General features: G+C 43.1%; 1 protein-coding gene across 1 annotated transcript; it reads left to right on the top strand.

Annotated features, from left to right (window-relative positions):
• Window positions 1-45,651: 45,651 nt before the first annotated feature.
• Window positions 45,652-184,141, top strand: KIF26A (kinesin family member 26A). The gene is made up of 16 exons (XM_065403730.1): window positions 45,652-45,786; window positions 49,520-49,786; window positions 90,906-91,406; window positions 117,040-117,206; window positions 150,594-150,777; window positions 168,420-168,629; window positions 170,566-170,659; window positions 171,136-171,398; window positions 171,638-171,821; window positions 172,138-172,297; window positions 174,565-174,727; window positions 175,340-178,727; window positions 182,113-182,303; window positions 182,778-182,798; window positions 183,162-183,312; window positions 183,963-184,141. Exons 1-16 carry the CDS (start codon window positions 45,652-45,654, stop codon window positions 184,139-184,141), a joined length of 6,258 nt encoding a protein of 2,085 aa, XP_065259802.1.
• The last annotated feature ends 42,722 nt before the right edge of the window (window positions 184,142-226,863 follow it).

The following is a 226,863-nucleotide window of genomic DNA, read 5'->3' as shown; positions in this document are numbered from 1 at the left end:
TATAAATATTTTATTTTTCTATAACTAGTATGCTGATTTTTTTATTTTCTATAATTGGGACACTGAGTTTTTATCTAGTAAATCTATGGGGGAAATGCTGCATGCAACCGGCAGCATTTCTGTTATGTGAATTTATATTTGTGGGGGGGAATTCAAAGTTGATTATATATTCATGGATTTACATTAATAAAATCTCTGGAAATAAACGTTTGTTTCACTTCACTGGTTTTTTGCAATAGTTTAGATCGTGTCAGTAATAATAATTACAACAACTGTGTGTGTGTCAGCGCAAATAATTGCATCAATCAAGAGCATCCGCCTGCAGTTCTGTGCTAATATTCACCAATGTGTCACTTTAAACTACACTTTTTAAATGTATTATAAGGCTGACACCTTAAACACAGGGCTTGTTTGCACTGCGCCACAGTGCAGACTACAGGCTTCAGAATTGTGCGCCAAAATGTTGCTCACTGCTCTGTGTGGGTGCTTCAGGTGTGTACTAAAAGATACCCAGTTGACATTAACATGAACTATGGTAAGAGACACTTCGGTGCACTCTGCAATTCGAATCCCCATAGTTCGCACTGTGGCACAGTGTAGACATAGCCACATTCATTGATGGGACTCTTTAACTGAACTGAGTTTCTGTAACAATGATTTTACCTACCTTCTGACCAGGACATAATCAGAATAGCTATGTTTGACATCAGATTGTATCTTGAGTGGCTAAAGAATTACTAGATTTCTGGTTAAAGCAATAATGCTTCAAGGTATGAAAGCCTAGAACTTGCAAATATAGAGAATACTTAAGGCAGATGCACAGACAGGGAATACAACTTTTGATTTACAACTATGATTTCTGATTTTATGGCTTCCTCAAACAAATGGCACCTTTGTTGAAGCACGGAGGAGTTCCTCCCCCTTTCCATAGCTACCCTTTCCATGCAGCCAATGCTCCATTGATCCTTTCTGAGCCCTTTAGTGTTGGAAGCCTTCCCAGGCCAAGTTACAGACCAAATTCCCCCAGGAATATGAAGTGAACACTATGCACTTGATTGGAGGAAACCCCGCTTTCTCTGCCAAACACAACTGTTCTCCTATGGAATATACTGTAGACATACGAGCCAATTTTCACACCTAGAAATACATGATCTTGTTTTATGCTAACATACATTTGGTGCATCCATTCACATTGGAGCATTCCTCTAGTCACAAAAAACATCTTAATGCATGTACAAAAATACTCTCTCTCATTACTACTATATCAGCCTAATCCAGTATGGGTATGATTGAACAGTATTGGTGTATTAGGAACTTCTCTTACTAAGCTAACATCTTGACCCATTGCATTAATAAAATTTATTAAATGGCTAGCATTACATAGCAAGTAAATTATAGCTCTCACATTAATATGGATCAAGCTAATAAAATCCAAAGATAATGATTAAATAAACTTCAAAAGGAACAATGTAAAGATGTTTTAGGCCACAATTTTAACATATCTTTGAACTGGTAAATTATAGGCGGATTTAACAATTTAAAAGCTATGTACATGTATTATCCTGATCATAGTGCACGAGAATAGCTTTATTTGTATAAGACCTAGACTGAGTGACATCTTAAGAATCAATCCAGCAATGGTAAACTTTCTAAAAATTGCTACACTGGAACAGGAAATCCTTCACTAACAGTAATATGTCACTTGAAGATAAATTTAATTTGGGACTGAAATGGTGGAGTTTGGGGGGCGGGGAGAGCTTTAAACTGATTCTGGGAGACAAAATCAATTCATCCATGGCATCCATTCTTAGTAACACAGCAGAATTATTATTGCAATACACAGTATATAAGAGCACTTATTGAGAAACCCTCAAAGGACCGACATATACTGTGGATACCATTCTATCTTTAGAAAAGAAAATCAAAAAAGCATATACGCTAAAGTAGAAAAACTGGTGATCACGTCTTTAAAGTGTACAATACAGCATATCTTTCTATACCACACTTCCTGTACAAGCATCTTAAAGTGACTTAAAAAAAAGTACTAGCCTTCGGCATTAAAACTGGGAAAAAGGTACGTTATTGACTTTTTCCTGCACATAAACCAGGTAGACAAATTCCGATTTTTAAAACACTTGGGGCCAAGTTTTCAGTCATAGTGTAAGCGAACTCTACTCCATTGAAATCAGTGGTATGTCCAGCATTTCTGGTTAAGTTTGGGCAAAAGTTTAGAAATGTGATATAGTAAGAAAAGGGTTTATATCCAAGAACTTAATAAAATCTTAGAACTAGAATGCAATACTCAAGTTACGTATGTGGAATGAACACTTGCCTGCTATGGCTAGGAAAATTATAATAATGCTTTATAACTGAAGAGAAATATGTCAAAACCAACTAAAATACAATGGTAAGCTTTTAACTCTGATGTAATATGCTGTTCACATTCTGCGTAAGGTAGCAAGCAATGTGAAAAGTTCCAGATAAATTGCACCTGGCAATGTAAACAGTCCGGAAGGTCCTCAGAGAATGAGTTTTTAAATTATGTAGCTGAGGTATATTAAAAGCATGAAAGAAAGGCTAAGCATTTACCTGAGACAGTAAATAGTAGTAACCTTTTTATATGCTAAATGACTGTAAAGGATTCATGATGTAATTAAAATGCCAAGCAAAAGCTATCACAGGAAGGGAACAAAGCAGGGTTCTGAACCTTTATAGCAGGCTATTGATACTCCCATTAAAGGGAACTGAAAAGGATGAAGCTATAGTGGAACCTCAGAGTTACAAACACCTCGAGAATGAATGTTGTTCGTAATTCTGAAATGTTCGTACCTCTGAACAAAACAGGGTTGTTCTTTCAAAAGTTTACAACTGACTTAATACAGCTTTGAAACTTCACTATGCAGAAGAAAAATGCTGGTTTTAACCACCTTAATTTAAATAAAACAAGCACAGAAAGTTTCCTTACCTTGTCAAATCTTTTTTTAATTTCCCTTTATTTTTTTAGTAATTTACATTTAACACCGTACTGTACTGTACTGTACAGTATTTGCTTTTGGGGGGGAGGGGTCTCTGCTGCCTGATTGCGTACTTCCAGTTCCAAACGAGGTGTGTAGTTGACCAGTCAGTTTGTAATTCTGGTGTTCGTAACTCTCAGGTTCTACTGTATTCAAAAAGTAGCAGGGACCACCTTAAATCAGCTGTGGTGTTTGCTCAGACTTTGGCTGAAAGTTACTTTAGAGTTAGAGCCTAACTAAACCAAGAGTTGTTCTCCTGTAGTCAACTGAATGGGGAGAGGAGTAACCATGTGTCTCATGAGTGTCACCATGATAATTATGCCTTTGAATCATAGCACCCATGTGAAATATATATATAGTACAAACAGTACAGCATAGGTCCAAGGACTCTGCCCGGTGAGACCTCAGAGTGCAGGCGAATCACTTTAAAACATATTGAGCTTCAATCACTGAAGCAGCAATCCATGGAATTGGAGTTTTCCCAAGACCTCCTTTTACTTGGTTCCCCAAGAGCTCTGTTTGACTCCAGGCTCACTCAAGTTCCTTTATTAGGCATAGAGCAAAGCTACGCTGAGTTGGTCAGACTCAAGCACGGGGGCTGGATATAGGGCGTATTACACATCCAAAATTACACAGCAAAACGTATATACATTTTTACTAATGCTAGTAATACATGCATTTTTAACTACACATTGCATTATATGCTTCATGATTGGCTTGGTTACTTTTTAGAAACCAATCCCTATACAGCATGATCTGTCCATGTGCTGTTCCTGTATAACTTGACTTTTACATGCCAGGTTTATTTTGTCCACTGTTCGTAGCACCAAGGTGTTCCTGCTTACCTTAGCTACCACAGACATCCTGACTCCAGCCTACTACTGCTTGTTAAGCCCCTATTTAACCTTCCATTCACCTTCCCAATCATGCACACTAAGAAATGAGGTCTGTCTTACATTGTTACTACCCAAGAAAACACATGGTCAATGAGTTAGGTGAAGCAGTATGATCCAATATTATATTTGCTCAAACCACTAGTAAATACTAAGAAGGTTGGTCTCTATAAAAAAGAAAGCCTGAACCTTGTCAGACTTCTCAGCAAGGTCATTAGTTTGGAAGAAATGATCTAATTAGGTTGCCACAACTTTTTCAGCCTCTCTTGTCCAGAAAGATCAGCTGTCAACATTGCTGAGGACACAATAATGTCTGTGAATGCTAAAATTACCCAGGATTAATTAACTAAATCTAGTGTCACTTCTAAAAGTTGGTGATAAAATTTTTAGCTAGATCAGGGGTGGGCAAACTATGGCCCAAGGGCCGGATCTGGCCCGTGAGCCATTTTAAGCTGGGAGTGGGGTCTGGGGCTTGCCCCGCTTCGGCGCTTGGTTGGGGGCCGCACCATGCAGCTCCCAGAAGCCTCCGGCACTCCAATGGGAGCTGGTGGGGTGATGCCTGTGGATGGGGCAGCGTGCAGAGCCACCTGGCTGCTCCTCCACATAGGAGCTGGAGAAGGGACATGCCACTGCTTCCAGGAGCCGCTTGAGGTAAGTGCCGCTTGGCGCCTGCCCTGAGCCCCAACCCCCTGCCCCAGCCCTGATCCCTCTCCTGCTCTCCAAACCCCTCGGTCTCAGCCCAGAGCACCCTTCTGCACCCCAAACCTCTCATCCCCAGCCCCACCCCAGAGCCCGCAGCCCCAGCCGGAACCTGCACCCCTTCCCACACCCCTGCCCAAGGCCTGATCCCCCTCCCACCCACTGAACCCCTTGATCCCAGCCCAGAGCACCTGCTTACACCCCAAACGCCTCATCCCTAGCCCCACCCCAGAGCCCACACTCCCAACCAGAGCCCTCACCCCCTCCTGCACCCCAAACCCAATTTTGTGAGCATTCATTGCCCCCATGCAATTTCCATTCCCAGATGTGGCCCTCAGGCCAAAAAGTTTACCCACCCCTGAGCTAGATGATACTCGTTGAAAGTTTTGGTGGCATTTTGCATCCATAGGCTACTCTGATGTTTTCTCAGAACTCCTACTGAAGTACATAACAGAGAGAATATTGCCCTTTGTAGACTCTGTTGCTATACACAGCTATGCAAGGGATAGAGGGGTTTTGCCTCATTCCTGTTCCAACACTTGATGACATCCCTTCAGGCAAAGGTATTTCCCCTGGTTTTACATGCTGTCAGCCTCAAACCATAGGACACATCTAGGTCTTCTTGACCAGAAGCTTGGTGATTGTGAGAGCTTCTTCATAGCAAGGGCATGCATGTTAGGCAGTGCAGGCAGAGTTTCTGGGTGTGCATTAGTCATATTGTCTGTCAGAACAGGTAATGATGTGTGGGTACACAATAAATACATTTTATTGCAGTAGTGCCTGTTGGACCAAATCCCAATTGGGGCCCTATTCTGCTACGCACTGTACAAACACACAGTTAGACGTGGTCTCTGCTCTGAAGCGTTTACAGTCTAAATTCAGACACGATGTATGTGAGTTCAATAAGCAATAGGGGAGGGCAGGGCAAGGAAAGCAATAAAACATGCATTTCCGTAGGCTGGCTATTTGCATAACTTGATTTCAAATAATTTAAATTATTTATATATAAACAAAATGATGATCCTGTGAGTTCAATAACCAAATGGCATATCACGTACCCTATCGAAGCACTCCAGGCTAAACTGAGAAGTAACTTAGCGACAGTCTTTTATCAAGAGGCAAGTAATTATCACAAGTGATTGTAATAAGGCCAGTCCAGGGAGAGCTTTAAATAGTAAGTCAGAGACCTTGACTTGAAGTCTGTATTCAGAGGCTGGATGCTGGGCTGATGTGTTACAGGGGCTCATGGAGCACAGGCTGCTGGGCTTTGTACCAGTTGGAATCAGGCCCTTTCAGAGGTCCAGAGGGGCCCGGGCCATACTAAAAATAAAAAATGACGACACGTGGTCTAATCTTGTGCCATCAGAACCGATATATTTTTATTAATATTTATGAACATTTTTAACTCTTTACTATGACAAAATCTATATCAGTTAACAAAAAAAGTCTTTTACCAAATCACATCTCTTATTTGCTTAAATTTTGCAGCTCTAAGCTGAGAAAGAGTGTCACAGTTTGGTCCGATAGGGATGCGCATAAAAATAAGTTGCAAAACTTATCAAATGCCAAAAAATTAACAAGTGTCTAAATTTGAGGCCCCCCTGTGAGTTGAGGCCCAGGCCAAATGGCCCTCCTGCTCCCCCCCCCCCCCCCCGATTGGCCCTGGTTGGAATATTTTTCAGGGTGTGTGCCTTCATTCCTAGACATGAGTTGCAATAATCAAGTCTAGAGGTCCCACATGGATCACTGTGGCCAGGTCTGTTTGATAAGATGTGATGCAATCTTCTGGCCAGATAGAAGTGGAGTCTGGACACGTGTCAGAGTGTTTGTGCAGCCCGTCTAAACTTTCAATTCCCATGTTGTAAGCCTGTAAGATTAGCTTCTAACGTAAAAGTTCCAGCCATTCATATAGTTGCTTTGCTTTGCATCTTTGCTGGCCACTGTGGGCATGGCTACATTGCAGTTAACAACCTGTGGCCGGCCTGTGCCAGCTGACACAGACTAAGGGGCTGTTTTTAATTGCAGTGTAGATGTTCAGGCAGCCCAGGTTCTAGGACCCTGCAAGATGGGAGGGTCCCAAAGCACAGACCAGCTGCAGGTGTCTAATTGCAGTGTAGACATACCCTGAGGGTGAGGTAAAATAGGTCAGTTTATTCATTAAGAGTATCCTGGACAAACTCGCCACCTGTAAACCAGTCCCCAATTACACTCATATGCTTTGACTTGAAAAATTCCACCACAAAAGCCATGAAACCTGAAGAATCTGATGTCACGACAGCAGAGATGTTGAAAAATGATTCGTCATGCAAATTTGTCCCCCTGCCATTGTATTCTCTATGGCTTGAGCTAACAGTCAGATACCAAATCTAAAGAGACGATCAAATTGCTAAAGAATAATGGCTTTTTGTCTAGAGACATTACCCAACAACAAATTATGCTGAATCTTCAGAACCAGCTGTGTGGGTGAACGTGAACAATAAGATTATAATAAGGTTTGTGTTAATTATTGCATTTCGGAGTGTAATTAAAAATGTACTTTGTGCCTGGCAACTAACTTTTAAATGTAAATTTCTTGGCTAAGATTTTCAGATGTGACTAGTGATTTTTGGGTGCCTCAGTTTCCAGGTCCCAACTTGAGACACCTTAAAGGGAGCTGATTTGCAGCGAGCAGGTGATCACTAACACTGGAAACATCTTGTCCCCTGGCTATTTCATTGGTATTTTTATTTCAAAATATCACAAGTTTACAAAATAGCTGAGGGGGAGGAGGGGACGAGGGAACATAAGAACATAAGAAAGGCCGTACTGGGTCAGACCAAAGGTCCATCTAGCCCAGTATCTGTCTACCGACAGTGGCCAATGCCAGGTGCCCCAGAGGGAGTGAACCTAACAGGCAATGATCAAGTGATCTCTCTCCTGCCATCCATCTCCATCCTCTGACGAACAGAGGCCAGGGACACCATTCTTACCCATCCTGGCTAATAGCCATTTATGGACTTAGCCACCATGAATTTATCCAGTCCTCTTTTAAACATTGTTATAGTCCTAGCCTTCACAACCTCCTCAGGTAAGGAGTTCCACAAGTTGACTGTGCGCTGCGTGAAGAAGAACTTCCTTTTATTTGTTTTAAACCTGCTGCCTATTAATTTCATTTGGTGACCCCTAGTTCTTGTATTATGGGAATGAGTAAATAACTTTTCCTTATCCACTTTCTCAACATCACTCATGATTTTATATACCTCTATCATGTCCCCCCTTAGTCTTCTCTTTTCCAAACTGAAGAGTCCTAGCCTCTTTAATCTTTCCTCATATGGGACCCTCTCTAAATCCTTAATCATTTTAGTTGCTCTTTTCTGAACCTTTTCTAGTGCTAGAATATCTTTTTTGAGGTGAGGAGACCACATCTGTACACAGTATTCGAGATGAGGGAGAGTCTTGGGCCCAATTTCTCTGACATAGGGTTGGGTGTCCAGGATGAACTTCAGAACTGACTCAACAGATTCAATTTCTTTTACAATTCTGCACCTCTCAAGCTGACATCCTAAATGTTTGCAGCTCGCTGAAGTTTGAAAGAACTACCCTGAATGCTGGGGTTACAGTGGAAAGGTCACAGATCACTAATGTACAATGGGACTACTGGAAGTGGAGAAATATCCACTGATGATTTGAAATGTGCTTTTTCTAACGTTAGTGTCTTTGCTGCTCTTGAGATGCATGTAAATCTTCATCAGTGTCAAGATCTCAGAGAAAAAGGATAACTACTCCCAGAGGATAGATCATGCAGATCAGTTTGACAGTTCTCAAGCTAGCCCTGAATCGCAAGGATTGTCTTTAGCCCTGTTTTATATTTACTGATGCAAGAGCATAAGTAATTGTTGCAACCACTGATGAAACCTGTGTGCATGCAAAGCCTAGGTGGCTCTTTCTTATTCTATACCAGATACCAAAAGAATTGACTTGTGTAACAATGAACCAGAAGGCATCACTGTTTGTTTACTGCTAGCAATCATGTTTCTGTATGTTTGATCCTGTGCTGGATATTTTGTATTAGGTAATTTATACTACTTGGACCACTGGAATGAACAAGGTGTTAAATCAGAAACGTACAGTATGTATCCTCTAGAGCCTATGTTCTACATTGTCAGGGGATGAGCTAGACAACCAAGTAGGTCTTTTTATTGCTATTGTCTATGTTTAATGTACTAGATACAGATCCGTCTTCTGTTACACTCATTTCTGAGCCTGAGAAATGTCATCCACACAGTGGTGATGTTTTCCAAACTAAACAGTGCATGTTTGACATCACATGAAGCTACTGGTTATTCATATTTTTATTTGTAGTTTGAGCTATCATTTATTTATTTAAAAGTAGCAGCTGGAAATTCCCTATAATCTTTACAAAAGTTCATAGTTCTACAAAGTACGTCCACCCCTTATTTCTCTGTAGTAATTATTTATATAGTAATTACAAATGTTTCCTATCTGAAGTTATCAGTAAGTTTTAAACTGTAAATCCAGGTGTTTATTACCAGGAAGATAGGTTACTACCAATGTATTGTTATACTGGCATGTGACACTCAACAGGTTGTTATACTGACAAATCAGATTACACTAACTAATGTAAACAAGAAGTTGTAGCATCAACATTTGTTATGATTATATGGATTGGTGAGTCCTAGGGGAAACAGCTAATCAGTATGCAGCAATCTGCATATTATTTTATTATTTTTACAGCACCTAAGAATGTGCTAGTTGCTTTCCAGACAAGTAAAACTCAAGATCCCAGCCCCAAGGAATTTACAATCTAATTTCAGGTGACCCACAGTGAATGAGGATGGGCAAGCAAACAGAAGTGGGGAAGTGATACGGAAAGTCAAAGGTTACAATAATAGGATCATGTGGTTACACACTTAAGGCATGAACGCATCTTAATGGTTCAGATAGAAAGATACACACAGAGAACATTGAATGAACTCACTCTTTGTATATGACTGAGCCTGCAAAAATGAGGCTTTTAGGAAGGATTTGAATGGGGGATAGAGGTGGCTTGGTGAGCTCTGGAAGGGCGTTCTGTCCATAGGAGTGGCACTGAAGGGACACAACTGGAAGTGGGAAAAGGAAACAAAGGGGATGTCAGTGCTGCCACATTTGGCAGTGAGATTGGAAAACATGAAAGAAAACCAAGCAAGAGATGTGGAATAAGGCTAAGGATCGGCTACACTTGAAAGTTAACAGGGATTAAGGTAGGATGTGAATTTAAAACATGATAGGTCAAGCTAAACAGGAACAAGGCACTTGTTTTCCAAAATAAGTGTGTTCATGCATGGAGTTTATCAGGAACTGCTGTATGTGTAGACAAGCCCTAAGTGTTGAAGGCCTTAAAAGAAAGGACAAGAGATTTGAATTTAATATGCAGTGCAATGGGAAGCTAATGGGAGCGTTCAAAGAGGTTTGACGTGGTCTGAATTATAAATACTGTATGGTTACTAAAAGCAATTGGGACCACCACACAAGTCAGGTATCCCCATCCTCTGGCTTGATGAGAGCATTTCATTTTGGCTTATAATTGATACTATGTGGTTTCATAATGTAAACCACTAAACTTTGATTACACAAGTACCCTCTATAACTCCATTTTACTGTAGGAATAGAGAGTGGGTTCAGTCTGTTTTGACAGCGGAGCTCCCACTTGTGGATAACACACAAGATAAATATGCAAATTTGGACAGTTGGGGATGCCCGTAACCTGAGTTGCTCCGGTTTGGAATAAAAACATCACAATGTAGTAAAACTGCTCAGACTGAAAAAAACAAAAAAAACAACAACCCACTTTCAGTTTATAAGAAAACAAACTGAGGATTAACTAAGGCTACGTCTTCACTACAGGGGGAGGGGGGGTCGATTTAAGATACGCAAATTCAGCTACGCGAATAGCGTAGCTGAATTCGACGTATCACAGCCGACTTACCCCGCTGTGTGGACGGTGGCAAAATCGACCTCTGCGGCTTCCTGTCGACGGCGCTTACTCCCACCTTCGCTGGTGGAGTAAGAGCGTCGATTCGGGGATCGATTGTCGCGTCCCGACGGGACGCGATAAATCGATCCCCGAGAGGTCGATTTCTACCCGCCGATTCAGGCGGGTAGTGTAGACCTAGCCTAAGACTCCTCATAAATCTAATCAGAATCTTATCACTACAGCAATACAGCAAATACTATGCAAACAAAAATAATAGTATCAAACATACAGATTTCTTCAGTACAAAAGGTCACAGGCCACGAATCCTATGCATTTAAAACATGCACTGCTGATTTGCCATTTATGCCACCACTTCATCCTGAACTGAACAAACAGCAAGTGCTCCAGCTCTTTGAATAGGCTGTTAGCCTTCTCTTTGTGGTTATCTTCTTGCTGCAATAAGTAAAAGTAAGCCTGTGAGCATCAGCCTTCAGGCCAGAGATCTTCACCTCCCAGCTGGTACTGCCATCTCCCTTGGAGAGTCCAACCTCCCCCCTTTTTTTTAACTTGGGAGTGGAATTGTCCCCCACCCTTGGAGAGGCATGAGCATGCTCAATGGGTTTGTGAACTCCCCCCGCTAGTCCCAGACTAGTTGGAGTCAGTGGACAGCTGCTCCACTCTTCTGGCAAAAAAAAAACGCCCCCAACTACTGCTGTTTAAAGGAAGCATGGGTTACAATAACACATTTGGAAAATGCTTGTCTGTGATCATTTATCAAACCCTTCTCCTAACTCTGATCGTATCTCCCACTCTTATTGAATATCTCTGTCTCTTTTAGTGGGCTTCTCCTTTTCCTTCTGCATTAAAGCGTGCTTATGGTAAGAAAAGTGGTTATGCAAAATGGCACTTTCTTACTCAACAGATCTGCTCCCTCTGTATTCCTGTTTCCTGAGTCCTACTTGCTTGCTTTGATGACAAAATAAGGCTTAACTGTGTTTGTTCCTGTTAGTACCCTAATACCTAATACCCTAAGCTGGATTTTACTCCTTTTGCGCATCATCGTCAGCAATATGTGAGGATAAGAGAACAAACCACATGTGACAGATGAGTCCTGTCTCTTAATGAACTACTAGCGTGCAGATGCTATAGTGAGGAGCAAGGCATACGACCCTACATAGAATAGAAATAGAAGGCGTATAGCTCCCTTACACTTTAGCTCCATTGAAAAACGGCCTCCGTATAAACGAGTTCTACAAACTCAGCCTGCGTCTGTTGATGTGCAGCTACACTTTTCTACCTTTAAAACCTTCAGCCTCTTCTGTGAGACTGTTTCTTCTAGCTAACAGAAATAAAAGGACATTAGGTAAGGTCACGGTTTTATAAACCTGAGATTTCAATAAGAACAAGTAACTGAAGTCGTACTGTTTTGTTCAATGTAGCTGCATACGTTATTTAGAAGGAGAACCGGGGTTTTCTGTAAATATAGAATTTGTATTATTTGGGCAAATAAGTATTTAAAAGAGCATATGTGAAAGTTTGAACTCAACTCTCCTGACTCTCAGTAACTGTACCTTAGCATATGTGAAAGTTTATGCACCTGCTGCGTGGATTGGGCCCTAGTTGTTTTCCTGAGAGTAATTTTAAATAAACTATCACCCCAGAGTTTAGCCAATAGATCTTAGCTATTATCCTCTTTCATTATCTTCTTTCCTGAAAATAATGACCTTAAAATTAAATCAGTAAAAGGCACCAGCATGCACTAAAAACTACACAATGCATGAGGTTTATATGCCTATCTGATATGATAGCAGTGGGGTCAGAGTTTATATACCTGACTAGTTATGGTAAGCATATGTGTGTTATATACCTGACTTGTATGGTAGTGTGGCTTATACCTGACTGAAGTGGTGGGTGGGTGTTATACCTGGCTAGTACAGTAGCAGGGGAGGGGTAATATATCTCACTGGTATCAGTGGGATATTTATGTTAATACTCCATAAAAACCTGTGATAGGGATTAAGGCCCAATCCTTCAAAGAGATCAGTGTGGGAACAGCCTGGCTCCCACAGTGTCCCATTGGGTAAAGGGAGTGTGTCCTTACTGACCTCTTTGATTGCAACATATCAATAATGCACCTCCCACTGTTAGTTGGGGACTGTAGGTAGGACTCACTCAGGGGTCAGGTTTGCCAGGAGACGTGGCATAGCTCTCAGAGCAGTGTCTCTGCTCAGGCACGTTCAGATGACTAATGCACAAGCATTGGATTTGGTCAAGCCTCTCCTAGTCACATGATACCTACTCTTACAGGCCATTTCTCCAGGTCTTGACCTGTATTGTCTATATATATTTTAACGTGACAGTCATCATAGTATTTAGGTGTCAAAATAACAATACTTATGTAGTGCTTTAAATGTTCAAAGCGCTCTACAAACATTAACAAAGCCTCATAACATGCTGGGAGATAGGAACGCATTTTCCCCATTTTATAGGAAGGAAAACTGTGGCAGAGAAGTGCAGTGAAGGGACATGGCCAAGCCATGCAGTGAGTCATTGGCAGAGCAGGGATTAGCATCCTGGCTCCCCACCTCCTGTTCATTTCTCCACATCACAATCGTACTGTGAGGTAGGAACAGCAGAGTCACCTCCCCTGCACTGGCTAGAGGGAACTACTGTTGAGCAACACCAGGACCTCCCTGCCTGCCGGGGCTCAGCACTAACAACTGGGAGTGACAAACTCTAATGAGATTGCTGGGCAGCCCATTTGACACAAGTGCACTGGCTACTGTGAATCCCATGCCAGGTGCTGGTGTGTGTAGGCCTCTAAAGCATCCCCTTGGCTGTAATGTGCGGACCCTTGGAACTTTCCCTGCCTTGCACAGACTGAAGCTCAGCAACAAGACATTAACATATTGTGTATATCTGATGAGTTGCTGAACCATTTAGAAACCCAAACTTTATCAGGAAACATCAATGCTTTTTTGCATGAAAGGACAGTAGAAGTCTTACAGGGATAAGACTTCCCTTTCTAATGGCACCTTCCATCCCAGCATAACAAATTGCTTTGCAAATATTAATAAATTAATAAATATCCACAACAATTCTGTGAGAAGTATCCCTATTATTGTTCTTTTGCAGATGAGAAAGCTGAGATTCAGAGAAGTTAAGGCCAACATTTTCAAACGTATGCGCTTAACGTTGGAATCCTAAATTCAAGGTTTGGGGCCTAATTAAAAAGGGCCCCATTTGCTGAGGTATAGAGTGTCCTCTACTACTACTGAAGGTAATGCAAGCTGTTGAGTGCTCAGGACCTCTGCAAATAAGGCCAGTTACAGAGGTTGCTTGAGCCTGATTTAGGTTCCTAGTTTTAGGGGCCCAAGTGGCCTGATTTGTAGGTGGTCGAGCACCCACAACTCTTATGAAAGTCAGTGGAATCCAGTGGTGCTCAGCCCCTCTGAAAATCAAGCCACCAAGTTCCTGAAGCCTAGCCTAAGTGACTTACTCAAGGTCTCACAGGAACTCTCCTGACTCTCAGTAACTGTACCTTAGTCATAGGACCATGCTTTCAATACAGTCCAGCACAATGGATAGACTCTTTCATAAGTTGTCCAAAACCACTTTGTGGAGATAAACTAGAGGGCCAACATTTTCAGACTTTGGTATCTTAACCCGAGCATCTAAATCCATGGTTAGGCACCCAAATAACCCACTTGATTTTCAAAAGTGCTGAGCAACCCTTAGCTCCCATTGACTTAAATATGGAGGTAGGAGCGTAAAAATAGAGCCTCAGGTTTAGGCATGTGAGTTTGGAAATGCTGGTCATGGTACAAACCCAGGTGACAAATGTTTGCAGAGGGGTAAAGAAATGATGAGACCAAGACTAAAATGTGCAAACCGGAATGTTTACAGTTGGGATGCTACATCTAAATGGCCTGACTTTCAAAGGTGCTGGGTACCTGCAGCTCCCATTCATTTCCGTGCTGTTTGTGGGTGTCCAGCAGTTCTGACAAGCAGGTCTTTTATACGGAGGGGCATTACTCTAGGTAGCCTACAGAGAGTCCTGTGGCACCTTTAAGACTAACAGATGTATTGGAGCATAAGCTTTCGTGGGTGAATACCCACTTCGTCAGATGCATGTGTCTGATGAAGTGGGTATTCACCCACGAAAGCTTATGCTCCAATACATCTGTTAGTCTTAAAGGTGCCACAGGACTCTGTTGCTTTTTACAGATCCAGACTAACAGGGCTACCCCTCTGATTGTAGGTAGCCTAGTTACTGTAGGTCCCTACAGTTAAAGAGGTGTTTTCAGCTGATGTGTAAATAGATGCAGAGACACAAGAAGGTGTTTATAGATGGCAGGAGTTTTACTGGGGCATTAGAAAATCCTCTGAGAACATTAAAGAAAAGCCTGTTGTCAGGCCAGGAAAGCAAAGGAAGCTGCCTGGGGAGGCTGCCAGCCAGTGGGAGTGTTTGTGTCAGGCGGCTGCTGGGTGGAGTTTCTTACTCACCTTTCTGAGCTACCTCCAGCTTCTGTGAAACCTGTTGAGCGGTTTCCCCCCGGTGCAGGGCGGGGGGAGGAAACGCGCCTCTTGGAACAGGTTTGTCTTTTACCTGCTGACGTTTTACTGCCCCTGATGAGCGTTTGAAACAAAACCACCCTGTCAGTGCAAAGTCAGCCTGGAAAAACTGGTCATGTCAGGGGCGAGGGCTGCATTCCTGCCTGCTGCTGCAGGGGACGGCAGGGAGTTGGGCAAGTATATAAGGGGCCAGCTCAGAGAGCCTGAGCAGAGAACGGAGCCTGGGGAGTGCAATGGGCGACGGAGGAAGAGCCAAGCCAGCCCGAGGAGCAGAGGCAACAGGCGCTGCGAGAACAGAGGGGCTGCCCGGCTACCTGCCTTCCTCAAGGCAGCCTGGCGCGTGGGGACAGCTGGGATCCCCGCGCTGCCTCCTGCACAAGCTCTAGGGGCTGCAAAAGGCTCAGTTGGTTGCAGCCAAGCTGGGAAACCCCAGTGCAAAGGGGGGTGGGAGGAGGGATCCTCCCAGGACCGTGGCACCAGTAAGTGGCCAGCTGCGTGGGGAGGCCAGGCCGGGGCGGCGGAGTGGGATCTGCCGGGGCGGCGCGGGGGTCTCTCTCTTGTTTGTTTTGTCTCGCAGGTAGGTCTCTGCGGCGGAGCCAGTGCAAGCCCCGGCGGGCGGCGCGCAGCCTCCTTGGTGCAGTGGTTCTTAACAGTTCAACAGTTCTCTAGCATAATTGTGAAATGTTTAGGACCACTTGACCAGGAAGGCCCGGGCATCCGGCGAGGAGGAGAGAGAGCAGCAGACGGCGGAGCCCTCGGCGGCCTAGGTGGGAGGGGAGCCGCGCCCTGCCAGGGGGCAGTCTGCGCCTGGGACGGGCCAGGCCGGGGTGGGGGGCCCTAGGGCGCAGGAAAAGAGATCGCGGCTCGAACTGGATCGGTGAGAAAGGGCTGCCCGTGCCCAGCTCTCAACTGAGCAGTGACCTGCTGGAGTCGGAGCCTGAGAAGCCGGGCTGGACACTGACACCCAACCGGAGCCGGGGCACTTCAGGGTGGGATTGTGCTGCACAGGGACCATGGTTCACTTGGCAGCTCTTTCACAGATTACCTGGACTGTTACCTAGCGGCGCTATGCGCGTTACTGACAGGTGCTGGGTGGCTGGGAGAGAGGATACCTGGCACATGCAGAGTGAAAGTATTGGCAAATGGACCAGCTTTAATTGCAGAAAGAAGAGCGCACACATCAAATAGGCTGCAAGACCAGCTTATTTGCCTCTATTTCCCCCTCTGTACATGCCAGATATTCATATATTCTAATATATAGTTATTGATAATGCCCAGTGAAAATGAGACTGACACAGAGTAATACCAATGGAAATATTTTTAAAATGTTATTGTACCGTGTGTTGTAAGAACCAAAATGTGGCTAAGTGTTTGATAAGGAACAATTGGGGTACATGCAGAAACGAAAGGGTTTCTGTTGTCTTTCTGTTCTCTCTTAACTCAGATCCATGTTCTGTCTCTCTCTGTCTCACAACCATTACCTGATTAAAAAAATTTAAATGAATGTACTGCCTATGGAGGTTCTATCTTTAGAAGTCTAATCTTTATATGCATGTTGGTGTTAGAGATCTGCCAGTCCGCCTGTTGGTTCTTTAGCAATCTTAACGTTGTTTTGGACTGTCGCGTCACCTTTATACTGCTGTACTTCATGTGATGTTATTTTCAATATATACTGTTGTTTTAGAAATTTAGGGCCCAATACAACTTTAGTCACAACTCAGGCAAATGACTTCAGTGGGAGTTTTGCTTGAGTTAAGACTGCAGGACTGGGGACCTGATACAAAGCCCATTGAAAACAAAATGTGTTTCATTGACCTTGTCAGGCTTTGGATCAGGCCCTGTAGCCTTAGAATTTAGCTGCAGAATTCTCTGAGTGAAAATCTGGCAAATTTCAGTTTCTAAGACATCATTTTAATTTCAAGACAATTCTTTCTGTCATATTTAAATTCTAAGGTTATTCCCGCATCTCTCCCACCACCCTCCTTTGTTCATATACAACTAAACAAAACAAAAAGAAGAGGCTTTTATTTAAAATGAAATGTTACCATTTCTAAATCTTTAATGGGAATGGAGCCTGTGGCTTTTAAAACCAAACCAAACACACACCTACCTCTGTGGCACTCTGCTTGCTTAAAAAGTTGCCACTGTTTTATAGCAAGCACACTAGGTGCACATGTGCAATTGCTGGGGGTGAAATCCTGGCCCCATTGAAGTCAATGAGAGTTTTGACATTGATTTCAATGGGGCCAGGATTTCACCCCTGTGTTGTTTTGGTGGAACAACATCCAGGGGAAATTGATGATATCTGAATGCGGATAGGCAAAAATAACACACATGTGCTGCTCCGGGACAGTTTAGAGCAATAGGTAAAAATCGTACCATCTCTTACTCAGAACAGGTTAGGCAAGGTTAATTATGACATAATGGGGTTTAATATAGCTGGCAGTCAGGGAACGGTGGCCCTCTAGCAGTGTTTCTCAAACTGTGGGGCTGGCCTCCTTAGGCAGGCTTAAACAAGCCCAGGTAAAATGGAAAAACAAATTTTGTACGGGACTTGGCAAAGATAGAGCCCCATATTCATTAATGAGGATTCACAGAGACAACAATTGAAATGATCTAGCAAGGAAAAGATTAGCAGCCTATCCCATTTAAAGGTCTGATGATTCAATGCTATTCTGTCTAGGTTCTAATATATGGCACCCATCATCACAGTCTCTGAGCACCTGCCAAATATTGAAAAAGAAATAATAGTACGATTCTGTGCACTCAGTTCTCTTTAACTTCAGTGGGTGTTGTGAATGTTTAAATAGTGCAGGGCCGAGCCTTGAAGTGGTGAAATTATACTTGCAAAACATCGTGGGCTAGGTTCCCCAGCTGGTGGAAATCAGTGTAACTCTGTTCACTTCAGTGGAACTACACTGATTTACACCAGCTGGGAAATCTGGCCCAATGTGTTTCCCCACCACCACAAACAATGGACCTGATTCTGTCATCCTTCCACATCCAACCTGCCCACTGATGTCAATAGGAGTATTGGGTGCACAAAAAAGTGGGATGGGACCTCTTGATATCAATGAAAATGCTTCCCTCTTGCTCCATTTAAAAAATATTACCATACAGGTCCAGAGGAGTATATTTTTCTGTGCCTGAGCGCAGAATGCTCTGAGACAGCTTGAAAAAAACAAACCCTGCTGCCTGATAGAAAAGAGGGTGTTTTGTTTTAAAAGAAAATCTTGGTAACAATGGCAGAGTGAACTTGTTGGAGTTTGTACACACAGAAAGAAAGAGAAAACTTAATGTCCTGTTTTGCTTTGTCAAACTTATGTCAAGTCAAAGCTCTCCTGATGACTCATGGGAACTGATGCTTTACTGTAACCCTTTGGGTGGAATCAGGGAGGGTCACTGCTTTACTGGAATGTCTCTTCCATGCATATTTTACCATGCATGACATTTTAAATGTTCTGAATTGGATTGATGCTAACCATTGTTTTTCTTTTGTCAGACTTGTTGTAGTTTTCATAAACTGGGCAACAAGCCACCTGGATAAACAAACAAACAAACAAAAATGCTATGCAATGAAATATGAAAATATGCTGGCAACTAGCTCTTCCTGGTGATACATTGTCTGAGCTCCGTTAAAAACTTGAGGGGCATCAGCAAGGGAAATCGGACAGCTATTGCTCTTTTCTGCCTAAACTAGTAAAATGTTGCTGCACAGCGTGTCTTCAGCTCTAGCCATTAACATCTAATGTTTGAGATTTTAGGGCAAAATGTAAGCTCACACTGCTCTGTAACCAACATTTTGACTTCGTATAATGACATCTGATATTAAGCACCCGGTTAAAATGAATAGTGAAGATATTAAAAGGCTGGTGATGGCCAGGATAGAAGCAGTGGCAGATTAAACCTTTGTGCGACCCTGGGCTCAGACTAAAGATGTATTTCTCCTAGCCTGCTGTGCCAAAGAGAAGTAAAAACCATTCCTCCTTTCCCCCTCCCTCTTTGTGTGGGCTGCCTTTGCTACTGGCGCCTAATATTTTCAGTGTGCACAAAAATGCATTGGACATGATAGCTAAGTGGTCAGAGATCCAGCTGGCAGCCCATAGCAAAGCTCACCAAGCCAAGCCAAATAAAAATAGAATGCCTGAATGAAGAAATCGATGTATTCTCTCTCTCTTTCAATTGCTGGATGCTACCCCATGTACGTGGATGACCTAGGCCTTGTCCCAGTCTGCTCATTGATAAACATTTTGCTGAATGCAAGGCATCCTTGATAGCATCACACTTAGGTTCTTAACTAAGACATAATCACACCTCTTCAAGCCCTTGAAGTAATTGCATAAAGCCATTTTGTTGTTGTTAAAGCTAATAAAAATATTTCTACTTCAAAGCATCTATGAGCAAAATTTTCAAAGGGGACTCAGCGTGGCTTCTAACTCACACCTGCGGTTTTGTGTATGCAGTCACTTGCAGAAATAGACAATAGAACTTTCATCGTTTAACTGCCTGTTAGTGGCAGGAATTGTTAGGCCCAATCCAGTTCCTGTTTTCTCACTGGCTGCAAGAAGAGCAGGATTTGACCCATAGCTTGGGTGCAAAGTCAGTAGGTAGTTATTGACAGCCAGATCCTCAGCTGGTGTAACTTGGCCTGGCTCCTTTGACTTCAGTGTAGCTACATTGATGTACAGCACCTGAGGATCTGGCCCTGAAATTCTCTTTCTCTACACAAATGATTACAAGCACAGAATTATAGGTGCAAATGTTCCAAGTGTATTCCATTTAAAATACGTGATAGTGGATGTTGACAAATGAGAGCAATGTGGGGGGCCAAGGCCTGTCAGCATGATGATAACGAGGGAATGCACAGTCAACCTATGGAACTCTTTGCCAGGGGATGTTGCGAAGGTCAAAACTATAACAAGGTTCAAAAAAGAACTAGATAAATTCATGGAGAATAGGTCCATCAGTGGCTATTAGCCAGGATGGGCAGGGATGCAACACCATGCTCTGAGTGTTCCTAGCATCTGTTTGCCAAATGCTGGGAGTGGACGACAGGGGATGGATCGCTTGATGATTATCTGTTCTGTTCATTCCCTCTGAAGCATCTGGCATTGGCCATTGTTGGAAGACAGGATACTGGTCTGTCACAGTATGGCCGTTCTTATGAATGATGTGCTGAGGGTTAATAATATGTTCAGTCAGGAATGTGGCAATTCCCTGTGTTGGCATCAAGCCATACAAAAATCCAGCCATTTTAGAATTCATATGAGTCTCATTTCAAATGTGCTTATGATTTTTAGACACTATTAATGGCAGCCAATGTGGCAGTGGCCACATTAAGCATGACCCCCCAATGCTATCTGGCCTGCCTCTCTCCATCCCTGCCTGGCAGTTAGACACCCCTTAGTCACTTCTCTCCTCCTGCCATTCTGGCTTCCCTTCATTTGTATAGTCCCATTGGCTGCAGCTTGCTCTTTGATGGTGGGTATCAGAATCTGTGTTGGACACTTGAGTGCACCAATAGCTGGTATGTATGCAGCTAAATCCCAAATCATTTGATTCTTCCTAACTCCAGTTTTCAATCTGATTTCTTTCCCCTGTTCTCTTATGTCAGACTAGTGACTCCATCTTTCTGCAAGGTACAGAAAGCTGGAATGGAAATGTTCTGCACACTGTATAGTATGATGTATTTTATTAGACAGTTGGTTAGAGTCCCCGTGTGATGACTCTTAACCTGAGATGAGCATATCTGGCCAGAGCTGTAACTCTTTAGTCTCCTTTATGGTAAACATCACTTGTTCCTCGAGTTCTGGAGTTACTTGAATTACCTTTGTCTTTCTTCCTGGAGTGCAGCAGGAAGCAATTTTAAGAACATGGGGCACTAAAATTAGAAATAATTCAATGACATTTTTATAGTAGCCACATGCAGGGAATTCTCTTTCCTACCTCGTTTAACCTTCACAATATCATAAAGTAGCTCTAAAGGCTTTTTGATGTCAAGATGAAATACATTTAAAATAATGTTTGTTACTGCACTTCGTTAATCATACAGCAAGCTACATTTCCAGTATTTTTATTTCTGAATTCATAAGGAAGCTGGGGGGAAGGAAAAAATGAACCAATACATAGCCCATATACTGTGAGACTGTCAACGCTGCAGGTAAATGATCTAAGATATCTACTGATACACAGCACTCTTCTGTCTCTTATTCCATTCTTTTCCTTTATGCTACTCTGGCAAATGTTTCAACTTTTCCCACTGTGATAGAACAATAGTTAGAATTACTTCATCAAACTGGTCAGTGTCCATGGTACATTGTGCTGCCAACTCTTGCAATTTTATGGTGAGTCTTGTGATAGCAGGTGTTTTTCTTAAAGCCCTGGTTCCTGAATTCATGTGAATAGAAGAGAATTTCCACTGTGTTTTTGTCTCAAGTGCACCCTAAAGTCTCAGTAACCAGAAGGTAAATAGGAAAAATTCAAATTGTGTTTTATTTTTTTAATCAAATGATTTTTAAGTCAATCTCATGATTTGGGGAGGGGGCTTGCCTCGTGATTTTTGAATGTTTGGATTTGGCAATACCAAATTATAATAAATCTGGTAAGATGTAGCTCATTAATGTTAGGAAATCAAGACATTAGGCCAATTTTTTTCTTGTTTACACAGCTGTAATTCCAGAATGACTCCAATGGCTTGTGTGCACTGGTGTGACAGAACAGAATAGAAAGACATTGACCTTGTTACAGTGACCCATGCCTTTGCCATCTTCAGACTAGAATATTGCAATGTGCTGTATGTGGGAACATAGCTTAACTCTTTTTAGAAATCTCAAGCTAGTGGAAAATCCTGCTGCCTGTTTATTAGGTGCTGTTTCATGCAGACAGCATGTCCTGCTGGTACTCTGGAGTGTGCACTGGATTCCAATTAGTTTCCAAACTGAGTTGATTCATAGATTTTAAGGTCAGATGGGACTGTTATGATACAGTAACTCCCCACTTAACATCCTCTCGCTTAACGTTGTTTCGATCTTACGTCCCTGCTCAATTACAGAACATGCTCCATTTAAAGTTGTGCAATGCTTCGCTATAATGTTATTTGGCTGCCTGCTTTGTCCACAGCTGGCAGCCCCCCTATCATCTCCCCTATGCCCCCCCACAGCGCCTCCCGCCCGCCGGCAGACCCCCGGATCAGCACCTTTCTCCTCCCCGCCCCGCCTCCTGCCCGCAGCAATCAGCTGGCTTGTGGCGTTCAGGAGGGAGGGGGGAGGAGCGAGGACTCGGTACTCAGGCTCCCCCTCCCTCCCCTGTCTCCCGAATGCCGCAAACCAGCTGATTGCCGTGGGCAGGAGGCAGGGGAGGGAGGGGGAGGAGCGAGGACACGGCGTGCGGAGTAAAGGAGTAGGAAGCGGGGGGAAGAAGAGGCGGGTTAAGGGTGGGGCTTGGGGGAAGAGTTGGCATGGGTGGGCCAACGGTTGAGCCCCCCGCCCTTGGTGCTTGCAGAGTAGGGGAAGCGGCCGCTGCTGCTGCGCAACCAGGGCCGGCTCTGGCTTTTTTGCCGCCCCAAGCAAAAAAGCCTCCCGCCGCCCCCCGGTGGGGAGCGCGGCAGGGGAGGGCGCCGAGCCCGGCCGGGGCCCCGCTCTCCCCGACCGGCCGGAGCGCCGGGAGGAGGGCGGAGACCCCAGCCGGGGCCCCGCTCTTCCCGACCGGCCAGAGCGCCGGGAGGAGGGCGGTGAGCCCACCGCGGCTCCGCTCTCCCCGGCGGCCAGAGCGCCGGGGGGAGGGCGGCGAGCCCGGTCGTGGCCCCGCTCTCCCCAACCGGCCGGAGCGCCGGGAGGAGGGCGGAGAGCCCGGCTGGGGCCCCGTTCTCCCCGACCGGCCGGAGCGCCGGGGGAGGGCGGCGAGCCCGGCCGCGGCCCCGCTCTCCCCGACGGCCGGAGCGCCGGGGGGAGGGCGGAGAGCCCGGCCATGGCCCCGCTCTCCCCGGCCGGCCAGAGTGCCGGGGGAGGGCGGCCCCGCTCTTCCTGGCCGGCCGGAGCGCCGGGGGGAGGGCAGCGAGCCCGGCCGTGGCCCCGCTCTCCCCGACCAGCCGGAGCGCCGGGGGGAGGGCGGCGAGCCCGGCCGGGGCCCCGCTCTCCCCGGCCGGCCGGAGCGCCGGGGGAGGGCGGCGAGCCCGGCGGCGGCCCCGTTCTCCCTGGGTGAGCGCCGCCCCCCTCCAGGTGCCGCCCCAAGCACATGCTTGGAGGGCTGGTGCCTGGAGCCGGCCCTGTGCACAATGTGCTTCTCCTAGCCTACAGCACCTTCAGCTTCCTTGCCTGCCTCATTGTCTCCAATGCCAGTGGGCTGTGCCTGTGTGGGGTAAGGCGGGGGCACCTCCCAACTATAGTACTGTACTGCACGGCAAAAAAAAATTTCCCTGGAACTTAACCCCCTCATTTACATTAATTCTTATGGGGAAATTGGATTTGCTTAACATTGTTTCACTTAAAGTCGCATTTTTCAGGAACATAACTACAAGGTTAAGTGAGGAGTTACTGTAATCTAGTCTGACCTCTTCCATGACATAGACAGGCTATAGAATTTCACCCAGTGGTTCCTGCACTGAGCCTAATAACTTGTGTTTGAGCTGGAGTATCTGTTTTAGAAAGACCAGCAGTCTTGATTGAAAGACTCCAAGAGAGGGCTTTACAAATATTAGGTTTACCATGGAAGTTCCAAATGGTTTGGGATCCAGTTGCCTTAGAGACTCTCTCACTACCAGCCACAAGTGAGATCAGCAGGAGTGGTGGAGCTAACAGACCCCAGGTTTAAAAGAAAGGGAGCTCTTGGTGGGGGTTTTATGTAAAGAATCTTTTGTCTGGAATTCATGCCCTACGTGGTCCACCAGTGTGAGACTTTGTTGATCTTCAGGTCTAGCTGCCAGGCTTATCCATTTGTCCAGGCTTTCTGAGTAGGCTTGGTAGGTAGGGGAGGCTACTCCTTTTGATTAGAGAGACAATTTTTATTCTGGAAGATGTAATTAGTTTTGACAGGGATGGCTAGGTCTAGTGTGTTGGATATTTAACCTTTTGGTTCTCTGTTTTGAATGTGAATGAGTAACTACAACTCTGGGTAAACTTACATTGCCTCATCTCTGTAGTAACAGAGCATCTCCCACATATTGATAAATTTATTCACACAACAACCCTGTGAGGAAGGAAATTATTGCCCCTCTTTCACAAATGGGGAATAAAGGTAGAGAGAAGATAATACCCAGCATCACACATGAAATCTGTGGCAGAGCTGGGAATTGAATCCAGGTGTCCTGAGATCCAGTCCAGTATATTAGCCATAAGAGCATTCTTCCTGACTTTTAAACATATATGAGAAATACTGAGAATAGTGGGTTTCTCTAAAATGCTTTAATGAGCTTAATCTTTCTATTTGCCAGAATAATATTAATTATTGATTAGGGATCTGATTCCATGGTCCTTACCAGGCAAAACTCCCGTTGATTTTAGTGTTGTAACAGGCTAGAATAGAAAAACTGACCATGCGCCAAATTTAAATGGTTAAATAATTATTGTAATTAAAACAATACAGGCTGTCTAATGAGATCTTTACTATCAATATGCTCTTTTCAGTATCAATGTGACCCATCTGCATACTCTGTGCTGACAATTCTAGGAGACAACTGGCTACATTCCCCTCTGTCACAGCTTTGCAACACATGTTGAGTTCAGTCAAGTTGTGCAGATGTGACTTAGAGCATAATTTGGTCTAGTTTCTCAGCATTGGCAAATACTTAAAATCAGAATTGTGGCATCCTAATCTCATCCCAATTGTGGCATTTAATTTCAGAAAGGGGAACTATGCAAAAATGAGGAGGTTAGTTAAACAGAAATTAAAAGGTACAGTGACTAGAGTGAAATCCCTGCAAGCTGCATGGACACTTTTCAAAGACACCATAATAGAGGCCCAACTTAAATGTATACCCCAAATTAAAAAACATAGTAAAAGAACTAAAAAAGATCTTAACAACTATGTAAAAGAAGCAGTGAGAGATAAAAAGGCATCTTTTAAAAAGTGGAAGTCAAATCCTAGTGAGGTAAATAGAAAGGAGCATAAACACTGCCAAATTAAGTGTAAAAATGTAATAAGAAATGCCAAAAAGGAGTTTGAAGAGCAGCTAGCCAAAAACTCCAAAGGTAATAACAAAATGTTTTTTAAGTACATCAGAAGCAGGAAGCCTGCTAAACAACCAGTGGGGCCCTTGGACGATCGAGATACAAAAGGAGCACTTAAAGACGATAAAGTCATTATGGAGAAACTAAATGAATTCTTTGCTTCAGTCTTCACGGCTGAGGATGTTAGGGAGATTCCCAAACCTGTGCCATCCTTTGTAGGTGACAAATCTGAGGAATTGTCACAGACTGAAGTGTCACTAGAGGAGGTTTTGGAATTAATTGATAAACTTAACAGTAACAAGTCACCGGGACCAGATGGCATTCACCCAAGAGTTCTGAAAGAACTCAAATGTGAAATTGCGGAACTATTAACTATGGTTTGTAACCTGTCTTTTAAATCACCTTCTGTACCCAATGACTGGAAGATAGCTAATGTAACGTCAATATTTAAAAAGGGCTCTAGAGGTGATCCCAGTAATTACAGACCGATAAGTCTAACGTCAGTACCGGGCAAATTAGTTGAAACAATAGTAAAGAATAAAATTGTCAGACACATAGAAGAACATAACTTCTTGGGCAAAAGTCAACATGGTTTCTGTAAAGGGAAATCATGTCTTACTAAACTATTAGAGTTCTTTGAAGGGGTCAACAAACATGTGGACAAGGGGGATCCAGTGGACATAGTGTACTTAGATTTCCAGAACGCCTTTGACAAGGTCCCTCACCAAAGGCTTTTATGTAAATTAAGTTGTCATGGGATAAGAGAGAAGATCCTTTCATGGATTGAGAACTGGTTAAAAGACAGGGAACAAAGGGTAGGAATAAATGGTAAATTTTCAGAATGGAGAGGGGTAACTAGTGGTGTTCCCCAAGGGTCAGTCCTAGGACCAATCCTATTCAACTTATTCATAAATGATCTGGAAAAAGGGGTAAACAGTGAGGTGGCAAAGTTTGCAGATACTAAATTGCTCAAGATCAAAGCAGGCTGTGAAGAACTTCATCAAAAAAGATCTCACAAAACTAAGTGATTGGGCAACAAAATGGCAAATGAAATTTAATGTGGATAAATGTAAAATAATGCACATTGGAAAAAATAACCCCAACTATACATACAATATGATGGGGGCTAATTTAGCTACAACTAATCAGGAAAGAGATCTTGGAGTCATTGTGGATAGTTCTCTGAAGACGTCCACGCAGTGTGCAGCGGCAGTCAAAACAAACAGGATGTTAGGAATCATTAAAAAAGGGAAAGAGAATAAGACGGAGAATATCTTATTGCCCTTATATAAATCCATGGTATGCCCACATCTTGAATACTGCGTACAGATGTGGTCTCCCCATCTCAAAAAAGATATACTGGCATTAGAAAAAGTTCAGAAAAGGGCAACTAAAATGATTAGGAGTTTGGAACAGGTCCCATATGAGGAGAGATTAAAGAGGCTAGGACTTTTCAGCTTGGAAAAGAGGAGACTAAGGGGGGATATGATAGAGGTACATAAAATCATGAGTGGTGTGGAGAAAGTGAATAAGGAAAAGTTATTTACTTGTTCCCATAATATAAGAACTAGGGGCCACCAAATGAAATTAATGGGCAGCAGGTTTAAAACCAATAAAAGGAAGTTCTTCTTCACACAACGCATAGTCAACCTGTGGAACTCCTTGCCTGAGGACGTTGTGAAGGCTAGGACTATAACAGGGTTTAAAAGAGAACTAGATAAATTCATGGAGGTTAAATCCATTAATGGCTATTACCCAGGATGGGTAAGGAATGGTGTCCCTAGCCTCTGTTTGTCAGAGGGTGGAGATGGATGGCAGGAGAGTGATCACTTGATCGTTACCTGTTAGGTTCACTCCCTCTGGGGCATCTGGCATTGGCCACTGTCGGTAGACAGGATACTGGGCTGGATGGACCTTTGGTCTGACTCAGTATGGCCGTTCTTATGTTCTCCTTAGCCATATTCAGCTGAAACATTTTAAAAGGTAATTCTTGGGCCTGATCATGCCAGTTGAAAGGTGAGATTCCATCAGTTAAAGACCTGTTGAGACTATAAGGCAACTTCCAAGCGCTTTACAAAAATAAATAAATATCAGAACCTAGGCAACAACACATCATTAATTATAAGCATTCCTCCTAGCCATCAAACAGGCAGATCTGATCATCTATAAAGTTCCAAAGTAAACTTTTGCAACAAGGGATTGGAATCTGTTCAGTATGTCTCTGTTAGTTGTTATATTTATTCCAGTGCTAGGTGACCAAGATGGCGTCAGAGGCCAGTGGTCACTTGAGTATCCTCAAGAGAAAGAAGTTTCCTTTACAATGACCTTACACCCAGAAAAAGAGATGAAAGTATCAGCTAATGATGTATGATGAGGCAAATTTGGTGATTTACAAATAATGGGATCTCAGCCACATAATAAAGTTGGTCATTTTTTCTCTCATTCTTTTATGCAAGTCAGTCCAAATTCCAAAAGTTCTCTTCAGAACACCCATCATTGTCAACTCTATAGCCAGGTTCTGAAGAAAAAGGTGGAGTGACCCAGTGATTATGCCATGGTATTTTAATAATGTGCATTGAATGTTTGTGTGTGCACAATGCATATTAAACAATCACCTGAAGTCCCAAGAGTTGCTGTGGCCACCATATAGAACTAGGGAGATTTGCCATTGAGTTCAGTGTGTGTAAGATCAGGCCCTAATCTTGCTTCATACTGTTCCTAAATAGAATTAGATCCTATGCATTGAAGATTTTCAAAGGCACTCAGGTGCTCAGCTCGCTCAACTCCCACTGAATGTCAATGGGATCTTAATTGTCTCAGGACTTGTTTGCACGGCGAGTTAATGTGCAGCAAGCCAGGGTGTGAATCTATGGTGCACCAGCTTGCCACACACTAATGTAGCCTGTGGACCTGCTACAGCCCAGTGAAGGTCCTAGAGTTTGTCCGGGTGTGCTACGCTTTCACGGCGCTATAGAAGTGATGACCACATGGGACATTGGTGTGCACCAAGCTGGTGCACTGCAGATTCACATCCCACTAACTCACCATGTAGACAAGCCATTAGGAATTCTCCAAAATTCCACCCATTGAAACCAAGCTTTTCAAATCTGAGTGCTTAAAATTAGGTTCCTAAACCCATATTTAGATGCCTAAATATAAGTGGCCTGATTTTTAGAATCACTGAGCACCAAAAATCCAACTGAAGTCAATGGGGTGATCTAAGAAATATCAGATCATATGAGTGCTGAAATATGGATTTAGGAGCCTCACATTAGGGACACAGGTTTGGGAAGTTTGGCCTGGTCCAGTAGAATCTTCAGGTAAAACTTCAAACTCTACTTTGCATCCTTCCAGGCTTACAGGCCAAAACTCTTTTATGCATTCTTTGGAGGAACATGTTCCTTATATGTTCTGTCTAATCTTGTACACACTCCTATGTCTCCAATGTGTGACTGAACCCATGAATTCTTAACAAATAAAGTCAACATATGAGACCATTAAACAAACAAAAGAATTATATAAATTCATGGAGGATAGGTCCAATCAATGACTATTAGCCAAGATGGTCATGGATACATGCTCTCAGTGTTTCTAAACCTCTGACTGCCAGAAGTTGGGAGTGGGTGATGGGATGGATCACTCAATATTTGCCCTGTTCTATTCATGCCCTCTGAAGCATCTGGCACCCACCACTTTTAGAAGACAGGATACTAGGCTAGATGGACCATTGGTCTGACCCAGTATGGCCATTCTTATGTTCTTACCATATTTTAAAGAGTGTCAGCATTCACTCATATGGGCACCTATTATTCACCCCTTGTTCAATAAACAGTCAGCACACATCTGGCCTGGTGTGAACTTGAGCACTGACACATGACTGTAATTGTAGATGCTAAATATTATAGTGCTCAATAAATTTTGTTTTCTATTATGCCAAGTTTATCCTATGAATGTGACTCCAAGGCACCATAAAGAATTATTCTTCTCTGCTTGTGGATCCATAGATGTACCACAGAAAGCGTTTGTATCACAGCACATATCTATGGCAAGGTATTTCACAGAGAAAATAAGTAATTTGATGCATTGCTTAACACTCTGCAATTGAGCAAATTGATAATCTATAGGAGTTCATTTACAGATTAATCCTAGAGATTATATATAGTAGTACGACAATTGCAGATTTTAAATAGTGTCTTCTGAGATGCACTTTAAAGCTAAATTAAAAACAAGTTATAATCTACAGTCCTGCATGAGGTGACTTTGCAGCACTTTTAGATGCTGGATAAAATATGTCCCCATCAGATTGGCTCTCACTGTGCTGTCTAACGTCCCAAAACAGAAAGGCCAACATTTTCAGGTATCTACATTTAGGCTTCTAAATCCACATTTAGGCTTTGTCTACCCTTGGGCCTTGTCTGGCCTTAAAAGATTTGCCACTTTATGCCAGCATAGTTATAGTGGTAAAGCCACCTTAATGTGGCTGTAGTTAAGCCAATATACAAGTGTTTATGTCAGCATCACTTATTCCAGTTTGGTGAAGCAAAATAAACTATACTGACATAAAGTGCCTTACTTGTATAACTACACCTCTATCCCGATATAATGCTGTCCTTGGGAGACAAAAAATCTTACCGTGTTATAGGTGAAACCGCGTTATATTGAACTTGCTTTGATCCGCCGGAATGCGCAGCCCCGCCCCCCGGAGCACTGCTTTACCGCGTTATATCCGAATGTGTGTTATATCGGGTCACGTTATATCGGGGTAGAGGTGTATGTCTACACTAGGACTTTCACTGGTATAACACTGTTGTTGAAATAATCTTACCCCAACCAACATAGTTATATTGGTAAAAATTAAGTATAGACTAAGCAATAGGTACCTGAATGAATGCCCCTATTTTCACTTATGGGTATTTGGGTGATAGGTAAAAACCAGGCCATTTATTTAGGGCCTATGGAACCCACCAGTAAAGTTCAGTAGGTAATTGTTACTCTCTGTGTCCAGGCCACAGAGGATGTGTGTCATTACGCCCCCAGGTATGGAGGGTGGCTCTTGAGCTCAGTTGTGCACACTCATGTTTTTGGTTCCCTGGTTCAATCCCTGGTGTTGGACAAGTCAGTGGCCATCACACCTATGTGTGGATATAAGTGCTTAACTTTAGAAACACAAATTTGAACAACTGGTCTTAGCCTTTTCTACAGTCACCACCCCTGCCTGGGTCTTAAAGCTAGAGCTCCATGGACCTTAACCAGGATGTAAATTTGACCTTTGCACCCGCTGTGTTGCCTGACAGCCCATGAACCCACATGGCTCGGCAGGAGCTGAAGTTGCCTCTCCCTTCCTCGGCTTGTGTAGTGGGACCAGGGGAAAGAAATATCAATGAGCACTGGTGGTGAAAGCACAAAACACAAGATTAGAGGGGGCAGGGAAAGCTTCCATACACCCACCTACAGATCAGATCAACTCCCACTGTGCCATGGATTAGGGAAAGTGGTAGGTGGTTCCTTTTGCTCCCCCCAGTAGCCAGAGCAATTTCTGAAGTAGCTTGCTGCAGGATCATCAGAGGATGGGGAGGTAGCTACCACCCTACCTAGGGAAGTAGTATATGGTGACAACAGATTGTTTGGCCCACCACCAGGGGTTAAGTGGGAAGGACCACTTGATATGAGTCTGAGGAGAGGGACTGAACCAAAATGAATGGGGAGTTTGGTTAAGAGGGACATGTTAGGGAATGGGAAGTGGCATAAAGCCCTTATGTGGTGACAGTGTTAAACTATTATTAATTAAGGGTGCGATTCATAAAGGTATTTAAGTGCCTAAGTCCCATTGTTAGGCGCCGGTGTGATCCACAAAACCCATGCTCAGCTGCCACCTAACCTTGTCGGTGCCTACGTTTTTGTGATAAAAGTTCCCTGGCTGCCTATGTTTCTGCCTCTAGGTGCCTAGCTCTGGCCTAAACCCCAGAGTGATTCACAAACTGGTGAAGACAAGCCTAAGTCATGTGTTGGGGCCCATCCCGTAGGTGGGCTCAGAGGGTGCCTACTGGCTCAGGCAGCTGGTGGGGTAGGGCAGGAATAGGGCATCCCTTATAAGCTTTAGCCTAATGGACAGGGTACTCAACCCAGAGGTGAGAGACCCCCATCCTCCTCCTGAGCGAAGAAGAGATTTGAAGCAGCATTGACCACCTCTCAGGTGAGTGCTCTAACCATTGGACTATGGGAGAGTCTGATGTAGGGTTCCCTCAATCCCTTCTGTTGACATTGTTCCACTTTAATGAAATGATTGTGTCATTGAACATTAATCAGGCCAGAGAGTGAACTCTATAGACCAATGCTACATCACTTACCTGAGAAGTACCCAAGTGCTGTTCAGATCACTTCTTTCTCTCAGGCAGAGTGAGTGTTGGGGGGTCAAATGGGCACTTGAGCCTGGAGGCTCCATGTTCTGGGTGAGTATCCTGTGCACTAGGCTGAAGGTTACAAGGGAGGGCCTTTTTCTCCCTCTACCCAGCTACGCTGTCTTAAAGCACCACAAGTGACTTAGGTGGCTGAACACCTATATTCCCTTTGTTGGTGGAGCTCAGGCAGAAATAGGTACCTCCCTGCAGCCCAGACTTAGGCATCTCTTATCAGTGGCTCCCATTGGCTAGCTAGTGTGCTGGTTTTTTAGGTAGCCATCATTGTATCAGTTCATACTCATTTCCTGCTAAGAAGGCTTTTCTTCACAACCACAGGGGCTGACTTTTATTTTGAATAAAAATTGAAATTCTGATGAATGTGTCACGTGGGCCACAAAAATACACCCCATGGGTTAGATCTGAAAAAGCAAGTGGTGTTTGACACATCTAGGCTAAAATGTTCGATCGTGCTGCATTAGATGCTAGATGCCCACCAGATTATGTGAATGTCCATAGGCAGAGGTGCAAGAAGATAGGAAGCCATGCTGTTTTCAAGTGCAAGTGTCTGTAAGCATTGACACAAATAAGCATTTGCAGCCTGAAAATATCTGGGCAAAAGTGGGTGCAGAGTGAGTGGATCTTCCTGTTTAATTGACCATTGGTATGTTTCAATGGCAATATTATGCAAGAAACTCTAATTATGCTTGTTCATGTCATAGATTCTCTTTATGTGTTTTACCATGCTCCAATGATACCATCTTTCCATGTTTCTCCTTTATGGATTTCATGTAATATTATATTCATTATACTTTCTTTCTTTCAGGCTGTCAAAGCATCGTTCACTGGTTCATCCTTTGTCTCATAGGAAAGAGTAGTAGGTAGGAGGAAATGGGGTGAATAATGTACACCCGAACTTCAGTTTAAAAAGTTAGTAATCCTGAAAAGAGAATTTATTGCTACTGATGCCATTAGAATGAATTCTGTCTATTCCAGTTAAAAAACATACTCTGTAAAGCCTCTTGGCAGACTGGAATAAAAAGCCACTACATACATACAAGCCATTATTAATGTTACCATTATTTCATTTGTTTATTTTATTTTGTATTTTATCAGGACTTTTTTTTCACATTCTGAAATTTCGGTAGCAAAATATATGATTAAGCAGTATTATATAGTCATACGAAGATCCTCTTGCCCATTAAATTATATGGCTTAGGGTGACCAGACAGCAAGTGTGAAAAATCAGGACAGGGGGTGTTCAATTATATAGGCACCTATACAAGACAAATTCCCAAATATCAGGACTGTCCCTATAAAATTTATGGATGATTTAGTTGGTGTTGGTCCTGCTTTGGGCATAGGGTAAGACTAGATGACCTCCTGAGGTCTCTTCCAACCCTAATCTTCTATGATTCTATGAAAATCGGGACATCTGCTCACCCTAAATTGGCTTAGAGGCAAATATCTTACTTTCCTTTTGGTGCCTAACTATTCTCAGATTTTTTTAAAGGCTTTTTGCAGCCCTACAGTCTAAATCGTTAATAGTTTCCATGACAGTTATTGACGATGCAGCGCCACCTGCTGACAAATGGGAAGTGTGTAAATAGTAACTCAATACAATAGAACCTCAGGTTAGGAACACAAGGGGAATTGAGGGTGTTCACAACTCTGAAATGTTCGTAACTCTGAACAAAACATTATGGGTGTTCTTTTAAAAGCTTACAACTGAACATTGACTTAATACAGCTTTGAAACTTTACATACAGAAGAAAAAATGCTGCTTTTAACCATCTTAATTTAAATGAAACAAACACAGAAACAGTTTCCTTACCTTGTCAAATAAGCCATTGAATCTATTTCCCCATATTAAGTATCCTCAGACTGTCTGTAATGGGCTATCTTGATTATCACTACAAAAGTTTTTTTCTCTTAATTAATTAGCCTCCTAGAGTTAGTAGGGCAACTCCCACCTTTTCATGTTCTCTGTATGTGTATATATATCTCCTTACTATATGTTCCATTCTATGCATCCGATGAAGTGGGCTGTAGCTCACGAAAGCTTATGCTCAATTAAATTTGTTAGTCTCTAAGGTGCCACAAGTACTCCTGTTCTTTTTGCGGATACAGACTAACACGGCTGCTACTCTGAAACCTGTCATTAAACAAATAGAAAGCTGTCATAAAACTATGGTGATTGGATGTTGATAAATAAACTTAGTTCTAAGTTGAGCAGCAATTTGAGATTCAAGTTTCTCTTTTGTAGTTTTCAAAATTAACAACATTGCTGTGATAAAAAGACCAGTCAAAAATCCCTGACCCTTGCTGGGAGTCAAAGCCACTTGTCTCATATAAGTGTTAGGTTCTTTTCAGGGGGATAATTTGCTATTCAAAAGTAAGAACCTGCTCTATTCTTTGTCTCTTTATGACAACGCAACATAATTTTCGTAGAATTATACACTTTTCTCATTCCAATCAAGTGTGTTTAAATATTGAATTAAGAAAATGGAATGGTTCTGTTTGTTCAAGGGATTAACAAGGTACACAGATATGGGCAGAACAGCAAATCATACACGTTCATGTTCAGATGCAGTAAAAAGAATTGGCCAGTCCCTCAACTGGGAAAATGCATCCGATGAACAAGACAGGCATTTCCTGAGAGGCCCGTCTGGGAGATCTTTCTGGGAGGAGTCTGATGATTTAGTCCCTTACAATACAATCTTGATTGTAAAGAGTGTGTGGACAAAGTAGTCTCTCTCTTAGCCGTCCCAGAATCTCGTATTAGGAATAGGAAATGTTTCCTTTATGTGTAGTTGGCAAATCTGCCTCCTTCTGTTGTAACTTTTTAGAGCATCTCATTTGATAAAGACTTTTTTGGTGAGATATCTGTAGTAATCCTTTAATAACAGATCCCAGGGAATGCCCTCCGGTCTGACCGATGTTATAGGGAAAAGGGGACTATTTGATTAAGCCCGAGTAAATAACACCATGTCTCACCCCTATCAATACAGTCTACGCTTACCCCATCTGCTGTATATGCCTATGCTTTCCTAGTCAGAGGGTCTCATTCAGCTCTGAGTTAAAAAACGGGATAATCCTAGGGCTGTGACTAGGAGGAGTTACTCCTGATTTACACCTTTGTAACTGAAAGCAGAATTTGGCCCTAGTGACATTTAACATCACAGCTCCACTTTTAGCTCTACCGCTTTAAACTGCGGGCTTCACAAGGCCATTGCGGCTATTCAGAAAGGAAGTCGATTACCAGTCAATTTGGATTTGCCACATCCAATTCCGAACCAAATTATCCTCTAGTTTAAACTTGGACTCATTGGCAGAGCAAGAATATCGATACATCAGCACCCAGAGGAGAGTTGTGGTTTGGTTCTAGCATTGTGCACATTCACCTATAAAGGGAGCTCCTGGCAAAATAGCTGTTTAAAAATACCACATTACCTAAAACCTCCTGCCAGGCTAGTTAGCACCATCTTAACATTCATTGTGTAATCTAGAAGTGATTTTGACTTCAACCATTTTTTTCGTGGATGCAGTTATTAAAAAATAAAGAGCAAAAGCTCAATAAGAAACTGGCTCTATTACCACGTCAAACGAGGAGGTGGTCTCCCTTTCGCTGCTGCTGACTGGATGCTTGGGGAAGCGGAAAGTCCCTCTTCCATAACTATTGTATTCTTGGGGCTACGTTATTGTTCACAGCGTTGTGCCCTCAGTTACAATCAGACCTGGGTACAGAGTAGGCATTGTTCACTTCTACCTGCTTGGTCATAACCACCCCTCAGAGAAAGTCACCTGGAGAATATTAGAACTGCCAACATCTCCTCAGCTCGTGAAAGAGGCGTTTTACTGAATAAATCCCACTGAAGTAGGAGGGTGCATTGCACTGAGCTAATGTTTTTCTACAGGGCATGAAAAAGGGCTGCGGAATATCCCAAGAGGGAGACGCCACTTTGCCTAGAATGTATTACATTATCCCTCTCCCTAAGAGGCAGATAAGTACCTGCGAGCACACTAATACCGCGATTTCCTTTTCTGCCCAGAGGTTAGCTGCCCGTCTATAGCAATACTGAGATAAAGGCAGATGTTTCCTGCGCCAGGGGACACCTGTTTCCATCCCAGCTACAAGAAAAGGCAACTTCCGGCGGGGCTGTAGGTGCTCTGATGAATTCTCGCCTGGCCGGTCATGTAAACGCCCATAAATGTGAGGTGGGGAGCAGTAATTGATTGTTTGTAATAATTCTGATCTGGTCGGATCGTTCCGGGTGACAGGGTCGAATGCTGTGTCATTAAATGCTCCAGCTGACTCTGGGCTGCGGGAATTCCCCCGGGTCCTGCAACCAACCGGGAAACGGCAGCTGCGGCAGCAGCACTGGGACCTGTGGCGCTGGCCCAGGTGCTGAAAGATCATCAGGGCTGCTCCCAGCACCAATTAGAGTAACTCTCTGACACCCCCCTCCCCTCACATGTACACTTTGACTCTCTCTTCCACACCACGCACACGCTCACACTTCTTTACTCTCCCTCCCGCCCTTAGAAAACGAGATCAGATTAACAGGAACCCTTCCTGGAAATAAATATGAGAATCCTAGTCCATGTTCCTTTTTACATGCTCCTGTAATGATCTCCTGAGCTGCGGATAATCTTTGCTATTGGAATTTCTTGAGACGTGTTGAACCGAACCTCAGTACAGACAGCAAGGCTAGGATGTATCCAGATGTTTAAGGCACCACAATAGTTCTGATTAGAGTAGAGCTTAGGTAAACCTATAGAGGTAACACAATTGAAATAAATGGACCTTCGGGCAACACTGGAGAAACCCGCAGGATATTTACCTCTTTTATTTCCCCCCTTTCCTATGGGCTGACGCTCAAAAGCAATTTGATCAGAGGTCATTTAACTGTTAATAAAACGCAGCCTCTTTAATGGTGGGCGCAGTGAGAGACAGACTAAAACCATTTTAGTAGGTAGCATTTAACAGTCCAAGCGTGAGAGGCATCCAGGCAAGCAAGTGAGGGTTAAACTGGCATGATTAGGGTGACAAGAAATTGAATGGAAGAGCGTGGATTACAAACTGCCTGTCTTTATGACTTGCAAATGAGAATGGAAATCAAAAAGCTTGAACACAGCGATCCCCACGCCTCCCAGACACGGACAACTGAGCAAAGATGGTCCGCAACTGTCTTACATTAGGAGGGCAGTCTTTCCTAACCCTGACCTTCAACGGTTGTTTACAGTGGGAGTTTCAATCGCTTTCCTAGTAGATCAGGGCTGGAGACGCCATGGACTGAAGCGAGGACTTGCTTGGGAATCTACTTTGGCAAAACAACGTGTGGTGAGACTGGTCCGGGATCAGTGCTGGATGCCAACTTCAAAAAGAGCCCATTGAAACTGATTATTGGATCAGACTCTCTCTGAAGCCATATGTACTGAAACCCTGAGAGGACGGATGGCTCAATGGTTAGGGCACAAAAATGGGATTTGGGCAACCGGGCCACACACTCCCTCTGCGCCCTTGGGAAAATCACCTAGTCTCTCCGTTCCCCATCTGCAAAATGGGGATAATAGCACTGCTCTACCTCAAAGGAAGTGTGTGAGGTGCTCAGAAGGGGTCATAAAGGTATCTAAGATATTCAGAGGGGCCAGCTTTCATGATGGGTGTAAACTCTAACACGAGGATTGAATCCCATTCACAGCCACATGAATGAGTGGCTTGCAAACAGTAAGCTAAGGAGAGGAGCGGGAAAGTGAGGTAATGGCCGTATTTCCAAGTGGAAAGGGGAAGAGGTGGGTTAACAGGCTAACCCCAGAATTAAATGAAAGGATAGAGCAGAATAAGCTTCTCTCCAGACTCGCTGACGGATAGTGGTGGTGGTGGATAGTTCACTGTTAATATAGTCCTTCACATTTATTTTGACATATTTTGACAGTGCTAGAGATCCTTGGGTGATACCAGAAGAGATTTTTTCCCTCCAGGGAGGCAGTTACAGAGGACTTCTTCAGGACACCCCCCCCCGAAAGGAGCTCCATCCCGCCCCTACTGGAGTCAGGGGGAGTTTTGCCTCTGATTTCAATTGGCGCAGAATCGAGAGCCATACGATTAATCACCTCTCAGCCATTTTTGCCCTCGCAGACTTTCCTCTTACATACGGTCCCAGTCATTATCCTTTAACGTCTTACTGTCAAAAAAGTCTGCAGCTTGCAACTTCAGAGCGTGCATTGTTGAAAATTAAAGGCTAGCTATTTCATCCACTTACCCGTCTGCCTGCTACTATATGGTCGGCTATTTTAGGTAGCTATGTGGAGTGGAGTTTTGGTGGGCTAGGTTCAAACATATCCGAAGCAGTTAGGTTTTTGAAGCACCCAGGAGGAGGAAGATGATATGGCAGGAAGGTTATAGTTGTGTACATACATCTGAATGCCTGATACTAACTACAGAGCAGACAGTTTACCTGCTGCTCACGAGTGATTTCAGGCATGATGGGTGGCACAAAAGCTTCAAATACCTTCAAACTCTTGTGATTTGCTCTGAGAGGAATCCAAGCAACGTGTGGTGTGGGAGTTTCTAGCTCTAGAAGTTGTGCATTGTCGTCTCAGATATGGTGAGCTTCCCCCACCCCCGTCCCCAACCAATTCAGTTTCCTGTCAGGAACTTTATTTCCCTCGGGGCCTAAAAATCGCGGAAGTCTTACTTTTTTTTGTCTAAGCAGTTGTAGCATTTCAGGTCAATGTTTTTTTTTTTTTTAATCAAGCAGACTAAAGGACAAGCTAAAAAAGCAGACAGATTGTGTGATTCAGAGTTACAGGCTCTATTCTTACACTCCAGAAAAGCTGCAGTCCTTCATTATTAAACAAAACATTTATAAACAGCGGAAACAAACAATGACAACTCGCCCTTTCTAGATTCCAGCCACTGAAAAAAAACAACAAACCAGCAGTTTACTGATGAGAAGACATCTGAGACATTACATCCTGGATCAATAGCTCTTGCTCCATTACACCGCGTCTGTGTATTATATAGATGTTTGTGGTGGTGCGTGCATGTTTGGGCTCTATTTGATTAGAGAGAGAGAGATTAAAATATTCATGCATCCGATGAAGTGGGTATTCACCCACAAAAGCTCATGCTCCAATAGTCTGTTAGTTTATAAGGTGCCACAGGACTCTGCTATTATTAAACTATTGGAGGATAATCTGCTCTAGGAATATATGTTACATTTTCTGGTTCTGTTTTAGTCGTTAGTAATATTGCCATATGTCACAGATAAATTGAAGCCTATGGTGGTTATAGAATTCTATTCAACCATTGAATTTTGAGCACATTTTCTATTATTCTTGGGAACATTTTGGTATGCTTAGAAAGAAGAGTTGCCTGCATCCTAAGGCAGTGCTTCCAACCTGCTCCACTTCCTGTAACTTCCACTTCAGTATCTATTTTTAAGGGAGTTATTGAGTTGTGTGTTTTCCTAATTGTGCTTTATTTAACTATGCATGAGCTATAAGTGTCTAGGACTAGTCTTGTTTTGCTTTCCTTTCTTTGCCTCCACCCCCACTTGCTCTGATGTCCTTTTGCATATCATGCGAACAAGATCAAAAGCTACTTTTAGCACCTCCATCCGCCTCATGCAGCATTTGCTACAGGAAAAAGGGTGATTCGTTTTAAAAACTCTGGCAGAGAGAGCATTCCCTCTGATTGAAAACTTAAAAAAAAACAAAAAACCAACAAACACCCTACGTGAACTTTAAAGTGAGCCCTATTATCACGTTATTTAAAGGTCTGATCGTGTCAGGTATCATACTGGAGAAAAATGTTATGTCTGACAAAATGCTTATATTTTCCTGTGGTATTAATGAGAAGCTTGCCCTGGGCTATTTCCCCATCTCAGAGGGCAGCAGATGCGGAAAGTCCCTAGGGATCAGATCTTTGAAATTTCATCAGCATTCATGGGTGACCTAGCCTTTTCAAGCACAATGATAGACATGATAAATCATCTTTACAACGAATTCTAATTATCCTTTATGTGGCCTGGGTGCCTCTTGAAAAGTGTTAGATTTCTGCTTTTACTTCATTGCTTCCAGATTTCGGTGTGGGTGTTAAAAGTGGTTTGTTCTCCTCCTTTCCCTCTGTGGATTGCATGAGCCCCAAACCCGTGAGTGTGCAGGAGTCAAACTACTCTATTAAGTTACACGATTGCCTGCATTGAACTAAATTTAATTCTCCCCCGGCTCCCAATGAAATTACGTGGCGCGGTGTAAAATAAGATTAGAAGTATACCATTATAGCAATTAATACGATAATGCCTCCATGATTAGTGTGCTACATTGAATTTCATGGATTTTTGCTCACTGTTGGCTAGATTTCCCTTGGGTCCTCTAGACCAAACCATTGTATTCTTAGTAAATTAAATGTGAAATCACAGCGATATACTTTAAAAATCCACTATAACCTGTATATCATATTAATAAATAAATCCAATATAATCTGTATTGCATAACATTATAGTCCTATATGATCTGAGAGAGAGAGAGAGAGAGAGAGGTGCCTTTTCTATAAGGACCACTCTTAGGATATGGGAGTCCTGGATGTTATGTGCCATAAATGGCTTGCTGGGGTTATAAGGAAAGTGTGTGCTCAGTGAATGGACCTTATAGCCATTTAGCGAGAGACTGCACTTTTCATGGCCAGCCTTTCAGAGTCCCCTGTGGTGCAGTGCTGGTGGGAGGTGGCAGGCGCTGCCGGCTGGGCTGGGGGCTGTCTGTGCCCCGAGATTCCAGCGCTGCCCACCCATATGTGCTGAGCAGAGGAGACCCCAAGGGGGCTGCCGCCCTGACAGGAGCGCGGCTGAAGAACAGGCTGTTGGGGACGCCCAGTGCGGAAAACAGTCAAAGCGCCCAGCGCAGCATTTTGTATCCGAGGGCTGATCCAGATTCTTTCTGCCGACCGGCTCTGGCTCCAGGGGGCATTGGATCGGGCCATTGCTGCCTTGTGTTTTGCCAGAGCTCTCAGGCTCCCGGGTTCCTGTAGCAGGGACAGGTTGCGTTGCTGGTGGGTCATTTGCACGCTCCCTTCCGGACTGCGCCTCACCCGGCACAGCAGCGCAGCCCCCGCCTCCCGGGGATGGAGCTGGATTGTAGCCAAGGTACATAGCTTGCGGGGAGGGCGGGGGAGCAGAACCCCCGCAGCCTTGCCCGCCGAAGCACACGGGGGCACACAGCGGAGGGAATGGCCAGGATGGGCTAGGTCTGTTCCTGCTACACACCAGAGTCACGGACTGGGGGGTGAGGAACCCGCACATAGGGCCCACGTTGCTCCCTCCTACTGATCCTAACCTCTTAGGTGTTACCTAAAGCGGGCACCCGCCTCTAGCGTTGTGCAGGGGCTCTGGGCATCCGTGCGAAGGTGCCAGGGAATGTCACGGCCCCCGACCCAACAGGGCGAGTGTTGGGCTTTCCTCGCCATCCAGACTCTCTTGCGCGTCCCCTCTCCGCGCGGCGCTGGGCGGCTCCCCAGGCGCTCAGCCCAGAGCTATTCACAATGCCGGGCCCGCGCACCTGTGCGAAAGGGGGCGGGGCTGGGCTTCTGGCCCTATAAACCACACAGGGCTAACTGGGGTCACGTGGGGGTGTTCCCACCTCTCCGTTCAACCCGGGGCTCCAGTATTCTTGCTGATGGAGCAGAGTTTACCCGAGGCTGCAAAACTGAAAGGCGCCAGCGCCGTGGCAAGGTGCTAATCGGTGGGAAGCAGCGTCTGCGGGGCTCTGCTTTGGCTACCGAGCTGGAGGGGAGAATTCCTCTGTTCTCTTCTAACACTTGCCAGCCCGCAGATTCCCCCCCCCCCCAGAGTGCCTTTAAAGAGGAGCCTGTTTGAGGTGGCCCGGCCCCTGATGGAAAGGGGGTTATTGCCGAGGTACGGTAATGGCTGTCTGGTTATCTGCAGCCAGGACTCTGTGGCGAGGAGATAAGATGGTTATTAAGAGACCCTTTTTAATGCTCGGGGATCGCTTTCAGAGCGCCCAAGAAAAATGGACTTTATCTAGTCTATTATTATATACAATCGCGCCGCTGATGTTTCACTTTAGTTTAGAGCCCATGAATAAAAGCTAATAACTTTCCCTTCTGCCTGTTTATCGGCTGGACACCTGGGGGGATTTTTCACTTTGTCAGAGCTTATTAAAGAGAGACTTTTAGGGGTTAGAGCTGAGGGATTGGGGCTCTCGCCTCCTCGGGGCTCACTTAATACCTGCCATTAATTACTGAGGTAGCACACAGGCCTTTCAGAGGGCGACTGGCTAAGCCAAGCCCGGGAGAAGGGCTCATGGTTACTGCGAACGGCCAGGTGGTAGCTTCGAGGCGGGCCATGGGTTAGTGTCTGAGCCTGGCTGCTCAGGAGCTGAGACCTGAAGGGGAGACGGGTGGAGGGATGGGGGTGGAATTAATTCCGGCTGGGGCTGAACCCCCGTAGGAGACGTGGGGGGCTGGGCAGTGGGGGGGAAGCGCATTGCAGGTGGGACTCAGGACATGGAGGGTGAGTCTACACTGCACTGTTAGCCCATGATTGGAACTCAGGTTCAACCCCCCCCCCCCTTCTGTCTATACCCAGGACCTCACAGGGTGGAGGGTCTGAGCCTGAGTCTAGCTGGGTCCCAGGGCTCAAACCCTATTGCTTTGCACTATCTATAGTTTGCAGCTCCACTGGATTCATGCTCTGGGAGTCCCCCCAAAGCATTCCACAATCCCACAGGATGACTTTCTTTGTCCTATGGACAGTCAAGTTTTCCCACTGCACCATGAACAAAGGGCTAGAAGGCCACATTTTGGGAGGGTGCTAGGAAGCCTGGGGTATGGGTGGTTGGACTTGGGCCTGCATAATGCAGTATAGATGCTGGAGCTACAGGTTGGGACCTAGGATTCAACAATTCCTAACTTGGGATTGCAAACGAGTGTAGCCCTAGGTTAACAAACCCAGGCTCTGCTAACTTTAGTTCTACTAACTCTGGGCTTACATTGCAGTGTAGACATACCTGGAGAAGCAGATGGAAGGTGAAAATCCTGGCTCTTTTGAAGTCAACAGCATAGCTCCCATTGACTTCAATAGGGCTAGGAATTCACCTCTGGTTCCCTGTGGCAGTGAGGACATGGGGACTGTGGTTATGGCAGTAGCCAAGGAACAGGAGACTGACTCTGGATGGGGCACTGGAGCAGTAGAACTTTGGGAAATTCATTACCCTGCCCCCCTAATAAATGTCCAGCAACATTTGTTACCATTTCATGTCAGGTGGTTTAAACTCCCTCCTTCTGCCCTCAATTTACTTAGATTGTAAGATATTTGGGAGCAGGGACTGTCTCTTTATTTGTGTGGGGAATGGGCCCATGTGTTCCTTCTGGACATTTCCCATCGTGTCTCTGAAAGCATTTGTAAGGAGAGGCAAGGAACCTTGATTGGTGAGAAGTTTGGAATTTCATGAGGAGTATTTCACAGGGAGAAGGGACCTGAGCCTGGTGGGACTGAGGACGTGGGGGGATAGGATGGGCTTGGCAGGGGGCTGATTCTGGGTGAGACTGTGGAGGTTGGGAGAGAGGCTAGACTTGGCCTAAGGGCGAGGAATTGATTCTGGGTGGGATGACTGAGGATGTGTTCTGGGATGGAGGGGGGCGGGGTTTGTAAGGCTCTGACTCCTGGAGGACTGGCTTGGAATTAATAGTTTCAGAGCCCATTCAACCACCTCAGTGCAACTCTGGACTCAAACGCCTCCCTGAGGAGGAGAGGTGATAGGAAACCCCCACATGGTGTTTTTTCCTTTCCCCAGACACGTTTGACTATTTTGTCCCCATTCAAACCTCCATCCAGCGCCTGCCTATGGATCCCAGATTCCATAGCCATTATACAAGCCGCTGCATTCATTGGCTGCTGCTGTCTAAAACGGCGGTTTACAAATTGTGGTCCGCAGACTACGTCTAAGATTTCCAAAGGAGTTCACATCCCCATCCGAAATATTTTAGGGTTCCAAAAATGTAAAAAAGTTTGAAAACCATTGGTCTAAAATATATGCTTTTGAATCAGCTGAAAGCCTGAAATGGGAGACCCCGTATATTTTGTGGGTAACCAGGAGCCAGGATGCTCTTTAGTGCTCTAAGATTGCCATTTCATTTGGCACAAGTTTTCTTTATACTAGCAATTGATTAATTAATTAGCTAGCCTCTCTCCCAACCTCCACAGTCTCACCCAGAATCATCCCCCCAGGTCCTCAGCGTAGACCCGGTGTCGTATGGCTTGTGATGTGTGAGCTCTTACACAAGGAATTACTCTAGGCAGGCACAACAGCTCAGTGTAAACTGGGCATCACTGAAATGGAGACTGGCTTTTAGCATTCATGGGAAGGTGTCAACAGTGTAATTTTTTTATTGGGGGGGGGGAGAAGGAGGAAGAGAAAAGCACATTGGTAATAGTGTGGATCGCTTAGTGAATCCCGCCTCTGCGAGGGCGTGAATCTCGTGACTGCGCTGCTGCTCCTTAAATACTAGAAATTAAAGGCGCATAGAAAAGGATTAGCTCGGCGAATGTGCTCCCCCTACAAAGCCGGGCTAAATAGCTTATTCTACTCACTTGCACTGCAGACACGCCGAAGCGGGGATAATGCTTTAGGAGTTGTTTGTTTAGGAGGAAAAGTACAGGGAAGGGGATTAATGCGCTGCCTAGCGCTCCGGCCCCTTGCCCGCTCCCTCTCCCCTCTGCGCGCTGGGGCGCTGCCTGTCCGCCTGTCACCGCAGGCTGATGTCACCGTGGCGGCGAGCCCCGGCGGGATTGGCTTGGGCAAGGCGTGGACGGGGCGCGTGGCTCCTGCAGCCCCAGCAGTCCGCGTAGCTCTGGCAGGCGGGAGAGCTAGGCTGGCTCTCGGTGAGATCCACCCCGCCCGCAATTAGCCTCACTTTTTATACGGCTCCCCTGTAGGCAGGGCACTCAGGCAGCCGTGCCAAGGCAACGCCAGACCTGCCTCCCTCCTTCCTTCCCTCCCTGCAGGCGACTATTCAGGAGGAAGCCACCACATGCAAAAGCTCTGCCTCCAACTTTCCTCGTTAGCAGCAAAGCCGGGGGGTGGCGGTGGGGGGAGCTGCGGGGAGCACCATGGGCTGGGGCTCGGCCGCCCGGCTCCAGTCTTCAGCCGGCTCGCTGCACCGTGGCTGCACCCCGGGAGTCTGATTTAGGAGGGAGGGGGAGCCTGCAGGGTTTCCACGTGTCCTCTGGGTCTGCTGGACAGCGCTTCTGAGAGCCAGAGAGGCCGAGGGGGGATGCATCTGCCACCGCTTGCCACTGAAGTCGCTCTGAAGGCAGCAGGCACGCGTCTGTGGCGGAGGAGAGGCGCTCGCCCCTTCAGCCCAGCCATTAGAGACCTGTTCCTCGCCCCCGATGAGGAGCGGAGCGAGCTGCTTGTGTGTCTCGGGCTCTCTGGTTACTAACAAGCTTTTAGGGGAGCGGTAGCCCCGGTTGGAAAGTATTTCCTCAGGCGTTTCCCTTCATCCTTCGCTAACTGTCATCACAGACTTCACTGGCAGCCCTGCCTCCCTGGCACTCCCCCGGAGAAATCACCAGTGCATGGGGGAGGCAGGAGAGAGGCACTCCGGGTTAACGGCAAGGGCATCCTCAGACGAGCCCGATGAGGGCTGGGTGCTGATGGCCGGCAGGAGCGGAGCAGGGGACAGAGGGGAAGAAGCTGCAGCTCTGATGGGACGCTGAGCGGAGCTGCTGCTGCTCGCCCGCGAGAGGAGCCCACCAGACCAGGTGCGCTACAGGGGGAAATAAAAAGGAGCGAGAGATATTGGTGGGTTTGCTGCCTGGCTTCTGGCTCCCTAACCCCCAGCCCGGCGCAGCCTGCCAGTATGAAGGAGTAACTCGCACCCAGCGGGGTTCTTTGCCATCGCACAGGGAGCCGGATATTTCGAACCAAACTATGGCTTTTCAAAAATCGCCCGATCCCTCCAGCGCCACCAGGAAAAACCCCAGCCTGCTGGAGATAGGCGCTCTCTGCTTGGACTCGGACATCATCTTCGGCTTCACCAGCCACCTGCTGCGGAGGAAAGGCAAGGTAAGAGAGAGAACCGCGGCTGGGGGTTGTTGGGACAAGAAAGCGCTCGGGGTCAGGGGCAGCAGAGGGCGAGCTGGGTTTGGCCGCTATCACCGATTTCCGCCCAGTTGTAGACCGGAGCAAAACCAAACAAACAAATAAACAAAAAAAACTTGCTAGGGGTTAAGTGTCTCCTAGGCCCTAGGTATAAAGTTAATTCCGAAACGTGCAGTGAGCCCACGTGCAGTTTCAGCACCACGAACAGTGCAGGCTGCACAATAAAAGACCAGCAATTAAATCCGGGAAAGACACCCTTCCCAGGGCTCCTCTATATCGGTCTCAATGGTAAACGCGCGGAATAAGCAAAGCCACTGATTTATCCCTTCTGAAAGGGATCCGGGCGGCTCCCTCGGATCACCTTGGGTAAAGTGTGGAACGGTTGGCTTCAATCTACAGGAAACCTTTGAAATGGGGATGTCTTAGAAATACTTGTGTCTATCCAAGGTGTTTTTTTTTTAAAAAAACACCTGATTAGTTCTAGCAGCATGACTCGGAGCACAGAACCGGAGCTGGAAGCAGGGCCCACCCCCCTTTCCCGCAGCCCAACACTGGGAGTCGAAGGAGGCTTTTGCAGCCATTACTCAGACGCATGAAATATTTAAGCAAGTTACTGAAGACCTGCAGAGCGCCTTGAGTAGACACGATAAGGAGACCGGGCACATCACTCATAATCATGCGTGTGTCTCTGTCTCCTCTGCCCCCCCCCAGGTTAATGCCAGGGACAAGGTACTAATGAAGCGTTCCCAACTGTGCAGTGTAGCGCTCCTGCAGCAGGGCAGCTAAAGGTTCGTAAGGGCGGGCTGCTTGGGGGCCAAAGGCATTGAAGTTTGCCGATGGGCATCCCTGAGGCGATGAGTGGCCAGGTGGGCTAGTTACAGTGGAGGGTCTCAGGGCACGATTTTTAACAGCTGCTGTAAATTAGGCCTGAAGTGTCACATTTTCCGATGTCACCAGCCTCCCCTGATTGCTGCATGGTTTGGCGTGTGCGCGCTTGTGATTTGCGCGCATAAGCTCCGCGGGGGTCCCCGCCTGCCGCACGAGGTGATGGGGGAATGGCGGTCATCAGAGGCACATGGAGGGATACTGGGCTCCCACCGGGAACAAGAGCTTTGCAGAGCTGCCTCGTGCATGTGTGAGGCAGCTGGGGCGCCGGAGCTCGCAGGGGAACTGTTGCCGCCCGAGAGAGTCTGGGGAGGTGGCGCATGGGATGAAGTGGAGCATAAGGGAGCTATCGCGCAGTTGACAGAGTTCAGAGCCATTAAGCGTGCATTTAATAGCTTTCATTACCTATTAAGTGTCTGGGATAAGTCTGCCTGGCAAAGGCAGTCTCCCTGATGAGGCGACACGCATTATAGCGGACCCTGATCATTGCTTGAGCGCCTAAAAATCCAGGTGCAAATCTTCGGGAGCTAGAGGGAGATTAAAGTTATGCGGCCAAAGGGACTTTCCATTTAAAGAGCTTTTATCTGCAGCCCGCATTTCGGGCTGTGGATCTTCACTCACGTGTGTCCAAAGGTGAGCTGCAAGAGGCGCAGCGCGTTATTATTATAACCCATACTGTGTCAAACACAAATCGCGTGAGTGTAATGCTGGTACATACCGTTGTCCTGTATTTAATGGGGATTATGTGTGCGCGGAGGGGAACCCAAAGTTTCCAACCTGCCTGCCCAAAGTAAAATGCATACATGCGAGGCAGTCTAGCGGCTCTGCAATGAGGCGTAATAAAGAAGCCACGTGTGGCTGTGTGTTTCCGGAGTGAACTCCCCACCGCCCCTTCTGAGTGGGTCTGGGATCGCAGAGTGAGAGCGTGTCGACTGAATTTGCGGGGGACCTGTGCAAGCACATGGCCAAGTCTCTGCCACCAAAGTGCGGAGTGGCACGGGACCAGCAGATGGCGCTCCAATCACAGGGACCGCTCTTAGCCTGCAACCAGAGGCAGGTCTCAGACACATAAATAGCAAAGACCCAAGCCACGTAACTACCCTGCCTGCGAGGGTGAACTGTGAAGCCACTGCCCGTCACACTCTTGCAGGTGTAAAACGCATCCAGATCCTCTCCGCGGGTCAGAACCGAACGGGCCGGACCTTTGTTGTCTAGCTGGGGGTGGGGGAGGGACGTAGCAATCAGGGGCAAGGAATGGTTTCACACATCTGTCTGCCTGCAACAGAAGTGCTAAGGACAGGAGGCGGAACGGCAGCCAGAGAGACAATTAGCGGAGGAACGGGGATTTCTCCACCTGTCGGGTCAATTGTCACATGCACATTCCCAAAGAGCTGATGGGAATGGGCGGAGCAGTACACAGACTCCAGCGTGTGTGTGTGTCAGGGGGCGAGAGCGCAGAGAGTCACCCGACCCGTGCAAGGTGTGTGAGGCTCTCAAACGCCACCCAAGCAAACGTGGCTGCAGCCGGGCACCGAGCTGCATCTGGAGAGATTCCTAGAGAGAGCGAGCGAGCTCTCCAGGCACATGTAATAAAACAAACGGTGAGAGTAACTCAAAGGACGAGCGGTGCCTCCTTTCTTGCTAATTTGAAGTGCAGAGTCCAGGGTTCAATCCCATTTCCTTCGCAGACACCCTTCCCTGCCCTCCCATGATGTAGTAGTTTAAAAGCCTGATCCTGAGACTTGTTTGGAAAGTTTGTCTCGGGCTGCCCCATGCAAACTACTAACAAGCAACCCCCTTGTCACTGTTCAGGAACCTCTGGGTTTTTATTTGAAGGGGTTCGCGTGGCAGGCACCCCACTAACGCTCCTGAGGGTTTGGAGCCGAACGGAGCTTTGCAGCGTCAATGTGGGAAAGAAACGCTCGAACTCTAGCGGCTCCCACCTCGTTCACCCCACCCCACGCGGAGCCCCTCCTCCCCTCGGAGCAGTTTTTCCTAACGCGCTCCTGTGCGCTCGGTCCCTTTCTGCACCGAGGTGGGGAGCTCACTCCTCCTCCGCCTTCTCCTCCCCTCTGCTCCGCCCGCTGCCTCAGTTCGGGGCTTCTCTCGCGAACTCGCAACCCAAAGTTTACTCCTTTGAGTTCCAACAACATGGGAGGAAATATTACGTAGCTCCAGGCTGCCGCCCGCCGCCGCCGCAGCAGCCGCCCTTGCAAGTGGAAACCAAGGAGCCGGACTTTGCAGCCCCCGGTCCCTGGACTTGGCAATGGGCAGGAAGGTCTTTCAGGACAGCTCGGGACTGCTTAGCCCAGTGTAGTTGCAAACAGCTGGGATCTGGGCGCGCGGGTGGGTCAGGGTCCAGGTGACAAAAACCTGCCTGGTCCGGAACCATGATCCGGGCTGCAGAGAACCCAGCTGGGAGAAGGTGTCTGGGCTTTGAACACCGGGCTGCGGGGGTAAGTTGGGGAGGAACTTTTCAGGGAAGGTCAATGGAGCCTGGTGCAGAGCGCGGGAGGTTTCACCCCTGCCCTCCGCGCGGGGATCCCCCGGGTGCTTGGAGTTTGTTGCTAGTTGGCCGCGCGCTTGGGAGGCACGAGGGAACTTTGCACTGGAGGCTGTGCGAGCAGCGTGCGCGGGAACCGGTCAGTGCACCGGGCCGAGGGTTGCAGAGCTGGCTTTTTGCACCGTTCCGGCCCGGGGGCTGCTCTTTGCAGGGTTCCCTTCCAGGCGCAGGGGCCCGTCTTTGCAGGCTGCCCCGGTTAACGCGAGCTGCTGGCTCCTTGCACTGTCCTGAGTCCTTCTCTCTTTGCAGGTCGCGGAGGGAAGCTCTGGGCGAGAGCCGGCCCCGCTCTCTCTGGAGCTCGCCCCTAGGAAGAGGCTGCCGCTTGCCGCCGATGAGGACCGTTGCGGCAGCCGCCCCCCTCCGGAGGGAGCTGGGGCCGTCTCGCTGGCCGAGCTGGGGCACTTCGAGAGAGCCGGGAAAGGAGGATGGTGCAAGAACTGCCAGGTCAAACTGGCCGAACTCAAGAAGCAAGCCGTGAAACTGGCCGCCAGCAGCAGCCCAGCTAACTCCCTGCCGGTAAGCCAGGCCCTTGCCCGGGCACAGACTCACGCGGAATGGGGTTGCGCAATCACATCTGGAGCACACACAGCTGGAGAGCTATGGAGCCCATAGCTAGAGTTCTACACTGTGCCCACCCAGTACCTGGCTACAGCTAGATGTTTGCACACTACACAAATCTGCGTGACGAGGGCTATTTAACCCATAGGGTGTGTAGAGCTAGAGCTCTGCATAGTAAATACCTGTGTCTATACATAGTGCAAGCCTAGATCTTTGCATAGTGTTGATCCAGAGCTGCAAGGGGAGCAGAGGGGGCAAAAAAACCCTAGCTAGTTTTAAGACTGAGCTTGATAAGTATATGGAAAGGATGGTATGGTGGGACTGCTTTACAGTGGCATGTGGCCCATCTGCGACTGCTAGTGGCAAATATTCTTAACAGCTGCAGATGAGACACTAGATGGGGAAGGCTCTGAGTTACTACAATGAATTCTTTCCCAGGTGTCAGGCTGGTGGGTCTAATATATTTAGGGTCAGGAAGGAATTTCCGCCCAGGTCAGATTGGCAGAGACCTTGCGGGTTTTCACCTTCCTCTGCAGCGTGGGGCACTGGTCACTTGCTGATTTATACTAGAGTAAATGGTGGATTCTCTGTAACTTGAAGTCTATAAATCATGATTTGAGGACTTCAGTAACTCAGCCGGAGGTAATGGGTCTATTACAGAAGTGTGTGTGCGGGGGAGGAGGTTCTGTGGTCTGCAATGTTCAGGAGGTCAGACTAGTTGATCACGATGTTCCCTTCTGGCCTCAAAGTGTCTATGAGTACAGCTCTAGGGCTCTGTATAGTATATATCTAGATCACTCTACGTCTGTGTTTCCAACTATTTTGCATTTGACTTGATTCTAAAATGGGTGATTTCAGTACTAAAAATGGTTAAAAACATTTCAAGGACTTCAGATTTCAAGCTCTTCTCAAGCAAAATGAAACTGCAGCCATTGCAAACTCACGCAGTACATACATATAACTGATTTGCCAACATTACTTTTTGCTGACAGTGTGAGCTGAAGAGTAGATTAAACATTGTGTGGAGTGCAGTCCGGAACACACACTGTGTCAGAGATCAAAGTCAATCCAGACTGTGCAGTCTTTCCTCACACAAAGAGCATGAAGTGCCAAAAGTGCCCTTTGTCAAACTTGGTAGAAGTTGGTGTAAGTGGCTTGTAACTCAGATCCCCAGTCACATAGTTCTGGAGATAGTCTGAGCTGAAATGGCAACTGTGCTTTACAGGACATTAATTTGTTCTATTGCAAGATCACTAACAATTGGCAGTAGCACTAAAGTGGCACTAACAATTGCACATTTCATACAGGCCATAAAATGCTACTGAACGTTAAACTGTGATGTCCCCGATGTGCCTACATATTTCATTCACATAATTTGGAAAGAAAGTTTATGAAGGATGGTTTTGCTGGGCCCTAAATGTCTGGATGCTTGAATACACATCTCTGCTTGGTGGGTTGACTCCTGTTCTTAATCTCACAAGGCCAAATCTTTGTCACATCATATTCTCATGCATTTATGCCTTCTACTAGACATTGATGAATATCTGATAATGAATGAGTATAATGCATGAGTGTTCTGGAGCTTTCATTTGCCATATGCATTGCTTTACCTATAGGTAGTGTGTTTATCTGCACAGTCTTCTTCTTTCTCTGTGTATATGATATGCATATGTTAGTTGCATTATATTATTGATATGTTCTTCTAGCACAAGTATTTGAAACATTACTTTTAAAAGCCATTATAGGTAAAAAGCACATACAATCGTGACTAGACACATTAACAGATCACAAAGATTAGGTAGTGGGACAACATAGAACAGAAGACCCTAGTAATTCATTTACAAGGCAGACAAAATGTGTATTACATTTTTAATAGCATTGGAATAACATTGTTTTCCAAACAATGCTTATCTGGATGTTTGCAAGAAGGGGGGGGGGGGAGGTCTGCAGAGGAAGCCAAACCCTCTTGACCTTCATTTTCATTCAAAGAGTTCCTGTATGATCTACAGAATTCCCATTGAATCTAAATATAGTTTTGTTTGGAGGTGCATTGTACTGTAGTGTCAGAATGCAAAGCTCAGATTATAGTATTTTAGGGCTTGATCCAAAACCCTGTGAAATCAATAGGAGTCTTTAGATTGACTTCAGTGGGCTTTGGATCAAGTCCTTATTTCTTTAGTGTAAAATGTCATGTACTTTTATCTCAACTGAAGGCAAAACTATTGGACCTCCTGTTGTCTGGATCCCCATGAATGGTGAATAGAAGTTTAATTTCCTATTGTTAAGTGTATGTGATATACTGGCTTTAAAAGAAGCATACAATGCCTGAATTCTTATTATTCTTATAGGAGTTTCTGCCTTTATTGGAAAGTAATAGGGTCCTATATTTAGATGGAAAAGTACATGGATCTTTGTCATGGGAAAAAATACATATGCTGGAAAGTCAATGGGTCTTGCCCAGGTGTTCAGGTGAAGAGACCTTCTCCAAAGGTCTGTTTGTGTGGTCTCATTTGTGTAAGTCTCCAGGGAACCTTCCTGATAAGCACTTGATGATGGGTAAATTAATCCCCCTTTTCTTCAGGGTTCAAAGCATGCACAGAAAAGTAATAACTTAATAGCTGTCACAGTGTTAAAACCTTGACAAACTTGTTCTTAGAATAGATACAAAGAGTGGTTAGTTTATTGAGTAGCGTATGATAATCTCAAAGAGCTGAAGCTGTAGTGTTTCAGGATATTTAATGATTGAAACTGTATTTTCAAATGCCCACAATACATTTAGTTCAGCAAATAAACTACTTAGTACAGAGGAAGACAACACAATCAACAGCTAGCATCCCTATTAACTTACTGCACACCAGTGCACTTTGAAGGCAACAGGAGATAATGGTCAATGGTCCCGATCCTCAGCTGGTGTAATCTGGCATTACTCTGCAGTCGGTGGAGCTATGTTGATTTACAGCAGTTGAGGATCTGAACCAGTGTGTTGGCAGGTTGAGCATTTTATAATGTTTGTGCTAGAAAGGCAGCTTTTATTTTGCTTTCTTGTTTAATTACATAACAAGACATTTGAAAAAGCAGCTTCTCTTCCGGGCAGTGGCAAGTCCATAAATTGAAAATAAAGATAGAACTAATGACAAGGAACTAACATACTATGGGATGAGTGAACACAAGAAGGCTACTTCTTTGAACTTGCTATGTGCTCAAAGGATTTGTGGCCTTTGCCACGATAATTAAGGAATCTTTCAGCACAGATTCAGAAAGGTCTCTACACCTGGTACACAGGCTCTTTGGGAAGGTGGGTGGGTGGTTTATAGATTAAAGAAGGACATAATTATTGATGAAAGAGGGAAGTTGCATTCTCATACATGGTGCAGCTGATAAGGGATTGAATTCAAATTAGAGTAAAAAGTCAAAATATTGTTTGCTGTCCAAAGGATGAGTTTCTGTAACCTGTTTTAAAGGATAATAATTGCTTGAGAATAGTATGATTAATTTAACTTTTGTGCTGCTGCCCTTTGAGTAAAAGGTAACTTAAAATGAGGTTTCAGTGCTAGAGTGATATGCAGTGACAACTGGTACACATTTGTTGTGTTATCTTTTTTAAGTCCACTGACCATATATGGATAACTAATAAGAAAGATATGAATCTTAGCCTAGGTTAAAACTCCAGAACCAAGTTCTTAAACAAGAAATTTACTACACTCTACACTATCAATTCCCTTCTTTTTCTATTGTCTTTTTTGTTTGTTGTCACAATGATACCTGAAAATGAATTAAGACGTAGTTTCAATCAAGCATGTGTAGAAGCAAGCAAAGTTTAATGTGGAAGTATCACAGATTAGCATTAAATATTGCAGTATCAGTGTCAGTTTAATGGGCCATGTACTGATTCTGTGTAAAAAAATAAAATAAAAAAGAAAGAGTCTTGGTTTATCTCTAATAAAAAGTTTTGTATTTGTCTGGCAGACTGGATGCCTCAGGGAATTGGTAATGGGATACAGAGTCTTTCACTAATGGGGTTCTGGTTTGAATTCAGACCAGGTTGGTAGAGACTGAAAGTTGTTATAATTTGACAGCTGTTTGGTGACCTATAGGAAAATACTTGGTGGTCACAGTCTCATTCCCATTTGGCAGCTATCCTCATCACAAAACCACAGCACAACAATTAGCACTAATTGGCATAGTTGTTGGCAGTCACACAAGAGAGGCCAAGGATTGAATGGGAATGTAGATTTAAATAATAATAATAATGCTTAGTGTTTAAGATCTTCACAGCACTTGACAAATGTTAATTAATTAAGCCATTCAATGCCCCTGTGAGGTAAGTAAGTCTCATTTCTAAAGAGATGTCAAAGCAGCATATGGACCTCAGAAAGGAGGGAAACAGGCAGAGAGGTTAGTGTTGGCCTACACACAAAAATTATACCTCTTTACTTATACGGGTATAGTTAAAGCAGTACAGTGCCCAAGTGTAGATGCAGCTGTATAGGTGTAAAGGTGTTTTATACTGGTATAGCCATTCCTATATGGGAAGGGGGATAAGCTATACTGGGTTAAGACACCATTATGCCAGTATAACTACGTCCACAATAGGGACATAGTTATACTGGTATAGTTAACTCTTTCAGTAAAAAATCACTTCCCTAGCCCAAATAGTTATATCGGTACGAACTATGTGTTTAGATGAAGCTTAAATGAGGCCAAGAGCACAGGAAGTGCCAGTTTCAGAGCTGGGATTGAAACTGAGGCATTCTTAGCTCTTTTAGTGGTAAGAGTGAGTCACTGGAGGGAGCTGAGTACCAGCTTCTTGTATTCAGCCTGCCCTTCTCAAGAGGTGGGCTAGCTATATGTTGCACAAGTTACAGTCTCTGAGTGGCCATGACTGTTCTCTCTAGAGGAGGGAAATATAGTAGTCTAGTATTGAGTTGATGAACATTTGTATCGTGGTTGGTAGGTCCTTGTCTGAAAAGAAAGGCTATAGTCTCCTTCCTGACAAGCAGAAGGTGAAGCACATTGTCCTGATTACTGTTGATATCTGGTTATCAAGGAATGGTGATGAAACTAAAAATACTCCAAGGCCTCACACCAATTCAGCAAACAGAAGGAGATCCCTTCCACAGAGAGTGTTGTCAGGGTCTTGGCTAGCTCCTCAAAGTTTGTTTTCCTCTTCCTACTAGTAACTCTTTGCTCTTGCCTGGACTGAGCTCCAGCCAGCTGTTTTTCATCCAAGTGATTATTTCGTGTAGGTATTGTGACACCTTTGTGATAGCATTAGTCACAGAGATGAAGAATAGAGTGTCATCAGCATATTGGTGACACTAGATCCTGGGGCATCACATGACCTTTCCCAGGGGTTTCAGATGTATGGTAAAAAAAATAGAGAGGGTACAGGTTTGAAACTTGGGGGCTCAGTATGTGAGGGTGTTTGATGACCAGTTGCCCATCATCACTTTGGGTGCTATCAGAGCATGGTCACAACCACTTATTCAGTCAGTTTGTCAGGGACAGGAAGCATGGAGATGGGGTAGTCATTTGTGAGATCGCTGGCTTCTAGTGTTAGTTTCTGAAATATTGGTTGGACTATCGCATGCTTCAGGGATGTAGGCTAATAGTCTTCTCTGAAGAAGATTTAAAGGAAGTCATCAGTAGTGGATCTAGTTGAGCTTCCTTGGATTTCACTCATACAGTTGTGCTTATCTGGATAAGCAAGGATCCAATTAACATGTGAATGTCCCTCACAACTTCTAGTACCTCTGAGTGTGTAAGAGATCTGAACTTACTAAGGAGGGTGAGGTAACCCTTGCCCTCTGTTGCGAGTTGGCTTTCTTTCCCTCCATATTCAGTTAATCTTTTGAGCTCTTTAGAATGTGGGTCAGTTGGGTCTGGAATTTGGTGAAGTCAGCTGATTATTTGGAATGACTTACTAGGCCTTGACTAACCTGTGATTCATCTTTATTTTGCTGTGAGACTATTTTAACCCCGCAAACTGGCCCCGCTTTAATGGGTTGACACACATTGGAGGAATGGTATGGGGGAAGCTTGTGCCAACACTCTGTACTTACCCGGTGGAGAATAGGGGACTCCAGTTTTGATGTTCCAGTTTTCAGTGCCTTTTGTGAGCACTACATTCCCTTTAAAATGTTTCATATTTAACATTTCAAAAGATGCCTCAGTGTAGAAGGTGCATCTTTGTTAGTAAATATGAGCTACAGGGCATTTTTTTGATGCATCTTTAATATTTAATTTCTGCAACACAGAATCTTGCATAGACATGGCTGTCGAGCGCTTCAGGCTATGAGATCAGATGTGGTTTTCAGGTACACGTGGAGCCTAATAAAGGGGATAGTGACAGTGTCAGATCAAATGTACTGAAATGAGCAACCAGGTAAGCTATTGTGTCCTCAGCCCTGCAATAGTCCCCATGCTGTATAAAAGGCTATGAAAGCTCATGGGACTGAAGCAGGGTTGTAATCAGCTTGCCTAAAACATTTTGGATTGTCAGGCATGCCCTTTTAAAACACAGGTGAGCAGGATTATCATGCAGCACTGATGCCTGAGGCAATTGGTCTTCTCACAGGGGGATCTGAAATGGGGGATGTGACGGGTTGGATCACAGAAACCCCCTTGGGAGCTGCCACCTGATGTGCAAAGACTACCCCTGCTTCTGTTTTCCCTGCCAGCTCAGGACTCCAGCACCCTGTCTTGCTGAACCAGACACTCCCGTCTAGCTCCAGACACAAACCCAGGGTCTGAATCACTTGTCCCAAAGCTGCAAGTTTACCTGAAAACAGCTCATAGAAATGTGCTTGTCTTTAGCACTCAGATGCCCAACTCCCAATGGGGTCTAAACCCAGATAAATCCGTTTTACCCTGCATAAAGCTTATGCAGAGTAAACTCATAAATTGTTCGCCCTCTATAACACTGATAGAGAGATATGCACAGTTGTTTGCTCCCCCAGGTATTAATACATACTCTGAGTAAATTACTAAATAAAAAGTGATTTTATTAAATACAGACAGTAGGATTTAAGTGGTTCCAAGTAGTAACAGACAGAGCAAAGTAAGTCACCAAGCAAAATAAAATAAAATGCGCAAATCTATGTCTAATCAAACTAAATACAGATAATCTCACCCTCAGAGATGCTTCAATAAGTTTTTTCTCAGACTGGACACCTTCCAGGCCTGGGCACAATTCTTTCCCCTGGTACAGCTCTTGTTCCAGCTCAGGTGATAGCTAGGGGATTCTTCATGATGGCTCCTCTCTCCTCTTTGTTCTCTTCCACCCCTTTATATATCTTTTGCATAAGGCGGGAACCCTTTGTCCCTCTGGGTTTCCACCCCCCCTCACTGGAAAAGCACCAGGTTAAAGATGGATTCCAGTTCAGGTGACATGATCACATGTCACTGCAAGACTTCATTACTCACTTGCCAGCACACACATATACAGGAAGACTCACAGGTAAATACAGCCATCTGCAGACAATGGGAGTCATCAAGATTCCAAACCATCCTTAATGGCCCACACTTTACATAATTACAATAGGCCCTCAGAGTTATATTTTATATTTCTAGTTTTAGATACAAGAGTGGTACGTTTATACAAATAGGATGATCACACTCAGTAGATTACAAAGCTCATAATGATACCTTACAAGAGACCTTTTGCACAAAGCATACCCCAGTTGCATTATATTCACTTATTGTCACATTTTTCTAAAACTATCCCAGTTACATTATATTCACTTATTATCAAGTTTTTATAAAACCATATAGACTGCACAACGTCGCAGGGGAAGTTATGATTCCACAATTAGCTCCTGAGACTGCAGCCTCCTGGGCTGGTTGAGGGTAATTAGTATTGCTCTTGCTCTTTCTCTATCTAATTTCTTCAACACCCTGGTCTATTAGACAGAAAGGGAGGAAACACATAAACCAGTTAAAAATTGAAGGGGGTGTGAAAGAGCATCTGCTCCTAACATCTGAGGTTACTTTGAACCTGTTGAAATATGTAGTATTGTTTTATTGTTTTTGCCAAGAGTTCCACCTACGTGATCCCAACCAACTTCTGACATGTTAATAGCAAGACTGTGGGAGGCAGTGCTCATCTCTGCTGCTGCTGCAGATTGTGACTGAGTCTCTTGACTTGACAGTTCAAGACTCTTGGAATGTGGGCTGATAAAATCACCAAGAGATTTTTCTCTATCCAGAGCAGGGCCCTCCCCACTTCTTTCTTCATACTCTGGATACATGGACATCCAACCCCATGGAAATGGCATTGTCTGAGTCCAATTCACTCTACCTACTGAGAACACACTGAAACCGGGGCGGGCAAGCTTAAACTGGCTGCTGTTGAACAGTTTTTTCCTATGTAGAGACCAGTACTTTACACCATCCTTTCTAGAAGGAAGAAACTTTCTACCTGGTTTTGTATACATTTCCTGCATGGAATAGTATTTTAGAAAGGCTCTATTGTCCTTCTTTGAACTAAATTACCTTCATGAGCTAGATCTGGTTGGATGTTACTCAGGTTAAGAGTGAGGGAGATCTGTGTAATTAAGGTTACTAGGCTCTCTTTTTTTAGTATAGGTGAAAATCTGTGGAACCCAACTTATCATAAATACTATCCCCATCCTCTGACCTGGAACCCCTAGTCCTAGAAGGAGTATTCCCTACTTACATTGCCAATGTAGTCAAGTAAAGAATGTACTGATCAGAAACTTGAGTTCTGTTCCTGCCTCTGCCACACTCTGTCATCTTTGGGAAGTCACTTAGGCCAGAGTTTTCGTATGTGTCTGCTAATTTTGTATGTCTGTTTTTGGGTGTCCAAGGTGAGAAAACTAGGACTTTATTTTCAGAGCTTCTAAGCATCCACAGCTCCCACTGAGTTCAAATGAAGGAAGAATGGTCTATGGTTAAGGCACTGGACTGTGACTCAAGAGATCTGGCTTTAATTCTCAGATCTACCACAGATTTCCTGTGTGAACTTGGGCAAGTCATTTAATCTCTCTGTGCTTCCATTTCCAATCTGTAAAATGGGGACAGTAGTCTCTTTTCCTTCCCTTTGTCTGTATGGTCTTTGGGGCAGAAATTGTCTCTTACTATTTTTTTCTTCAGTGCTTAGCACAAGGGGGTCTGATATTAGTTGGGGTATCTAGGTGTATTGTAATACAAATAGTAAATAGTAATTAATAATAAAAACTGGCACTGATGCTGACAGTCAGATGCTGCAATAGGGAATTTGTAACTTGCAACTGGGTTTCCAAGTCTTGTAGTTTTAAACTGGGGGTGAGGGTGGGGGCTGTCTAGTTGGGGTCACTGGTTGCAAGCAGGTCACTATCATTTGAAGAAAAAAAATGCTTTAGGAACCAGAAACAAAGCCAGGAACCTTAGGAAATAATCCATTAGAATTGTAAAGAAGAGTTTGTCCTAAAATAGCTCTGGAACTTGACAGCTAACTAGCAGGGACATGGCGAATCTGTGGAACAGGAAGTATGGGGTGGTGCAGAGTGTGTCAGGGCCAACTGGAGCGTGTTTAGGGAACAGATAAGAGCTCAGAAGAATGAGAATGGATTAGAGCTTTAATGATGACATGGTAGCACCTAGAAGATGCTTATCTGCATATTGCAGTGGGCTCTTACTGTTGTATCGTTAGACTACTGTATTGATGAACTACGGTGGTTCCTTGCCAGATACCAGAAACTATTGTACTGTTATCCAGTAGCAAAGTGATGCTGTTATGGAAATGTACTAAAAATGGGTTACCTTGTTTTTTCTTAATAAAAATGTATTATTAAAAACATGAAAAGAGGAAAATGTTTGTAGAGATGCACAAAATATTGTTTTCAAATGAATATTCCCAGCAAGGGGTATATGTAACTTTGCATAATAACTGATTTTTCTTCTGAGTAAATTAAAATGAATATAAACTTTTGGTGTAAATGTTATTTTAAAAGATGCTCGGGGTTATGCAGTAGCATAAGTGGCATATTCTGTATTGCAGGGGGTTGCGTTTGAAGGTATACTGCATGCTTTTATTGAATAGCACACACCTCAAACTTGTGTAACTTTATGGCTCATACTTAATTATTGTTGACCCAAGACTATAAAATTTTGGATACCATCCTTTCTTTCAAACACACCTCTTTCCCCCCCCCGCCCCCCACACACACTCTCTCTCTCTCTCTCTCTCTCTCTCCATTTTGACTGACTTTCCCCTAATGTTGAAGTTGCACAAGCTTTAAGACAGGGGCAGTCTATTTTTTGTCAAGATCCAAATTTCTTGGTCAAGGTATACTCAAGGTCCAGACTCCAGAGAAAATAATAATTAAAAAATTACAATAATGATAATAAGTAAATAAAAAGATTTCAGGGTCCGTTCAAAAGTGTCTGGCGGTCTGGATTTGGCCCGCAGTCCGCTTATTGACTACCCCTGCTTTAATGTATATAATTAAGAGATGTTCATTTGCATGTAGGAAAAATGTTTAAATGATATAAACAAAACCATTCATTTTAAACAGCAACATTTCATGTTTTTTTTTGCGTGTTTACTTTTAGCACTTAGGCTTTGTTGCTTACATACTGTGCTAATGCAAATTGCATTAATGCTTATGGCAGGATCTGAAGATGTGCCAACACTAAAGGGTTAAATATACAGAAATATTCCTCTTCCCATGAATCATGCCTTAAATTCAGGCTTTATTCAGTATTCTTGGAATTTAGTAAACTGATCAGAATTTCTCGCTGAGATGGAGGCCAGTATTACCGTATGTCAATACTTGTACAGAATTGATTAGAATACCAGACGGGAGTGGGAAAATGATCAATTTTCATTTAGCTCTTAGCAAATCTTCGGCTAACATTGTTGGGGGATTTTACACTACTCAGTGACTATGACGTGAAAGCATTCTGAACAAAACTGAAACTTGACACCTCTATTTAGGGTGAACATTGAAAGGCTCTCAGCATTAACTGTGGAAGCAAAGCATTAGTTCTAGTTTTCACAGCATTCAAAGGATTATGTTTAAAGTGTATCTTATTTTACCGCAACATACAAATGTTGAAATGTATTTTGTGCTACCATTAAGGCAGGTAGAAGACTTGTAGAGTTAATATATTGATCAATACTAATCTCGCTGAGAATGGGCTGATTTTGCTGGAGTGTTTTAATAGGCATATTCAGTTTGTTTTACCCTCTCGTTTTAAGCATAGAATCATAGAATTATAGCAATGGTAGAGATCTTGAGAAGTCTTCTCGTCCAGACCCTTGTGCTGAGGCAGGGCCATGTAAACCTAGACCATCCATTGCAGGTGTTTGTCCAACCTAATTCTTAAAAACCTCCAATGAGGGGGATTCCACAACCTCTCTTGGAAGTCCATTCCAGAGCTTAACTATCCTCATAATTAGAAAGTTTATACTAATATCTAACCTAAATCTCCATTGCTGCTGTTTAACACGATTACACCTTATGCTACTTTCAGTGGACCTGGAGAACAATTGGTCACCATCCTCTTTATAACAACCTTTACATATTTGAAGACTGTTATCAGGTTCCCCCCTCAGTCTTCTTTTCTCAAGCCTAAACATGCCCAGTTTTTTAAACCTTTCCTCATAGTTCAGATTTTCTATATCATTTTTATTGCTCTCCTCTGGACTCTCTTCAGTTTGTCCGCATCTTCCTTAAAGTTTGGTGCCTAGAACTGGACGCGGAATACCAGGTGAGGCCTCACTAGTGCAGAGTAGAGTGGGACAATTGCCTCTCATTTCTTACATACAATGCTCCTGTTAATACCCCCCAGAATGATATTAGCAATTTTCTGCAACTATATCACATTATTGATTCATACTCAGTTTGTGATCCACTATAACCCCCAGATCCTCTCCTGCAGTATTACAGCCTAACCAGTTATTCCCCATTTTGTAGCTGCACATTTGATTTTTTTCTTCCTATTTGTACTTTGTACTTCTCTTTATTGAATTTCATCTTGTTCATTTCAGACCAATTCTCCAATTTGTCAAGGATGTCAGTATACAGTTTGTCTGATGATGCCCTAGCTTGTGATATTTTATTTACTTGTTATTGATTTTGGGTCTGATGTTGTGAGGTGTGAAGCCTCCTACACTCCGAATGAGAATTTGAGGGCACTCAGCACTTCTCATTGTAGGAAACAAGGGTGATGTCATGGTAGGGGGTCTACTACAGACTATCCAGGAAGAAGAGGTGGAAGAGTCTTTTTTTTAAAAGAACTAACAAAATCATCCAAAGCATAGGACTTGGTGGCAGTGGGGGACCTCAACTACTCAGACATCTGTTGGGAAAATAACATAGCAGGACACAGATTATCCAACAAGTTCTTGGAATGCATTGGAGACAATTTTTTATTTCAGAAGGTGGAGAAAGCTAATAGGGGAGAGGCTGTTCTAGATTTGATTTTGACAAATAGGGAGGAACTGGTCGAGAATTTGAAAGTGGAAGGCAGCTTGGGTGAAAGTGATCATGAAATGGTAGGAGGGAAAACAGCACAATAAAGATAATGGATTTCAAGAAGTCAGACTAGCGTATTCAGGAAGTTGTCTGGTAAGATCCCATGGGAAGCAAGTCTAAAGGGAAAAGCAGTTCAAGAGCGTTGGCAGTTTTTTATTAACATTATTAAGGGCACAAGAGCAAACTATCCCACTGCATAGGAAAGATAGGAAGTATGGCAAGAGACTACTTTGGCTTAACCTGAAGATCTTCAATGATCTGAAACTCAAAAAAGAGTCCTACAAAAAGTGGAAACTAGATTAAATTTATAAAGGATGAATATAAACAAATAACACAAGTATTTAGGGACAAAATTAGAAAGGCCAAGGCACAAAATGAGATTAAATTAGCTAGAGACTTAGGGTTAGTGCGTCTGGTGAAGACACGCTATACCAACGAGAGAGCATCTCCTGCTGACATAGTGTTAGTGCGTCTGGTGAAGACACGCTATACCAACGAGAGAGCATCTCCTGCTGACATAGTGCAGTGTAGACACTGCTTTAAGTCGATGTAACTTATGCTGCTCAGGTGTGATGAATTTTACACACCCCTGAGCAACGTAAGTTACGTCAACGTAAGTGGTACTGTTGACAAGCCCATAAAGGGTAACAAGAAAATATTCTACAAATACATTAGAAGCAAGAGGAAGACCAAGGACAGGGCCAATTATTCAATGGGGGGAGGGGAACAATAATAAAAAATGTGGAAATGGCAGAAGTGCCAAATGACACTCCTGTTTCAGTTTTCACCAAAAAGATAAGTAGCGACTGGACGTCTAACATAGTGAATGCCATTGAAAATGAGGTAGGATCAGAGGCTAAAATAGGGAAAGAACAAGTTAAAAATTACTTAGAGAAGTTAGATGTCTTCAAGTCACCATGGTCTGATGAAATACCTCCTAGAATATTCAAGGAGCTGACTGAGGAGGTATCTGAGCCATTAGCGATTATCTCTGAAAAGTCATAGAAAACAGGAGAGATTCCAGAGGACCAGAAAAGGGTAAATACAGTGCCAATCTATAAAAAGGGAAATAAGGACAACCCAGGGAATTACAGACCAGTCATCTTAACTTCAGTACCCAGAAAGATAATGGAGCAAATACCGTATATACTCGTTCATTAGCCCTTTTGTTTATAAGCTGACCCCCCAAGATGGTTAGGTAAAAATAGCAAAAACTGTATGACCCTTTCATAAGCTGACCCTGTATTTCAGGGGTTGGCAAACTTTGGCTCCCGGCCATCAGGGTAAGTCGCTAGCGGGTCGGGATTTTTTGTTTACGTGGAGCGTCTGCAGGCATGGAGCCCCCTCAGCTCCCCGTGGCCGCGGTTCACCATTCCCAGCCAATGGGAGCTGCGGCCACGGGGAGCTGAGGGACTCCATGCCTGCAGATGCTCCAGGTAAACAAAACGACAGTGTATTAGATATTCAATTCAATGATTCCATAGAGTTTAAAATCATCAAATTTTGGTGTAGACCTGTTTATAAGTCTACCCCCGCTCTTTGATGTGTCCTTTTTTACCAAAAATATTCGGCTTATGAACGAGTATATACGGTAATTAAGCAATCAGTTTGCAAACATCCAGCAGATAATAAGGTGGTAAGTAACAGTCAGCATGGATTTGTCAAGACCAACCTAATAGCTTTTTTTGACAGGGTAACAAGCTTTGTGGACGGGGGGAAGCAGTAGATATGGTATATCTTGGCTTTAGTAAGTCTTTTGATACTGTCTTGCATGACCTTCTCATAAACAAACTGGAGAAATATAGCCTAGATGGAGCTAGTATAAGGTGAGTGCATAACTGTTTAGAAAACCATTCCCAGAGAGTAGGTGTCAGTGGTTCACAGTCAAGCTGGAAGAGCATATCAAGTGAGGTCCCACAGGGATCAGTTATGAGTCCGGTTTTGTTCAATATCTTCATCAATGATTTAGATAATGGCATAGAGAGTACACTTACAAAGTTTGCAGACGATACCAAGCTGAGAGGGGTTGCAAATGTTTTGGAGGATAGGATTCTAATTCCAAATGATCTGGACCACACTGGAGAAATGATCTGAAGTAATTAGTATGAAATTCAATAAGGACAAATGCAAAGTACTCCACTTAGGAAGGAACAATCAGTTGCATACATACAAAATGGGAAATGACTGCTTAGGAATCAGTGCTGGGGAAAGGGATCTGGGGGTCATAGTGGATCACAAGCTAAATAGGAGTCAACAGTGCAACACTGTTGCAAAAAAGCAAACATCATTCTGGGATGTACTAACAGGAGTGTTGTAAGCAAGACACGAGAAGTAATTCTTCCGCTCTACTCTGTGCTGATATGACCTCAACTGGAGTATTGTGTCCAGATTGGGGCGCCACATTTCAGAAAGATGTGGACAAGTTGGAGAAAGTCCAGAGGAGAGCAACAAAAATAATTAAAGGTCTAAAAAACATGACCTGTGAGGGAAGATTGAAAAAAATGTATTTATTTAGTCTGAAGAAGAGAAGACTGAGTTTTCAAGTACATAAAAGTTTGTTCCAAGGAGGAGGGAGAAAAATTGTTCTTCTTAACCTCTGAGGATAGGACAATAAGCAATGGGCCTAAATTTCAGCAAAAACTTCCTAACTGTTAGGGTAGTTAAGCACTGGGATAAATTGCCTAGAGAGGTTGTGGAATCTCCATCATTGGAGATTTTTAAGAGCAGGTTAGACAAACACCTGCCAGGGATGGTCTAGATAATACTAAATCCTGCCATGATTGCAGGGCACTTGACTAGATGACCTCTCAAGGTCCTTTCCAGTCCTATGATTGGTCCCTTTCTTAGCACCTGCTACCAGAGCTTTTAGGTACTATGACAGGACGTATCAATGAAACCAAACTGCCCATGGTGGGTAGCATAAAAACTACTACCCATGCTGCAGCTACTGCATAACAGAAGCCAAACTACTATGAACATCAAGCACAACAGCCAGAAAAAAAATAGCTAGGCTAAACCAAATACATGTGCCTGTCGTGATATTCACATGGGCTTTGGTAGACTTCCAGAGCTAGTTCCAAAGGTGAAGACCTTCTACTGTGAAAGTGCTATTGCTTTTCCTGGGGAATTCACTTACACAAATGGAAAGCTAGAGCATCCCAGATGACCTTAACTGTCATGATGAGGTATAGGGTGAGAAGCAGTCACTTGTAGCTGGATTCCCAAATTGGCCTATTAAATACCTTCCATCCTCTGTCTAAGAAACTCTCCTTTATAAGGCTTAAAGATGTGGGGGGTCTTTAGCTGGTCTCAACTGGTATAAATGGCCATTGAAGTCAACTGAACTTGTCCCATTTATTTGGGAATATGATGTTACTGCCCCTTATATCCTAACTATAAGAAATAGTTGTATGGAAACCATTAAGTGAGCTATTTCCATGTAACTCATGGTAATGGATATCTAGTGTGTCACACATACTACCGTCAAAATTATTATAAGAAACATACTGACTTCTTCCTGTATTATGCTGTCTTCTATTATTGTTTTTAGAGCATCAGAGCTGAGTTTAGTTTCTAGGCTGGAATTGAGAAGAAGAAATGCTGAGTAACAGAAATATAGGAAGCTCCTCAAGCTGACTTTATTTTAAAAGTACTAGCAACACCACCACATTTTGTGTTAAACGCATACACCTGTTGCAGCAGGATGTTGACAGCTTGGAGTATAAAAACTAAGATTCTGATAAAAGAGAAGGGGCTGAAGATAATTTAGCTTCTGATGAGAAATCAAGTGATCCACACTGAAGGCCAGATCCTGTGTGCACCAGTAAGAGGAGCAGAAGTCCTATACTGTCTTGTAAGCCTGTTCTGCACTGAGCCAACTGGTCCTGAGACTGGTAGGAACTAGTCAGTAGAGTGGAGAGAGGGATTTGCTCCTGATCCATGGTAGGGAGCCACAGTGTGGTTTGAAGGATTGGGGGAGAAGATGTCATACAAATGTGCTTCCTGCCTGACCCTACGTCTTCCTTGCTGGGGCCATAGAGGTTACTACTAGGCCTGTATTAACCCATGTGGATCTTGTGCTGGGGGAGAAGGTAAGGAAGTGTGTCTGGATTAGGATCCCGGCAGTCTCCTTGCTCGAGGGCTGGGGGTTCACTGGAGGACTCAGTGCTATCCTCCCATCCCAATCACCATGGACTGGGAATTTTCAGAGCGAAAGATCCATCTTCTGGCTGAAAATCCAGGGTTAGAATGATCACTTAGGAGTTTGCTGTTCAGGCCAATAAACGCATTCAATGTCCAAGATGTATTACTCACTCATGGAGCAATCCACCTTCACTGGGACATCAGGTAAGCACTGCTTCTCCTGACATGACCTCCAGTGCCCCATCTACCAGATATGATTGTTGGTGACAGGGAGTAGACTTCACTTCTTGAGAGGTGGAGGAGTTGTCTGGCCCACAGGTGCTATACACCCATCCACCTCCAAGGGGAGACCTCTCTCAGGATCCATATTAATCTCAGGTGCAGTGGCGCATCCATTGGCTGTGAAGATCTGGAAAACTCCATGCTGCAGATGGACCCTGGACTAGAATTTTGCCCATAACTTGCAGTTAAAAGTTGGCCCACAACCTCCAGTTTAAAATGTTGAGAGTGGTGGTGCAGTTTGCATAATTATGATCCGAGCAAGCAGTTTTTCGGTTTTGTTGCAAAGAAAGAAGAGTGTATTTCACATTCCTCAAACAAGCTTTCAAAAGGGGAATTTTGTGTGTATGACTGAGTAGCACTGAAATGCTGTAAGATATTGTCCTTTTGTGGGTTTTGTAAAGAGGAGACATAGTTGGAGTAATTGATAATATGCCCAAGGTCTCACAGTCTGTAGAGAGAGCTTCCTCCAGCAATTACCTCTAAAAATAAAATAAAACCCATTTATTATTGATAACCCATGTTCCACATAAAGAAATACTTCTTTTGATAATGTTAATTTTTTATTCGTAGGCTCAAAAAGAGTCTAGAGTAAGTCAAATGTGGAGGATGAAAAGAACATATATGAGTCAATGTATTAAGTTTACATATTTTTGGTTCGATGGATTTATGGCTTTTAATTACATTTTCATGCCTATTCACTTGAATTGAGATCCCTTGGGGCCCTTTCTGTAGAATTTCATGCTTATGTTCTTACATCTACAAGATTCTTTAACCTATAACCTTGTGTATTCTGACAGCCACTTGATTGACCTTTGCTGAAGTTGCCTTTTATTCATTAGTTTTAGGTTTCAAAACGTTAACCAAGAGTAAAATAGGTGGAAAATACTTTTGTGAGCTAAAGGTTGCTCAATATCCATGACACTGAAGCAGTTTGATGTACTATAGCTATGAAATATAGGCGGTGAGTCTCAGCTCTTCCATCGGGGGTAAGGGAGGGGTTTGTGTTTCCCATATTCTCAGGCTATTCAGGGGGTCTTTGTAAATCGGAGCAGCCCCAGGCTGCTCTTAGCTTATGCACTGGTTACAATAGCTCCCTATGGCCTTCTGCTTGCAGAGAATAGCCAGAACACGATGTACCCACCCCTTCTCTGACATGCCCCTACTGGGCTGCTAGTGGGACTGGGTAAGAGCCTCTAAGTTTCACAGGTCTATAGTTCTGAATCTTGCAGTGTGTATGCTCTTACTTCCAGCTGCTGTCAGATATAGGGCCTGGTCCTCATCTCGTGACAAAGTAAATCAGGAGTGATTCCACTGAAATTGGAGTATAAAACCAAAGTAAAATGAGGAGAAAATCAAGCCCATTGATTTCAGTAGAGTTACTATTGATTTACACCAGTGTAACTGTGACACGGAAGCCCATTGGTAGGTCACTATTCTGTGTCAGCAGTTCCTGTGAGGCTTGACATACTGGTTTCAAGATATGTATTTAAAAAGGGACATGTAATATATCATTTGATATCTGATAACACACTGGTCATTAAGGTCACTGTGAAATGTTTGTAACAGGACTGTAGGTGAAATTATGGATATTCTCTGATATTATGTTTTGGAGACTGAACAGACAAAGGAGGCGAAACAGGGTTTTTCCATATAAAGGGGAAAAAAATATGGTGGCAGATGCCCTGCCCAGGAAAGAGGGTTCTGACCTGCTGCCTCCAGGTCAGTCAGTGACTAACCCTCCCGCAGTTTTGTAAGGAGGGCGGTGTGAACTAAGAGCACCCCTATGCCATCTGGCAAGGAACTCCCTGGTATGTAGCAGTGAGTTTCCGCGGGCCTGGCCAGCCCAGTGTACCCCAACTCACTATTGTCTTAATCTGTATCTAAAATGGGTCATGTAAGGTATCATACGCGAACTGGTGACACACAGGTGATTAGTATCATTGTGAAATGTATGTATTAACACTATGTGAGGCCTTATAGATACTCACTAATATTATGCTTTAAAGTCTGTGACCAAATAAAGGGAGAGAAATAGGTTTTATCCCAGACAGGAGGGAAAGCAGCTGTCTACTTGTCTTCTCTGTAAATTAAGCAATGGGGAATCAAAACAATGGGAGCCGCATTGACATAGAAATCAGTAGGGGGATGGAAAGTCCACAGGAACAGAAGAACAGCAGAGGTCACCCTGCCTGTAGAAACAGGGTCAATGAACTTTGGGAGATATAAGCAGAGATAGAAAGCCATTTTGGCATCTTTCACCTAGGAAGAAAGGGAAACCAACACCTTGTACGTCTGTGGAAAGTCCTGACTGAGAGAAAGTCAGCCATGGCTATAAAGAAGAATGATTGATAAGAAATCCACCTTGAACAAAGTCTGTACGCTTGGTAAGTTAAGTCTTACCCATTAGAAAGCGCATTTGTACTTTTATTTGCTTGTAGCCATTTTTGTCTTTATCCCTTGTACTTGAGCTCACTTAAAACTTCTCTTTTAAATTCTGTTTGATTAAATAAACTTGTTTTATTTTTAACCCAAACCAACCCAGGGCTGTGTTTGAATTGAAGTGGTGGTTAACTCCAGTTAAAGTAGTAAGCTGTGCTTTTGTCTCTTTAAAGGAGCAATGAACCTTATGAACGACGTTCTCTAAGTGTTCCTGAAGAGGGCTGGACACTTCCGGGCAGACAGCTTTGGGGAAATTTGGGACTGGGATCATGTTGGGGTCACTCTTCAAGTAGTAACCAAGGCTGGGGAAGACCAGGGGCTGTTGTGTGGTAGGCAGGCTGCTGGGGTCAGAGTGCTGATCCTGGGTGGCATAGCACACAGACCTTCAGGGAACTGCAGACTTGTTTGCGGAGGCTGTGAGCCCCGGCAGCAGAGCATTTAAGGCACCTATAGGGCAGGTGGTGACACAACCTCTTACTGGGCTGGGTTGAGCTCCAAAATGTTACCGTAACTGATGGGGAAATCAGACCAATAGAACTGAATCTGTGTCTATATTCCATATTGGTCTCTCCTTATGTGTATTTGTGTCATCTATATGCCTCATTCTGGCTAATCCAGAATGATTTTCATATTAATTTTTTCACTGGATGAGGAGCGTGGTAAGTATGATTAGTTATATGCAAAGAATAAAAAATGGAGGGTCTATTAAATGTATAGCCGTGAAACAGCTGATCCAACAGGTGTACAACCAAGAAATGTAAAGTACAAACCTTCTGAAAAAAGTTAACCTTTGGACTGACACTAGGCATGTGAAGTTTCAGCCCCTATGGGACATTTTAAAAGAAGCTGGAGTGAATGAATATGGGTTCCTAATGAAAGTGGAATGTCTCTCTTAACCATAGCATCTGTAACCGTGAATGTTATAAAAATTCTCTTTGTCTGTCAACTAGACTGAGTGAATAAGTGATTTTTTTGGTTCAGTGGCTGAACGAAAATATCTGAAAAAAATTGTTTAGGGTGAAACCAAAACTGATTTTGGTTTGTTTTTTCTTGATGAAAGTTTATTTTTCACAAACAATTTTTCTTCTGTTTTTGTTTCATTTAATTATGGTTTGGGATTTTTTTTTACCCTGGCATATTTTTTTTTAAACAAATCTAGCTTAATTGTGGGAAAGAATGTTTTGAAACAAAGTCTAAATGTTTCATTTTGAAAAAGTTGAAGCAGTTCGACTTTTTTGAATTTTTTTCCATTTCTTTATTCATCAAAACTATTTGCCGAATTTGTCATGAATTTGCGAATAGTTCATTCGACTGAAAAATGTATTTTTTTGGTAAATAAACTATTCACTGAAAAAGATTCTACTGTCTACATTCTTATGCAGCAGCTATCATTTTGGTATCTGAATACCTCTCAGCATCTCCCTCTTTTCCTGTTTTAATCACTACTATCCCAAAACACACACAGTCCATCGGTATTATAGACTTGATTTGTACTGCAAGAGTTAGGTTGGCTTGCAGCATTTTGTAGCATGTGACATGTCTCTGTGGAAGACATGGCTTTTCTGACTTGAAAAGTCTTCAGTGAGCAACATGTTACTACAAAAAGGCTTGATAGTGGAGATTCTGCCTTGGCAATAAATGCAGAATATGTAGAAGAGATCCTTAACGTAGAACTGAGATAAGTATTTTGCTCTTAAAAATGAATACAAATCAAAATATCAAAGTGTTGTTTGCAGAGTTGGGGCTTTCAAATATCTATAATTTCCATTTTAATTCTTTTGTTGGTCCAAGTTTCGTCTGACTTACTTTCTTCTTCACTACTGCAGTGATACTCCTATTTGCCAGTGTGGGAAATTAGCCCAGTGCATCTCCTCTACTTATAAAGGCTGCACTCCTGCTTTCTTTGATTCTGAGTGGAGTGAGAGGTGTGGAATAGATGATTATCTCATTAAGTGTAATGGTACAGAAGCAGCTGATCCACATTCAAGTAAAGTGAGCTGAAAAATGACTATGACTGTGCAGAAAGAAAAAATGCAGACCTGCTAACTGGAAAGTCAGCTTCTTTCATCATGGTTAACAAGATCCTTTAAGCCTATGCTAGAACAAGAAAAAGAGGCCGAGTCTGATCTCGGACTGGTGTAAGCCAGGAGTGCAGTAGCTCATCTGAAGGCAATGGAATTACACAGGAGTGAAATCAGTGTGTAATCAGAATCAGCATCAACATATTCAAAGCATTATGCAAGTCTTTAGAAGGTCATGAGGGTTGCCTAATGGGTCAGGAGTTGCTGTATTTGCAGCCAGGGCTAGAGAATGACCTCAGGCAAGCAGAAGTTGTTAGCATTAAGGTGATCATCAGTGTTTCAGGTGGAGTATTGGATACATTTTCAATGTGATTCTCTGTCAGTTACACTCTTTGGGCCAGATCAAGCCCCTTGCTTTTATGCATATAGGGTACAGAAACAGCAGAAGAAATGCAGAAATTGCCTATGTGATTTTGGAGGGAAAGGACTGACCTTAAGCAGCATCATTCTCTTCTCTTGCCAACTTTGAAGAAGCCGTTGCATCTACTTTATGCTTCTGTTCAGCATTATCTTGTGTCCTGCCTGGCACTTTCAGCCCCTGAGGGTGAGAAGGAAGTACTTGCCAGGTGAACAGGCAGGCGACTAAAGGAAGCATGACTTCTGAGGGAGACATATTGCCATGGGGGATTGGCACCTCAGGAAGTAGCGTGAAGGCAAAGGCCCTTTGTGACTACCCTGTTGCTCTTGAGATGGGATATTCATTCCATGCATTAGCAATGCCACTCCCTGACAGAATGAAGTCTCAAGCCCATGAAGTTTTCTGTCTCCGTTTTGTGCTTCGATGTTTTTTGCCTCAGGAAGTCATAATTTAGCCCTAAATTCCTGTTAATTTTCAGGGGAGCTATTCATGAAGAGTAGCTCATGCTACTGAAACTATACCCCTAAAGCTTAATGTCCTCTAGTGGGTGATTCAACAGAATGGCATAGATATAAAGGGAGAATGAAACTGGGCATCCTACTTTTCTGGCTATCTGGTTAGTACTGCAGGGCTGGGCAGAGTATAAAGTATGGTCCTCAGATGTATGACAGGAAAAGAGAGACTTTGTCACGCGTACGCTCCATCTCCACTATGAGGCAGATTCTTGAGGGGGAAGAGTCAATGCCCATGTCCGAAATTTAATGGGCGATGGAGAACCGGAGGAATCCAGGTTCTTGAAATCCACTCTACTTACAGATCTTGGGACAGTATTATTTATATTTTTCCTACCTTTAAAAAACTTGGTTGGATAAACTTCAAATATGCTCAATCACAGACAAGTTAGGTGGGTTTAAAATCACAGGAATAAGTGAATACTATCCATACCAAAATGTTGCAGCTATCACCCTCTGTTGGCAGACCATATAACATTGGTTGGGTCTGTCAAGAGCTCCTCATATAGGGCTTGATTCTTCTGTCACTTTTTAAATCTATAAAATTCCATTTGACTGCAGTGGAGTTACTCCTGATTTACACCAGTGTAAATGAGAGGAGAATCAGTGCATAAAATGCTGTGTAAAAGACTCGGTTCATTTAAATGTGAATCTGTCACAGTCTAAAAACACATTCTACAAGAAAATGTATAGCTCTTCGGTTTTACTTGCTCCTGTAAAAATACTCTTGAAAGCAAATTTATGTCTCCTCAGCACTTTTGTTTAAAGACAGGGAATAGAGATATGGAGTTCCAGACAGACATATTTTTGTTATGGGTTGTTTTTGAGAACTCATTTGATGGTAAGTCTTTGTTCAGACCAGTGCTTTGTCATTAATGACTGTAGAGTAACTAGATATGCAGAGCTAGAGGAAATCCTGTCTTATATGTTCCTATTCTAAGGGAGCCTTAGAAAGGATAACAATAATGCCACTTAGGTTTACTTAGTGAGGTAATGTGTAAACACAGTTACAAATAAAAACTTGCATGATCTTTACAGAAACAGAAAAATAGCTTATGAAGCATAATGTTGCCTCTGCTACATGTAGATAATCAGGCCTTAGTGCATGTGGAATAAAATACAAGCTAAAGGAGCTGAAACAATTTATTGCAAGTTACCTGTCTCTGTGGGTGTAGGATTTAGGAAGTTGGCAGCAAATGTTAATGTCAACTGAAAAGGAGTAGGGGCCTGACCTAAAACCCATTGAAGTCAATGGAAAGACTCACAGTGACTTCAGTGGGCAGCTCATTGCTGTTTAAGATTGCTATTTGGATTGTCTAGCCTCCTGTAACGTTAGCAGGAGTCAGCCAGCTCCCCAGCTCCCGTGAAAGGGATAGCACATTAGAAAGTGTTGTGGGGCACTCTAGATTCGGGCCCATCCTCAGTCAGAATCTCATTTAGTCCCTCCCAAGATTCTCTGGGAAAGGGAAAATAGAATTGTCTCCTGCTCACTTTCACTTGCTGAAAGAATGGAATTTCGTAATAACTTTTAAAGAGAGGAAGAACCCAATGATTTTTAAAGGACAGAAAGGGTCACACCTGAAGTTCTTACTCAGCTCTTACTGGAGTCAGAGATTTTTGATTGAATAATGGCTTTAGGTCTTGGCCAATAGATGGGAAACTGGCAGGTGGAAAAATAGGATGAATTTTTCACAACAATTTTTGCAACAAATTTGTCCCTGTTTTTCGTCAAACATTTTTGAAATTTGAATTGTTTTGACCAGCTCAATCGGCAGCATTGTCAAGAGGAATGGGTGGGGCGTGAGAGTTACAACTCCAGTGTATTAGTACCTGCTCTGCCACAGATTTACTGGGGGACCTTGGGCAAGTAAAATAGGCTCACCTTTTTAAAAGCATCCATTTACTTTTGCATGTGCACACTGCTTAGTGCACACATGCAAGTCAGTGAATTGCATGTGCGCATACCTTAGCTCACATGTAGCCCCTACACACATGTGCTCATTGGCTTTTTATGTGCTCAACTTGGATGTGTGCTCTTAAACACTGGGGCATTTATCTCTCTGTGCCTCAGTATCCTTGATGGTAAAATGGGAATGATAAACTACTGTACAGAGATGTTGTGAGGATCATGTGTTAAAAGTATTCGAAGATATAACCCTCTATATAATGCTGATTATTTATCTTGTTTTATTTTATTTGCATCCCTACATGGCACTTCAAAATCTCCCTAAGGATTGTACCTTTTCTTTAGGAGGGAGAGGGAGACTGATGGAGTGAAGTCTCTGTGATTTTCTTTCCTTGGTGCAAGATTTGTAAAGAGACAATCCATCAAAATAGATCACTTAAATCAGTAAATTAAAAAAGAATATAAAAGAAATTATTAAATTGCTCTTGCTACATGCAAACTTTGGATCTGTTTGCCCAGTGCTGAAAACATCACTCACTTAAGAATTTGGTTTGTAGCAATTTTGGCTGGGAAGAGAGCGTGTGGCAAGAGTTGCCCTTGGTTTTCATTTTGCAATGTTAGGTTGCCATCAGGCTCTGTCAGTTAGAGGAGCAAAGAATGCTCTAATATGTTTTTCAGAGAGAAGTAGTAGCAGTTCTGAGGAGGGTGGAGAAGTGTCATTTGTGCAAGGTAGACAGCCCAGGAATGAGAGAGATTCCATGTGCATGATGGGCTAGTGATGCATCAGTAGAATAGTTGTTAGACCTGTGTACTATCTTGATCCAATGATATTTTTCCATCTGTGTGTGCCCAGTATTATCAATCAGTCACTGAAGAGAGGGCTGGCCTGGGAGAGGCTTCTGAGAGAAGATCTGGTGTAGAAGACTGCACTCCCTGTTGTCTCCCTTCTGTGTTTGTATGTGTATGTGTGAAAGATCAGGCTCTGATAAGCCTCACTTCTCATCTTCTCTTGCAAGGATGGGGTGACACCCATTTCTTTCCGTCATTGTGTTGTGGGAAGGGGGTCTGCCTGGGGAAGGTTGTCCCACAAGAGGCAGGAAGAGTGGTGGGTGTGAGGTTGTCCAGGATGGAGTGAACCTGGGGAATTGGGTGTAACATGGATGGGAGGCAGCCTGGGGAAAGAGGTTGTATGAAGTGTGGGGGAATGCTCATGCTGGGATATGTCTAGGGAGAGCAGGCGTATGAGGGATGAGCATGTGTCCGTATGCCAAGCACATGATTGCATGGGGATGAGTGCAAAGGGAAGATATCATTATGCATTAGTGTAGGGTATCAGCTTCTTCTCCTCCGACCTGTTAATAGTTATACTATTTCCAGTCATATGGAGGAGAGGGAAGCTGTCCATCAACAGCCACCCTTCAAAAACCCTTCAGATAGGCCCTATTTGTGTGTAGCACCTTTTGTATATCTTCTTCATATCATATTACATTATGATGGAAATCCGGATTAGTATCTTTAATATTTTCAAGAGCACAATGTCTGTAGGTGTGTGACGTTGTGCAGTCTATATGGTTTTATAAAAACTTGATAATAAGTCAATATAATGTAACTGGGATAGTTTTAGAGAAAATACGGTAATAAGTGAATATAACGTAACTGGGATATGCTTCATGCAAAAGGTCTCTTGTAAGGTATCATTACAAAGCTTATAATCTACTGAGTATGATCATCTGATTTGTATAAATGTACCACTCTTGTATCTAAAACTAGAAATATAAAATGTAACTCTGAGGGCCTATTGTAATTATGTAAAGTGTGGGCCATTAATGATGGTTTGGAATCTTGATGACTCCCATTAACCAGGACCATTGTCTGCAGATGGTTGTGTTTACCTGTTAGTCTTCCTGTATATGTGTGTGCTGGCAAGTGGGCAATGAAGTCTTGCAGTGACATGTGATCATGTCACCTGAACTGGAATCCATCTTTAACCTGGTGCTTTTCCAGTGAGGGGGGGTGGAAACCCAGAGGGACAATGGATTCCCGCCTTATGCAAAAGATATATAAAGGGGTGGAACAGAACAAAGGGGAGAGAGGAGCCATCATGAAGAATCCCCTAGCTATCACCTGAGCTGCAACAAGAGCTGTACCAGGGGAAAGAATTGTGCCCAGGCCTGGAAGGTGTCCAGTCTGAGAAAAAACTTACTGAAGCATCTCTGAGGGTGAGATTATCTGTATTTAGTTTGATTAGACATAGATTTGCGCGTTTTATTTTATTTTACTTGGTGACTTACTTTGTTCTGTCTGTTACTACTTGGAACCACTTAAATCCTACTGTCTGTATTTAATAAAATCACTTTTTATTTAGTAATTTACTCAGAGTATGTATTAATACCTGAGGGAGCAAACAACTGTGCATATCTCTCTATCAGTGTTATAGAGGGCGAACAATTTATGAGTTTGCCCTGCATAAGCTTTATGCAGGGTAAAACGGATTTATTTGGGTTTAGACCCCATTGGGAGTTGGGCATCTGAGTGCTAAAGACAAGCACACTCCTGTGAACTGTTTTCAGGTAAACTTGCAGCTTTGGGACAAGTGATTCAGACCCTGGGTCTGTGTTAGAGCAGACTGGAGTGTCTGGCTCAGCAAGACAGGGTGCTGGAATCCTGAGCTGGCAGGGAAAACAGGAACAGGGGTAGTCTTTGCACATCGGGTGGCAGCTCCCAAGGGGGTTTCTGTGATCCAACCCGTCACAAGGTGCACCTACTGCACGCTGAAGTTTGTCATCAAGATTAGAGATGTGTTTAGGAAATTTGTAATGAAAGAAAAATGCTTAATTAAAAATATCAGTTTGGAGGCTAATCCATCTTCAGCTAGTTTGCTGGAAATTGAAAGGAGTCTTACACAATGGCAAGTGGTGGGAAAATATACTTGGCTTTCTACATTTTAAACAGGAAGGAACTTTTTAAATGCTAGACTCACAATAGTAATCAGGGCAGTTATTTGGGAACATTATATTGCATATTGTTGCTGCAGAGTGTTGCGGGTGTATGCTTACTCTATATAAGATGGTATTCTGCTTTCTTTAACTAAAACAAAAGAAAAGAGGCTCAGTTGTGACTTTTTTGGATCTACTGCAAAATAATTGGTTTCTTTTACACTGAACAAGACTTCCGTATTAACGGCTAATATATTCTGAGGTCATGGCAGTCACACAGTTAACAAATTCTTCGTTTCCTGAGAGGTGCAGCTTTATGTGAAAAGTCTTAAATTCAGAGTCTGCAATAGAATTTTAGCTCTTCATCCCCAATGACCATTATAAAATTGCCATATGCCTAAAAATATGCTCAGCACAACTGTGATTGTTCAGACTCTGAATTCACTCTCATTTTATGACATGATCCTTAGTTTAAAATAAAATTATTCTTCTTCAATGGAGGATGAAAGCCATTTGGTTATATATGGTTCATTATAAAATGCGGTAACTTTAAGTATTTCGAACAGTACACATGCTTTATTTGAGTTTTTATACCACTTTTGGTGAACAGTAAACTGTAACATGTTGTCATTTTTGTCATGATCAGTCCATAAAATCAGTTATCTTTCTCTTTGGTCCAACTTATAAACACATATAAAACTGAAGCAGATGTCAGAGCAATAACCAGGTGTACATTGTAGTGCTTTGCAAAGTTTTAATTGCACCATGGATGTTACATGTTTAACGGTTTTGGTTAGTAAGTGTTTCTGTCAGTTGTGTCTTGTACTGGTTGTTTAATTATACTCAGTATTTTTCAGACTGAATCTTATTTCATTCAGTCTCTGAATAAGCTTTCTCTTTGTGAAGTATTTTTGAGTCATCATGCATACAGCACTGTGGACTTCAGAGTTGCCGTAGCTCTGTATGGTATATTGGGGTGAAATCAAAATGTTTTTGGATTGTAAATGCTCTGGGGTAGGGGTTGTCTCTCTTCTAGGTTTGTATAGTTCCCAGCACAATAAAGCTCCACTCCCAGTTGGGCCTATGGACAGTACCGTATTATAAATATTTACTACTACTGCCAGGTTAGTATAAGCCCCAGCATAGACAGGTCTGTGTGGTGGGGAGCAGAGCCAAAGTGTTGGTGGAGCCCTGGAGAACTGGAGGAAGCAGACGCTCATGCCCCTCCATTGGGCCTCTGGTGATCCTGGCTCTTGTCTCTCCCCTTGCAGGGATGTGGAGGCCACTTTTGCATGGGAGAAAGGAGAGACTGAGGGGAATGTGTGTCTGGAGAGAGGTCTGGGATTTGAGAGAGGCTCAGTCACAGAGCCCATAAACATTACTGGTGGGTGGGGTGGGGAGCTCTTTGGGATAATGAAGCCGCTGATAGTATGAGACCTCCATTTGGGAGCTGTCAGCCAGCTGCAGCTAAACTGCACTGGGTGAGGGTGCCCACAGCTTCCATGTTGTCTCTTAGGCTTTCACTTTTTGGCTGGAGACCCCGTCTCCAATGCTTAATTTGTAATGGAAGGGGTACCAGGGCTCAAGGAATTAGGTGCCAGGGCTCAAGCCATTTTTTTACATTCATAACTGATGCAGCAAGCCCAGAGGTGCCGGGGCTATGAACTGCCAAGCCCAGAGGTGCCGGGGCTACGAACTGCCAAGCCCAGAGGTGCCGGGGCTATGAACTGCCAACCCTAGAGGTGCTGGGGCTCAGCCCTGGCAAGCCCTGGCACAAAATAAGCTTCTGTGGCCACTCCCTGGAGACCCCACTGCCACACACGGCATTGGAGAGACAGATTAATGGACTCTGTCTCTAAAGGCAGGTGGCATGGCTGGGAGGTCTCCAAGTAGCTCTGTGGCCACTGCCCAGAATAGTGACATGGCAAGGAGGGGGGAGCCCCTACCTCAGGGTCTCATGACTGTGCCAAGGGCATGGTGCCTCGCTTTTCTACCAAATACACCATGTGTTGTAGAAGTGCCTGTTTGCCTCTGTTCCCTGCACTTACAGTATCTGCATTAATTTTTAAGGTTTTTGTAGGTCAGTGGAAAACCCCGTATCAATCTGTCTGTATGTGCTCAATTGTATTTAACTCTTTATAAGCCCAGTACCCAGTAATGGTGTTTTGGTGCTTTCAGCGAAGCCATTACAACAGCAGTTAGCATACAGCACAGACCTGGATTTTGTATAGTGGGGTCTCTGTTAGTTAAATAAAATAAAATAAATAGTGGCAGGGCCGGCTCCAGGATTTTGGCCGCCCCAAGCAGCCAAACAAACAAACAAACAAAAAAAGCCGCGATCGCAATCGCTATCGTAATCTGCGGCAGCAATTCGGCGGGAGGTCCTTCGCTCCGAGCAGGAGTGAGGGACCGTCCGCCGAATTGCCGCCGAACAGCTGGACATGCCGCCCCTCTCCGAAGTGGCCGCCCCAAGCACCTGCTTGGTAAGCTGGTGCCTGGAGCCGGCCCTGAATAATGGATAAACATCCAGCCTATCTTTTCTATCAGTAAATTTTCTCACCATACAGGTGCTCAAATGCACTGCTCAGCTGCTTTCTGCAGCTCTGAGATGTGAGTGCCTGCTACTGATTGGGTTGTGATTAAAAAGCAGTGACTTTTAATATGCGATGCTTAAGGGTGAAGAGGAGTCACTTTCATTAATGGTTTCTGGTGTGGGAGGGCAGAAGAGGAGTAAAGCAGGGTTTTCAAGGACAGTGAACTGGCTGAGGTGTTAGTGCATAAAAATGTTTTGATCCAGTTCCTGCTAGTTCCTGTTGTTTTTGTTTTGATCAAGAGCCCACTTTGTGTGTGGCAGGGATAGGAGGTGAAGACAAGGAAAGGAAGTAACTGTTCAAAGTGCATCTCCTGTGGGAAGACAAAAACATGAGCCACGTGGTGGAATCAAGGTTAAAAAATTACTTATTTTCCTTTGGTCTGCATAGTGCATCCATCATGTACAGTTTTCCACATGTTGGGTAATGGAAAGTTGAGCCCCAAAGGAAGTTCTCTTTGTAAGTCAATATGGGATCATAAAATCAATCATTGTTGGGTCACTAATTGGTGTGCAAGATAGGAATTTCCTAAACTGTATGATAAGTTCATTGGCTTTTTGGCAATGAACTCTTTAGCGAATGATATTCTTTCCTGGTTCTGTTGTTAACGCAGGAAAAGCATCAGGTCATTTATAGTTACACCCAGATCACCGCTTGTTTTTAAATAGAAGGGAGGAAAAAAAAAAAGTTGGCTGTCAAAGAGAATCAAAATATTTCTGACAAAGTTTGTTTTCATGTCTCCGTGGCATAGTAGTAAAGCTTGGCAGTCACATGATAATAGTGAAGATTGATTGCTCTCTCTCTGTTAAGCATCGCGCATCTCTGAATTTATGTTAACACAAGCATTATTCCAGCAGCAGCATCTGGCTCATTGGCAGGTTCCACAGACAGTTGTTCTGATGGCTCTGGAGATGCCTTTGGGCTGTCATGTAGTTAGGTGGCTGAATGGGCTGGCTGTGCGGCTTTGTCATTCCCTTTTTTTATTTATTTGACTTGCCTTTGTCTGTGATGAATGGCTCTTCAGAATATGGGCTTTCACCAATCTTTCCTAACCTTTACATGCAGGAGCTTTTATGAAATACCCAGGTTAATTTATACCTGTGCTTCTTTGCTGATCAGAGCTGGAGCTCCAACGTCTCAGTCCATAGCTTCCATGCAAGTTTTCCCCGTGAATCATGGCCTCAGCCTTGTGCAATAAAATGCACATTTTTGAGCATACTCCTGCATAATGAGTTTCTCTGAGAACAGAACGACAAGGATAAATCAAATATTGCTATTATACAGTCAGTGTCCTGGGGGGGCTATGTTGGGAGTTGGGAATTCAGGAAGTCATTCAGATTTCTCCAGACGACAATGTTTGTGTCTTAGGTAGTAAAGTTTTGGGGCCAGAGCCACAGCTCATGTAAATTGGCATGGGACCATGGACTCCAGTGGAGCTATGATAATTTGCACCAGCCGCGGATCTGCCCATACGTGTTTTTATTGTACAGTATTCACATTCGCTGTATGTAAAAATACGACTCCTTTAAATGCACTTTGTTTTTTGAGGGTATGCAGGTGTGACTTCTAGTGCAATTTTGAGAGATAGTGAAGTGTCCTTTTTATTAAGTAGGATCATTGGTTCTTCTGGATGAAGTTCTTTGGCTAGACTAGATGATCATAATGGTTCCTTATGGCCTTAAACTCTGTGAATTCGTGGAACAGCTACACCATAGGTGTTCCTGGAGCTGTCTTAGGGTATGTCTACATAGCAGCTGAATGGCGTAATTCCCATCTTGGGTAGACATACACTCACTAGCTCTGCTTGAGCAAGCATGCTAAAATTAGCAGTGTGAATGCAATGGCATGGGTGGTGGCTTGAGTTGGCTGCCTGAGTATATATACCCAGGAGTTGGGCAGGATTGTACTTGGGTGGGTAGTAGGGTTGCCACCTTTCTAATTACTGATAACCAGACCCCCAAGGTAATGCTCCTGCTCCGCCTTTTCCGCCCCAGGCCCCGCCCCCGTTATTCGCTCCTTTCTCCTTCTCCCCTCCCCTCCCGTCGCTTGCTGGATAGTCTCAAGGAGCCTGCCTGCAGGTAGGAGGTAACTGAGCAGGGGCTGTCGCAAGTTAATGACCTGGCGCCTCCCTCCACCCTGAGGGAAACGGACTTTTAGTTTGGGTGCCATTTAGAGTTGCTGGGTCCCCTTTTTGACTGGACTTTCCAGTTGAAAACTGGGAACCTAGCAACCCTAAATGGCACCTGGACACAGAAGCCAAAAACTGGACTTTCTGGGTAAAACCTGGATGGGTAGCAACCCTAGCTGGTAGCCTGAGCTGCTGCGTTTGCTGCTGTGGCCACACTGCCCTTTTTAGCACACTAGCTTGAGCAGAGCTAGCATGTGTAAGTCGACTAGCGCTGGGAAGCACACCTCCTAGCTGCTGTGTAGACGCACCCCTACTGGCTTTCAAGTTTTATTATAATCATATTAGCAAGACATATATACACAGATTTTCTTTTTTAAATGTATATTTCCTTTTTATAATAGCAATAAAACATAGGTGATTGAGTTTTTTAATGAAAAATTGAGACAATAAAATCTAGTGCCACATTATTTCAGTTTTAAAGTAGAAGGAATTTTCCATATTAATTCAACTCATCATCCAAAAACTCTGCATACATTTGTTGCATGAACCTCCCCCGAAATAAATAGACAGCTCAATGAAAGAAAAATGTTCATAGCTGATTTTGGGTTAGGCTGGGGATGCTTGTCTCCTTTGTAGTCAATAGGAGTTTTGCCATTGTCTTCAGTGGGACCAGGATTTCACTCTGAGGCTTGCCTGAAGGTTTGGGGAGTTAGGATTCCATCTCCTCCTCTTTTGCCCCCCTCCTGCTTAGTTTTCTGAACAAAGTCCAAGTGGGAGGGAGGGGGAAAAGTCTCACCCCACAGAGAGGATGTGATCCCCATTACTGTAAATTTAAAGTCAAGTCAAGCCAGCAAGTCAGTCTTTGCTTGAAGCACTGACACTTTAATTATCATGTGAGATACATTGTCTCTGGAGCTAGACCTCCTGCTGTGCTAACTACAGATCTGCATATGGCAATTTGTAGCTTCTAGGAGGAATACACAATAGGCAGCCCTCGTTCTTCTGAAAGCTAAGCCATTACCTTATATTCCTCAAGTGTTCATTCACTAAAAAAGTAATTGATAAAATGAGCAAGTGAAAGATACATTAAATGGGTATGATGTTACGCCATGTGCTGGCCTTTTAAGGTGAAATTAAATATATGAGGAGTTGTTTTATGAAAAATTTAGGAAAAATGTCAACTTCCTAACTTTTGCTGTTAAGCATCCTTTTAGTTGGATTGAGATGGCTTGACTGGAACAACACAAGAATTTGAATACAGCTGTCCTGTGTACTCCAAGCAGTTTTTCCAGAGAGTCATGTCCAGGTTTTCCAAGCTGACATTATTTTCACTGAGGTAGGAACCCAGAAGCTTTGAGCTGTACAAATAGAAAAGTCCAGATGTCCAGCTGATATAAATGAACATAGCTCTGTTGAAATATACAGAACTGCACCCGTTTATACCAGCCGAAAATCTGGCCCAAAGAGTTGTTCATCTCCTACCTCTCCAGTGCCTGTATGAAATGGGATGTTGGTCTCAATCCTGTTTCTTGTCAGAGATGATAGTCCACTTCTCAAAACTGACCATCACAATCATCGCTTTCAGCAGAGTCCAAGGACTGAATGGGTATTAGAGACTAAAATACCCTTTTCTCCCTGGCAAGGTGGTTCCTCTAAAATAGAGTACTGAAGCACATTTTGACAGAGCGGTGTGAATTGTGTACACTGTACAGATTCTTACTAGCATTCAGTAGTACCTTACTACTCAAACAGTCCCATTGAAATCATTGAGACTACTCATGGATTAAGGCACTACTTTGCCTCGTGTAAGGGCATCAGACTCTTGACTTCTGTGGTTCATAGAGGACAGTCTTTAGAGATGTCAATCTAGCACCTTTCACAAATACTAAATTTGCTTTAAGAAAAAAAGTTGTGCTCTTCCATACAATTCAATAGATGATCAAAGTTAAAGCACTAATACACCAGTGAGAATTCACTCCCCAGCCTCAAAGAGGAAAATAATTAAAAATAGAAAACTGATCAAGTTTTATTTAAAATATCCAATTTCTCTCAAAGGTTTTTGTCTAAACATTTTTTTAAAAATTAACATTCAAAGGAGAGCTTTTGAGACACAGTGGGTTAGCTAGAAGTGTAGTGATGGCTTTATAACTATTTTCCAAAAGTCTATGTTATAAAAGATGATACTATGATAGAGACAAAGTAGCAAATGGATGTTGTAAGAGCACATTTTCATCTGAACAAAATCAGTGCTGAGTTTGCATTGTGAAGTTACAGTAAGTCACAGAATAGAGAGAGAGAAAAAATTAAAGGATTACTTAAAACTAACAATAAATGTACAAATTAAAAGTAATCATTTTAAAATGAAGTTATACTCTATTAAAATAAGCATAAAATTGCATACTCGTTTGGATGTGTAGTTTATAGAATACACAGAATACTAAAATTGACTCAAATGCAAGTAAAATATCTGTTTAATTAGATCGTAAAGAAAGGAGATTAAAAGTAATATTTTGTAAGATAGTAATTAGTGTTTTTCCAAAGTAGTCTGGTTCCTGTGTATTAACTTAAATTTAATTGTGATAGTGGATCTCTTTGGGATTCTACATTTTGTTTGTGTCCTTTAATTACTTTAAATCACAACCATTACCTTTATTTTGTTTTCTTTCAACTAAATACACTGCAGGGCTTTTTGCTTCAATAGCCTGCCTAGTCACAAACACAGATCTCTGAGCAACCAGCCTCTACCCTTTCATTGTGAGAGGTTACAAGTCAAATCGTTGCAGGGGCCTATGCAACAAGATAACAGGAAAGGACCTTGTAACCAATGGGGAGTAGTTTGAGGTGCTGATGGGCGTCTGAGATGTAAATAAATCAGATTGCTCTCATTTCCTGTTTTCACTGTATTATGCATTCCAATAGCACAATTCATCTTTATGACACACACCTATGGCTTTAACTTTACTGTGGGCCACTAAAGTACATTAAAGTGGGCAGGAAATGGAATTTAAAAGAGCTCAGTTGAGGCTTTAGAATAACTAAACACATTGCAATAGTTTTTCGTGTAAGGTGACATCTCTTTTCAAGAAGATTTAACATAGCACTTCACTTTGGTTATACAAATGAATGTTATCGTAAAGTCATGCAACCTATTTATAAATCAGGTATTCAAATGTGCTCAAATCAATTTTCAAAATTCTCTGGATTAGCTACAGTTAAAACACAAGATCGAGGGCCAGATCTTCAGCTGGCTGAAGTCAGCGGAGCTATGCTGAGGTACACCAGATGAGGATTTGGCCCCCAAACTGAATATTAAATGAATGTTTAAATAAAATTTGCAGACTTATACCACTGACAGCTGCACAGGGAGGACCAAATTCTCCTGCCTTAAATGAATAGTCCCATTAAAGGTAGTGGGGTACTTATGTGGGGAGAGTGGGCAAGATTTGGCCTTAAAAAGGCATGTAATTGTTTTTAAATGTAGGCACGTTTTAGTAGCTCTGAAGATGTGGTGTGCAAGCTTCCCTATTCAGAGATATATTTTCAAGTACATTTACAATTTTCAGCTTACATTTAGCTTTTAAAATAAACGGTGACATCTAGTCAATACTTTTCTTGTGAGGATTTTGCAAGTTTTTTTCTTTACTGCATATATACTAGGAGGATATATGGCAGGAGGATTGTGAGTTTACAGCATGGGTTACTTGAAGAAACATAACTCATATTCTCCCTTCCATAGGATAATTAGTGCCTGCCCTATGATGTCACTTACATGATACATGTGGTTGAGGTTTTTGAAAATGAACCATTCATCCTGCTCTTTCTCTGATTACACTGAATGGCCTCTGGTTTTGCTGAGCACTGTGTTCTTTTTTTCTATCAGTGAATAGATAATTGAACGCAAGCATCAACCTTCAAAGTGTTTATCAATATAGAAGATATTAGTGGATATTGCACAATGTCATGTAAGGTAAAAACTAATTTGTAAGCAACACGGCAGAAAGCTGGAAAGGCAATTAAGTTAAAAAGCCATTAACATTGATCCTTTTGCACTGAGAAAGTACATTCCTTTCTCAGAAAACATCTTTGAAAAATGTGCAGCTAGGTCTATCTTTAAGATGACATTTAGTTTTCTTTGAATATTTTGCTTTTAAAACTAAGAATTTAGTTTAATGCAGCATATTGTTCAAGATTCACTTGAATTATATGAACAAGGAGAGACCTGTAGGTAATTAGTAAGGATGGTTGCTGGCAGTTTCTTTCATCGTTTGTTCACACTACAGGTATAAATTCTCACTGAAAGGATAAGGTTACAAGATGGGTGGGTATTACTTCAATGATTGCAGCTTCTTAAGTGAGAATCCAGATGCTTTTCTTCTTTCTCTCCTGTTGGTTAGCGTGGACATATGAAGTAAATAGCTGAAGGTAAGGTTTAAAGATTAAACTTTTTCTGTTTTGCAGTGGAAGAATAGCCAGTACTGCTTGTGGTTGCCTAGACAAAAGTACCCATCTGCAGACTTTAAGTAAGTGAATGCACATATGGGGCCAAAATTTCAAAAGAATTCAGATCCAGATTTTCAAGGGCTCAGCACCCACAAGTGGGGTCAGATTTTCAAAAGAGCTCCGCTCCTATCAAGGCATGTTGGGTACTGACCTTTTTTTACAATTGGCCACTTGTTTTGATGCCTAGATGGAAGTTTTGGTTCTTCTGAAAATTCTGGCCTTAGGGCCTGATCCAGTTACCATTACAGTGGATTGGAATATTCCTATCAGCTTCAATGGGAATTGATTCATCCCCTTGCATTTTACAGTTGTGAGGAATGCTTTGAAACCTTTATTTAAAAAATATTAACTAAAGAAAACCCATGCTTTCTTTTTTGTGGCAAATAGAATATATTGCAGCCTTATATTCTGCAAATTCATTGGTCCGTGTCAAATTTGATTAGGTAGAAATGCAATAGCTGAGACAGAAATCAGATAGAGAAGTGTGAATTAAAATTACTGATTTCTCCTTTCTCTCTTTCACTTTTTTTTTTAAACTACCTTTTCATTACTTGTGCTTGTTGTGAGATTATGTTTATTACTGTCATCAAAGATAAAACCTTAAGGCAAACTTTGGGTCCAGGCCTGCTCAAGTTGAAGTAGATGAGAGATTTACCCATAGATTTACTAGGAACAGAATCAGGGTCTTTAAAATCTACCTTCCTTACTTTTCAGTCCTGCAGCTGTTGCTTGTGTGAGTAATCCTCACTCAAGTGAGTAGACCCACTGAAGTGAGTAAGATTACTCATGTGAGCAAGGACAACTCACTTAAAGGTTGGCAGGACCAGGCCATGGATCTTATTAATGTGAATAGTGCTTACTTCCTGGGACTTCATGGAGCATTGGATTGGGCTCTCCCTCAGTGCAATTGGCTCTAATAGGACCATCTGTGTTACTCTCATGAGTAAAAGTTTGCTGGATTGTGCCTTTACTACAGGTTGATTATGCACTTCCAGAATTCACATACAGTAGCAAACAAGCTTAAAAGTAGGGTGACCAGATGTCCTGATTTTATAGGGACAGTCCCGATTTTTGGGTCTTTTTCTTATTTTTCTCCTATTACCCCCCACCCCGTCCCGATTTTTCACACCCTACTTAAAAGTGAAATTAGGTTTTCAGAAACAGGGGAAGCTATCAGTGTAAACTGCACCGTACCATTCAACTCATTCAAGCATTCTGCAGATAATTACTAATGATGTACACAAAGTAGATATAGAGAGGTAGCATGATAGGTGTGACAAGTACTGTATGATTTGTTAATGTGCTTTGAGTGAAAGATCAACATATCCGTCTACAGTGTAAAAGACAACTGCTCTATCCTTTGTAGTGTAACAGATTAAAATGTTGTTGGAGCACTGCTTAGTCTGAAATGTTGAGGTCCTTACCATACCACATAACCTTCCTTGTCTGGCTCTTTTCCTTCTGTCTGTGAGGCAGTAATTGTGGTTGGAATTCTCCCCCCTCTTGCTTGCAGTGCACAGAGCACATTTGGTCACTTTAATGTCTTCCCTCTGTAAAACATGTGAGTGTAACTTCCCCATAAGGTTTATTAGAGCTGAGGCTATTGAAGTGGAGATTCAGTAGGAGTCGGGATTGTCACAGGGTAGTGAAATCCCTTTCATTGGGCTGGTTTAACTTTTAAGTTACGTTTAATGTTTTTAACAGTAACTTGTGTTTCCTTTACCCTTCACACCCATCCGTTAGCCAGGTGTTTTTGTCACACCGAGTGGAAAAATAAAAGTAAACCATCTGCACAGCTGGTCCCTCAGTGAGAAGCTGGAGGAGGATGGGCTGAGCTGCAAGAAGTGATTAGAGAAACGGCTTGAGTAGTTTAAACGGCCTCCTGCAACTGCTCCATAAAATCCAACCACTGGAAAGGGGAGACCGTTTTTATAGTGAATTAAGATATTTAAATCTACAATACAATACACTTATATGAGTGGTGCAGTGTAATTTCCTAAAGAAGTTGTTTTTTTAAAACATTTATGTATCATCTTGATTTTGTAACTTTGCACGTTTGATTGAACTTGTATCAATCACTTCACATATCCATGCGTGATGGGCTTCATTCTGTTCTCTCTTACACTGGTTTAAATCCGGAGTAAGTCTATTGAGGTCAATAGTTACCCTGCTGGAAACTAGGTGTAAGGAGGAGCAGAATTAGGCTTACTGATTTCTTTACATCAGACGCACATTTTTTATCAGAAAACATTTTCATGTAGTAATTTGCTTATTTTAAATATTTGATAGCATTTTAGCATTACCCTATTAGTCACATAATCCCAGATCTTGGAAACACTTATGCTTGGGCTTAACTTTATTCACATGATTAGTCCCACTGATGTAGCATTGGCTCTTAAGAGAACTAAATAGCACTATACCTGGAAAGTATGTGTTTCTTGTGGGACTACTCACGTGAGTAAAGCTAATCAGGTGTGTCATTGTTTGTGGGGTTTGGCTAGGGTGACCAGATAGCAAGTGTGAAAAATCAGGATGGGGGGGGGGACAGGGACGCGGTAATAGGAACCTATGTAAGAAAAAGCCCCGACTATCAGGACTGTCCCTATAAAATCAGGACATCTGGTCACCCTAGGTTTGGCTCAGAGAGTTCTATCCTGGAAACACTTTACTACTGAGCTTAGTACCATTTAGTTTTCTTAGTAGACAGTGAGAGTATGTTCAGTATTACAGTATTTACAGCACTCAGTAGTGTGTGCAGGATTGCCCCTAGAGAAACTATATTTTTCATTTTCTATTTGTCAGGGTTCATTTCTGCTTAGGAGTGGATTAGAAGATCCTAAAATATTACTTGCTCCTTCCTGCCTGATCCGGGGTTCTTTATCTATGTGTTATAATCTCTCAGTAGATTGGGGAGGGGAAGGGCTTCCTCTGTCATGACTGTGAGCAACTCCTGTAACTTCAAAAGATAGTTTTACTAGGGTCAAGCTTCATAAAAGGAGCAGAGCCAAAGTAAAATCAGCACCTTTATTTGAATCCATAAGTCAGTTTACTAATACAATGTACTGGGGAAATAATTGTTCAAGCAGTAGCAACAGAACTTCTTTTTCATTCTAATGGTGTAGTGCTGTAGGCAGTAATACTTTATAATTTCCAAGGCTTGGAAGTATCAGTGTTTAGATATTCATTTAAGGGACAATAATTTAGGAGCATAATGAAAAGAAGTACAATAGTTAATATTAGCTAATGAACGGTGTGATGCTAAATACACTCTTAACAGCTTCTATCAACAGCAGTGTTGTATTTTGTGAGATATGTTTAAGAAAACATTGCAAGAGTACTCCAGCAGATGATAATGAAATCAAGTCCAAGATTCTGCCTGGGTTGTTAAATAGTGTTTTTAGACTTTTTAAATTCAAACTGCAGGGAAATAGCTCACTTGGAAGAGAATAATACGCAAAGCAAAAATATCAATGCCAGGATTTTTAAAAACAGTTTTTACTGATGTATATTATAATTAAAAATAGAATAAGTTGGACTTCTAGTAAGCTGTTCATTTCCTTGAGAGCACCCACAGCTTAGCATAAAGTAACACATTTTTTTTTAAAGTGTACTAAGCTGGGTATACTGTAAGCACACACGATATGGCTATGTTACTAGTTTTGTCTGCCCTCATCATTAACAAGCAAATTAAATATTTTTTCACTTTTTTTTAATTAAACAAATTAACCTTGGGCTGCTCTGTGATCTTTCATTAAAACCTTAATTGCCTGGAGAGCTCAACATGAGTGCTTGAAGTTGGTCAGTTTCATTGCACAGCATTAGGTATTGGTAGCAGATTAACAACAGAGCTGGATTTAATCTCTTCCCTAATCCTTAGAATAGTCTGTTGGGGAGGAGAGGCAGTTGCATGTTTTAGGAGATAGATTACTGTATCTCTGAACTGAAAGCACAGCGATGGGTTTTAAAGTGTCTGGACAGGCATGAAATGATTTTGAAAGAGAAAAGCTTATTTAGTGGAAATAAAATAGGTGTTGCTTTCAAATCAGCTTCTTGGCATGCCCACCTCTGAAGGTTGCGGTAGGCTCCAAATGTATTTTTTTCATCAAAGCAATTGTAGCGTAAGAAAATATTGCCATCGCCTAGATCACAATTTTCAGAAATGTAGTTCCCAACTAACAGAGGAGCCAACTGCGGTCAGTATCAGGTAAACTAATTATGATGCTACTTGATTATTCAACACTGAGGGCAAGGACCACAAAACATTTACGCTTTAATCTGTTTAGTGCTCTGAGGTCTAATTTTCATGGGTTTAAGATGATTGCATGCCTTTGAAATGCATTATGATATTAGTAGGGTCTGCACCAGAAACAATGTTGTTGCTGAGCATGAAAAACATGGGCACATTTCAAAAGAAGAGTTAATTAGGAGGGTAAGTAGATGAGTAGTTATCAAGTGCACCACAAGTTCCACTGTTAAACTCTGATAATAATTTTCATGCTGGGCATTATACAAATGAAGCTGCTTATGGCTGATTAATCAGTTACGGGCTGTGAGTCTGGCAGGGTACTCAGCTGAAGCCTAAGAGTTAGCAAGATACCTTGACTACAAGTACCACTAAGGATGAAGAGTGAGTTGTAGACTGTATTTCCTTTTTCTGTGTTTGTCTTGGACTGATTTTCTTTTTTCTACTTTTTTCTACTTTTTTTTTTTTGTCTTTAGGATCCAAGATTATCAGCTTTAATTTTTGATAAGCTTCAAGTGCCTGACTATTTACAGAAAAACAGGAATGAAGGAGAGAGCAGATGTGAAATTTGCGCCACCCACCTGAATCAGCTGAAGCAGGAAGCCATTCAAATGATCCACACCCTTAACCAAGCCAGCTATCAAGAAGTACCCGGCCTCCCTCAAAGCTCTGGAGGAGTGACCAGTGTCTTACCAAGGATGGTGACTGTGTCATCCCAAAGGGATTTGCCGCTTGTTGCTGGGCAGGTGGGCAGACAGCCCGGAAAATCAACAAACCTTTTCTCTGGGACAGAGAGAAAGAAGGGACTTGGATGGCCTCAAGGCACAAGCAGTTTTCCAAACTCCAGTGTTCAAGTAACTGTGGCTCCCAGCGGCCTCAGTGGTGCTTTGAGCTCCGTGACTATCCAGGCTCAGCAATACCTTGAGGGGATGTGGAGTATCTCCAGGGTGAACAACTTTCTTCCCCAAGCTTGTCTAGTAAGTACTGGCAACTCGGATAAAAAGATTATTAGTTTTTTAGGGAATCAGCTCAAATTGCTGTGATCCATGTCTCGAGAAATTAGAGTTGAAAGGAGCTTTAAAATGATGTTTTTTTCCAGTGTACATAACAGTTAATTTGCTTCTGATTTCAGGTGATAGAACAACCTTTTTGCAAATCTCTTTGCACACATTTCAGCTTTGCCTATAACAGATGGTGATCTTAACTTTCACACACCAGGTGTCTGGGTTTAAAAAACACCAATGGCCAAATTCATCCATGACATAACTCCATAAACTTCAGGGGAGTTATACCAAGGATGAATTTGACTCATGATTCTGAGTATAATGCTGAACTTCTGGAGCCCTGTTGAATGCAGTGGAAGTTATTCGTATATGGCAGTGGAGATATAGGAACTCTGAAGTTTAATTTATTGCAGGACAGTTACTACTATTGAAAAAGGCTGTTCAGAATGTTAGTATATTTCTCTGTGCCCATTAAGATCATTGTATTTTTGACTCTGAATTCCAGTGATGTCTGTTTTTAAACAACTCCTGTATTGTATGCATCTCTCTATAACATAGAACATCTGTCTTTGGAAAAAAGTCGTATAGAAAAGCTTCTTACCTTGAAAAGAGAGTCCATTACCAATTTTGTATGATCTGTATTGGTCATTAAAAGACCCTCAAGAAAACAGACCAAAAGTTGTTTGCTATGTAGGTGACACTCTTCTTCTTCTTCTTTTTTTTTTTTTTTAAGTAAAATTTCATACTGACCTAATATCCCATCATTGTGCTGTTGGAGGTGCCACCATTTAGATGAGATCTATACAAATTGAAGTCTACTGGTGGCCATTTAAATATCCTGCAGCAGATTTTGCAAGATTGGAGCTGTTGGCTCTGGACTGATTTCAGATTCAGTTTGGCATACTACTGTATATCAATTTACATCCTTGTACATAATCACTGCCTAAATTTGTTTGGTAGCTTCAGCTGATTGAGCTCCAAGTTCAGCAAGACACTTTGCCTTCTAAAAACACTGCTGTGTAATGTTGCAGTTACAGAAGGGCTACTGTGTTTGCATCCTAGAGGGGGCCGACTTTCAGTGGTGAGTGAAATGATTACACAGACACACAGACAGATCCTGATCTCAGTTACCATGATGTAAATCTGCAGTATCGCCATGGAAGTCAGATGGATTTACCATATAGTTACAGTGATAAAAAATAAAAGCAGAAACTAGCTCATTTGGGTCTTTAAAACACCTTGGGAACCTCTTCATGGAAAGGTGCTGTATGAATGAAAGGTATTGTATAGAATGTCAATCTAAATACCAGGTAGAAGTCTAGACAATATTGTGTATAATGGTGTGCTGTCTTTCAAATTCTGTATATGTCACAGGAGAGTGATGAAATGAGGAAACAGTTATTGGGGGGGAAGAGACTGCTGGGGAAATCTGCCTGGTTCCCTTCAAGCTTGCCTGATAGGCTGCTGGGTAGTCCTGGCCTGCAGACTGCCCAGCTGGGGACTCCAGGCTTCTCCGATTCATGACTCTTGGGCACCCCCACCATACCTGGCCTTGCAAGTTTTCAGCCTTCCTGCTGTGGGGGTGTCACAGCTTCCAGGTGCATTACTGCAGAGCAAGGAGCCCTGAGCTTCTGGGACAGGTTTCCAGGGTCTGCGGTTCCATGACAGTCCACATTCTCAAGCCAGATGGAGTGCAACAGCAGCAGTGAGACTGAGAAGAATGTGAAGTTCACTCAGCAGCTGCCTGTCCCGGGGAGAACACTTTGTTTGAAAGCACCATGTATTGGTGTTTTTGAAATGAAACTTCTGCAAGATTTATGGACTATGAGAAATTTTGAAAAATGTGGATTCATAGAGTTTAAGACCGGAAAGGATCATTAGATGTTTTGAAGTGAAACCAAATTTTGAAATGCACAATTCTGGACATTCTGACTTTTGGCCAGCTCTAGTTCATATACAGGATGCATAAGAGAGGATCCTTCTTGAAATAATGTGTTTACTATACTAAGTAGTAGCTTTCTATCCAAAGAGCTCAATGTGCTTTACATGTATTAATGAATTAACACTCAACTCAGTACAGCATGTGAATTAGGTCTTATCCCCATTTTAAAGACTGGGCAATGGAGAGGCCAAGTGACTAGCTCACGGTCACACAGCAAGTCTGTGGCAGAGGTGTAACCCCTCAAGGTTACAGATAAAAGAGCCCTAGAGTGTATGGTCATAGAGTATTATAACATCCATTATGTACAAACATGTTTTCCGTATGACCAATTTCAAGGACAATATAGTAAAAGAAAAATTATGAATATTTTACAATAATCTTCAAATCAAAGTGTTCCCTCCTAAATCCCCCTCTCAAACTCAAAGTACTGCACAATAATGCCCCATCCATGAGCTGCAGTGTTTGGTGTCATTGCAGCAGTTTTTATATGGGTTTGGATCTCAGATTGTAAACTTTTGGGACAGGGATGCATCTTTAAAGCATCTAGCAGACTTTGGGTACTGTATAAATTATAGTGTTATGTGCTGCAGGCTCAACTATTGGGGAAAAACAGTTTGGGAACCAGGACAGAATAAAATGTAGGGGAAAAACATAGGGAATAAGGTTCAAAAGATGCAGATACAATTCAGTTGAGATAAGGTCTTGTGATCAGTTGCTTCAACCAATTGCTCTCTGGTCAATAGTTTAAAAAAAACTACTGACCAGCTAGAGATGATTAGTAGTTTGGACAGCTAGTGAACAACTTTTGGAGCGATATAACTCGAAGACAATTGGTTGGTATCTGGCTGTTGAAGTGTGTGATTATTATTTTGAATAGCCCTTTTAATCTCAAAGCTAACACACTGAATACAATTTCACCTCTGGGTTGAAACATGACAAAGGTCCAGCAATGCATAGCATCACTACACAAAAATTTAGAATACGAATGAAGAACTGCATGGAGAAGTTTAGGTATACCAAATGTGATTGCCTCTGCTGGAATTTGGTCATTATGCTAATAAATCAATGTAAATCTATATAAACCTTTTAGAAACGTGCAAATATATTGACTCATGAAAAGTTGTTTTTCTGTACATTTTCAGGTAAGTGTATTTCTATACTACATTAAACTGGTTAATGTAGCTATCCCAAGTGCAGTAAAAACATTACAGCAAATTGTTTTTCCTTGCATTTTATGCCAAAACATAACCAATGTGACATGGGATTTGAATAGAAACAAACGGTACCAGTTATTGCAAAAAATATTGCAGCTCCTTAAATCTTTAGCATCTTCTAGTTCAGGGGTCTCAACCTTTTTCTCTCTGCGGCCCCCCTCGACATGCTATAAAACTCCAGGGCCTACCGGGGGGGGGGGGGGGGAGGGAGAGGGTGAGAGCTTGGGCATAGGCGTAGTTTGACTTCTATTTTGGGGGGGGGGGAGAGGGGCAGGGGCCAGCGGGACTCAAGCTACCTCCGCATGGCAGGGTCCAGGGAGAGAGTGCCACCTCCATCCCCTGACTCACCTCAGCAAGCCACCCAGCTTGTCTGGGTTGCGGGGGGGGGGGGGGGGCAGGAGGGGGCGGGACGGGACACACACAACCAAAAATTATAATTCAAAGGTGGGAGGCTTAGCTCAAAAAGTTTGAAAATAGCTTAGGGTGTAGGGACGGGGTAGCTAGGAGCTGTGTGCAGATGGGATAGGGAGGGGGTAGCTGGGGCTGTGTGCAGACGGGGTGGCTCGAGGTGCAGGAAGGGGGTAGCTGGGGCTGTGTGCAGACGGGGTGGCTCGAGGTGCAGGGAGGGGCTGTCTAGGGGCTATGTATGGGCAGAGGATAGTTCAGGGTGCAGGGAGGGCGTAGCTCAGGGTGTAGTGAGAGGGGTATTAGGGGCTGTGTGTTGGGAGGACTCCCCTGCAGTTCCTGTTCCCAGAGGGATCTGCCAGCCATGGAGCTGCCCCCCGGGGGGGGGCTCTTACCCGCTGCCTCTGCGTGAGCAAAGGGGGCTGGAAGCTGAGGAGCAGCTTCAACCTGGGGCACCAGCAGGAGACAAGGGAACGCTGCCTGCTCCATGGCATCAACCAGAGCAGCAGCTACCCCGCACTGCGTGGCTTCCCACCTCCAACCTGGCCAGGGGGCGGGGAGAGGAGATGAGGGAGGACTCGGGGGAGGTGTGGAGCTTCCCTTGGGACTTCCATGCTCTTGCGCTGCAGTTTGGAAGGGGTGGGATGCCCTCCATGTCCCCAACTCTGCCCATGGGCTCAGGGCTTCTGCCCCACAGGGAGCACCAGGGCTTGGGTCTCTGGGCTTCAGCCCTGCGCCTCCCGGCTTCAGCCTCGCTGGGGTAGGGGCGCACACTGGGGATCAGGGCTTGAGCCACAGGCTTCCGTGGCCCCTTTGAAAGGGCTCACGGATCCCCCCCTCCCGGTTGAGAACTGCTGTTCTCGTTTGCTTTAAAAAATTCAGTGGGAGAACTGGAAAATTGGAATATTAGAAAAATAGAAATAACATGCAAAATAAGATGACCAAATATAGGCCCCTGTTCAGCAAGGTGCTTAAGCACACACCTATTAGTAAAAACATGAATAGTCCAGTTGAAGTAAATGGAATTATTCAGATGTCTAAAGTTATGCATGTGTTTAAGTACCTTGCTAGATCAGGCCAGACATGGCCAGATCCTCAGCTGGTGTAAATCAGTATAGGTCCATTGAAGTCAAAGGACCTATGCTGATTTACCCCATCTGAGAATCTGGCCTGGTTATTTTAATCACTATTCAAAGTCTGTCCTTGAATTCTCAGGCAAGAGTCTCCTATTTAATTGAACAGGATTTAAGTGAATACATATGAAGGCAGAATTTAGCCCTTCATTAGCTTTCTTTTATTCTGTTTTTGTAATTATGGTGACTTATATTTTCCTTAGTGAAATTATTAAAAAATAATCAATTGTGAAAAATATTGGAATGACAAGATTTATTTTCCAGCAGTTACTGTTATACATTGATAAATGTCATATTGAAAGGATTTTTAAATGAATTTTCAAAATCTTTTTTGATGGCTCGCTAACTGACCTTTATTGGTCCAGATTGTTGAGTGTTCCGAGACAGAAACCTGATCTACAGGTAGGAAAAATCTCGCTTCTTGATGCTCTCATAGCAGAACATTGGGATTGTTGTCATGCCAGCAGTGTGCTACTTCAACAAATGCAGAAGGCAAAGGATGGCAGTGGGTTAACATTATTGCCAATACCACATGTTCAAAAATTGTGATCCAGACCCCTCCAAAATCATGAGATTAGCTTGAAAAGAATAAGATTTTAAAAAGTTATTTTTTCTGCTGTGATCTGATATTTTCACTTCTAGGGGAAAGCACACCATCAATTTGTGTGATCATCTCAGGGCCTCCCTGTTCACTACTCGAAGGGGACTCCACTTACTTTCTCCAAACACTATGGTGTGTAGGATGCTGCCATTATATCCCTCTCTACCCAGACAGGATATGCAAGTTCCCACGCCAAAAAGCACCCATTTGATCCTTTCACTCCTCTAGGCTAAGCAATTATTATTACAGCCTCTCACGGAGAAACAAGTCCCTACTGGCCTTTGTTGACAATCAAGACAACAAGCAGTAATAAAGAACTGTCAGCCTGTTCCCATTAAGGGCAGATTTAAGATAAGTGGACGCTAGAGATGATTTGCAAAGGATACTTCGTAAAATTCACCTCAGTCATGTCTCAGAAGGTCGTGTCTCCCTGTCACCCAATAAAGAAAGGTGCCTGCCTTCAAACTTTCCAAATGCATTTTCCCTTAGAGCAGTTTCTTCAGTTTCCATTTCTGTTTTCATGGGAACTAGTTAAGGGTTTGTTTTTTGTTTTTCCCCCCCATCTCCAAAAAGATGGAAATTCAGCTCCATCGATCCTTGTCCGACTCAAGAAGTGTATCATAAAATGTACATCAAGATGGAGAATCTTCCTCTTCTCACCCAAGAGGTTTTAACCATATACTTCCTTTGTTGAACTGATTTGACAGGGACCTTACCTGTTCCTATTCATCCAGCCAGTTTCCATTTCTTCTGCTTTGTCATAGGCCACTTGCACTACTTGTATGCTCCTTTATGATCCCCGGATCAACTAAGCATTTCATTTGATCAGAACATCCCACTCCCTTTTTTACAATCTTCCCCATGAGAAAAAAATCCAGCTTCAGAGTCTGGATCTCAGAAAGGTAATCAAATGTCACATTTTTTAGAACAGAATCTGTCTAAAACCCAAAACGTATTTCATCCCATAAGGTCTGAAGGTCACTGTTTCACATTGACTTAATTTGGATATGAAGGAGTTTTACATTGGCTCTAACGGAGTTAGGCCTCAAAGCATTTAAGCCCATTCCACTAAGACTGTAGTGGTATTTCCAGTAGAACTATAGTAACAGTATTGTCAGAAATAGAATTTCTTATTGAAATTTGCAAAGCTGTTACTTGGTCATTCACCAAGCATTACAACATTTCATTGTCTGAATATTTTACTTTTAGATACTCTGTACTGCAGGCTACCAGTATTCGCTTTTTGTTCTCAATTTTGGTTTACTTACCTATTTTTGTTCCTACCACTCATGTCCCAGTGGTAATAAGGCTTTTGATAGGTGGATATGTGGACCTTACAAATAGGACAGTTTTATCTTGGCTGTTTATTGGTTTTATGTCTTGCTCATCCACCAGTTTAGAGGCCCCTTCACCTCTCTTCTTCTTTGTCCTCTCCCTCTAATTGGTGCACTTGTAACTATTTATATACTTACTTTCTATTTATATGCTTATGGCTATTTGGAAGTTGTATCCTAGGGTCAGTCTCCAATAGACACCCTTCTTCAGAGGTGGGTGCAATATAATAATCTAGCTGGATTGACAGGGTAATCTGGAAATCATCGGCTTTTACCTGAGCGCTTGGAGCAAGTGTAACCCACACACCTGGGTGTGGTGTTCTGTCCCACCTAATGGCACTGAGACCATTTAGAGAGAGAGAGTGGTGAGTCTGCTTTACAGACTTAGCTAAGAGCCGTCTGGCTTTTAGATCATGCAGTAGAGGCTTATGCACTAAGCTCCAGAGATCCCAGGTTTGATCCCACCTGCCGATGACCGGGGTCTGTCAGTGTTACACCAGAAAAAAAATCTTTCAGATCTGGGAGGATTCAACCAAGTAGTCTTGAGCCTGGCCTGGTGGATGCACTTGATGGGAGAAAAATAATTTTATAGATGGGACAAAATTGTTTCATTTGTCTAATGTGGGGCTTGAATCCCCAACATACTCTTTGAAAGGCCTGTGAAATGCACCGTTGCCCCAGAACCTAAGCACTAGAATCATGGCATCCCTGAGTGGTGGAATGCTATGATACATATCAGGGCCATGTAACCTGGACAGAAACACCGTGGTAGTAGACACTTTCTTCTCTTTGTTTTGTTTTGTTTAGTTATTGAAACTCAGACATAAAAAGCCATTACAAAATGACTGTTCCAGCACTTGAATTTAAAAAAATAGACAATTTACAGTATGTAGCTAGAACGCCTAGACTTCTCATGAATTTCATATACGTATATTTAATGGGATTTATTGCCGCTCTACAGAACGTAGTGTCAAATCAACTATGTTAATTGAAAAAGATTTATCGTATTATTGTTAATGTTGTAGCATGATTCTAGATGATGTATAAAATAATGCTAGTTGAAATGGCATTAATGTATGCATTTAAGTTCCTTTTTCATTTATGTGCATTATTGATCTTATTTCATTGTTGGGGAGATAATGGATTTATAATTAGAATACACTCACAGTAATCAATGATGAGATTATTAGGCTTATAAATAGATTTTTAAGACTAAGATGAGGTAATTTCCCAGTGTAACTAAGAATCAATAATTAGAGGCTTGCCTTGAATCTTAAAGTAGTACTTGTAAGATTAAAAATAAAACACTTTTAGAGAAGTAAATCCATGTATATTTCTTAACTGTGTTGCACAAAGATATGGTTTATCTAGAGTTTCTATTTAGTTCTTCTCCAAAGTTAGCCTTTCTTTTAAGTTTGACTCTAAGTCTCTCCCGAGCTGTGCAGCCATGAAGACTGGCTGCCCAAATTTGACTTTGTCCTAGGTGATGGAGTCATTATGCCTTGCCCCGTTGCCATATGTTTGCAATCAGGCTTGAGGGAGTGACATCAAAGGATTCACTGAGCAAATCCCTTGTCCTAACACATGGCAGTAGGTTTTTCCTGTCTGACTTACATAAGAACGGCCATACTGGGTCAGACCAAAGGTCCATCGAGCCCAGTATCCTGTCCTCTGACAGTGGCCAATGGCAGGTGCCCCAAAGGGAATGAACAGACAGTTTATCATCAAGTGATCCATGCCCTGTCACCCAATCCCAGCTTTGGGCAAACAGAGGCTAGGGACACCATTCCTGCCCATCCTGGCTAATAGGTCCATCAATGGCTATCTTCCATGAATCTATCTAGCTCCCTTTTGAACCCCGTTACAGTATTGGCCTTCACAACACCCTCTGGCAAGGAGTTCCAGAGATTGACAGTGTGTTGCGTGAAAAAATACTTTCTTGTGTTTGTTTTAAACCTGCTACCTATTAATTTCATTTGGTGGCCTCTTGTTCTTGTATTATGAGAAGGAGTAAATAACACTTCCTTATTTACTTTCTCTATACCACTCATGATTTTATAGACCTCTATCATATCTCCCCTTAGTCGCCTCTTTTCCAAGCTGAAAATTCCCAGTCTTATTAATCTCTCCTTATATGGAAGCCGTTCTATACCCCTAATAATTTTTGTTGCCCTTTTCTGAACCTTTTCCAATTCCAATCAGGGCCGGTGCTACCATTAAGGCAAACTAGGCGGTTGCCTAGGGCGCCAAGATTTGGGGGCACCAAAAAGCGGTGCCCCCAATTTTTTTGTTTGTTTGTACAGCGTTCCTCCGCCCCCTCCCTGAGCGTGCGGTCGCCGCTCCACTTCTCCCACCTCCCAGGCTTGCAGTGCCAATCAGCTGTTTGGCGCCACAAGCCTGGGAGGGGAGGAGAATTGGAGCGGGGGCGGCGTGCTCGGGGAGGAGGCGGAGCAGAGGTGAGCTGGGGTGGGGAGCTGCCCGGGGGGGGGGAGCTGCTGCGGGGGGGGTGCCTCAGGGCGGGGGGGGAGCTGCCGTGGGGGGGTGCCTCAGGGCGGAGGGGGGGCGGGGAGCTGCCACAAGGCGGGGGGGGGGGGGGCGCAAGGTGGAAGTTTCGCCTAGGGTGCGAAACTTCCTTGCACCGGCCCTGATTCCGACCACATCTGCACACAGTATTCAAGGTGTGGGCATACCATGGATTTATATACAGGCAATATGATATTTTCTGTCTTATTATCTATCTCTTTTTTGATGATTCCCAACATTCTGTTTGCTTTTTTAACTGCCGCTGCATATTGAGTGGATGATTTCAGAGAACTATCCACAATGACGCCAAGATCTTTCTTGAGTGGTAACAGCTAATTTAGACCCCATCATTGTATATGTATAGTTAGGATTCTGTTTTCCAATGTGCATTACTTTGCATTCATCAACATTAAATTTCATCTGCCATTTTGTTGCCTAGTCACCCAGTTTTGTGAGATCCTTTTGTAGCTCTTTGCAGTCTGTCTGGGAGGGAGACCTCAGTGGTTTGAGCATTGGCTTGCTAAACCCGGGGTTGTGAGTTCAATCCTTGAGGGGGCCACTTAGGGATCTGGGGCAAAATCAGTACTTGGTCCTGCTAGTGAAGGCAGGGGGCTGGACTCAATGACCTTTCAGGGTCCCTTCCAGTTCTATAAAATAGGAATATCTCCATATATATTTAGTAGTTTTGTATCATCTGCAAATTTTGCCACCTCACTGTTTACCTCTTTTTCCAGATCGTTTATGAATATGTTAAATAGGACTGGGCCCAGTACAGATCCCTGGGGGACACCACTATTTACCTCTCTCCATTCTGAAAACTGACCATTTATTCCTACCCTTTGTTTCCTATCTTTTAACCAGTTACCAGTCCATGGGAGAACCTTCCCTCTTATCCCATGACTGCTTATTTTGCTTAAGAGCCTTTGGTGAGGGATCTTGTCGAAGGCTTTCTGAAAATCTAAATACACTATATCCACTGGATCTCCTTTGTCCGCATGCTTTTTGACCCCCCCCCCCCCAAAGAATTCTAGTAGATTGGTGAGGCATGATTTCCCTTTACAAAAACCATGTTGACTATTTCCCAACAAATTATGTTCATCTATGTGTCTGACAATTTTGTTCTTTACGATAGTTTCAACCAATTTGCCCGGTACTGAAGTGAGGCTTACTGGCCTGTAGTTGCCAGGGTCACCTCTGGAGCCGTTTTAAAAATTGGCGTCACATTAGCTATCCTCCAGTCATTTGGTACAGAAGCTGATTTAAATGATAGGTTATAGATGACAGTTAGTAGTCCTGCAATTTTACATTTGAGTTCCTTCAGAACTCTTGGGTGAATGCCATCAGGTCCTGGAGACTTATTACTGTTTAGTTTATCAATTTGTTCCAAAACCTCCTCTAATGACACCTCAATTTGGAACAGTTCCTAAGATCTGTCACCCAAAAAGAATGGCTCAGGTTTGGGAATCTCCCTCACATCCTCAACAGTGAAGACTGATGCAAAGAATTCATTTAGTTTTTCCGCAATTGCCTTATAGATTCATAGATTCTAGGACTGGAAGGGACCTCGAGAGGTCATAGAGTCCAGTCCCCTGCCCTCATGGCAGGACCAAATACTGTCTCTAGACCATCCCGGATAGACATTTATCTAACCTACTCTTAAATATCTCCAGAGATGGAGATTCCACAACCTCCCTTGGCAATTTATTCTAGTGTTTAACCACCCTGACAGTTAGGAACTTTTTCCTAATGTCCAACCTAAACCTCCCTCGCTGCAGTTTAAGCCCATTGCTTCTTGCTCTATCCTTAGAGGCTAAGGTGAACAAGTTTTCTCCCTCCTCCTTATGACACCCTTTTAGATACCTGAAAACTGCTATCATGTCCCCTCTCAGTCTTCTCTTTTCCAAACTAAACAAGCCCAATTCTTTCAGCCTTCCTTCATAGGTCATGTTCGCAAGACCTTTATCATTCTTGTTGCTCTTCTCTGGACCCTCTCCAATTTCTCCACATCTTTCTTGAAATGCGGTGCCCAGAGCTGGACACAATACTCCAGTTGAGGCCTAACCAGCGCAGAGTAGAGCGGAAGAATGACTTTATCATGTCTTGCTCACAACACACCTGTTAATGCATCCCAGAATCATGTTTGCTTTTTTTGCACCAGCACCACACTGTTGACTCATATTTAGCTTATGGTCCACTATAACCCCTAGATTCCTTCCTAAGTGGAGCACTTTGCATTTGTCTTTGTTAAACTTCATCCTGTTTACCTCAGACCATTTCTCCAATTTTTCCAAATCATTTTGAATTATGACCATTTCCTCCAAAGCAGTTGCAATCCCTCCCAGTTTGGTATCATCTGCAAACTTAATAAGCGTATTTTCTATACCAATATCTAAGTCGTCGATGAAGATATTGAACAGAGCCGGTCCCAAAACAGACTCCTGCGGAACCCCACTTGTTATACCTTTCCAGCGGAATTGGGAACCATTAATAACTACTCTCTGAGTACAGTTATCTAGCCAGTTATGCACCCACCTTATAGTAGCCCCATCTAAATTGTATTTGCCCAGTTTATCTATAAGAATATCATGCGAGACCGTATCAAATACCTTACTAAAGTCTAGGTATACCACATCCACCGCTTCTCCCTTATCCACAAGACTCGTTATCCTATCAAAGAAAGCTATCAGATTGGTTTGACATGATTTGTTCTTTACAAATCCATGCTGGCTATTCCCTATCACCTTACCACCTTCCAAGTGTTTGCAGATGATTTCCTTAATTACTTGCTCCATTATCTTCCCTGGCACAGAAGTTAAACTAATTGGTCTGTAGTTTCCTGGGTTGTTTTTATTTCCCTTTTTATAGATGGGCACTATATTTGCCCTTTTCCAGTCTTCTGGAATCTCTCCTGTCTCCCATGATTTTCCAAAGATAATAGCTAGAGGCTCAGATACCTCCTCTATTAGCTCCTTTAGTATTCTAGGGTGCATTTCATCAGGCCCTGGTGACTTGCAGGCATCTAACTTTTCTAAGTGATTTTTAACTTGTTCTTCTTTTATTTTATCTTCTAAACCTACCCCCTTCCCATTAGCATTCACTATGCTAGGCATTCCTTCAGACTTCTCGGTGAAGACCGAAACAAAGAAGTCATTAAGCATCTCTGCCATTTCCAAGTTTCCTGTTACTGTTTCTCCCTCCTCACTGAGCAGTGGTCCTACCCTGTCCTTGGTCTTCCTCTTGCTTCTAATGTATTGATAAAAAGTCTTATTGTTTCCCTTTATTCCCGTAGCTAGTTTGAGCTCATTTTGTGCCTTTGCCTTTCTAATCTTGCCCCTGCATGCCTTATCGTCTTTGAGTGCTCCTTTAGCATCTCGATTGTCCAGTGGCCCCACTGGTTGTTTAGCAGACTTTCTGCTTCGGATGTATTTATTTATTTATTTACTATTTCTTTTGGAGTCTTTGGCTAGCTGTTCTTCAAATTCTTTTTTGGTCTTTCTAATTATATTTTTACACTTCATTTGCCAGAGTTTATGCTCTTTTCTATTTTCCTCATTAGGATTTATCTTCCACTTTTTAAAGGATGCCTTTTTGCCTCTCACTGCTTCTTTTACTTTGTTGTTTAACCATGGGGCTCCTTTTTGGTTCTCTTACTATTTTTTTTTTAAATTGGGGTATACATTTAAGTTGAGCCTCTATTATGGTGTCTTTAAAAAGTTTCCACTCAGCTTGCAGGGATTTTACTTTTGGTACTGTACCTTTTAATTTCTGTTTCACTAACCTCCTCATTTTTGTGTAGTTCCCCTTTCTGAAATTAAATGCTACAGTGTTGGGCTGCTGTGGAGTTTTCCCCACCACAGGGATGTTAAATTTAATTATATTATGATCACTATTACCAAGCGGTCCAGCTATATTCATCTCTTGGACCTGATCCTGTGCTCCACTTAGGACTAAATCAAGAATTGCCTCTCCTCTTGTGGATTCCAGGACTAGCTGCTTCAAAAGCAGCCATTTAAGGTGTCAAGAAACTTTATCTCAGCATCCCTTCCTGAGGTGATATGTACCCAGTCAGTATGGGAATAGTTGAAATCCCCCATTATTATTATTATTATTATTATTGAGTTTTTTATTTTAATAGCCTCTCTAATCTCACTGAGCATTTCAGAGTCACTAACACCATCCTGGTTAGGTGGTCTGTAATATAGTCCTACTGCTATATTCTTATTTTTCAAGCATGGAATTACTATCCATAGAGATTCTATAATACAATTTAGTTCATTTAAGATTTTTTACTTAATTTGATTTAACTTCATGCTCTTATTTCAGGGCAGAATTTGAAAGGGGCCACATGCTGACTGGGAAGGCTACCGACTGACAGCTCAGTGCTGTTGGACAAAGAGAGGGCTCAACACCCATTCTGTCACTCAAACTAAAAGTGATTTATCATGGTAGGAACTCAGATAGGATGGTGGTGAGGGCTGTGTAAATAGCTGGATAGATAGATAGGGGAAGGGACTCTTCCTCTGATGACTGGGGGAAGGGGCAGTTTGTCCATCCATGCATTGGCGGTGATCCCTTGCATCACTTTTGATACCCTCCCCTTCTGACACTCTCCAGTGATCGGAGGTGGCATGTGCGAGTTCCCACACTGCCTGCTAACATACCAAGGTTAGAAAGACTCTGGTCTGGTTTAAAAAAACCCAGCAAAACCCTGATCCAGAACTGTTAAATTGCTGTGTATCTGTGTTAATTGAGCTTTCGGGCTGTAATAATGTCCACAAGCTGCTTGGCTCCAGTGGGGTAAATAAGGAAGGCACTGACAATAAAGGAGTTGCACTGCACGCATATGAACTGTCCATCCCTTGCCTTGGAACTCCAGTGTTCTTTCTCTTTTATGGCTTTGCCTACTGACCATACTCCCTTGGGTAGACTGACTTAGTGAGGAGTCAGCATGCAAGTAGCCCAGAGGGCAGCATAAATTTTAGGCCTGTCACAGAGCCTTGTTTAGTAGATTTGTGTGTGCTAAGGGCCCAATTCTCCCTTGAGATGGCCAGAGCTTGTACGTTTTTAAGCACGATACTAGCTGCACAGTGGCATGTACTCTGGTACCTGACAGGAAGGTTGGTCCCTAAAATTGTTTTCTTTAAAGTAGTTAAATTTAACACACAGGCCCAAGCATGATCAAAATAGAAATTAGGAACGAGTGTCTCCCATTTTTGCCTTTTATTTTCTTTATTGGTATTTCTGTGCCACTCATCATCAGAATATCTGAGCGCCTCACAATATTAATGAGGATGTTCTCAGGTAGGAAAGTATTGTGATCTCCATTTTACAGATGGAGTGAGGCACTGCGAGATTAAGTGATTTGCCCAAAATCACATGGGAAGTCTGTGGCAGAGCCAGAGGCAGGCCACCAAGGGCTCGTGATTCAAAGTTCTGTGCCTTGCATATGTGACCATCTTACTCCCTTCCCTTAAAGAAATATCAGGCTATTGGAAGTTTGCACTAATGGAAAGGCCTTTCCTCTGATTTATTTTATGTGGGGAAAAACAAATCCTAAATTGATATAAATATATATTATTACAGGCTTGAAAATGCCTCCCTTTGCTTTCAACTATCGACTTCTGTCAGTGTAGTCAGGGGAGTCAGTCAAGAAACCATGGGCTGTAGATTTTGGTAAACAGTCCATTTTTAATTGTGACCAAAGTGGTAGTTTAAAACATAGTGAGTGGTGGAGAAGCCACATTTTAGCTTTGGGAAGCTGCATTCATTTCTGATGTGTGTTGATAAAACATGTCAGGTGAGGTTTTTCTAGTGTTTTCTTGTGACAGACGGATCCCAGTTATTCGAGCATAGGCTTTGTTTACCCTACTGAGACTGTTTGGAATTCATCCCCCACAAAGTGGTGATTTTAAAAGGGAGAAGATCCAGCAGAGACTCCTTTCATTTGGGGCTGCCTTTTCCTCTGTGATCCTAAATCTCAGTGTGCGAGGTTTATACAGGGCATCTAGGAGGGCACACAGGTTTCTCAGAGTTTATTCGACAACATGTTAATCAGCTGGTAGAGGTAAGAAAGAGCTTCCGCTGGATACTGAGTGGCACAGAGCTGATTTTCCACTGGGTGGGACTGGGTGTGGCCAATTACACCTGTGTGAAGTGGGTGTAGAATGCTGCTAAATGAGAATGGTAGCGTTTTACACCCACTTTGCATGAGTGCAAATGACCACACAAGTGGCTAGATTCCTCAGTGCCTAATGGTCTGTGTAGTTTCGGTGCTGTAGGAGAGGCATAGCCATTCTTCCCCAGGGAATGCCCTGGAGGGGAACCCCTGCAGCAGCTCTGGCCTCAGCGGCATTCCAAAGCAGGGACGTGGGCTGGCTAGAGGAGAAGCGGGCATTTCAGGGGGTGGATGAGGAGTAGTGACTGTGGTGGCCCCACACCCTTGCCATAGGCATAATTTGACTTCTATATTGGTGGGGGGGGGGCGCGGAAGTGGGCATGCACATGTGTGCACACACATGTGCATGATGATACTCCTGGGGGAATTCTGCACCACTGCGCAATGCAGAATTTTGCAGAAATTAATGTTTTTGTGCATAATTTCCTTTCCCGCACAGAAATGGGCTGCAGTGCTGCTGGCTGCCACTACAGGCCGCTGGACCTGGCAGAGACTAGCTTGCACATAGAATATACTGGGGGAGGTAGGGAGAGGGAGAGAGTAGAGAGTTCCTAGCATCTGCAGCTCCCAGCATGCCCTGAGGGAAGGAGACGATGGTGTGAAGGAAACTCCACACAAGCCGGGGACCCAGCAACAGGCTGTTTCTCCCTCTGGATCCCTGGGTGGTAGGGGGAGGGTGTCTGGGCTGGCTGGGGCCACAGCTGGGCTCTGGGCTGTAGGGGGAGGGTGTCTGAGATGGGGGGGCATGGCTGGGCTTTGGGAGGGAGGGGGTGCAGGTATGTGGGCTGGGGGTCCCCCACGGCTGGGCTCAGGGGAAGGGAGTTTGGGTGTATTGGAGGGGGGTGTGCCGCGGCTGCATTCTGGGGGAGAGGTTGTGCGTCTCTTGCCCCCCGGCTGGGCTCTGGGTGGGGAGGGGGCAGAGAAACAGGAACTGGGTTGTCATAGGGGTTTCTTTAACGCTCTACTCCTGGGGGAATTGTGTGTGTTTGTATTGTTACAGACATACTTGCTGACAGGTATTTTGAAATAAATTACCAAAATAATTGAAACAGGCATGATTATGTAGTGTTACTTTGACAAATAAAATTTGCAGAATTTAAAAATATGGTGTGCAGAATTGTTTGGCCCAGAATTCCCCCAGGAGTAATACTGAAGCCAGTTTCCTTGGCTCACTGGCTCTCTCCCCTGCCTGGAGTGGTACCTGGGCTGCTGGTGCTGGGGGGGCGGGAATTTTATGGCTTAAGAGGGGAGCCCCAGCTGCTGCTGGCAGCCACCCCGGCACTGGCTGCTGCAGCCATGTTGCTGCTGAGGTGCAGCTGTGACCACCTCCCTGCTGGGGCGGCGGCGGCGGCTGCTACTAAGGGGACTCCACATGCCCAGCTCCTGCTTCCTCCCCCCCCCCATTTCTGTATCCTCTTCTCTTCCCCATCCTCTCCTCTATCCCACTCCCTTTCCCACTCTCTCTTCCCCCTGCAGGCATTGACTTTTGTACAGTAGAGCAGTGGGCACTAGGACCCAGGAGGTGGCATCCAGCTGCCCAGACGGGGACCCAGAGCACAGGAGAACAGGTGCTCCATCCCGCCCCCTCCGCTCCTGCGAGCCGAAACATGCTGGGGCAGGAGGAGGCACAGCATGGGAAGCACAGAGCCCCCCTCACTCACCTATCCCACTCAGGTAGAGCAGAGCAAGCCCTGCAGGACAGCTTGGCTAGGGTTGCAAGGTGCTGGTTTTCGAAGGCCAGGCCACTAAAAGTCTGGTTGGTGTGCAGCGGGGCTAAGGCAGGTTCTCTACCTGCCCTGGATCCACATGGCTTCCAGAAGCTGCCGGCATGTCCAGCTCCTAGACGTAGAGGCAGCCACAGGGGCTCCGTGCAGTGCCTCCACCCTGAGCGCCAGCTTCGCATCTCCCATTGGCTGGGAACTGCAGCCAATGGGAGCTGCGGGGGTGGCACCTGCAGGTGCGGGCAGCGTGCAGAGCCCCCTGGCCCCTCCGCCTCTGAGCCAGACATGCCGGCCGCTTCTGGGAGCTGCGCAGAACCAGGGTGGGCAGGGAGCCTGCCTTAGCCCTGCTGCGCCACCGACTGGGAGCTGCCTGAAGTAAGCACTGCCTGGCTGGAGCCCGTGCCGTGAACCCCCTCCCCACAGCCCAACCCTGCCCCAGGTCTTAACCCCCTCCTGCACCCTAACTCCCGCCCGGAGCCTGCAGCCTTCACCTCCTCCCGCACCCTAACCCTCTGCCCCAGCCCTGAGCCCCCTCCTGACCCGAAACCCCTCATTGTTGGCCCCACCCCAAAGCCCACACCCCCAGCTGGAGCCCGCACCCCCTCCTGCACCCCAACCCCCCCTGTCCCAGCCCTGAGCCTGTTTCTGCACTCCGAACCCCTCATTTTTGGCCTCAGCTGGAGCTCTCACCCCAACCTCCTGCCTCAGCCCGGTGAAAGTGAGTGAGGATGGGGGAGAGCGAGTGACGGCAGGAGGGGGGATGGAGTGAGTGGGGGGCGGGGCCTCGGGGAAGGGGCAGGGCAAGGGTGTTCGGTTTTGTGCGATTAGAAAGTTGGCAACCCTTAGCTCTGCACTCACAGAAATGGGGGAGGGGGGGGTGAATGGCACGTGACCTCCCCGCCACGCCTATCCTCTGGGGGAGCAATGCCCCCCTGCACCTCCCAAAACTACATCTATGACCCCTGCAGAGCCCCATAGGGATCACTGAAGCAGAGGCACAAGCCCTAAGAGCTGCTCTAGCCTGTGCCAGGGGCAGGAATAGCCCCCGTAGACCCTAAGCAAAGGCAGACACAAGCTGTCTCCTCTCCATCCCTGCACCGGCACAGGCATAAATCTGGCCCAAAGTGCATGATCGTGAAGAATCGGGCCCCACTTCTGTGCTCTCAGCATCTGATCCTGCACATATTGAATTCAGTTACAACATTCCCAGTGACTTCAGTGGGTGCAAGGACTGAGCCCTCAACCTCTAACGTTAATCCAAATTCTGAGGGCCCTGAGTTTGCTCATGAATTTGAGTTTCCTGCGAGGTAGCTTGATGCACTGCTGTGTGAGATGGTGGACAGACCCTCCTATTTCTACTAAATTCTACCTCTCTGCTTTTTTTCCTGGTGTAATTTTCAGGTTGAAACAATAGTGAGGTGTTATAAACTCCCATTTGTAGCTAGCAGTGGCGCCTTTTTGGGGATAATTCTGTATTTGATTCACAGAGAGCATGTGATGCACATAAAAGGCTGACACTGCAGGTTTAGGCACAAATTACGGGAGATGGCAGTCTTGTTACCACACCACAGCTGCAGGTTGTAAAACAGCTACAGTAGTGTATTTTAGTTAGAAACTGTCCTACTGGTTTATAACAAGTCCCCATGGAAACATACTAGTAAAAAGTTTATCCCAAACATGTTTCAGTTCAAATGGGCATTTACTTCCTGGTACCTTTATATCAGTCTGAAAGGGAGAAATTTCACTTCCAAGCTGTGTGCACCCTTTCATCCTTGCTTGGGGGAAAGGAGGGTTTACCGTCTGAGAATTACCCAGATAGTGATTTACGTCACATTTGTTCCAGTTAATGGTGGTAGGTCATAGAATTTTAGCGTGAATTGCTTTTGGGTAAAATTATTTATCATTATTTCATGTACAAACAGTAGCTTATATAAGATGCAAACTTGTTAGGCCAAGCAATTTTGACAATTTAATTAGCTGTCACCGCTGTAGTTTTAAAGTGGAACCTATTGGATTAAAGGGGAAAAAACCCAGGAAACTCCCATGCAAAACCACAGCCCCAATCCTGCAAGAGCTCCACGTACAAAATCCGCATTGTCTTGTGTTGGAATTCTGCATGCAGAATTCTTGCAAGATTGGCCCAGTGTTTGGAAAGGAAACTGTGTCCAATTCTGATCTCACTTATGCTGGTGTAAATCAGGAATAACTCCATTAATGTGAGTAGAGTTACATGTATGTAAAACTTCATTAAATGAGAGGACAATTGGACCCATCCACTTTAATTTGTGTCCTTTTTATACTTTTTTATATTCTCTCCTATATGAAGCTACCTTTGGTTTTTATGTTTAGAAATCCTATCTGTTTCCTTTCTCTTATACCTCCATCCATTTTTCTTGGGATTTTCCTTTCTGGTTTTCTTCTACCTTTATTTTATTGTCCACACATTTATTTGTCCTTCTCTCTTCATCTGTGTAAGCTTTTATATCTCAACTTTTGTTTCTTCTCTGTCCCCAGTGCCAGTTTATGCACATGATTTTACAATTACTATTCCACTGGAGCACAGCAACAGCGGGCTGGCTTTTTGGGTATTTCTGGGAAATTCTGTGGCCTGTGTTATCCTGGAGGTCAGAATGAATGATCTAAATGGTCCCTTCTGGCCTTGGCATCTGTGAAACAATGGACAAAGGTCAGTGTCCAGAGACTGGAAACATTCTGGCTGAATTTTTGGCTTTGGACCTCAAACTTTTATTAATAAGTTAAGATCTTGTTAGAGCTGTAATTGTTACTTAATTTGGTATAGGTAGACAAAATCTTATGTACCTGGATATCTGATATACTGTATTGTGAAGTTATCTACAATGTAATTTTGGAAAAGTCTGATGTATTTAAAACTATTCAGATGTTTCCTGAGCTCCTGCCATCTGGTCACAGTAGAGAGCACTGATCCATGTATTCGTATACAGAGAAAGGGCTCAGTTCCCTAGTGCTCCAGAACCCTAGTGAATGTACCTGCAGAGTGAGGGGTGGGAACATGTGACACCATCTTTGGCTTGTTCTGCCCCTTGAAGCAAATTGGAGCAGCCTCTCACCCCCTACCCCCTCGCTTGCCAGGGCCAGCTCCAGCATTTCTGCCGCCCCAAGCAAAAAAAAAAAAAAAAAAAAAAAAAAAGCCGCGATTGCGATTGGCGGTGGCAATTGGAAAAAAAAAAAAGCTGCGATCAGCGGCGGCAGTTCAGCGGCAGGTCCTTCGCTCCTAGAGGGAGTGAGGGACCTGCCGCCCCCGAATTGCCGCAGGTGCCGCCCCTCTCCCTTGGCCGCCCCAAGCACCTGCTTGTTAAGCTGGTGCCTGGAGCTGGCCCTGTCGCTTGCTAATCCCTCCCCACTTGATTCTGGTTGCCTCCTGGCCTGCCCATTTAGACATCTCTTTGCTAGTTCTTTCCCCATCTATGTTGGATGGACTCATGCTCCTGGGTGCCCCATCTTCCACCTGCTTCAACAGACCTGCTGCAAAACCTTTACCTCTGCCTCAGTGGAACTACCTGTTATGCCCTTAAACCAGCCTGCTCTCTGGTGTCATGTAAAGAATTACAAGGACTTTTTTCAAACACATTAAAGAAGACAAGTAGCTGGAGTATGAGCCATCAATTTTGAATTAGTCTTTTTAAAACTCCTTATTGTAGTGATTGATATCTGGCTATTACTATGATTGGTACCCTATGAATACCTCAGATCAATAGAAACCCTCACAGCAGCTCCATCCTAACTCTCCTCTGCTGCTAACTGGGGTGAGAGATGGGGTGGGATGTGTAAGAATGTACAAGCACAACACTGAGAGGCTATGCAAGAATTGCTAGGGTGCCTCAGTTTCTTCACCTCTCCAGGCTCCCAGGTTCCTGATGCTCACCCCATACTCTCCTTAAGGCTCCCATCGCTGTCGTATTTCAATCTTCTAATACAAAAAAACAAAATTTATTGCCACTATTCGCAGCTCAAAAAATTTGACTTCCAACAGGAGTACCATGGCCAAAGAGCACTGTTTGTGACTCTGCTGTTTGCATGTCCTCATGACTGGCCCTGGGATCTATCAGGTCTTGCACAGGCCAAGAGAGGTTCCCCACAGCGAGAGGGCAGGTTAGGTCAGGAGTCCCAACCTGGTTGCTCCAGCCACTGGTCAGCTTTCTCCCCTGCTACAGCACCTTCTAGAGATGCCTACAAAATCCCTGAATGGCAGCCAGTCCTGAAGTGTAAAACACATGGGGTAAGATTTTTCAAAAGTGTCGGCCTACTTCTGCTTTCATTGAAGTCAATGCGTGTGTGACTTATAGAGGGAGCGGAGTTAAATCCAGTGCTGAGCAGTTGTGGAAATCTCTCCCTTGAGGATTATTCAGTTTCCAAAGGGTTAAGGTTTTTATTTTTTTATAAAGAACCATTAATCTTGTGGAGCAGCAGCCTATGGCAGTTAAAATATTCAGTGCAGTCAGTAACACATTATAATGACAAGGTTGTGATTTCTGCACTTGATCATGAATGATTTATGAAAATTTAGTAAACAGCGAAGGCACAGTTCCCTTTCAGCAGCCTATTGAAGTCATCTCCTTGTGCAGACTTGTGTAGTTTAAAAAAAGGCCCCAACAATCAACAAACCTGCTCCCATTCCCCTGGAAAATGATATTTTCAAAATACATCCTTCAGAAGAGCACTGTGGATGAGGTAATGCTCACGATTTAAAAGCAGCCCCTCCTTTCATTATCTTGCTTTAATCCTTCAGGGCCCATAGTTGAAATTAGTCTGAAATTGTTATTTGTGACAAATTGCAGTGAATGGGAGGTTCCCCAAGTTTTTTGTTTTTAATTTTCCTACCTCAGGGCGAGTGACTCGGACCTGTTCGATTTCCTAATGCCTGAATTGGCAATCCTTGAATTAGCAGCACTTCTTTTCTCTGATGGCTGGCACTGGCAGAACTTACTTGTGCATCAGTCTACCTTTCCTCATGCTCGCTGTTTCTTTTCTGCTTTTCTCTCTTTCCTCTTTCATCTCTGGCTTCTCTCTCCTCCCACGCTCCATTTTTGCCTCTCTACTTGCTTATCAGAGAATGGCCTAGAGAATTTCTTTGCTAGAAGGACTGTAGACACCAAACACATTCCTGTTCCCTGCCTTCCCTAACCCTTCCTCCCCCCTTACCTCTCTCTGCCTCTTTCTCCCAATCATATTGCCACCATCCCTTTCTGTCCCTTCCCTCCCTCCCTCTTTGCTTCACACCTAGTTAGAAAACATTCTCTCTAAAAGGCTCCCTGGGCGGTTGTGAGTGTCCATCTTTGTTGGGAGCATTCCCTGCTGTGCGGATGCTGAGCCTGCCCCTGCATGAAGCACTCATTGCAATCAGTTCTGGTCTCCTGTGACCCATCAGCAGAGCCAAGGAATGGGAAGTCAATCCCTAATTAGAATCAGCCCTTCAGGAGCAGACCACTTCTAGTGCCAAACACTAGTAGTGCTTACTATTCTCTAACACTAATAAAGCACTTTTAGGACCTGATCCAATGCCTGTTAATTTAGGTGGGAGTCTTTTCACAGATATCAACGGGCAGTGAATCTGGCCCTTAAGGTAACATTTTAAAAAGAGCCTAAGGCCCAAATTTCTAAAGGTATTTAGGCATTGTTGTGCTCAGCGTCACCATGTCTATCTGATTTAAGAGCCTGTTTTATTTTCAAAAGGGGTTTAGGCACTTAGGCTGGGATTTATACTCAAACTGACTTAGGCTCCTAAGTCTAATTGAAAGTCAATGGAATTTAGGCTCCTAAGTCACTCAGGGTATGTCTATACTGCAGCTAAACACCTGCAGCTGGTCCATGTCAGCTGACTTGCGCTCGTGCTATGGTGCTGTAAAATTGCAGTGTAGACGTTCCGGCTTGGGCTGGAGCCTGAGCTCTGGGACTCTACAAGGGGGCATGCTCACTCAGGGTGGTGCAAACACTATTTGAAATGAATCCTAAGCTTTGAAGAACCGTTTTGTTTTTCTCTGTCAATATATGGCAAAACTGATGTTACCTCTGAGTTTAAGAATACTAATTGAGTAATTAAAGACTTAATGGAAAGGTATGGATTGTCTTTAAATACATTATTTCACTGATTAATTTATCGTGCATGCCTCGTTCTCATTTTTTTTTCCTTTCCGAGAATCAATGCACTCTCCTTTGAGTCCCACCTGTCGTTAATTGGTATAAATCTCTCTCTAAGAGCAAAGAGTAAAATCATTTCACTTACTAGGAAACTGCAGGCTAAATTTTTCAAAAGCGACCCTTTGGTCACTGCAACTTTTGTGTGCTGATCTGGAGATCCCTTGGGGGGACTGATGTTCAGAAAGTATTGAGCATCTACCCTCTGAAAATCAGGCCCCAGTAAGGCCTCTCAAGTTGGGGACTCAAAAAATTGAAGTGTCCAAAATCACTAGGCAGTTTTGGAAGTTTAGGCCTGTGGATTTTGAGCTGGTGGGTATATATCTGCATTGTTGCCCATTATCTGTATAGGGCCACATGCTATAATAGCTTCAAAGAAGGAATGAGAAATCCACTTTCATTATATGCATACTAGACATAAAAATATCTCATTCAGCAATAGAACTGTATTAAATGAATAGCTGTTAAGAGATGCGACCTACTGTAAGACTAGAAATGTGGTGCAAAAAAAGGTTATCCAGTCAACAGATTCCACTGAGTCATCATAAATCTCTGTTATCTGTTGTCTTGAAATTCCATGAAGTATCATGTTAGCGGTGCAGATTTCACTTTTAGCTTTAGATTAAGAAGTGGCTGCACAGAAAATCCAGTAGTTCATAAATCTTTGCTGCTTCTGTAATTTGTAACTTAAATGTACGATTCTCCTGCTAGCTACAAAACACTGTTGCGTAAACCCTAGTTCTATAGAACTCCATGAAGAAATTTCTGTGAAATTCAATGGGGACCAGGCTTTGGCCCTGTAATTATAATTTGTAGTAATAAAGGGTCTACATGGAGTTTATGGATTGCCTTCAGGCAGATTCTTTCTTGGACTCAAGTTTCCTAAATCAGTCTATAAAAATGTTTTCAGTGAATTGTTATGAGGAAAAGCATCAACTACTTAACAAACCCCTCCACCCAAACTCTGTAAGCGTTGGATCCTTAGACTTCAGTGGGAATAGCGGGTGCCCAGAACCTATCAAGATGGATTTAGCACTTTTGAAAATTGGGCCCTCAATGAAACTGCATGCAGCACTTCAGGTGTGAAGTGACTGACTGGAAAGGAGTTGCTTGACATCTGAAGAATTTTGCCCCTCCCACTCTGATGAGAGAAGCTCAGTTTGGATTTTTCAGAGTGTGATAAAGCTGTGGTGTTGAATGTAAGTGTGGACGCACTATCATGTCTGTGTAGCAGATAGTTCTAAAACTTGATGTGTGGTGGCCTAGAATTTAACATTTGGTGGCATCCCAGGGAGTATTTAATTGCATTTGTGCTGCATTACAAGGCTGTCTCCTTTTTTCTGAATTTATTTTAGCTAATTAGTTGTAAATGTCAGAGTAGTATTTCAAATGACAGAAACATCCTATATTATCATACAGGAAGCAATTAACTCTTCTGACAAATATTTATTTTGGTGTCTTCTTTAATTAAGCCTTTTGTACTCTTGGAAATACAGCGTGTTCTCCCCAAAAAGGACACTTTTCCAGCCCTGTGGTTGTGTATTTTTGCAGACTGCCATGGACATCACAACTAGCTTAATGAAACTTGGCAATGGAAGAGTTAATAGGCCTACATGTCAGGATACTTACATGACACTGTTTCAGAATACAGATTTCTATGATATTTTGGGCAAAAACAAAAAACAAAACCCCAAACAAACCAAAAACTCCCCCAAACACCACTGATTTGGGACATTACACTGAAAATGATTAATCCCCAGGCACTCTTGTTCTTTGCACAGATACCATTTGCAGGAGACAGAAATGTAACATACTTGTGCCGCTGATGCTGCTGATGATGGAAAAACAGCAGAGCAGTGGCTTATATAGGTTTTTTTATTTAAAAAAATCGATGTTTTTACTTGTTTCTCGTGGCTGCTCATGTGGAAACAAGTTACAAATATGATTGTTTGTTTGTTTAGCTCCTTTTAAACAGATAGGTCTCATAGTTGATGTGCCACTGAGAAATAATTCCTGACAGTTATAACTGAACCAGATAAACAGTTCTGCCAGCCGCAAAATAACACTGTAAAACAAAAGGGTTCTGCTTATCGTTTTTCATTTCTTCATGCTTGTCAAACTGTTTAACTGTGCATTACCCAGAACAAAGGGTCTCCATATTACTCTGCTTGTCTGCTGTGGTCTGGTTTTAACCTTCTCCACTGCAGGGCCCTCTATGCCATGCTTGTCCACCTTTATTACTTTTTCCTTGCTGTCGCTATGTTTTAAGCACAGGCTGCAAGGATGCGATTTAGAAGCACTACCTTAAAATTCAGGCTGTCATACATTTAATCTATGTTCACATGTATACATCCACATATGTATCTTTTAAAATTTTTCTTCAGGCAGAAACGGCAACAGAGGGTGGACGGGAAGGTCCTAACGTTCACGTCGCCTCAGGGCAGAACAACTGTGACCAAACTGGAACAGGCGGCTCACTGACCTCGCAGAGTTTGGTCGCTCCTGCTGGGGCCTCTGCTGGTACTTCAGCTGCGGCTTCATTCTTCATAAGGTAGTGTTGATCTTTACAATTTACATAATTGCTAATGGATGTTACATGGTTATAAACTGAAGTTTCCACTATGAATAACAGTTCATGTTAGCGTATGGTGGCAATTGCTGAGAAGGGAGGTAACCATCCTCTCCGGACACTGGCCTTGCACCATTGCTGAGGTCATGTTTTTATTTCTGGAGACCTAGCGGGTATAGTTACATATAACAAATCCACCACATGATAGGCTTCCTTTGAGCAGGGGTTTTGCTGCTCTGTACTGGCAGAACAGAGAAGAGAAGCTTGAACATCATCTACCTCTATTATAATTTGTTTAGTCATCAATGCTTTGTGCACACACAATTGACATACATTTTCAGAACCCCCTCAAAAGAAGTACTAAAACTTTGTGGATTATTAATGGGACTGAAGCCAAGGCTGTCTCTCTTTATGCCAATCCAACTTTTGTACGAGTGCCTGAAGAACTCAGTTGTGTTATCCAAAATGCTGACATGGACAATAGTAAAATCAGATGTTGTTCTTGTTCATGCACATCCAGTAGCTGATCTAAGAATTGTTTTGGGGTAGTTCTCTGGCCTGTGCTATACAGGGAGTCAAACTAGATGATCATATTGGTCCCTTCTGGCCTTAGAAACTATGTATCTACAAGATGGTATGTGTGTGTATAACCAAAGGAGCAAACCCTTCATTCCACATGCTCATATTGCTTATGAAAACATTGTTCATAGTGGTACTATATTAACATGCATCCATGTTTGAGCTATTTTTTTTCCCCATCTACCCCAAAGGGTAAGTCTGTATTTTGACATTTGAGATTATTTGGGAAAAATGAAAACCACTTTTTATTTAGGTTGTTATACAGTAACACAGGGTTCTCAAACTTCATTGCACCGCAACCCCCTTCTGACAACAAAAATTACTACATGACCCTGGGAAGGGGGATTGAAGCATGGCAGTGGGGCCAAAGCCGAAGCTTGAGGGCTTCAGCCCTGGGCGGGGGGCTGTAACCTGAGCCCTGCAGCCCATGGCTGAAGCCAAAGCCTGAGCTCTGCTACTTATGAAGCTTCAGCTTCATCCTTGGACGGCGGGGCTCGGACTTTGGCTTCAGCCCCAGGCCCCAGCATATCTAACGCCAGCCCTGGTGACCCCATTAAAACAGGGTTGCAACCCACTTTGGGGTCCTGACCCACAGTTTGAAAACTGCTGCAGTAATATAACATGCGCATGTGGATAGCATTTTTTCCCTTGTAAATGGTTACAAAAATAGGCTCTCAGGTGAAAAGCTTGAATTTCAAGGTATAGCCTCTAATAAATTGTTAGGACCAAGTGGCAGAGTTCTCAGAGTAGGGGTTCATTATGAAAATGGTTACTGAACTATATTGGTGAAAATGCTGGTGCTATAATTGCTAATGTTGGTTAAATGGAAAACTATTGAGCAGATGGTAAATTCTAAAAAAAAAACCCACACAAAAAAACCAGAAAACCCTTTTAGGGACTCATCTGTGCTTTTCAATTTCTTTTCTGTACGAAACTCAATTTGTAACATTCTGTTGGGAAAGTTCAGTGTGTTCAAATGTTCAAGTGTTCAAATAGTATTAAGAAATTTTCATGCTGGGAAAACTTGTTAATATAATGCATATAGAACATCCTTTCTTTTCTCCTTTCAGTATCTTTTGGCCAGATTTTCTGATGTATTTGAGTTTAAATGAAGCCTTTGCTTCTTTCCAGGCCAACTTCTTGTGACATTACGCCGCATATTCTTCTTAGAAATATTGCTATGATATGAAAATGGCATAACTAAGATGTTTTATGGAAGATGGGTCATGTGAGATATCATTGGAAAGGTTATGATTTACTGAATGTGATTATCCTATTTGTATGCGTGTATCATTTCTGTATCTGAAGTTAGAAATATTGACTATATAACAATTACAACTGTGTTTTCACCTGGGGAATGCCCACCAGACAGTATGCAATCAGCCGGGAATGGGCCATTAGGGAGAACAATAGGACTTTGAAGATACTAATCTCCCTCCTTCCTGGGATGCTGCAGGGTCATGTGATCATGTCACCTGGTATTGGACACCATCCTGGACTTCTAGTGTTTTTCCATTAAGAGGGGGCGGGGGTCAAACTGGGAAACAAAGGATTCCCGCCATATTCAAATCCTATTTAAGGCTGGGGAGTGAGTTAATCTAGGTTCTTCTCCCCTGCCTCCCCGCCCAAGAAGAAAGACTGCTGAAAACACCTGAAGAAACAAAGGAGCTAAACTGAGGGGAGCAGGGGTTGAGCCCAGGCGATCAAGGTCTAGCCTGTGAAAGGAATACCTGGAGATTTAAGCTGTAAACAGTGCAGTTTACCTTCAAGAAACTCTGCAACCTGCATAAAACAAAATTTAGGATGAGAATTTGCTACTATTAACCAATTAATTTAATTTATTAAGTTTAGGTTGTATGTTTTGTTTTATTTGCTCAGTAATCTGCTTTGTTCTGTTTGCTATCCCTTATGATCATTTAAAATCTACCTTTTGTAGTTAATAAACTTGGTTTTGGTTTATTCCAAAACCAGTTTGTGTAATTCATAACTGGGGTGGGGGACAGGGAGGGGAAAAGCTGTGAGGAAGGGAGCGGATTTCATGAGCCTACGCTGTATAGATCTCTATCCAGCGCAAGACAATATAATTTTGGGTTTCCACCCCAAAGGAAGTGTGCACTTGAGTGCTGGGCAATTCCCGATCTGAGTCTTCCCACACACAGCTGATTTCTGTAAGCCTTTGGAGCTGGGTGTGTCCCTACCTGCGTGTGTGCTAGAGGAGGCTTGAGAGCCTGGCACAACAGGACAGGGTGAGAGAGCCCAGGATGGTGGAATGGGCGGGCTCACTGGGACCCCAGTACATCAGGTGGTACCCTGGAGTGGGCGGGCAACTTGTCACACTTCTCTTCTTCCATGATCCTATTTAAAGACAAATACTAGTCTGAATTTATGTCCTGTTATGACTACAGATAATATGCTGCTCTACACACAAAATAACTGCATTAGGGTGTAATTCACACCTTTTGTTATGCAAATTCTGTGTGTGGGCACTCTTACTTTGATTTAGTTCAAGTTGCTTTGGATTTATTTCAGTGCAAGTTTGTATGTACACAGTCTTATGCAAGTACAATGTGATAACTTCACTGCAAACTCCAGAAGACAGGGAAGTAGGACTGTGAGGGAGAAAATTCTTATTCAGTCTCAGATATCTGAAATCATAGAGGGCGGGGGAAGTAACTGGCCAGATAAATTGCCTTTTCTTTAAGAGGGTTTTTTTTTTTTAACCCTGGTTTCTTCTGTAATGATTTTTATGGGCATGATGCAAAATATGTTGAAGTCAATGGAAAAACTCCTATTGACCTCATTGGGTTTTGGATCAAGCTCTAAATGCTTTCTATGAATCCATCTTTGTTTCCACTGAATCAAAATTTTACAGATTTAGCACTTAAATTCTGGCTAAAACATTTGAAAATCTATTAGTCATGGTGCGTGTTCCCTATCATTATTCCTTAGGAAAATGTCTTCTGTTCAATTGTTAACTAAATAACAGAGCTAGTTGAAATATTTTTGCAGAATTTTCTTTTGTAATGACTTTTATCAAAAATGAAACTTCTTGAAAAATTATCAGTTATCAAAATTTGCTGTGAGGTTTTATTGAAATTATTTTAGAACTTTTTCATATACAAAAACTTTCATTCTCTTACTGATAACCAGGTTTTCAGCAAACAAAAATGTTTAAAAACAACTTGAAATATGATTTTTATAAAAATGTAGGCTAAAATATTGCAGAAAATTTCCCCCCAAATGGAAAATGGTTTAATTTCAAACCTGTGAATCAGAAACAACTTCAGAAGCAGGTACTGCTTCCCAGGGCCGCCTCTTCCTTCTAGCACTCCTTGGTCCCAGAACTGGGTAGCCTTTTGGAGGTTAGGACTCATGCAGCACCAGCCTCAAATCCCCCAGCCATGTATTGTTTAGGAAAGAAAGCCAGGCAGAGATTGAAGCTGGCCTGAGCACCTTCAGAAGCAGCTTAATCAGCGACTACTGGCTATTGATGTTGTTGGAGTATTTTTTATACTTTTGGTCAGACACCTGGTGCTGATTGGCTGTTTGCTCTAACCTCCACCCACCTCCTCGCTCAGTCTTTTCGCCTCATTCTATACTTGCCTTTCATACCCTCCAGCTTCCTCCCCTATTCCCTTTACTCCCTTTTATGTCCCCTCTCCCTTCTGTTGTCTTTGTGTTTAGCTAATCCCCCTCTCAACTAAACACCATTGTCCCCTCAATAAAACAGAGAGGAATAATGGCACCAACATGTTGTTTGCTGCCATCGCATTGTTCACTCTGCTTGTATGTTCTGCTTTCCCCTACCTTCTCTGTCTTGCCTATTTAGATTGTAAGCATTTTAGGGCAGGGACTGTCTACTACCCTGTGTTTGTATGGTGCCTCATGCAACGGGGCCCTGTTCATGGTTGGTTCCTAGAAACAACTGTAATAAATATGATTATTAATAATAATTTGTGGGTTTGTGCAATATCGTTTTCCTTCTTTTTGACCAGCTCTCCTGACAGTTGGAATTTTTCAGTCGAGTCCTTTTTGTTTAGTTTTGGGAGAAGACCCTTTCTGTTAGTCATAGAAATAAAGTAGATCAATAAAAATATGCCTGGAAGCTAAATTTTAGCATATTGCAGATGTAGTTTAAAATACTTTGGAACACAATAAAGCCTCAAATAATGAGCCTACCTTTACTGAGGTGAGTAGTACCATTCACTTTAATGGGATTTCTCACACGAATAAATATTTCCAGGATCAGGCTCAGTATTATTGTTCTTAGGGAAACAACATTTACCTCAGGAAGGCCAACTAGAGGTATGCAGGCATGTTTGGGCAGTGTCTGGTTGGTTCATGGATTTACAGCCCGCTCCAACCTTCTGGCATCTCCGCTGACATTAACATCTGCATCTTTGCTGAGTGTTGCTCTCTCCCCTTTTCATTATTGTATGCTTTGCCATGCTGGGGGAGGGGGGGAGGGGAGGCATCTGTACTGTGTTTATTTGCTTATGCTTGTTCCTTACCCAAAATTGTAAGCCTATATTTGTAAGTTCACAATTAGTTGCTCTGAAGATAGTAAACAGGAGAACATGGCTTCAGGTGGGGAAAAATAATTAAGTTCTGTAGCAAAATATTTTTCTGGGTATACAATATATGCATGATTCCAAATGAAGATAATTTAAGTAGCCCTTGTACAGAATGCATTTATTTGGTTAATACATATGCAATCTGAATCTGCATATTGAGTAAAGAGCTCTTTTTCATTTTACCTGTTTGCTCAACTTCAAGCTTAATTATGTGTTTTGCTTTTTATTTATTTTGATATTTTATTCATCAGCTTGAAATGCAAAAGTCTCTGAAGTGGAAGTGCTCAGTATCCAAAATAAAAACCAAATATTAAAAATAGTGGATGCAAGTGTGTCAGCAGAATAAAGTCTGTTTTAATCTTCCCTCGTCCCTTGCTGCATTACCAGAAAAACGTTTTGACCAATATTGGACTCTGTCACATTCAGACCTGAAGAAGAGCTCTGTGTAAGCTCGAAAGCTTGTCTCTCACACCAATAGAAGCTGGTCCAAAAAAGATATTACCTCACCCACCTTGTCTTTCTAATATAAACAAACTGTCTGAACTTGCAGTCTGTAATCAATGGGAGTGTTACCCGAGTAAGGACCACAAGGTTTGGCAGAAATAACAGATTTCCAGCAGGGAACTGGCGGAGCAAGAAGGCTTTCCTTTAATAAAATAAAATAAAAAGTACAGATACAGAGCCAACTTCTTCTGTTCTCACTTCAGAGAAGAGGCTCCTGGTATAAGAGGAGTAGAATTTTGTCCCATATTGATCAGATTTAAGAAAAGTACAGTGGAGCAGATCTGAAGTCTAGTATTTGTAGAACTGTCATGGAATTGAACTCTGCCTAGCTTTAGCAGTTTGAATTTTATAACCATTGCCTGGCTTCTTCCCTTCCCCCCCCCCAAGAAAGTGATATGAAAAGCTTTGTTCTTACCAAATGAAACTCTTTATAGTTACAGTACCACTAAGTGGGCCCAGTTCTGCTGTCGCTGCGGTCAGGGCACTTGTTTCTTGTGGGGATACCATATAAGGCTGTTATAAGATGTAAAACTTTTGTTGACTGAACACCTCAGAGAGAGGGAGCACTGTAATTTCCAAGAGCACGAAGGAAAAAGGGGGAGGAGGAGGAGGAGGAGGAGGTTAGGAATGAGAGTGCACGGGGGGGGGGGGAGAGGTTAATTGCCTAGTTACCAAAAGGGAAAACACCACTCCCCTGAGAGAGAAAAATCAAGCCCCCTAAAAACTGAAGCAATCACCATTAATCTGTGACTTCGGCCTGTTTGTGACTTGTGACAGTTGTGGTGGTGATGCCTGTGTTCCTCGATAGGAATTCTACTCAACGAAGCCATCTGTGGCTGGCCTTGACACAGAAAGACAAGACTGAAGTAAGATTTGAGCACTGGCAGGATGTTTACTGAAGAATCAGAGGGATTTAAAATCTTAGTGTAAGAGGCTGGATCACATGATGGGAGGAGGAACAACAATATATTAAGTAACCCTTCCTAAATCTTTATCTTGGTAGATTTTGGAATAGCCCTTCTTCTTTTCTTCCTCCCAAATTAGCTTATGAGAGGTGTTCTTTCTTGCATAATATATGTCTCTTACACTGCTAAGAGCTTTTGCAAGATGTTTGTATATGTGCCAATTAATCATGTTTGCATTTGCAAAATGACTTCCATTGAAAGTAGGATAATTAACTATCGTTACAACATCTTAACACCCATACTACCATTTTTGTTTTATCAAATATGTTTTTAATTACTGTGTTTACTTGGGTTACTGAATCACTCCATAGTGAGATAGGGTAAAATTCTAGGCTCCCAAATAATTTAGGCACTTTTTGAAAGTTTTGCCAATAGGGCCCAATTCACCAATATATTCTAATTTTATTCTGGGGTAACTCCATTTAAGTTAATAAAAATGGAGTAAGACAGCATTGAATCAGACTCATTATTTTTCTGTTGCCTACCTACTCTTGAGTGTGCAAGAAATCTCTTTATTTATATGCATAGTGTTTTTTGCTATTTACTAGGAAAATTCTATTCATCAGCCCATTTGCTTATCAAGGTCATAAAATATCTAGACAGTGAATAGTATGCATTATATTTAGAAACTTAGTAGGCTTTTTGTAGATTCAGGATACTCAATCATATTTTAATTCATGTGAGTCGTGGATTAAAGAATCTAATTATTCACTAATGAGCAGTAATGGTACATATCAACTAAGGGTCACTATCCTATTACAGGCACCTGATGGTTCACTGATAACCATTTGGTCGTTAGATTGACCATAAAATACAGTCAATAATTGAGGTTACTCATAGAGCAGACACCTTATCAGCTTTAGGCATGGTGGGACAGCTTGTCAGTACTCAATATACTGATTGTGCTGTGACTGAGCATATGATTAGGGTATTGAAGCAGTGTGTATCTAATGAAACTTCAGGAAAGGCATAGCAATATTACCACAACCGCTAAATGACTAATGTGTTATTGTTCCAAGCCTCAGATGCTTCAATTAGTTCCAATAAACTGTATCTTGAATATTTATTTTAATGTGATCTAGTGTAGCGGTAGGCTCAGGACTTCAAAAATTGTGTGTACAGGCTGTCATTACACTAGTCTAAATTTGGAATCTTTTGGGGACAGATACAATGGATATGAAATCTGTATGGCTTTGAATGAAAATCTAATGGAAGGAATAAAGGCTATCATGCCAGTTCCACATTTTGCAGTTTATTTTTGCATTTTTCTATTTAAAATACTTTCCGAAAAAATCAGGCACCACCTATTGCATAAGATAAAGCTATCTGTGGCAAAATTTTATAGCCATGTATTCTGCTCTTAGATTCATCCATGCAGCTCCCATAGACTTGCACATGTGGATCTGAAGTCAGAATTTTTTTCTTAGTATATTGTGCCATATGAACAGTCAAAATGTTCTAATTCATGAAGCCTTCTAGGGAGACTTCATACTGTATCACAATGCTTTATACTGTCTATGAGAAATCAGACCTAAGACCCATTTTTTTTTACTATTATATTTTTTCCATGACAATGCCTTAACTTTCATAAATTATTTAATACAGCGAAGGATGCAAACTGCCTTCTGTCTTTCTGAACTGCTATTCAAGCTTCTATGATGTGACCTTGGAAAGTAACCATAGAAACGTGTTAAAAGCATCAACCTAAAATCTGTAGTTCACTATGACAGTAATGCAGATTCCATGAAAGAAGATTATGATGTATTAAGAATACTAGTGGCAAATATCACCTCTAACCTGTTAAACCTGATTATTCCAGGACTATCAGTACTTCCAGCTTTTTAAAGTTGCTATATTAAAAAACTGTAGCTAAATCATTCTAATTTGTCAATCTAACTTGCAGTCCTACTAGACACAGGCATTATTTTTCTCCTGAGTTCATAATATAGTTCACCAGTTCTCTATATTTAATAGCTGTAAACTTTTACTCTCTACCTGGCTGGGGTTGACTGGTATCATAGCTTTGTGCAGAGTTGGTATAATTTAAATCTTCTTGGCAGATAAAGTGGATAACTTGGTCAAGAGTTATGTAGCTCTCTAGTAGGTAAAGAGCAACAGAGGGTCCTGTGGCACCTTTAAGACTAACAGAAGTATTGGGAGCATAAGCTTTCGTGGGTAAGAACCTCACTTCTTCAGATGAAGAAGTGAGGTTCTTACCCACGAAAGCTTATGCTCCCAATACTTCTGTTAGTCTTAAAGGTGCCACAGGAGAAGTGAGGTTCTTACCCACGAAAGCTTATGCTCCCAATACTTCTATTAGTCTTAAAGGTGCCACAGGACCCTCTGTTGCTTTTTACAGATTCAGACTAACACGGCTACCCCTCTGATAGTAGGTAAAGGGAATTTTTGACTAATCAGATATTGAGTTAGACCTTTTAGTACTGGCTTGCTGTGGTGAAGGCTAGTTCGTAAGTCTGAAACAAAAGTCTAGGGTAGTCCTTGATATTGCTAAGAATAACAGCAATGAAAGTCCAGCTGAATGAGGGGGAGAATGAAGCTAAGTCACTTATTATTAACTTCCTTATTAAGCACAATCCACACCCAAAAAATGCTAAGCTTTCTCTTGGTATGATAGAAAAAAATAAAAATTGAATTAATTAGCTTGAAAAGCCCAGTACCAGCACATCCCAATTAAAGCTACCCTGCTGATAAATATATCCCTATCCCCATGTATATTTCATCTTCAGATTGCCATTTAATAGCAATAATGAGCTAGGTACAGGGCCATTCCTGGGGAGCAGTGACTGACTAGTATTAATGGTCCTTGATTACTACTTGGAACATTAACCCTTCCTCTTTAATCCCCCCGCAATGCCCGGTCTCTATTGTTGCTGTTTAATTTTTGTTTGGAAGGGCATCTTCTTCCTTAAGTTTAATAAACCACAACATTTACACCTGCCTGGAAACTGTAGCACATGCACCCATTTGGCTCTGTGTGTGTATTTTAAGCCACATCCCTGTGGTGCTTAGCAGTGTTATGCCATTGTGGAGAAGTGACAATAGGAAGAGCAGGGACTATAGAATTGTACAATATCTTATAACATTTTAGGGCAATTTATGAGTTCCTATTTGCTATGGCAGCATAATACTGACTGTAAATAAGAGCAACAATGGATGTGTTAGTTGCATCCTATTTCATGTTAACACACAAGGGGGATTCTGTGACAAATCTTAACTAGAAAGTCATGTTTGAATCAAGCAGGCTTGGCTCTTTAAGGCAGAAATGACTCAGAACACCAGACCAAAGAGGTAGGGAAGATCAGAACATCTAATAGCACTAATATAGCACCATACATTTACACAGTGCTGTATAAATAGAGTAAGCCAGGTTTCCTGCTGTGAAGAGCTTGCAGTCTGAGTTTAACAAGGCAAACAAAGACAATACACAGAACAATAGTTCAGGAAAGGGAGAGTGTAGAGGAATTGTAGCAGTCAGGAGGAGAGTTAAGGTAGATTCCAAGGCATCAACACACTGGAGCTGAGACAAGGAGAGCCGCAGAAAAGTCAGAGAGGTTAATGGACTGGAGATCAGAAAGGACAGAGTGATTAGACAGGGGAGGGGAGAATATGCAATGTTGGTAGAGAGCAAATGGTGATCAGAGAGGGGGACTTTAGAGAGACTAGAAAGAGAACAATCAAGAGAGTGACTGTCATGGAGAATGGGGGAATCAGTCCTCAGCTGCAAATCTGGGTTAACAAGAGGCATATAGAGCCAGAGGGATTAGAAGGGTCATCAGCATAGAAAATGAAGTCAGTGAGGATGAGGGAAGGGGATCATGGCAAGAGTCAGGGAGAGAGCATGCCAGGCATCCAAATCAGGGAAATAGGAAGGAAGAGAAGTTAGGATGGAGATGGGAAGAGGGGTAGCTAGGCAGAAGGCATGGACCACAAACGAGAAGAAGTGGGATGGGGAGGGACAGGCTGGAAATGGGAAAATAGAGAGAAAGAGGAGGCCAGTACAGCGAGAGAAGGACAGGGCAGTCAAAGAAATGGAAGCAGCAGACGCTACGTTGGAGGGAAAGAGCCAAGGTTTTGGTGAGGGCAAGTAGGAGGAGGTGACCAGATTCTCAAAACAAAAAAATGGGGCATCTTTCACACTGGGGCTGGGTGAGAGAAGAGGGGGCATATGGATAGGAACAGGCACCACTTCTGGTGGTGATGCAGGTGGCACCTATCTGTCCCTCATTTTTTGGTGACTGGGTGGGGGGGCCCTCGGTGTCTCTGGCCTGGATACATTATTATGTCTGTGCCCCCCGGGTGATATGACTGGGTGGGGGAATGGTTTCTCAGACTCTCCCACCGTGCCCCCAACTGGGAGGGAAGAGTCAGAGGGAGTTGCTGATTATAAAATGAGACACTTAGATGTCCTGTTGTAAGGCTCCAAATTTCTGGGATTGACTGTTGACCAGTCCTGTCCTGGGGTTGAGGGTGGGGGGAAGAAATGAGACATTGGGTCACTTCAATCATTCATAGGGATGGAGTAGGGACTCCAAAGGGAGCAGGAGGCAGAAAGGGAAAGGGCAGAAGAAGAACCAGGCTGGTAAATATTAGAGTCATTATACCTGGTAAAATACTTTAAAAATAATTTGCAAAGTGTACAGCTCACTCATCCAGGCTGGATGTGCTCGCTGCACACTTGCTAGTAGCTGCTAGTAACAACAAATGTCCTGTGGCTTTTTATTCAGTTTTGTGACACAATAAATACAGAATTAGTACTCAACAAAACACATCCAGCCTCTACAGCTATCCAGTTACCTTACAGATCCTTGTACCTTGAGGCTAATCCCTCAGGAGATGAGGGCTGACTTTCATCAGCCACTAAACACAGAGCAGCCTAGCTAAACAAAAATGAGATTCTGGAGCATAGGATGCAGCCTCCGGGGCTTGCTGAGCTGGTGCAGCCTAACGCCTATTATCTACAGGAGCTGTTGCTGGCATTGCTACTGGGTATACATTTTGAACCACTTGTGATGTGTGGGAGAGCTAGATAAAATCAGTTGAAACCAAATGTCTCATAAATATGTGGAAGGGGAAAATCCAGTATCAGAACTCCACAAATTTGAACTTCCAGGGAATGACAGAACGGGCCAGAACAGGGTGGGTGTAGTGGAGTCAGTGGAAGGGATTAGCAGTGTTGCAGAGAGGGTGGCGAGTATGGCTTTTTAACTGGGCCGAGCCTGATATATTCATGAGGAATCTTGAGTCCCATCCTGTGGATATTTGCCCTTATTCGCTTTCTGTTCCCTTAACACTAGATTTATTTATCTAACTAAGTATATTTTCCTTTCCCTCTGTTCCCATATTTCTCCCCTTCCTAACTTCTTTCTTTTTCCCTTTTTTTCTGCATTTTTGGTCTTTCCAATCTGCCTTTGCTTTTTTTATTGTGTTGGTTTTTTAACTCCCAAACTTCAGCCCTCATTTTGTTTCCTATATTTAGGTTTCCCCAGCCTTGGATCAGCAGCAGTGGCAGCTGCACTGATGATTTTGCTTCAGTATGGATGAAGCATTCCATAGGTAAAATGATAATCGTGACTTTCCAGCTGGGCTGTAATCTGACAGTTTGCACCTGTTTCTTTTAACTTTATTGGTGACTTTTACATTCTTATATGCAGTTATATATTTTAATGCTATTGTAATGCTTCATTATAACTGACAGACTCGACAGTCATCATGATAAAAGCTGCCTGATGCTTACTTGAATATTTGATTCTCATTGTTGAGCTGTAGAATGCATTACTGGATAGTTTATCATGTACACTGCAATCTTCAAGGCAGACTTTTGAGTAACGTGGATTGTATTCTAGACCGCTTTGCCCTTGTTAATGTTTTCAAAAAGAATGCAGTGTATTTTCTGAAATATCTTTATTTACAACATAGTTGATAGACATCACATATAAGTGGCAATGTAACCTTACCCAAAAGGAATACTCCAGCGGTATCATTTCAGTGCTGTTTACTTGATATGCGAACTGTTTGTCCTACAGAATTCTCTTAACTTCAGTGGGAATTCTGTACAGGGAACATCCCTGAATTTTTGGGCCCTACAATTCCCGCCTGTGTTTATCTAAAGCTGTGAGGAAGTCTAAGACAAACTCATTGGAGGGAAACAACAAAATGAAAGTTCTTGTGAAAGCAACTTGTGTAGCATGAGATGAACCCAGTTTCAATGCTATTAATGAATCTAGCTACAAGGAGAACATGCAGTGTCTTTTTAGAAGATTTTCCTTGTGAAAGGAATTGGTGAATTCTTTTACAGTTCAGTAGTGGCCCATACTGCAGAAGCAAATAAATTTCTTTAACCGGTCAAGTGCTTTTTCAGTGTGAATGTTATCTGTCTTTGCTGGAATTTGAACCTAGGATCCTTGGATCCAAAAAGCTTCAATGCTCTCAGCCATAATAATAAAGATACACATTTCACAGGCCTATATATAATCACAAGAGGGGAAGGCTATTGCATTTCTCTACTAAGTAATATTTTAAATTTGAGTGGTACAATTTCAGTCCATTATATGTCTGAGAAGATCCGTTTCAGAACTACACCTCTACCCCGATATAACGCTGTCCTTGGGAGCCAAAAAATCTTACTGCGTTATAGGTTGAAACCACGTTATATCGAACTTGCTTTGATCCACCGGAGTGTGCAACCCCGCCCCCCTGGAGTGCTGCTTTACCGCATTCTATCCGAATTCATATTATATAGGGTCGCGTTATATCGGGGTAGAGGTGTACTTTGAATTAAGTAAATCACAGCAACTTCATATCCTAAGAAGCATCCAAGACCCTCCTCCATTTAAAAATAGTTCATTGTGTGGGCCTGGAGCTCCTGCCTTTCTATGATTTCCACTGAATCATTTAGTGCTGTCAGTGCCTATTAAACCTGATCAAACTAGGGATAACAAATATCCCCCTAAGTAAGTTGTTTTGCTTGGCAGTATAGATAGTGTCAATGCCCTCACTAAAACTTCGCTGATGCTAGGAAGGCCCATCATTGTGTTCTCAGATGTGAAGGATCTGGTACAACTAATGGAGAAGAGAAATACAAAGGGTTTAAAGATAAAAATCACATGGTTTTGTATGCTAAAATAGGCTCTGCATTAATACATGTTGACTCGTATCCATACTATGGGTGGCTTAGGATCATGGAAACACTGGATCAGACTGGTCTATCAAGTCCATTTTCCTAACTGACAGTGGCCAGTAGCAGATGCTTCAGATGCACCCATCTTAGCAGTATCTTACTCTTCACCTCCTATCACTTCCCCCCAACAAATGCCCCTGCTCTTCCCCATGGTCAGGGTGAGTCAACATCAACCAATCAGAATGCCTTTGCCCTATACGCCTGATGTGTTTTTGATAAATATAGAACACAATACCTTTCTATAACAAGTAATTTATTGCCTGAAAAGTTATTTTAGCATTGGCTCTTTTTTGTTGTTTACTACGACTGGTATTGCAGGGCAAAATGCTAAGTGCTCTGTATATATAATTACTTTAATAATGAATGGTTAGTTAATACAGTTGTTTCTGTTTCATTACTTTAGAGCTTTAAAATGGCTTTATTGCTTTTCCTGATTGAATACAAATGAAGCTAAAGTTCTATTTTCTGAACCATACCATCTGTGCAGGAGGCTACATTTAAAGGCTGGGAAATAAAGTCCAACTTTTTGTCTAGGGAGTATGCTGGGATTGGATTGATATAGTTCTGCCTGCTTTAGCTTGATTTGTTTATGAAATAGGCAGCTGAATTTTCTGTATGTAGTTATGTGCTCTATACAAGCTAGGAATTGACATATATTTTTATATTCGATGTTGACAGTTTTGCTTACATAAAGATTAACCTACACAGGTTTCAACAGTTTGTCATATGGAGCAGCAGTAAACAGTGAGTATAGAAGTACCGCAATGTTTACATCTGTGCTTATTTCATTTTACAGCATTCGTGAGCAGAGCTAGACTAGGTAGAAGCAGGGCATAGTTACTGGCTGCTACCACGGAGTATAAATTAGACAGCCAGTTTCTCAGTCTTGGCTCTGTCTGCAGAGGCAATGGACAGCAGCCAGAAAGCTGCCCTGAGGATTCCCCATGAGGAGCCCTTGGGTAGCATAGAACCAGCGTCACAACAACCGAAGTTGGCTCTTTTGACTCTAGCTGACTGAGTTTTGGGGGAGCAGAAAAACTGCTTGAACCTTACACTCAGTGCAGTTGAGGATTTGGCCCATAATTTTTGACGTGGAAAAAGTATGGCTCCTAAGAATAATACTGTGATGATTCCTTAGGTCTGTGTACACAAATCTCATGTGTATTTCTTGAGTTCTTGAAAACAGTTCTGCTGGAACTCCTGTGTGGTTGGATGCCATCTACACTGCTGTTTAACAAATAAAGTACAGTTGCCCAGTTGAAGGAAGGGGTCAGGTCCTGAAATGGTGTAAATCAGCGTAGCTCCTTTGACGTCATGGGAAAAATCTCAATTCACACCAGCTCAGGATTTAGCCTAAGAACTGTCCATGCTTTAGAAATGGTCCTGGTGTGCTTGAATTCAGGTACCTCTTAGCCATTTGCCTCCTATGATTAAGGCCCCATCTGTGCATGGCTTTGAAACATGCCTAAGTGTGAGAGATCCTGATTCTGATACCACAGTAATCAATGAGAATTTTGTCATTCACTTCACTGTGAGCAGAATCGGGCCTCTACTGTGTGAACTTAGTTGATTTCTCTGCCATTCTGATTTTAGTAGATGATAGCCCCAGCTCCAAGTGAGAGAGCTAAATTTAAACCTGGAAGGCAGGGTTATCCTACCTCATGGAGCAATTGTAAGAGGCAGGGCAGGAACTTAACCTTGAACTTCTTCCCTATAGTATTGGCTGGGAAGGATGTGGTTTGACATCTTATAAATCTCTATCAAACTGCATTAAAGGCAGCCCTTCTAAAAAAGCCACCCTTTGATGCCTTACATTGTGATCCAAATGCAAAATTGTCCGCTGAGCAAGGTGACCCACGGAAATAGCTAGCACTAATTGCTTGTTCATTGCTTGACTGACTGGCTAAATAAACAAATGTTTGGTAGCCATGCCTGCCTGAAGATTCTAATATGAGAAAAGTCTTATTGTCAGTGATTGACTGTGTAAACAAGACAGTCATATTAAGCATGTTCTAGTGGGCAGAGCATAAAAGCGTAATGCAGGAACTCTGTATCCCTCTGTACCAGTGACTCATTGTTCATCTGTAGACCATCTATATGAACACTAGTTCATAGCAAGTTGGGGTGTAAATCTATCTCACAGTATCTTGCCACACGCTAAGGGTATGACTACACTGCAGCTAAAACCCCTCTGCTGGCCCATGCAAGCTGACTTGGGCTCGGGCTAAGGGGCTGTGTAACTGCAGTGTAGATATTCAGGCTTGGCTGGAGCCCAGGCTCTAGGACCCTGTGAGGTGGGAGGGTCCCAGAGCTCGGGCTGCAGCCTGGGCCCCAACGTCTACTCTGCAATTAAACAGCCACTTAGCTTGAGCGCGAGTCAGCTGGCATGGGCCAGTGGCGGGTTTTTAATTGCAGCGTAGACATACTATAAGTAGGGTTGCCAGGCGTCTAGTTTTCCACCAGAACGCCCAGTCGAAAAGGGACTCTGGTGGCTCCGGTCTGCACCGCTGACTGGGCTGTTAAAAGTCCGGTTGGCTGCCTGTATCAGGGCAGGCAGGGTGCCTGCCTGGCTCTGCGTGACTCCAGGGAAGCTGCCAGCATCTCCCTCTGGCTCTTAGGCATAGGGGCGGCCATGGGGGCTTCACGCGCTGCCCCTGCCCCAAGCGCCAGCTTCACAACCTCCCAGTGGCTGGGAACTGCGGTCAATGGGAGCTGTGGGGGTGGTGCCTGCAGGCTGGGGCAGTGCACGGAGCTGCTTGGCCGCCCCTCCACCTAGGAGCCAGAGAGACATGTCGCCACTTCCCGGGAGCTGCCTGAGGTAAGCGCTGCCCGAAGCCTGCACTCCCGACTCCTGCCCATGCCCCAACTGCTTGCCCCAGCCCTGAGCCCCCTCCCGCACCCAAACTCCATCCCACAGCCCGTACCCCCTCCCGCACCTCAACCCTCTGTCCTGCCCCAGAGCCCCCTCCCGCACCTTGAACCCCACATTTCTGGCCTCACTCCAGAGCCCGCACCCCCAGCCCAGAGCCCGTACTCCCTCCCACATCCCAGCCTCCTATCCCAGCCTGGAGCTCTGGAGCTCCCTCCCACACTCTGAACCTCTTGACCCCCAACCCCCAGCCCGGAACCTCCTCCTGAACCCCAACCCCCTCATCTCCGCCCCCCCCCCCGAGCCCGCACCTCCAGCCCGGTGAAAGTGAGCGAGGGTGGGGGAGAGCTAGCGACTTAGGGAGAAGGGATGGAGTGAGTGGGGACAGGGCCTTGGAGAAGGGGCGGGGCAGGGCCAGGGTGTTCGGTTTTCTGCAGATAGAAAGTTGGCAACCCTAACAGTAAGTGTCCATGTGACCCTGCTGACATACATTAAAAGTTCCATAGGCCTTGGCTACACTGGCAGTGTACAGCGCTGCAACTTGCTGCGCTCAGGGGTGTGAAAAAACACCCCCCTGAGCGCAGCGAGTACAGCGCTGTAAAGCGCCAGTGTAATCAGAGCCTGCAGCGCTGCACACTCACTTGCAGCGCTGCAAGCTATTCCCCTCGGAGAGGTGGAGTACGTACAGCGCTGCGACTACACTCGCGCTTCACAGCGCTGCCGCAGCAGTGCTGTGAAGTCCCGAGTGTAGCCAAGGCCATAGTGTGCTTTGATCTGCCTTGCTTTGAGCTAGGAGTAGATCGAAGTGCACTAAGGAACTCTTAGTAAATGGCAACAGGATTCACTTCGTGCACGGCAGCCTAGTGGAGGTAGAGTTACACCCCAGCTTGCTGCGAACTAAGGGTATGTCTACACTACGAGAGTAGTTCGATTTTAGTTAAATCGAATATGTGGAATCGATATTACAAAGTCGAACGTGTGTGTCCACACTAAGGACAGTAATTCGACTTTGTCAGTCCACACTAACGGGGCAAGCGTCGACATTGGAAGCGGTGCACTGTGGGCAGCTATCCCACAGTTCCCGCAGTCCCCGCTGCCCATTGGAATTCTGGGTCGAGCCGCCATTGCCTTCTAGGTAAAAAAATTTGTCGAGGGTGGTTTTGGGTAACTGTCGTCATCCAACCGTCACTCCCGCCCTCCCTCCCTGAAAGCGCCGGCGGGAAATCAGTTCGCGCACTTTTCTGGTCAGTGACAGCGCGGACGCCACAGCACTGCGAGCATGGATCCCGCTGCGACCATCGCTGCAGTTGTGGCCGTTGTCAACGCATCGCAGCTCATCATCGACCTTTCACTGAGGCAGATAGAGAGAAATCAGGCGAGGAGGCTACGGCACCGGGGTGAGGACCTGAACTCCGAGAGTAGCACACGCCTGTCTGAAACCACGACACCCAGTGCCGAGGACATCACGGTGGCAATGGGTCTTGTGGATACTGTGGAACGGCGATTCTGGGCCCGTGAAACAAGCACGGACTGGTGGGACCGCATAGTGCTTCAGGTCTGGGATGAATCCCAGTGGCTGCGAAACTTTCGCATGCGGAAGGGGACTTTCCTCGAACTTTGTGAGTTGCTGTCCCCTGCCCTGAAGCGCAAGGACACCCGGATGCGAGCAGCCCTGACTGTCCAGAAGCGAGTGGCCATAGCCCTCTGGAAGCTTGCAACACTGGACAGCTACCGGTCAGTCGCGAACCAGTTTGGTGTGGGCAAATCTACCGTTGGGGTTGTTGTCATGCAAGTAGCCAAGGCAATCGTGAAGGTACTGCTGTCAAAGGTAGTGACCCTGGGAAACGCGCAGGCCATCATAGATGGCTTCGCCGCGATGGGATTCCCAAACTGCGGTGGGGCTATAGATGGGACTCACATCCCTATCCTGGGACCGGACCACCAGGCCAGCCAGTACATCAACCGAAAGGGCTACTTTTCAATGGTGCTGCAAGCACTGGTGGACCATAAGGGACGTTTTACTAACATCAACGTTGGATGGCCGGGCAAGGTTCATGACGCTCGCGTGTTCAGGAACTCTGGTCTGTTTAGACGGCTGCAGGAAGGTATTTACTTCCCGGACCACAAAATAACTCTTGGGGATGTGGAGATGCCTACAGTGATCCTCGGGGATCCAGCATACCCGCTAATGCCCTGGCTCATGAAGCCCTATACTGGCGCCCTGGACACAGAAAAAGAACTGTTCAACTACCGGCTCAGCAAGTGCAGAATGGTGGTGGAGTGTGCTTTTGGCCGTCTCAAGGGGAGATGGAGAAGCTTACTGACTTGCTGTGATCTCAGCGAAACCAATATCCCCATTGTTATTGCAGCTTGCTGTGTGCTCCACAATCTCTGTGAGAGCAAGGGGGAGACCTTTATGGCGGGGTGGGAGGTTGAGGCAAATCGCCTGGCTGCTGATTACTCCCAGCCAGACAGCCGGGAGATTAGAAGAGCCCAGCGGGACGCACTGTGCATCCGGGAGGCTTTGAAAGACAGTTTCCAGACTGAGCAGGGTCACCAGTGAATTTTAAGTTTGTGGACTCAGAACCTGAACTTGCCACCGTTTCTTTACCCAGTTACCGTTGACTATCCTCTCCAGTTACATACCCCCTTCACCCCCTTCCCAAAAAATAAAATCTGTTCTGTTTTGTTAATGAACACCGTTGTCTTTATTACTGTTTTCGCGGGAATGTTTTAAACCTGGGACGCAGACTGTGGCGGGGTGCGGGTTTAGTGTTGTGATGCAAATGATGCTTCTAAACTCCAGGAATGACGGGTTCCGCAGTGGTGGACTGGTTGTTTCAACAGAGCCTGCCAGCCCTCCTGGGCGGGACAGCGTGTATGTGTCGACTATGTGACTGTCTGGCAGGGGGAGGAGGGTTACAGCTCCCCTGCTGCGGGGCTCTGTGATGCATTAGATCTGTAACTGCCCTCCCCTGCCACAAAGTCACAGAGCAACCCCCCCCCCCAGAACATGAAAACCACCTCCCAGATTGAACAGGGTCACTAGTCACTGCACTGGGTATGTGTCCTGATCCTGGACCTGACCCCGCCTCTGTACCCTGGTAAAGGTGACTGTCCTGTCCAATTACCATGCCCCTTCCCCTCGTTCAGACAGACTCTCCTCCAAAATAAAATCATGGAAACAGTAATTAACAGAAACGAATATTTTATTATGAACCAGACATGAAACGTGGGGGTTGAAACTTGCACGGGGGCTTCTGTGAGGTGTGTAGGAAAGGACTTTTAAAATTTTGGGGAATGAGAGCCTTCTAGTGCTAGAGCAGTCTGCAGGGGTTGACTGAAAGTTTTAACGGCCCTTGCCGCCCCTCCTTCTTTGTACTTTGGGTGAGGGGGGTGTGGGACTTGGTGGCGGGGGAGGGCGGTTAGAGATAGACTGCAGCGGGGCTCTGTCCTGCTGCCTCCGGTCTTGCAGAACATCCACAAGGCGCCGGAGCGTGTCCGTTTGCTCCCTCAGAAGTCCAAGCAGCTTTTCAGTAGCCTGCTGGTCCTCCTGACGCCACCTCTCCTCCCGTTCCATGACTGCTCGGTGCATTTGGGACAAGTTCTCCCTCCACTGTGTCTGCTGGGCTGCCTGGGCTCAGGAGCAGCTCATTAGTTCTGAGAACATGTCCTCCCGCGTCTTCTTCTTCCTCCTCCTAATCTGCGCTAGCCTCTGGGAGTGTGCTGACAGGCTGGGTTGGGAGACAGTCGCAGATGTGTCTGTGTGAATGGGAAAAATGGAGTGAATTCCTGAGACAGATAAATGAAGTTGTGTACAAAGAACCTAGTCTTTCTCTGTGAACAAGACCATGCACTGCACCTCTCACATGCGCACTCAGGACAAGGTCGAATTTTCGGCCCTCGCCTTCAGTGCCTGGGGTCCTGCAGTGGTCTATCTGAGAAGCGTGGCAGGACACCTGAACTTCTGTAGCGTGCAATCATGGTAAGCCGTAGACTTCTGGCTGCTTAAAACTGTACTAGTAGCACTGGCCTCCTTTCACACTGAAAGCAATGCCAGTCTCTGCTGCCAGCAATCAGGACAGCATGAACTATGCCCCTGTCCCACCCCCTCACGGCTGTTCCAGGGAAAGATCCCTGTATGCTGCCCCTCTCCCTCCACCGCGTGGCTGTAAAGCAGTCCCAATACTAACATTCCCCTCCCTAATTCAAAGCAGGGTGTAATGAGCGACATCACCCTGCTGAGGATCTGGGAGTCCCAGAGCGAAAGGATGTTTCGAGAAAGCCTTCAGAAACCAGGGCCGTTTGCCGCTATGCTCTGCAGGGCAATGATACCAGAGTATCTGATGGTGTCGTGGCGCGGTAACGTGTCCTACCACGGAGGGCCCAATAAGATCGCCCTACCCAGGAACCTGATGAACAGGCTGGAAATGTACCTTCATGAGACCTACGAGGAGTTCTCCTATGAGGATTTCGCCTCCATCCCCGGCCATATTGACCGGATTTTCACGTAGGTGCACTGGGACTAAAGAGTGGAGCGTCTTGGGCAGCATAATCATGACTTACCGGACATTGTAAAATTTTTTTTAAATACTTGGGATTAAATTGTGAAGAGCCTAAGGCAGACAAATCATGAAAAACCCTTTGTTACTATTGTAAATATTCCAGTTTTTTTGCAGATAATTGTTTACATATTTAAGCACTTTAAGAAACAGCCATTGTTAATATTATAAATATTTCAGTTCTTGTAAAAATAAATGTTTAGATATTTAAAGCACTTACTGCTTGATCCTTCCCCTGATTCTGTCTCCGGGGTAAGGGATGGGGACGGTTGGTAGGGGATCTCGGTAAGGGTGATGAAGAGATCCTGGCTGTCGGGGAAATCAGCGGTGCCAGCGCTGTCGACTGCCTCGTCCTCCTCATCTCCTTCTTCATCTTCCCCGTCCGCTAACATGTCCGACGAGGAACCTGCCGCGGACAATATCCCATCCTCAGAGTCCACGGTCAGTGGTGGGGTAGTGGTGGCGGCCGCACCTAGGATGGAATGCAGTGCCTCGTAGAAACGGGATGTGTGGGGATGGGATCCGGAGCGTCCGTTTGCCTCTTTGGTTTTTTGGTAGCCTTGTCTCAGCTCCTTGATTTTCACGCGGCACTGCGTTGCATCCCGGCTGTATCCTCTCTCTGCCATGGCTTTAGAGATCTTCTCGTAGATCTTTGCATTCCGTCTTTTGGAGCGCAGCTCTGAAAGCATGGACTCATCGCCCCACACAGCGATGAGATCCAAGACTTCCCGATCAGTCCATGCTGGGGCCCTCCTTCTATTAGATTGCACGGCCATCTCTGCTGGAGAGCTCTGCATCGTTGCCAGTGCTGCTGAGCTCTCCACGCTGTCCAAACAGGGAATGAGATTCAAACTGCCCAGACAGGAAAAGGAATTCAAATTTTCCCGGGGCTTTTCCTGTGTGGCTGATCAGAGCATCCGAGCTCGGACTGCTGTCCAGAGCGTCAACAGAGTGGTGCACTGTGGGATAGCTCCCGGAGCTATTACCGTCGATTTCCATCCACACCTAGCCTAATTCGATATGGCCATTTCGAATTTAGCGCTACTCCTCTCGTTTTGGAGGAGTACAGAAGTCGAATTTAAGAGACCTCTATGTCGAACTAAATAGCTTCGTGGTGTGGACGGGTGCAAGGTTAATTCGATGTAACGGCGCTAAATTCGACATAAAAGCCTAGTGTAGACCAGGCCTAAGTGTTCGTAGAGACAAACCCACTGAATACTTGTCAGGATTAACTCATGAATGTTCATACAGTACTTTGAATATGTAAAATGCTATCTAAGTGCTAAGTAGTGAGCATTATCATTATTATTAAGCAAGGATCATTTGGATTCAGGCCCCCCAGCCAGAGGGAATTGGGATGGAGTAGGAGTACAAGCCCTAATGTCTGTATGATTGCTAATGGCCAGCTGGCTGGAATGCGCCATCTCATTAGGGAGCAATATCCTAGGGGTAAAACTGGTAGAGGTCCATTGAAATAAATACAGCTCTGCTGATTTTTTTTCTTCATCTGAGAATTTGGCCCAGAGATTGTGGAAGAAATCAGTTGTTCATGGAAAGGATGAGAAAAGGGGTTGGGAGAACACGAAGAGCGAGATCCTGAAGTTTTTTTTGAAGGATACAAGTCCTATTGAGTTCTAACATGCAGTATCCCTTAATCTTAATATAACTCATTTATCCTTAATCTAGTCTTGTGTAGACAGAGCCTACTGTCAGCCAAGAAATGAACTGAATATAGAAATCTGTGCCACTCAAGGGGTCACTGTGGACAGTTCTCTGAAAACATCCACTCAATGTGCAGTGCCAGTCAAAAAAGCTAACAATGTTAGGAACCATAAGGAAAGGTATAGATAATATGACAATAAATATCATAAGGCCACTATATAAATCCATGGTGTAATGATCTTGGGGTTCATTAAATAACAAACCAGTGAATGAGAAAAGAATAAAACTTTAATAAAACAAATTGGAGAGTGTCTCTGGAGAACTGCTGCACAAAGCACGTGGAGTTTCGAACCCCTGCGTCCAGGGCACATCTCCAAATTCCCACACTCGCAACACAGTCCCTTATGAGGGAATGTCTCCATATCACTATCTTTCATAAACATATCTCTACATCTTAAAGAAAAAATAATTAACTCTTATATTCATATATAAAAGCAGTTAACTATCTAATAACACATACATTAAATTCTCAACCCATCTAGTACATTTCTATAAACCCAATGTGTCAACTACCTAGAGAGGAGAGGTTACCAGCATATCTTTTTGGAGTGAGTATTTACCACTCACTTTCCTCAAATACCCCTTCTCCAGGCAGGTTAGCAAATCTCTCTGAGTCTTTCAGGATGTTTAATTTCCCGCTCTGATCCTCTCGGTATCAGCCTTTCATTAGAGTCTGAGTTGTTCTCTTGTTCCTTGACAGTTTCTCCTTTGTGCATTGATGATCAAGGATCAGTCAGATGGGAAATGCCAGAATCCACATCAGCTGTCAATGTGTTGGATCTTTCTGGGATTACTCATAGATCCCTTCGATTACGTCGAAATGTGCCCCCCTGGTCTATCTGGACTACATAAGACCTTGGATGCAGCTGTTCTTTAATGGTACACCTCTACCCTGAAATAACGCGACCCAATATAACATGAATGCGGATATAACGCGGTCAAGCAGTGCTCCGGGGGGGGGGGGGGGGGAGCTGTGCACTCCGGCGGATCAAAGCAAGTTCAATATAACGCGGTTTCACCTATAATGCAGTAAGATTTTTTGACTCCCAAGGACAGCGTTATATCGGGGTAGAAGTGTACTCCTTTGGCCCCAAGTATTAGAGTGTGCCAGAGGAATCACACCTCTATCACCTGAGTTAAGAGACAGGCTATCACGGGCCCGTTTGTCAAAATAATATTTCTGCTTCCACTTCTGATTTTCTTTCATCTTCTGTATGGTTTCATTGTTATGAGATTTCAGCAAGTTCTCAGTAATTGGTAAATTAGATCTGATCCTTCTTCCGATTAACAGCTGAGGTGGAGAAAAGCCATTCTCCAGAGGTGTACTTCGGTAAATCAATACAGCTTTATACCAATCATCCCCACTGTCAAAAGTCTTTTGCATAAGGTTCTTTACTATCTGTAGACCTTTCCACAAGTCCATTTGATGGGGGGTAATTTGGCCTTGATGTTTTGTGATGAAAATCCCAATCTATGGCAAATTGCCTAAAATCTGCACTGGAAAATTGCGGCCCATTATCGCGAAAGACTTTATCTGGAATTCCCTGTCTGGAGAAGATTCCCTTCATGCCGGCTATCACTGACTTACTGTTAGTACTGTGCAGTGTGCAAATTTCTGGATACAGAGAATAATAATCTGTGACTGTTAAATAATTATTTGATCACCAGGTAAATAAGTCAGTGACGACCTTTCTCATAAGTCCTTTGTGGAACTGCATGAGGTCTCAGTGACTCTGCTTGTTGGCATGGCTTGTATTTGAAGCAGGAAAAGGAGTTTCCTACTAGATTAGTGATGTCATGATTGATCCGCGGCCAATACAGCGCACCTCTTGCTCATTGTTTGCACTTCTCAATTCCTAAATGACTCTCGTGGGTCTTCTGTAGCATTTCTTTTTGGAGACTCATTGGAAATACAACCTTACTGCCCTTGAAAATCACCCCATCTATCACAGTAAATTCATGTCAGCAATTCCAATAGTCTCTTATACATAGACAGTAACTGCTTATTTCTTCAAGCTACCCTTTAATTATCACTTCTTTAAGGATCCCCAATGATTCATCTTTCTCCATTTCCTCTTATTTGTTGTAGTTTCCTGTTAGCTATGGGAATTGACTTTATAATCCGATCTACATAGGCTTTCATCTCTGTCTCTAGTCTTCTCTGGTTTTGTGGAAGCCACTGCTCTGGAAAGTGCATCTGCAGTGAACATGAATTTACCGGGCATGTAGATCACAACCAACTCATACTTTTGCAGCTTTGTCATCATTCTTTGAATCCATAAGGTACAGTCATTTAGCGGTTTGCTAAATAACACTATCAGGGTCTTGTGGTCTGTTTCAACTTCCACTGTCTGTCCATAAATATACTGATTGAATCTCTCACAGGGCAACAATATTCCTAAAAGCTCCTTCTTGATATGTTCATATCAGGTTTCTGCCTGTCAGTCAGTCATTTGGATGCATATGCTACTGGTTGTCAACAATCCTCATGCTTCTGTAAAATCACTGCACCTAACCCAGACTGTGAAGAATCTGCTGAAATTTTAATAGACCTTCCAGGTGCATAGAACTTCAACACAGCTTCTTGTATCAGTTGTTGTTTTAAACCTTCCCATGATTCTTCCTCTTCTGCACCCCAGTACCATTCATTTTTATTCCCTAGGAGTTTTCTCAAAGCTGCTGCTTTGTGGATAGATTAGGTATGAATTTACTGAGGTAATAACCATTCCCCGGAACCCTTGGACAACTTTCTTTGACTGGGGATGTGGCATGATTTCAATGGCTGAAATCTTCATCTTATCAGGTTTTACATCTTTGTTGGAAATAATATCCACAACAAAAGTCAGTTCTGTAACCCCTAAAACACTTCTCCCTATTTAGATTGAGGTTTGCAGTTCTAGTTGCAACTAGGACTTCTCAAAGTCTACGATCATGCTCCTCTTTCGTTGAGCCCCAGACGATTATGTCATTAATATGTCCATAGATCATATGTATGGTTTTGTGGTACACTTCTGGTGCTGAAGCTATGCCGAAGGGTAAGTGTGAGAATCTGTATCTTACAAATGTGCATAGTTTGGAACTTTCTTCAGTTAATTGTAGCTGCCAAAAATGTGGGGATGCATCCAATTTATTAAAATATTGAGCCATAATCTCTTCTCTGCTTGGTAGTTTGAAATGTTCTCTTTTTATAGCCTTGTTGAAGTCTCAGGGATCTAAGCATATACATAGCTGGCCATTACTTTTCTCCACAATGATGAGGGAGCTCAACCATTCTGTTGGCTCATCCATGCTTGCAAGCTCAGCCTTGAGTTTATCATGGAGTGCAAATGGCACCTTTCTATATGGATGGATAACTGGAGGTACCTGCCGGATTGTATATTCACCTTGCAAGCAACCCAAACCTTGAAACACATAACGATATTCCTGAAAAGAGTGCCTCATAGCAAAGTTCAGTATGCTCTTGTAGTGAGAGCACACGTTTTACCAGATTGAATTTCTCACATGCGGCCAGGCCTAAAATTGGTGTCGCCTCCTTTGGCACTCAAAATACACACACAAACTTCTGTGCCTGGTGCTCCATGTGCTTTTCTGGTACCTCCCTTTGTCTCTGCTTTCAGTTGCAAATGCAGGACTTAACTTCAAAATGATTGCAGTTTCCTTCTCATTCAGCCCTTCTGATGCCGTGTGACGATCTTGGGGTTCATTAAATAACAAACCAGTGAATGAGAAAAGAATAAAATGTTAATAAAACAAACTGGAGAGCATCCCTGGTGAACTGCTGCACACAGCCAAGTGGTGTTCCCAACCCCTGCCTCTAGGGCACATCTCCAAATTCCCAAACTCAGAACACAGTCCCTTATGAGGGAGCATCTCCAAATCAGTCTTTCATAAACAATCTCTACACATGGTACGATCACACCTTAAATACTGCATGCAATTCTGGTCACCCCTTCTCAAAAAAGGTATATTAAAACTGGAAGGGCAACAAAAATGATTAGAGTATGGAATGGCTTCTATATGAGGAGAGATTAAAAAAGACTGAGACTGTTCATCTTAGAAAAGAGACAATAAAGGGGGATATGATAGAGGTCTATACAATCATAAATGATGAGGAGAAAGTGAATAAGGAAGTGTTTTTTACGCCTTCACGTAACACAAGAACCAGGAGTCACCCAATGAAATTGATAGGCAGTGGGTTTAAAACAAACAAAAGGAAGTACTTCTTCACATAACTCACAGTTAATCTTTGGAACTAGTTGCCAGAGAATGTTGTGAAGGACAAAAGTATAACTGGGTTCAAAAAAAGAATTTAGATAAATTCATGGAATTTGATAAATCCATCAATGGCTATTAGCCAAAATGGCTAGGGCTGCAACCCCATACTGTGTGTGTCCCTAACCCTCTGTTTGCCAGATGTTGGGACTGGATGACGGGATGGATCACTTGATTGCCTTGTTCTGTTGATTTCCTCTGAAGCGTCTGGCATTGGCCACTGTCAGAAGACAGGACACTGGGCTAGATAGACCATTGGTCTGACCCAGTATGGCCACTCATATGTTCTTATGGATGCCTGGGATTGGAAATCTTTCATTTAACTTGTAGACATTCTCAGAGTTTTGTTAAAAATTATTATATGAAGACCAGGCCAATGTTATGTGGGATTTTTTATTTTTTTTTATTTTTTGCAGCAAGTGTACTGTGCTACAGTTCCAATTTTAGAAGCACAAATCAAACAGTTCCAATTTTAGAAGCACAAATCAAATACAAATAGCTATAATATTACTAATAATGCCAACAAAGTTTATCTGTGTGCTGCGGAAGGCTCAGGGTAGACTGCTAGAGGGTGTATTGTAAGGACATCCGTCTATTTATTGTCAGTATTGACGAGTAATTAAGGAAACAATAACTGGAACTGCAGATACAAAGACGGGCTCTGTGACTTTTCCTGGTGCTTCCTTTCAAGTTGCTGTGCAGTGGGAAGCAGGTAAAAGAATAGCTGTTAAACAACACAGTAGTAATTGCTAAATTTGTTCTGGCATTGTTAGATGGGAATTGGGGAAGAACAAATGAGTATGGTTTTTGAATAGAGAGTAGAAATAATAAAGAGTAACCCAGATCCAAAACTCCAAAAACTTTTTTTTGGGGTGGGAGGGAGTTCAGAATCCAGATTAAAAATTTCTCTGTAAATATCTGTAATGGGCCAAACCGAAACACTGCCTGTGAACACTTCAAAATGAAGGCTGTTTAGTATATGGACTGAAATTTTACAGCTCTAGCTCATCCCTAGCCTTGATCCCCCATTGAAGCCTCCAGGAACCACTGCTATGCAAATAATAAACAAAAATGATCTCTGAGAGATATGGATAAATAATATAGATTTGAAAACAGAGTGCAAAAGCTCTGTTAAAAATCTAAGTAATTACTGGTAATGAAATGTATCTTCTTTAGTTTATTTTTGGCAGTGTGGCTTAAGAGCTAGAATCAGGACTCCTGGAGTCTATTCCTGACTGCTAGTGATTTGCTCTGTTACCATGGGCGCGTCACTTAAATTGTCTATACCTCAATTAACCCATCGACATAATGTATATAATGGTAAGCTTAAGAATACTGCTGTGAGGAAATGTTTGTAAAATGCTTTGGAATCTTCTGAGGAAAGGCATTACATATGCACATAGTTTCAATAAAGCCTCTATATTAGGTGTTTTTGATTGTTTGTTTTGTAATGATATCGATATGCATTACAAGGGAGTGCAATTATGGCACTTACTCTCACAGCTATAATGTCCATAGATTGTTTGGTTAATTTAAGCTTTAAGAATCAGTATTCTTAAAGCACGTTCCCTTGGCTCACACCGCTTCCCGCAGCCCCCATTGGCCTGGAACGGCGAACCGCGGTCAGTAGGAGCTGCGATTGGCCGAACCTGCAGACGCTGCAGGTAAACAAACCGTCCCAGCCTGCCAGCGGATTTCCCTGACGGGCCGCATACCAAAGGTTGCCGATCCCTGGTATAGAGCCTTTACTGTACAATTAAATGTCTGAAATGCCACATTAACTTTTAAAAATGTGTATTTCTTTTAGTGGGTAGGGTTTGTAGCTCCGTTTATTGTACATCCTTGCTCCCCAGGTGCTAAACATTAACTAATTGATCTTCTTATCCTTTGCCTTGTTGCCTCATCCATGCACAGCAGAAAACCTAATATTCTGTAAATTGTGTGGAGGAAAGAGTAGGTTAGAGACTGTCCCTTGTCACTTGATATTTGAGTGCTCCTTCATGTGCCATATATTAGTTTTATTTTCTGCCATGACACTTAGCTATGAGGAAAGAACTCTCCAGAGTGTCTTAAAAGACAACTTCTATTAAAGATGAAAAGAGTTAAGCAAAATGCAGCCAGTAGATCTCACAGCTAGAAGGAAAAATAATATACACCAGTGTCTCAGTAGCTTTAATTGGAAAGGGAGAGAGGCATGAGAGTGCGGAGTCCAAGACTTAGTTCCATTGCAAGGATTTTTGATAGAGGATTAGATAAACAACATAAGTTAGGTGGGGAAAAGGAAAAGGGGCTGGGATGGGGGAGGGGAGAGTGAGAGTATGTGTTTATAGTAAAGCTCCTCAATACAGTACCTGGAAAACCATCATAGAAAAATGATAATAATACTTAGCTTTTACATAATGATTTTCTCCATAGATCTCAAAGCGCTTTATAAAGAAGGGTAAACATTGTTAGCCCCATTCTCTAGGTTGGTAAATTGAGGCTCAGTGAGTCACCAAAGGTCACCCAACAATGTGGTGGTAGAATTGAGAACAGAATTCAGCTCTCCTAATGCCCGCCCCTGTGCTGCCTCCCAAGATACAAAAGGGCAGAATTTTCAAAAGCTAATTTTTCCCTTTTGCAGGAGCAGTTTTGTGGGCACAAATTAGACCTGCAAAAAGGAATGCTGGGCTAGGGTTTGGCTGAAACTTTAAGCCAGATGTTCAGTACTGGTCTGTTGGGTACAAGTTATGGAAAATCCAGCATTCTTAAGCATTTCAAAAGTAGTTTCTTATGAATATATACGCTGTTATGAATTTTCCTGAATAAGCAGTGTTGGTGAAGTCTGATGCGGTTTTGCTATTTATCCAGGCCTACAGCCATACCAGACTGGGTTGTGTTTTGGCCTACTTAGGATTTGGATGGGAGACCACCAAGCAGAATGCTGGTGCTGCAAGAAGTGATGTTGGGGACTCAGTACGTGGCACTGCTCCCTCAGGCTTGGTGTTGAAGTCCAAGTCTGGTATTAAGTGTACTGCACTGCTGGCTTTGGACTGCGATATACATTACTAAGATTCTGACCAATTGTGATCTTGAATGGACTGATGGCACTCATTGCAAGAACTGAGGCTCAGGAAAAGCTCACTCTTTTATCCAAATTCCAAATGCTGATCATTACTTTTCACTTATCTAAATCCCTCATGCCTTTTCAGCTGGATCCATTACTTTCATCTTCTGAAAACACTGATGTGGCTGCTGCAGAATGTCTGTGATGGTTCCATCCCATAAGTGGTTGCATTTCAGCCTTGGGCATGAACGCGTGTGCAGGTGTAACTCACTAAACTTTGATTATAGTACGCAAGCACTTTGGGGTGCTTGTTGGGTAGCAAAGATGCTCTATAAACACAGGCCTCATAAAAATATCTAGTACTGCAAGTGCCCTGGTCCTTGTTATAATGCTGATTATTCTCTAGGACAGCTATTCCACTTCCTCTCCTTTTCTTCTTTTCTGACTCCCTGGGTGGACATGCAGTCCCTGTGCCAAATTTCCAATAAGTATTCTGCTCCAAATTCTTAGAAAGAGAATATATCAGTACTAAAACACTTAATTGCTTGATCTAACGTATGGCACTGTGCCTGTTTAAATTACATGAATGGTGGAGATGCACAGTGTGTGTACTATACAAGGGAACGGTCTGAAATTTGTTCTTTCTCCATATGATAACTTAAAAGGTTAGGCCCGGTTGTGTTGTCTTTCACTTGCCTCTTTAAATGGGCAGCGTTCTGTAAGCTGGCTCTTTTGGGAGATATCAGACCTCAGTATGGCCTTTTTTGTGCACCTTAACTTATCTATTAGCACTTGATCTGGGTGCCTGAATAAACATGGGATGTGTAAGGCCATTCTTCATATCCCGTTCTCTTTCACATATGATTCCCAAGGGGATTCCTGCAGCAGACTTTATGGAAATAATAAGTATTTCATCAGGACTTCATGTATATCTTGATTGTAATTTGAAGACATTCTCTAGAGCTGTTTTTATAATTTCTGCAGTGGATCATAGTGTGAAAACAAAGAAATAAACATTATCTTTCATATTAATCAGCAATATGATTAAATAACTACAAGAGCTGCTTGCTGCTTGGCTACAGAAAGTAATGCCAAGTGTGGTACCACAATGGACATACCCAACAGATTGAGTCTGTTTGCTATACAGTCAAACCATATATTTAGGACACATTTACATTTTAAATTTACAGTTGCAACTATTGTGCTCCTGAGCAATTGGTTTGTCTCATCTCCTGCTTCAGAATTTAGAGATGCATTTTCAGAAATGAATGGGATTTTAGCAGCATAACTCCCATGATGGGATTTGTGCAGCTAACTCAGGCTGCACTGCTACTGAAAACTTAAGGGTTCATTATCACTGCTTAGAAAGTCCAGTGGGAATATAGATGTTCATTGGCATTTATGATTGCCTGGAGTTTGCTGCTTTTATGTTATGAAGAAATGCAACCGGTCATTGTGCTGATCTCTGTACAGAGAACACAATCTATTGTTTAGAGCTAAGAGATCTGCATTCTAATTCCTGGCTCTGCTACTGACTAGCTGTATAACTTTGTGCCATATTCTAGAGATAATCCTGGGACAGGGCAGTTATGTGCCACCCCTTGTGACACAGTCTGTCTCGTAACCGCTCTCTGCTTCAGTTTCTCCATTTGTACGAGTATAATAATTATTGATTGATAGGTGTGTTGCCAGACCAAATGTTTGTAAAGAACTTTGAGATACTTGGATGAAAGGTGTGATACAAGTGTAAATTATTAACAATAAAATGATTAATACTAGGCTCATACTCATAAAATAATGACTTTAGAGTGACAGGCTTTTGTATAATGGGCCCAATCCAGTGAATGGTCCATCTTCAGAACTCCCTTTGACTTTGGTGGAATGCTTGTAAGGTTGGGCCCAAAGGTGTCAGCACTGTAACTTATTGCATCTTTACTTATTTTAATCTTAATAGTGGTACAGACATTAAATTGAGCATCTCTTGGCACTGTTGCAGAATGTGTCTCTGTGTGCTCTCCACTGATGGTCTCTGGGTCAGATCCCACACTCCTTATTCAGGAAATCTGGCCAGTGAAGTTGGGAGATTTACTCGTATAAAAGTGTTCAGATCTGCAGCCCGTGGATACACTGGAAAACTGGTGAGCGGAATGGGTAAAATCCTAGTGCCACTGAAGTCAGTGGCAAAACTCCCAGTGACCTCAGTGGAACCAGGATTTCACTCCCTAGGCATGTGGAACATGCACATGAATGTATCTCTTGTTTTAAGTTCACAGGTTGATTTTTAGAACATATGGGTTTTGCTCTAGAGCCTAAGTTTTATTTTGGTTCATTGATATCCTGCTTGGTGCCATCATTAAGGATTAGCAGAAACCTTGATTCTAATCCCATTCTTATTCACAAAGAACAGAGTTACAATTTTAATTGTACATTTTAAATGTTTTCCTTCTTCATCTTTTGTGTTTTGAAATTCTGCATTTCAAAAGCAGGATCGTTGTTGTTTGGCACATTAAAGCATGTCTCTTTAACGGATTTTCCTTTTAATGAGGAAAAATGGAATTAAGGGGGAAAAACAAATCTGTCTTGAAGGGATTCTCTTTTATCTAACCGTTTTCAATGCAGCCAATGGTAGAGAGTCTTGCACTCATCTGATTTGCAGTCTATTGGAATGTCATTTTTCTGTATTGGGTAACTTGTTAGCGTACAAAACATCACTTTCATAAATGTTATCACCAGCAAAGCCCATCTGGTCCTGCTAGTGACAAGGGGATGATTTTAGGTTTTTATGATGTCAGTGAGATTTCAGCAGTCTTGGACTCATCTGCCAAGCTGTTGGAAAAAAAGTTAAAACTATAATTGGAACTCTGTTGGGGGAGAAATTAAATGAATATCTTGCCAACCATATTTCTGCCCATATTTCCTTCGATTAGTCTCCTGATGGTGTGTCCTTATGAAATCTGATTAGAATGAAATGACTTGATTTGTTAAACAGGCAGTGATGACAATGAACATCTGTTTTACTGCTCTAAATTGCATTGAGCTCATAGTAACATTGTCCTTTCTTGATATTACTTTATACAGAGCAGCACAGAAGCTTAACCTGTCCTCGAAGAGAAAGAAGTACCATCCGCCCCTGCCACGCTCTCACGACTTCTCTGTCTATGCCACCAACTTTAGTGGCATACTGCAGTTATGCTCTCCCCCAGCACCGCCATGCCTTTTGAGAGCGGTGTCAAAAATCAAGGACAACCCTGGCATTGGAAAGGTAATTGGAGATCTCAGTCTCTTTTCAATTTCCTAGCTAACTTTAAAGAGCCATACATTTTGAAGCATAGAGGCAGGGATTGGATGGCTCAGGGGAGTGGTGCTGGGATACGGAGTCTTGCACATCTGTTTAGATGTGACTGCGAGTTGACTCTTGGGTGGCCTATAAAAATGAGTCAATGGTCTCTGTCCAGATTCCAGTGGACAAGTGTCAACTTCATAAAGGTGAAAGGAGAGGAATAAGTGAGAGGAGAAAAAGGCCTTCCGCCTCCAGCCATGGACATCTGGCATCTTTTACAAGTGCTAAATTGTAAATTTTGCACTAATTTTTACTTAAACAAAATCAATTAAAATGTAAGACAATTATTTAGTTTTATGTACATTTCTGACATGTTAAAAGCACAAGCTACAGTGTCTGAATACTTATTTACATAGGTTACAAGAGATTAATATTTCAAGATGGACCTAACGTACCTAACGTGCAGAGGAGAGTTAAAAATGCACCTCAAGTAACCATACAAATCAACATTAACATAAATAAATTGTCTGCCTAAGTACTTTTAAATGATACTCAGTTGTATTGTATTCTGTTAAATCAATGAGTTGAAGGAGATAAAGGTTCTTGCCCTTGTATTTTTGCTAAATGGAAGGGAAATGACTGCAGCTTTACCCTTCTATGAGACAGGTTTTTTAAGAGGCTGGACATTTTACATATGTGAATATGATTTCTGCCCCTGATTTTTTTCCATATATTTGATAAGAAGCTGGCAGATGAATTTTTGAATGCAATAAATTAGCAAGTAGTTTAGTACCTCTTAGCTGGGAGTCAGTGCCGAGGGAAGGGAGAATTTAAGAGACTGTTTCTACATGCAACATTTGCAACATATGCCCTTTACCCTGTCTGCCTCTTCTCCTGCAGACTTAGGGCTAAGTTGTGGCATTAAGCCACATCCTTGTGTTAGGGATAGCGCAGAGTTATGTTGCCTTTGGGGGAGCTCAGCAAGATATTATGTTTTATAAAATACATGCATCCGAAGAAGTGGGTATTCACCCACGAAAGCTCATGCTCCTATACGTCTGTTAGTCTATAAGGTGCCACAGGACTCCTTGCTGCTTTTACAGATCCAGACTAACACAGCTTACCCCTCTGATACTTATAAAAGACAGTGTCCCTAGAGCTCGCAAATGCTCGCGGGGGCTGTTTCTGTGCACCTTAAAGGGCTTCAGACTGTGCACCCTCCCATAGCCGGCCAAATCTGACAATGGCCCTGCCTTCCTCCCATCCCTTTTGGTGGAGCTGGTAGTATTAACTACGACCACTCATTTTGCTGAGGGGAGTTCTGTTTTGTCCAGTATCCTCAAATAGATAATCCAAATATAACTCACGATCACATACAGGATTCCAGATCAGTAAAATGTCAGGGGAATCCTGCATTTAAGATACTCTTGTACAGATCACTTTTCTGTCCGTAAGCAGAATGGAGCAGAGCGGGGGGCAGTAGGGTGACCAGATAGCAAGTGTAAAAAATCGGGACGGGGGTGGGAGGTAATAGTTGGCTATATAAGAAAAAGCCCCCAAAATCGGGACTGTCCCTATAAAATCGGGACATCTGGTCACCCTAGGGGGCAGCTAATCAAAGAGCAAATCCCTGATCAGTGGCGGCTCCAGGCACCAGCACTCCAAGCGCGTGCCTGGGGCGGCAAGCTGTGGGGGGCACCCTGCCGGTCCCTGCGAGGGCGGCAGTCAGGCAGCCTTCGGCGGCATGCCTGCAGGAGGTCCGCCGGTCCCGCAGATTCGGTGGCAATTCGGCGGCGGATACGTCGAATCCACAGGACTGGGGACCTCCCGCAGGCATGCTGCCAAAGGCAGCCTGCCTGCCGTGCTTGGGGCGGCAAAAAAGCTAAAGCCGCCCCTGACCCTGATAGAAAACAGCAGACCCTGCTAGAAAGCTGGACCATTCTGCATAGAACTAGACTGAGCTCTAATATTTAGGATCTTGGGCTTCTTCTAACAAGGGAAGTATGTAACACACTGGCAAAGTGTGTCATATTCCCCTGTAGTAACTGGTACTGTAGATTCTAAAAGATAACATTCTGCTACAGCCACCTACTCATGGAGTTACACCTTTAGCTGAAAGGTAGGGTCCTGTGGTGCGGCGTTGAAGGCCTGGGTTTAGAAACCTTGGTCGTGCAGAAGGCAATTATACCAGTCTCTCTGGCCCTTGATTTTTAATCTGGCAGTATCCCTTTAAGCCAGGGTCTCCAACCTTTTTACGCACAAGATCACTTTTTGAATTTAAGTGCAACCCAGGATCTACCCTGCCCCACTCACACCATCCCCCCCTCCCTCCATCACTCACTCTCCCCCACCTTCACTCACTTTCACTGGGCTGGGGCAGGGGGTTAGGGTGTGGGAGGGGGTGTGGGCTTTGGGCTGGGGGTGGGTCGGGCCAAGGGGTTCGGAGTGTGGGAGGGGGCTCCGGGCTGAGCCTGGGGCCGGGGGTTGGGGTACAGGAGGGGATGAGTGGTGCAAACTCTTGGAGGCTCCTTGCGTGCCCCAGCCCCACGGTGTTCCCAGAAGTGGCCAGCACACCCCTGCGGCCCCTGGGGAGGGGAGAGGGGGGCATGTGTCTCTGCACGCTGCCCCTCTGCAGGCACCGCCCCCGCAGCTCCCATTGGCCGCACTTCCCCGTTCCTGGCCAATGGGAGCTGCGGGGGTGCTGCTTGCAGGCAGGAGCAGCACGCGAAGACCCTTGCCTCCCCTCCCTCCCAGGGGCCTCAGGGGCGTGCTGGCCGCTTCCGAGAGTGGAGTGGGGCCGAGGCAGGCAGGGAGCCTGCCTTAGCCCCGCTGCACCGCTGGACTTTTAGCGGCCGGTGACCACTGCTTTAAGCATTGCTGTAAAGCAGTCCTTCACTGTGAAAACTACTTTTTAAAAAAAATCTTTAAAACAAAAATACCTTAGCTGCTTGTAAAAATCATGATTCTGCATAAAGGATGCCTCATTTAACTTAATGATAATAGTCATTGGGCAGAGGAAAAGAATCAGCACATGTATGTGCTATAACACTTTACGTTTATATCTCCACCCTTCCATATCAAAATGATAATGAGCAAGTAGTCTTTGGTGGCATTTATCCCAATGCTCTTCCTTTATATTTTTCCCTTTCACCTGCTAGTTCTTTGTGGGTGGCAGATACAGCCTCAGGCTGATAGAGTTTTCTGGTGATGGTGACAGCACTGGGAATAAATAACCATTTGTTTCTCCCTCATTACTTTAAATATCAATGCAGTTAACAAACAACAAAAGTTGGCAGATGCCTGTAACTTCTCTGTTAACTGAAGAATCCTGTCTCCTCTTGCCATCATTGTACTTAATACTCTTCCCGCTCATCACTGACTTCTGCTTTTTCTTGCGGTCTGGAGAATAATACCAGATGGCTCACTCACACAGGGGATATGCTTTGCAGAAGCTGGACTCTGGCATATATTTTTCTTACTGGAACATCCAACATCTGTGTTTGTGGCTGACTCCCTACTTTCTTTGATGGTTCCAGAGTCAGCTGTGTGCCCGGCCTCATTGCTGGCTGTGGTTCTGTGTATGTGGCTACGTTGGGTTAGGCAGCTGCTGGAGCAGCGCTTTACTTCCCCACCCCCAATTTGGTGCTATTTTGTTTCGTACTGTTAGTCTTGACTGAGTTGCCTTTTGCTCTTTTAACTTCAGCGGTTGTTGAGGGTGCTGAGTGCCTTCCAGGAGGTGCTCCATACATTGCAAGATCCCACCCACAGTGGATAAGATGCATCTGTAAGTTGAAAACCAAATGTTTGCATTTCAGGTTGGATAATTTAAACACAAGCCAGACGTGTACAGAAAAGGCCAACTCCCTGCATGGGGAGTGTCCTATAACAGACCAATGTGAATTTTCACTGGGGAAAGTAATGTGCAAAACCTATGTTTCCCTTACAAACAAAAAAAGCACTATTAGAAGCCCTGTAATACTATGATCAGAATGTTAGCAACGTAATATTAAATTGTAATATCTGTATTGTGGTCTTTGATGGAAAGCTAATAGGAGTTCTGTGTGGAAGGGACAGGTTCAAGATTGGACCCTTTATTTACATGATTCAATGAAAACAGTGTGGCTAAAACTTTTGATTTTAGATTGATTCACAGAAATTAGAGATGGAAAACAGACCTACGAGCTCTAGTCCACGTTCCCTGACTTCCCCCAGGTTCCAGTGCAATATTCTGCCATACAGTACATTTTCGCTTTGATATTAAGTCATGTAATAGTATAGACAGATCATATTCAGCACTGACCTCAGTGGGAGTTCTGTGTTCAGAATGTGCAGTAGGAATCTGCATATGCGGGTCAAAGGGGACAGGCAAATGTTGCTTTGAATATAGAACGCTAGTTCAGCTAGCATAAAAATTGCAGCTACTTGTAGGGCGGAACATGGCTGTCATTTGGCACTGATAGTACCCAGTGATATTTAGGAGGCAAAGTGATTCTTTGCTTCTCCAGCTGAAACCACAGGAGGACATTTTAAGGTAGGGAAAATGGGGCAGATCATCCACGACGAAGTCATTGTGGCTAAACCAGGGATGAATTTGATGCATTGTAATTACCTAATTTGTCCAGGTGAAACCATCCCTGCCCTTCAGTGACCTCAAGTAGCCAGGGCTTTGGTTTTATGTCTCATCCAAAACACATCAACATAGGTTCCTCTAGCACCATTCTAGAGTATTTTTAATTCTGATTTTCCCACATCAGTTGTGCAGCACCTGTGTTTTTCTTTGTAGGCATGTCATCCCACTGTGGACCATGCCTGACCTTGCTATAGCTAATGAGTTCAGGCGAGACCACAGTTCAAGGTGTTACTACTGTGATGCCATCTTAGCATTCACCATGAGAGCTGCAGTGTAAGAAATGCTGTTGACTATAATTTACGAAGAAACACTTTAATAATTACAAAACATATCTGCTTCTTTGCTGCAGACACTCAGAAGAATCAGATGCTTTGGTCTTATGAACAGCATGGAATCTAAACATATGTTCTTCAGTGAATCAAGCACATAATAATTAAATGACGGTCATTCATTGTATTTTTTGCTTAGTATTCTTTTCCTTGTGAGATACTTCTGATAAAGGACAGAAAGAACTAAAGAAACATATTACAAGTTGCAAGAATTTCTGCCCCCCCAAGTGTATGTATCTCTAAATTATCTTGTCAGATGAAATTTAGCTCTGTGATTGAGCTAGGAGAAAGGTTAGCTTTTTAAACTTCAAAACTGTAGGGGGTTGCAGGAGTACTGGAAAGGTAGTAATGGTTCACATTAGCATATTTACCACTGTTACAGCAAAATGTACTGTACCCCAAGATGGCTAAAAAAACCTTTTTAAATAGATAATTTAATATCAACATCTGGACTTTAAATTCCTTGTTTGATTGTGTATTTCCAAAACTGACCCATATTTTATGTCATGCCTAGCATGGAAAATCCCTGGTGGCTGAGGCCTCAATTCAGCAAAGTGCTTAAGCATGTACTTATCTTTAAGTAGGTGCTTAAGTCCCATTCATTGGCTTCAAAGTTAAGCTTGTGTTTATGTGTAATCACAAGGTGCTTCCTGAATTGGGGCTTCGGTCAGTGGGACTTAAGCAGCGACTTAAATTAAGCACATGCTTAAGTGCTTTGCTTAATGAAAGCTTGAATGTCTCTTAGGTTTTTCTATACTGACTGTCGTATTGTAGAATCTAACTGCTTGGGCCCATCATTCATGACTGAGCAGGGTCCTTTTGCTGGTTGGCTTGATGGAGTTTCTGGAGAGGGGGAGAGGTTCCCCAAACCCCGGAAGCTCAGCAAAACCACTGATCTTATGTGAGCATGTGTGTGTGTGTGGAGAATTAGGTGAGAAGCCCAGAGTGCTGAGTAAGCTGTGTTAGCTCAGTTTAGGTGCAGAATGAGAGGCAGCTGTTGAGAATTTGGCCTAAAGGTTGAAATTTTCTTTCAACCCAACTACATTGCTCCTATTCACATGAGTGGGAGTTCTGCTATGGGCTGATGGCAATATGTGGGCTTTGTGTGGATTGAATATAGTACTACTTGTAAATTATTTATTAAAGCAAATTTCAAATACTTTAAAAAGCATTTTAATTTCTGTTTTGTCTTCATTGTCTCCAGTGTTCTCTAAGGGGAAACCAGCCCAGATACACAGACACGTGCTAGCTCTGCTCAACCTAGCCCACTATTAATAGCCGTGCGGACTTTGTGGCACAGGCAGTGACGTGGGCCAGCTGCCTGAGTACAAGCCTGACCCACTGGCAGCTAGCCTGTGCTGCTGTCCATGCCGCAACATCCACACTTCTCTTTTTAAAGCGCTATGTCGAGCAGAGAGAGCGTGTGTCTGTCTACCCAGTCCCGGAGGCACTCTCCTGGCTGCAGCATAGACATTGCCTTAGGAGTAGCTTTTGTTCCATTCCAAAACCATCTATTCTCCCTGTTCATCGGCGTTTCAGCTGGAGCATGTGAATCTGCCCCAGAATGCAAATCCCTGATTTTACATCTAAGTCTTTTGTTTAGAGATAGATGGCCCAATATGTTTCTGTACTACAGTGTAAAATTTTACACATTGCCATAGGTGCTAACAAGTGGTTTGAATTTTCAGTAATGTCAGGTGGAGGAAAAGTTTAAACTTTCTTAAGTTATAACGGAAGGGTTTCCTTGGGACCTATGTTTAGTATAATAAGCAATCATCTACCCCTCCCAGGCACAAAAAATCCCATTGCAAATGGCATACTGTATTCTGAACAGAACTTCATTCACTACTGAAAAATGTTATGTAGCAAATTATATATCTTGCCCATGAATCTGCCGAAAACACCAGAGTCCAAATCATTTAGTTGAATCCTGCTTAAAAGGCAATGATCCTATGCAGTATGATTCTTTTAACTGAATCATTTTTGTGGTCTCACTGGGTGTTATTAAATTTAATGTCAGAATAGTGGGAAAGATGTCTGAAAGCCATTTAATATTGTCACTGGAAAGAAGTTAGATTATGCTCAATTTCTGACATTAATGTGCTACTTAAGATAATTTATCATATTGTGGTATTAAAAAGACATCCTTTTTACAGTGGCTGCTGCATAGCATTCTAATTTGTTATTTTTCTTTAGTGTGGTAGGAAGCCTTTTTCATGCAAAATGTTTTTTCCGGGGGTCTGTTCAACACACTCTTTATAATACTGCATCACTTACAAGAGCAACTTTAAGTGCTTGTCTCTTCCAAAGATCTTGTCAATTTTTTTATGTTAGAATGACAGAATCCTTCTATATGAGACAATTGATGTGGAGCATTAAGAGGGAGAATTTGAATTCCCAAACTGGTGTCTTGGAAAGGCATATTCATATTTTCCTTCCATTTTTACTTGCTTTAGACATTTACTTTCATTTATATTTTTTCTGAACCTATAGTCAAGGTACCTCTAACATGATTTACTGATGATGTAGACTTTTCTTAAGTGTACAGTATACAGTATTCACTTGTTCTTACGATAGTTGGATGATGAATAACAAATAGGTACTTAATTTTGCCATCTTTATTGCTGCTTGTTCCTAATGACTAAAGTGTTATTTCCAATATACATCATATGTCTTACTAAAAAGTCTTCAGTCTACGTATGCAATTTTGTAGAACCCATGACATACAGATCCCTGCTGAAGGAACATATTAAACACAATGCAGAAATTTATATAAAAATACACTTCTTTCTTTTTTCAGATGTTTAAAAATGGAATAGTTTTGTATAGTATCATCTGGGAATATAGAATCAATTCTTGCTTAATAGAGGCCATTTTCTAAAGCGTACAATATAGAAGTGCTTTTTTAGGTTCTCCCGAGGGAGCTAAATAGTTTATGCTAGCATAGCAGTTTTGCATATAAATTTGCTATATAATGGTAGTGGCAGTATATGAAAGGCTTGTAAGAACTAACCACAGTAAACCAATTTTGTAAGGGTTGTATATCTGTCAGTTACAATTAAATCCATGAAAAATATTGGCTCTGAACTAAGACTTTTGTAATTTCATTTACACAGTAGTTGAGAAATAAGCAATTTCATTGGAAAATGGCCAGTAATGAATTCTGTGTAATTTCTTGGTGAGAAATCTTAATTCAGAATGGTGTATATATAAATAACTTCATTCTATTAATTTGCTATAACCCACCATTCTGAAAACATTGAACAAATTAACTTCCTTTTCTGGACAGTGCCTGTTATGAATGCAAGTTCCCAGGGAATATATATTGACTGTTCAAATATGGTATAATGATGTTTATTGCTAAAGACCAAATTGCTTGTTCATTTTAAGGATTATGATACCGTGATCATGCCGCGCATCACCAAAATTTCTAGAATAGATTCCAGTCTAATGCCAGTATAATTCCTGAAATATAGACTAATAAAATGTTCAAAGCTCATTTTAATAGCAAGGGCTGGAACTGCAAACTCATATACCAAAATGTTATAATTCTTTTTAGCATATGCTTCTTTGTTTTTCCTTCTTGTTCTGTTTAATTTTAAACTCAACATCTCTGTAGGCTCCAGTCCAACTAAGCACTGAAGCACATGCATAACTTTAAACATGTGAATATGGTAGATCCATTGACTTCAAAGGGATTATGCACATGTTTAAAGTTATGCATGTGCTTAAATATTTTGCTGAATCGGAGTCTTAATTCCCTTTGTATTCACATTACCAATGAACAAACTGGTTATTCAGAGAATTAATGTTGTTTTTCCTTGTACATCGCCCTAAGGTTAAACACGTGAAATATTTGGTACCTCTTACTGGTCATCTGGAAAAATAATGGCGTCGTTCTCTCCTGACTTGTATATTTTGTAGTCATTGCCTAAGGACACACTTGAAGTCTGTGGCAGACCTGGAAATGGAGTCCAGCATTCCTAGTTCTGTGTCTTAGCCACGAGGCCGTCTTTCCTCCCTCTTTGATTTCAATTCAGCCTTGCCATCTTGCTTGATCATGTGGCACAGTTCAGTGGGGTCATGAATATCTTCCTCCTCTGCTCTTTCCTATCTGTCCAATAGATCCTTTTTCATGACTGGCAGTGGGTAATTCTCTTCTATTCGATCTATCTGTTATAATGCTCTTTAGGATTGTGTTATTGGCTCTGTTATCTCTTCCATCCCAGTTGGCACCTTTCTTTCTGAATTCACCTTTGGACATCACTTCTATTGGGATGAGAATGCCTGCACTGATGCATCTTCATCCTCGATTTCTACCAGCTTCATATCTCGTCAGCTTATGGCTTTGAGCTATCTTCCTTCAACTTAGAATATCCAAAATATATACCCTACTGATTGCTAAGATGAGCAGCCTCAGACAAAACTCCATCTCCATCTTGACCCAGGGCACCAATCTCATATTCACTCCTACTTTCAGAAACCCTAGAGCTTTGACTTGACTTTTTCTTTCTTCTATGCCTGTTAATCTGCTACTGCCACGTAGAAATATTTCCCATGTTCAACACTGTCTTGACCACTCTTACCCACCATTCCTTTGTCTCAGTTGCTGTATTGCCTTTCTTTTGTGTCCTGCCTAACTTCCAGCTCCAGTCTGTTTCAAACACAAAGGAAAGCCTGGAAGTCAGAACACTGCCTTAGAGTTCTTTCCTGGATCCCTGTGCATTCTGGAATCAAGTACAGACTCTCCCTGATAAGCTTCAGGACACTTCATTGAATTGTCCCACTGCATGTGTTCAACCACATTGCTTCTATTTTCCAGCCCACTCTTTGGGTTTCTTGAATGTGGGGCTTTTTTCTGCTCCTCTTCCCTGTCTCTCCTCAAGCAGGTGGCAGATTCCTTTCCCTCTACACTTGAAAGAACCAACCTGACTTTCTTTGGAAACTGCCTCAAGACTCAGTTTTGCCCTCTGGTCTAAGACTCATGACTCTCCTACCTGCCATAAAACAAACAAATCACACTCCCAGAGCCTCCCTAATTCCCCATGTGTAACTGTTCTCTACATAACGTGACCTTGGTATCCTATTTCACACTGTGGGTTCAGTCATGCCATTGAGGCACAGACCTGCATTGAGAACTATGCATAGCTACACAAAGTTCCCTCAGGCACTCCTCAGCATAGAGCAGGAACAGAGGAGTAGATGGGGCCCTACCTGGCCCTGTATCTGTGGATCTGATTAACCTGTGGATATGACCTACTCTTTAGAAATTGGCCCATACTGCAAAACTCAGGGATGTTTTGGATTCCTAGTTTTGGTTCAGAACTGTAAAATATGAGTCTGGTTCTGATCCACTCAAAGTTCAAGAATGTTCAGATCTAGAGTTTTGGTTCAGGCGTCTCTCTCCCAAAAGCATCAACAACATTTGGGTGTAGTGTCTATAACCATTCAAATGTTTTCATATGAAAGGCTGTATATCAGGCTATATGAGAGCTAGCATGGTCATCTACACAGGTGGGTTGTTTCTCTCTAACTCTATGGAGCTTGAATATTGAGCCGCCATCAGCCTTTGTCTGCTTACAAGTCTCCCTTAAATCTGTTGCTGTACATGCATAAAATAGCCTTTTTAACATTTTTTTTTGCACACTTCAGCATCCTTCCACTTTATTTGCCCTTACATGGTAGAAGTGAGTGAATTTCAGCTTGCAGATGTTTGCTTTGATAACCTTTCTTTTCCCTGACTCCTACAGTAGGCTGACAAATAGATAAATGTTAAAGGAAAAAAAACAAATCCCTGATTACTGTGAATCCTTCTCCCACCCCAGCCACTGACATTTACAATCCCGCCCGTCGTTGTGCATGGGGCAGTCACACCCTGACCTCATGCCACCCATTTCCAGGGCTTTCCAATTTATTTATTTATTTATTTGTTAAATTCTTCATCTCCTGTGGCATATTCAGGATATGTTTATCATCTTCTTTTCCCAAACACTTTTGATTTTAATAGGATTTCCTTCAGCGATTCTGCTGACCTGATTCCCGCAGAAACATGAATTTGGAAAGTTCAGCAGTTTTAATATTAACCCATGGTGTTCAAAACCTACGAGATCAGAGCCAGTTCATTAACAAGATACTTGACTGATTTGCATGATACAGAAGGCTTCATGCTTAAAGAAAAATATCAGTTATGTGGATGTGTAGTGGTGTTTTATGTGTGTATTTTATTTTAGGGTTGTTTGTAGAAATCAAATGAAGGTACAACCCCCCCCCAATTCTTATTCCTTGTGCAATCATTGCAACTGGCCACGTAGCCAATACTGACACCATCTCTCTCTAGATATATATTTGTATCCAACTTATAACTTTTTTTCCTACTCAGTGACACTGAAGAGAACAGTTAAATGTGATATGCCATACTTTTTATAAAGAGGAAGAAAGGAAAAGAGAAAGAAAGGAAGCCACTAGAAACGTTAAAACCTCAGCAGCATTACCATATGAGTGAAAATGTCAACATATGCTTCATTTAAAGGAATATAAAGTTGGCAAAATCACAGATTGTTCTATGTGTTCCTATAGGGTAGGCTCTGAAACTGCAGCAACCTTTGTCTGCTGTTTGTGTGGTCATTGTGAGTACTGCAAGGGAGTGGGGTGTAAAATAGTTTTTTATGGGAATAAATTAGCATTCCCACATTATTTTTATTGTCCTCATCTTTGCTCAGGGGCTTGGCTCTCTCTCCTTGTTTGAGCCACTTTCTGAGGCCTGAAATGAGTTTCTGGAGCCAATATATCTTGTCTTTCTTGTCTTGTGTGTTTGTCTCTTCTGCCTTTTTCTCTGTCTGTTGTTGTCTCTCCTTTTGTCTCCTCTTTTCTCTTTCAGACCAACTTCCTTCCCTTCCTACTTGTTCCCGCTATCCCATTTCTAGACTCACTGACTCTCTCATATTTTTACTATTCCATCCAGTGTGCTACTGGTAGTTAATATCTTTATAGCTAGACGAGAGCCCCATTATAGCCTCTATAGTATACATCTAGGGTGTAATTCCAGAGCCTGAAATGAATGCTGGTGGACTTGACTCTAGTTAGTTTTAAATTAACTCACCTACTTGTTTGGTATGCAAGTCACTGCTGCACCAAGGTAGCATTAAATCACCGCTCTTGTGAAAATATTTAATTTTGTAAGTGAATAAATGCATTTGACTGTATTGCAGGTATGATTGCTACATTTCTACATTTGCTCAGCCATCAGTGTGCATAACCAGGATTGCCCATTTATGGACTAAGGGATTAATGAATTATGAAAGTATGTATCTTGTGCTGAAAGATGGTACATCACATTTTTCCTAGTTAAAATTGCTGCATTTATGCAGTTGCTTTCAAACTTCTGGTTTGTTTATGCATTTGCTTTACTTTTCTGGGTGGTGATGGCCTCAGGTACTGAAACGTGGATTTCTCCTTCACTCCAATTGATTGGGCAGGCTATGACCTCATGATGTCATGTTTAGCTCTGAGGCAATGAACTTGGGTTGTCGGGGTATCATCCACTCTTCTACTTATGGGTCAAAATGTTTTTTGTGGCCGCCAAGCACCTTCTTCCTGTGTTATTTTCTTTAATTCCTCCCCACCCAATGCCCTCACATCTAGATGACTCTCTTTCCACTGGAAGTGGCTCTCTCCAGAGCACAGCATGCTGTTCCCAGGAGAGTCAGAGGGGGGTCACACAAGAGAGATTCAATGGACTTAATCCTTACAGCAAGGAGTATGCTGCCTTTCTAGTGCTCCTAGATCTTGCATGTCATAAACTCATATTCCTACACAATAAAGAATTGTACTTTAGGTAGACGAGTAATTGTGAACCTCTGGGTTGCAATATGCCTGTGAATGACCACACAGGTCTCTAGGTGGGTTGACATAAACCTGCTCCTGACCTGCTCCCTTGAATCTGGGCCTGAGATGTTATATGAAACCATGTAACATTGTGCTGATTCTCATTGTGCCTCCTGTTATTCTACATGGCCCTTATCACTACAGTATCTGAGCTCCAGGAAAATGGGCACAAAGAATACCGGAGCGGCATCTCAGGACGAACAGTCTGTGAGAAGTTGAATGTGGGGATGCTGGAGGACTCCTATGCTAGGCAGTCAGGATAGCATTATTTTCCTTTGTTTCTAATATCGTATTCCTCTTCCTTCTTAAGCCACATCTGTATCATAGCACAACCCTTGCAGCTGAGAATATGGACCTTGTCACACAAGGCGGGTCCTAAACTAGAGGACATGGAGAAAGATACATGTAGCAACAAAGTGTTCTGTGATGTTCCCAGAAACACATGCCCGCATCCAAGATTAGCGGTGAACTCCTGCCTCCCATGTGACTGGTCCATTACTATTGCAGTCCTTGCTCATGCTGGCGAGTGTTTACATGAGCAATTCTCTTCTACTCCCCAGTGAAGTTAATGGGCCCACCCACATGAGTAAGAGTTACACAGTCTAGCCCTACATTTTCAGGTGTATGGTCTTTCAACAGTGATGGGAAAGACATAGCTGGAGTAAAGCATAGCTGAAGTAGACAATCACATTAGCTGTCACTTGGATTCAGATGTACCTGGGAATAGGAAAATGTGGTTAATCTGAAGTCAGTAGTTTTCTGCACACACACACAAACCCAGTTGTTACAGACAAAACACTAAAAAAGAGGGCACCTTCCCCCTCAATTTCTCTTGAAAGTTTAATTTCACTTTAAAAATGAACATGACCCCGGAGGCCAGATAGACGTAGAATCTGATCCATTATGGTGAGAGATTTCAGTATCCTCTGGCTCCAGAGAGATGGACTTGAAAGGCTGACTTGATGCATGTAGCTTTTTCTGAGGGTGAAACTGTTTGTTTAGGGACTAGCCATGCTGCTACTGAAGGGAACTTGCTGCTGAGGTCATGAGCAAACCAATTTTCCTTTTATACCAGCGCCTCCTGTGATAATCTAATAATAGGTCTACGAGAGAAAGGAAAGTACAGTTTATAGATGCATTTTGAAAACAGCATACATTTTAAAGTTCATTTTAATCAAGTGATTTTGAAGTGTGGTGGTTTTGGTTTTGGTTTTTTTTTTTTTTTTTCATCAAGAAGGTTATTTACTGAACATCTTGGTGATATGTCAAGGTTGAGGGAAGCACTCTAGCACACAAAGCTAGCTTCATGCAGCTTTTATGGGGAATCAGCCTTGAAGCTGTCACCTGTAATGCACTTTCCCTTTTGAAGCAGCTGTTTCATTTATTTTAAGGTTCGCTTATTTTCTAGGACTGTCTTTTCATATTCAGATCAGTACCAAAGAGAGAAGAAAGCAAAGCATTGAGATCAGGAGACCACTTACCAGGGCTAACGTGTTCGGAGGAGGCAATATTCCCCTCCATGAAGCCTTGTGTAATGTTTACTTGAAGGGCCTGTAAATAGGGTGTTGGGTTGTTGTTGTTTTTTAACCTCTTCGTTCCTTTGGAGAAATAGGGGAAAGTTTTCAGGGCTAACTTTTGAAAAATATTTCCTGTGATGCCAAAAGTGGATATTAACACCCCTGTTTGAGTATAATGGGGTGCCTCATGCAATTTAGCATTCTGAACTGATTGTGCTGTGCAAAATAAAACGGCAAGGCAGGGCATCTAAACGCAACCTCCAAAATACCTTAGCCACAGTTAATAAGGACACAGGCCTCAATTCAGCGGGATACTTAGGGATGTGTCTAACCAAGTCTGTCATTAATCCCATGGGCTTGGATTACCTGTCTACACCTCATAGGGGACAAGGCTATATCCCTCCTGTCCTTGCACTGCAATCCTAAATAATGGCACAACCTGCGCAGTTCTCCTGCATATTGGACTGCTTGGGTGCCTTTCTGCGCTGCAATCCATACTGAAGCTCTGGACTGCCCCCAGCACAAATGAGTGTCTTAAAGGCATAATCTGGCCCTTGACGTTTTGTTTCAGCATCAATTGAAATAACCTTGGAATGGCAGTTCATTTTCTTTTTGGCTGTTATTTCTTTGAATGAAAGGGGAAAGGGCTGGGGTTAACTGCTGTTTACACAGAACAAATGTAATAATAAGAGCCGAAAACTACAAAAAAAAAAAAAAAAGACAAAAAGAACCTATGCTAATTTTATAAATCGACATAATTTGTTAACAACATTATTAGAACGCCATGGTTGTAATAAACTAGTGTTGGAAAACCTGGAAATGCAAAGCTAAGGTTAAAGTCAACAAACAATTGTCGAACGTTAGAAATATCCCCAGTCAGAGTTCTACAAGTTTGACTTTCTTTTCCCACCCACCATTCAAAGCTGTCCTGGTGTTATATCTGAGTCAAATCAGCAGGTTACAAGTGTGTGCTATATTTGGCTTGGTATGTATTTTGGATGGTTGATCAGGTAGATATTTAGGCTCTTTGATTCATAGTGGAATGGTTGCTAACAGACTGTTATACCTGGACTCTGTATGGATAATTAAAAGGAGAAGTGTTTGGTTTTTGTTTACTGTCAATGGGTGTTTTGAAGTGGAGCAGGCTCAGGATTTACGCCCATTGTACAACTGGGCACCTGGGGACAGATGCTCAGATGGTGAAAATTGTCCTAGCTCCATTGGCTTCAATGGCATTATGACAATTTACACCAGTTCAGGATCTGTTCCACAGTGTAGAATTAAACGCTGACCAGCAGTGGTATCTCATACACGGCAGGATTTTCCTGTACTTGGATTAGGACATAACACTACCATTCTGCTTATAATTTAAACATGTCACACAATGTACATAGAGTCCCACTGGTGGAGCATGTCACTTCTCTAAGTTTGAATCTGCTAGACAGTGGCGCACTGAAGATCTAGGGTCTGCTGCCCTGCATCTTGTGTAGTCATTTATACCTGTTCAAAGTGCATGTAAAAGACCATCAGAGCAGAATGGTAAAGTTTCACGTCTACTTTGGACTGGCATTGGGCAGCAGAACATCGGGACCCTGGTGTTTCATACTAAGACTGGGCTTATCAAGGAGCCTAATGGAGTTAGGTGTTCAGCTGCCACTGAAGTTCAATGGGTTTTGGGCACTTAACTCCCTTAGTTGCTTTCGAACATTGCAGCCTAAGTGTCTGAGTTGTCTTGACTAAAAATACACTCCACCCTTAGAATGTTGCATATAGGAGCCAAGCATTTATAGCATTAGAAAATACCCTTTTAGTGGGTTGGTTTCAAGGTTTGGAGCTTAGAAATTTTTTTCTTTTTCCTTCCTTCCTTCCTTTGATGCCTTTCGCTCAAAAGTGGTCCTAGCTGTGCTGCGACAATAACCCTTCCGGCCGCCAATGAAGACCTTAGCAATGAGTTATAGCTGCGAAAGGCATTTGGCCATGTGGGTTACAGCAACAGCACTTTTGTATTGGAGGAATTGGCCTTAAGATATGTCAGTGATTAGAAGGAGAGAAAGTGAGAACTTCCAGGACTTCTTTCGTACAACATTCTGTTTCATTCTTGGTTTATTCAAACAGCAGTTCAGGAAGGATTTGTTAATACATCAGATCACAAAGTCTGTGAACATTAAGGTCCTGATTTACAAAAGGATCTTGCCACATTCTCCTTTTCTGTGGACACAATTTTTCATCGAGCATTGATTGTGCCTGCAAATCAGGGGTGTGTGTGTGTGTGTGTAGTACATAGGTTTGACGATGACATTTTCATGCTCTCTCTTTATGGATTCTGGAGTGACTCTGAAGTCCAAAGCGTGACACACATGCAGATCGGGCAGACAAAGTAATTGGTGACCGTCTTGGTCGCTATAGCAGTAGTATGATGCTTTTCCCTTGCAGCTAACAATCGATTATTTCTGTCCTCTTCAAAGGCTTGAAAAGCTCTGAGTGCTGTGTGTTGCCATGCTGATCTATTTAATGCAGCCTTCTCAAGATCATCTGGTTTTATTGCACCGAAGTGTGTGCTGGTTTTGATGCTGTCCTTGTAGTACTTTCTGGGGTGGTCTTGATTCCGATGTCCTTGTGCCAATTCTCCATAGAAAATTTTTCGATGGAGTCGATATTCAGGCATCCTAATGATGTGTCTAACCCAGCGTAGTTGGGCTTTTATCAGCATGGCCTCGATGCTTATGGCATTTGACTTTTGGGAACCTCCAGGTTGGTAATTTTGTCCTGCCAGCGGATCCCCATAATGGCGCTCAGAGACCACATATGGACGGCCTCTAGCTGTTTGATATGCCATTTGTATGGTGTCCAGGTCTCACAGCTGTAGAGGAGAGATGTGAGCACAAAAGCATTCTAAAGTTTTATTTTTGTTGAGAGGGATATTTTGTGGGATTTCAGGACTTTGTTACGTAGCTTTCCTAATGACTGAGAAGCTTTCTGTATCCTGTTCGTGATCTCTTTGTCAGGAGATCCATCATTAGACATCTATTTGGTAAAGTTGAAAATGCACTCTTTTAAAATAAAGTCATTGCAGGCACAAGAGTGGAAGCCAGTGCTGAAAATCTGGCTGTAAGTATATGGAGAAGTCATTCTTAGTCACAGAACTGTTAAAAATGTACAAGTTTGGGGAGCAGGGAACAGTTTGGGGGATGGGATACTATGCAATTATTTACATTAGCTGTAAGTAGGAACTAAAGCTGTCATTTCCCTTGTAACTACTTGCAGGTGAAGGTGATGGTGAGAATTTGTCCCTCTCAAGGACCACATGACACGTCCGAATCCATGTCTTTTCTAAAGGTAGATCCACGAAAAAAGCAAATCACTCTTTACGATCCATCTGCAAGTGGACCATCCAACTTAGGTCACAGGAGAGGAACTGTTGCTGTCCCAAAGATGTTTGCCTTTGATGCAGTATTCCCTCAGGATGCTTCTCAGGTACTGGAGATAAGCATATAACTCTAACAACTCTTCCCGTGGGCACACCATTTAATTCATGTAAGAGTTCCTTATTGCTTCTGGGGAATTTTGTTTGAATGAGTTAGTATAATTCCTTGGAAAACATGGTAATTAATAGACAGTGGGTAAACTCTCACACTGTTTCAATTTAGCCCAGAAGTGAAGCTATATCCAGGGAGATAAATGTGCTGACTGAATACTTACCCTGTATTTTTAGTGCTGCTTAAAGGCACAGTTGACTTGAAATTTACATTTTTAACTGACTATGTTGTAACCCCTTTTAAATCAACAGGATTAGGAGTACAACCCCATTGACTTCAGTGCTTTGCTACCTAGGGTCAGATTTAAGCATGGGCCTAAAGTTTAGTGCTTTGCTGAGTTGGGACAATGGTTACAACTAACCCCATAAGATTACTATAATTGAAAGAGAGCATGGAAGAATTTTATTTTTCTCTCCTTTTTCAGTTTTACATTTCACATTTGACATCACTTCCTGACTAGTCAGTTTCACTGTTTTGTTGATCCTGCATGCCCTTCTCCAGGCCCTGCAAGGCCTGTGCTTATGCACAATAACAGCAGTAGAGCTGAAACTGAACAGGCAGCAGGCAGACGTGGACAGAAGGAAAGGGGATATATTTGGTGAGGTTGTAGTCAAGACTACCCCAATGGGAGCAGAAAAAACACGTATAGCAGCTTTAAAACAAAGGATTAAAAAAAAAATCTGGACATAGACCAACTTTTATATAGTTCTCTAGGAGAAAATTCAATTTTATGAAACTCCAAATAATTCATGTTGAGAGTGTCACTTTACAACTTGAATGAACAAGACAAATTTTGTCTAAAAAACATTTTTCATCCTTTTTATCTCCAGTATTGGATAAGTGAATATGCATATTGCGGTCCTAATGTCTGGCAAGTGCAGAGAAAAAGGTGTAACTACTCACTCAAATAGATGCACAGGACAATTGCAAATGCACCTGTAGTGCAGTCCTAGTGACCAGAATAGTCTATTTGTACTGAAAGTTGCAATAATCTGTGCAGGTGGTTGTGCACAGCAGCTGCTGATGGTTTGGGTGCTGCACATGCAGTACGAAAAGGAGATGAGGTAACATTTTGGCTTGACTGAAGTCAATGGCAACACTCCCATTGTCTTTGGGTGGGACAGGATTTCACTGTGATCTCTGGGCCACACTCTTCAACACTCTCTTGGAGGGCCTCTAAGATGGCATTTCTCTGCTGTTTCAAGGTGGCTAGAATCAGAGTGGCCAACTTCCACCTGCAATATCATTACAAGGGGCTGACTTGCTGGCATGTATCTATTTTCATTGTTCACTAGTGTATGGCCTTATATATTTATACCATCAGTTGCTATATTTAATAAATTATGGCATATATTTCAAATCCTTATATACATTGATAAACTGTTTTTAGTACACTTGGGGAATTTAGCGAATTCCCTTTACCAATTATATTATTGTTTCCATACTAAATGAAAATCAGATACTTAAAAATTCTTATTCAGGGATCTTCAATGCATTTTCTCCAGTATAAATGGCTTTTTAATTTCTACAAGCACTCTTTGGCTAGCTTCATTTCACTGAAGCGGTTACTATTATTGAAAACCCTTGGCTAAGCTATTATACCAGCAGCAAGCTTGGTTGGATAGTGTTCAATTGCTACATTAGTCATAGAATCGATATTCCAAGGGAATTGGTATAATAGAATAGGAAACTATTTTAGGCTGTTATAGCAGCTTTTATTTTTAAAAAATGGAACATAGTTACTAAAATAGGAGAAATAATGCCATAAAAATGGCAAAAGGGTTATGTTTCAGAAATATTGAATAATTCTTTTCATATAGGAGAGAAGTAAAGAGTGTATTGTGTATCTTATTTGTCTCCAATTTTTCTTTCAGGCTGAGGTATGCTCTGGAACAGTAGCAGAAGTAATCCAGTCTGTTGTGAATGGTGCAGATGGTTGCATATTTTGCTTTGGTCATGTCAAGCTTGGTGAGCTCCCAAATTCGTTACAGTTAATTACTATGTCAGTCTGGTAATTACATACTGTCAGCTTCTGGAACAATAAATCTGGAGTATACGAATAGATTAGAATTTCTTTTTAATTAGCTTTGCAAACTTATCATGGTTTATTTCTACACTGGGATCTTAAATTCTAATTTGAAAAGGTAAAATGTAACATCAGATTAGCTTATGTAGGAACAAGCTTTTAGAGGCATGTTATGATGAAAAGCAAAAGATCAGAGATACTTTTAAAAATTAATTTGCTTTGGGTTTGAGTTACAAAAATGGCAAAATTAATTGAATAAATACTAACTGATTAATAATTAAATACATACAAATCATTTTTGCATTTGTTATCCCCAGCTATCTGTACAGCACATGGCATATAATGTAAATTGGCAGCTGCATAAGAAGAAACTGTTTTATGCTTGAAAGATAAGTTTATATTTTCCTTTCCTTTATAGGTAAATCTTATACCATGATCGGCAAAGATAACTCCACACAAAGCCTTGGTATTATCCCCTGTGCAATTTCTTGGCTCTTCAAGTTAATCAATGAACGCAAAGAAAAAACTGGGACTCGTTTCTCTATTAGAGTATCTGCTGTGGAGATCAGTGGCAAAGATGAAAACCTTAAGGATTTGTTAGCTGAAGTAGCCACTGGCAGCCTTCAGGATGGTCAGTCTCCAGGGGTTTATTTGAGAGAGGATCCGATATGTGGAACCCAGGTATAATGGATATCGCAACATAGGCTTTTGAGCCTGACTTTCCTCTGCTTTTTATTTCCTTTTATCTGACAATGATGATGACAATTTTTAAGATGGTAAATTTTTGTATTGTCTTTAATATATAATCCCCACTCCCATGGTGTACATATTTGTTTCTCTTATTGCCCTAGAGACTTAGTATGATCAGCAAAAAACATTCACCCCTGCCTTAATTAGTCATTTTCTTGTTTATATTCAAGCTTCAAAACCAAAGTGAGCTTAGGGCCCCGACCGCAGAGAAAGCTGCCTTTTTCCTTGATGCTGCAATTGCTGCCAGAAGTACCAGTAAACCCGAGTGCGATGAAGAAGACCGGAGGAATTCACATATGCTCTTCACTCTTCACATTTACCAGTATCGCATGGAGAAGAGTGGCAAAGGAGGAAGTAAGATCAGTCACTCCAAATTCGATTTATTCATTTAGTTTTAAATTAATATTTTTAAATTTAGATTCAAAATAATATGCAGTATACTCAAAAAGAAGCCCCCCAAGCAGTCGAGAACGGACACAAACTGTGGTAGATGTGGCTAATAGCTTCTTTGTTCAATTCGCATGTAGCCCCATTAATATTTAATTCAGGCATTACCCCATGCTGCATTCATTATTTCTGTCATTTGAATAAATTCTGCATAGCTAATCTGGTGTGAGTCCTTTTGCTCAGGTGAATGTGTGTATAAATGTTGTTGTCCTTGTTGTTTTAGTGTCCGGAGGACGGAGCCGTTTGCATCTCATTGATCTAGGAAGCTGTGAAAAAGTGTTGAGCAAGAGCAGAGATGGTGGAGGTTCCCTGTGCCTGTCTCTGTCTGCCCTGGGCAATGTAATTTTGGCCTTAATTAATGGTGCTAAACATGTACCATACAAGTAAGTAAATTACTGTGTACATTGCCTTAAATATAGCTAGTTTTATCTTGCAAATAAATTATATCAAGGGCCTGCTAATCTATTGCACTCATGTCAATGGATGTTTTGGCTGTCACATATATGGCAACATATATCTGGCCTCCAGTGCAGTTGTTATGACATTTATGTTCATGTAATATATTTTAGAGTCCCATAATGTGTTATTGGTATGCACAGCGGTCTGAAAAATCATATGCATTGTGGCATATACCTAAGTTGGATGAAGGGTGCGTGTCCACTTTGAAAAAATTGCAGAAATATTTTTCTTTTTTTCTGAAATGTTGAAACTTTGAAAAATTTTGGCCAGCTTGTTGAAAACCAGGGGACATTTTATTTCCCTGGGTTCCCCTCCCCCCCCCCCCCCAAATTTAGAAGTCTTGTTGAAATTTCAAGAAACATCAACCAGCTTTGCTGTACATATAACAGAAGGGTGAGGATCGTATCAGTAGTGCTATAAATAATCTGCCCTGTTCAGCAGGTTGCACATATGTATGTTTCCAATAAAAACTGTGCATTTAAATAAATTTAGGACCATATTCTGTTCCTGTGTGGAAAAGGGAATGGTAACTTGACAAAAGTGAGCATCGATGTGTGCTTTCTAGAGTGTGTCTGGCAGTACTGTCATGGCGAGGGAATACATTCATATCTGCAGGGGGCCCGGTCTAAAGAGGACATCCCTGCCACAGACAACACTGGTAGAATTTGGCCTTTCGTACTAGAGTTTAATTGCTGCTTGCTAAGATGAGTTGTAAGTTAGTGCCTCATTTATTTCTCACGTCATTTCGCATATTTATCCAGTGCGGAATATGAAGCAGGTGCTCTTTCATTTTGTATTAGATGAAAGCAGGTGTTTTTCTTAGGCCAGTTGCCAGCTGAATGAATGGACTAGAATAGTGAATGGCCAGATCCTCGGGACCAAGCCCTTTGCCACCTAGCCCAGCTCAGTGAGCAAAAATGTAAAGATGACTCCTAAACACAGGCCACCAGGTGCCGGGCCAGTTCTGAGGAGCAACCTAGAGCAGCCTCAGGAGTGTTCTAAGTTGTGCCAGTTGCATACAGCCCCTAAGTAGCTTTTCTGGCAACTGTGGCATGCAGAGCGTAATGACTCCTCAGCTGCACTGGATATGGCTGAAGACCACGTTGGCCATATACCACCTGGTGATTCCCTTTTCCCCAGGGAAATCCTTGGACAGCTAGTGAAGCTAATTTTCCACCGGATTTGTGCTGCCAGAGCAGAGTGGGCAGAATGGAAGCCAGGAGCTGGCCCTAAATCTTCACCTAAGCCACACAGAAGAACTATAGCAAATGCATAATTACTTCAGTGTATGAGCATTGTGATATAGCTGTATCCACCCAAAAAGTTGTGCATGTTATGGTATATGCGAGCTTATATCCACATCCGTAGCCGCAGATTGGGCTATAAAGCGTGTATGAGTGTTTGGGTAATCAGAGTTTTCAAGTAGGTGGGCATTAAAGGCATCTCTTTTCTCCCCTTGAATAGCGGAACATCCAGTGCACTGCTGCATCAGGCTGTGTAACGTCCAATGGGACGGCTGCATTGCCACTTATTAAGGAGAAGCTTTGTGGAACTCTTTCTTCTCCATGCTTCAAATTGTGGATCTGGTGTATGGGCTCCCTCCTCTGTGCACACCAGGAGGAAAGGAAGATTCCTTTGCATCATGCTCTGGGTCGGAATGCCCAGGTCATGGTCTCTTTTAAAATGGCAGAGAAGGAATTAGGTGGGACAGGGCTTAAAAATATCTTTGATGCCTAATAATATATTTGTTAGGGTATTCTTGACTGTGTCTGTTCAGTAATATAAAGTTATTTTATTTCTTGTTACATGAACTGTTCACCTGTAGGTTAGGTACCATGGTGATGGTGCATTCAAAGTACCAGAGATTAGCTCTAATGAGATAAAAAGATAGTGCTTGTAAGCTGTTTCATGATGAACTGCTAGTAAAGTGAATAGTTCTTGGATTTGCCCAAATTAACAAAGAACTTGCACATCTAAAAATATGCAGGTAGAGGAATAAATTTGGTATCTCTGTGTATATACGCTTAGACATGTTTTAAATATGTACAGATCATGTATATTTCAGATCTACCTATACCATACATACATGTACACTATAAAAATGAAACCATAATACTTGGTGTTTTAGAAAAGTCTGCAAAAGGAACTAGAATTCTTTTAAACCATCTTAGTATTATTATTTATTACATAGGGACAACAAGTTGACTATGTTGCTGAGAGAATCATTTGGGAACATCAACTGTAGAACAACCATGATTGCTCATATTTCTGACTCCCCAGCAAATTATGCAGAAACTCTCATGACAATTCAGCTTGCATCACGAATCCACCGAATGAGAAAGAAGAAATCCAAGGTTGGTGTACAAGCAAGCTGCAATTAATTTAATTGAAAATGAATTCTCTGAACCCCTTGGTGGGGGAATGTGGGACTTCTAAACAATGAGGACTAATACAAAATGCATCAAAGCTTGGTAGAGAAATTGACAAACGTGTTGGCCCAAAGCTGTTGTTATTCCATTTGATTATTAGTCCTGAAACATTTGTGTTTGAATTTTATGCAAACTCACATGCACATACACACAATAGATCAATATTCCTTTGATTTTATGTGGGATTATTGCAAAAATTCCTTTGATTTTATGTGGGGCTATTGCAAAAGGTTCAACTTGTTTTAATTAAAAAAAATAATAATAAAAGAATGTAAAATGCTAAGATTGAAAGACAACATAATATTTTGATGTTATGAAACTTACCTGTGGTAAACTGGTTAATATAATAATCATATCATGCTTAAAATGTACATAGATAAGTTTTGTTATTTAACTTAATATTGTAAAGGTTTTCCACTAGACACAATTGTGGTTGATGGTGAAAGCAGAGCAGAGTATATAATGACTCTAAGATTTCCTCTCTTATTATAAATACATTTAATATTAATAAAGATTTTCTTTTTTTATAATTAATAGTATGCATCCAGCTCATCTGGAGGAGAAAGTTCATGTGAAGAAGGCCATGTACGAAGACCACCTCACTTGAGACCCTTTCACCCAAGAACTGTAGCACTTGACCCTGATTTTCCTGTACTGAGTATTTCTAGTGATCCTGATTATTCCTCCAGCAGTGAACAATCTTGTGACACCGTCATCTATGTTGGTCCCAATGGTGCAGCTTTGTCTGACAGGGAACTAACAGATAATGAAGGGCCTCCAGAGTTTGTTCCCATAATTCCTTCCCTTAACAAAAAGAGAAGCAAGGACAACTTTGCTATTGCTAGAAGTTCCGACAAGGACCATTTTAAGTGCAACACTTTTGCTGAATTGCAAGAAAGGTTAGAATTCATTGATGGAAGTGAGGAACCTATAAAGTTTGCTGGTGGAGAAACACCTGTTGCATCAAATTGTAGTCCAGTGACAGTGATAGAAAATGTGCAGTCTAAACTGGTAAATGAAAAACCATCTTCTCCATCTGGAGGGTATAAAAAACCTGTTCCACAGGAAACAGTTTCTCCAAAAAAAGGACATAATCTTCATTTCCAGGCTGCTGTGCAAAGGGGTGGCAGTTGTCATGAAAAGAACGCCCCTCACTTCAAAGCGGAACATTCCAAACCGCAAACCAAAGCTGAAGGCAAAAAACTGGGCTCAGCCTCAGATGGCGAGAAAGAGAGAGAGACAATCACAGATTCACTGAAATCATCAAAATATAACCCTACTAGGAGTCAAGAGCAGAGTAAGGCCACAGCTGAACCAGTAGTGAAAGAAAGGTCCTCGTATGTGAAGAGACCTTTACCAAGCCCTGCGCCCACACCCCCACTACAGAAAGATCAGACCCTCAAGTCCAAAGAAGCATATTCAGAGTTGGACAATAGCAGTGCAATCCGGACTCCTCCTGTGGGAATGAGTAAGCAAATGGCTAGCAAACCTGAGCACAACTTGGTAGGAAGCACATTTCTAGTTGGCAGTAACACCCAGAATCAATCTGGTGCTATCGAGGTACATAGTTTCCACTCAGCGTTCAAAGGTAAATGTTTTGACCGGGATATACTGACCACCACGGTGACTTTGCAGCAGCCTGTGGAGCTGAATGGAGAGGATGAGCTTGTTTTTACAGTGGTAGAGGAACTATCCATCAGTGGAATTTTAGATAATGGAAGGCCTGCCAGTATCATTAGCTTTAACAGCGACTGCTCCCTTCAGGCTCTTGCATCAGGTTCCAGGCCGGTTAGTATTATTAGCAGTATAAATGATGAGTTTGATGCTTATACCTCACAGGCAAGCTCTACTGGTGTAAATATTGATATTGTTTTGCCCTTTGCCGAGGATCCGTTTTCCAGCAGCAGACGTTCCTCCATCAGTTCTTGGCTTAGTGAAGTTAGCATTTGTACAATTGAAAGTGATGGAGCCCGGTCCAGTGACAGTTTTGTTGCCCAGTCATCTTACAGCTGTAATAAGTCCAAGGAACCTTTTAACTTGGATTTGCCCAATGTAACCACCCCATTGAAAAGCTCCCTGAATGACAGTGGATTTTGTTTCTCAGAGCTGGAAACTGAGAGTATAAGTTCTAGCAAAATGTCTTCAGGCATCAACAAAAGCCCCCAAACCTCTGAATTAACCAAAGCATCTCAGATGAAAAGTGCTTTTTGTGTAGCTGATCAGCCCATAAAAGTTAAATCTAGCAACTCTCGAGGTACACCGGTGATAGAAACAATACATTCTAGTCTTCCTAGGAAAACAAAAACTACCTCATCTCCAACCCACAATAATGCCATTGTAAGCTACAGGGAACAGCAGAATCCACACAGTATGTTTGAAGATCCCTGGCTGGTGCGCACGGATAATCACTTGGAAGCGAAAGCTGCAGAATCTCTGCTGTCTCCAAAATCTCACACATTTGGTACTGATAAGCAGCCAACAAAAGCTGCCCAATACTTCAGCAGTGCAACCAAGCCAATTAAGTCACAGACTATGCTTGCATGCTCTCAGAGGGTTGTAGATGGTTGTGAAATGGCTTGCAAATCTTCCAATGAAGCCACTAAAAAATCTGAAGCAGCAATGAAAATGCCACAGTTTAAGAGAGGAGCCACCACGCTGGGTGTGATGCCAGTAGCACATAGTAATAGTGCTCCATCAGAAGGTGTGACTAGGGGAAGTTCTGAAGCTGCCTTTGCTGTTGGCAGCCTGAAAACATCCTTGGGAAAGAAGACTCTGCCACAAAAGTCAAGCATGCTACCTAGGCCAAATGGGACCATACCTCCAACACCTCCTGTACGTAAATCAAGCCTAGAACAGAAAAATGTGGTGGTCGCAAATAGTGGAGGCAAAACTGCAGGCCTGGACTGTCCTAGAGTTGCAACACCAAAAGCTGAGGAAGAGGCAGAATTGCGATCAAAAGCTGGATCTTGGGTTAGTGAAAGTACCAGCTGTAAAACAAGCCTCAAGGGGGACCATTCTTTGCCTAAAATGACTTCAAGTTTAAAGACTAAGGCATCTAAAAGTGAAGCTGTTCATCGATATGGGAGTCACATGTCTCTGGAAAGGTGTGATAGTCTGACATCAGTTGGCTCCAAAGCAAACACAACTAGGGAAAATGGCAACACTAGCATCAACAATGGTAGAACGGGACGATCGGTCCCACGGCTGGGAGTTCCCCCTGTAGCTTCTAATGTGACTTCACCACCATCACATACTGCCCCTTTACCCTGTAAAAACAGCCAGGTAAAAAGTACAACTAACCAGAAGGCTCAAGCAAATGGAAACAAAAGCCGCAGCCTTTCTACCAATGGGTCAAAGTCGCTTAGCTCCTCTGTAAAATCACTGACTCAGTCTATTGGAAAAAGCTCTAGCATTCCTCCAAGTGGGAAAACAACCCCCCGATGTGTGCAGGGTGTCAACAACAAACCTGGCAGAGGAACTATTATGGGGACAAAGCAAGCAATTAGGGCAGCCAACAGTCGGGTTAATGAACTGGTATCTGGCAGTTCGGTCAAAATGGGGCATTTCAGAGGCTCCACAGACTCTGATAGTGGGAATGACAGTGGTATTAATCTCAGCGATGAAAAATCACAAATTCCAGTGTTGCCATCTCCATACAGCAAGATAACTGCGCCCCGGAGGCCTCAGCGGTATAGCAGTGGGCATGGCAGTGATAATAGTAGTGTTTTAAGTGGAGAACTGCCACCAGCAATGGGAAGGACAGCCCTTTTTTACCACAGTGGTGGCAGCAGTGGCTATGAAAGCATGATTCGTGATAGCGAAGCAACAGGCAGTGCCTCTTCTGCACATGACTCAATGAGTGAAAGCGGAATGTCGTCACCAGGACGCATGAGGAGTTTGAAGTCCCCTAAGAAAAGATCGACAGGTAAAAAATGAACGTGACTCGGGCTTGCATTTTCAGCCATCTTAGAAATTCATTGATATTCTCCTCATATTTTAGGATGTTGAGTTTTTATTGTGGTTCTTAAGTAAACTGGTAGGTCACTTAGTTTGAATTTAGATGCCTAGCCACGTTGAAGATATATATGGATAAAAGAGGCACTAATTGTAGATTAATACTGTTAATTCATTACAAAATTATAGGCTTTTTAGTTTTTAAATCAAGTTTTAAAGCTAAATTATGAAAGAGATACACTGCTTAGTCTTCTGTTTTGTTCAGAGAGGTGTGATTTCCATTCACTGACGTTTGTCCTAAATCTTCTAAATCCACCACAAAACCAAAGTGATTGGCTGTTTAACAAGGGCTAAATTCCACCACCCTTATTGACCTTCAGTGGCATTTACTTGTTGGCTTCATTGATGCTGCTTGTGTGGGTAAGTGCTACTGAATGAGAGTAACGGCTTCAGAATCACGCTTCTAATGTCCGCGTTTTGGAAATAGTTTTTACTATTCCAGCCAGAAATACTGTGGTCGTTATTGGAGATCCACTGCAATTCATGCAATGATAGCTACTGACTGAAAGGCTGCTCCTGCAACCTTTAACTTCTGGTAGGATTATGTGTGGGAGTAGGGTAGGAAATACTCCTCTGAGCCTGGGCTTGCTGAATCTGACGCTTCAATTGGAAAGGTGTAATTATTGCAGTCTCTGCAGGTGCACATGATATTCACTTGTGCCAGCACAACTAAATGAGTTAAACTGATGTATATGTTATGGTGCTTTCTGGCAATAAATCAGTTCAGAGACCTTGTGCAACACTTGCAGCAGTTCTCTTTTCATAGCACATCAACCTCTCCTACAAATCAATATTAACAGCTGTGTAAAGTTGCACACGTATTGAGACGGCATTACTCACTGATGGATTTGTATTTGTTTTTGCCCCAGGAAATGCTTATTAGGTCTTTAAAAATGACAAATTATTTCTTTTTCAGCTGAAATTGTCTTCGTTGGTAAATTATACCTTACTTTTTGAATGCTTCATACTCTGACACACTAATATATTTTATATATGAAGTGGGACTTCATAGGAGTTTTATTCAATATCATACAAACAAGAAAGGTTTGATAGACCCATTATTGGCCTAAGTATTCAATAGGAAATGATAACCATCTTCCCAGGGTAACTTAATACTAAACTGTCAAAGTGGATTTGAGACTTGCTTCTGCTGGATTTAAGCTCTTAGGAAAGCAGTGCTAGAGAAACTCATCCTGGGAACTGATCCTACCATCAAAGCCAATGGAAGCCTACTCCTTAATCTTGCAACCCCTTCCATGTAAGTAGCCCCCTGTGTCCACATGGAGCCCCAATGACTTCACATTGGGACCACTAGGTACCATAAAGTTCATCTGCTTTGTGTATGTGATCGACTGCATCTGTTTATTGACTTCAGAGGGGTTTCATCTGCTGGAAGGCGGTTGCAGGATTGGGGTTTCAGTTGATGGGGAGGATTAGGCCTGTAGCTGTGACAGTCTGACTGAATAACTTGAGGTTGTGGAAAGGATGCCCAGTTGATTACATACCCAGAATTGATTAATTTAATGTGGCCCAGCTGCCTGGCAGTCCCATATTTTGCAAGGATTCATTTATTAAGAATATTTATACCAGATAACTCCTTAAGCACATACAGCATAGATCTCACTTTCAATGAGGCCTGGTGAGCTTTTACCTCTGTTATTGACCATTCGTAAAGTTTATAAAGTAACTGACCTGATCTCATGGCACTTGACTCCGATGTAGGAGACCCAGGTTTGGAGCGGGCCTCAGTCAAACTCTTCTAAGCAGCAGTGCAGTGTTGCCCCCGCAGATGCACTGAGCTGCGGCCACAAGAACAGAGGCAATAATTATAAGATGCCCCACCTCTGGTTTTCCCCCATGAGACTCCAGACACTGAGGAGAATTTTACTTCACTTCTCCCTCAAAGATTCTGTCCTGTGATGGGAAAGTTTTGGAAGCAACTCCTTTGAAAGAGTCCAGTGTTCCTCTGTACCTCCATTAAAAGGGAGTCACTAGAGGGTAATGTACATTTCTCTCACTGAGCTCTGAGTCAGCAAGCATGAAGCTGCTCATGACAAAGCGACAAAGAGCACAAGCTGTAATATCATTCTTACATTTCAACTTGTTTTGGTGTCATTGTCTCCAGTGATCTGGGGATCAGTGCCACTGGCTTCAGTATTGCCTGAACATGCCCTGTACACTTGTTGGTTAATGACAGATGCATCACTAAGAACTAGTCTTTCAAAAAGTAGAGGGTGACACACGACTGTAAAAAATGCCTGCACCAATGCATTCAGCTTTGTATGGGCAAATACCAGCACGTGCCCAGGTGCCCATTTTTTATGGGTGCAAGACAGTCTCTGCCTTGTGAAACTTTTGCCCTGATGCATCTTGGTAACAGTGTTGCTTGTTCTTAAATCTGGGAGACCCTTGTTAAGCGGCAAGTGAATTTCCTGGTTCCCTGGCCTTTGCAGCTTTGTTGCATTGTGGAAGTGATGTGCTTGGACACAAAAGAGGAGAATTAAGGTTGTAGCATAGCTAGTTGCTACCCTAAATGCCAGAAGCCTTCAACTCCCACTGAAATAATCCCACAGCATCTTGCAGCTTGGATGCTGAGTTTAGAGGAGGCCATGTGCCAGTCCAGTTGGCCAACAGGCTGTTGTTATGGTAGAAGACAAAGGGGGGTGGGTTATGTAACGGGGTGGAGTGAGAGGGTGGTTCTGTAGAATGAAGTGGAGAACCTCATCTGAACAAGTCTTGCTTGGAATTAACCTAGGCATAGAACAAATAGCCTGTCAGAATCCTCAAACGTTATCAGCCTCGTCACATAATCTACTTGACTACTTTTGCCAGAGTGAAGAAATGAATGAGATCATACTTGCTCACCAAAAAGAAATGTACTCACTCATGAAAGTGGGTAAACAAAATTTGGGAAGGCTGGCATAAGGAACTAATGCTTAGATGGCCCTTGGGAGAGCTACTACTGCTGTTTACCACCACCAAACAAACAAGGAGCATGCCAAAGCCCATCAAAACAGTAAGGCCCAGATCCTTAAAGCTATTTAGATGCCTGACTCCCATTGATATCAGATTGCAGTTAGGTACCTAATACCTTCAAAGATCTGGCCTAACTGCCTTACATTATTTTATTAAAAGAAAAGGATAAAAAAAAAAAAAAAAAGCATTTCCCCCAAAGTATCCTGAAAACCTGTATATTTTCTTTGTTGTGTCATATTTTGCCATATACTAGTACTCCTAGGTTTTGGATGCATAACGTCCCATGTGATGCAAAATACTTTAAAAAAAATTTATTTAAGGTCTCCAGCGTCGTAGACTGATTCCCGCTCCATTGCCTGATGCTACATCCCTAGGAAGAAAGCCCAGTGTCACTGGCCAGTGGGTTGATCTACCACCTTTGCCAGGCACTTTAAAAGAGCCATTTGAAATTAAAGTTTATGAGATCGATGATGTGGAACGATTACAGCGACACAGACAAGAGGAAACTGAGGTCAGTACATATTTTACAACAACTCCAGACAACTTAAATTACAATATACAGGCAGAATCACTGCTTGAATGCTAGTTTGGCATTCAGGAAATTGATTGCAATTAAAGCACTATAATTATTAATTTTACAATTCATATGTTGGGGTGCCCTTAACGTAGAAAATGAAAATAATTACTGTCTACAATTAATTGTGTTCAACATGACTGATGGCATGAACGGAGAATACCAATGAATACATTATGAGAAGATTTTATAATCTTAGCCTGCCTGATGAAACTTTACAGCCTCTCTCTACTACGGGGTCATTAACTCTTTATGTAAATGACATAAAGTATCCTGGTTAGAATTCTGTTAAATCAGGGATATTGTGAGTTTAATTTACTTGTAATTGGAAAACAATTCACTTAATTCTATTTTGGAGACCAGAGTTCTGTAGTCTTCTGATGCCTTTTTTCCCCATTTTTTCCAAAATAGCCTTTCCAGGATGTTGAAAAGGTAAGAATGCTTTTATGTAATTACAAATTCCTGTGTCTTAATGTTCTTAAAGAGTTCAGAGTTTCATTTAACATTATTAGACTGTGTTTATTATTTGCACTAGTGGAGAAAATAATTTCTCTATAAACAGTAGCAATTTCAGAGTATATTAGAGATGTATGTTAATTCAGAAAAGTGCAATAAATGCTTAACTGATTGCGGCATGCTGTTTCTGTAGATTAGAATCCATTAATGCACACTTCAAGCGAAGAGAAAAAAACCCTGTTAAATGTTACAGTGTAATGAGGTGGGTAGGGTTTGGGTGGTGCTGACAGAGGCCAGGCCAGACAGATTCATGAAGTGGTCTTTCTGTGCCTTTTAAAGGGTCTGATGTATTTCAATACCAAGCTGAAGATTTTAGAAAGGCGCCATCAGCGGATTAGAGAAGTGAAGGCAAAGCATGAATGTCTGAAGGAAGAGTTGGAAGAGACAAAGCGCAGATTGATGATGGATCCAAATAAGTGGAAAGAAGAGTGTAAGTATTTCGCCAAAGTCACTGTGATGCTCAGATTCAGCAAGGAACTTATGCACATGCTTAACTTTAAGTAATGAGTAACTTTAACTTATTTAACTTTAAGCATGTGCTTAAATTGCTAGCTGAATTGGGGCCTTAACAAACTTTGCACAGCAATGAAGTTTGGTATGGTATGGGATTGCTTTGCAATACTGGGGTACTGTAAGTAGAATTCAGAAACTAGCAAAGCAGTCCAATCAGAAGAGAGAGGCAAAACTATACAAAGACTGAAATAATAATAATAATTAATAATAAGTACTGCATATAGTGCTTTATAGCCATAGAGGTATTTTATACTAGGGAATAAGTACTATTAACCTCATTTTGCAGATGGGAAACTGAGGCGTTGAAATCAGAGCCTTATTCCAGCAAAGCACTTAAACATATGCTTACATTCTTTGCTAGATTGGAGCCTAGGGCTGGAATCCTGACTCCAGTGAGCTAATGGCAAAAGTCACTTGAGCTGAATGGGGACAGGGTTTTACCCTAGGACTTTGTTTCTTACATGATGACGCCAATTACTGCTGATTGAAGATGTTAAATTCTGCATCTGAAATAATGTTTTATTGTAGACAGTTTCTCATATAAACATTTTGTTTTTTTGCTAACAGTTGAGGTTGACCCTCACCTTGATAAGGAGTCTCAGGAGTATCTGGAGGCGCTGGAACAAGTGACAGAGGAACTAGAGCAGTGCGTTAATCTGTGCAAGTCACATGTCATGATAGTGACCTGTTTTGATATCGGAATGATATCCGATGCGCAAGATGGAGTTCGAGAAGTGGAAGTTTGAAGGTGTTTTTTCAAGGGACTTTAGGAAGTGGAGCCAAACTGTCCAACATGAAGAAGAAAAAGGACTCGGAAGTGAAAGTGGAAATGTGAAGACTTAAAGCCACAATGAATGTTGTAGAGACTGATACAGATGAGGAATTGGAATGTTTATAAATCATTATGGTGCCTCTACATGACCTGAACTGTACAAAGATTAAAAATAGAAATAAACGTTGTTTCTAACCGAGAAAAGCAGAAAAATCTAGTACAAACCAAGACTTTAAAAAACAAATAGAAAACAATGAAAGTGCCTTTAAAATTCATTTGATTTTCATTTTTGTATTTGGTGCTAGAATTAAAGCCAGCAAACCTAAGCAGACCACAAAATGTATTCCTATAAAATATTTTATACTGTATAGTGTATTTATGACTATATGTAAAAAAACCAACATTGTAGCACAAGCAATAAGTAAATTATGTTTTCATACCTGAACTTGCCTTCTTGTTTAATAGAAAAGCTGTTTTATGTAGCAGAACTAAAATTGTATTATAATTGTTTTCTTGATTAGGATTCAAGATATTTTTATGAACATTTACCTATTGAAAAAGTGTATTATGGAATTTCAAGATGATTGTTTTACGTTCTGTTTTTGTATTATTCCTTTTTCAGATCAAAATAAATGTTTGGGTTCCATTTATATATATATATATATATAAAATATTAACTGCTTAACTACTTCCTTGGTTACTATCCTCTGTTTTCATGGATCCGATCTTTTTAGAGTTGTTAACCGAACTCGAGGAAGTCTAGAAAGGGCATTGTGGTTTGTTTTTCTCTGACTACAGGAACTGAGAATTATGTTTATTACCAAAACCATAAAACAAGCAAAAAAAAAAATAAAAAAGAAAGTTTTTGTAAATTTTAAGTTAGGTCCATATTTTTATATAGTTTTGACTATAAATAAAGGTTTTTGCATTATGAACTTTTAAGACAAATAGTATATCTTTTTACAGTTTTTCTAAGGAAGGCAAACCCTCAGGATCAAGTTTATACATGCTGCATGAGATTTGTGCTTTTTTGAAGGAGACCACCTAAGTGTGGAAACTATTGATAAATTTGTTGCCAAACGAATACTTTTGAAAAGGTTTAATAGTGTATGTAATATCACATTTCATAATGAATCATATTTTCTGATCATCTTGCTTTTTATGGGTTTTTTCAAATCCTTTGTACAAATGTGTATTATAACAGCTTGCTTCAGCTTTTATCTGTGAATAAAAGATACATCTATTGTTAACATTGCTTCTTATTATTTACATGATTTTCTATATGCTGCAATACAATGTTAGGAGTGCAAGGCACAATTATATAGGTGTTAGATTTTTAAGAGGTATTTAGGTACCTAACGATGCATGTCTTTCCCCTGGTCATACAGGAAATCTGTGTCTATGCTGGGAATTGGACTCAGGTCTCCTGAATCCAAGTTTAGTTTTGTTAAATATTTTTTAAAACATTCTGACCTCAGTGGAGTCGGGATTTCACCCAGTGGGAAGACTCCCACCCAAGGTGATTTACAGTTTATTGGGCCCGATCCATCTCCACATGGGAGTTGGGTTCAGTTGTCTCCATGGCACTAGCCCAGTATCCCTGAGGCTGTGCATTGTCCCACTGCTCCCTCCCTCCTACTAATTAGCAGGGAATTTGCAAGAACGTTAACATACACGCCGCCTCCTCCTCATTAAAGGCAGAGTTTCTTCAGGGGAAGGAAACTCTGGCAATGTGAGCTGGAGAAAAGTCACAGCTAATCCAGAGCCTCCAGCAAATTGCAGGGGATCGGGGAGGTTTGGATATCTGGGTGGGATTTCCTTATCCTGCAGATGGTAGAGTTTGCAAGAAATTCTACTAAGGGGAACCTCATGGTGTTCCTTCCCTCTTTCCCCTTGATTTGACCATGGAAATGGTACAGTCCAGCTCATTTTTATTTATTGCACATTGAATCATATTTGGTGGTGCACAAAATATAGATGGAAATGTAGGGGCCTAGTTTCTGTGTTCCTCTATTGCTGTGTTAGCTCTTTTTCCAGGCAGCGGACCAGGTCTGCCTGGATTCTGGTGCAAAACTATGGCAAAATGGGACTATGCCTCATGCAGACAATGTTCTAAATAGCCAATGCAAGTTAGATGTATAGAGTCCTGGACTGTGAGAAGAGAGATTGATCTAGAAGTGGCAGTGTTGTAACCAAATGTTCCGCCGGATCCAGCGCCTGTTGATTTCAGTGGATGCAGGATGGGGCTATACATTCATATTATTTTTACAAATCTTTTGAAACAATTATAGGAGTAGCAGTTATTCAAAAGATTAATAGCTTGGATTACAGAATCATTACACATAAGCCTATTTATCAATTAAATAAATCGATCCCTCCTATGCTATGAAAAACTCACAAAAAAGACAGCAAAGAGTCAGCGAGGTCAAATACCTCTTAGGAAAAATGGAAAAACACATACTTGCATAGGTGCTGAAACTAGGGGTTCTGGGGGGTGCAGCTGCACCCCCTGACTTGAAGTGGTTTCCATTATATACAGGGTTTACAGTTTGGTTCAATGATTCTCAGCATCTCCACGGTGCAAATTGTTCTAGCACTCCTGCCTACTTGGCCAGACAGCAGGACAACCTGGGGTTCTTGCTATATGAAGTGAAAAGGCCAAGGAAAGATGAGCTCATATTTTGAAAAGGAAACAATCTTGTTTTTGGTGGATTAATGTTGATAGGCTCCACGGTGCTGACTTTGCCAGTATGACTATCCTAGGAAGATACATGGCCATATCCCACCACTGATGACAAACTCCTGCTGAAGTGAGTTTTATGCAGAAACCAATCACAGGATATGACCCATACACACAACTGGGCCAGGTTCCAATCTCCCTTACACTAGTGTAAATCCAGAGTAATTCCTAGAACTGCAGTCGCTTATTCATGAAACAGATTCTTGGGTTTCATTCAAACTAGTACATAAACCTGCACAATCTCGACTGGGTACAAACCTCTTTGTTACGCACGCCACTCATCCTCAAAAGGTTTATTTTTTCAACTATTACAAATCTTTAAACAACAAAACTCCCCCAAATTATATAAACATAAAGGAAAAACTACAGCAAAATAATTTGGTTAAATACACAACTGTATATTATTTGTAGATCACCCCAGTGTCCTTTTATAATTGCATCTAGCTAAGCTTATGGTTACCACATAGTAACTACAGAAGGAACATTTCAGGGTTCCTCGGTTCTGTATCCACATGCCGATAGCACACGGTCCATCTGGCAGCAAAGATCCATCCTCAGTTTCATTTAACCTCTGGTTCAGTGACACAAACGCAAAATGAGTGAGGCACCATGAATGAAACTACAAGCTTGTCTTCATGCAAATCTTGTCCTTTGTAATTGTGGACAGTAAATTATCTCCCAATTTTTTTTCAATTATCCTTTAGTTTATCAGGCTCCTTCCTTTCTAGTTACTTTTGTAGTTCTGTCCAGTTAAAATTGATACAAATATATTCTTAGGGTATGAATCAAGACTTTTTTTGTGTGGAAGACTTAATTATATAAGGTCACAAGTAGTAATTGCAAAATGAAGCTGGATGGTTTATTTCATTAATTTTCCATGGAGATTTAATGATCTAAGAGGGCCATTAAATTGCATACTTAAGGAAGTGATCTTGTTGAATTTGTTATGGTATAAAATGAAACCTTGGTAACCTATGATGCAAGAAAATGCAAGTTACTTCTGGCAGGGCTAATTCTTTCTAGACTGACTTCTCTGTGCCCAACAGGGCTGCTTTGTTTTGTGGCCTGCAATTCTGAATTCCTAACCTCTTCCACATGCTTAATTTCTATCTAAAAGGATTGCCTGAGACTCTGAAGCTGATGATAATGATACTATGTAGCTAATAGGAGGTTCCATGGTACTGGAAAAGCTCTATCTTCTTAGGGTACGTCTATACTTACCCGCTGGTTCGGCGGCAAGCAATCGATCTTCTGGGATCGATTTATCGCGTCTTGTCTAGACGCGATAAATCGATCCCGGAAGTGCTTGCCGTCAACGCCGGTAATCCTGCTCCGCGAGAGGAGTAGGCGGAGTCGACGGGGGAGCCTGCCTGCCGCGTGTGGACCCGCGGTAAGTACCTTTACGTTCGAACTAAGATACTTCGACTTCAGCTACGTTATTCACGTAGCTGAAGTTGCGTATCTTAGTTCGAACTGGGGGCTTAGTGTGGACCAGCCCTTAGAGTGGTGTCCCTATGGGTGTTCCATGTCAGGTGTGCATGCACCTCTTGAGCAGAGATTTTAATTTGTGTCTGTTTGGCCCACGCATGTACCCTATGCCTCCTTGTGCTGGATACTGAGGCTGTATAGGTGTGTGCAGGCAAACCACCCTGAGCTCCTTCTCAACTGCCTCGACCTGAGATGGTGCCGTAGCGAGTCTGCCTTGAGCATGCCTCGGCTTTTCTATTTTTCTAAGACAGTTGTTGTTGTAGTTATAGTTAGTTAAATAGTGAGAGGATTATTTTCTTTCACTTCCCTCTGGGGGAACTTGTTTTCCTGGCAGGGTATATCTGGTTCTCTAGGCTTCAAATGCTGCCTCTCCTGCTGAGATGCTATGCCTGTGAGTGATGGCCACTCTAAGTGTGTCTGTTGCTTGGGGGAGTCCCACGTCTCTCAGCAGTACAACTTCTGCCTGGCCCTCAAGTCCCGGGCAAGGAAGAACAGGGAGATTAAATTCAGACTGTTAATGATGGAACACTCCCTTAAGACAGCTTCTGAGTCAGACAGGAGACCCGTCCAGCATACATCTGTCTCCAGACAGATTCAGTGCCCCTTCAACCTTGGTGCACGTGTCCCCTAAAAGAGGGAAGACTTTGGAGACATCAGGGAAGGCTTCCAAAATTCAACTTGAAGGGGTCAATTCACAGTACAAACTGTTGGATATCTGGCAGCCAGCAACACCCTCCAGCATGGTCTTACCTCTGTCAATGAGGCACTCCTAGATCCAGCAAAAGACAGTGTGAGAGACACCTTCCACTATCCTGCCCACAGATAAACAGGCAGATAAGAAGTATTATCTCCCACCTAAAGAGTCTGACTTTTTGTTCTCCCACCCTCCACTTAACTTCCCGATGGTGGATGTAGTACTTAAGCAGGGTAGACAGGCAAGGAGGGATAGCTCAGTGGTTTGAGCATTAGCCTGCTAAACCTTGGGCTATGAGCTCAATCCTTGAGGGGACCATTTAGAGATTTGAGGCAAAAATCTGTCTGGGGATTGGTCCTGCTTTGAGCAGGGGATTAGACTAGATGACATCCTAAGGTCCCTTCCAACCCTGGTATTCTAATAGCACTTCTCTAAGTCTACCTGTATGACAAATGAAAGGCTGATTCATCTGCAACTGGGATAGTGAACTATCAGGTGGTCATGGCCAAATATAATTTTACAAATTATAACCAATTCAGAGCTTTTATTGAACACCTAACACAAGAATATAGGGAGCAACTCCAGTCCATCATCTCTGAGGCCAATTATTGGCCAGAACGGCTCTTCAAGCATCCTGAGATGCTGCAGACACTGCTGCCAGGTCCATCTCCACATTGGTAGCAATGCACAGGGCATCATGGTTCCAACTCTAGGAGTTTCTGAGAGAAGTACGGAACACAGTGGAAGATCTACCCTTTGACAGTCATAAACTTTTCTTGAAAACCACATGTGGGTCCTTGCATGCTCTAAAGGACTCTGCTAAAAAAAGACATAGATTTCAAAGAAAGAGGGCCGCCCAACTGCCCTCCACATCCACCCAGTCATCTTCAAGGCAACAGTTTTGATGGGTTGGTCGAGGATTCGAATCCTCCATTGGTCCATCTCCCCCCACTTTGGAGTTCACTTTGCCTAGTTCCAGCATGCTTGGAGGAGGAGCACTACCCCTCATCATGGGCAAATCACTAAGGGTCATGACGGAATATGTCAAATGTATCCTGAATATTCTATATCAACAAGCAGGGAGGAGCAAGATTCTCCCTCCCCCCCACTCCCACCCCCCGCCCTGTGTGCTGAAGCCATGATATTATGAAACTGGTGAATAGCTCATCAGATCCAAATTTCAACAGCCTACCTCCCTGGTATTCAGAATACCATAGCCAAGGTCCTCAGCAGGCACTGCTCACAGGACTACGAATGGGAGCTAGACACCCAAGTTCTACATAGTATATTCCCAAGAAGGGGACTGCCAGAGGTGGATCTCTTCACCACCTCCAGGATCAGGAAGTGCCCTCTTTTCTGCTCACTAGAGGGTCTGACCCACCAATCCTTGGGAGACACCTCTCTTCTATTCTGGAAGAAGGACCTGTTGTGTGCATTTCCTCAATGCTGTTGATACTAAGGGTGTTGAACAGGACCAGATGGGACAGGGCCAAAGTTATAGTGCCAACCTGGCCAAGTCAAACTTGGTACCCTTACCTGTTTCACCTGTGTGTCCAACCATTGCTCAAGCTCCTGACTATTTCCCATCTCCTGTCACAGGATGTTGGTCATGTGCTTCAATCCAAAGTAGTGATTCTCCACCTCAGGACATGGCTCCTCAATGGTTCATGAGGTTAGAAGCCTCCTGCTGTACAGAAGTACAACAGATGTTACTGAATAATAGAAAAAGGCCAACCTGCGCTACTTACCAGCAGACATGGAAGAGATTCTTCCACTGGTGGTGGTGTCACTGCTTCCTGCCTGATTTGGTGCCACTTTCAGTTATCCTGGTTTATCTGTTGGAGCTGAAGAAATTGGGGTTAGCAATTAGATTGATTAAGGTCCATTTGGACTCAGCATCATCCTCTTGTAGGAGGATTCTCTATATTTGCTCACCCAGTGTCATCTAAGTTCATTAAGGGGTTGGGGCATCTCTACCTGCAGATAAGAGACCCCACCCCAACCTGGGACTCAATTACCTTATGAGACCTCCATTTGACTGAATGGCAATTTGCTTTCTGCTCCATTTATCTATGAAGACGGCCTGTTTAGTAGCCACCACATTGTCTTATAGGCTTGGGGAGCTTGGAGCACTGATGGCAGATCCCCCCTTTAGAGTATTTTTCAAGGACAAGGTCTCTTTACACCCCCACCCTAAATTTTTTATCAAAGGTTCTATCAGAGTTCCACCGTAACCAATCCATTCATCTACCAGTGTTTTTTCTGAAGCTGCATACTTCTTGGCTGGAATCCTGTTTCCATACCCTGGATGTTAGAAGGCTTCAATACACTTGATCTCTGATCAAGGGCTCAAGGGGTGCATGCACGCCTGAAGTGGCGCACCCATAGGGACACACATCTCGAAGAACTGTGGTTACTGCACAAAGTGAGTAACCCCTTCTTTATCCCTTCTTCTTCCTGGAGCCTTCCACCAAGCTTAGGAATAAGTGACCCAAGGTCACTCCAAAACACGTATCTTCTGCAGCACAGCCCTAGGGATTGCTGTAGTAGATCTTCATCTCCTCACTGTCAGAAGGTGAAATTCAGCTCTCCACAATGGGCCAGTCACAAAATGCCAATGCACAACTCCAGCCCTATTGTGAGGCCTCAAGTGGAACTTGAGTGGTGCATAGTTCTTGGCTGGCCATCTGCACAGGCGTAAATTTCACCCAGAGTGAGGGGACTGGGTGATAGTTTGCCTTCCTGTTTGGATCCGTGGCCAGACAGTGAGTTTCACACAGAGATGGCACATTCAGCGAGGGAAACATTGCACCAGCCCATGTTTTGCAAGCCTGGATGAACAACCAAGTAGCCAGTGACATTAGTTGTGCTGAAGGCTGGTTTAAGCAGCACCCATCTATGGAACCATTGATATGTGTGCTTTGGAGATAGAGATTAAATTATGCTTCTCAATAGATTTTCTTCCATCTCTTTGCACAGTGCAGGTAATACATATTTTACATATTTGTGAAATCTTCCTATTTACAGTACTGCCCATCTAATCTTATCCATCTAACGGCATTTCTAGGCCACTCATCACTGTCGTATTTAAGTGCCAATACTAATGCAGAATGGAATATAAATATGAGATTATCTGTTCTTTTCTCAGCATGAGAAAGACTTTTCAATTATCTCTATCTCAAGGCTCTAGGTATTTTGTTTCTAGTTTATAAACCCTTGTTTTCCAGACACTTGTATTTTATTTTTTACGTGATGTGTGAAACATAATTCCACAGACAACTGTTCTGTGTTGTGGCTATATGCAGTGTGTTTAGGCAAAAATGCCAATCACAGGGTGGGCTCCAGATCAAATGTGAAAGCTCACATAACTGGATACAAATTAAAAATGCCGATGCATTAAGGCCCTCATTCGGCAAAGCACTTAAATTAATGCTTAAAGTTAAGCATGTGAGTAATCCCATCAGTATTCACCAATGTGCTTAAATCTCCTTAACTTTGCTGAACTGAGACCTAAGTTATGCATAAATATTATAATAATAAATAATATGCGTTATAGAGATTATTCTACTTTTAATACAATCAAATAAACATTTTATTGTCCCCCTCTTCAATTTCTCTGCATAATGTGTGTGTGTGTGTGTGTGTGTGTGTGTGTGTATTGGGCCAGATCCTCAGCTGGTGCAATTCAATTTAGCAGCATTGATTCCAATGGAGCTATATTGCTTTACACCAGCTGAGGAACTGGCCCATGATTTTCTTGTTAACAGTAGCCCATGAGACAATAGAAACATTTCTTTTTCTGTTGCTATGTAAATTAACAGACAGAAACTTACTCCAAGACTTTTCCTGATACATCTAATCTAATCCTATCTATCTATCTATCTATCTATCTATCTATCTATCTATCTATCTAATGTATGAAAGAAACTGCTTTATGCAGAATATGACTTGTAGGATCTGTTGTTTGTGAAATATGTAGAGTAAGACATCACTCTTGACAAGGTATGTGTTTATACAGATTTATGACTATACTTTAGGGGGAACTGCCTGATAGAAGTGTGTGTATTGCACCATATGTCTTTAAGACAGCTCACTTTAGACTACATCAGTTCACTTATTATTTCCCTTCCTCAGATCATTCCAACTGGTCAGAGAGATGTTGGGGAACTTTTTAGAAGCACAGGGTGAGCCACATACAGGCTCCGTGCAGAGTGCACTTACTCCATGGCCCCTCATATCCTTCCCTTCCAGATTCATGACTTTCACATCCCACTGCTTCATTTAACTTTAGAAAGGATTTACTAGTGGTTACTAAGCATGGTGCATGTGCCCCTGGCTGAGGTTCTAGCCCAACGTTTTTTCACTTATTGCAAATGTGTCCAGAAATATGATAGCTGCATATTTGATATTAAAAATGAATGTAGCCACTTTCAACACACTGCCCACATTAACTGGCATGGTGTAGACACTCTTGGCAGGTCAACATAGCCTGGGAAAAGCCAGACTTTTTCTTAAAGGTTAAATTATATACCCAGTTACGCTGGTATAAATCCAGAGCAACTCTGTTGAACATCACCAGACTTACCCTGGGTTTACATCAGAGTAAATGAGAGCAGAATTTAACCTTAAACACTTATGATTGGTGTTCCTAATTATCAAGGAACTAACTGTGCAACCTGCTCCCATTGAAATCAATGGGAGTTTTGCCATTGACTTCAATGGGAAAGGGACCAGGCTATTACCTAGCTTTTGACACCATATGTAGTGTATCACCATCAAGAACAGAGCTTTCAGTCCCAGTGACGTACAGGAGTGTGTGATGGGGTATCCACCTCACACATGGTTTGAAAGGGTTAAGGTGGCCAAGTAGGCCAATTAACTCCCTAGGCTGCACCTGGAGGAGAAGCCAGGGAGCAAGGAATTGATTGGAAGCAGGGTCAGCTGGAGGGGCCTATATAAGCCAGGAAGTTGGCAAAGAAGAGGCTGTAGGGAAGTTGGCTGCAGTCACTCCCTGGGAGATGTGTTAGGGGCTAGAGGGTAGTCCACAGTCCCTCCCTAAGAGGAGGGAGTTGGGAGGCTGGTGACCCTAGAGAGTGGGAAAGCCAGGAAGGTAGGAGAAGGCTCAGGGGAATAGCAGCAAGGAATAGCAAGGCAGGCCTTGGCTGCTGACTGGAGAGCCCCTGAGTTGGAATCTGGAGTAGAAGGCTGGCCCAGGTTTCTCTACCAGCCATTGGGACATGGTAGCAGACAGATGCAAAGGACAGTGGACAACCTGAGATGCTTTGTCTGGGAAAGACTTTGTTACATCACCCCTGGAAGGGGACACGTGCGGTGATCTCGCCAGAGGGCTGAGTTACGAAGAGGAGGCTGTAGGTCCTTGAGTGAGAAGGGTTTGCAGGGTGAGAAGATGGCCAGGAGGTGGTGCCACTAGTGGTGAGTGTGCCCCGTCACAAAGCAGAATGGATGACTCCTTGTAATTTGGCTTCTACCACCCTAGGTTGCTGGATTGCCCAGTCTTCTGCCCTTCAGAATGTTATGGGCTTAATCCCTTTTGCAGAGTTCTTGGCACAGCACCTGTGATTTGATCGGAAATGCATTTTAATTGATCTGACCTTGTACTGGTCATTCTTTTAGAATTGCACTGTGGTTGTGAGGTGCTCTTGACACTCCAGTGAATAGGCATCATATAAACAAGAAGATATTTTAGAGTTTGGAAAAACTGGCTTTAATTTACAATGCTGGCTTTTCTAGATTTTTTTTTTCATTTATTGCTATGGCAACATCAATCAATTTGCCAGCACATTCAGCACAGACAGACCTTACAACGATACCTCATTTTGAGGGGCGTCACTCCTTTTATTATTTGTATTTATTTATTATATATTGCTTACAAAGGTTCAGATCATTCTCTTCCTTGGTGCAGACATCAGGCACTGTACTTCCAGAAGGATTTGGTACCGTATCATTGTAACAGCAAGTGGTACTGAGTCTCAGAGCCTGGGTTAGCTGACTCTGGCTTATGGGGCTCAGGCTGTGGGGTTAAAAATAGCAGTGTAGACATTTGAGCTTCCACTGGAGCCTTGGCTCTGAGACCTCATGCTGCGGGTCTTTTACTGCACTGTAGAGATATCCTTAATGATCAGAACCTCACCCCCATATAATTTGTTGCACCTTCTGGCTTGGGGGTGGGGGGTGGGAGTGTCTCACTCTCCAGAGTCACCCTTGAATCGCCTTGCCTTTGTTCTGTCATGATAGCTCTCGTGGGAGAAAATAGAGGATTGTTTCCCATTGCCTTCCCTCTGAGAGAGTGCCCCCAGCCTGTGTCCCCGCCCGGCTGAGGGGAGGTGGAGGATTGCGACTCTGTACTGGGGAGGTGGGGACATGGGCCAGGAAGTGCCCAGGCCCCCCGCACTGCAGGCAAGTAGAGGGTCCGCCACAGCTCCCCGCCCGGCTCTTATCATGGCCGGGATGCGGCTCCAAGGCCACCCCCTCCCCCTGGCTGGAGACGTGTTGGGGAGAGCCGTTCAGGCAGCTGTGGGGAGCCTGGGTCCCTACACCCAGCGTGGAGGGGAGCCTGGGACACAGGCAGGGGGCTGCTTTTGGCCCCAACCCAGGGGAGTGGGGCTCCCTGCTCTGGCTTGGCTGGGGGCATGGTCTTGGGGGAGAGGGGGCCCTCGGCCTCCCTCACTTTTGGGAGGGCTCTGGCGCCCTTGCCTCTGGGCTGTAGCTGCCACTGGTTAAACTTTGGCTTAACTCTTTTACGTTTTGATGGCATTTCCTCCATCAGGGGTCGAGCTACCCTCCCCAGCCACTCACCCATCCAAAGCCGTTAACACTTCCTGAGGCATCAGCCAGTCAGAGGAGGTAACATCTACTGCCATTATTGTGACAGACTACAATACAGCCCGACTTGACCTTACATTATGTTAGTACCTACAGGGTTCAACTGAGATTGAGACCCCACTGTGCTAGGTGCTGTACAAACAGGTAGTAAAAGACAGTCCCTGCCCTAAAGAGCTTACAGGCTAAATAGATAGTTCTATGAGATAGGTATATCTCCATATATTTTGGGGGGAGGGATAGCCTGCTAAACCCAGGGTTGTGAGTTCAATCCTTGAGGGGGCCACTTAGGGATCGGGGGCAAAAACAGTACTTGGTCCTGCTAGTGAAGGCAGGGGGCTGGACTCAATGACCTTTCAAGGTCCCTTCCAGTTCTAGGAGATAGGATATCTCCATTAATTTAATTTAGATAAGACAGAAAAAGGGTGGGAAGGGAAACGGAGGCACAGAGAGGGAAAGTGACTTGCCCAAAGTCACATATCACGTCAGCAGCAGAGCTAAAAATTAGAACCCTGACTTCCAGTCCAATGCCCTGCCCAGTAAATCAACTCTAGACCCAAACATAATGATAATCCACACACATCTGGTGAAAAATTTTTACATTCAAAAGACAGGTTTGTGAAACTGAGGATATAGAAATGATTAGTTACACAAAAGGAATGACTCTCACAGCCTATTAAGTTTCCTGCATGAATAATTTTTTCTCTCTCTCATTTTGGGTCTTTGTCACCTATTGAGTCCCACCTTTGGATCTTGGCAGGTTGAGAGGTAAGTGCAGAGCTCAAGTCAGGAAAGGATATATCTTGAGCCCGGATCAGAATTAACATTCTGAAGCCTGTGCATTTAGATTCATACAGTACAATAAGAGGAAACAAAACCCTTCACACAGGGTTTTTTTTAACCAATGCCAAAAAGCTTACATAGCTGCAGCTGAGTTAGGACAGGGAAGAAGATCTGAGCTGGGGTCACCAAGAACATGTAAGCACTGCAGAGCAGCCACGGTGGGAAGCAATTTCTTGCATTATGCTAAGTATCTTTTTAAGGGTGGAGTTTGTGTAGGATCACAATAGGGCAGGGTTATGTTTTGGCATCTCAAGTAAGTTATTGTTGCTACTACTGTTCCAAAATTTGGATGGAAGGAATTACTTACTGTATGTAACAATTTTTTTTTAAACTTACTTTAGCCACATACTTCAATGTTTGCGGAGCAAAACCTCTACACATGGGATGCTGAAAAGTTCAAAGAAGGCTTTGAATTGTGAGTCCTTCTTCAAAATAATTAATTTTCAAAGAGCAAGACATTGTCTTCATTTAAGACAGGAAATGAGGGAAAAGCAGAGTTTTCCCTGTAGTTTTTTGGGACAGAAACAAAGGGGAGGGGGGCAACTGCAATAACACATACAAATAAACATAAAAAGAAGATGCCAAAGCCTGGTGCATGCAGATTTCCTTGCAAAAGCTGTGTGCAGTGATTCCTGTAAAGTGCTTTTGACAGCTCCAGATCTCCCTGATCCTTCTCTCTTCCGATTCCTCCAGCTCAGCTGGGCCTCTTCTGTTCTTGCTGCTGTGGCCTCTCAGGCGTGTCACTAGGTCTCTGCCCTGCACCTTGGTGTCTAAAGCATCTGCTGCATTCTTGCCAATTGTTCATTATTTGTATTACAGTGGTGCCCACGTGGCCCACAAACCCATAGTAAGAGACAGCCCCTACCCAGCCAAGACAGACAAAGGATGGGAGGGGAAAGTTAAACAGCAGGTGAGTGGTAAAACTGGGGATGGAATCTAGGTGTTCTGACTCTCAGGCACACACCTTGTTCCCTCAACCGTGCTGCCTTAGTAGTTATGTTTAAAATTATGCTGCCAGTGTTGATATGCCTACAGATCTATTTAATGGTGATCATTATGTATCACAGGTCAGAACCTCATCTGAGTGAAGTCAACAGAGCTATGTGATTTACACCCTCTGAGGATTTAGCCCCATATTTTCATATTAATGCGTAAGGCCAGTGCATTAGCTTGTTAAATCCAAGTGAATTAATGTCTTAAACTTGTTTCTTGCTTTCCCCCCCCCCTAAAAAAAAACAAATATTGAAAAGGTGCATTCCCTTTCACATCCAATATCCTCTGGAAAGATACAGCCAGAGAGTGACTTATTTGTCACTATGGTTTATCTGGTAAATATTTAATGGTTGTAAGTGATGGGTTCTGATCCTGGAAACCAAATGCTTTTCTTGGCTTACTAATTCAAGACCTGGTAAAATTGCTTTATTAATGCACTGTCTCCAAGAGAACAAAGGGTAAAACACAATCCATCAGCAAACTGCATTCAGTTATATTCTGGAACACCCAGGTCTCCCTTCAAAATTCCAGCACTCATGGAAAACCCTGCCCTCTCTAATATGTGCTGAATCTCCCAGAGGTGCTGCCCTTAGGATGTAGGGGAATTAACACCAGCAAGTAACTGGTTATGTAGCAATATCCCAGGGAGAATGAGGCTTCCACTAGATGTTTTATTTTTGACACAGCCCCTATGTTTTTTTCTCTTTTCCTGTTTGCGTTTTTGTTTATTTGCTAGGTAATCTGCTTTGATCTGTTTGCTATCCCTTATAATCACTTAAAACCTATCTTTTGTACTTAATAAACTTGTTTTTTGCTTTATCTAAACCAGTGAGTTTGAATGAAATGGATGGGAAATTGTAGTGCAAGGGGCAAAGGCTGTTGCATATTCCTTTCCACCAGGAACGCCGCCAGCTTTTTTCCCACCCTAGGCGGTGGAAGGTCCCGCCCCTGAAATGCCGCCCCCAACAGAGGCGGTGGAAAGTCCCGCCCCCGAAATACCGCCCCGACCGGGGCGGCCGAAGATCCAGCTGCCGCGGTCGCCGACCCCCAAATGTTAGTGCCCTAGGCGACCGCCTAGGTCGCCTAATGGGTTGTGCTGGCCCTGCTCTCCACATGTTGGTGGGGTGGGGGAACTCTATGAGCTTACACTGCACTGTATAGGGATTTGTACAAGATGGTATAATTTTGGGTTTATTCTCCAGAGGGGGGTGTGTGCTCAGGGGGCTGAGTTACCTTGGCTGTAGCCTTTCTACTGTTGCTTCATGCAGTGGCTGGTCAGAACTTGCATGTAACTGCAGCTGATGTGTCCCTACCTGAGTGTATGCTGATGGAAGTGTAAGACTGGGAGTGGGTCTGCAGCTTGTCACAGCAGCACAGTGAGAGAGGGAGCCCAGCATGGTGGGTCAGAGGCACCCTGGGTGGAACCCATCAGATTCCTTTAACCAATTTTAACTCTCACATTCCTTCCTCTTTCTATAAACCTTTAGATATTAAAGGATTGGCAACAGTGTGATTATTGGGTAAGATCTGAGTTATCTATTATCCTGGGTATGTGGCTGGTCCTTTGGGACCAGAAGAACCCTTTGATACAATTGGCTTTAAATAACTTTAAGTCTAGTGGTGATACAAGGACTGGAATATCTAAGGAGACTGCTTTTCTGACTTCTTGTTAGCCAGTGTGGTGAGACAGAAGTACTTTTGTTGCTGGTCTGGTACATCTTATGGAAGTTTTGGGGTGTGTCTGCCCTATTTCTCAGCAGTTTGCCCTGAATTTGGTATCCTCAGTTGTGACCCACTGAGGCACAGTGACAGCTCCATCCTGCTTCCACTGATGTCATCAGGCATTGACTTCAACAGTTGCAAGATCGGGCACTGTAGACCGTTGATGACATGGTGCTTCAGGAACTAGGTGGATTTTTATTGTTAATTTCAGATGCTTTATTTGTAACTGTCAATTGTATGGCATGATGGGTATTAATTTATTATTAATATGGATCAGATTGCAGCCAGCCTCATCTAGCATATGAAGGTATGGTCCATGAAGAACACAAATTCCAGCATGCACTTGGAATCAAACAGTGGGAAATCTGTAATCTTTGTGTGCAGCATTTCTCTACTAAAGACAAGACTAGTCACAGACCACACCGAAGAACTCCAGGAACTGCCTTGCAGCCACCCCTGTGTTCAGCCTAAGAAATGATTTGGCAGCCCTGACAGCCTGGTGATTACTTGTATCTAATGATCTGCAAGGGTTGGCCATTTCACATCTAGAGATGAATCACTATTGTTCTTATTTCCTTATTGTTGATTTTTAACTATTCTAAGATCTGCATTGAACCCATGAGATGGGCAATACTTGATCAGTCCTTGGCAAACAGGGTCCCCTTGTATTACATACGTGTCCAAACTTGAAACCAGTCCAGAGGCCTCTGAATAGAAACTCAGCAATGGTTTGGTCTTATACTGGGTGTACCACATGTGCTGTAGCCCCATCATAAAACCTTGATGGGAAAATCGTAGAACACCTGTAAGAAAATAAAGCCCATGCTTATAAATTAGTTGCTCCTCATAGTTAACACTACTCCAAAGACCAATAGAAAGATATTAATAGATAGAAGCAGCCTTGCAAGGCAAATTCATCTAGCAGATAGGGTACTAGATGGGCAGTCAGGAGACATGACCAGCTCTGCCACTGACCTTCTCTGTGACCGCGGGCAAGTCACGTTCCCTCTCTGTGCCTGTCTCCCCTGCCACCCTTTCTCTGAGCTCGTTAGGTTAGCAGGGGTCGGCAACCTTTCAGAAGTGATGTGCTGAGTTGTCTTTTATTCACTCTGAATTAAGGTTTCGCGTGCTGGTAATACATTTTAACATTTTTAGAAGGTCTCTTTCTGTAAGTCTATAATATATAACTAAACTATTGTTGTATGTAAAATAAATAGGGTTTTTAAGATGTTTAAGAAGCTTCATTTAAAATTAAATTAAAATGCAGAGCTCCCCGGATCGGTGGCCAGGAGCCGGGCAGTGTGAGTGCCACTGAAAATCAGCTCGTGTGCTGCCTTTGGCCCGTGTGCCATAGGTTAGGGCCTGTCTCTCACTGTGTTCGTGCAGTGCCTGGCACAATGGGGCCTTCATTTCTACTGGGACCTCCAATTGCTACCATAATAAAATATTAAAAGGGGAGGTTCAAGCTGGTCCTGAAATTTCTGGGCTAGCAAAGTCTGGGAACACCTGTGTCTATCTTGAGTGACTCTTCCTAGCTGAAGCCAGAAGGCACTGGTAGGTTTGGACAAGGCCAAAGGCATGATCCCTGTGACACTGGGGCTTGACAAGAGAGGGGGGAAAGAACATGAAGCTTGCCAGAAAACCACCTTCCACATGCACAAAGGCCATTGCTTTTCATTGTGTAAAGATTTTTATGGCCAGTCTTTCAAGTGATGTAAATCAGCAAAACTCCACTGGCTTCAGTGAAGCAAGACTGATTTTTGCATCAGCTGAGGCTATGGCCTGCTATGTGATCAGTGTAGTTTTAATCATTAGACTTTGCTTTCTGCTTGTCAATACTCCATAAAGAATGGATAGGTTGTTAATTAGTAATTATAAAATTTGATATTGTATTTCATCCATGTTTCTCAAAGTGGTATACAAATATTAATGAAGCATCAATAAACCAGTGTTTGGGGGGCTTGGACTTGTGTGTGTGTGGGGGGGGGGGGGGGGGGGGAGTTGAAGGTGCTGGGAATATATAGGGAACACTTCACTCCCTACTTGAATGCAACCACATGTGAGGTAAACCATGGCAATTACTTAACAATTCATATAAACACTTCATGACCTGTTAGAACAGGATGTGCTGGAGAATATGGCAACCAGTTGACAAATCAGAGGGAATTTAGGCCAACTCAGATTCCCTGAGTCTGGAATGTGGTTAGGACAATGGGGCTGCATTAACTCTTGTAAAACATGCAATGGGGTGCTAATTAGAGCTGGCCAAAACTTGGAATTTCCAGTTCACACCAAATTTCAACATTCTGAAATTTGGCTTAGTTCCAATTCAGAACAAAACCATTTTTTCCCCAAGATTTCTCACAAACCAGAAATTCTGTAAAGTTTGTGTTTTGGAAACCCTGACACAGGGTCAAAAGTTCATGCTGTTTCTGGGAAACATTTTGGGTTTGACACATTGGCATTTTCTCATGAAACCATATTTAAATGGAAAATTCCCAACTGGTTCTAATCTTAATGACTATCAGCAACCAGGATGTTGATTATACATATTATGTATAGTACAGCACCTCTAGCAGCACCCTTGCACCAAAATGGAGAATTGGGTCAGAACAAAATATGATTAATTTCAACAGCAGCAAGATGTACCTGGGGGTCTCCAGTCCAAGTACTGAGCACACATAACCCTGCTTAGTTTATAAACTCAGAGACCTCACTTCACAAGAATATTTGGCCACAGATAATTGCTAGGAAATGTTGTATGATGATTTGGGGAATTTGCCTATGCACTGTTTATGAATTCTGGTTGATGTTATGAAACTGCTGTATTTCTAAATACCACTATATGTGGTATTTGCTGATAAGGGCTGATCAAGTACCTACCAGACTAGGTACAATAGTTGGTTGTTAGACCTTAAATGGTCACCTATTCAGGTGGAAACACCTTGGGACACTGGATTGGCTGAAACTTGTGGAAACCAGTTCAACAAAGTTTCTCTGCAGGGAGCTGGAGAAGTGTAGAACAAAGAAACCAGGTGTGGGCGGCAGGACTCACTGGCATCTTGGACAGGTGAAAAGGGCATGCTTTTGTAGCGGGGAGGGGGGGCTGTTTAACTGCAGGACCAGCCAAGGAGAAAGGAAGCTGTCTGGGAGGAGGGAGAGAGAAACTCCATGATTTGGAAGAGAAGCCACATGCAAGATAGAAAACCTGGATGGCCCCAGAGGATACTGCCCTAAGCCCAAGAACTCTCCAGCATGGTAAGGAAACTGAGGAAGGGAAATGCATAGAAGTGTGTTTATTATTTTGTCTAGCTCTATGTATTGCTTATGCTACCCAAGTAAAGAGTGAGGGTTTTTAGAATCCTATGCTATCTGTGTATTGGTTTGCTTCACCTATTGTGTTCCCCTGAAGAGTGAAATGGGTGGGATTCTGAGAGAGGGTGTACTTAAACTATGGGAAGCCTGAGGGGTCAGCACAGCCTAGGCACTTGAACTGTGGAGTCTCAGCTCTCAGAAAAGGGTGCTAGACAGAGTGTGACCAGAGACCCCAGCTGGGGCAGTACCTGGACTCCATTCAGATACCAGAGGCTTAAATAGCACAGAGGGCCCAATGAGGTGGGTGCCAAACACAACAGCCTAGTGAGAGGCCAGCCCGGGGAGCTCTAGCAGGGATGTGTATATAACAGATACAGCAATATCCTGGCCTGATTCTCTTCTCACTTATTCCAATTTTATACAGGTGCAAGCTCATTTACCTCAATGGAGTTACCTGTGATTTACGCTAAGTTCATAGTAGCTATATTTTCTCTCTCGTTATCTCTCTGTCAATGTCTTATAGAATCCTATTTTGAAATCTGCAGTGTTTCTGTACAAATGAGGCACAGAGTATGGGAAATGATGCAGCAGACAGTGAAAGGTATATGGAGAAGTATGAATATGGCAAAGTATTAATTTTAATTCTTCACTTTTAATACTCTGTGCTTAGGATGTTAGTAAATCAGAGAAATATGTAATAAAACAGACTCGTATCTGAGAATGATTCAGGGAACTTCTGATTTAAAATGTGAGACTGTTGTTTTGCTTCTCTCGAGGAAAGTTGGTTAATAACTCTCTCAATGATAAGTAATGGAGAAAGTAGGATGATACTGTAGCTGATAGATCAATGTTTGTTGGAGGTTACAATCACCCAAAGTAGCTCAGTCATGACATTTTCTTATCATGACCCCATTTAGGCCAGATTCTGACCTCTGTTACAACAGTGTACATGTGAAACAACTACGCTGAAGTTAATGGAGTTAGTCCAAATTGATACTGGTACTGGTGAGAATTCGGCCCTTAGACCCCAGTTCAGGAAAATATACCTATTTAAGAAGGGTGCTTAAACACCTGCTTAATTTATTTAAACATGAGAGTCAGTGCTTTGCTGAATCAGGGCCTTAGTCGGGGTGAAAGTAGAAATAATGACTTACCGCTACGGGGCTGGGTTGGGGTCGGGTCTGGCCCCTGGAAGGGGCGGGCCCTCGGGCGGAAGGGGTGGGGATGGGGGGATCAGAGCCAGCCCTGGCCCGCCCTGTACCAGTAAGTGCCCTCCCTCTTCCCCTCCCCCGCCGGGGTAGCAGCAGCAGCTGGGGGCTCCGGCAGCGGTTTAAAGGGCCCAGGGCTCGGCTGCCGCTACCGCCCAGGGCCCTTTAAACCACTGCCGGAGCCCCCGCTGCTACCCCAGGTCTCCGGGGGCTATTTAAAGGGCCGGGGCCATAGAGGCAGTGGGAGCCCTGGGTCCTTTAAATAGCTGCCGGAGCCCTGCCGCTACTCCAGGGCTCTGGGGGCTATTTAAAGGGCCCAGGACTCCCCTGCTTCTACTGCCCCGGCCCTTTAAATAGCCCCCGGAGCCCTGGGGTAGCGGCGGTGGGGCTCCGGGGGCTATTTAAAGGGCCCAGGGCAGTAGAGGCAGCGGGAGCCCCGGCCCTTTAAATAACCCCCCGAACCCCGCCGCTATTCCAGGGCTCCAGCAGCGGGGCTTTGGCAGCAATTTAAAGGGCCTGGGGCTCCAGCCACTGATGGGAGCCCCAGGCCCTTTAAATTGCCGCCTGGGGAAGCTGGGCCGCCCTGGTAGGGCGCACCGTCTCTTGCCGGTATGCCGTACCAGGGCGTACCAGCTTACTTTCACCTCTGGCCTTAGTATGGACTGTAGAATGGCAGAGAAACAGCCAGTGGGGAATAAGGCCACTCAAAAATTTCAGGCCAAATCCTCAGCTGGTGTAAATTAATGTAGTTCCATTGACTTTAAAAAGGTTAAGCTAATTTACACCGGTTAAGTATCTGAGTAAGGGCCAGTTGTGTTGCTTTAGGAGTAGACAAAGAACCGTATTGTGTCTCTGAGTCACAGTGTGGTCCCTGGTTCCTCCCTGGCTCCAGGGGCAGTAGTGTGCACCAGCTCCACGCTTGGCACAGATTATTCCTCCTCTGCACTGGTTCAGCTGCATTGACCAGAGCATTAGGAGGGAAGATCCAAGGCTCCTCCACCTCCTGCTTCTGCCCACTTGCACAGGGGAGGGAGTAGCACCTCTATGGACAATGTTCTTCTGCCAGGGCTTAATTTGTAGTGAAAGAGGTTCTGGGGCTCAAACAATGATTTTACTTTCATAACTGACACGGCAAGCCCAGAGATGCCATGGATTTGAACTGCCAGGCCCAGAGGTGCCGGGGCTTTGAACTGCCAAGCCTAGAGGTGCCAGGGCTCAGCTCTAGCAAGCCCCGGCACAAACTAAGCACTGTCTTCTGCATCTCCCATGCTGTTGCTTGCCATATGGGTAGGCCACACGAGGAGATAAGTGGGTGCTTTATTTCCTGTTACTCCCCTGAACAGATTTGTAGGGCAAATGACAATTTTGCCCTTTATGACAAGTCCTAAAGTGAGTGGAAAATTACAGGGGTCTAAAGTTCATTAATGTTTTCCATACTGTTTTGAGTGTTCATGGTAACTGTGACCAACCATGTCCTAGCTTCAGATGAGTTGTAGTTACAGTTATTTTTTTAAAAAGTCACTAATTGTGCAGGCCATCTGCTGTGGGGAAAAAAAATTCTAGGTATTGTCTTAAGTGTGCATAATCCAATTTTTTTTTGTGAAGGCAGACTTTAATCACTAGACTAGCAAAGTGAGGCATCTGTTTCTAAATTTAAGTAGCTGAGACTAATCACAGTAATTCAAGTTTTTCTGCAGTAGACTTAATTGATCAACCTAATTTCTCTGCAGAAAGGGGCTAATTGTTTATTTACATATTTAGTTATTTACAGAAAGAAGAGTCTGTCATTTTGCAGAGTAATCTTCATTTGAAAGTTGATGTACAAGACTTGTATATAAACCTACAAAATGCAACCAAGTTTTGATTGACAAACCCAAAGTCTGAAGTCATGCTAAATGTAGGAAGAATAGTGCTGATGATAATATCACCAGAGGGGCTGGGCGTCCATCATAGAGTGTACTTTTGTATAAAGTTGTGTTCAAATACTATTTAGCTTGAAGTGGCTATTAATTCTTCCAACATAATTTATAAATTAGATTAAGAGTTTTACAATAAACTGTTTCTCAAGTTTGCTTGGCACTCTTGAGCAGCTCTCAGTTCCCAAAGATGAAAATCAGAGTCATAGAAATGCAGGGCTGGAAGCAGGGCCGGCTCTGGCTTTTTTGCCGCCCCAGGCAAAAAAGCCTCCCACTGCCCCAGCCCCCCCCGGCGGGGAGCGCGGCAGGGGGGGGCGCCAAACCCGGCCGCGGCCCCGCTCTCCCCAACCGGCCGGAGCGCCGGGGAGGGCGGCGATCCCACCACGGGCCCCGCTCTCCCCGGCTGGCTGGAGCGCCGGGGGGAGGGCAGCGAGCCCGCAGCGGGCCCCGCTCTCCCCAACCGGCCGGAGCGCCGGGAGGAGGGCGGAGAGCCCGGCCGCGGGCCCCCTCTCCCCGACTGGCCGGAGCGCCGGGGGGAGGGCGGTGAGCCCAGTCGCGGCCCCGCTCTCGGGCCTGAGTGCCGCCCCCCTCCAGGTGCCGCCCCAAGCACATGCCTGGTAGGCTAGTGCCTGGAGCCGGCCCTGGCTGGAAGTCATCAAGTTCAGATCCCTGCACCAAGGCAGAACAAAGTAAATCTAGACCGGGGTCGGCAACCTTTCAGAAGTGGTGTGCCGAGTCTTCATTTATTCACACTAATTTAAGGTTATGCGTGCCAGTAATACATTTTAACGTTTTTAGAAGGTCTCTTTCTATAAGTCTATAATATATAACTAAACTATTGTTGTATGTAAAGTAAATAAGGTTTTAAAAATGTTTCAGAAGCTTCATTTAAAATTAAATTAAAATGCAGAGCCCCCTGGGCTGGTGGCCAGGACCTGGGAAGTGTGAGTGCCACTGAAAATCAGCTTGTGTGCTGCCTTTGCCTTTGAAAGCCCATTTCAGAGCTTACCTATCCTCATAGTTAGAAAGTTTTTAACTAATATCTCCATTGCTGCAGATGAACCTGATTACACCTTGTGCTACTTTCAGTGGAACTGGAGAACAATTTGTCACTGTCCTCTTTTTAACAGCCCTTAACATATTTGCAGACTGTTATCAGGTCCCCCCTCAGTCTTCTTTTCTCAAGACTAAACATGCCCAGTTTTTTTAACGTTTCCTCATAGGTCAGGTTTTTCTAAACCTTTTACTATTCTTGTTGCTCTCCTTTGGACTCTTACCAGTTTGTCCACATCTTTCTTAAAATGGGGCACCCAGAACTGGATACAGTACTCCAGCTGAGACATCACCAGGATGGGTAGAGGGGGACAATACTCTCATGTCTTACTTACAACACTCCTGTTAATACCCCCCACAATATTAGCCGCCTTTTGGAATTGCATCACATTGTTGATTCATATTCAATATGTCATCCACTGTAACTCCTAGATTGCTTTCAGCAGTACTACTGCCTAGCCAGTTATTCCCCATTTTGTAGTTGTGCATTTGATTTTTTTTGTTCCTAAGTGAAGTACTTTGTACTTATCTTTACTGAATTTCATCTTGTCAAGGTCATTTTGAATTCTAATCCTGTCCTCCAAAGTGCTTGCAACCTCTCCCAGCTTGGTGGGATTTTATAAGCATACTTTCCACTCCATCATCCAAGTCATTAATGAAAATATTGACTGGCACTGGACCCCTGTGGCACCTCACTAGATACATCATCCCTGTTTGACAGTGAACCCATTACAGAATGATAATTATGGTGATGCTTTGCTCATATGCTATGTAGTGCCTTTCATCTCAGATTATTTTACAAAGATCAGTTCATGAAGTCTCACAAAACCCTGTGAGCTAGGAAAATACTATTCATTCAGTTTTATGGATGAATAAACTGAGGCAAATAATTTGCCAGTGAGTCAGTGGTACAATGGGAATAGAAGTCAGAAGTCCTGGCTCCCCCTTCATTGCTCTAACTACTGGAAAACAGTCCACAGTCTAAAGGCAAACTGCCGATTTGGCATTGGAGAGTTGCAAAAAACCCTACAAACCGTTTGTAAATACTACTCATGCGTTTGACAGTGAGCAAAATTTTGATATTTCTAAAATTAGCAAGCCAAGCGTTTCATTATAAAACTGGTGAACTCCACTGAATCCATCAATTTCCACAGTTGAATGTTGCCACTTTCACAGCAAAATCTGATTTCAGTTTTCAGCCTGCCAAAACTGCTTGTTTTCACACACAAAAATCAAGGGAAGAACAACATGGATTTGAAAACCAAGTCCCTAACAAAAATTGGCATTTCTGACTTGCCTGCTGGTAAGTAGCCACTTGCTGAAAATAACAGTGTTTGTGACATTGGAAGTATGGGAGTTCAGTGTGCTAAGAGACCATAATAAAGTCTCCATCATATTTTAGTATTGGCTTAATAATCTTTCAAGGCACAGTTCTGATCTCTGACTTGGAAAAGCATAGCTCCAAAGATTGAAATAGTCAAGGTGTTTGAGAGACTAGAAGCAGCTTTCTACTTTAAATTCTTGCTTTTTCAAGATTTGACAACCTGTTGCAAAGCAAGTTCAGTCTGCGATGTGTATCTAGCACACCTGTGCTCAAACATAATGAAAATAAGGCATGGTATGAGCAAACGTGGAAAGTTGTAGCCTTACTGTTCTAGCCGGATTCACCTGTACTTGCCTGAAGTTGCTTAATTGATCAATTTGTACAGTGAGACTATTATGAAATTGTAGGCATGTCAACCACCTGAATTTAAGAACAAATGATTACTATTAGGGCTCTCAAGTGATTAAAAAAATTAATCGTGATTAATCGTGCGATTAAAAAATTAATTGTGATTAATCACACTGTTAAACAATAAGAGAATATCATTTATTTAAATATTTTTGGATGCTTTCTACATTTTCAAATATTGATTTCAGTTATAACACAGAACAAAGTGTACAGTGCTCACTTTATATTGATTACAAATATTTGCACTGTAAAAAACAAAAGAAATAGTATTTTTCAGTTCATCTAATACAAGTACTGTAGTGCAATTTCTTTATCATGAAAGTTGAACTTACAAATGTAGAATTACGTACAAAAAAAACTGCATTCAAAAATAAAACATAAAACTTTAGAGTCTCCAAGTCCACTCAGTCCAATTTTTTGTTCAGCCAATTGCTCTGAGAAACAAGTTTGTTTACATTTGCAGGAGATAATGCTGCCCGCTTCTTATTTATAATGTCACCTAAAAGTGAGAACAGGTGTTCTCATGGCACTGTTGTAGCCAGCATCGCAAGATATTTACATGTAAGATACGATAAAGATTCATATGTCCCTTCATGCTTCAACCACCATTCTAGGGGACATGCATCCATGCTGATGATGGGTTCTGCTTGATAACAATCCAAAGCAGTGCGGACCGACGAATGTTCATTTTCATCATATAAGTCAGATGCTACCAGCAGAAGGTCGATTTTCCTTTTCTGGTAGTTTGGGTTCTGTAGTTTCCACATCGGAATGTTGGTCTTTTAAGACTTCTGAAATCATGCTCCACACCTTGTCCCTCTCAGATTTTGGAAGGCACTTCAGATTCTTAAACCTTGTGTTGAGTGCTGTAGCTATTTTTAGAAATCTCACATTGGTACCTTCTTTGCTTTTTGTCAAATCTGCTGTAAAAGTGTTCTTAAAACAAAGGTGCTGAGTCATCATCCGAGATTACTATAACATGAAATATATGGCAGAATGCAGGTAAAATAGAGCTGGAGACATAAAATTCTCCCCCAAGGAGTTGAGTCAAATTTAATTAATGCATTATTTTTTTAATGAGTGTCATCAGCATGGAAGCATGTCCTATGGAATGGTGGCCGAAGCATGAAGGGGCATACAAATGTTTAGAATATCTGGCACATAAATACCTTGCAATGCCGGCTACAAAAGTGCCATGTGAATGCCTGTTCTCACTTTCTGGTGACTTTGTAAATAAGAAGTGGGCAGCATTATCTCCCGTAAATGTAAATAAACTTGTTTGTTTGTGATTGGCTGAATGAGAAGTAGGACTGAGTGGACTTGTAGGCTCAAAAATTTTGCATTTTTTTGTTTTTGTTTTTGAGTGCAGTTATGTAACAAAAAAAAAATCTACATTTGTAAGTTACACTTTCACGATAGAGTTTGCACTACAGTACTTGTATGAGGTGAATTGAAAAATACTCTTATCATTCGTAATCAAAAATATAAAGTGAGCAGTGTACACTTCGTATTCTGTGTTGTAATTGAAAACAATATATTTGAAAATGTAGAAAAACATCCAAAAATAAATACATTTCAATTGGTAGTCTATTGTTTAACAATGTGATTAAACTGCAATTAATCACGATTCATTTTTTTGAGTTAATCGCATGAGTTAACTGCAATTAATTGACAGCTCTAATTACTACTATTATTTGTACTAGAGTAGAACCAAAGGGCCTTGCCTGAGAGTGGGGTCCCATTGTGCAAGGTCCTTGCAAACATGTAGCAAGAGGCAGCTAAAGTTAATAAGCTAAATAGGCAAAGGGCGGTGGTAGGGAATAGAGGTGAATTGACTTGCCTAAGGTCCACTGCAGCTCTGGGAATACAAACCGGAGCTCCTGACGTCCAGTCAAGGGCCATCTCCGCTAGACCCTACTGCCTCTGCCTCCATAAGCTACTGCTAGAATAAGACTAAAATACTTAATGCTTCAATACTACCTAATTGGTATTTATTGTAATTAGCATCAGCTATTACTGAGTCACTTATTATGGGGTTAACTATGTAACCAAACCACAAGAGAATTCCTAGATTTAAACCATCGCTTTGAATTATAGCTGGAAATGAGCTGAGCCTGTGATCCACAACTTGGCAGCTAGCTGGAGTTTCCATGTTGCCTTCAAATTTAGCTCCACGAAGAGCATGTTGCAGCCTGGAGGTCCCCGGGGCTTAGATTGCTGTGGGAAGGCCCAAAAGGAGCGGTTTCAGCCTTCTCCTAGCCTGTCATCGATGGAAAATAGCACCACTCTTGGTCAGTGCTGCTGCCTTGACATCTGGAAGCAGCTGAGAGTCCGACAGGACCCCTTGATTGGGAACTTATAATAACACAAGGCATAACTGAAGGAGCAGATGTTTCTGCTCCCTCCTCTTGCTACTTCCCTCAGCTAACTAGCATCCCCTCTCTTCTCTGGACTGACCTGGAGCTAGCTCTCATCTAAATACCAGTCCTAAACAGATGCTGCTGTATTAGGCAAATACTTTATCAGCAAATCATTTCACAAGCACCGGTTGTTACATGTGTTTGAAATAAACAAGACTCCTTCCCTCTGTAATCCCCCAAAGCTGTCTGCCTATATGTCATTGTGTGCATCTTTCAGATCCAAACATGAAATCCAGCCTGTAGAGCTGTTGTAGTGCTTAGACTAGATAGTTATGGGTGCACTAGAAATGCAGATAGGAATACGTGCATTTATGACATTCTCTGGGGGAATTGGGATCTCTAAACCAATGACTGTTTTATGTTCATCTATACTGCATGTAGTTATTTTTACCAGGAACAGAATCATGCATGGAATCGACTTTTCGATATTAAATGGAACTATTGGACCAAGTCTTTGAAAAGTCAGTGGTACATGTGGCTGGAAAAGTGTGAGCTCACTCATGCATCCACATTTACAGGTAAACACCCCCACAAAACTTGTCATCAACAGGGCTGAGCAAAATGGGGCAAAGTTCTCTATTGATATTTGTTCAAATTAAAATATGAAATTGGATTAGACTGTTCAAAACCCTATTGTGTTCACTTGCACACAGAGCTGAGTGGTGTAACTTTACTAGTGAAAATTTAACTTTACATTCAAATGCTCAAATATCTGACTTAGGAGTAGAGGGAATGCAAAGGTGGCATTAAGTCAATAGGCCAGTCCCCTGGCATAAATTAGAGCAGTCTGAGTGCTGCTCTAACTTGCATCAGCTGTGAATGGCTCCAAAGAACAGCTGTCAGGGATTGTTGAGATGCAGGGACACCCCAAACCTGCCCCCTCCACTGGGACACTGGCCCTACACCAGAGGATCTCCTTGTGGTTGGAATACTCTGGGCTATCTCCTCAGCTGGTATAAACCACCATAGCGCTATTGAAGTCAGTGGAGTTACAATGATTTACCCTCACTGAGGATTTGCCCCTCCATCTTTAAGGTTGCTTTTTTGCCAATTGGGAAGCCCAAAGCAGCCTCAACACAGTCATGCGTTGGGGTCAGCACTTGCATACACAGTTTATTAATTCATACCTCATTGATTATCAGATCATATGGGTGAGCAAAATAGGTGCAGTTTCCCTTTAAAGGAATTATTTTTCCATGGGATGTCAATGCTGAGCACAGAAAAATCCATCCTTCTCCAACTTAAATAAATATGATTTATACGGAGGATGTTAATAATTTAGCTTCCACAAACACTTCCATTTCTTGAAAAGATCTTAATACATCCTTGATGGAATCAGGACACCTTTTCCATGGAGTGTAGTGGATGGATGTGGATGTCATGGGGTCTTTAATTTTCACTTCTTAGATTTATGGAAATTGAGAACCAGGGCTACTCTTTTTCCTTCTGATTGACTTCTCTACAGGGGGTCTGCCTTTTACATCATGGCAAATGGAGTGCTCGGGGAGACAGACATAATGTTCTATTAGTAGCCTCTGTTTAGTGCAACTTTGCTAGTCCTGTGGACTAAATATATTTATACATGTAATTCCCTTATCATGAACTGACGACTAGTACTTACTTGCTTGGAGAGATGTAGTGGAACATGCAGACTATGGGAAAAGGCTTGAAAGGCCAAACACTCCCTGTTTTCTTTCTCTGTCTAACGCTTGAGCCGAGGATCTTTCCTATTAGTTCCAGGATTTTGCTTTCAAAATGGGGAGGGAAAGGGAGCTTCCAGCACACATGGAGAGCCTCTGATAACTGACTCTATGAAAAGGTTTAATGTAACTCTCTCTGTACAATTTGTACTTTAATAGTCCTGAGAAAATTTCAGAGCAAGACTGAGATGAACAGGACATACTATGAGGAATGAGGTAAGATACAGAGAATCAAGTCATGCTGAGTAAGATAATACAATATAATTCTAATGGAGCATTACATGATGGAGCTACAGGGAGTGTGACAAAATGGCCAATGTTGGTGTGGTGGGTCCCACACTTTTCTTGGTGGAGGGAGGGGGGGTTTGGATGCCACTCCTTTCCCCTGCTTTTGGGCACCAAGGGCCCCGCTAGTGGCCCAGGAAGGTGGTAAAGGAGGGAAGCAGGGAAGGGGTCTAGGTTTGCTCCTCACTCTGAGCCCCAGCCCCTCTCAACCCCTGCAGGTTTCTTACTCTCTTCCCCTGGATAGAGTTACCCTTGGTCCTTGATGCTGGGGGAGGGAATTTCCCTGCTCTGCTGGGGCAGGGTCTCCCTTCCTCCAGTTCTCTGGTCTTTCAATTCTCAGCAACACACCTCCAAACTCCAATCCTCTCTCCTTCCTCACTCCACCCTGTCTGCCTGAAGCAGGGGGATTTTATTAGGTTCCTGACAGGGCCTTAATTGGCTACAGGTGCTCTAATTAACCTGTATAACCTTCCCTAGTCTACAGGGAACCACGCCTTAATTAGCCTATGGCTTATATATGTCCCCATGACCACTCTCCCACTGCTCCCTGGCGTATCACAGGAGTATGAGACTAAAAGCAATTTCAGTCCATTCCAGGCCATCCTTAAGGTGTCAAATTATCTAAAATCCAAGTCCAAAAAGCTCATTGTAGAACCATGGAGGGATGCGTCTCCCCCACTGAATCTAAGAGATGATAGTGTAAAGAATTGTGAAAATGTGCCATACTTTGGTTCCTTTCTCCCCTCACCCCCTTATTCTGCGTTTGTTTGCATCGTGTCTTGGTGTCCTCTCGTGTGAACACTACCCTACAGAACTGCACAATGGGCATTTGTGATGGTGCGATTGATCTGGTGCAGATTGCGATGGTGCAGGGCATTCACGGTAGCTATCCTGTTCTACTTGCACCCAATACAACACGTCCACACACCACACTCATTTGCTGATAATGCTTTGTTTGGCTGAACAGAATATCTTCCTCAAAGGACATTGCTTGAAACATGAATCCCACCCAGTTTACCTCAATAACTATAGATTGCTCTCTCTCATATCTTAACCACCTGAAGAAAACTGCAGCTAAGGTGAGCATACGTAACAATCTTCTAAGCAAATTGGCCGGCACTTTGTGGGGAGCAAATACTCAAACTTTCCGATCGTTCCGTTTAGCCCTCTGTTACTCTGTCGCAGAATACTGTGCTCTGGTCTGGCTCCATTCATCTCATGCCAAGTTGGCTGACACACAACGACACTCAACCATGCGCATAGTAACTGGGATGATTTGATCCACACTGGTGCCGTGGCTCCATGTGTGAAGCATCACCAGTCCCTCACACTTCTGTCATGAGGAGGCTACAGCCAGACTGGTGGAGAAGATCAGGGGAAACCTGAGCCTACCACTATACACAGGGCCGGCTCCAGGCACCAGCTTAACAAGCAGGTGCTTGGGGCGGCCAAGGGAGAGGGGCGGCACCTGCGGCAATTCGGGGGCGGCAGGTCCCTCACTCCCTCTAGGAGCGAAGGACCTGCCGCTGAACTGCCTCCGCCAATCGCGGCTTTTTTTTTTTTTTTTCCCCCCAATTGCCGCCGCTGATCACTTGGGGCGGCAGAAATGCTGGAGCCGGCCCTGACTATACACAAACCTCTTTGTACATCCAAGAGAACGCTTGCTGTAGAGCAGCCCATTGTGGGCTCACCTGCCCTCCCCACGTTTCTCTGCAATGTTGATGTGGCATGAAGAAAGGTCTGCAGCTGACATCAGAAACCAGTCTCTTATAACTGACTGGACCATGTGTGTACCTGGCTTTGATTTGCCATGCTGCTAGTGAGCCCTTCTGAACCAGTTTTGAATGCGCCAGGGTCAATATGCAGCCAATCTTCCTACCTGGGCCAATGAAAGGATCCCACGTTAGGCTCTGGCCAAAGACAACGTCACACATCACTGACGACTGCCCTGATGGTGGTCTGAGTGCTCTGCATTTCGCTGATGAGGCTGCTGCAAATTGGCATGGCAAGTTCTGCATCCAATAAGAAGCAAGAAGACTGCACTCATTGTAACTGATACAGTAGCATTGCAGTTCCCATCCACAGGAATGAACTGAGATACACTAGTGTGAGAAGGGAATTGGGCCCTATATGCATAAAATATATGTGCTTATATTTGACAAGTGAAGTATCCTGTCTGCTATGGAGTACAGAGCTTTAATCAGAGTGGTCACTAGAAGCATATCAGGGGTCTTGTGGGACTATGCTTTGAGGAACAATTGTAGCAGTGCAGGTGAAACTCCAGTCTGTTCTATCCATCTAGGTATTGCAACAATACAGTCACCTGACCCAGGATGCAGCAGTAGTGTACCTTGCTGAGAGCAAGCACAAGTGCACCCGTATTGGCAATACTTGTGCGTAAAGCTGGTCAGGAATTTTCTGACAAAGCAGAACTTTGCTGGAAAGTGCTGATTCATAGAACCTGAACTATTTTGTGGAAGCATCTCGGGTTTGACGAACTTTCAGCAAATCAAAGGCAGGGTTACTCAATGAGAGTAAGGGGATCAGAATCTCTGGCCCTAAATAGTAAGTACAATAACGTCTTCTGAAGTTAAACTTGTTTCCTAGACTGTTGGAGGTTTACAGCTTGCTCTTGCAGGCCGTAAAGCGAGAGAAATCGTTTCCAAGTTTTTCCTTCAGGCTTTTGAAATTCCACAGGACTGACTAAGGTGTGGTAGTGCTACAGCGATTCCAGGCTGTAAATGCTGATGCTGCAGAGCTGTTCTGGGCCATGAGGTCACCCTGGAGAATTGGCCTATTTTTTTTTTTATGGTTGTCCAAAAATCCATTGAAGGGTTTCAACTGGTTTAAATCTCAAAGCCTTAACTTTCATCGCCACACAAAATTCTCAGCAGTTGGCCCAGCATTTCTCACTCACTTATATTTAATGAGATTATTGTGGGAAAGAGCATTAACATACGGTCAGAGTCAGAGGGACAAAGGGTGGTACAAACTGGCTCATCTCGGTTTACTTCCAATGGAGTTTCGCCCACTTACACAAGCAGAGAATTTGTCCTGTTAAGATCAATTATATGCTATCGGAGCTTAGAGATCCCAGCTGTAACAAGGGCCTTCTTGTGGTAGGTGCTGTACATACACATAGTAAGAGACAGTCCCTGCTCTGAAGATTGTAGTCTAAAATAGACAAGGCAGATGAAGATATATAGAGAGAAGGTATTATTTAGTCCCTCTCTACATATGAGGATCTGACAGACTGAGATTAAGTGACTTGCCCATTTTCCCAAAGGACTCCATGGCTGAGCCAGGAAATGAATTGAGATCACCCGAGTAACCAGTCTGGTGCTTTAACTGCAAACCATCCTTTCTCTTCATTATTACTTCTGAAAACTGCTACCGTCTTTGTATGGAACCTTGGGGGACCTTAACTTCTCAGCTTCAGTCTACCCAGCTGAGAACCAGTGCAGTAATAGTTACCGTACAGGAATGTCCTGAGGCTTTGTTAATATTGTTGACATCACTGAGTGAAGGGTGGTATATAAAATGTAATGCAATAATGGTGTTGTAATATCAAAACCAGAGGTCAATATCTAAGGACAGAGGTTAATAGTAACATTCCTATTAATCAAAAATGATCATTGAGATGCTATATCTTCCCCCCCTTAAGGCTGAGTAATAGTAGTAACCCACCAATCATAGTCACTTCAACTGCCGGTTGCTTATGGGCCTTAAAAGATTTTCAGTTAGATATGTCAAACCATGGTATGGTATTTAGAAATTTTCTACCCAGTACAGAATAGACAGGCTGTTGCATAATTCCACATTTATGAAGTCACATTGGCAAATGTAGGCCAAGATATTTTTTTTTTAAAAAGGGTTTTTAAAGTTAGGCCTAAATCCAAGTTTAGGCACCTATATAATGTGGCCTGATTTCTTTTAAAAGCACTTTTGTGAATCTGGCCACTCAGTTTTTGAAAATCTTCGCCTTGGCCTATGTAGGAACTGGGTAGTGGCAGGAACAACAACAAAGCTTATGTGTAAAATTAGAATTTCAATCAGAAATTTGGGTTCTGAAGTAGAAATGTGCATGTGCTCTCTGAGCTGAGCCTGCAAGCTCTCCATGCACAACTCCCCTTCATGCAATATGCATTATTGTCCTTTTTGAATCTCAAGTGTTACCTTAAAAGTTTTACAAGGGCCAAATGTTAAGGCTCTGTTCCTAATTCTTGTTCCACTATCAGCATGTCTCCCATTAGCTGTTGTAGTTCCTGATCACTCAGCCATGGTATCATCCATCGCCTGTGATGAAGACTGTACCTTCCTTAGAAAATGTTCCTCAGGAACAGATTTGTACTGGAGATAGCAAAGGTGCTTGAGTCTTTGGACAGCTTTTGAGGGACATTAGGAACAACAACAGTCTACTTTTACAGATGATCCATCAATGCAGAGGATATTGTAACACTGCTGAGTTATTTATATTGATTAGGCACTCAAGCTCAAAGACAATATAAATCTACAGTCATTGCTTCTAACCATTCCCCCTATTGTAGTTTATCCAGTTTTCGTTTATTGGAATTATTTCCTATATCTTTCACATTTTCCAGTCTTTAAAACTAAAATCTATAGGAAAACTTCCCAGGTTTCACCATTCTCTTTCTAAAATGCCAGAATGGGTTAAGCCAGTGGTTCTCAACCTTTTCCATCCCCCACCTCTCTATTTTGCCAGGAACCCCATCCTAATTAGCAATATGGTTGGCCCAGCCTCCTGACAACTGTTTGCAACATCCATGTGGAGAACCTGTAGCTTAAACAATAACTACTCCCATTCGTCCAATCAGATTACTATGGCACAGGATGATAGAGGGACTGATTCTCTGTCACATCCACCATTAAAGGTGCCTGCATAGTGGATAACATTCATTTCTGGTGTAAACTCCCACTGCTATCAATGGAAATTGCTTCTATCAGTCTGAATGTGATCCCTGGAGTTCTCCCACATCAGTCCCCAAAGTAATGTAAACCAAACACCCAATTTAACTCTCCTGATGCACCAAGGGAACAAATTGGTTAAACTTTTATTTAAACAACACACTCCCAGATCCGAGGCTGCTGTAAAATAGGTGAGCGCTACGTGTGTCTATAACTAAGGGTGGTTTTATGAGCATACTTTTGTTAAATAAGTGCTCTGATCTTGCCTATTTAGTCTTGAAATTAATGTGTAAAAGATGCCCATGAGCAACCCACAACTGAACTGACTATGATTAGGTAGATTATTACTATTACTCAGCCCAACAAGTTGATATCTGTTTCATATGCTCCAGCAAATGTTGTAATGCATGCAAGTGGAATAATATGCATGTGGGTTGATGTTAAAAATCCCCCTACAAATATACTGGGACTAGAGAGAGAATATGGACTCATGCGTACAAGTGAATTGCCCGTGTTAGGAAATCAAGTGCTCACTGGCAATTGGATATAAACTCGGACCCGCTCACTGTGACTATTCCGTTTCAAACACTTACTTGTTGTTTACTTCCAGTGTTAGGAAACAGAAACTGATTTATCAGAGCACCATGCTGGTTAAGGAGAGATTATCTGCTGTAGGAGTTTGTTTGAAGTGTTCCAGGCATTTGTCTGAATTACTGTGTGCTGTGCCGAATCCTTTCTAGTCATTAAATATTCAATGTGTACAGTTTTAAAACCTTTAAATGTTTTTCGTTCTTAGGGTCAAATCCCAAGGAGAAGTTATGTAGCCTTTTGTGCATGTACATCCCAGAAAGCCAGATAAACATCCCTGGAGTTAAAGTAACCTCCTTGTGTACCCAGCCAGGCAGGGTGGGGAACTGAGAGAGACCAAAAATGAGTTTGAAAACCACAATTTTCTCTTGTGAATAAGAGGGGAGTTGATTGGGAACTATCGTGTCTCCCTCTGTCTACTTCCCTCTGCCACAGTGCTCCTGGAGATCCCATGTCACGTAAACGTCTGGGCCCAGGACTGGGCTCCAGCGGTATCTTACAGTATGGTACATGTACAGTATGGTACATGTTTTGATAACTGAGTTAAGTTTCAGGACACAAGTTATCACTGGCTGGCGGAGAAAATAGATCCATTTATAAATGTTCATACTGTGTTTAGCTAACAAGACAAATCCTTTTTAATCCATTATTTCCGCTGTTTTTAGGAGCAGTTCTAAACTGCAAGACCCAGTTTGTTATCAGAGTGTAAACAAGCCAAACTTGCAGCTATGTAGACTGTAGGGGTTGGCGAAAAGTAGAAAACCAGCCTTCTCTGATTCTACAACGGAGAGGAGAGCTGGAAGGCAGCTGCATTCAAAGCTGTGGGAAAGGCTAGGGGACTATATATTTGCTGATGGGAATGGCAAATCCTTTGGCATGTGATGGCTGGGGAGCCAGCCATTTGTGTTGGAAGCAGGCATAAATTAAGACAAGATAATGAGAGAAATGCTAAAATGTTGCAGCAGCATGCAGCACATGCCTTCTGGGTAATTTGGCTGGATGGTACCCCAAATGAACCAGCTTCCATTATTTAGTCATGGATGTCACTGTATAATGTTGCCCTCACCCAGTTATACTTGTTGTGGTCTCTGTGTTGCCCAATTTGGTGCAGTGTTGTCTGTGCAGTGAAGCTCACAGCTAATTGCATGAAAGGGACTGATATGCTGCATGGCCACAGAATGGTTCTGGAGACTCTGCCATCACATGGGCACTATGATCCTCTGGTTACAGAGGGTGTTTTGATCTGCATCTGATTGTACTGATCCATTTTGACCTGGTATGTGGGTACTGATCTATGCAGTACCTTATATCTCAGATGATTGCTTGGATCTTTTTGCTTAGGTCAGGGCGTCTGGGTAGTTTCTGAGTTGCACATGCCCATATCTCCTGGGAGAGCTGTGGAGAGCTCCTGTGTGTTGCCTGTACTTGGATCTGGGTAGGTGTATCTTCTGGCTCCTGCTGCTCCTTCTCTGCTAGACTTTGGTGGGTACGATATATAGAGCAGCAGATTAAGGGATATGATAGACAATCCCTTCCCGCCCCTGACTTGCCCACTGTGTTGGTTGTGTGGGGATGAACACATGTCAACATGGGGAGGGCGGTGTAGTGGCTGATTCCTGGTCTTGCTGTGAATGTGGAGTTGACTTTCTGTGCTGCCATCACTTAGCAGAGTAACCAGAAACATTCCAACGGTGACCATATTTGCCATGCATCTCAGTACTGAATTAAGTCCTTTATGTAATTTGTAGCCCACAAGCTGATGCAATGTTTCTTCCCCCTATACTGTTATAGTTCGCAGAGGAAAGTTGCTGAGTTTCATTGTTGAGCTAATATATAAAATAAATAAATGAGACTGAATTACTGTGGGGACTTTGCTTATTGACATAAGCTAGTGAGTAAAGCATTTTGGACGAGAGCCATTTGAACTCTAGCTCGCAGCAAACACTGGAGGTTTATATGAATCCCAGTTCCAGGCCCAGTAATTAACTTTTGTGCGTTTTCCGGGCACGCTGCACTGAACATTGTTTCTCCAATAATTATATTAATACACAAAACAATGTAACTGATGTTAAGGTTGGGACGGAAGAAAACAGAAGGCTTTACACCTGTTGACAATTTTAATACGGACAATGCTGAGATTGGCACTGAAGCACATGGTCCGAGCACAGGCTAGGCCTAATGAGAAGATTTCGAGATGGAATGGAGTACCCAAGCTTTTTGGTGCCGACCCTGAATCTGGATCTGTTACTCAGCCCCCTCTGGCCATGTGCAGTCCCAGCTCTAAATTAAATACCCAGAGAAACAGGGTTTCTTCTGGAGATGCTGACACAGTCTTAATGATACAGTGCAACTAGAACAGAATAGCTTCTTGTTGAGCCAGCTTTTTATTTTTTTATTTCTTTTAATTACAGTAGTGCCTAAGGCCCCCATCAAAGATCAGGCCCCATTGTATTAGGCCCTGTATCAATGCATAGTGAGAGATGGTCCCTGTACCAAAGAGTTCACAATCTAAATAGACAAGCCTGACAAAAGGCGGGTGAGGAAACAAACTAGAAATGGCATACCCAAAGTCCCCCCCCAAGGTTCAGCAACAGAACCCATGTCTCCTGCCTTCTGGTCCCCCCCATTGTCTTATCCACTGGATTACACCACCTTCCAGGGTTCTGGGCTACCCATTTGCCAAGTTCTTTCACATTTGAATCTGAATCATGAAATAGGAGCTATAATTCTTATGGCATTCCAACCATACATTCGTAGTCGTGAAACAAAAATTAAAGGCCAGAGATCGGGATTTAGAGGCATTGAAGATACTCTGGCTGATTGAAAGAAGGTTCCTTCATGCTTGGATTTTTGTCCTCTTTGAACACGTTACAGAACGTGGCTTGGCATGATGATAAAGCTGTTGAGCTGAAACAAAGACGACAACAAAATGGCACTTAAACAGCCTGAAGAATAACCATTCAGTGCATAAAACCCAACTAATGAAGTGTGTGAATCTAATGTCTGAGTTAATTTTCAATCATATTTGTTTTAAATCAGCTGGTCAATATATTTTAATCATGTTGTATACTATCAAACAGTCAAAAATCAAAATAAACTGCCTTTTTAAAAGATGAATTCACTTCATTTGCAAAAATGTACTTCGTGTACAGGAATTTTGATTTTTGTGGGAGCTCTGAACATTCATTTAAATAAGATTTCCATTTGTATTACATTAGAGTTGACAGAGGGGAAAAATGAATAGCCATCTGCTAATCAGTTTATTTCTTATAATGAGAACAAAGCTGCAATTTCACTAATCTAAAGGGCACAGAGAACTAACTTTGTGGGGACCGAGTTTCTTGCAGTGCAGAGAGCTCAAGACCAATTTGCAGGCAATAACAGTTTGCAAAGGTCCTAAACTGTGAGGCAATGATGCTGGTTGAGTGGGCTAACCCTGCTCTCACTGAAGTCAGTGGCAGCACTATCCTTGATTTCAGTTTGTCAGCATCGAGCCTGATCTGTGAGCAAGAGCTTCTCCTATTCTAGTTTTAGCTCGGGCTAAATGTTACAGGCCAGATTCTTGTTTACACTAGGGTCTCTCTATACCAGGGATTCTCAAACTGGGGGTCGGGACCCCTCAGGGGGTCGTGAGTGTATTACATGGGGGGTCGCGAGCTGTCAGCCTCCACCCCAAACCCTGCTTTACATCCAGCACTTATAATGGTGTTAAATATATAAAAAGTGTTTTTAATTTATAAGGGGGGGGGTCTCACTCAGAGGCTTGCTATGTGAAAGGGGTCACCAATAAAAAAGTTTGAGAACTACTGCTCTACACTGCTCTGGCCTTAAGATGGGAGTAAATTATATTGACACTACCTGAGTAGTGTAGACGAATCTTAGTGTAAAGCAAGTTCCCTGCCCTACTACTCCAGGTAATACTCACCTGAGGCTCTCAAAGAGTTTTACAAAAGTTAATTCTTGCAATGCCCCTGTAATGTTGTTATATCAATTTACAGATGGGTAAGGGTGATGTAGGGGTCGTTTTGTTTTGTTTTATCCAGCATCCCATAGCTTGTCAGTGGCAGAGCTGGGAACTGGGGAGAATGTCATCTCTGCCTAGTTAAGATTACAATAAATTGTAACAGAGAGCTGGCCTATAAACATAGGCATGGCCAATGCTCTGCTACAGGTACATAGCTTCTTAAGAGACAGTCAGGAAAGGCTACCTAGCGGGAAAGTTGTGTCCTCTGCCCTCCAGGCTGCTGAAAGCTGGAAAGGCCTCTGGTGGCTGGGATGAAGTGCTTTGGGTTGCTCTGCATCTCTTTGTAATAACAGAGCTGGCCGTGAGGAAACAGCCAAAATGGAGTGTGAACTTTAGTCTACCTTTCCTGGCTGGTGTACCTGCCCACTGGCTTACAGAAGCCCTCAGCGATAGTCACTTGTGTCCGGTGTTGGGGGTAAAATGGTACGCCTTGGTTCCATTGTAGGTCTTATTGGTCTCTAAATTAGAACAAGAAAAGGTATTTGAGTGGCAGCATGGTCTAGTGGCTGGGGCACCGGACTGGCGCATAGGATACCTGGCTTCTATTCATGGCTCTGCCACTGACCAATGCTTCACCCCATTTCCCCTCCCACCCTCTCTCTGTCTTGCCTATTAGGACTGTAAACTCTTCTGGACAAGGAATGTCTCAGTATGTTTATACAGTGCCCTCCCCAATAGGGTAGTGATCTTGTTGGCTGCTACAGTAATATAAATCATGTTTTTGATTGCTGTCTGGCTGGAGTAGACGTTTTCCTTGTAAACATCAAGTAACCGATTAAATGGATTTGAAGTTTCCATTTGTTAGAAATTAGTCCTTTGGCACATCTGAAAAACACACTTTTTCGGTCATCTCACTTTACATTGGAATGATTCATGCACTTAAAGACTTTCCAAATGTAGCAATAAGCACACAGTCATAAGTAAGGCAGTGGGGGAAAAGAACAATTAAAAATACATTGCTCAGCTCTATTGTCTCTATCTCAATCTGCAAAGCTGGTGTTGAAAGTTTGCACTGACACTGAAAAATTTCAACTTTCAAATGCTGTAAAGCACCTGCCAACATGCTGGTGCAAGGAACCTTCCAGCTTAAAAGCTCTAGTGGGTAAAATTTTTCTGCCAGCAAGTTGGTAGAAGCCACCACTTTCCTTGCCAGCACACTGTGCAGGGAATTGCTTTCTAGCTCAACTCCTACAACCGTTACACTTTAGCAGCGAAAAATGTATGTGCTGAACAGTTACCATAGTGACCTTGCACAGGGCTGCTGCCATTACCGTCCCCAGGCAGAATCAAATGTGAGTTACTGGACAGGTCCCTTCTCAGATGAGCCAGCCATGTGATATGCTTCAGATTCTGAAGGGCAACTGCAAAACGCAGAAGCTCATAGAAACCAATGCTTACAAGATCAGCATCGGTCCGGGATCAGTTTCCAAGCATCACATGGCCTAGAGCAGATGGGAGGGAGTGTGGGCCCAGGATTTCACACTTGCTGTTGGATGGAGGGAGGATGGTGGCATCTGGGAGGGAGGTAGGACCACACACAACTCAGTCCACAAAGTCTTGGGTGCAGACGTCATTATGACCTGCTGTTGTTTAATTGCATGTAATGCCATTTCACATGAATATTTCTGCACAGAAAATAAATCAACCCATAGTTTTCTGCCCATGACATTTTGCATGATGATTGCGGTGTATACCCTAACACATGAATACTTTGGGGGAAAGATGAAACCTTGTGATCTGAACGGTGCTCAGTTTTTTCTTACACTCAGCCGCCACTGATCTCTGTGCTAGAAATAAAGTCTGGGGTGCTGGTGCTGTAACTTTTACCAAAGACAGAAGCTGGTGAGCCTCCAAGTCCAATTGTTGTTTATCTGCATCTTATCAGCACCAGCTGGACAGGATCTGCTGTCAGACACCGTGGACAAGAGAACCCTTCCTTATTTTCATCTGGAATGGGGAGACGACCAGAGAAATAATCAAGATTCATAGAGTTCAAGGCGAGGAGGGACCACTATGATTGTCTAGTCTGATCTCTTATATTACATAGATCATAGAACTTCCCCAGAATAACATCTACATCCAGATTTGGTGCCTCAAGCACATCTCTGCATAGAATGCTTTTGAAGATCTGCAGCTTTACAACATGGGGGCCAGATTTTCAAAGAAGCTCAGGGCCAGGTTTTCAAGTGCCCAACACCCAGCCACTGCCATGTGAACTGGTCAGATTTTCAGCACTCTACCCACTGAGAACTTGGAAAATCTGGTCCCAACTGAGCACTACTGAAAACCTGGAGAGAGAGAGAACAAGCTGCCCATGTTAGCTAGCTGCTCTCCATCACACTGTGCTGTGGAACTGGAGAACTCCTTGGAAGAACTGACAAAGGTTTCTTGGACAGTTGTATTGTCTGCCCTTAAGGCTATGGAGGAGCAGTAAAGAGTTAAAAAACGTACCCCACAAATTGTCAAGCTGGAAGTCTCCCGTGGGTATTTACATAAGAATCTGCTGTGAGTAAGCAAGGAAACTTGTTTCTTGCTGAAACTGAGAGTGTGGAGATGCTCTCACAGGCACTTGTTAAGGAAAATTCACTGCTAAGCAGAAAGCTGAAGACTTTGGAGAATAATTTTATGAGCAACAGCTTTTGGGTATTGAGAATCAAAGAAACTGCTGAGTTCATGTAAGGTGTGTGGAATTTATTAGTAGCCTTGCTAGAAAGACTATATTCCGCCACCTATTTTTATTCAGGACTTTCTCATTGGTTTCAATGGAGATTTACATACATGGATCAGTGACATGACATGACCTTAAAATCATGGAGGATTTAACTGTGGATATTGCAAAAGAAGAGTCTCTTCAGATGTTTATTGCTGCCTTTTGATCATCAGTAGGTAATTTTCCATCTGATTCTGTAATTCCAACAGGACTTTTTTTTTTATTCCCAGCAAATGTCAATCTTAGTAGATTAGAGGAGGCAAAGATGGTTATCGATAAGAGAGGCTGAGCCATATAATCTATTTAAAATATTCTAGTTTGTGTTTCGTCTCAAGTGTCAACATTTTTTATTTGTCAGCTATCTGTACTCAACTGTTAAATGATGTATAAGCAAAAACTTATTTACTTTGGTTTTGGTTCCAAAAGTCCCAGCTAATTCTGTAACTATAAGTTGACATAACGCAATGTGACACAATTTCCTGCTTTGCCCTGTCTGGACTGGAACGCTTTCCCCCCCTCTCCTTTGCTACCCAATTTTAACTGTTTCTTCATGGCTATTGTTCATGCAACTTGAATGCAGCCATTCATATGATCCATGTAAAAGAACCTAGCAGCAATCCATTTCAAAAAGAAGGAAACTTACCCAGTTAGTTATCAATTAAGGTTTGGATTTTCTAGTGTGGACTGACTTCTTCACTGCAGAAGTCTTTCTCTTTTACCTCCACACTTTTATTGACTACATATTTTTACTATGTTTCTAGAAAATGAATTGGTTGAATGAATTTCAGGGAAAAGAGACGTTCCGTTAAATAGTTGCTAGAGATGGTTCCAAGTCAATCCTCCTTGACCCAGTTCTGAGCAGTCCTTGAACTTTAGAAAAGATCCAGTCATGATTATGTGTGGCTTGACCCTCTCTCGGTATTGGAACAAACCAACGTACCAAATACAAACAGCCATGAACTCGGGGAAAGTTTGGATCTAGTTCTTGAACTGAACTCTGTCACTGAGACCCATACTGAGGCTAGTATTTATTCCATTCACATGCATTCTTACCCTGCAAGGTAAATGTGTGATCTTGTCAGGAGTCACTCTAGTGTCCCACCACTGGGCTGTCAACAGGTGAGGAGATGGGATACATATAATCTGGCCCTAACGGAACTGATCAACCAGCAAGTCACACAGCAGTTCTGCCAAGTCATCCACATAGAATCTATACTCAAATATGCATCAAACCATGAGGTTTGGCAGGACTGCTAACTCTAACTGCTCAAGTGTATTTTCTGCATATTTGAGTAGACACTGGATTTTTGCACTGTTCTTTTGGCATATTCTTGTCATCCATGTTTAGCATAATCTACTTGGTGAAATTTGGAAGTCTTTGAATTGTAGCTCTGAGAGGATTCATTGCCACACCAATTAAGATTCAGTAATATATTAGATAGTCCTCTCCTTACAAGGTTCCATTTTACTATCAGTTTAATGTGCATGTGGTAATTATC

Source organism: Emys orbicularis, chromosome 4 (assembly GCF_028017835.1).
Source record: "Emys orbicularis isolate rEmyOrb1 chromosome 4, rEmyOrb1.hap1, whole genome shotgun sequence".
Taxonomy (NCBI): domain Eukaryota; kingdom Metazoa; phylum Chordata; order Testudines; family Emydidae; genus Emys; species Emys orbicularis.
Note: the sequence above shows the minus strand (reverse complement) of the source record. Positions and strands in the feature narration are given on the sequence as shown.

Excerpts from the sequence above, each read along its gene's own strand:
- KIF26A (XM_065403730.1), top strand. The coding sequence starts at position 45,652 with ATGGCTTTTCAAAAATCGCCCGATCCCTCCAGCGCCACCAGGAAAAAC. Across the intron at positions 49,787-90,905 it reads GCCCAGCTAACTCCCTGCCG|GATCCAAGATTATCAGCTTT; the intron begins GTAAGCCAGGCC and ends TTTTGTCTTTAG. Across the intron at positions 172,298-174,564 it reads GCTAAACATGTACCATACAA|GGACAACAAGTTGACTATGT; the intron begins GTAAGTAAATTA and ends TTTATTACATAG.